This window comes from Oenanthe melanoleuca, chromosome 4 (genome assembly GCF_029582105.1).
Source record: "Oenanthe melanoleuca isolate GR-GAL-2019-014 chromosome 4, OMel1.0, whole genome shotgun sequence".
Classification (NCBI taxonomy): Eukaryota; Metazoa; Chordata; class Aves; order Passeriformes; family Muscicapidae; genus Oenanthe; species Oenanthe melanoleuca.
This window is the reverse complement of record NC_079337.1, coordinates 10,662,178-10,941,183: the sequence shown is the minus strand read 5'-3', so window position 1 is coordinate 10,941,183 and position 279,006 is coordinate 10,662,178. Positions and strand designations below refer to the sequence as shown.

At 43.4% G+C, this 279,006-nt stretch overlaps 11 protein-coding genes across 23 annotated transcripts; 4 read left to right on the top strand and 7 right to left on the bottom strand.

The window, feature by feature from the left end:
* Positions 1 to 28,988: 28,988 nt before the first annotated feature.
* MEPE (matrix extracellular phosphoglycoprotein) lies at positions 28,989 to 33,484 on the bottom strand. Its single transcript, XM_056490137.1, has 5 exons — positions 33,407 to 33,484; positions 31,799 to 31,852; positions 31,566 to 31,658; positions 30,666 to 31,469; positions 28,989 to 30,413 (listed from the first exon to the last, which is right to left on the bottom strand). The coding sequence occupies exons 1-5, from the start codon at positions 33,464 to 33,466 to the stop codon at positions 29,310 to 29,312; spliced, it is 2,115 nt and encodes a 704-aa protein (XP_056346112.1). The 5' UTR covers positions 33,467 to 33,484; the 3' UTR covers positions 28,989 to 29,309.
* A 3,033-nt stretch (positions 33,485 to 36,517) lies between these two features.
* On the bottom strand, positions 36,518 to 40,625 carry IBSP (integrin binding sialoprotein). Its single transcript, XM_056490772.1, has 6 exons — positions 40,572 to 40,625; positions 39,843 to 39,893; positions 39,653 to 39,724; positions 39,411 to 39,464; positions 37,380 to 37,481; positions 36,518 to 37,102 (listed from the first exon to the last, which is right to left on the bottom strand). The coding sequence occupies exons 1-6, from the start codon at positions 40,623 to 40,625 to the stop codon at positions 36,518 to 36,520; spliced, it is 918 nt and encodes a 305-aa protein (XP_056346747.1).
* An 8,715-nt stretch (positions 40,626 to 49,340) lies between these two features.
* Positions 49,341 to 52,226, bottom strand: LOC130252613 (dentin matrix acidic phosphoprotein 1-like). Its single transcript, XM_056490357.1, has 4 exons — positions 52,145 to 52,226; positions 52,004 to 52,045; positions 51,295 to 51,549; positions 49,341 to 51,204 (listed from the first exon to the last, which is right to left on the bottom strand). Exons 1-4 carry the CDS (start codon positions 52,196 to 52,198, stop codon positions 49,948 to 49,950), a joined length of 1,608 nt encoding a protein of 535 aa, XP_056346332.1. The 5' UTR covers positions 52,199 to 52,226; the 3' UTR covers positions 49,341 to 49,947.
* Positions 52,227 to 69,484: 17,258 nt separating this feature from the next.
* Positions 69,485 to 78,681, top strand: SPARCL1 (SPARC like 1). Its single transcript, XM_056489801.1, has 9 exons — positions 69,485 to 69,538; positions 71,980 to 73,134; positions 73,795 to 73,864; positions 74,524 to 74,651; positions 75,215 to 75,335; positions 76,086 to 76,222; positions 76,664 to 76,812; positions 77,716 to 77,864; positions 78,300 to 78,681. The coding sequence occupies exons 1-9, from the start codon at positions 69,485 to 69,487 to the stop codon at positions 78,326 to 78,328; spliced, it is 1,992 nt and encodes a 663-aa protein (XP_056345776.1). The 3' UTR covers positions 78,329 to 78,681.
* A 1,345-nt stretch (positions 78,682 to 80,026) lies between these two features.
* NUDT9 (nudix hydrolase 9) lies at positions 80,027 to 276,556 on the bottom strand. Of its 7 annotated transcripts, none has more exons than XM_056489689.1 (9): positions 276,536 to 276,556; positions 85,086 to 85,220; positions 84,470 to 84,706; positions 83,343 to 83,438; positions 82,768 to 82,854; positions 82,213 to 82,324; positions 81,897 to 82,043; positions 81,565 to 81,649; positions 80,027 to 80,630 (listed from the first exon to the last, which is right to left on the bottom strand). In XM_056489689.1, the coding sequence occupies exons 2-9, from the start codon at positions 85,184 to 85,186 to the stop codon at positions 80,461 to 80,463; spliced, it is 1,035 nt and encodes a 344-aa protein (XP_056345664.1). In that variant the 5' UTR covers positions 85,187 to 85,220; positions 276,536 to 276,556; the 3' UTR covers positions 80,027 to 80,460. The 7 variants fall into 7 exon arrangements, with proteins under 7 accessions (XP_056345664.1, XP_056345665.1, XP_056345661.1 ...); XM_056489690.1 differs by lacking the exon at positions 276,536 to 276,556 and adding an exon at positions 85,263 to 85,368 and having other exon boundaries at positions 84,470 to 84,703; XM_056489686.1 differs by lacking the exon at positions 276,536 to 276,556 and adding an exon at positions 85,263 to 85,361.
* Positions 85,848 to 92,348, top strand: LOC130252278 (17-beta-hydroxysteroid dehydrogenase 13-like). Its single transcript, XM_056489693.1, has 7 exons — positions 85,848 to 86,241; positions 87,655 to 87,762; positions 88,370 to 88,501; positions 89,128 to 89,234; positions 90,177 to 90,314; positions 90,575 to 90,691; positions 91,634 to 92,348. Exons 1-7 carry the CDS (start codon positions 86,032 to 86,034, stop codon positions 91,719 to 91,721), a joined length of 900 nt encoding a protein of 299 aa, XP_056345668.1. The 5' UTR covers positions 85,848 to 86,031; the 3' UTR covers positions 91,722 to 92,348.
* Positions 95,227 to 101,987, top strand: LOC130252279 (estradiol 17-beta-dehydrogenase 11-like). Its single transcript, XM_056489694.1, is given in 9 exon segments — positions 95,227 to 95,469; positions 95,472 to 95,642; positions 95,645 to 95,904; positions 97,952 to 98,059; positions 98,659 to 98,790; positions 99,416 to 99,522; positions 100,207 to 100,344; positions 100,603 to 100,719; positions 101,417 to 101,987. Coding segments are annotated over 9 exon segments (1,242 nt in total). The 5' UTR covers positions 95,227 to 95,348; the 3' UTR covers positions 101,505 to 101,987.
* Positions 106,926 to 126,954, top strand: KLHL8 (kelch like family member 8). Of its 2 annotated transcripts, none has more exons than XM_056489683.1 (10): positions 106,926 to 106,990; positions 113,617 to 113,866; positions 115,807 to 116,355; positions 118,316 to 118,502; positions 119,189 to 119,332; positions 120,485 to 120,596; positions 122,173 to 122,341; positions 123,636 to 123,795; positions 124,763 to 124,964; positions 125,362 to 126,954. In XM_056489683.1, exons 2-10 carry the CDS (start codon positions 113,657 to 113,659, stop codon positions 125,483 to 125,485), a joined length of 1,857 nt encoding a protein of 618 aa, XP_056345658.1. In that variant the 5' UTR covers positions 106,926 to 106,990; positions 113,617 to 113,656; the 3' UTR covers positions 125,486 to 126,954. The 2 variants fall into 2 exon arrangements, with proteins under 2 accessions (XP_056345658.1, XP_056345657.1); XM_056489682.1 differs by having other exon boundaries at positions 113,555 to 113,866.
* Positions 135,263 to 147,265, bottom strand: LOC130252276 (AF4/FMR2 family member 1-like). The gene is made up of 16 exons (XM_056489684.1): positions 146,677 to 147,265; positions 144,703 to 144,765; positions 143,036 to 143,150; positions 142,316 to 142,783; positions 141,750 to 141,794; positions 141,132 to 141,169; positions 140,272 to 140,410; positions 139,398 to 139,442; positions 139,168 to 139,254; positions 138,281 to 138,328; positions 138,059 to 138,145; positions 137,808 to 137,844; positions 137,384 to 137,435; positions 136,301 to 136,463; positions 135,554 to 135,943; positions 135,263 to 135,339 (listed from the first exon to the last, which is right to left on the bottom strand). The coding sequence occupies exons 2-16, from the start codon at positions 144,735 to 144,737 to the stop codon at positions 135,298 to 135,300; spliced, it is 1,791 nt and encodes a 596-aa protein (XP_056345659.1). The 5' UTR covers positions 144,738 to 144,765; positions 146,677 to 147,265; the 3' UTR covers positions 135,263 to 135,297.
* On the bottom strand, positions 151,393 to 173,461 carry SMARCA5 (SWI/SNF related, matrix associated, actin dependent regulator of chromatin, subfamily a, member 5). The gene is made up of 24 exons (XM_056489674.1): positions 173,111 to 173,461; positions 170,742 to 170,816; positions 168,374 to 168,540; positions 167,668 to 167,768; positions 166,917 to 167,017; positions 164,831 to 165,010; positions 164,316 to 164,471; positions 164,083 to 164,214; positions 163,741 to 163,809; positions 163,269 to 163,378; positions 162,765 to 162,991; positions 161,186 to 161,307; positions 160,946 to 161,098; positions 159,588 to 159,724; positions 159,004 to 159,148; positions 158,499 to 158,618; positions 158,150 to 158,260; positions 157,504 to 157,617; positions 156,774 to 156,896; positions 155,468 to 155,600; positions 154,430 to 154,548; positions 153,115 to 153,327; positions 152,581 to 152,691; positions 151,393 to 151,677 (listed from the first exon to the last, which is right to left on the bottom strand). The coding sequence occupies exons 1-24, from the start codon at positions 173,243 to 173,245 to the stop codon at positions 151,612 to 151,614; spliced, it is 3,120 nt and encodes a 1,039-aa protein (XP_056345649.1). The 5' UTR covers positions 173,246 to 173,461; the 3' UTR covers positions 151,393 to 151,611.
* On the bottom strand, positions 182,414 to 277,343 carry GAB1 (GRB2 associated binding protein 1). Of its 6 annotated transcripts, none has more exons than XM_056489677.1 (11): positions 276,669 to 277,343; positions 222,472 to 222,766; positions 212,066 to 212,276; positions 204,480 to 205,081; positions 202,059 to 202,144; positions 201,549 to 201,759; positions 190,625 to 190,714; positions 188,793 to 188,886; positions 188,327 to 188,450; positions 185,371 to 185,493; positions 182,414 to 184,302 (listed from the first exon to the last, which is right to left on the bottom strand). In XM_056489677.1, exons 1-11 carry the CDS (start codon positions 276,738 to 276,740, stop codon positions 184,144 to 184,146), a joined length of 2,067 nt encoding a protein of 688 aa, XP_056345652.1. In that variant the 5' UTR covers positions 276,741 to 277,343; the 3' UTR covers positions 182,414 to 184,143. The 6 variants fall into 6 exon arrangements, with proteins under 6 accessions (XP_056345652.1, XP_056345650.1, XP_056345654.1 ...); XM_056489675.1 differs by having other exon boundaries at positions 201,549 to 201,852; positions 276,669 to 277,342; XM_056489679.1 differs by lacking the exon at positions 276,669 to 277,343 and adding an exon at positions 275,830 to 276,030 and having other exon boundaries at positions 201,549 to 201,852.
* Positions 277,344 to 279,006: the final 1,663 nt, after the last annotated feature.

Here is a 279,006-nt window from a genome sequence, read left to right as displayed (position 1 = left end):
AGTGCATCAGCCCTGCTGGTGGGCAACAGCTCTGTTGTGACCTATCTTGTGTGTCCCTAGCTTTGGACTGATTCTGCATCAGCTGGGATTTGCTGGAGGGCTCTCACACACTCTTCCATGTGGTATTTCTTTAAAAGGACTATGGAGTGTCATTCAAACACAGGAAATCATTCCAAACAGCCCTCTCAGAAGGCAGAATACTTGTAGCTCTTTAAAGGTGGTTGTCTTGCTTCTCATGTGTGACACCACCTGATGTTTGCTGTGTCCTTAGTCAAGCAGACAAGAGAGATCTGTCTATACCAGCTCCAGCACAGTTATCCTGTGCTTACTGACCCTTCTGGGCCATGTTTAGAGACACCAGGAGTAACATACCCATGTTAGCTCAGCCCCTGCCCATCACACCATCACACAGACTTAGCTGATGGTATTTTTGAGCTGAGATCAGCAACAGCTGGCAGTTCCACTTAGTGTTCTCCCAGCAGGAGAAGTGGATAAAAACATAGTAGATAGTATATCATCAGTAGTTCTGACTGTAAGGATCCACCTGAGTGAGGACTAGCCTAGCTTTTATTTTTGAAGTTATGTGACCCTTGTTATATGGTAACTCAGAATAGACTTTTCAACGAAAAAAGCCGTCAACATCTAGGATTTCAGCATCAAGATCTTCTGCAGGTTTATACAGATTTATCATCTCCCATTGTATCTGCAGCTCAGTGCTGCTGGAAGCCAGTCTGCTGAAGGCCTTGAGTACAGATACAGCACTCCAGCTGGGAGTGGGTGATCTTTGGTAGTGCTGGTTTGAGATCACACAGTAGCCAATACTCAGTTACTAGGGTGGCTTCAAAAGGCCACTGCTGTTGACTCCAGGGACCCCAAGCCAGGCCCTTGGCAGCCAGGTACATTTGATCCCAAACACCAGTCCTGGCCATCAGTAAAATCTGCTTCCATCTGACAGAGCAAAAACAAGGACAGAGAGAAGCCAGTGGCTCACACCACTGGATGTGGGACTGGGTGTGCTGTGTCCTGCTCTCCTGTCCACACCCTGGATTAAATTTTAAGCCTGAAAAACCTACTTTCCCTACAAACCATTCATCAAGAGACACAAAACTGAAAAACAACATTATGCTCAAAAATCCCCTAGAGCTGCTGTCTGGCCAAAACCAACACTGGAAATCTGCATAATGGTGTATTACTGTGTATCAGACCATCAGGAAAATACGTATCATGTAAACAACCTGTTTCACCACGTTCAGCAGCAGTTATCAGCCATGCTGACGGAGCCATTAGAAACAGAGCCTTCCTGCAGTTTGTTACAGACATTCCTGTGCAGATCAATTATTACTGTGGCACCTCAAGGCAAATGTTTTGCAAGAAGTGTCTGTGTGACCCCCAGGGAGCTGTTTCTGGCAAGAAACTGATATTTCCAGTGTGCTGGGAGATGACAGGGTTTTTGAGAATGTTTCCAAAGCTATATGATGGATTTTGTAAGAACTAAGGAACATCAGGGATGTTTTGCAGTAGAGCAGAAGCAGGATGAGAAGCAACAGCTATTGCTAAATGTCTTCATTTCATGCAAGGTTAGCCTGTACAGAGCTGTAGTAAATTTAGCACTTGTCTCATGCCTATCATTATGTGGTTTTTCCTCCTGTAAATCGTTTTGTCTAGCTGAGAAAGCCTTGGTAGGATTTGTGCTTCTTGTTGTCTCAAAGATAAGGAACAAACAGGGCAGAAAGCGGGGAACTTTCACCATTTTCACTTCCCACATTAAAATCCTTAATTCTGGAGAGAACACTTGTCTGCTGGTGGCACAGCAGAAGCAGCTTGCTTGGATTTGTGCAGGTGGGAGGGTACAAGATTCTGGCTTTCAGGAGCTGTCAGGGTCTGTGCAGAGCATGACTCTGGCTGTAATTTGTTGCATGTAGGTGACATTTTCTACTTGTCTGTCCTGTCGAACAGAGCTTCTGACCACAATTCCTTCCGTCCTGGCCTGTGTTGGAAACATGTGGTTAGGCTGTCATTTTGTGTTGTCCAGAAGCTGTATCAGTGCCTCCCTGTGCAACCTCCAGCACCTGCCTAAGATCCTGAGCTAGGACATCACTGTCCAGCAATACCTCTGTCTGGCTTGGGAAATTCCAGCCTACCTGCAGTGACCTGTACTGCTCAGTCAGCTTTCAGGACAGCTGGCTTTTTTTTGAGTTTTGTTCACCAAAAAACAAGTCCGGAGGTGAACATGAGCAAAGACTAGATGGCAAAAACTAAGACTGGAAGTGAGAGGCTATTTTCTTTGGCAGCACTAAGAATGCTATCAAAAACCCTTTTGCAACTAGAATACCCCCAAGAAAAGCTGACTTAGTAAAGACATGTTTCTGGGAAGGACAGATGAAAAGCAAAACTTTATTGTATTGCTACCATAAAATGCTCTATGGAAACTCAGTGTATCAACCAATATACCTCCCAAAGCCATTACATTTCCCTAATTAAACCTTCAAAAGTGAGCAAAAGCTTATATACAGCAGTGGGTAGACCTCAAGCCTTCTGCCTCCTAAACAGACTATACAGACCATCACAGTGTTTGTGTCCAGGTCCAGGAGAATATTTGGTATGTAGAAGAGATATGGGTGTCAGATCTGTTTGATAAAGAAATTACAACAGAGATTTGCTCCTTACATGTGTGAGCAGGGCACACTGCTAACCATGCTTTGCAGCACATCTATGTACCTTTTCTTTTGTGCCACTTGGAGCAATTAAAGAGGTTACAGTCTCTCAGTTTTGCAGAGTCAGCCCTTACAGCTCCTCGAGTTGTTGCAGAACTAGGCACAACACTGACCTAGAGCTGGAGTAGGTGACAAATTGGGACAGAACAGTGACTTTCTGGGAAATAACCCCCCCATGGGCTAAGAGCATATTAGAAAGTGCCAGTGTCTGACACATTGCACAGTCTTGTGGTCTGTCCTTATCTCTCTCTACTCAAAGAGAGCCCTCTCATTTGCCTCTGGCTTCAGGGACTAGTCACTACCTGCTCCCATTTTCAAATGGCTTTTTAGGAACAGCTTTAGAAAGTGAAGAAAAATTTAATATTTGAGAAATTGCCATGCAGCTGTGTCTCACAAATCCTGGGGGCTGGACAACCTCAGTCAGATCTCAGCTTTCAGAGAGGCAAGTGGATGCTCCTGCAACAGCATAAACACAGTCCAGCTGTCTATAACTTGCTAAAATGTTATTTTTAACATTTTAGCCACTGATGTCTCCTCCCTCAACTTTTACAGCCAATTAGAAAAAGTTTCAGATCTTTTTTTTTTTTTTTCCCATTGAAATTAATGTATTTTATTACTGAAGTCCATGTAGCAGCTTGAATTAAACCAGCACAGAAACATTTGGTTATTTTCAGGTCATCAGAGTTACCAGTGTGAAGAGCAAAACACCAGCTTTTCAGTGTTGGGTTTGTGGCTGTGCTTCAGCTCTGAATTGACAGGAGAAGAATTGCATTTTTTTCAATTGGAAAATAACAAACACAATAATAGTCTGAAATATTCATAGAAATGAGAATGACCAGTGAAAGAATATATGGTGTACATTTTGTTCTCATAACTGTGCCATTTCTTGATGCATATAATCCCCAAAAACCAATTTTCTGAGAGCAGGAGGATAAGACTTTCTCATCTCAGTGGGGGCTGAGCTCAATCTGAAACTTGAACACTGCTGCAGAGATAATACTCCAGGTTGAAGGAAAGCATGCAAGGTGTGTGTGCTTAAATCCCATATATGCTCCTAAGACAGCAACCATCAGATTGCCAGCTCAGGGCTCACAGTTTGAGTGCTGAGGGGAATTTGATAGTAGCAAACAGCTTTACAGAAGGTTGCTTCTCAGACAAGCATTGCAAAAACTTTGTGACAAGTTGTTTCCCTCTCTCCCCCCTGCTCAGTTCCCTGTTTCCGATCCTACTGCAAAATCTTCTCCTCCTACTGAGAAGCAGCACTGATGGAAAAATCTGAATATGCAGAATGGGTATGGAAAGAACAGCATCCTCTGACTCTGCATTGTGAAACTTGGAAAGTCACAAGACTCCTGTTGTCCCAAGTGCAGGGAGTTTTGGCAGGGCACAGCAGGAAGATTCTGCACACTGCACCCCTCCGGCTGCATCTCCATGAGGCTGTGCTGGCAAAACACAGGGAAACACCCCTTGCTGCAAGAAACAGGACAGAGAAGAGGTAGTTAGACAGAGAGATGATGGACCAACTCCTCCATATGCTGCCTCTGTGCATAACTGAGATGAGCATGACAGTCCTAACTGCATCCTGGGAATCCTTAGCACACAGCAGCCTTGATTTCGCATTCCATCTTTACCACGTTGAGCTCATGTCATGTTTCCCCACACAGCCCCACGAGGAGCAGAGTCCAAAATGTTTTTGCTACAGATCCCAGAGGCAAACCTTTGACAAAGACACACTTTCTGAGTGCCTCCTGGAAGAGGCCAGTGCAAAACAGATAATCTGGAGAGGTGCCGGGCGTTGCGCAAGGCAGGATTCCACCCTGCATGTCTGTGGTTATCTGTGCACAAGGCATCTTTTCTGCAGAAGGGCTGGAGCAGGGGAAGCATGTGCTGTCTGCATGTTGTGACCCTGTCAGTAAACCTGACCTCAGACACAGGCTTGGCTAAGGATCAGAAACCTGTCAGATTTCACGTGGCTTCAGCTTCAGTTTTCTTAACTCTCAGCCCAGGGCTGCTGTGGTCTGAGGTGGGAAGAGCTGAGGTGGTCTGGGTGAAGAACTGAGTCAGTGTGAAAACAAACATGTCCCAGGCACTGCCCTTGGGGTGTGGGACCCTGCTGGTGGAGTGGGAGGAAAAAAGCCTGGTGAAGGGAAATTAAAGAGTTGGGGACTGGGCTTGGGGAGGAAGTTGTTTGGCCAAGAAGCTGATTTGATTTTGTGGGAGAACCAAAAATCAGCAGGTCAGGGTCAAGGCCTCTCCTGTCTCGACTAACCACAGAGAGATTCCCTGCAGCTTGCTAAACCTGGAAGTGATAAGGCTGTTTTCCCACAAAGCAAAAAAAAAAAATTGTTCTTGTACAACATCAGTAAATGTGCCAATAGAGGACATCACTCAGACCCAGCAATTTCTCCTTGTGTTCTATATACTAACATTTTTTAAACTTGAAAGGGTTTTTTTAATGAAATATGAAGTAATAGCTCATATCCAACAGGATTGCCATCAGCAAATCTAAGAGGATGTTTTCTTAAATGCATAATTTTTAAGGAAAATAGGATAAATTGATAGACTGATTAGCTCAGATACAGGTGTCTGGGAAAAAGTAAAAGGGTTTCTTTTCATTAAATACAGAAGCAGAAACACATTTGGCAAATCCCTGCTCTCCCTCCTTGCTCACTAGCTCTCTTTGGAAGGGAGCTGTTCTTTTGGAAACACACAGCTGAGAGATAATCACATCCAGATTCAGGAAATAACATTTTGCACATAATTCATACTGGCTACCTAGACAGATTATTGGTTGAGTGTGTAGCTATAAATTTGGCAGAATAAATGGCAAACTGTGGTTGGCATATGGACGCAAGGCAGGATGCAAACTGCAGCTATACATTAACTAGAGGAAAGGAAAGAAACTGAGTGAAGCAGCAGGATCTGAAGCAGACAAGAAGGAGGGGCAGCTGACAGGACAAGTAACTCTTGGGGAGCATCAGAGCTCTTTGTATTAGGAAGAATATTAGCAGGCAAAAAATAACTAGCCAGTACTGCTATTTTGCTCTCTGAGTCTTGTTTATCACAAAGAAGTCAAATGACTTCTCCTCACCCATGGAAAATGTGAACACAGAGGATGACAGGCAATTTTGGGAAGCAACATCCGTTCTGTATGGAGAAACTTGATCTGCTGTACCCAAAATAGCTGCAGTTGAAACACAGACTAGATCTCATCCCAGCAATCAATTAGCAAAAGGAGGACTGCTGGTTGGAGCTGAGCTGGTCTCACCTCGGTGACACATGGGCTGAGCCAGGCTGGAGAGCACAGATCTCAGGGGGCAGGTTGTCAGCAGGTAACTCTGTGCCCTCTGCAGGGCTGAAAACTCTTTTTATGCACCCAATCCCTGAAGGGAGCATTGTAGGAACTCTGGTACCTGTACCTTCACTGGCACTGATGCAGTCACATCCCACAGCAGCTCCCACATCCCTGACACATCCTACCTCTGCTCTGCAAGGCCATATTACACAGCTACATAATCCAGGCTCCCTAAACCCCCCTCTTAAAAAATCAACAGCAAAGGAGAGTGCTGGATCACAGCAAGTCTCAAGTGAGATTATTCCTAATCTTCTGATTCAGGTTTAAGTACAGACAGAAAGAGGAAGAACAGAAATTTGTTTAATTTCAACAAATATTCATGGTCATGGAGGTCTCTCTTCCTCTCCTCCAGGCAAAGAAGCCAGGCTGATACACTGGGAATTTGTATGTACACCTTTCAGTCTTTCAGGTCAGCAGATTCATCCATCCTACCTATTTTCTAGGCAGCTGCTCGCCTGAGAGAGCAGTGTGACGCAGCTGCAGCCCCATTGAACACAGATTTTTACAACAGGAAAGGTAGGACCAAGTCTCAGAGCAAGGATGATAGAAGATGGGCTGTCCCAGGGAATATTATCCATGAATCTCTTTTGGGCAGTGCCAGCAGTGTCATTGCTGGGGTGTACCACTGCTGCTTCACAGGCAAGGTACAAGGCACTCTCAGTGGCTTGTCTGGGGTCTAAAGATGATAGGAATAATGTAGATTTTCCAATAATAATTAAGAAACAGTAGCATCAAAATAATGAGGAATGCAAACTACCATGGCAAGATTTTTAAAAGTAGCCCTTCATTGAGCTTCATGTCTACCCTACCTGCCCACCCCACACTGATGTTATGGCATGTGATTTCAATAATTTTCAGAAAATATAACATTAATTATGGCTCTGGTCTTGCAAAGCTGCTGTATGGGCACAAGCTTTCTCTTAGAGATCAAATAGTTATCAGGTCCTGTTATTGGGTAGACTATTAAATATATTTTTTAAAAGGCAGGCCACTCTAAATCTTTTTAAAGTAAAAATAATTTGCTCATTTTGTTTATCATCTCCAGGCTTAATGCTGTTAACAAATGAGATGAGACATAGATGCCTCAGAGATACTAAAAGCTCACTCTGAACTCCATTCATACTAGCATGTCTCTTAACACCTTGATTTCCCATCTTTATTGCCATGGATATCAAGGAAAAATGCAGAGGCAAAACAGAAATCAAAACAAAAAAATAAACCCAGTCAAGTAATTGTATTATTGGCTGTAGGTTTCAAATCTCTTTTTTCATCAGAAAGTCTTCCCTACAGACTTCAGTGAGGAGCAGCTCACCACTCACACAGAGGCACCACTGCACACTGGAGGCAGGGAAAGGGAGAGGCTCTTTCAGTCACCTGGGCTGCACAGATGCTGTAGATTGAAGCTTGAGACAGCAGGGCTGCTCCCCTTTCACCATGACGAGGCCTGCTGACAAATCAGCCTGCCTGCTTCCTCCCTGCTTAGCAATTAAAGGGGGCAAAGGCAAGCCTGTCATCTCCCCTGTTCCATGTTGGAACAGCTGCAGGGGCTATCCAGGGGTCCAGGTCAGACCTTTCCTGGAAAGCTGACAACTCCCCCAGGCCTGAGCTGGAAATACAGACAGACTACAAGAGTCAATTGCCACAGTGTACAGATGATACAAGCCAGAGGATGAGCAGCTGTGGGTTTTAAAGCTTAAATAGGCAACTTTTACTCTGACCCCCCTGCACACATCAGAGGGAAGGACAAACTTTACATACTATTGAGTTTATCAGCTTGCATTTGGCCAAATGCAGTTATCCCTCCTGCACTGGGGTTGTTCTGTGTTAAAGTCACTTTCCATACAGTCACATTGAGGAGCACTACCGCTTGTAACTAAGAATTAAATCATGCACAGGCCTTTGGCTTTCCCCTTGTTTATTTGCAGCCAGAGAAGAGATTATTCTGGCCATTTACACAAGTCAGCCATGAATAAACACAGCAGCCTTGCTCACAATTATCAGTTCTATTCCGGTCCCTGGAATTGACAAATTGTATTCTGATTTTAACAGAGATAAGCCTGCAATGCTGGTGAGGTTTTGCCACACTCTTATGCTCATAGCTGGGAAAGTCTCCCAGAGCACTGGCTTCTCACCCTGCTCCAGTTTCAGATTTTGCTGCCCAAGAACTCTTCTTCACTGTATGGCAAACCCATCTGTGACTTCTAGGGAAACAGGAGCTTCCCCAGCTCCATTAGACTGCATGCACACCTCCTGGCTTCCTGGAAATAATATTTATTTTCCCAGTGATCAACTCTGAAAGACAGCAAGATGTCAAAGTAGCTGAACCACTGATGTAAAATGGATTAGAAACACATGGGTATTAAAAAATTTTTAAAAGTGACAATATTTCTCCACTCCTTTCTTATTGCAATACAATGCACTCTCGTTGCTCTTTCCTCTGCAAAAGCTTTTCCTAACTTCCTAAGAACACCTGGTTATCATGCAGGGCCTGTGCCCAGCAGGAGCAATTCTTGGGCAGGTTTTCCATCTCTCCAGAAAATCTCCTCATGGGCTCAGGCCCTACTCTAATAAGCAGCAAGGCGGAAACTGGGCTCTCCAATGAAAACAGCTATTGGTTTATTTGTTTGGGTTTGTATTTCGACATAGCAATCTCCCTACAGGCACTCTAGGAAAGCACAGGAGGAATGTTTCTTCTGTGAAATGTAATTAACATCCTTTTCTTCCTGTTGTAATTGCAAATATAAACCGACACACACGAGAATGGGGCTATTTTGGGTGATGGTTTTGTGCAGCAAAATACGGTGACGAGTTTGGTTTGTCAAACTGAAGACAGGGCAGACGTCTCTCTCCCTTCCTGTTTAAGCCAGTGGTCTGGGAAGGGCTGCCATAACCTATAATGACGGTCAGCTCACCCAAAGAAACTTGTTTCCCCCAATCTATAAATGCAGTTTTCTGAAGGCTGAACATGTGCCAGAACATGCACAAGCTTTGTGATCCTGATGGCAAACCCTGCTCTGATTTCAGACACGAGCTGTGTTAAAACTTACATAAAAATGCCTCAGTTCTGACTAACCTGCTGCATTTCTATACCTATGGGGAGCCTACAAGAAATTTGGAGACTAATTGTACAAGGGGGAATGGCTTTAAAGTGTCAGAGGGCAGATTTAAATTGGCTATTAGGAAGAAATTCTTTACAGGTTAATCAGAGAAACTGTGGAAGCCCCATTCCTGCAAGTGTTTAAGGCCAGGTTGGATGGGGCTCTCAGCAACCTGGTCTAGGGGAAGGTGTCCCTCCCATGGCAGAAGGGTTGAAATTAGATGGCCCTCAAGGTGCCTTCCAACCCAAACTACTCCATGATTCTATACACCTTCTCACACACAGCTCACACGAGGGTGTGGAATATCCTTTCAAAGTCAAAGAAACGAGCCAGACTTTCCTCTGCAAAAGCATTTCCTAAGAACCTGGCCAAACATGGGATCGTCTTCACATTTCACTGGGTGTTTGTGCTTGCTCTTCAGGTGGCCAAACACTTAAACCTGTACATGGCTGAGCCCCAGGAGCTGCTGAGAGCAGTGGAGTGTGGCACAGTGGGACTGGATGGATGGCTGCAGCCTAGGGAAGCAGGGCTGAGTCGCCTCCTGGCTGGAGGTCACTTTACCCAGATGGGCAATTCCCTGCAACGTGTCCCCACATGCAAAATAATCCAAGAGGAAACAGGGCACTGAAATAACAAATGGTTTACTCTCCCCTGCTCTCCACACCAGGTCAATCATTAAACATAAATGAAAAATTACATTCCACCAGCACAAACCCTCACTAGTGGAAGCAGGCATTTGTTTACTGAACTTGTTTGGGTCTGGGCTCTACAGTCATTACTATAAATCTTTTTGAGCCAATGTACCTTAAAAAAACATCAGCTGCTTTCTCTCTTATTTTTTCATTCACTGCAGGGATATACAAGTGAACACTCTGTCCTCCATCCATAAGACAAGATACTGCAGCACAGGTGGCCTGGCTGATGATAAATAAATCACTGGGGAAAAGCAGGCAACAACTTTGCACCCTGAGGAGCTGCAGACCAGTCAGTGCCCCCTCGGTGCCTGGAAAGATCCTGAGCACATCTTCCTGGAAACTATGTTAAAGCACATGGAAAATGAGGAAGGTGATTGGTGACAGCAAATGTGGCTTCACTAAGGGCAAATAATGCCTGGCAGACCTGGTGGCATTCCACAGCAGTATTCCAGTACTGATGGATAAAAGAAGAGTGACTTATATCATCTACCTTGTTCAAAGCATTTGACACTGTCCTGCACAACATCCTTGTTTCTAAACTCCAGAGGTTTTGATGGATAAACCACTTAGGGAATAAAGAAGTGACTAGATGGCAGCATGCAAAGTTCCAATCAGCAGCTCATTGTCCACCTGGGTACCAGTGATGAGTGGTGTCCCTCAAACAAATCACTGAAATGAGAGCAGGGTCCAGCCTGAGCAGTGCTCTACTTGTAAAAAAAAGGGAGTGAAACTCACACCAGTCACTGCAGCACATTCTCCAGTACAAGCTTTGCCTTCCTGGGGGTCTTTAGGGGCAGCTTGTCATTGCAAGACAGAACACCCCCAAATAAAATTATTTCTCAGGCACAAAAATATGGAATATCCAACAGCATAGAAGAACACAAGTAGATATCAGTAAGTGCTTTTATATGAACTGAATTGAATTGTATCAGCATTTTGCTAGAAACTGTACTGGAAACTATTCTTGTATGGTTTCTACAAAAAGGGGAGGCAAACAGAGTGAGCCATGCCACATACCTTGACAAAACCTCCTTTTGTGCCTGGCATGCTGACAGATCAGTGGCCCTTGCAGCAGGCCCTTTCAAAGTGCAGAAAGAGTGAGAAACAACATAACCATTGCCTTTCTGATACAAGTCACACCAAAGGATTGGTTAGCAGAAGGAGAGGATCAAAGAGAAAGCAAACAAGCTAAATACCTCTTTTTTTGCCAGCTGATTCTCATCTCCTGGAGGCACATCACAGCAGCTGTTCTAGACTATTCTAGACTGTCACCTATACACAGCCAGCTGTGTACAACCCACACTGAGTTGTTCACAGCCTCAGGGCTTTATCTGCCCTTGAAAATGTTAGCTTTTGACCTGTGCCTTTATATTTCTTCTATCTCTGTACCTTTAAAAACCTTTTCTGTGGTCCTCATGGCTATTGGAATTCTTCTGCACACCCAGAGAAGCAAAACATCTGTTTTGAAAACAGTCTGACACAGCAAGTGTGTGCCAGAGCCCTGCACAGCTCTGCCTCCTTAACCCAGCATCCCTAGGAAGGGCTCCCCTTCCTTTCCCCTCTACAGTGCCCTGGATAAGGCTCTGACAGGAAGTTGTGTCCCTGTGTCCCTGTGTCCGTGTCCCTGTGTCCCTGACAGCACGGTCTTCGAAACCATGGAGAGAACCAAGGCTAACACCAGCTGCTGCTGAGGCTTTTGTACCATGGGGCTGAAGTATTTTATTGCTGCCATTAAAAATCAAGTGATTTAATCTCACTGGTGTCCTAATGCATACCTTGTTAACTAAATCTCATTTTCTAGTTAGCCATGAACTATTAGACTGCATTCATGCCTTTAAACAAGCAGGACTTTCAGGGATTAACTGTGGTGCAGAGCTTGCTGTGCCAAACCCACTAGCACCTTCCCTTCCTGCCAGGTGTGCCAGAGCAGACAGGATGACCCAGGACAGTGCCTGGCCACAGACCTCAGTCCCTGGGGCATCAACCCTTTGATTTTCCCCTTCCAGAAGCGGATGCAGCAGCCAGTGCAGAGAGAATTAAATTTTGTCCCCCACCTCAAAACTCCTCCGGATGACACCGACACCCTGCATTTTCCCTCCACATCCCCATGTGGAGAAACACAAGCCCACACCCCAAAAAACACCTCCACTTCCCAACCACAGGAAGGTTTCTCTAGCTCTGGAAACCCAGATCTGGGCAGTGTTTGAGCTGCTTGGAGGAAGGACACAGATTAGTTTTTCCAGTGACCATAGCGATGCTTTGCTCTTTTTTGGGGTCTGGCTTTCTGCTTTAAGTGGCCCAGAGCCAGGCAGCACTAAGTAAGCAATAGCAAAGGTATAGCATAATTCCTGTTAAAAACCTACTCCTGGCTCTGCAAACAGGAAGGCAAAAGGTTTGCAGGGTGGATATGGGTAGTGGAGACATCCTCCTCTGCTGGGAGAGGGCAAGAACATGTTAGACCGTGTGTGTCACAGCATCTCACCTTAAACACACTCAGTACCCCAGCCAGACTAAGGCAGAGGGCACACAGGGAGGTCAGAGAAAGGCAGAGCTTCCTGACACCCATCTATTTCCAGGAGCACTTACTCATTGCTGGGAAGTGCTGAGTACAGCAACTGTTCCCCAGATCTTGCACAGAAAATCCCATCTTGCCCTCAGGCATGTGTCAGAGATTGTTTCCAGTGACCCATGAGAGATGGGAGGCCACAGCAGACACTGGGTCCAAATGAGATGACAAAATCATCATCATCTGATGGTGACTCACCTCAAGCAGCTTAGTTTCAGGCAATTAGCTTGGAGACCAACATCCCTCCCTCCTGTTAGTGATTTCCATCCAGAATACCTTAACCTTTGGGCACAGGAGCTGTCTGCAAAACCCAGGGAGTTTTTCCAGGGAAACTCATCCTGAAGGGTCCAGCATGAACCTTCCCCTGCTAAGTGGAATCAGTACCTGTATCAAGTAACCTACAAGTCATCAACATCAACTTTCTCATCACCAGTGTAGCAATTATTTACTTTGTTACAGGGGATTATTTCACTGCAAGAACCATTCCTTTGCATTAATGATCATTATTCAGATGCATTAATGATAAACAGGAGTAAAGGCAAAAATTTTCCAGGCAGCAAATGAGACTCCAAAATATGCCAGGCCACAGCAGCACTGGGTCTCCTGATGTTCCCCCACAGCCTTCCCTACGGCATCTTCCTTTCACTTCTGTTCTGGCTCATTTCAAAAAGCATAAAATGAAGCTTGGAAGCATAAAAGAACCAGATACAATGAGTAGGAGACTACTGCACAAAACTGGTATCCAAGGAATTTCATTAAGGAGTCCCTCAACCTCATTTGGCTGAGAATTTTGGACAGTCAGAGCAAGGAGGTAGCACCAGTTTACTCAGGCTGGAGCAGAGAAGGTGAGCACTGACAGGGCAGAGCAGGAAAAAATGAAAGACCAGGGTGGAAATGCATAGTGAAAAAGGCAAGGCTGGAGAAACAGCAGTGGGAAAAAAGGGTTGAGGAGGAAAATGTCAATAGGGCAGAAAAGACAGAAGGCTGGGAGGGGAGAAGGCTTGGAGCACAGGTAGCTGAGGAAACTGGGCTGGAAAAGGGAGAGAAGAAAGCAAAATAATGAAGTGGAATCGGCTCCATGAGGCTGAGCTGCTCAGGCAGAGGCAGAGCTCAAGCAGAGGAAAAGAGCATGGCCCCAAGGCCCCCTGTCCCCCCAGCACCCCACAGCCTTCTGCACAAGTCTGTGGCAGTGGTCTCTGCTGGGGCAGGTCTGGCAGTGTCTGCACACCTGCATCAACTCTGCTCTCATGAGCTTGCTTGCTTAATTAATAAATTATCCCCTAGAAATCAATTTTGTAAGCCCTGCCTTAAAGCTTGGTGTGATCTGCACAAAAAATTTAGAGTGTTAACTGCTGTTTGTGGCAGTTTTTGTGGCTGGTGCTCAAGCAGTGCTCTGAATTTCCATAGCTTCTCTAAGGGTGTCCCTGTTATTGCTGGCATATGCAGCCTACACTGCCATCAGAACTCCACTTATATACATGCCAACTGCAACTATTTTATCCAATTTCTCAATCCAAGGTGGAGAGCAGCAGTGCTGGCAAAGAGAGGCTAAGAAATGTTGAGAACCTCTGCCTTTCCAGTGTTGCTGGTGATTAACTCACCTCTCCTTTTTAACAGTGGGCCCATATTTCCCTTAGGTTTCTGCTTGCTGTTTATGTATCTAAAGAACCCTTACTGGCAGTTTTCAACACCTCTGGCCAACTTCAACCCAAGCTGAGCTTTTGCTTTTCCTACAGTATCTCTGCAGTTTTAGTAGTAGGAAGAGATGCTCCTCATCAAGGATGTGGGATTATGACCTGGCCAAGACAAAATGTGTTTAACATCTGACAGCTGATCCACATCACCACTTCTCGCAGCAGCATCGCCTGTCCCTGCCAGACAATCATTACATGCTTTTGTTAGCTTTCTATATATGCTCTCTTCTGTAAATTTAAAGAGGACCTTCCCTTCCAGTAAATTACAGCTTTCCTTTGGCTCTCAGGCCAGTCTGCTGCTGGTGTTTTCAGCAGCCCGAGCTGCTTGTGTTTGGCTTTTCCGAGACGCTGACTGCGGAGAAGGTTAAGCAGTTTAGTGGTTGAGTGGCTGCTACAAAAACAAACCTACAGATTTCTGATCCAGAACACCAAAAACAACACAGTATAGAGAAACAGCCCAGCTGGGGCCAAGTATACGTGCTATTGCATTACACACACCCCCGGTGTTTATTTACAAAGCCAGCCAAGTCGGGCTGCCATCCCTCCTCAAACGTGTACTTTTCATGCCCAGAAATTGTCCTTGGATCAAGTTTCTGGTGGGAGGAGTGGCTAAAGCAGGATCTGTGGCCAGCAGGCTTCTCCAGCACATCTTCCCAGAGGTGAAACACAGGTGTGAAGGCTTGTTCACAGCTGCTGTGGGCTCTGAGATACCTGGGCCACACCAGGGGTTTGGCACCTGTGTCACTGGCAGAGTGGGAGCTTCAGAATAAGTTTGTTAGAGAAGCACTCCCTTATGTCACAAAGTGTGGAAAGAACCCCCTTGCTCCTTGAACTCCTCAAAGAGGAGCCTAGTCCCTGTCTGGAATCCAATCTTGGCCCCAGACTTTGTCAATGGTTTGTGTCCAAGGGATTATACAGGTGTAATTAAGCCTTTATCCAACTTTGTCCAGCAGCAATAATGATGGCAAACCAGATATACTCATAAAAATAAAATGGATGATTCATTTAAATTGGTTCCAATCATGACACTGAAAAAAAGGGCTTTAGAGAATCATTTACAACACAGTAGGTAGCTATAACTAGAAGTATAGGGCACTGGTCCTGAAGCAATATTGAAGCAGTTATAATAAAGCAATTATATTGAAGCAATTATGTTAAAGTCCTTAAGCTCACAGACTTTTTAGAAGGGGAAGAGCTTGACAGAAGCTGACAGTGCTCCTGGCATCAGATGACAGTCATCAATGGAACATTGTAACCAGGGACAAAACAAGGAACAGCTTGGGCCATAAACAAGCTGTCTAGATACATATCAATTATTCTCAAAGGAAATAGTTGTCTTTGGATGTGTGCACAACTTGCTGCTCTTCCAGCCTTCAAGGCATTGAAATAATGACATTTTTAGCTGGGTCTGTCTTAAAAAGCAAAAAACCTCGCACCCAAGCAGTACCTGTTTTTTTTCCCTATAAAACACACACTATCACAAGAACTACAAAGCTTATGCCTTCAGCATTTCCCCCCAAAAATCAATGACTACAGTGTGATGAAAAGAACAAGCACTTCTGAGTGATGAAACCAAGGGTTTTATTTCCACTTGTTAAAAGAAATATCTGTCTACCTGCAGAATCCAACAGAGATGAGCAGACTTGATTGTATTTAAAACAATTAAAATTTATTTATAAAAAATTCAGAGAAAACAGAATCTTATACAACAAAAACTATATACACAAAGAAAAAAACTCTTTATACCACCTATCCCCCTGATAAGTGAATATCTGAAAATCCATTTTAGACTCTCTTGAAAAATAAAAGTACTTATATATAAATGGGATGGTATTGTCCTGGAGTGAGATCTGTCCTGCAGGTTGGGCAAAACATGGCAGTCTGAAGGGCAAAAGGGAGGCACTGACTGCAGAAGACATGGCCACACAGTGTTGACAAAATCAATCGTCCTCTTTGCACAATCTGGAGGAAAGGAAATCACAACAGGAAAGGATCTGAGTTTGCTGCTTTACAGGAAGCAGGCAAACAGGACCTGGAGTGTCTGCTGAATAATGGGGAACAGGTTGGGCTGGCAGTGCCTCCTGGGCAAGGGCTTCTCCCTCTACACCAACAAGAAGTAACTTTTAGAGCTCCAAAGCAAGGTCTGTGCTGCAAACCAGCTGCCCACAGCATCCCACATCAGCCAGCTGGGTTGTGCAGCTCCCCTTCTGCCCCATTCCCCTCCCACCAAGCTGGAAAGATGAGCACAGGTGGGTCCTTACCTGTGGGTAAAAATCCATGCAGATGGGACACCTAATAGTACCTGCTGGCCAAGCACTAGAGAGAACAGAACCAGAGAGAACATGTGGCTGTTTATATCACCACACATGGGGGGTCATGGCACCTAAAATGCCATGTAAACTCTGCCCTGAGCAGCCATGGCACATTGCCTTTGGAGAGCCCTGCATGTCCTTAACCCTCAGTTTGCTCTGTGTAATAATGGGTGTGGGTCTGCCAGCCTCACCTACACAGAGCAGGAAGGCATGCTGTAACAGAGAAGCTCGAGATTGAAGGGAAAAATTATGCCTTTTTTATATTAAGTTCTCTCCTACATTGCCTTTTAGTAATCCAAGCCTGCACAGAATTTGTCCAGCTGCTGCCAAGCCATCAATACCAATAAAAGCATTTTTTACCTACTAGAGCCTGGCATGAAAAGAAAATGGAATGCATTGTGAGCTATGGCCTGTGCCTAATCACCCCCAAACTTGTTTTTAATGTTGTGTGCAAAGCTTTCCATCTGCCTTGGGCTGCCTTCCTCTCCTGAAGTAAAAATGGTATCATTTGATCATCATGCAGCATAGGATATGGCTGACATTGAAAGAGGGAAATAAGTAGAGTAAGTGAAGGTTTCAAAGGTAAGCCAGGCCATAGCAATAAAAACTTATCCTGTCTGTATGAAAAACAAAAAACAAATTTCAGTGTCTGGTAGGTCATGAGGCATACATACTCTGAACTTTCAGTTTCATCTTCTGATGAATCCTCTTCTTCAGATGCTGAATCAGTCACATCATTATCTGTTGCTTCATCTTCATCATCATCACTCAGGACAGAGCTGTCCAACAGCAACTGGCTTCTTTGTTGTTCACACCCTGCAATTTAATTTCAAAAAGTTAGATCTATTCTTTACCCTCTCTCTTTGGAACTACCTTCAAATGAGTTATTAGAAATAGTCTGTAATGGTTCCTATTTGAAATGGACCCTATTCAGCTGAGTTAAAAGCAATCTTAAAGAAACTAGTTCCCCTAAATATTGACGTTGAACCCTTCCACACATTGTGATTATTCTGCTACAGACCAACCCAAAACATTTCCTCTATTCACCCTACAAACAGCTAAAAATATTACCTGGGAGAGTCTCAGTGTCCTACATTCCACAGAGTTGTACTACTTGTGAACAAATCTGCCTAATGCAGGGAAACTGCCTCACACAGTTCTTACTAACAGAGTCTGCTGTGGTCCTATGGTGTTGAGGTAACTTGAAAATTATAACACATATAGTTCAAAGGAGATACATTTTGAATGGCCTGGTAACACCCAAAGGATGCTTGCTTTTTAATTCTCAGAATACACATGCAACAATGATCTCTGCAATTGCCATGTCCATGTAACAATAATCAAGCACTAATCAATTAAAATTACAGAAAATGCCACCAAATTAAACTTCTTTCCTACATAAGCATTGAGCAACAACTTCTGTTGTGGGATTTTCCACTGTGTTCAATAGCAGCTACCAGACACAGATGGGCTCCATTCTTTAAACCAAAGGCTTTAGCACTATTCTTTGCCTTTTGCTAAATGCAGTTTCAATCCCTGCTGCTTGAGGTGGTTGGAAAGGAGACAGAAAAACTAATTATTATATTTATAACAATCCCATTATCAACTTTAAAATGTAAACTCACCTTCAATAAGCTTGCATCAGTGCATATGGGGAGAGAGAAAAAAGAAAATACAATTAGACTTTGGTGTGCAGCCCTGGTGTTACATGCTAACACCAGCTAAACCAAGCAATTACAACAGATGAGATGAAGCATGTTAGGCTATCACTCTCTAATTTTGGTTAAGAACATTAAAAGTAAGTAGCCAAATAGCTGCTGCCCTGTAAACAAATAAGAAGCTGCTGCTGGAACAGGATAGAAACAAAAGCAGCTTCAGAACCGCCTGAAAACCATCCTCCTCCTCCCATTTTGGTTTCCAAACTGGATTTTTACTGCAGGTGGTTTTTTTCCCCTCAATTTTTTCCCAAATAGGAAAATTCATATTAGATGAATTAAAGAAAAGAAGAAAAAAAAAAACAAACAAAACTGAACAGGGGTTGGGAGGAAAGAATTCCAGTTTGTTGCTCTGTGGGCACTAGGCAAATAGAACTCAAACATCTGCAATCTCTCAGTAGCTGCTAGAAGAATCTAGCACACATCTGCCAGTGCCACCTTGGCTGGACTTTCTCCCTCTGGCTGCACCAGCAAGAAGTAACTTGGAGGGACGAGCTTGGAGCTTCAAGGCAAGGGCTCTGCTTCAGGCCAGCTGCCCACAGCATCCCACACTGGCCAGCTGAGCTGTGCAGTTCCCTCTCTGCCCAAAATCTCCCTCCCACAAAACAGAAATGATGACAATACATGGATCCTTACCTCTGAGTACTCATCCATCCAGTTTGGAGAGCTAAGAGTATCTGATGACCATGCACTACAGAGAACATGACCAGAAAGAACATGCAGCCATGACTTTCAGCACACATAAAGGGCTACTGAGACACAGAATATCAGAAATTAAAACATCCCCTACTCTGATTTAGCAACACAATAATTCCAAAAACTCTTCTGTACTGCAAGCATTTCAGCTCATCTCAAGCAATTATGTAAGACACATTCATTAAAGGTTTCTGTCAAATTTTGCTAGGATTTCTGGTTTTTTTTAATTTTTTTTTAAGTAGTTCTCTTCCAGACAGGCTACTATATTCTAGGTCATAATATCACAAAGAACATAAACTTTGTCTAAAGACTGTTTGTACCCTATGACAGTAAACCAGACTTTAGAAATACCTACTGTCTCTCACATACCTATTGTTGTTTCTTCCTTCCTCTTCATCACTTGCCAGTAGCAGTGAAGAATCATCTGCTGCTCTGGAAGCAAGTGAGTGCTGCTGGTTTTGCTCCAGCTGCTGCAACAGGGTAGAAACAGAGGCAGTTTAGGAACCCCCCATACCCTCCACCCTGCTCCCCCAGTTCCATGATTGGATTTGGTCTATACATATTTCTTCCCCTCATTCTCCTCAAAATGGGCAAATTCAGCTGTGATAGACACAAACACTTGGTGTTAGATGAATAGCTGCTGAAGAAAGGAAAGCCCAACAGGGATTTGAGTAAAGAATTCCAGTTTGCTCCTCTATGGGCAGCAGGCAAAGAAGACTTGAAACATCCTCAATCTGCAATTGCTGCTAAATAATGAGGAATCCAAAGATCTGGTAGTGGTGTCATCTTGATAAGGATTTCTCCCTTGAAGCACACCACTAAAAAATGACTTGGAAGGATGTGCAGATTGGAGCTTCAAAGCAAGGGCTGTGCTTCAAGCCAGCTGCCCATCAGCCAGATGAGTCCCACAGCTCCCCCTCTGCCCCATTCCCCTCCCACAGAAAACGGGAAGGAGGATGACATGGGGATTCTTACCCATAAGAAGCAATCGTTGTAAAGCACACTTGTTAGGGGACCAAAGAGCCTTGTGGTAAAGAGAACAAGAAAAATATACAGTCATTATTTTCACCAAACACAAAGGTTACTGGTACATAAAATATCAGAAATGTTAAGTATCTTCTATTCTGATCTAGCAATATCCCAGTCCAGCAAACTGAGCATTACAAAGTACTTTTATGTAAACATTTCAACATATCTCAAACCATAGTGTAAGATACAACCAATAATGGCTCCATGAACAGAAAAGTTTCTGATGGATTTTATGGTTTTGTTTTGTTTTTTTACTCAGTTCTCTACCATACAGGTTACTATATTCCAGGTATGAATTTTTTGCACAGGATTAAACAGAACCTAAAATCTTGGCAAAAACCTGTTGCTACTCTGTCAGAAACCAGACTTTGGAGAGACACTTTATCTGTCACGTACCCATCACTATCTCTCAGCTTTTCATCACCATCACTGGCCAGTAGCACAACTGAATCATCCACTGGTGTGGAGAGAAGTGGGCACTCCTGGTACTGCTCCCACTGCAGGTGGGTAGAAAGGGTAGCAGCTTAAGAAACATGTTTAAACCCTTCTCCTTGCTCCCCTGTTTCTGCTCCCTATCTGGACTTAGGCTGCAGGCAAATCTTTCCCTCTTTCTCTCCCAAACAGGAAAATTGTGTTAGCCATAGAAATTTTAGATTGGGTGAAGGGCTGATGAAGAAAAAAAGCCAGAACAGGGGTTGGGAGGAAAGAATTCCAGTTTGTTGCTCTGTGGGCACTAGGCAAATAGAACTCAGTCATCTGCAATCTCTCAGTAGCTGCTAGAAGAATCTAGCACACATCTGCCAGTGCCACCTTGGCTGAACTTTCTCCCTCTGGATGCACCAGCAAGAAGTGACTTGGAGGGACGAGCTTGGAGCTTCAAAGCAAGGGCTCTGCTTCAGGCCAGCATGCCCACAGCATCCCACACTGGCCAGCTGAGCTGTGCAGTTCCCTCTCTGCCCAAAAATCTCCCTCCCACAAAACAGAAATGATGACAATACATGGATCCTTACCTCTGAGTACTCATCCATCCAGTTTGGAGAGCTAAGAGTATCTGATGACCATGCACTAGAGAGAACATGACCAGAAAGAACATGCAGCCATGACTTTCAGCACACATAAAGGGTTACTGAGACACAGAATATCAGGAATTAAAACATCCCCTACTCTGATTTAGCAATACCCCATCCCAGCAACACAATAATTCCAACAACTCTTACGTACTGCAAGCATATCAGCTCATCTCAAGCAATTATGTAAGACACATTCATTAAAGGTTTCATGAACAGAGAAGAAATGTTTCTGCTGGATTTTGCTTGGATTTTTTTCACTTAGTTCTCTTCCAGACAGGATATTATATTCTATGTCTGAAGTTTTTGCGCAGAATTTAAGCAGAACCCAGAAACTTGACAAGAACCTCTTTCTACCTTATGTCAGAAATCAGACTTTGGAGATACACTTTATCTCTCACGTATCCATCACTATCTCTTGGTTCCAGGTCATCATCACTTGCCAGTAGCAGTGAGGAATCATCTGCTGCTCTGGAAACAAGTGGGTGCTGCTGGTTCTGCTCCCACTGCTAGAATGGGTTAGAAACAGAGGTAACTTAGGATCACATGAACACCTTCCACCCTGCTCTCTGTTTCAGTTCCCTTATTTGATTTAGGCTGGAAGTGTTTCTTTCCCTCTTTTTCCACAAATTGGAAGATGGCCATAAAGTCTTTGTATGAGATGAGCAGCTGCTTAAGAAAAAGTCCAACCCCAAACCCACTCTTCTTTTTGCAGAATTGGAGCTGGGTCATGCAGATTCTTCCATAAAGTTCAAGGTCTTTCCCAGCATCACTGCTGTGTGTTTCTGCTTTGCACAGCAGCAGTGGCATCCCAAAACTCAAGGGATAAACTACCCTGTGGGCTGGATCTTCGTAAAATACATCTTGGAGTAATAAATAGAACTAAATTAATAAACTTGAAATAGTTCTTGGAGTAATAACAGTTTGTACCCCAGCCAGCTACAGTTGTGCTTGGTACCTCAGTGACAGGAATGCCTCAAACCAATGTTGCAGCTAAACACTTCATATTTGGGAAGTCAAAGGCTTATTTCCTTTTTCTTTAAAACATTGGCCTATATCTTGGGTATCTCTAGAACAGCTTCAGCTTTTAATTGGCTCCTTCTGTTCCATTACCCATGACTGCTAAACATTCTCCCCAAGTTTTGGAGCAACAAGGTCTTTTAAATTACTCTTCCAGTCTCTGCAAGAGATACTCAGAGATGCTGGTGCATTCAGAGATGCATTTGGGGTTAACTGAAGTTAACCTAAGCCTAAAGTAGGTAAGTCAGAGTTCTATTTCAGCCCTGAATGTCAGACTGAAAATTTTGATGCCAGAAGATAGGCCTGGCAGCACAAGAGAAAACTAATTTGGCTGTGAGATGGAGAGAAGTGTGTCATTCACTACTTACCACAACACTGCCAGAATCATTGCCAGTTAGATTGATGTCTTCAGAGTCAAGAGAGTCGGCTGTGACAATGAATTCCTCACCAGCTGAAAACCAGAATGTTAGAATCAATATCAGAAATTATAGAGGAATGAAATGGGCAGCCCCAGAGGAACAGGCTGAGGTAGGATTCATCTGTGCCCTGGGTCTTTTCAGGAATGTGTCCAACATTTCACTTCAGCTTTGCTCTCAGCTGTCCACAGGAGAGCTTTGCCAGCCCTGTCCTCTGCAAAAAAGAGTGGCTGAGCTCCTCACACTGTTCTGTTGGATGACAGCAGCTTGCAGAATGTATACACCATCATAAGATTAATCTAACAGGGGAATGTTTATGACAGAGGAAAAAAAGAACCCCAAACCAAAGCTGGAATCATAGCAGGTATCCTGATTTTAAAGTAGCATACTGTATATGTTCCCTTGAGGGAACACACAGCTAATGACAACTTTCCCTTATCTGCTTCCCAGCTGGGAGATCCCAAACTTAGTTTGCCACCCTGTGTACTGACAGCTGGGGCAACTGCTGGGGCAGCTGCAAGCTGCTCAGAGCAAACATTCAGGTGTTTGAGCAGCACTTGGACCTTGGCTACACAGTTCATCCCCACTAGTGCAAATGTGTTGCAAATCCCTGTGCTTGTCAGGAGTCTTGGTGTTTACAGATGTCATACTAGGCACTTCCTAAAATCCCAGATTTCCCTTCCTCCCCACTAAAGCAGTTAGAGCCTGGCAAATGCACACATCTGTCTGGATCTCAGCCCTCCAGAAGCAGTTTCTGTTCTTACCAAGTTCAAAAGAATGTGTACCACTTTCTTTGAAGTCTACTGGCTCCGGCTCTGAAGCTCCACCTGTGCTGGGAGCCAGCAGCCTGCTCCATTTCTGAGCTTGACCAGAATCAGCTGCTTCTCCACGGCGCTTTTGCTGGTTCTAAGAGGGAGCAAAGCCTTAGAATTTTCTGTGGGAGTAAGGGCAACGTGCCCCCCATTTTTGCAACATCCATGAAAGGGTAGAGAAAACACTCATGCAAAGGCTGGAATGTGCATCATATGGTGCTGTGGTGCATTCCTTCCTGAGTGCATGTATCAAGGAAAAGGAATCCCCCCAATCTCTTACCAGCTGTCTCACCAAGAAATAGCCTATCCCAAAGGCTTGCAAATGAGGAGACTACTTCACAATTCTCTCAGGTCGTTGTTCACACTGTAAGCATTTCTGAAATATTGCTAGCACCCAGAAAGATTCAAAATCTTCCATCTCCCTAAGCATGAAGTTACATGAAGGCTTAATAGGCTTAATAGGCTTCTGTTCCCATGCATTTGTTACACACTCTTTAAATCCTTTCTGGAAGTACCCCAGACAATGTGTTTTAGGAATCAGATTTGCATTGAGTAGTAAAGTACTCACTGTGCTCATGGTGTTTCCCACTGGAAGAGTAAGCAGGACAGGCACCAGAGAAGCAATGCCAGAGAAGCTGCAGCGATTGATCCCTTTGATTCCTTTAGGTAGCACACCTCTACAAAACCCTGACTTCTAAGGATCAGAGAACAATGTTCTTCCAAACCTACCAGAGGGCAAGAAAGGAGATCACCTATCTGAAATACCCATTCTCTTAAATATCATCTGTGCTCCAGGATTCCCATCCCCAAGCCATCAGCTTCTATAAAAGTTCAGTAAAGAACTGAACGCTATTGCTGTACAAGTTCAGTAGAAAACTGAACACCATTTCTGTGCAAGTTCAGTAGAGAATTGTACACCAGTTCTGTGCAAGTTCAGTAGAGAACTGAACACCATTTCTGTGCAAGTTCAATACAGAACTGAACACCAGTTCTCTACAAGTCCAGTAGAAAACTGAACACTATTTCTGTACAAGTTCATCAGAGAACTGAACACCAGTTTCTGTACAAGTTCAGGAGTGGAGCCTCAGACACCTGAAGCTGGGCCAGAAGCCCAGAGCATCCCCTTGGCATCAGAAATCTTTTCAGAAATAACCTACACTCACCTGTGTATTCAGTCAAGAGTTTTCCTCATAAATCAAATCACCTTCTGCTCCCCCCAGGGATGGAGAAGATGGACACAGAGCAGAGGAGAGGGACACTTTGTGTCTGCTTCCCAGCAGAGGATCCATCAACTGCCTCAACAGACCCCAGGTCACCTGGGATGGAATCCTTGTGGCAACGGTCTGGCTGTGGCAACATTCCATTAACGGCAGCAGGAGCCCCTGTTGTGCCCTTGCACCCTCCTGGTGCCCCAGGAGGCTTTGGTGTGGAAGGGACCTTAAACTCAGCTGGTTCCAATCTCCTGCCATGGGCAGAGGCACCATCCATCCACAGCATCAGGGTGTGCAGGACCCTGGCCAGCCTGGCCTTCCAGGGACAGGGCATCCACAGCTTCTCTTCTCCATGGTTTTTAGTCTGTGGCTGAAAACTCACATGAGTCTGTTTTAATTTTAATCCTTAGTAAACAGAAATCAAATCTAAATGAAGAGATTTCTGGTGTTGGGTTGTTTTTTTTTCTAAACTGGTGGAAGTCCAACAACTTAGGTTCTTATTTAAAGTCTCTGAAGTCTTGAATTTTTCAGGTGTTCAACTATTCCTCTACTGAGCATTTCACAAGAGGATTGGGAGATTTGTTCTGCACCTTCCTCTTGAAGCCCTGCTCTGCTATGAAAGCAGAAAAAGTGGAATTAAAATTCAGTTTTCCTTCTAACCAGTCTACCACTGGGCCTGCATTCAAAGGGTTTGGCTGCACTGCTGAGAGCAGCAGCAAATCTATCCCAGCCCTGCTGAATACAGGGATGCTCCTCAGCCCCTGGTCCATGAGTGCTGGGGAGGATGGTGGGAATTCATCCAATGCTATGGATACCATATGGATATTTTCAGCTCACACTCTACATGAGGAGAATCATTTCTTAAAATAATATCTCTGTTGATACAACTGTTGCTTTTAGGTAATTGGCAAAGTGTTGAGTGTTTAAAGATGGATGGGGATGATTTTCCCATTTTTCTCAGTCCTGGAACTTTCTCAGTCCTGGAAGTTTCAGGAACTTGAAGCAAAGGCTTGTTTTGGTCATTATACTCACATCTTTCATTTCTCATATTCAGTGCCTGGCACTTACTTATTCATATATTAAATAAATATTTGGAATTGCTCTAGCACCTTAGCATTTTTATTTCAGGCACTAAATCTCCTTTAGGATTTTTATTATCTAAAACTCTGCCCTTTGGACCCAGCACTTTTGAAAAGCAGGAGTGTTTATCTGAGATGAAGCACAAGTGGATTTACTGGCATATGAAACATCCCATGTGTTAAGCAGGGAGCCTATTCACTCACTCTGCAGGTACAGCTGAGGTTGGCTGAGTGGGCTTGTATTTTGGGGTGGAATTGGATGGCTTTTGCAGGAATGTGTCAACAGGGACAAGGGAGGAGGGAGCGCTGAGGAAAAGGGGGTGGTCAGCTTTTAGTAAGTCAAACATTTGAAGTCTGTCAGGCTTTATCTCCCTTATCACTTCTGGACTCCAGATTTATTAAGGCCCAAAACTTTTTAATTAAAGCCACTATTGAAAATATTCATCACTTGGTGGTGGGAAGGAGATACCCTACACATTGCAGGGAAGCTGAAAAGGCCACGTACCTATTTTCTCTCCTCCCATGCAGGTCAGCTTTGAAGTAAGGCGTAAGATCTCTGAAACACCCCCTGCCATTCCATTTCATGACAGAAGAAGCTTGTATCTACCAACTTCCCAAACTTAAAAGATTAATTATAGCCAACAGCCTAAGATGAACACAGACTGATTGGCTTGGTATATTAATTACCTGGAGGAACAGCACTGGATTGTCACACAATGACTACAGTTTGCCAGGACTTTTTTGACAGGAGATGTTTTTTCCAGAGAACATCAGGAAGTGAGAAACTCACAGCTCACTGGCCAGGGATTGTCAGCTCTGTACTCTCCCACATCAGGATTACCCTGATCATCAGAACAAGGCCCACAAAGTAATTTAAGAAGGATGAATGTAATGTGGAATGCTGTTTAACAAAGTATCCAGCTGCAAGGCAATTGCTTCCCAAAGAAAACTTGCAGACCAGTCCCTCTAAAGCCACAATGAGGATGCAGGGAAATGGGCAAGAATTGTCAAAAGAGGCCCCAAACAGATTATAATACTGGCTAATAATATTTTTTACTAATGTCACTGAGATTTGTATTTTACTCCATATGCCAAAATGTTCCTTTACTTGACTATAGCAATGGTTGTGACTTCAGAGTATGTTTCCCAAAATGTTTACAGGGAAGTGCTGGTGGATGCTCTATTAGTGATTGTTCAGAGTAAGTAAAAACATTTTTAACCCCCCTGATGATAGGCAGCAGCTTTGCACCCACCTCAATGGCAAAAAGTGCTTCTCTTGGCAAAGGATGGAGGCTTTGGGACATCTTCCATCCTCCAAAAACCTGGCTGTGCTCAGGCCCCCTGCAATCACCTTGGCTGGCAGCTTAGGAGCAGGAAGGCTGAGCACTGGGAGGAAGAGTTTGCTGGGGTTGTGCACAGTATTTCAGTCCCTGTCAGTCCCTGGCCTTTGGTGTGGGATTAAGAAGGGTCTCACTGAGTAACTACAGCAGGTGAGGAGGAAAGTTGTTATTGTCCTGCAGCCATGCTCCTTCTCTTTTGAGAAGTGCTGCTTTCAGCTGCTCCCTCTGGCTGTCTGCTTTTGCCCTCTTCTGTAAAACCATGGTGTTACAACGGGGAGGGCACCACTGAAGCAGCAGTGTGTGCCCATACCTGCCTTGGCCACATGATCACAATTAGCATTCAGAAGAATAGCTGGGATTTTTAGGGACAATTTATTTTTTGTTCTGTACCCTCAGATAGTACCTATCACTCTTCACCTGGGTTCACACACTTACAGGGTGGGATGAAAGACCCTAAATGATTCCAGCAACAGCCTCTGCTGTCCCAGCATGAAGAAACACCTGTAGATAAATCACTTTAAAAAATAAGCACTAAAACACAAGGAACATAGTATAAATGCATATTTATTAAAAGTCTGAAGTAAATTTTTCCTCAAAAACACGTGTTTGAGCACAAGGAGTGGTTAGTGTCACCCTGCCAATCCCCAGTCTGCCAGCCCATCTGCTTACCCTTCACTGCAAGGAAAAACCAGCTCCCTGCTTTACTCCAATACTCTGGCAAAACCCTTACCTAGGGAAACTTGCAGTTTTTATGTTCAGTGGCCACTTGTGCTATTTGGCAGGTGAGTTTTGAAAGGGCAGGGCCAGGCAACATTGTGGTGCTGAGCAGGGGGCTCAGGGTGAGCATCCCAAAATAATGTATTCTCCCAGATGTAGAGCCTGAGTCACAGCACAAAAATTCCAGGAGCTTTATCAGCGACTGTGCAAGGAGGTAATGCTGTTTTATAAATGTATGCCATTTATACTTGAACTAGCCAGTTTTAGACCTGAGCTCACCATTCAGGCAGAGCTCCCTGGCACCTCGGGGAAGCAGTGGAACAAGGCAGCAGCAGTGCCCACGCCAGCATCATTCAACAGGCACAAAGCATTCCCAGCAACAGGCTTTTTATTCCACTAGATGGTGCCCAGCCCTTGCTTAAGGATGTTGCTTAATCCTTGGGACAAGGGTGTGGTCAGGACTGAGGATGGAGGGGCCTGGGTGCTGCACAGGGGTTGCAAACTCCCTAAGTACCGAGTTGCTACAAGAAGCTATGGATGTTCCATGCCTGGAAGCATTCAGGGCCAAGTTGGATGGGGCTTTGAGCAACCTGGTGTCTAGAGGGTGGCATCCCTGCCTGTGTCAGGGGAGTTGGAACTAGATGAGCTTTAAGGTCCCTTCCAACCCAAACCATCCTGTGATTCTGTATCCCCTAACAGGATCTGCAGGTGTGTAGAGGGCAGGGAATCAGGCAGTCTGTGGGTACTTCACTGACATTGTGGCTACTCCTGGCTGCTTCTGGCTGCTCTCTGCATGGGCACAGCACTGGTGGTGAGTCCCCTCAGCATGTGCTGAAGCAATACCTCTCCCTTCGAGGCTTGACACCTCTCCCACTGTGCTGTTGGCTCTGGCACACTGCTGAACACGCCTGTTTTAGCAGCTTCCCAGCCAGAAAAAGCAACCTGCAATTGCATAAACAGTGATTACCTTTTGGCACCACTGACAGCACGGCTCCAGCCTGTCGAAGCCCAGCCTGGCCTGTGTGCAGGGGCCAGCAGCAGGAATGGCAGTGGCACAGCCAGAGTGTTATGGTGCTCCTGGAAGGACGGTGTGGCCAGGAAATGTAGCACCAGGAGGGCATGGTGGGGAATTCTTGCTGGAGGAGGTGGATGAACAGAGGGAGAGGATGCTCTGTGAGCCTCTCTAGCAAGCCCAGAGAGACTTGGCTCTGGCAGGGCTTGATAACCCAAGGGAGGGATGTGTGGGGCTTGTTGGCCACATTGCAGACCCACAGGAGATGGCAGGGCCAGGGATATGCTGTGGCCAGAAATCCCCTTATGCCCAGGGACCAGCCCACCCCCAGCATGCTGCTTGTGGCAGTGACTGCCTCAAGTCCCGTTAAAAACAGCAGAGCCAGCAGATCCTCAGGTACAGAAATGCCTTTATTTCTCCAGTAATGGAAGTGAAACCGCGAGGACAGAGGCTTTTTCTCACTGCTTCTTTAGTTGCTTGGCTTCAGTGCACGAACACCGCTACGCTATGCCGTGTAGCATGGCTGCTGTTCCTGGCTGTGTGGCACAGGCTCCCGGGCATTCCTGCTGCTGTGCCAGCTGCAGCCTCCCCCGGCTGAACAGCAGATCGCACGAACCAGTGATTCTTGCCTCCTGGGCTGTGAAGCACCGTGAAACAACCCGCCCCTCAGCGAGGCAAGAGCAGAGCCCGCAGCGGGGAAAGGCGGCGTGTGGGAGCCCCAGCTCCCCGCTGGAGCCTGCCGGGGTGGATGCCGGCCGCGCTCACATCCAGCGGCCTTGGGGGTACCCGGGGGCCCCCCACCCCGAGGGCTGCAGTCCCGTCTGCCCGCTCTCGCTGTGGCTGCCCCCGTCCCCCTCGGAGGACTGGCTGCTGTCGGCGCTGCCCAGGCCGGGGTAGGGCCCGTGGGGGCCGCCGCCCGCCCCGCCCAGGCTGTAGAAGGCCCGCTCGCGGACGTGGAGCTCGTCGGCGCGTTTCACCTGGTCCAGCTGCCGGCTGCGGCCCAGCGTGGCCATGGAGCCCTGCCTCCTGCCGTGGGGCCTGGCCCCCGGCGCTGCTGTCCCGCTGCCCCGGCCCCGCTCCCGGCCCCCTGCTGCTGCTGCCGTGCCGCCCGTGTCCTGCCCTGCCTGAGGAGCGGGGCTGGCCGCTGCTTTGGTGGCTTGCGACCTGCCCCCCGCGCCGCCATCATAGCCGCCGACACTTGTCTGGGCCCCGCTGCTGGGCTTCCCACTTGGAGACGGTGCTTTGTCCGTCCCGGGTGTCTTGTCCAGCCCTGCTCCCCCTGGACGGACCCTGATCCCTGACCCGGGCCGTGCCTCCACACGGGGGGTGGCTGTCCCCAGTTCCCCGCTCCCCGCTGTGCCCAGCACGGTGCCCGTGCCTGCCCTGTGGCTGCTGGCTGTCACCGGTGTGGTGCTGCCGTCCCCCTCGGGAGTGGCCGGGCGGATGCTGGCCCCCTGGGCTGGGACAGTGACAGTGGCCTCCATGTCACCCCACTGGCGGGGGGTCACACGGCCTGGCTTCCCCTTGGACCTCTGCCCCTCTCCTCTCACCTCATCATCATCTTTCCCAAGGATGCTGGCCACTGTGAGGCTGGTGATGCCACCACTAGTGACTCTCCAGGGGACAGGGGTTACCAGTCCTCTATCAGCACCGATGGTGGTGGCACCTTCCTCATCCTCTCCAGTGAGACGCCCGTCCCTGAGGCTGCTGGTGACGCTGTCCCCATGGGCTGGGGTGGCCGTGGTGGCCAGTCTTTCAGGCTGCCTGCGGACAGGGATGCTGTCATCTTCGCCACCACTGGGTGCTGCAGTGACATCCAGCCTGGAGAGGGGGCTGCTGGTTCCCACAGACGGGATGCCATCATCCTTACTCCCCCTGGAAAGGGGGCTGCTGGTTCCTACAGATGGGATGCCATCATCCTTGCTCCCCCTGGAGAGGGGGCTGCTGGTTCCCACAGACGGGATGCCATCATCCTTGCTCCCTCCTGAGAGGGGGCTGCTGGTTCCTACAGATGGGATGCCATCATCCTTGCTCCCCCTGGAGAGGGGGCTGCTGGTTCCCACAGACGGGATGCCATCATCCTTGCTCCCCCTGGAGAGGGGGCTGCTGGTTCCCACAGACGGGATGCCATCATCCTTGCTCCCCACTGGGGCACCAGCCTGGGTGGTTTCCTGCTCCCCCACACGGATGTTGGCCCTCCCAATGAAGATGTTGACCTCGTCATCCTTGTCTGGAGAGATCTGGGTGAAGCTGGTGTCTGTGCTGCCCAGGCTCCCACGGGTGACGGTGACACTGCCTGAATCGGGGATGTAAGCGTATTCACCCACACCTGCAGCACCCACTTGGACATCCTCCATCTTCTCGGTGACAGAGGACAAAGCGATGCCTCCTGTCCCTGTACCTTGCTTAACACCCTGCTGCCCTTGGCCAGAGACAGTGGCCTCCCCGCTGCCCTCATCCCCTGCCCCTCTGGTGGTAGGGGCCCTCCCCCTCCCAGCAGTCACTGGAACCACCCTGGGGGCACCGTCATCCTTGTCCTCACTCCTCACACTGGACCTGTTCCTGACCACAGCCTCACTGGGGCGTTCACCCTGAGGAGGAATGGGAGCACTGCCATCAAATTCCACCACCAAATCCAGATCGCCGCTGCCCTCTGAGCTGGATGGGGTGGGACCCGTGCCACCACTGCTGCCACGTGCTCTTGTGCCAGAGCCAGGGCGAGCACTGGGACCATCCCTGCTGATTCCCGTGGTGCTGTGGTTTTCAGGCTTGAGGACAATCCCATACTCGATGACTTCAGTGCTGCTGTTGTCACTGTGCTCTGGGGCTGTCCCAGCTGTCCCAGCCGGTGGCTCCCGCCTGGCATTGTCCTCATCCAGCCGGTGGCTGGGGATGATAGTCTGGTGGTCAGCCTCTTCTTTCTGTGCAGTACACACAAGGGAGAGAGAGGTCAGGGTGATGGATGGCTGCTGGGGGCACTGCAGCCAGGCCAGGGTGTCCCCTGGCCACCTCCTCACCTTTATTTGTGTCTGGTTTCTCCGTGTTGAGAATGAGTAGACATATTTGAAAATGTAGAAGCCATGCTTGGCGTTGCAGCCTTTCAGAAGTATCTGGTGGGGAAGAAAATAAGCAAAACCCATAATTTCCTTATTAATTGCGTTGGCAGAAGTTTCCCTTTCTGTGCCTGGCACTGCAGCAGGGTCCCACCAGTACTCATTGAGGCCCCAGGAGCTGGCAGAGGTATACATACCCGGTGCTGTCCCACACAGTTCCCAGCAGCTCTCCCAGGCAGCGGCGGTGGCACCTGTGGGCAGCAAAACACAGGCAAGAGCTGAGGCATCAAACTGCCCCAGCATCCAGGCAGCTGCCAGTGCCCAGTGCTGGCCCCCTGCCCTGCCCAGTGTTCAGGGAAGGTTGGTAAAGGGTGGGAAAACTGTACTGATAAGCCAATAAATTCCCAGGCACTACCTGGGGTGCTGACTTAAGGACAGCAGTAGTAGGAAAGGTCAAAACCCCATTTCCAGGGTCTGAAAAGTATTGTGAATTTTGCTACAGCATGGTGGTATTGCATGCTATCTTTCATAGGCTAGTGTTGGTCTGTAAATACCCTTTTCCTGGAGACTGCTGTAGAGGATTTTATCACAGAGCATTTTTTTATACACAGCACCATTGCTCACAAAAGCACGCTCCAGCTTACTTCTTGGATCTGTCTGTGATGGGAATCTGGAGCTGGTTAACTGCTGGAGTTTCCCAGTATTTACTGAGCTACTGAGCAGCAGCCTCTGTGTCCTCACAGCCGGGTTTCTGTACCTGCTTGGAGGCTTCCAGCTTTCCCTGATTATTCTGGCATCTTTTAGTGGGTATTGACTAGTGTATCCCTCAGGGTTGCCTACTGGTGGGAGCATCCTGTGAGCCCCACAAAGCCATTTCAAGCATTCCCTGCATGACAGAGTGAGAGAGAGCTCCATGGAGGGGAGTCCTCTTTGATTTCAGCAAAATTAGTCACTGAAACATCCCAAGCCTAACTGAAGGGGCAGAAACACACCCCAAAGTATTGAATATTCCCAGGTTGTTTCATTGTTTGTGAACAGTATCAAAGGCTGGATTACAGCTCTGGTTACACAGCATAGTGTTAACTCTCTTCTGTGCCCCTATCTGAAAAGCAAATCTATGCTGATTTATTGCCTTCCCCTGGGCTGCCCTGCTACAGACTGGGTTGTGAGAGCTTGCTCTGGGGGGGTAAAAGACACAAGGGAGGGGCCCATCCCTCATGGCCAATGGGATTTCCCTACTCCTTACCCTGACAAAAAAGCAAACCTTTTCTAGGAGCAGATTTTCACTCTAGCTGAGCAACAGTTATACAGGACAAAACCAGCTGCTATTACATTCATCCTAGTTTGCCCTGCTTTTAGTTAAATCTCTCAAAATTTCCCATTAGGAGAGCTGGAAAATAATTGCTGGCGCCCCTCTGACCGCTGTTCCTCACATGGGTAAGATGAGCATCCTTCCCACACCTCCCTTCCTGTGGCTTGGCTCAGGCTGTTCACAGGCCAAAAGCACTGGGCAGCTCCCAGATCCACAGAAATCCCGGGGAAGAGGTACAGCCACCCAGATGGACACTTGTGCAGTGCCCTGATTGCTAAACTGATGGGACACACTCAGCCACCTCAGTGCTAATATACATTTTTCCTTCTGGGCTCACCTCTGCTGCTCACCTTAATCCCCTCCCCAAGCACCAGAGGTGGTGTAAGCAGCTACAACCCCGTTTTCCCACTGCTGGAAGCATGCCAGGATGCACTGGGTAGTACATCTCACTCTTCCAGCAGTGTGCTGGGAACCCAGGAAAAGCCATACTCACAGGTGTGGCGAGGGCTGTGCTGAGCAGGCACAGGCACAGGCAGACGAGGGACGTTTGCATCTTGGGCTGCTCCTGGAGGCACAAAGTGAAGCATCACTGCAGTTTGTCTTCCTGGCACTTGTGGTCCTCAATAATTCTGCTTAGCAGCAACCTAAAAGCTCCCACTGTCCCAAAGCTCCCATGGCAACAGGGTTTTCCAGCAACCCAGCTTTCCCAGGCTTTGTGGTGGCCCTTGGCATTGTCCTGCCTCTCTGCATTCATTGCAACAAGGGCAATGCTCTCACCATGGGCTTAGGGCACAGTCAGCAGTTCCAAGTGGGCACACCGACTATTAAAACTTCCTAACTCCTTCTGTCAAAGCAGCTTGGGTGGGTATTTGCAATAAATGATCCCCCAAAATTGCTGCAAGCTAAGCTGTTCATAAATCCAAATTTAGGAAGCAGCAGGCTTTCACAGCACTGATAAATGGCAGGAGGCAATAGCTCCGTTGGCCAATAATTCTCATTTCACCCAACCACCCTTGCTTGGGCTTGCAGGTCCATCCCAGAGACTGTTTTCAGCCATACCAGCATTGCCACAGGAAACACCAGAAGGAAATTCACGCACAAGGATCAGCAGTACAAAGCAATGTAAGCTCAAGAGATGTGCACAGCCAAGGATCGGGATGTCCCCATCCCCACTGTGGATTGCCCAGAGTGGAAGCAGGAGAATCCCTGCTCAGAGACAGCAGAGCTGAAGGGCTAGAGAGAGACAGGGCAGGAAGCTAGGTAAGAAGATTACCTTTTCCCGTCAGAGGCAGGTCCCAGTGGCAGACCGTGGAGCCTGTGCCCACTTTGCTGAAATTTAAAGTTGGCCCCGGGTGCACAGAGCCAATCAGCTCCTGCCCAGGGACATTTGTCAGCTCTGGCAGCACCCGCAGATAACCAGGGGGAGTAATTTCCAGCTAAAAATGTGTTTGTGGTAAAAGACAGCTATCAAATGTTCCACCTGGCTGGATAAACAGAAAGCACAGTTTATAAATATCTGTTCTGAAGGCAAAATTGCTCGATGATTAGCGCAGATCTTAGTGTGGCACACATCCAACTTGGTTATTGATAAGAGGGTGTGCAGTGGGTCTTGGCTTGCTCGTTGTGACCAGCATGGGAAAGCTGGCAGGGCTGCAGAAATGGAAGGGCAGTATCCAGAGCCAGGCCTGGTCCTGGCCCTTTGGCACAGAAGGGCAGCATCGGCCAAGCTGAGAGCAGCCATCATAGTGTGTCTTCTGACACTCGCTTTTTGGGTTTCAGCCTCTACCCCTCCGAGCTGAGCCTGTGCAAGTGCAAAATAGAAGAGTGGCAAAAAAGAAAAAAAAAAGTATATTTTTCCATGCACTGCTTGCACAGGTCCCTTTGAGCCCAGCTTTATCGTGAAGTGCTACAAGGGTGTGCACCGTGTACAAACCCTCCTTCTCCTCACCTCTACTTTTGGTGGCATTGCTGCTTACTTACACCCTAGCCAAGAAGAGCTCCCACTGCCATGGCCAGCCTGGCTCAGGCACTCACTGTGATGGGGTGACAGCAGCTCCCATCCTACTCCCCACTCTGCCCTAACCTAAACGCTAGGAGATGGCACAACTGCCACATTATCACCAGAAATGCTTAAACCATCAGCATCCAGCCCCAAGCAGGAGCAAATCCTGGAGCTGGCAGGAAACTGACCCTTGCCCACCGGCCAGCGAGCAGCAGTCAGATGTCACCCCCCAGGGCAGCCAGCCCAGGTGCCTTGGCTCCTGGAGGAGAGCCTTTGCCAATGCCTGGGGGGCTGACGCACACGGGACTGGGCTGCGCGCCCTGCGGGAGCGGGACCCGGCCCCTGGCAGAGCCAGGCCCTTTGTCCATGCCAGCTCCCTGACGTCTCTGGGCACCCCCTGGGGATGGGGATGATGGAACTCCCGTGTCCCCACACCATCAGTGCATGCAGGGCTCCCCAGTGCTGCCGTAGGGATTGGTCCCCAGGGGTGCCCACATTGCACCTCCTGTCTCTCCAAAAGCTGCGGCCTGGATTTGGCATACGGAAGAAGTTTTGTACAATGGCCAGTGGCTTGCTGCTGCAGGAACAGACTAGTTCTGCAGTTGGACCTGCATCAGGAGCTGAACTCAGGTTTCCTTCCTAGGAGTGCAAGAGCAGCGTGGTACCTGCCATAAAGTGTGCATGAGGACCATCATTATTCCCAAATGGTGGCATCTGCATGGAACCCAGTGGGATTGTTCTACCCTTATCCATAATGCAGATCACCAGTTAGCCAGGGACACACTTCTGTTGGGAAGCAACCCAGAGCAGGGACCCTGAGGACTCCCAGCCAGGCTGATGGAGGAGGGGAGTGGATGCACTGCCACTGTGACAGCCCTACCTTGCTCTGGGAATGAGGGTGTGTGACAGGGACATTTTGGGCTGCAGTTCTGGTGTTCAAGACACACATATAAGTTGCCCAGTCTTGTACTCACATGCCTGGTGCAGGAATGAAGAACCAAAGCTCTTATTACAGGGGTGTGCATCTACAGCTAGTGATGTACAGAAAGATAAGTGAGTGTTTTTACCCTTACTAACATTGCCTGGTGTGCGGTCAGGCCATGGGAGGCACTTTACCAAGGACTGGAAGACATGGTAAAGTTATCACTGCTCATGTATTGGAAATTTACATCAACTTTACATAGAATGTGTCTGTAATCCCACAGCAGCATCCCTAAGAGAGCCCTTTCGTTCTTCAGAGGGGACTCCACAGAGGCTTTCCAAGTCAGCCTTGCTGTTCCTCCCTCCTTTCATGTGCATCTGAGCTGGAATAACAAGATTCAGCCCTAAGCTTCATGGGCAGCCTTAGCCCCTCACCAAGTGCTGTGCTGCCCCACACACCCCAGAAAATTTGGCAGCAAACCTGTCTCGACAAGCTCAGTTCAGTTGCTTTATTTCATTTGATTTCACTTTGCAAGATACAAAAAAACAAACAAAAAAAAAAGCCTGGGATGGAGCCAGCTGCCTGGCGTCCCCTCCGGCGTGCGGTGGCTCCAGGGAGCCTTTGGTGCAGCTTCCTGAGTGGCTGGGCAGGCAGGGACAGCAGCAGGGCTGTCCCCCTGCTCACTGGCTGTAGTAGTAATCCTGGCCATACACGTCGTAGCCGTGCCCTTTGTAGTAGCCGTACTCATCCTCGTAGGCGCGGTAGCTGTCCCCGCGGGCGTACTCGTCCTGCTCCTCGTACCCAGGCTCGGTGGTGCCCTCGTCGCCCCGGCTGTGCTCTCTGGCTGTCACATCGTACTCCCACAGCTCCCCAGCCGTGGTGGCATCTGGGGTGGCGTCTGTGGGTCCCCCATCATCCATAGTTGTCGCCTGGGTCAGACCCTCGTCGTTGGTGGTGCTTGGCATGGTGGTGGCTTCGGTTTCTTCCTCCTCCTCCTCCTCCTCCTCTTCCTCTTCTTCTTCCTCCTCCTCTTCCTCAGCTTCACCAGTGCCCTCCTCAGCTGCCACTGTGCTGTTGCCATTAGGTCCAACACTCTCTGTGGTATTGGTGCTTGTGCCATTGACACCATTCTCATTCTCATCTACTTCTTCCTCCTCTTCCTCCTCTTCCTCCTCATTCTCATCACTGTCTTCATTTTCAGAGTCCTCCCCCTTACTGGCAATCCTCTGCCTGATCCCTTTCAGGGTGCCTTGGCAGTCCTTGCCCTGGCAGAGGGAAGTCAGCACAGCATTACTGGGTTGTCAGGAGGCTGCAGCTCCATGTGGAAAGGGGCATGGGCTCAGCTGAGCATCCCCCTATCCCTTGCATGGCAGGTACCCTTTTTGGGGTACCCCTTCCAACCCCAGAGCTTGGTCCAGCTATGTGCATTTCCAGAGCATCACCCCAAGCAGAAACAGGGTGCAGGGCATCCCATGGGTAACAGCAAACCTGCAGTGAACAGCCCCTCCCCAGGGGTGCTCCCTCCAGCTCCCCAAACCACACCTGCTGGGGGGATGTGACATCTCCTCCCAGTGCATCCTGGCAGTCTCCAGGGGCTGCTCCAGCAGGGTGTCCAGCTGCCTTGGTGCCAGCATAAAACGGCTCCTGTAGGGACAGGGACAAGGACAGGGCAGGGCAGGGGTCAGCAGCTGGAGTGGCGTGCAATGAGAGGAGTACAGAGCCTCCACAGAGCATTTGGGCATTGCTCCAAGTTCCCTGCTTTCCCACGGGTCTGGCTCCAGGCTGAAATGGAGAAGCTGCAGCAGGGCAGCTGGAGCTGTGCAATTAAGTGGTGGTGGCTGGAGTCGGGTGTTCCCGTTCTGGCTCCACGTTTTGCTTTGCAAAGCATCTAAAGGTTTTCTTCTGAAGTTACCTCCCCCAGTTTCCAGTAAACAAAGAAAGCCACAGGCACACTGCATGTGGACACACTGCACGTCATGTGTGGATGGTCAGTGAGAGTGTGGTGGCTCAAAGCCAGGTGTGAGCCCAAACCCCACCAGCAATCAGCCATCAGCAACACTTGGCCCTGGAGATCTGCAGCACAGCAGGGCTCTCAGTGGGGTGTACAGCTAAAAAAAAGGTAAGGAATATCCCAAATGCAAATAGAGCCTGGAGCAGGAACTGGTGGGGCAGCTCATCCAGTGCCCAGCCTGGGAGGAGGAGCTTGTTGCCACCAGCAAACGAGCCGAGCCAGGACAGGGAAACCTAAGGTCAGTGTCATCACTGCTCTGGGCAATCCCTGCTGTTCCAAGGCCAAGACCAAGGACACCTACTCTGGCATTTTGGGCCATCTCAGACCTTGAAATACAGATGCACCTGATGGCAGAGAAAATCCAGGCTGCTCTCCTCTCCAACATGACAGCCATCAAATTGCACAATGCAGCCAGCTGTGCCAGCAGAAGCGATGGTCCCCATCCAGCAGCCAATATAACAAGGCTTTTTTCATACCTATAACTGACCTTGGGGCCTTTCAGCACAATTCCTCTTGCTGACCACCCTGCCAGTGAAGGCAATCCCTGCATGGGAACAGCCACTGCTCTGGTGCTCTCAAAATGAAAAGTGTAGACCTAAAAAGCAGCTAGATTCCTGCATACCACTTATTGCCTTCCTGAGAAATGAAATTCCACCTTTTGCTGCCCATCCCACTACTTGGTTTTATCCCTAGAGATTGCAGTAGTAGGGAAGAGAAACAGGTAAAATGGGGTAAATAGCAGGGAGGTGCCAGGGCTGGCACAGGAGCCACACCATGCTATATCCCAAGTCCTGACAGACCTCCAAAGTGGGGCTTAAAATCAGATTCCCTGGCTTTCATTAAATAACTTTTTAAAAAGAAAAGAATTAAATACTTGTTTAGGGCTGACACACAGGTTTCTAAGCTTGCCAGATCCTTATTTCAAAGCACCTGTGTGCCTGAGACCACTGGATTATTTTTGAGCATTTGCAGCCTGAAGAGACACAAAAGATCTTTGTAACCCCTTACATTTAATTTTGGACCTGGATGACTCTCACAGCTATCATACTGATCCAGCAGACAGGAGCAGCTTTACCATCTACATCTGGTACAAATTTGATTTTCCCAATATAGCAGCAGTTGTGTCACTCCACAGACACACATGCAGAACATAACTGGATTTTCCATAGAGATTTTCTCAGTACTATAGGGGCAACAGACCCTGAAAGAGGAAGGTAAGAGAAGCTCCTAACAGCACCTTCTTCCTTTGTTGTGTGAATCTCCCTGCTTCTGTCTTTTGGCCTGTCCTGCTCCTTTCTGAGCCACTGGAAATGGAAACCCAGAGAATTTGTCTCAGGGTTGTTTGGTGCAATCCTCACCCAGCAAGAAAAAGGAAAACAAAAGGAAAAAAATCAACAAAAAATAATAAAATAAGCCCCAGAGTAGAAAATCCAGTTGTATCCAGAGTGCAAGTCTGTGGGCGGCCAGTGACCACAAATGCTGATGAGCAGAGACTACAAACCCAAAGAAAGCTCCCAAATTCCCGTATTTGTTTTTGCAGCCTGCTGGTTTGCCATACTCACCCCCCCTTCCTCCTCCTCCGAGCCATCCCCCTCTTCCTCGGATGAGTCACTGCCCTAAGAAGAGGGAAAACCAGGTTGGAGGCAGGCAGGTGGGTGGGTTCCCAGTGGTGTCATGAGCACAGTGGTCAATGCCCAGGCCCACAGGCCATGCCAACAGGGCACAGACCCTGCCCCCATCTCATTTGGGCCAAAATCTCTGCATTTGGGGTAGCAAAGCAGCAGCAAGCACTCAGAACACCCACCTGGTACCGTCGCTGTGGGGGATACACGTAGATGTATCTGTACAGGTAATGCCGGTGCCGGCTCTTGAAAACCTACCAGGAGAGGGAGGGGGAAATCCCATCAGTGCTGGGTACAGGAGCCCTCAAAATGTGCTCTTCCTCAAGGTCAGCCCCATGTGGGACCAGGCACGTGGGGTGGGGGAGACCCTACCGCGTTCTCTTCTGAGTCGTCCCACTTGGGTCGCCGCAGCCAGCTCTTGACCTGGGGGAAAGGGGGATTGGTGTGAGCCCCACAGTGACACTGGGGAAAGGGGGATTGGTGTGAGCCCCACAGTGACACTGGGGAAAGGGGGATTGGTGTGAGCCCCACAGTGACACTGGGGAAAGGGGGATTGGTGTGAGCCCCACAGTGACACTGGGGAAAGGGGGATTGGTGTGAGCCCCACAGTGACACTGGGGAAAGGGGATTGGTGTGAGCCCCACAGTGACACTGGGGGAAAGGGGGTTGGTGTGAGCCCCACAGTGACACTGGGGAAAGGGGGATTGGTGTGAGCCCCACAGTGACACTGGGGGAAAGGGGGTTGGTGTGAGCCCCACAGTGACACTGGGGAAAGGGGGATTGGTGTGAGCCCCACAGTGACACTGGGGGAAAGGGGGTTGGTGTGAGCCCCACAGTGACACTGGGGGAAAGGGGGATTGGTGTGAGCCCCACAGTGACACTGGGGGAAAGGGGGATTGGTGTGAGCCCCACAGTATCCCTGGGGAAAGGGGGATTGGTGTGAGCCCCACAGTATCCCTGGGGAAAGGGGGATTGGTGTGAGCCCCACAGTATCCCTGGGGAAAGGGGGATTGGTGTGAGCCCCACAGCATCCCTGGGGGAAAGAGTGGGTTGGTGTGAGCCCCCAGCTGCCCTGGGTGCTCCCCCCTCGCTGGCACTCACCGAGAAGGCACATGCCATCCCCAGCAGGCAGACCAGCACCAGGACACTCCTCATGGCTGCTGTCTCGAACACCAAAACACGTCGAGGGAACGCTTTTCAGCTAGAAAGCACCAACACCACTCCAAACCATCCACATGCCTGTGTCCACGTGGGTGAGTGGGGAGAAGAAAGGCTGACCTCCAGCCATTTCTTGTTGGGGTCACCCAACCCCTCCATAGACCCAATTCTTTCTAATTCTTTCTCTCTCTCCCTTTTTTTTTTTTTTTTTTTTTTTTTGGATGTGCCTCAGCTTCTATGAATACATTTTGTTTTTTTCTAGAAGCCACAAAATACCAGAAAAGCAAGCTTCACCATGTAGTGGGCTCAAAGCTTTTCTGGAGCAGGACAACTTATTCCTGCTTCCCCATTGCCTTTGAGGGAGGGGAGAAAGCCAAGCCCCACTGGAGATGCAAGAGGAGTGACTAGGAGCACTGCCACTCTCATAGCTCCAAGACCTGCTTGGGCTCTGCCCAGGGAGCAGTGCTCCTGGGAATTACACCACCGACAGTTTAACCTCACTGAGGAAAAGCAAATAAATAATGGAAATAATTGGCTTCTACAGCCTGCCACCAGCAAAAATAACAGCACCAAGGCACCAGTGCAAAGAGCCCTCCACAGGCATAGCAGGAGGGGGCGCTGGGCAGGTCTGAGCTGTTAAGACCAAAGCACCAAAACACAGCCTGCCCTCCTCCAGCAAGGAGCAAGGAGCACATCCAATCCTTCCAGCAGCACCCCTGCCTTTCCCCAGGGAGCAATGCTCCCAGCATCCCCCTGAGCTCAGTCAGGCCCACTAACCTTCCTCTGCCCAAACCCAGTATCAGCTGTGCTTGTAGGGAATTGTGTAATTGATAAACTACATTTATCTCTTTGAGAAATTGCTCTATTATTGCTTAACTCAGGCTAGAAAACAAGTGGCCACAAGCTTCCCTGACCTCGCAGCAAGGCTCTGGATGCTCATCCCCTCCACCCAAGCGCTTCACGAAGCCACAGACCCAGGAAAGGACTAAAAGCCAGCAAGCTGAGCCCCTCCATCTCCCTGCAAAAAGCAGCCATCAATGCACAACCCAGCTGGGAAAAGCGGCAGAATCTTACCCTGCCCCAGCAGCGAGAGCTCCCCACGGAGTCAGGCAGCACAGATTTCCCTGCTGCTGCCCCGCTGGGATATAAGGTCTGGCTTTGCCCCCCCTCAAGGCAGTCACCGCCCTGCCCAGGGTGACGCCAGCCCTCCAGCATGCACCAAAACCCCTCCAGAACTTCAGGGCTGGCAGATTTGGTGCACAAACATAGCGCCCCGTGCCGCTGCCAAACCCAGCGAGGTTTGCGCCGCGCCGCTTAATTGAGGGTCTGGCCTCCCAGGGTATAATAACACTCTGGGTTTTAATTAAAATCAATATTGGGAAATCTGTTCCTGGGGGGTGTCCACCTCCCTTTTTGGGAAATTCTGTCACTGTTTTTTCGAGTAGACAAAAAGACCGACCTCAAAGCCCCGGCTCCACAGCCACTTGGGCAGAGCTGTTAAGACCAAAAAAAAAAAGGTAAATCCAAACAAATCCCTCTCCAGGATGCCTGCAGAGGCCTTGGTAAGGGCAGGGAAAGAAAAGGGGACTCAGATACAGGTGTCAGCCCCTTTGAGAGCCATTTCCACCATGGTGTTGCTGCAAAATGCATGTCTGCTTTGTTTCTAATGCCCTGCAAACTACACAGAGGCACACAGGGGCCAGCCCAGTCCCTGCTCTCAGAAATCAGGCATTGCTCAGCTGAAATCTGTGTATTCCAGCAAAGCAGAATAACTGCCTGGGGGTGGGGGGGAAATGAAAAAACCCACCCACATGTGCATTCAAATCACACTGAGGACTTTGGTGGCAGGATACAGCAAGCGGATGCTGCCCCCAGCACCCTCCTCTGCACAGACATCTTTTCTCCTTTACCTATATTTATCATTTCCTGCTTGGATGTCAGCCACCCAGCTCAGTGCACCTCTGCTCCCTCTTTCCCAGATTCTTCTTGCACTCCTCAGCAAAGCTGCAGCAGTTCAGGGAATGACTCCTCACCAAATGCAGCTTTGCTTCCCACAGCGGCAAGGAGAACTGCAAATCCCACGTGGTGCTTTCATCCCTACAACCCTAGGAGAGGGAACAGAGGTGCTGAAAAAAAAATGCTTTCAGGCAGGTCTGTGATGGTCAGCTTAGCCAGGGGTAAAAGTATAGTTATTTAGGACAGAAAAATCAACTTTGCCATGAAAGACCTGAATGTTTCTTCTCAAAACTAGGGGCACAAACAGCCTCACCGACATGCAGGTGAACTCACCATTGACAGGTTCATGATGGGCAGTTAATAATTGCTGATGGAACACTACACACATAAATTGTTTCTGAGGAGGGAGAGGTCCCCCATAGCTCCCCAAGGGTCCAGCAGCCCTGGCAGCAAGCCATGCCACGTGCCCACCATGCAACCCCTGGGGCTGCAGGGCACAGCAGCCCCATGGGCTTCAAAGCCCCTTGTGGCACTCTGAGGAGTCCTAATTATAAGGGAAGCCTGGAACTGGCTTTCAGCTGACGCCTTGTGCCAGGAAAACCCACACACAAAAAGAAAAAAAAAACAAGGAAAAAGAAAAAAAACACCCAGCCATGCAGTTTTTCAGTGCCAGCACAGCAGCCTCTGATAAAGAGATCAGCATTGTGAGGATTCCCCTGTCCCCCCATCTCCATGGGGCTGGAGCAGCTGGAGGGGCTGCCCTAATGGGGGTAATGCAGGGTGTTCAGGGCAGAGACAGCTCTGCTTCCCATTGTCCCCTGCTGTCCCAAGCTGCCTGGCCTAGGAAAGCAGTGAGCATGTGCCTGGCTTTGAACTTAGAATTTCATCAGGGCTTGGGAACAGAGAGTCCTGGTGGGAGGCGATTTTTAATGTAATTAAAGGGCTTCTGCTCTGGGCTGCTTAAAAAAATATATGGAAAAGTGACTATAAAAACACATATTTCACCCAAGATCCCTAAAAAGCACCAGGATAATTAACATGTGCCCAAGTGCCTTGTGCAGCCAGCACCTATGTTTAGCTCCTGGAGAGGGTTCTGCCTGGGCAGGCCACCAGCAGCAGCAACCTCACCGGCACCATGGCAGGACACCAGCAGGGAGCTCAGCCAGCACATCCAAAACCTTCCCATTTGAAATTTGTTCTTTATTATTGCTTTAAAAAACATCAAGGCGGGCTTGGAGCATTGGTCTTGGTCTCTTAATGCTTTTGCAAGAAATCCTTCTCTCCGAGGCAGCAGGGCTTGGAGGGATCACCCTGAAAGGAATCTGTTACTCAGAGTGGTTGCAGGTTATGAAAGCTTTATGGAAATGATCTCACCTTGCTGGTAACAAAAAATGGAACAGCTTATCTGCTTGCAGAGGATAGGGTTTAACCAATGTGGTCTGGTGGAAGGTGGGGTTTGCACCAGTCACTGGCCACAGCTTTGAGGTGCAGCTTGCACCCAGCAAGGGCACCCTGTATGGTTTGGGTGTTCTTGCCTGAGCCCCTGGGGACCTCAGGGTCAGAGTGTCCCTGTCTGGCTCAGGCTGACATGGCTCCCAAGTCCCAATTTAGTTATTATTTTTGCAGGGCGGTAAACGAGCAGAGAAGAGCGCTCCTGTCCTGCCCGGGCCACACCGTCCTATTTCCACACCCTGCAGCTATTCTGAAAGGAAACCTCAGGGCCAAAAATAAGTAAAGAAAACAAAACCAGAAGGACACTTTGAGAATGATGGGAAGAGACCAAGGTGCTGCTGCAGCCAGGGAAAGGGGCACCCCTGCCATGCAGCTCAGAGCTGGGGCACCCCCAAAATGTAGGGGGTATAATATATATAGGGGTCACCTGAGGCAGAGATGGCCCTGGCTGCCACCTCTCCCCACGTGCTGCCAGGGACAGGAGTGTGTGTGCCACGGTCACCAGCTGGGGAAAGAAGTGATGAGCAAGAAGAGGGAGCAACAGCGTAAGAATAAGGAATGCCTCTCTTTCCCCTTACCTCTCAGAGCACAAACACAAATGCAAACCAGCATCAGCTGCACACATGGCTCATTATTCTTTTGGCAGCATTCAATTTTAGAATAAAAGTGAAAGGGGAGAATATCTAAAATGCATTTTGTATCAGTCTCCATTATCCATACACAACCTTCATATATTGGCCCTCTGCAGCTGAACGTTTCGTATGGTTTTCCTTTTTCTCTGAGCAGAAACCAGAAAAAGGAAATTAATTCTATTTACATGCCTGGCAAAATGTAGGCCATTACAAAATGCTCTGCAATGTGAGCATTTTGTAGTACCCTGAACTCTGGGAACAAAACCCAGCAAATCACTGAGGTTAGGTCACAGCTTTATCACAAATCCCAGACCTGCCACCACCCAGGCTCTAACATGTTGGAGCAATGTCTATATATTGGATCTCCTCAGTTTGTTTGTTTGTTTTTCTCTTTTTCAGGAACAAGAAACACCTCATGAGCCAGAGTAAGTTACCAGGTCTGGGACCTGGTACACCTCCCAGTAGACCAGGTTGCTCAAAACCCCATCCAAATTGGCTTAAATACATATATGTATATATAGCATACAGTATATATGTATATATAGTATATGTATATATGTATACATGTCTTCTGCAAAAAGTACCTTAACACTCAGGCACTCATTTTGGTTTTTCTAAAGGTGGCTTTGGAAGTTTTCACACTGTCATGGAACTACTTTTTGCTCTGCAGGTGAAACAGCAACAGGTCTAGGACAGAAAGGGCAGGTGCTGCCTCTGCCCCCCAGGTGCAGGCTCACCCCCTGTGCTCAGTAACCTGATGCCTTCTGCTGAAATACAACAGCTCTTTGCAGCTTTGCATTTCAGGGTGTGAAAACAAGAAGAAACTGAACTGCAAACCACTTACTCACTTTTTAGCTTGAAGTTTTCCACCATGAGTTAGGGGGATGCAGTACAGGTGGATGCTATCACTTGCACTTGTACCATCCTGTGGTGCCTGGCTCCTTGGGGCCGTGCTGGGGTGACCACAAAACTCCCAGGACATGGCTGAGCCAGGGATGGAAAAGTTATTTGCCATCAAAGGGCATGGCAATAAAGGGAGCTTTGGAAGAAAAATTTCCTTCAAGCATTTGAAAGGTTTGTACCATTTTGGGGTTTCACTGAGGTCAAACACTGCTTTCTCACGTCTGGGATATTTCTTTTGTTCAGATTGATGGCCTCAGTGATTCCGTCAGAGGTTTTTCCTCCCCGCTGAAAAGGGCAGAGAAACGCAATCAAACTCCTGACCTCACTGTGTGCTTGGAGAGGAGTGGCACAGAAGAGACAATCCCATCAAACCTGAGGGGAGCCTGCAAGAAAGAGGGAGAGAAATTTCTTACAAGGGCATGTAGTGACAAGACAAGGGGGGCATGACTTCAAACTGAGAGAGAGAAGGTTTAGATTCAGTAGTAGGAGGAAATTCTCTGCTGTGAGGGTGGTGAGGCACTGGAACAGGTTACCCAAAGAAATTGTGGATGCCCCATCCCTGGAAGTGTTCCAGACCAGGTTGGATGGGGCTCTGAGCAACCTGGTCTAGTGTCCCTGCCCATGGCAGGGGGGTTGGATTGAGATGGAGTTTAAGATCTCCTCCAACCCAGACCTTTCTGTGATTCTATAATTGTTTCTTGCACAGAGGTTCCCATTTTCCTAAAGACAAACAAAGGCCAAGGAAAAGCCTTGCAGCCAGCTGTGGAACTCAGATCACCTTGGGAAACCCAGGAAATTTGTCTGCACTGTCAAAAAAGCCACTGCTGGATGGAGAGATGGTCAGCAAGTGCAGGGGTCTTTCTGTTTCTCCCACCAAATCCAGGAAAATAATGAGTTTGAATAAGTACAGCTTGTGTGCCATGGCTGCCCCAAGTTCAGCTGCCACAGCCATGCTCAGCACTGCCCACCACTTCAGCCACACCAGCTACTTATTAAAATAGAATTTTTTCTTCTTGGAAAGGACAAAAAAAAAAAAAAAAAACCAACACAAGAAACCTTTCTTTTAAGATGATGCAAACTCATGTTTTCAAAAACCCAAACGGATCCAAAAATACCTGCTTTAAACCCCAATGCTGATTTCTGGGTAAATTGCTGTATTCAGCTCTGGAGGCCACCCCCAATGCACAAAGAATGTCATGTGGGTGGATAATAAAAGCATACATTGACTAGGACATTTTTTATCCTTGCCTAACCCATGGGGAAAACTGACACTGACAACTTCATCTCATAATCATCCTGAAACTGGAGGCAGAAACATCTCCAGTGATGGCAGAGCCTGTGGCTGACCTTCCCAGCTGCTTGTCCTGCCAGCCCAACAGCAGAGAGCAGGAGTTTTCCCCTCCAATGCTCACATGGCACAAAAACCAAATACATAAACTCCTAAAAATGCCTTAAAGTCCTCCAAGAGAGCATCTTTTGGTCACACTCCCTCTGTCCATCCAAAACCTCACCCTGTGAAGCCCTGCCCATCAAGCCTTTCCAGATGTCACGCAGGGTGGTCCTGCTCATGGATGAACAGCACTTGGTAGGGATGGTGCCACCAGTGTCCCCAAAACCTTTCAGATGTCCTTGCCAGGTTCTGGGCACATGGGCCCCACAGGAGCAGCTCCCTCCCTGTGGCCAGGCAGGAGGTTTTCCCAGAGAAGGGCAATGCCCAGGAGGGATGGTGCCGTGGGAAGCTGTCCTGGCAGGACCAGCAGGCAGCAGCCAGCCCTGGCACAGGCTCATCATCATCATCAGCCCTGGCACGGGCTGGCTGGTTTTTGGGGAGCAGCCAGCCAGCAGGAGGCGAGTTTTGGGCGTTGCTGGCCAGGACACGAGTGTGGTGGCAGCAGGAAAGACACGTGAAGGGGACCCACGTGTGGGGCAGCACAGCCCAACACTCTCCATGCTTGGAGGCACTCGTGCCTCCCCTCTCACACTAAACCCAAATCAATTCTTTTTTTCTCTCCATGCAGGAAATGAGGAGGATGGGGACACACAGTCCCTTGTCCCACCCCAGCACCACTCCTGCAAGGATGAGGATGGACACAGGGTCATGCACAAATGTGCAAGCAGTGGTTTCACCCCATCCCTGAAACACCCCAACCATCCTTCTCACAGGCTGGGCTCACTGCAGAGCTGCACCCCTTTTCCTAGAGGGATCCCAAAAAAATGCTCATTCCCAGGCATACATCACCTCCAATGGCCCCAGGGATGTGACAGAGATGGCTATAGGGATGTGACAGAGGCAGCTCCAGGAATGTGACAGAGGTGACACCAGGGTTGTAACAGAGGTGACAGCAGGGATGTGACAGAGGTGACACCAGGGATGTGACAGAGGTGGCCCCAGGGATGTGACAGAGGCAGCTCCAGGAATGTGACAGAGGTGACACCAGGGTTGTAACAGAGGTGACAGCAGGGATGTGACAGAGGTGGCCCCAGGAGGAGCAGCAGCACCGCTCACTGGTCACAGAGGGCTCCCAGCCCTGCCTGCCCTGCAGCAGCAAGCTCATCATTACCACTGCTGTAAACCACAGCCACAGGGATGGACCCAGCCCACTCGGCTGCAGCCAAACCCACACTTGCTGCCTTTCACCCCAGAGGTGCGGCTGCACTCCAGGATTTTGGTGGCTGTGACCCTGACAGGCATCACTGCCGTCACAGCATCCCCAAATATTCACACAACTGATGTAAGGGGTCCAAAAATAAGGGCCAGGTCACAGCAAAGTGGGGATTAGTGGGATGGAGGCCCAGGAAAGAGGCTCACTCCCAAGGCAGCAACGTGAGGAAACCACAGGTTTCACTGTCACAGAGCTGATCTCATACAAAGGAAAGAAAAGGCTACACAGGGTGAAAATTAAAACATAATTTCCATAAAAACCAGGAGCTGTTCGGCTCCCAGCCTTCACAGTGGTGGAAACAGGCTACAAATTAAGTGTGATTCTGCTATAACAAGCAGAAAATTTTTTCATTTTTTACTGGTCCTTGAATTTGGTACCACAGTGCTCAGCAGTGACACCCCTGAATCTGGACAGCTGAAGGGAATGTACCCACTCAGCCTGTCCCCTTGGGGACTGTCCCCTGCAGAGCCACAGCTCCTTGCTGTAAAACTGCCCAGTGACACAGCAGCCCAAAGCTTCACCTGTCAGCACTGAAACCCACATTGTACTGCTTGCCCTGCACATGCAAACAAGGGAGAAGGACCTCGGGGGCATTTAAAATAATGTGATTTTAAGTAATGTGTTGTTTACTTGCTGATAGGAGAAAAAAAACCAACCAAATGAGCAAAACAGTCTTTACTCATGTTAACACCTTTTCCCTGCTCACCTGTGTCTCTGCTGTAGAGGACCTGGTACCAGGGCAGTGGCCCAGAAGTGCCCACATGCCCTGGGACATCTTTCCAGCACCTCAGAAAGAGCAGAACAGCCCTTGCTCACATTGCAGGAGGTGATGGCCCTAATGTAGCAAAGCCCCAGGCCCAGCTCTGGGGTCATAAGCCAGGTTTTCCACCCCACTGCAGGTTCACCAAGGGGCAGGGGTGGCCTTTGGGGCACCTGGAATAGAAGGAGTGGGAATACCCTCAGCTTTTGCTTTCCCCCTCTTCTCAGCATGCTGTGGCTCCCCACACAAATATCCTGCCCTTTGCTTCCACTCCTTCTGATCCAGCCCCAAACTGCAAATCCTGACACATCCAGGAGAAAAAATCAGCAACACCTCAAACAACAATACAGTGGAGTTTGGTGGTTTTAATGGTGATTAAAGAAATCAACAGGGTACATTTCAGCTTTGAAATACAAGTGCAAAAAGGGTGCAGTATAATTTTTTCTGTACATTTTCTTACAAAATAATAGAAATATTACATACATCCCATCCTGAAGTGGTACTTCCCACCCTGCTGTGCCCATGCACAAGGTGCACACCAGCTGTAGCTTTTCCTTGTTATGTGCTGGACATGGAGTCAATGGAAAGCTCCAGCTGGAGCCTGGCACACGTGTTTAGGGCAGTGGTAGGTAAACACAGGGGGTGAGCACAGGGACCTCTCTGCCCAGCATGCCCAGGAGCGCCAAGCCACCACTGTGCCCAGTGGGCAGCACCATCCTGCTGGCACCCACAGCTCCCAGCTGCCCTCAGTTTGACACAGAAAATGCCTTTTCTCGCTGCGCCTGGGCGTTCTCCCTGTGCCTGGCATCCCCTCCATGCCCTGTGCAGCGTGCCCAGGCCCGGCCCCGGCGAACCCCACTCCGTTTAACCACAGCACCTTCTCGAGAAGCAGCCAACCAGGCTATAAGGCAAATAAATTAACCCCTCCTCGCCCACCCCCAGCCCGGGCAGGCTCAGTACCCGTCCTGGCAGTCGTTGTCGTCGTGGTCGGCAGCGGGCCTGTGGCGCAGCGCGCCCGGCCGCCGCCTGCGGGCCTCGCTCTCCAGGCTCTGCAGGGAGCTGTCGTCCCCGTGGCTGCTGGACTCGGGGCTGCCATCCTCCTGGGACTGGCTCTCTGCCTCGCCATCCTCCTGGGACTCGCTGTTGTCGCTCTCTGCGGACCTGCTGTCCTCAGCCGTGTTGTCCTCTGGGCTGCTGTCACCCTCGGGGGACTCCGGGCTCTCGGCTGATGTGCTCGGCGCAGAGTCACTCTCACCCTCCTCTGACTCCTCCGCAGTGTCCTCTGTGGACTGGCTCTGGTCATCTTCATCTTCCCTGGACTTGCTCAGCTCACCCTCTTCTTCCCTGGACTCGCTGTCCGGCGTGGAGGGCACATTCCTGTCCTCAGCAGAGTCCCAGTCCTCCTGCCCTTCCCAGGTCTGGCTGTTGCTGTGCTCATTCAAGGTTCTCACCACCTCTGGAGTCTCCCGTGGCTCCTCATCTGACTGCTGCTCATCAGTGCTCTCCCTGGACTCGCTGTCCTCATCCTCCCTGGAGGGGCTGTCCTCCCCATCCCCGTCCCCATCCTCCCTGGAGTGGCTGGAGCTTTTTTCCTCTGACTGGCTGTCAACAGGCTCTTCTGACTGACTGTTGTCCTCCAGGGACGGGCTGTCCTCTCCAGAGTCACCATCCTGCACCTCGGGGGACCTGCTGTTGCCCTCCTCCCAGCGGTGGGATCCAGCCCCCAGGGCGCTCTCCCAGCTGTTCCCCAGGGCACGGGGCCCAGCGTGGCGCATCCTGTAGCTGCTGCCCGGGCCGTCAAACACAGAGGGATCGTCCCCCTGCATGCCTTCATCCTGGAAGTCGTAGCTCTCCTCCTGGCTGCTGCTGCTGGCCCCTCCGTGCCCGTGGGCGCGCCCGAAGCCGTAGCTCCTGTACCGGCGCTCTGCCCCGCCGCTCTCGCTGCTGCTGCTGCTGCTGCTGCTGTCGCCGTGCCCCCCGCCAGCCCCGCCATCCCCAGGGCCGGCATCCTGCTCCTGGGCCCCGGCCCCATCAGCGCCATACACGTAGGTGGGGCCTTCCCCCCTCTCCTCCTGCCCGTTGGCGTCGAAGGTGTCGTCCCCGCTGTCATCCTCCTCGTCCAGGAACCCGCCGCCCTGCGAGGGAAGCGCGCTGGCTCCGGCGCCGTAGTGGTCTCTGACACCGTCATCGGTGTCACGGGCATCCGCCTCCTGTGGAGGGACAAACTGATGAGTGCACAGCCTTGGCCATTGCCAGGTTTGGGGCCTGGCAGAACTAAACCATCCTCTCCACTCGCTCACCAGGAAACCGAGGTCGTTCCCATTGTGGGCGCCCGTGTCCTCCTGGTCCACCTGGTTCACGTGCTGGACCTGCCCGACTTGGCCTCCCACGTCTTGGCCTCTGAGCTCACCCAGCTCCTGATCCACGGCATTCCCCCCTCTCAGGTCCCTGGCAAGGGCATTGTCCCCTGTCTCTGGACCAGCAGGAGGATGTCTGCCATCTCCTCCATCTAGGTGGTTGCCCAGCTTGCCCATGTAATCTTCATTTGTGGCATCCTGGAGGCAAAACATGACATGGTGTTTTTGGTTTATTAAACACCAACCACAGCATGTTTACTGCTGCTGCTCACTCCCGAGCCATGCAAGATCTCAAGCCTTTTTTATTTCTTACATTGCTGCTGATACAAAATAAAATGGTAGCCACCAACAAAAGGGCAGCCCAGAAAAGCCCAAGCTGGGCTAGTTCAGAGCACAGAAACTCCTTTTTCAGGGCCAGGACAGCAAAAGCCATCAGGTGAACAGGGACCTTTCTCAGGTAGGCAAGCCAAAACAGGGTGAAACCAACCCAGCTTGAAAAGACTGAGCAGACAGACAAAGCTCAGAGACCCACAGAAGCAGCAGATCCCTCCCAGGTTCCTGGTCCAAGGATGCCTCCCCAGGGCTGGCTCCCCATCCCAGACTTGCTCCCTAAGGGGCTGCTACCTGTGGGACAGGGGCAGCTGTGGCTTACCTCCTGCAGGGTGCTGGGGTGGGTGGGTTCATGGCCAGGCACCTAAACACATCCAGGAGACATTTGATCAGTGATCAGTGTGCCTTGGCTGGGCAAAACTGAGGGGTTTGGGGTGGGAGTGTCAGTCCAGGGGGTACTTACAGGGTGAGCACAGGCCACAGCCCAGAGGAGCAGCACCAGGAACGCAGCCCTCATGTCAGTCGTGGTCCCTGCAGCTGCAACAAGGAATGAAGTATTTGCAGGCTAGAGCAAAGCCTTTGCATGTGCCTCTAGCTGGAACTTGGCCCCACAAAGCCCTCCCAAATTACAGTGCTCAGCCTGGCATGTCATCAAACAAGCCAGGGATTTGTCCTGCCACCTCCTGGCACATCCTGTGCAGAAACCTCCCATTTGTTTGGGATTTGAAATACCCAGCCATGTACTGGCAGATTTTTTTATTTTTTTTTTTTTTTTGTCTAAGTATCATTAAAGAGCAGGAAAGCTCTCCTGAATTTCCTGTTCCCATAGTAATGTCAGCACCCAGCTGAGCTCAGTGTTTGTGACAAGAGCCTGCACCTCCCACCAGGAGTGGTCCCCACAACCACAAAAAATCTCCCACCATTCCAAAGTGAAGCATCCCAACGAGATAACCCACTGAGAGCTGCATCTCCAGAGCCTCCTGGGTGGGTACCCCAGCAGCACTGCTGCCTGGCAGGCAGATAAAGCAGTGGGCGCCTTCCCCCAGCTCTGCTCTCATTTTCCAAGCATTTTCTTTAAGCAGCCCAGCACCCCATCCCTATGGGATACCCTGACCACCCAAAACATGCTGGAATGAGCACACTTCTGATTTCTTCCCTGACAAAACAACACTTCCATCTCAGCTGATGAACCTCCTGCTCTCAACAAAAACTTGTGAGGAAATCTTCAACCCCTGTTCCCAAAGTTGCCATTTTCCCTCCAGGCAGTGCCAGACCAACCCAAAGAAACCAAGACCTTTACCTCGGGGGGGTGATGCAAGCCTGCCTCTCCTATGGTGCTGGGGATGGGATGAGCTGGCTGCCTGTGCTGGAATGCTGCAGGCTGTGTGTGCCAGGGTGGCTGGGCAGGCATTTAACCCCTGGCCAGTGCCAGCCCCGGGCTGGGGCAGCCAATGGCACCGCCGGGCAGCGCTGCTGTGCCTGGAGGTGTCACCGGGAACCAGCCTCCCACGCTTCCTCTGCCCTCCGCCAGGTCACCGGCCCCAAAACAGCTCCTTGTGGTCGCAGCATGACGAGATGGGCTGGCAGTTAATGAGGGACTGTGCTGGCCCTGTGTTTTGGCTGCTATATTTAGCCCATTCACACACTTCCCGCCGTGACACACGCAAACAACCGCAGCATCACCCACGCCGGGCGCTGGACCCCATCCCAGGGATGGCATCCTCCTTAGCCCTGCACTTGGGGGCAGAGTGTGCCCTGTGCCTTGAAACCCACAGGGACCATTTCCCTGCCAGCTCTCAGCCCTGGGGCAGGAGCACAAAACCACCCTAAAAAGAGAGCACTTGTCTTATTTTCATGCCTACACAGGCACTCGTGCCAGGAAGAAGGGAAATACTAGATGGAAGTGTATAGGAAACATTTCACTCTCTGTACAAGTGTAGCATTCCAGTGCTCCTTCCAGCTGCTGGGCAGGGAGGGGATGAAACCTCTGCTCTGGACAACTCAGGCCACAATATGTGCCATGGGGACATGGACAGGGCTGCAGCTTTGCTGGCATTCACAGGAGGTGCTGGCACTGTGAAATAAATGACTGAAGGAAACTTGGGCAGGGTCAGGACTGAGCCAGGGCTCTGTGATAAACTGCAGGTTATCTGAATTTGCCCAGGCTGTAGAAAACAGCATCCAGATGGCATGCCTTGTGCTGGACAGAGCATCCTGTGAATCCAGACATGTCAGTCTGCTGCTGGGTGCATTTCATCCTCACAATCTCCTGCTGTTTCCCCCTCTCACTACCAGCCCATAGTCCATGTGTGTCTGTCCTGTCAGGACTGCAAGGTGCTGAATGTGATGAGCATCATTTTTCTCCTTCCTCCTGCCCCACATGCAGGCAGGCCCCAGTGCCACTGTGGCCCCACTGCTTTCCCCACAGCCCCTTGGCCTCAAGATGGTCACCATCAAGCCACTCACTCTGGTGCCCATACCTCCAGCAGATGTTTTCCCTCTTCTTCCCCACCTGACCCCTGCTGCAGATACCGTGGGATGTATTTTCCTTTTGACCTGTGGCAAAATTATACCCCTGTCCCCAGCCAGATATGAGTTCATGTTGCCAACCTTTTTTAGGCACCTCCAACAATTACCATGTTTTGTTGTTTTGTTTTTTTTTTTGTAATGTCAAACCTGCATTTAACTCAGCCCCCAAAGATCTGGTGCTGCCTCATGTCCAGGCGCCGTGGTGCAAGAAGGAGATAAACACCAAGCTCTGCATGCTTGGCTCTTTTATAGCACAGGTCACCCACTGCCCCACCAGCCACCAGCCCAAGGTCACTTCCCTCCTTTTCAGTGGCCCTGAAACACCCACAGCACCAGCACACCCTACAGTGCTCACTGACAGCACCCCAACCCAACCCACATCCCTGTAATCTCTGTAATCTCCAACAGCCCTGGCTCCATCAGTGAGCTCTGTCCCCCAAATCCCTTCCAGAGATCATCCTACAGCATTAGCCAGATTGCCCAAGCAAATCTGCCTGTGTTTTGCAGGGAAAGGAAACCCCAGCCCACATATATCAACCTTAAAATTAACCTTATAAAGAAAAAAAAATATATTAAGGATTATTGTTGTTACATCAGAGGAGAGAAATGAATTGAGGGTGAGAACAGCAGCTGTCTCATGGGTGTTTTAAATGCCACTGGGCATTTCCCCAAGTCCTACCCTACCAAGATGTTCAGTCCCTGGAAAGAAGATGGGGGAAACCTGGCCAGGCTAAAGCTGGTACCCTCCCTACCAGGGAGGATGTGGACAAGTCAGAAATGAGAAAAATGGGAGGGGTGGTAAGAAGATGCAGGAATATCACTTCTCTATTCGACAGTTCATGAGAACAGAGGAAAGAAATGAGTGCAGACAGCAGGAGGGATAAGACACCAAAGCCAAAAGAAAAGCTGGCACTGCAGACAGCCAGCTGGTGGAGGAGGAACATAACAGCTGCTGTCCTCCATTGAGACAGCTCAGCATCAAACACTCAAGAAATAAATATTGTTCAAAAAAACCACTGTTCTCTCTTTTTTTTTTTTTTTCTAGTCCAGGGTATTTTAATAATATTAATGTTGCTGGTGAACTTCTCTCCTGAGCAGACCTGAGGGTTTTGACAGCAGCATCAGAAGGAAAAGGATCAATGGATGAATGGGAGCAGGGGAGACTAGGGTAAGAGCAGGACCCAAAGCACAACCAAACACTCAGCACCAGCTCCTACCTTATGGTCAGATCCAAATCCAAGTCCCTTTCCCCCACTCTTTCTGGTGTTACAACACAGTTTCATTTTATTACCTGAATAAATACTGTCTGCCTTTCACAGCATTAACGTGACACACAGCCCAGTAGCTAATGATGACACTGTAGGTGTTGGAAGAGCAGCACTGATATTCCAACCCTTCTGGGAGCAAGCCTCAAAGCTACAAATGCTGTGATATGAAACTACCAGCATGTTTGAAACAGCACAGAGGAGTGCACAAGTTTGGTTTCTGCTAAGCCTCTAAGATTTGCTACTTCTTGCTGGAAAAAAACATCTCACAGGAGCCTGAGTCCAGGGGCCCTGAAACACAGACACACACAGGGCACCTGATAATACTGGACCTCTGCACAAGATGAACAGCCCTCTCCCCTGGCCTCCTGTCAGCACAGGGGTAGGATCATTAACCCATGTTCATCATGGAGTTTCCTCTACAGCCAGAGAAAACAGGCACTTTGGAGGCAACAGTCATTTGCCCTATTTCAAGCACCTATTTCAGACATCAGACTGTTTGTAGTTTCTGTGACACTCTAGAAGGGAGGTGCTGACCTTATCCTCCTCACAAGGTGCACCATGCCCTTTCCCAAAACCTGTGCAGGCAAGCTCCCAAAATCCCTCACTTCCCACCCCCTGTGCCAGCCCCACACTCTGTATATATCTATTTACAGCATTTTTCTACCATCCTGCCCTGAGCAATGACCTCCAGCAAAACCAGCTCATCACCCCTATGGTCTGCTGGGACAGGTGCTTTGGGCCATCCCTGCCATGTGTGTGTGACTGGACTGTCAGGTCCTATAAATCCATATTCATCCATCACCTTGGCTGAATTCACTAATTTGAGGCTGTGACTTCATCAGATGTGGGTAAGGATGTCTCATTTCTGCCTGGCCACTGTCAGATCCAGCACATCTTCCTGAGTACAGGCACTACTGCATTTGCTCAGTCAAAACAAGGGCAGGGACAGATGCCCAGCTCTGCCTCACAGCAGGGATTGGTTTTGGCAGTGCTGGCACAGCTACCAGGTAGCTCCAGTGCCACTGGGCTGTCAATAGCTCAGCACTGACAGCAGTAACCATAGAGACACCAGTGGGTAATTACAGCTCCTAAGGTCTCATTCAGAGCACAGTATCTTTTACAATCACTTCCTGCTCACAATTCAACCCCTTGGGAGGTGGGAGCAGAAAGCATTTGTCAGTCACAAGCTGGAAGTGGAACAATAATGAAGCCTTAATATGAAAAGGTCTCTGCAGCTTTCCCCCTGTGCTTGCTCCAACTGGAATTGCAGAGATCTGGAAAGCAGCACAGGAAGGAAAATACAGCAGTGATAGATCAGGTCAGGTGTGTGCCTGTCTCCTGAGTCACAGCACCCTGATTTCTTGTTGGAGGGGGAAAAAAACGTCAGAAGGAAATGACTGATGGAAATGATTGCATGAAACAGGCACTGCAGGAGGGCAATGGGGAGGCACAGGCTGCCCAGAGTGGGCAGAGAGGTCAGGACAGGGCTGGAAGTTCAGGGATGGAGTGCCAGACCCTCCTGGAGAGTGGTCAGCACTCCTCTGGTTCCTGTACTGTCATTATGGCTCACTCAGGCTAAATTTATTTCTGCACAGTGTAGCTGGACAGGAAGCATTACCACAGTGCCCTGGGAGCCTGGAAAAATGGGACAGACACCATCAATGCAAGAGATCATCAGCAATTTGGCTCATACCTCCAAAGGACATTTGAATCCTCAAAATCCTAATAACTTTTTTAAAAAGTACCATGAGAAAAAAAACAACAAAACAAAACAAAACAAAAAAAAAAACAAAAAAACAAAAACAAAACCTAAAACCCCTCACTACCAAAACCCAAGTAATGTCAAACAAACAACTCACAAAATCAGAGAAGTCTCAACCAATACAACCACAGAAAATAAAAGCATACCACATGCCACATCTGGTGACTTTCATGTGGTTCACAATCTAACCTTTTATTAGCTATTATTATGTGAGTGCTGTACCCACATCTTCCACAATATTCCATATTGCACAAGGGTCTGTACAACAAAAATCCCGCAGAAGCTACTCTATACAGGAATCTACATACTTATGATAAACTGTTTTTCAGCAAGAAACAAGTATTAAATCCAAGGAGATGTTTCTTGGTTTTCCATAGTTCCTTAAAGGGTGGCTAAATACTGGGGGGAGGGATAGGCCAAGCTTAAGCAGGATAAGTGTGTTCTGATCAACAAAGAAAAATCTGGATTTGCTTACTGCAAGTTGTTTTCTTGAAAATAATATGTAGGATTGTTGGTGACAAACCTGTATAATCACTCAGGCAGCAGTCAAAATGCTGGTGTGCATTTCCCAGGGAAGCTGTGCACAGCTGACTGCCAGCACCCTAAAACACAGCTCAGGAACATCACCACAGCACCTGGCAGCAGCCATCCCTGGTCCTGGGGCAGGGATCTGCATTTCTGCTCCACTTTCACAGAGACTGCAGCAGGAATTGAAGCTGATTGCTTTTAAGACCTACATTTATGAGATCTTCAGCTTACTCCTCCAGTAGTCAATTCACCCAATTCAGATACCAGCCATAAAGACTGGATCCAGCCTTCACTCTTAACACCATGATGACTTTAGCACTCTTCCTTCTTTGATCTATTGAAAAATAAAACATTCTAATCCCTCCTCCTCACCTCTCCCAGCTGTTCTTTGTCATTTCATACCAATCACCTTAAATGAGCAGCTGTAAATGAGAGATGAATTCTTACACAACAGCTTTATTCTGCTGGACAAGTGTATTCACACTCTGTTAAACTTCCAGGAGAATTCAATGGCATACCTCAAAGCAGTTGCAGATGCATGATTGCACATGCCAATCAGTACCTTTAGACTCAGCCTAGTCCCTCTTCACTATTCCTGCTCAAATACCCTCTTGTTACTCAGTGTTTTTCTTTCTGAATGCTGAATGCACAGAAGAATATTGCACAGGAGATAAGCAGGAATCTTTAAAAAAAAAAAAAGCTTATAAGAAATCATTACTGGATAAGAACTGAATACAGAATTCAATTTTGCATAACCAGTCACAAACAAAGAGATGTGAAAATATGTTGGATATGTAAACAGGGAAGACTGATGCAAACAAGCGAGGGCAAGGTGCTGTCTGGGGAAGCAGGGTTGAGAATATGTGCTGCCTGTTCCCTACCTGCATGGTCCCACAGCAGGAGCAGGAGCACAAAGCTCCCCTCCAACTTTTTTTTTAGTAACTTCAGGGTTCCAGTTACTGACAAAAGCTTTCCTGAGTGTTTCTAGTATTTGTGGCTCCTGACACATCTGCAGATTCCGGCGCTGCCTGCTGCAGTCACGTATGTAAATGTGCTGGGGGAGCAGCCCTGCTCTGCCCAGATGTAATTGCATGGTACTCTCTGTGGCTTTCCAGAGGAAGTGGCATCACCACCTCTGTCTTCCTGCAGGCTCCTCTCCAGGAGCAGCCCAAATGGGAATGCAAAGCCATGAAAGGACTTCCTTCGTCTGCCCAACCACGTGGAGCAGGAGCATCCCTGGAAGCATCACCCCAGTTTTGTGCCAGGGCATCCTTTGCCTCCAGCAGGGTCTTGGCACTCCTGACTGAAGAAATCAAATCTCAGAAGCTGATCCATCTCACCATCCACAATCCTCTCAGCACTGTGGGCTTAAGCACTTCACTACCCAGCCCACGTTCAAATCTCGCCCGTGCCCACAGCCATCATCCCCTCATATGACTAATGTGCTCCAGCAGGTAAGCTCAAATCTTTCCACTCCCTCCAACTGAAAAATAAATGGAACAAAGGGAGGCTTCAGTTTGATTCATTTCCCCTTTATTTTTTTCCTTTCAATGAAACCAAAACCCAAAATAAAGCCCGTGTGAGCTGGCTGAGCATTAAGGCAAACAGTGCACTCACAGAAGCATCATCAAACCCCACTCAGGTTGTGATCTCTTCCAGAAAAGCCATTTCCCATTAACAAGCCCAGCCTGCAGCCAGCAAGGGGCTAAAGGCCATGATTCCATGAGAGTGGAGCAGCACAGGGGGATGCTCTGTGATGGAGGTGTGGAGCAGCACGGAGGGGACAGCACGTGGGAGCAGGAGCTGGGCATGGGCTGGGCACTGCAGACCCCTGGGTGATGCACTGCTCACCAGCACTTGGGCTGAAACCTCTGCCTTTAGGGGATAACAATGAAATTGCATTATCCAGAATTTTATGTGTAGAAATAGCCCAAATTCTTATCCTTCCTTTCCTCTTCTGTAAGGATTAGATCCTGAAGTGGTGGCCATGGAGATTTTGCTCTACACAATGTGGGGTGCTGCTGACAGGCTGTCCTTTAATGGCTGTGGACCTCAGGAGATGAATTTTTGGGGAAAAGCAGGCAGCAGCAAAGGATCTCTGCAAGGTGGTCCTTCCACACAAATGCTTTGCTTGCTCCCAGTTTGGGTCCTGCTTCCTTCTGAGCACAGGAGACAGACACCCCTGCCCACACAAGGAGAAGATGCAGCATCCTTCTCCTTCCCACTACCTCACCCCATGGCAAAACTATAATTTGATTCCTCTCTTCTCAGTTATTTTTGGATTTTTCAGCACTGAAATTAGCATAACTCATACAGACAGGAAGTTGTTGCTACAGCACTAGAGAAGAGTGCTTGGAAATGAAAACTAGTCTTTGATTAAAAGGATGATGTCAAAAACACTTTAAAAGAAAAATAACCCAAAAAAGGCCTTTCAGAAGAATATTCTACTCCTTTACTATCACTTAATTTTGGCAAAAGACAATGGGAATACTTTTATAACTGCACTGTGTAATTTACCATGAGTTTCTGCAAAGGCAAAGAAAGAAACTAAGTTCTTTAAATAAAAGTAAAGAACAAGAAAATTCAATAAATAGAAATTGAAGTTTCACTACTTGAGGCACATCTTGAATACCAGAATATAACCAGACAAGACCATCTGGAATCATCCAGGAAGTCTTCACTCAAAATGTAATTTGGCACCCCTACAAAAGAGGTGAGATGGATCTCTATAAAAATCCAAGGGGTTCACTGAGGATCAGACACAAACTTTACACCAGCTCAGCTACATCGAGCCTTCTCCAAACCCAAACCTTTGCCTAAAGAGGAAATGAGCCCAACCTTCTGAGTTGCTGGTGCAAGAGATGAGGGGTATCTTATGCAAGAGTTTCTCTCTCCTCACTCCTCCCCTCCTGACAGAAGGTCCCTGCCACCCAGGAAAGCAGGAGAGCATCCTGCTTATTGCCCTCCCAGCTCCCCCATCCCATTGCCCCTTTGCTCCCCTCTCCCCAGCACAAACCCGGCACCCTGAGCGACCCCAAACAGGCATTGGGACTGCAGAGAAAGCCACCAGCCACCCCACCAAGGACATTCATCTCCCCTGAGCACCCTGCTTCTTGTTTAGCAAACTTTGTTTTGAAATAAACACCTTTCCCATCAGAAAGCAAACGTGCTGGGTGTGGATTGCCTTCTAAAACTACTCTCATCAGGTCATTCACAAGTGGTATTTTTAAACCCCTGGCTGGCTGAACAGCAGACACTACAGACTTTACAGACATCACACCCACCCACCCACAGCCCTGTCTTTGTCTTGCCGGAGGCTGCGAGGCATCACACACGCAGATGGCAGGGCTGATGGCAGCCTGACCTTCGTGCTGGCACCGACACCACACCCTCCTCACTATTTATCTCTATTTGAGGAACAGGCAGATGCAAGGGGAAAAACCTGAGAGAAGAGGGGAGCAGTCACCCAGGAGCTGGGGGACGATGCCATGGGCAGGGTACCAAAACTCTCCTGCGCCCTGAAAATCTTAAAGGGAGCTGCCTGATCCAAGGAAATGCCGTACAGAATCACACTTGGGTTTTCCTGATTCCTGAGGAAGACAGAGCCAGCGTTAGAGCTGAAACGAGTGACACACTATAAGGAATATCAGCAGAGCCAGGAGACAGGAGAGGGTGGCACTCCAAGCTAAGACCAGGGTGTTCCTGAAATAACAAGGAACAGATTAATTGCAGTGTTTCACACTCCTTATGTCTCCTTATGGACCAGGGCTTTGCTGCTCATCACAGAATCACTTAGGATCCATTCTTTCCAGAAAAAACTCCAGATGGTGACTCCACATCTCCCTGGGCAGCCCACTCCAATGTCAATCACCCTTTCTTGGGAAGAAATTCTTCCTAATGCCCAGCTTAAACCTCCCCTGGCCCAGCTGGAGGCTGGGGAGTAGAGACTGACCCTCACCTGGCTACACCCTCCTTTCAGAGAGTTGCAGAGATCGATAAGGTTCCCCTTGAGCCTCCTTTTTTTCCAGGCAACACCCCCCAGCTATTCCTCAACAGACCCTTCACCAGCTTCATTGCCCTTCTGTCATCACTCACTAAACAAACTGCCTTGACAAACTCCTTTGTGTGGCTTAACACACTTTTTACATCAGATTCCCCATCACAAGCAGACTTGGCTTTTTCCCCCACTTACATTTGCTTCATGGTGCTCCCAAACAGCTGCAGAGCTGATCACAGGGCAGCCAGGTTGGAAATCAAATGAAATGGCACCCATGTATAATACAAAACTTGTTTTCCCCTGCCCTAAGATTTAAACCCATCATAGCAGGCAGTTTTAAGGCTCAGTAGAACATCAGAAATGAGGAAGATGAGCCACAATGAGCAGTCCCTGCTGTGTTACACTTCCAGCCTTTGTGTATGAAGTGAATAAGTGAAATAACAGCCTGCTCTTGAGACACACCTGGAGATTCTCAACTTGTACAAGGTGTTTTCAGCAGAATTGATCTTAAAATCCCCCCACTCAACTTCATCTCTTTGCCTTATTATTAAAGCAGATGCACACTTCAAGAATAAAAAGAAAGCACATCTCTGCAGCCCCAAAGAACAGCAGGGCACAGATAAGATCTTTTCAGGTTTGAGCTGTGTCTACCTCTTGCTGGCTTAAGGACTCCTCCTGCTTGTTTTCGTTCCTCTTTTTAAGAATTTGGTCAAGAAAAAGGTTTGAACAATGTAGACCATTAGCTGAGTCTGTCTGGCTGAAGGGCAAAAATAGCCATCCCTCAGTCTGAGCTTTAAAATAGCTCCTCTCCAACGGGACTCAAATGTTCCCCGGCTGGGCAACATGTTTATTTCCCTCCCTCCCTCCTTTTTCAACATTTAATTCCAACCTATGCAGGCACTGTGGTCAAAGCACGACACAGCCCAGAGCAGCAGGTCTCAGGAGACAGGGTGAGAGTCTCCAACACCCTGACAGCAGCAGCACAGGAGCTGGAGCCTTGGCCCCATTCAGAGTCACTTCCCAGGGGCTCATTCCATACATCCAGGCACTAGGAGTTCTGCCTGGCACTTCTGGTCTTCCCAGGCATCAGGAAAATCACAGAATTGCATCCAGTACAGCATTTAATGCAGATAGAACAAGAAATAAAAAGCCACAGTAGGGTTTTGACTAACTGAGATTGCTGAAAGGTTGGAAAACTCTCTGTAATAAAGTAAAGGGATGGTAATGTGGAAGAAGACAGAACTACTGTATGGAATAAAACATGGTGATGGAAGACTCCTGGGTCAGAGCAAATCAAGAGAACCTGATTTTAGATGCAGAACTGAGCAGCTAACAGGCTGAAAAAAGAACAGATAGGATTTTAACTTGGTCTCTCTGTGACTTTTTAAGAAGTTTTTAATGATAAGTCACACTTTGTGAGATTTTTTCACTAAAAACTCTTGGGAGATAACTCAGTTTCAATATACCCATCAGCACTCATGTGCATTTATGATTATGCTCCAGAGATGCTTGCTGATCTCAAAAGGACTCCAGGCATTGCCTTTGGAGTCAAAAGAGACCCTAGAGAAGGGCAGCCTTTAGAGTCAAAAAAGCTGTGCCAAAAGGTCATTTTTCAGAGTATAAAATCTTCAGTCCAAATTCAGCACAAGGAGCCTCCAGAAGGACGTCAAGGTTTCTTTCTTTTGAGGAAAGAAGAAAGGAGAAATGTACTAATATTACTTACTCCAGAGGTTATAACTTATATTTGTCTATGTACACATGCATTTATAATATTTACTATAATTTTCAGTGATTTATTTATGGTTGATAAGTTAATTTAGAAAGAAATGTGTGCAAAAACACTTGGGCAAACTTCCTGATCAGAATCTCTATTATAAGATACCTGAAGAGCCACAACTGATATGCTCCTGCCTCCCCAAAAATAAGGCACAGAAGGCCCCTACCTCCAGTATTCCCTTGGTGTGGCACAGCTGAGCAGAGCTGCTCAGAGGCACCAGCTCCCTCCTATTCCCAGCACTGCCTCCAACCAGTTTTTCTGCCTTTCTCAAGAAAACTGAACTCCCCATGAAATGCCTCCATGGTCCACATGAACCCTATCACTTACTTCTAGCTGGAAAGGACAAGGAGTATTTGCCAACATTTCCAATGGGAGTTGCTACTGGCTGTGATCTTTTGAGAATCTAAATAATTTATACAGTTATCTATTTGAAGGCCATTTCACAGGCTCATGAAAGGCTTCAGATATACATTTTGTAAAGGAAGTTACACTGATACTTCCCTAAATTTCCTGATCACTTAATCAATGCACACACACATCAGCACTGACTGCAAGCAGACTCAAACTGTTCCACCTCTCTTTGTTGTTTTGTGGTTCATTTTCCTGGTTTTTTCCCTCTCTAGTAAAAAGAGAAAACACATGGACACACAGCTAGGTTTTATATTAATATATAATTGATATAATAACCAGTGTACATGCACAGTTTCTTTATCTACAGCACTTGAGTTCCAGCTTGCTTACACCTTTTCATTTTGGGGCAAAGCATATGGATGGAACAGCCAGACTTTATTTGTAAATCAGAATGAGCACTGATGCTCAAACTTATTTTACATTTCAAAAGCCTGGGAGTTGAGCCCTGGTGCATGGTCTGGAAGCTGATGGCTCAACACCACTCTCTTGTGGGCAGAGATATGAACCCTCTGCCTGGGCTGAGTGCTCAAGAAAAGCAGCTCCAATAAAAACAAATGTTTTCTGAGCCTAACTCAATCTCCCCCACAGTCAGCCAGACCCACAGATCTTTGCTGCCAGAGAACACACTGCAGGACAGGCATATTGATAAATACAACTCAAAATCCTCTGACATTTTGCTTTTCTTCCTTTGTTTAAAGTGCCTGTTTAGCAGCTGTCACAGTGAGACAGATAAATCAAATTTTTCCACTGTCCTGAAAGTCCCAAGAAAGCTGTTTAAACACAGAAACAGGCAAAGCCTACAAATCACATACACTTTTTCAATAATAACCTTCAAACTCCTCCAAATTTCCACTTCAAGTTTCTGCACAGTTCTTCACAGTCTGGCCCTTTATTTTTGTGAATTAAGAACTTCAAAGTTATGTTAATAGCCATTATCAGAAAAACTTATGACAAAAAGAGTTAATATCTAGCTGCTTGTCCTAATTTCTGGGTAGCCACCTGAACAGTTTTCTTCTATCAGCTGAGAGTCCACCCATATCTGGAACACTGAAAAATCACAGCAAAGCCACTTATCTTTGATAACCCAGTAAAGCTAATCTGATGGCACAGCACAGCACAAAACAAAGTTTTGAATAGATAAAACCAATCATCTTTTCAGCATGCACAACAAAAGAAAAAACAAACTGGAAGTTCTGAAATATGCCCAGTCCTTTCAGGCACTGACTGGCTGACAGACAAGCACAATTTCAACCCCAATAGGCATGAATTGGTTTCCAGGCAGAGAAGCAGAGATAAAAGGGAAAAGGATTTAAAGAATTTCTCATGGGCTTTTGTCAAAGGGTTTTTTTCTGCTTGGTCCACAGAGCGAGGGCTCAGCTCTGATTTCAGGCTCTTTTACTTTTTATTTTTTATTTTTTTTATTAACTATAAATTTCAGAGCTGGCCACAGAAACATGGTCGATTTTTGTACATTTCTCACTGTATCTTGTCTAATCAGCACCCAATGTCTGTTACCTATTTGGGGTGAACAGAACAGAAGCCAGCAAAACTGTAACTTTAAAAACAACCATATTAAATTATTATCTGAAGTGAATTTTCAACATTTGCATTACAGTTCTTACCATTCACACACTTCATTCTGTTTCAACCTCTTTTCTAGTCAGGTCAACACAATATGCAAAGTGTCCTCCTTAGGAAGAGAGGATTTGGGAGAATGGGGAATTTGAGGCTGGACCTGCTGCCTTTATCACTGGAAGTGCCTCTTCTCTTACACTGGTGCATCCCCTCCACTATATCTGGACAACCTCCCAGAAAGTATTCCAGGGCAGGTGGAGCATTTGAGATGAGAAAAAAACAATAAAGAATAAACTCATGAGTGCTTGCAGAACCAGGAGCCACAGAGGCTCTGCTGCAGAGGCTCCTGCAGGTTTCCACACTCCTCACCAGCCATGCAAGCGCTTCCAAACAGGAAACTCCTCAGAGTTATGCAAGAGCTCCAACCAACACCGGGTTTTACAATCTAATTTGGAGTTTCCACCTTTTTGCATGTGCAGCATGCTGAAACAACACTGGGCAGCTCAGCAGGGGCTGGCATCCCCCATGTGCCATTTTCCCCAGCTCACAGCGTGGCTGCCCCAGCAGATCCCTTAGTTCAGCTCTTCTGGGAGCAGCTGATGCAGCAGAAACTCCTGCACCAGCTCCCTTTGGCTCCCCTCCCTGCAAAACACAAAATATTCCTTCTCACAGAGCTCCTCTGGCCCGGAGCCCGTCAGCACTACATTGTCTTTCTGATTCAATTAATCCACCAGAATTCCAGCAGCCCATTGCCCCCTCCTCATCCCATGGAAGCCTAGGATTCCACCAAGACCCAAAGAGATCTTCCTTCACTGAAGCACTTGCTGAGAGGGTAAAAAACACATCTCAGGAAAAGCAGCAACATCTTGCAAGGCTCAAGGATTTCCAGCACATCAGTGGCAGGCCAAGAAGGAGCACCTCTTCTGTTGCTATGGTACAGTTTCTTCTTTATTCTTTATTAGAATGCTTTGTATCTAACCCTCTGCCATTTTTTTCCCACTTACTGCAAAATATCTGAAGCTTTTGTACAGTGTCATCTGTTTTAAGGATAACACATTTCTGATGTTTATGTCTAGAGCAGAAAGAAAAGTCCTTGTACAAAAAAACAATGTGTAGTTACTGTGTTGGGAAAGACAACCCTTATCTTACCACTGGAATAATTATTTTTCCAGTGATCCTGCAAAACAATAAAGCATTGTGGCCAACAAGAGCCAAGAAAAGTACACACCTCCTTTGGAACCATACAGTGGTCCAGCTGAAAGCCATGGGGTGACCTAATTTACCAACACTTCAACAGTCTCTTGAAATATCAGTTTAGGGACCTTAGTCCAATAAACAATGCCAAAAAAACCAGATTTACCTTCTTTATTCATACTGGAGAAGAAAGAGAGAGAAACTCTGGCTGGTCTTGGAGAAACCTTTAAAAAATGTGTTGGTAAACCTAGTGCAAGCATGTACCAAACAGGGACCCCATGAAATGTAGGATCTGGGAGAGGACAAAACCCATCAACTAATACCAAAATAATTCTGCCTAATAAGTAAGTCTCATTTTGATCCTCCTCAGCTCATTTTGACTTGATCTGGTCTTAAATTACAGAGAGCTCTGGTTAAAAAAAATAAACAAAAAACCCCTCAAAATTCTAAAAACTCAGATCTAAACAAGTAGAAAAAATTAAATGGTAGAACAGAAACACAAGAGATTAAACAATTACATTAATAAAATGTGAATGGTATGTTTAAAATTGTTTTAGCTTGTCCTGAAATACTTTTGGTTAAGTTTTGATCTTTTTGCACTCAGCCATCAAGGACTTTTGCAAGTGTAAAACTGGCAGCATCAGAGGGAATAATTCCTATTAGCAGCTATTTACTGGTAAAGAATGAGTGTAATAATTTCAATGCTTTATTTTTTTTTTCTTATTGTGATATCTTCTTTTACTCAGATCAGAAATATGCCTCAAAATCTGCCTTTTAGTGTGCACACATGAACCAGGTTCCTCATGTATAATGTACTCATGATCTCACAAGGGCTTTTGAAACAGATCTGGAAACAGGAATGGGCTATACCAGTTGTAATTTAAAAGTCTCACACTTCTGTTTTTATTAAAAATTCATGTCATTGATGAGTATTTCCACTGATTGCTGGCACTGTTAGAATGACAGCCCTGTAGCCTCCTTGCCATGCAAACCCAGCACTTATTGAGCATTGCTTGCTCAATAACCCAAGATGAAGTATTGTTAAATTTCTCATTTCTTGGTCAAAAATCCCATCAAGAAATTTTCCTATTCACCTTTTGGCTAAGTTTTCCTACAGATTCTCCTGCAGAATATAATGATTTCATTTTTCCAGGGAGATTTCTCCCTGCTCATATTTTGTAAAATATCTTCTTGTGTAATCATTCCTTTCTGACTGTTCTATTAAACTTCTGTGACAAAAAACTTGCTTCAAAAAATTCCCTTCTGTAGGACATATTTGGAAATTAAAGCAAGAATGAAGTGCCTTCCCACTTAGTGTAAAAAAAAATCTCACAATCCACCATAAGATACTCCAATCAGTGTGGTCAGGCTTCCCTAATAATTCAATACTTATTCAAGACCAAATACTTAATTCAAGAATTATGCTTCCTATGGGCTGCTGGGGGCTTGCTGTTCATAAGAGAAGAAAACACAAAAACCCTGTCCTGGCACCTTAACTCAGATTTATTCCAACTACTTTTTCATTATTTGGGCAAAGGTGGTAGAGGCAACTTTTACAGACAAACCAAATTAGAAAACTGCAAATAAATAAAATACAACATGCAGAACTTTTCATTTCTAGCTCTCAAACTAGTTTACTGAAACAGCTATGACAAATGAGAGTTTTAAAAAAGGAAACTCAGTTAAGTGACATGCCCAGATCTCTGCTGCTCCCCAGCAACAGAAAGAAACAGAACCCAAGCCTACCTGACATTCACATCCTTCTCTCCTCAGCCACTTGCCAGGCCTTCAAAAAGCACAGCATGCAGTTTTTTTAGGGCTTTACATGAAATTGGGTTATTGCCCTGCATTTCTGACAGGTTGCCTGCATAACCCTCAGCCTAACAACACTTGCCTTGATGTGAAGAGACTGCCCAAATCCAGCCCAGTGAGGCATTTTGCATATGCTCATTAATGGCTTTTGCTGTACTCTGCTTTTCCCTCTGAAAACATCTTAGACAGTAAACTACTGTAAACTAACTGTGAATGCCAAAGAGATAATAGATAATTAGTCAAGAGGTAATTTGGAGACCAACTGTGAGAAAAAATGGATTGCATACTAGATGTGCCTCACTTAATGAGCATTTTGATCTTCATTAACAGAAAGATAATGGCATTAAACAATGTTTAACAGAGGGATCTTCCAGAAGAGTACACTTGGGGTGACAGTTTCTGAGAAAACACAGAAGCAGGACTGCATCCAAAGCAGGATTGCACCTGTTCTTCAAGCAGCCTGGGCAGCACTTGTGAGCTTGAAGACCTGCTGGGCAGAATTTCAGCACTTAATTCTTCCTGCCAGACTCAGAGGGGAGCAGGCAGGAGACACCTCAGCCACAGAGGTGCCACAAGCAGGCACTGCCTCAGAGTTCAATAAAAAAGAGGCATTTTTCACAAAGTGATATCTCAGAGGGGTGGATAAATACTCACAAGTATTGAAACACTCACTGGAGTTTGTGAACAGAGCCCACAGCTTAATCACTGTCAAAGAACTGAGACTCTAGTTAAGGTGGTCTCACATCTGAGTTTAAAGGACACTGCATAGCAATTTTGGGGGTCTCCAGACTTGACAGGTCACAGCAGCCACTCCATTGCTTCCATCAGCCATTTCTAGGTCATTATACCCAAATCCTAATTTGTTTTGTTTTCATCTTTCTTGCAGAAAGGAAACCTCTAAGCCCTACCCCTGTACCATTAACTATTGTTCTCTACAAGATCTGGAAGACATGAAGGCTGTAGCTCTCTTCATTTGTCTTGTAGGACCAGTTTTTGCTATTCCAGTAAGTCCTCATCATGCTGTTATTACCAGGCACTTAATTTCCCATTCTGAGAATATTCTATGTTATTGCATTGACCTATACAATATTTTTATGGACATGCAGATATTAATGTATTTGTCTTTTTTAGACCCATCCTGTAAACCACAGGCTCAGAACTCACAGACAGAAAACTCCAGAAAAGGTAACTCTTCTTGTTCTTTAAACAGTAGGAAGTAACTTACATTATTCACCTTAAACATAAAAACACCTTAGCACATACATACTGGTTGGTAAATAGATCTGTGTTAAAAACCTTTAGGTCCTCTCACCTCCAGAATTAGTGCAAAGTACCTCATGCCTTGCATATTAAACAATTGCAAACTCTAAAGCTCAAAATGGAAGCTTCACTTATTGACAAAATTACCTTAAATGAATCCCCACATATCACCATTACCCATATTTGTACAAGCAATAAGCTGCAGTGAAGTCAAAATTGTTGTTATCACAGCTCCAGCACAGGAGGAGGATGAAATCCTCAATTTATCACACCAGGGGCTCATATACAATCTCAAACAAAAGATTTTAGCCACCATATGTTTCATTATGCACAGTGCAGAGCACTAGACACAGGGCCAGATGCCCTGATGGCAATGAGACAGAGAATTTCACCTCATATGTGTGCTCATGCCAGAACCCACAGCTTTGCATCCATGGCTGACCCAAATAAAAATCCCTTTTATTGCACTGTTCTGTGGCTCAGACACAACAGATCTTGGCTTCAAGCCACTGGGAGTTTCAGAACTACTAAACTCAGATCACACTCTGTAGTAAGAGATTCAAAATCTCAACTTTTATCCTAACCCTTTTTTTGTTTTTAATTATAAACTGTATCCCACTCTGCACAGCTTTCCAGATACATTTCATAGTGCTCTGCAGTATGAAAAACAAAAAACTAACTTTTCTTAATGAAGTATCCAGCAGAGGAAATGGTATAAAATTTAGTTTGCAGCTATAGCTGTCCACCAGAAATAACACAGAGAAGACAACAAAACAAAACCTTGCAGTAGCCAATGAATCATCAGTTCCAAGTGTGTGCATCATCTATCAAAGGCCAGTTCTCCCCCACAGTATCTAATCACAGATAGTGACTGAAATTTGCCCAAATTCCTTCATGAGCACTGCCAAGACATGAGCCAAATCTTTCTCAAACTGCTGCTTCAAACACAGGCACCCACAACAGAAAACTTTTGAAGACTGTTTGGCCTTGTGTTTTCTGAATCTGTAGAATTTTGGAAAAGCTCCACAGTGAATTTCTGTTAGTTTGGAACAAACATACAATCTTCCCCTGAAAAAATTAGAGTTGGAACTGATACAGTGAATATGTGCCCAGTACTACTCCTGCATCAGCAAGGACACCAAGCAAAAGACAAAACTGAAAAACATTAAGATACCAGTTTGACATTAGGAAATAGGATATAGCTGATCTACAAAAACCAAATTAATATTTCCAATCCTACCTTTAAAAAAAAAATATAAGCATTTGTGAGTACAGTGTTTGTTTCCAAGCAGTCATGAGACAGCCCAAACTAAAGGAAAAAGCTTTTCCAGTAACTTGGATGCTGAGAAGGGCCATTCTTCCCAAATTAAATCTCCCAAAAGCTTAAAGAAAAATCAGCATCAGGTGCTATATTGCTGTAAGCAGTAAGTAACAATGAACATCCATAGATGTTGCTCAGAAATACACACAGAAAAGAAAGCAAGACCTGACAGTCATTTTAGTACCTACTTTCCAAGCATTTGAACCAGTTCCATTGAAGGTGCTGCTTTTGCTATTGGCTTGACAGATTAAGAAAAAAAAAAAAAGGCACTCAGACATTGATCTTATAATTGTTACCACACACAATAGCTCCTGGTGACCTCAGCTAGGAAGCAACGACATATCAGACTCAAAAAGGATGAATTTATGGATCATAAAATCAATGCAGGGCACTGCTCAGGAATTACTGTCACAACACTTTGTGAGAGGTGCACTTTCCTCACCTGCTCCTGTTTTCCCAGGTCCCTTATTTTTCCCTCATCTGTGTAGGAAGTTATGTTTTGCATCCCCCTTCTCTGAGGTAAGTGATAATTACTGCAGCCTACAAGTGCCTGTAGTTATGACTAAAATACTAACTAGGCATTTTGAGATTTCACAAGACACCCATATGCATCTGTCTCTGAAACAGAGCTGCATAGACCCCTCTAGAAACTCCAGCAATAAAAAAAGGGACAGATAAACAGATTTTATGAGAAAGAGAAGGGACATCAGCTATGAATTTCATGCTCTGGGCTAGTTTAAGAGGAGCACATACAAAGAAAACAAAGCCAGTGTCATGCTTTGCAATACAAGGCAAAAATAACACTGCATCAACTTCAAATAAATCCTAAGATTTATTAATCTGTTATTTTAAATTTTTTTAAAGAGTGAATATATTCATCCTGAAGCCTCAGAGGAAGAGAACACAGGGTATGTAGACAAGGGTGATTTGCTGCCCTCTCACAGAAACTTCAAGCCAGAGGTATCAGTACCAGGCACTGAAGACAGGGATGAGCCCCAGTCCATCAGGAAACAGGGAAGAGCTGGGAGTGAGCACCAAGTGAAAACCAGCCTGAAAAGCATCGATTTCCTTGCACTGCACAACAAAGGTTTGGCTTCTGAGAACCTGGACAGTGACTCTGGGAGCAGTGGCAGGGAACAGCCCAGCTCTGAGCACGAGCAGCTCAGGAAGCACAAGAAACACGGGAACACAGCAAACCAACACCTCCCAGGCCATGCAGAGCACCCAGGGGTGGCTTTCAGCCTCCATCAGGAGCATAACATGTGGAAATATAACAAAAACGCTGTTGGCCTGGCTGACAAGAACAGTGAAAGCGAGGAAGAGGAAAGCATGGAAGAAGAGGATGAGGAATGGGGTGAAGAAAGTGATTACACAAAGCACAAAGGCCATCAGCACAAAGGTGACCGATACAAAAGACAGCAACATGAGAGCAGCATGCAGTCAGATGAACTCCTGAGAGATTCCAGCCAAACAACCTGGAAAACCAAGAGACACAGCGAGAAATCTGACCTAGAGGAAGAAGAGAAGGAGAACAGCAAGAAGTCATATAAAGAAGAAATCCCCCTCTCTCAAAAAAACCATAATGAGTATCAGGATGGCAAACAGCAAAGCCGAGAGAGAAAAGACAATATCCAAGTGAACTATCAGAGGGATCATGGCACAGTGGTGAAAATACAAGATAGGGAAGACAGTAATGATGATGATGGTCATGACAGTGGTGAGACTGATGGTGAGGAACTGCTCAGCAACACCTGGAAAGAAGCAGCCTATGAGGAAGAGGAGAGAATCCAGAGTAATGACCAGGAGAGTGACAGCACTGAGCCTGAAGGGGAAGGAGCCACTGAAGATGACACTGCAGCTCACAGAGAGACTGAGGATTACCAAATTGTCAAGATTGAAGACCTTGCTCACTCTGAACAAGATGATGATGATCATGAGCCACCTGATTCTGGCAACAAGCAACAACTGAAAATGAGTAGCTCTGTTCAGAGCATGAATTCAATGGACAGTGAAGAACAGGTAAATTATCTCTAAAATAAAACCTGACTACTACAAAATGGGGAGGGAGACCAGTTCCAAAATTAAATCTCTGATGATTGAAATGACCTGTTGGAGAAAAGCAGGTGACTTCTTAATATGCAGAAATCTCTTCCCTTCTATTCACTGTTCTCTGGTTCATGCTGTGTCACTGCACCCAGAGCATTTAGGTGAATTGGACCAGAAAGGAAATGAACACCACTCACATAAGAGCTCCAGACCCAAAGGGGTGTGTAATGAAACACACAAATAAATACAGATACAAAGTCTGAAAAGGCCAGCCTGTTCACTCCTGTCTCACAAAGATTTTAAACACTATTAGACAAAAATGAACAGCTTGGAAAGGCAGGACTAAAGAGTCCACAGAATAATTAAAAGAAACACAGGCCTTACTGAGCTCCCATTTCTCTCTCTCTTCACCTCCTACTCTACTTTTTTCCCCAAATAACAAGAGCATGGTAAGACTACCAAAAGCTTTATGCTCTTCTCACACATTTTGCATAGCAACCTCTCTCTGCTGGAAGCAGAGCAAACTGTGCCTCAGTCAGCTTTATATTTGGACCCCAAAAAAATCTCTCCAAGTATTTTTTTCCTTCCCAAGATTTACCACAACTCTCTGCTTATGCCTCTGTGACTGTGCAGGTTAAGACTACAGGCAGTTCCCATGGTGAGATGGAAAATGTCAGCAACAGGAATGAGGAGGCTCTCCTTGGTAAGCCCCAGGCAAAGCTGGCATGTAACTCCCAGCTCTCTGCAGCTGGGGAATCTGTTGGTCTGCATTTCTTTTCTGCTTTTTGCAGCACAGGATTTCATGTGACTGAACTGTACTTGTGCCTAATCCTGTGTTCCCAGAGAATCCCTTCCATACTCCCTTGGATTTAGTAATTTGTTTGTGCAAAACGTTTGTAGGCAGTGCACAAATTTGTGTGTCAGTTATACAGAAATGGGGATTACCTTGCACTGAGAGCTTTCAGTTTCAGAACAGTGGCTTGAATTCAAAGAGGAGTGGGACAAAGGCCAGTGCTTGATTCAGCAAAGACAAATGGGATATGTTACACCAAAGGAATCTGGAAGTGAATGTTAGTCCCTAAAGAACAAACAGCTTTTTCTAAAAAAAAACCAAACAAAAAAACAAACAAAAAAATATTTCCCCATCCAATGCAAACCTGGGACTGCTAGAAGTCCCACAAAAATCCTCATTAAAAGTTTGGTTTGCTTTATTCAATATAAGACCCAGCTTCATAACAAACTTAAAAATGCATTTGAACCTCTTGATGAATATTGGGCTGTATTTTGCTGTGGTTTGTCAGCAGTATCTGACAAACACTTGGCTTTACCCCATCACCTCTAACAGTCCCTGTTTCCTGCTAGGATTGCCAGACACATGTCGGAACTTCCACTGCAAAAGAGGCAAAGTGTGCCATGCAGACAAACAGGGGAAACCCCACTGCCTCTGCCAAGATCCTGCTGCTTGCCCTCCCACCAAAGACTATGAGCATGTGAGTATTTCACCCAGTGCACAGGGCTGGGAAAAGCCACCTACAGTGCTCACAAGGCAATATATTCCCCTGCTATTATTTAAAATGGTTGCACCCTAAAAAGCATGAAAGTGAGTTTGAGTGATTCCAGTAACTGCAAAACTCATATAAAGCACCCAAAGTCACTGAGTGTGGTTGAGGGCAGTAGGAACCCATGTAACCACACAGTGACTGGCTTGTTTCACTCAGTCTCCCAGGGATTGTAGCTTTTCCCTGTCACTAGAAGTGCTAAGTATCCATTTGGTGTTTTAGAGCACTTGCCCAGTACATACTGAGTGAAATAGTCCCATAGCATCTCAGAGGCTTTACTACAACCACAAAATTCAACTCAAGTGTTGCCTACAAGTACAGACAACTAGTCCTCATGCAGATCATAAAACAACTAATAATTCTAATAGTTCTGATCATGTATACTCCCTGAGGATATTCACCATATGTTAATGATGCTTTTATTGCTGTCATGCCTCTGAGTGACAAGGATTTTTCTCAAGACAGTGACGAGGTGGTGGTTTTGCTTCCTCTAGGTTTGTGGTACGGATAACAAGACTTATGATGGCACATGTCAGCTCTTTGGCACCAAATGCCAACTGGAAGGGACAAAAATGGGACGCCAGCTGCACCTAGACTATATGGGCTCCTGCAAATGTAAGCTCGTTTTTCTTTGAAGAATTCACCTAGGTATAAAAACCTTAACCCATCTGCCAGCCCTAATTTACCCTTCTTCCTGCAATCTGCCACTTGTGCATCAATTATGTGCTAATTAAGACCTTCAAAACCCTAAACATGTTTAAAAAATATCTGAAACCTAGACATCTCTTCTGTACTTACACCAATTTGTTGCTAACTTATCTTCCCCCTGCACTCTTACATGTTCCTATTGCTATAGCCTCTAAAGGTTTTTGGAAATCCTTGACCAGAAAAACAGTGCTTGCAGAGTTAATAAATGAAAAGGTCCATCTCAAACCCCCATGGAAAACAAAAACACAAAAAAATCAACCAAACTTAGATGCCAAATTCAGAAGTCAGGATCTAAAAGCCAGAACTGATTTCCAACCTCTTTGACCGCTGTATATGGTAGGAGGAAAGTGCATTCCCAGCCAGAATATTCCTTTGTTGTCAAAAACTCTGCTTTCATGCAACTGACTGATTAGAGCTTCACTGCACAGCTATGCTCAAAAGCTGCACAGATATATAAAGGTTGTAGCTTGCACAACTACTTAAGCATATGCACCAAAAAAAATCATAGATATATAATTGAACACATTAGGTGCACAATTATGCATTAACAGCTCCACCAATTTTAATTTTAACTGGAAGTAGATCTCAAATCTCAGAAGTGCTCAAATGGGGACTTAGCAGATAACTTGTTAACAAAAGCTGTTCTCTTTGGCACAGACATCCCTCCCTGTACTGATTATGAAGTGGATCAGTTTCCCCTCCGGATGCGAGACTGGCTTAAGAACATCCTTATTCAATATTATGAACGTGACCTCAACACTTCTGGGATTCTAACTGAAAAGCAAAGGAATAAGGTCAGCAATCCCTTCCAAATAAGACCATGCAGTTACATGGACCAGCCCAGAACATCTCACACTAAATGGCATGAATTAGGTGACTTCTGAGATGGCTTATTTCACACCAAAACATGAGCTGCTTGCCTCAGGACAGAAGATGTGATAAAACTGGTTTAATCTCCTAACAAGCTGAGGCTACTGCCCCCCTTAGCTGAGTCTGACAATCAAACCACAAGAATTTCACTTCCTTCCTAGTTACTGCCAAAGGTTATGTGAACAGTAGCAAAAATGTCCTGGACTACCTGAGGCAAGCTTTTTGGTCACCAACACTAGAACACATCTCCCTGGTATTTTATTATCAAGTTTCATTTCTCCAAAACACCTTCTTGCCAGGTAGTTCTTCTCAGGACAGATCTTCACTCCAAAACAAAAAAATAACAATTTCTGTGTTGAGTTCAGGTCAGAAAGATCTACCAGAACGACAAGCGCCTTGCGGCTGGTGACCACCCGGTTGAGCTGCTCCTGCACGACTTTGAGAAAAATTACCACATGTATGTGTATCCTGTGCACTGGCAGTTCCACCAGCTTGATCAGCACCCTGTTGACAGGTAAAAAAAAAAAACATCTGTGGTTCAGTTCTGATTTGCTGATTAAACTCAGGCTGTTTTACTTTTCTTGACACCTCAAGGGATTCTCTACCTAGGAACCAGCCCCTTAGCTGTTAGAAGCCAGTTTCACCCCCTCTATAACACAGAACTTTTTCCCTCAATGTTTTCCTGATCATATCCTTGGTCAGAATCTGCTATCCTCCTGCCTTGCATGATCATGTACTACACTGTAAGCTCTACAGTGTCTTAATAGCTACTAATTCTCTCAGCCAGGAAGAAATCCTGTTATTACTGAAGCTAAGAGTAACAGGCTAAGTACAAAGGACAGAGCCCTGCAGCAAAAATCCGCTAGTGAGGAATCCATAGTTTTCAACTAACACCACAGAGGTCTCTCAGTATAGGAGCACATATAATCACAGTTCAGAGGAAGCCTCCACCTTCTGAGAACATGACTCAGATTTCAAGCTTTTGGTTGTATCACCCAGTGATGGGATCCATATTTCCAAGTTCAGACCTTCAATATCTCAGGACAATCACACCTACTGTTTTAGAACACAGTTAAGCACTCTTACAAGCTTGATATCCTGAGGATTAACAGCAAAACTCCACAAGTGATGAGCTGTGAGCAAGTTGCTCCTTACAATACTTGTAATTACTACACAATACTTGTTCTAGGAAAAAAAAGATGTTAGCAAACAAACAAGCACCAAAAGCTTTTTAGTTCATCAGATATTAGACATCGTTATAATGACCTGGGACAGATTCACTACAGAAGCACCATAACAAAATCCACTGAGGCTTCTCTGATAAACCCATCGTTTTTGATTTCTAGCACTTTAAATCAGCTTTGGAAATGCTGATTTATTCAGGAATGCAGCTCTCCCTGCCTGCCCTTTCTTTCAGATTATTGACACACTCGGAGCTGGCACCCCTGAGAGCCTCCCTCGTTCCCATGGAACACTGCATAACCCGCTTCTTCCAAGAGTGCGACGCAGACCGGGACAAACTCATCGCCTTGAAGGAATGGTGCCACTGCTTTGGGATTAAGGAAGGTAAACCTAAAACAGGCAGATGGACCTGACAGAATGTTCCCACCAAGAACATTACTCAGACCTCAATGTAAGGCAAAGAAGACTGCAAAAGGTCAATCCCAGAAGAGTTATGGGACAGAAAGCATTTGGCCAAACAAGCAGACTGAAGAAATGTGTTCAAAATCCAACCAGAAAGTCCCTGATTTTAAGTGGAGGCTGGTTCTGGTCAGAGGTCAGACACACGGAGCCTTTGCTCTTCCCAGAATTTTTCCAGCTCTTCTGCTGACCATTCACCAGTCATGAAGGAAGAAAGCTGCAAGGAGTTATCTTAACACATGTACACTTCTGACAGTGATTGCTCATTCATAGCATCAGTCACTTTACTGATAGTGATACAGTATAAAAACATCTCTTTGGCATAAAAAGTTAATAATGTTTTCTTCTTCTTTGTTGCAGAGGACATAAATGAAAATCTCCTTTTCTGAGCATGGATGAACAGACTCCCAGTACTGCACTAAAATTGGTGAATCCTGCTTATTTCTGTAATTAACAGCTTAACAGCTTTCAAGAAAAAGGTGGAATAAGGTTCACTGAATTCTTATTAAACAACCCAAGTGCAGAAAATTTCTACATTAATTAGCAGCATAAAAATTTAACTACTTCAAATGGTTCATAGCTAAACAACCAGTGTTTCCCCTCACATGTACCCATGATCTTTCTGAACCAATAAATATTACTAACCCAATGACTAAGCTGTTCACAAAACTCTTCAGTAGAATTATAGAATGTAGATTTTACCACCCACTGAAATGGGATTTTTTTCCTTTATTTACTGTATTGTCAGCTTAACACTCTGCATAGAAGTCTCAAATAAAATAGAATTCTACTTGGATATATGGGTTTCATCACAACTTTGTAAAAAAAAAATTCTGTTTATTTCATCTTTGCCCATCTTTTGTTCTCCTCGAGAGAGGCACAATTTAAGCATAAAAAAACTCCAGGACAGGATGAAATTATTCCTGAATCCACATAAATCCCAGTGCTACAGTCAGAATATCTGCAGTGAAAAAATAAACAACAAATATTCCTTCCATAACACATTTCCACTGCCAAGCCTGTCAACCCTTCAAGGATTAGTAAGGGTTGCTACAAAAAAAAATAATTAAAAATCCCTGTTGTTTTAATCAGCTGAGAAGTAAACTAATAACCCAAAACATCTGAATAAGGCATGATTCATGTTTTTTGATGCAAGCCAGAGTATTAAAAACTGTATTTAGAGACTGCAGATCCACATCCCCTGACTCCATAAGAAGGGTCTGCTCTTGTGGGTCATGCTTTCAACACCCAACTACGCTGCTGGGAGTCTGCTCTGCATAAGGTATCACATCACAGAAGAAATCAGATGGGCAGGAAGAGGTGAGCAAGGATTGAAAGAAAAATTAATACTGCTTGGCATCACCTTTTCATTTGAAAGGAACATACTAACAACTCTGCAAGATTCCCAGGGTTTCCTGCATAAACAATTCAGGTTTCATTAACTAATTGGGAGGCTGGGATAGGGCTGAAAAGAAGAAAGCCCTAAACCCATTCATTAGTTAAGCAGAATGTGGATAAAGTCTCAACAGCACATGAGTGTGTCACAATAATGTTACAAAAGGTAATTCCAGACCATGATATTTATCACCACCTTACTTCAGCACATGGATCAAAATTCCTGAAGTCCTCAGTGCTCAACATCAGCTTCCAGCTGTCACTGTCACCAACTCCTGACACAATTAACAGCAATTGATTAAAAACACAGAGAGAAATGTCAGCAACTGTTGTGCAGCCCCTGTTAGCAGCATAAATGCCACAGAAGGCCCCATCAGCCTCCTGACTGCAAGTTACATCACCTGAAGGGTAAGAGACCAGCACAATTTACAAGATTATACTTCAAGGCTGCACTTTCCAGTGATTCTGTTTATGATGCAGTCTCCACAACAGCTGTACTGCCATAAGCAGTGGGAAGGAACCTCAAAATTCAGCTCCTCAAATCAGTCATCAACTTTCATCTTCCAACAGTTTTCTTTTGACACAGGGGTACAGTCATACATTCAGACGTGAATCCCAGCCAGGCTGTAAGCTAAAAATTAATTAAATGTGAAAACTAATCTCTCAAAGTAGAAAATCACTGCAAAGATATGTTAAGTGAAATGACTCAGAAATTTCACTTTATTATGCAACACTTCATTTAAGTCATTATTCAGGTTATCCTACTAGTCTCTCCTTCCTTAGGGATTCACACTCCTGAAAAGGAATCAGTGCAAAAATACAGAGCCTGTGAACTGGCATTCTGAGCACCAGCCAGAATGCCAGTGCTGCCATGCAGATCTGCAGACATTATGAAACAGATGCAAATAATGAAGCCAAGAAAGCAAAGCTCCACATTCTTCTCATTTCACACTAGCTAAGAAATCAAAAGAAGCAATCTGAAGTCTCTGAAAAAGCTGCTGTTTATCACTGTCCGGTGTTTTTCCCAGCTGGATTTCACAGAATTTTCACTGAGGATGACAAGGACATTTGTTTCAAGGCTGGAAAATGTATTCTTCTCTCAAAGTCTAACAGTTCCAGGCTTCCATCACTCGTGGCACTCAGGATGCTCACTCCAGTGGGCTCCCCGTTTCTCAGTCACCAGCTTGATGAAGTAGCTGTGACTCGCATACAGCTCGAGCTTCTCGCTGATGTCAACCCACTTCACCACTCCAGCATCATCACCTGCTTCCAGAGGCAAGTTATCCATCGTCTCACCTGGCCAAAAACAAGTTAGAACATTCTATTGCATCTTTTCTTCCTGCTTTTCCCCCCCTCACATCTTATTAGTTCTGCCCTTCCACAATGCTCCTTCACAGGCAGCAACCTTCAACTGCTTCTCCGAGAAAAAACAACTAAATCTTTCACTGATTCTGTGCCAGAAACCTTTTTCATACTTGCACTATTTTAAGGCAAATCTGAATGGCAGAACACTCTGTCACCACTCCTAGGGTATCACCAGCAGCATGAAAAGTTACAGGAAACCATCATGACAACATGTACTTACTCCAAGTTTAGCTAATACATCTGCCTGGATTTTTGTTTGATTGCTTAACATTCGACTGCTCCTTTTCTCACATACTATTCTACAGGACAAATTGAATTCTGAAACTTATATACACTTATGAAAAAATGAATAAAACTGAATTTTACTTAAGGCCCCAAAATCAAAAATACTAGTTGAAGAGGGGATGCATAAAGGTTTCTGAATTGTTTTTTTTCCCCAAGTTTTCACTCTGTTTTTAAAAAGAATCTCGGGACTTCATAGACAACAACCAAGGAAATGATTTTCTATTCTGTAGTGGAAAGAGAGGCCAAAGATACACTATCTCCACTACTTCTGGGGGCCAATAAATCTAGGACCAGTGACATGTGAAACGTCACAACTGGCACCTGCTACCCAAAATTCAGTGGAAATGTCACTGCATGAAGTCTCTGGCTTGAACACGTCAGAGGCATTTAAGTAGATTGATTTATCTTACAGGTGAATAATGGGAGTTCAAGATAACAGATCAATTTAAGAATCTATTCCCATATTTTACACCTGACTTTCATGCTCTCCTGATTTCATTGCCATTCTCAGCTCAACAGCAGTCCCAATTTCAAACATATGGAGTAAATGGAAAACAAGAGCATGCCTGGAGATATTTACCTGTTTCATCATGATAGTTCACAGCCTCTGTCTCCATCCAGGCATTATCAGTGTTACGAGGGTCATCCACATATCCTCTGTATACCTGTAAGGCCCAGAACAAACCAGAACAAGTTCAGGGTCACAACAAACAAGGTGGAATCAGTCATATTTTTTTCTTTCCCTCTGACACAATCCCCTTTACAGAGTTTTCAACAGTCCCTTCCATTTCCTACACCCAAGAACATAAGAATCACAACTTGTTTTCATTTCAGCTGCATTTCTTCAGGTTCCATGCAACTGTGAGTTACATGCACAGCTCAAGGGGCTACCAGAAGAGACACAGAGCTCACCACGAAGTGGTCCTGGCTGAACAGCTTCTGCAGCTGCTTCTCCAGTTTTGCTTTCTCCTCAGGGGATTTCTGCAGAGAGTTCAAGGCCTCCTCCTGAAATTCTCGCTTCAGGGTAGCAGTGATCTTCTCCCCTGGGTCCACCATCCCCTTAGAGGGGGGAAAACAAACAAATAAAAAAATACTATCCTTCAGATTCTACACATTTTAACTCCTGGCTCTTAGTATACTACATCCACCTGCATCACACATGTGCCATATCTGTCTCATGGCTTCACCAGTAGGGAAATGCCAGCTGCCTCTGGAGCTTTGCCCTTACCCCTGGAATGGCCCACTCCCCACAGTCTCTCCTCTTGATGGCTACGAACTGCAAGATGTTCTTGCCAGAAACTGGATGAGCAACTTTATTGCCACTTCTGTCCCTTTTCCACCTGCAGAAAATGACAAACAAGAACATGTTTCAATGTTTCTTGATAAAAGGGCCTGAGAGAAGAACAGCAAGGCACTGCCACCTGTGTGTGGACAATGGTTCTGCCTTCAGCATGGCACCTCCTAGCTCATGCTTCTGTTAACCCCACAATCTTTTCTGAATGCTTTGTGTAAAATGCTTAGCACATACACACACATCCTGCTGGGAAAATCACATCAAAACAAAGCATACAGTGACAAAAAGAGCATCCTAACCCCACCTCCTCCTAACACAAAGTCAGGTTAGTGTTTCTTACATAACAAAAGCAGAATGGGCTTACATGTAGAGAATACACAGAGAAAAGGGCCATGAAAAGTAATATCCTGTCCAGAGATGCAGAAAAGAAGCAGAATGCATTGTTTTCTTTCTCTACTGCAGGGTACCTTGCAGTCACCTGTCCCTTACCTGGTTACAACAGGATCAGCAGCATGGTTTGGTCCCCAGCGCCCCAACAATCCTCTGCCAGTGAGGCCAGTCCTTCCCACTGGATTGCTGAAATAAACACCACAGTACATGACTCACACAGTCCTGAACAGGTTCCAATTAGAAATTAAGCCCAGCCACACCCAGCTCCTCTGATCTCTCAGGACCAGCTGAAACAAAAAAGAGTTTATTTTCTGCTAAATTTCCAAACTCTTAACACAGCAGTACATTAAACATATTTATTTGCCCACATTCAAAATATTCTACAAAAAAAACCAAAACCCAACAACCAAACAAAAACCCCAAACAAAACAAGCAAAACAAAACAAACTCAAAAAACCACAAATCAAGATTAAATAATAAAAAACGGAAGGACAGCAGGACAGCAATGCAGATTTGGTGTTAAAGCACATACATGCTTTAAAGGGCAAGGGAAACAAAATTCCATTTTTTTTCTCCTGGTTTTGTCCTAGCATTTACCATAGGAACTGTCAGACCTGTAAGAGCACTGACACTACACCAGTGAAATGAATAAGCAAACAAAACCCCACACTCACCAGGGTCTCCCGTTTTCAACCACATACAAGCCATTCAGACTCTTCCTCTCCACTTCTCCATCTCTCTCATTGAATTTGGGAGAAAAACCTTCATGGCTGCGTGGCAAATAGGAATTTAATAGAGACAAGTTATAAAACATAAAAGCTTGTATGCCAGCCATCAGACCAGCAATACCCCTTGGTGTGTTGATGAGCAGTTTTTACCAGAACTGGAGATGAAGACCCTCCCTCTTCTAAAATGAAGTCCCAACCTTTCCTGATTACAGTCCCTCTGTATTTAGTTCTGCAGGCAAAAGAGCAGAACTAAAGTATTTAATATTGCATCTCTCTCAACCTTCATTTGGACAAAGTGTTTCAAAGGTATTTTTGTTAAGATTAGACTTGTAGACACACAGAATCAATTTGGTTGGAAAATACCCTTAAAATCACCAAGTCCAACACAGCACAGGCAGGCCCACCCCTAAACCATGCCCCCGTGTGCCACATCCAGATGTCTTTTAAATACCTCCAGGGACTTAAAACCAGGGATTTCCACTTCCCTAGGCAGCCTGTTCCAGTGCTTGACAAACATTTTGGTGAAGAAATTTTTCATAATATCTAATCTAAATCTCTCCTGGCACAAGGTGAGGTTATTTCCTCTTGTCCTATCCCTCGTTACTTGAGACAGAAGAACTGACACACCCATTCTTACACAATCACCACAAAATTTTGATTCAACTTTTCACATTTCCTGAGTCAGAGCACTCCCTTCAAAAACGACAATTAAACTTTCTTTTTCCACATTGCATTCCAACCATGAACAAACAAACAAGTGTATCACTAAAACGTTCTTTCAAATTCTTAAGGAGAATGAGATTTTTATTTAGCTTGCAACACAGAGAAATACTTGCACAGCATCAACAGCTGTCCCTTATTGCAACCTCAATCATCAGCTCAGTAAAATCCTGTGTCAAAGACCTTCACAACAAACTCAAACAACTCAGTTATCTAACCACCACCTTCCTTAATCTTAACTTTCACACATCACTGAAGAATTACACATCACTTAAGATGATTCTGTTAACTCAGTTCATGAGTATTTCCTGCTTTCATTTTCACAGGGGAAAAGAGCTACCATTTTCACTCACTTGATTTGGGGATCTGCCCAGCTGGGTCCGGCCAAAACAGACTTTGCAGTGTACTCCACAGGATTATAATCTTCCCACTCAGTCAGCCAGCCCACTTTATCTTCAGGAACTTGGCTCCGCTCGACGTGTGATCCTGGATACGGGGAGGTGAGAGCTTTGCTGTGCTGGAACTTCACATGGTAACTGTCCAACATGTTTACAGGGTGAGGACGGGACCAACAGCTTGCAGATAAACTGCTGAAAGAAAAAAAAAAACAAAAACCGTCTCGTTCACTAGGTTTTAACTTGCAATTTAATAACCGATCTGTAAAGTACATTATAGGAAGGGGAACAGACTCAGCTCTTTCGCAGAAACGATTAGGTTGGAAAAGACCTTTGAGAAAAACAGAGACGAGGGAAAGAGCAAAACCGCTCTTGTACTTTGCAGTAATTATATCCGTGTAAGGGACAGCCCCGCTGGCCCTTCTGGCCCAAGGGGACACCCTAGGGACACGGCCAAGCTCACGGGCAGGGGCGCACGGCATTCCCGGGATGCGGGCCGGGCCGTGAGGCGGCTGCTGCCGGCGGAACAGGCCGCCAGCGCCAGGCCCGGCCGGGCTGCCGCGGCTCGGGGTACCTGTGGGCCGGGCGGCGCTGGGCAGCGCCCCGGGCGCTCAGCAGCACGGAGAAGGAGAGCACGGCCACGGCCCGGGGCAGGGCTGCGGCGGGCAGCGGCATCGGCCCCGCCGCCACCGCGCCTCAGCCACCGCGCCTCAGCCACCGCGCCTCAGCCACCGCGCCTCAGCCACCGCGCCTCAGCGCCGCGGCCGGGCCGGGCCGAGCCGGGAGGGCGGCGCTGGGCCGGCGATGCCGCCCTTCGATCCCACTCCTTGATCCCGCTCCCGGCTGTCCCTAGATCCCGCTCCTGGCTGTCCCTCGATCCCGCTCCCTGCCGCCCCGCGCTGTACAAGCCAATGGCAGCACCCGGTGGCGGCTCCGGCTATGGGGCGGAGCTCCGTGCCCGCGGCAGCCCCGGGACAGGGGCTGGTGACACACCCGCGTCAGCGCTGTGTGCCCAGCGCTCCCAGCCGCATCGGCGGGCAAGGTCCTGGGAGGGGACACAGCCAGGCCAGCTGGCCCGAACCGGCCAAAGGGTTACTCCATGCCACGCGACGTCAGCTCGGACATACAACATAACGAAAGGAGGAGGAGGAGGAGGAGGAGGAAGGGGAGGGAGAGTATTTCTTATTCAGTGTTTGGCTTCCGGAGCGAGCGACGCGCGTGCGGAAGCCCTGCTTCCCGCGGGGAAGTAGAGAATAACCTTTTCTCTTTTATGTCCTTTATTAAAATCTGAAGTGAAACCTTATCCTAACGTAGAAGTTGCCATTTCCCAGGTTGTTTTCCCTGTGGAAGCCGGGAAATGCACCCGCAGCGCGGGCCTGCGGCCTGGCCCCGCCCACAGCCGCGCCCCCGCGCTCTGATTGGACAGCGCTCCCCGGGGGCGTGGCCTCGCAGGCTGTGGGGCGGGCGGCGGCGGCCGGGCCCCGGCGCAGTTCGGTCCTCAAAAGAGCTCCGGGGAAACAATGAACGTGTTCGTGGAGCTTCTCCTGTTCCTGGGCACGCTCCTCTACTCCTACCTGGAGGCTTTTGTGAAGCTCTTCGTGCCTGCGAGGAGAAAGTCTCTGAGCGGGGAGCTGGTGCTCATCACGGGCGCTGGCCATGGCGTCGGGAGAGCGACAGCCCTGGAGTTCGCCAAGCGCCAGAGCAGGCTGGTCCTGTGGGACATCAATAAGGTAATGGCACACTCGTGTCCTCACTTGTTCCCTCTGCAGCCCCGGGTGTTGTGTATGCGCTGCTGGGAGATGTGTTTGCTCTGCGCTCCCGTCAGCAGCAGCGCTGTGTGTGAGCCCGGCTGCTCTCCGGGCATCTCTCTAAATGTTTGCACAGCCCCAAGCTCTTTATTTCAGATGACTTGAGCGGAATGCAGAAAGGCCTTGGCAAGTGGAGGATGGGCAGATATAAACATGCAGCATGGCATTCAGAAGGGATCAAGGCAAAGTGCTGGGTGTAGGTGCAACAGGGAGGGTGAAAGGCTGAGATTCCTGTTTCTGACACTCTGGGACAGCCAAGGAGTTCATCGTGAAGCTGCAAAACAGAACACAGCCCACCACAAACAAAAATACACCAAACCAGAGACAAGCTGAGTGAGAGGATGGACAAACAGGGGAGGTAGTGTTGAACATTTTCGGTGTCTGTTCGTGGTACTCATTATGCCTAAGACCAGACGTTGGAGGGGTGGGAGGAGGCGTGGCACTGCTCTGCACGGCTGCAGTGAAGCAGAGAATTGTTCATGTTCACTGGATGGAATGGGGGGATTAAGATATAAATTTAGTAGCGAGCGACGCCTGGCTTCAGTGCTGGGAAGTGGATTGTGAGCGTGGGTGTCAGCAGGAACTGAAATAGAGTGCCAAGGGAGGTTGTGAATTCCAGAGGATTTAGGACCATGCTCCTCCAACACAACTGCCTTGACAAGGCCTCTTCCTTGGGGGGCTCCCAGCTTTAGACAGCAGCTGGTGTTGAGGACAGATGCACAGTCACCCACCACTGGGAGTGCTGAGCTGTCCCAGGCTATTTGTGACCTAGAGCTTTTCCCTGCACAGGTTCCCACTGGCATGGCCTTCTGCCACCTGGGAACAGGGATACAACAAAGTCACTTCTGCTCTGGCTCAGCGAGTTGATGTCATGGCTTTGGGGAGCTTCTGACCTGTGTGCATCAAAGGTCATCCTGAAATTAAAATCTTTCTACATTGTGCACTGTAGAGGGCACCTCTCTTCTCACACCCAGCATGTAAATACAAGAACACATAGAGCCAGTTTTCATTTGTCAGGGTGCCAGCCTTGTGTTTTATAAGCTGTATGCACTCACACTGCTGTGACAGGCACTGTGTGCTCCCTCTCTGCAGCCTTGCTCTATGTGCCTTACCAAGCCAAACTGACTTTTGTTGCCACCCTGCCTTTCTGGCAGTCACTACACACAGATCCTAAATTTAAGGCTGGAATGCCTGTCCTTTCAGCAACCCCACCTACAGCCCTTTCTCAGGTAGCCATGCACTGTTCTGGGGCTGGGCAGTGGTTGCTCAGTCCAGGGACATCTCCAGCCTCTGCTGCTCAGCTGTGCACGGTGTGTTTCTCTCTGCCTCCTCCAGCACGGCGTTGAGGAGACGGCAGCAGAATGCCAGAAGCTGGGAGCCACTGTTCAAACCTTTGTGGTGGACTGCAGCAAACGGGAGGAGATCTACAGCACTGCAGACAAGGTGGGCCAGCAGGGGCATGGCCAGAGGCTTTCCCAACATGCCTGATTTCCAGAGAAGGCAGGGACACTGGAGAAGAGTTGTGGTACACAATTCCTGCAAGCCCTTGGAAGCTCCCCACTCCTTGCTGCTCTCTGCACACAGAGTGCTGTAGCATTTCCAAGATCACAACCAGTCTCATCCTATTTGGGAGGCTCCAGCATGTCACATCCTGTTGCCAGGCTTTCTCTCTAGGGTTCCAGCCTCTGAAGGATCATAGATAGGACACATGGAACATTTTATTGTAATGGCTGTGGACCAGCTGCCTTGAAACAGTCTGTACCTCCATGGTCCCAACTGTGACTACACAGTCCAAACTGTGCACAGTTTGTGGGGCACAGTAAATACTGGCATTAACTGATGGGGAAAGAATCAGATCTAAACCAGATTTCATGGCTCTACAATTCAGTTACTGACACATCTGGAAATGTGGCATGATCTTCCCCTCCCTTAAAGATGCAGTGTTAAGAATTCAATTAGTTATGGCTCATCTTCCCCACCCTTGCATACTTACTTCTTCTCCTGACACAATGACAGACACAATTTTGGCCTTTTGTTTTCTCTCCAAAAGGTGAAGAAGGATATTGGGGATGTGACCATCCTGGTGAACAATGTTGGTATTATTACAGCTGCTGACTTTCTCTCAACCCAGGACCACCAGATTGAAAGGATGTTTGAAGTCAACATTCTGGGTCACATGTGGGTAAGGGCCACCACCATCTGTAGCTACAGTTTTTGGGAGTGTTTTTGAGGAGGCATATTTAGAGCAGCCATTGTTAGCAGTGAATTACCAAATGAGCTGTGTAGCACAGGGGCACAAAGCAGACTGTGTGCTGGGAAACTGGAATGGCCTCTTGCTGGTGTGAGCTGGCTGGTGACAGCCTCATCTGCAGCATCACTGGCCTCTGTCAGAGCTGCTGTGGGGCTGAGGGTGGGAGGCTTTCAGCAATACTTGTTGGTGGCAGAAGGAGGGGAAGCCGTGGGTTGACAAGTGGTTTATTGTACATGCTGGGGGTGAGACCCTGCCAGCATTTCTGCTGGCACCTGAATCCTTAAAAGCAGCAAAGCAAAGATGTGGAAACCAGCTCCTGTTTATGGCCAGTGCTGAAACCTTTGGAGAGCAGGTTGCCAGCTGCACCTCTGGTCAGAGAGCAGGTATCCCTGTGCCTCTGGGAATCTGAGGTGCTGTGCAGCTCACAGCTTTAGGGATAGCTTTGGCCATCTAGTGAAGACATTGAGGGTCAGTTCTGAGTATGGCTAAGAGAACAATGTTCTTTTCCTCCTTCCTGCCCCCTGCATTTTTGCCTCTTGGTTTGATTGACTTCCAAGACCACGAGAGCTTTTCTGCCAGTCATGATGAACAACAACTATGGGCACATTGTCACAGTGGCTTCAGCAGCAGGTCATTTTGTGACTCCTTACATGGTGGCCTATTGGTAAGTGGTTTTGAAATCGGCTTGCTTCATTTGTTTTTAATTTTAATTATCTTCTCCATCAGAAAGTACCAAGTTAATAGCTCTGACTGAATTGTGAGTAATGTGTGTATGAAAGAATAGCCATGTGACACATCTACTAATGAAAGATTCTCCTGTTTTCTCTGCCCACCAATGCAGACTTTTGCTTAGCAAAAAAGGTATCCTCTTCCCTTCTTCTACTTAGAACGTAGTTATTTTGTGATTTGTTGTAGTGTTGTCAAATAAGCCCTTACTGAATAGCTTTTGATCTTGTTACCATTGTGGCATTGACTGTAGAGTATAAAAATAGAATCACAGAATCATCAGGGTTGAAAGAGACCTTTAATATCATCCACTCCAACCATCCACCCAGCAGTGCCAGTGTTACCCCCAAACCACATCATCCAGTGCCAGATCCAAATGCCTCTGAAATACCTGCAGGATGGTGACTGCCCCACCTCCCTGGGGAACCTCTTCCAGTGTCTGATCACCCTTACAGTGAAAAGATGTTTTCTAATATGTCATCTGAATTTCCCCAGTCTCAGCCTGAGGCCATTTCCTCTATTCCTCTTACTGCAGGCATGGCAGAAGAGACTGACTCCACCTCCCTCCATCTTCCTTTCTAAAGGGTCGTGAGGTCCCTCCTCAGCCTGCTCTTCTCCAGACTAAACAAACCCAGCTCCCTCAGCCATTCCTCATTGGACATGTTTCCTAGACCCTTCCTGAGCCTTGTTTCCCTTCTCTGGACACCTTGCAGCTCCTCAATGTCCTTTTTAAAGTGAGGGGCCCAGAACTGGACACAGCACTTGAGGTGTGGCCTCACGAGTGCCCAGGACAGGGGAACAACCCCCTCCCTGTCCTGCTGGCTGATCCAGGTGGAAATAAGATTTCTGCCTTCTCATTTGTACTTTTTCCCTCCTGCAGCTCAAGCAAGTTTGCTGCAGTTGGATTTCATAAAGCTCTGACAGAGGAGCTGTCTGCCCTGGGAAAGGATGGAATAAAAACAACGTGCCTTTGTCCGGTTTTTATCAACACTGGATTTGTCAAAAACCCCAGTACAAGGTAACTCTCAATACTCTGCATTCCTCTGCTTCCTTCTTTGCATCAAGACACTGCCTCTTATCCCCAGCTTTAGGCCTCTATATTCCAACTGGCTGTATAACAACAGTGTGTATCCTTGGCTACAGAAAATCTGCAGTGTCCTTTAACCCCTTAATTGTTGCATTTGAGTTACCTGAGTTTTTGCATTTGTGAAGCCTCCTAGGTCAGCTGGTACCAGCCCTTTTTACCACTGCAGCTCTTATGTTTGCTTTCCTGTGTAGGCTTGGAAAGATTTTGGAGGTTGAAGAAGTTGTAGAGGCTCTGATGGAAGGAATAGTGACCAACCAGAAAATGGTTTTTGTTCCACCACAGCTGAACATTGCTTTGCTTTCTGAAATGTAAGTACAATGGAAAGTTAAGCAGTGGGTGTGGAAACAACAATACTACCTGAGTATACAGGGTTCAAACTTGTTACTTCTGAGTCAACAGAAGTTCTAGAGAGACCTGAGGACCTGCTGCTTGTTGGTGTTTGTTTCTTCATGTCAGCACTGAGGCTACACAGGCTGAGAACATTCCTTCAAAAGGGCTCTACTATTCTCTGCTATGTAAAGCAAGATTTATCCTCTCACACACTTAATTATCCAGTGCAGCTGCTCTGCTGAGGAGGTGTTTCTACCAGAGCTCCAGTTCCAAATCTGGAATTCACATCCAACAACTAAGTTAGCCCCTCAGTTAAATCCTATAGTTTCTCATTAAAGATTTGGTCGTTTCTTGTTTTCTTAACCAAACACCAGACAGTGTGAAAAAATATTTTAAATCTTTTTGCAACTCCCAGAGGTGCTTGTTGAGAATGCAAGTCTGCAGAAGCTTAGGCAAGTCAAAACAGATACTGTCAAAGCCCTTAGAATAACTTTGCTTTTAATAGGACAGGGGGGATAAAGAGACAAAGCTCTTTAAGGGAAGGAACCTTAGGAGTGGAAACTGCACCTCAGTTTTAACATCTTCTCCTTCCACTGGAAGCCTGCTGCTTTTCAGAGTATGAAATGTAGTACACAGCTACAACTGTACAATACTGAACCTTCCTGGATCCTGCAGCAATATTGCAGTTCACATACTGCCCCTAGATATCTGGCATTGGAACTGTCCTAAAAGGCCAGGACCGGACTTTAGTTAGTCAGAGATTGGTGAGAGCTATGGAAATAATGCCCAGTTTAATACTTAGTACATATGTGTGCATGCATTCTGCTCCCACACCAGCTCTTCCCTCACCTGCAGTGCCACCTTTTCTCATAATTTAAGTTTCTATCCCACTTCTAATTTCATGTTACTGTCTCTTTCAGGGTGTTCCCAGAGCGTGCCCTGAACCTTCTGAAGAAGATAACCATTCCAAAGTTTGATGCAGTCATTGGGCAGAGAAGCACCCAGTGAAAAGCAAGAACTGCTTGTCATTTCCCAGAGGCACCAGTGAAAACAGAACATGTGCTGAGCATAGTTCAGCTGGCTTGACTCAGAACAGAGCTCAGGCAGGTGCTTCCAGGCCACCATTCCCAGGCACACCTAAGGGCTTATCCCACACCTGCAGCTGGAGCACACCTGTATGACAGGGAGTGTTAGCAAAGCAGAGATGCAGCTCTGGAAGGGCTGCTTTGAATGTACATCCCATCACCTCTGTCTCGTTGTGCTGAGGCAGGCAGGATGCCCACAAAGCTTGTGTTTGGGACAGCACAGCTGCCTAGTTGAGTGCAAAGGGATTGCCTCAGAACATGTTATTCTGGACTCATCCCTGAGCAAAAGCATCTTGCAAGAAGCAATTTATAGAGGAGATGGGTGCCCTCTTTCATCTCACTTAATATTATTAAGTTTTAAAAAAATGTGCTCTAATGAAGAATTAGAGTTTCGTGTGCATTTGTAATGAGCATTATTGAATTATTTGTATTATTGAAATAATACAATTATTTGTATTATTGTTTGTAATGTAATGCCTAATTACAACATTTATCAATTATGCATTAGCACCATCAACACTCCATATTACAAATAAATACATTTTTCTAACCCAAAGGTGTCTCTCAGCAATGAAAGTGGTGAACAGGTCCAGGCAAGGACAGTGGAGCACTTGCTGCAATGCTGAAAGGATCAGCCAGAAATCTGCCAAACACCAGCTCAGGCTGCAGAGATGAGGCAGTCCCCAGGCACAGGGGGAAGACATCAGGATCAGTGAGGTACAGGGCCAGGCAGTGCAGCCCATGCATGGGCCAGGGCAGGGGGTCAGGGGAAGCTCCAGAAGAGCCTTCACACAGCTCCTCATCACAAGCCAGGGCCCTGCTCTGATGGTGAAATCCCTGCAGCTCTTTGCCTGGGCTCCAGGAGAGCAGCAGCTGCTGGCACACGGGTCACAGATCCCTGCAGAGCCCAGAGGAGCTGTGCACCCACTTGTGCAACTCCCACCCACTGCAGCACTGCTGGCCCACAGCCATCCCAGGCAGGGCTGAACCCTGCCCTGCCACCTTTGGCACAGCTGGAATCCAACCTGCTCACCTGAGCCTTCCAAGCTGCTCTGTAAACAAGTTCTTCAGCAAAAGGAGAGCCCTCACCACCCAGCCCCTCCTGCTCTTAGCTGGCAACAGGTAGAAGCACTGTTGGCAGCTTAAGTAACACACAACTCTTTTCTATTTTGCCCATGGAACATTCATGTAACATGACACTTCCCAGCTTCAGCTGTTGTGCTTCATTGTGCAAGATTCCTGCAGCTGAGACAGGAAAGAGAATAAAGGGGTTCACAAAATTCAGAACATTAAAAAGAAGGTTATAAGCCAATCAAAAAATACTTAGGCATGGTTTCCATTCAAAAACCAAGCTGAAATGTGGGGGGTTGCATCTCTGCTTCTTTTTGAGCTGTATATTGTCCTCTTGCTACTATGACAGTCTTGTCACACGTGAGACACTAGAAGCCACTATTTATTATGTTCACTTCTACTGTTCTTACCTAAAGTCTTAAAATACAGATTCTTCAAAAGTTCAAAAGACAGAGCAAGCAGCATACCAGCCAAAATGTTTGTGCTTAGCACTCACTGGAATATAAGAGCTAAATCAGTACTTTACTGATTTGTAGGTAGTTGAGGGTTGTCCTTTGTATGGCTGACAAGCAGTCTTAACTTCCCACCCAGCTTAGCCTCTCTTCATACCCACTTCCTACATTTCTTCTATTTCATGACTTGAATCCTTGCTCAAAGAAAGGACACAGTCCAGTGATAGCACAGAAAAAAAGCCTAAAAAGACCCTGGAGAAAAGTCAGCATTGGATGACTTGGCCCTTATCTTAGACTGGGGAAGGACTGGCATACATTGGACAAGATGCTTGGCTTCTCCTGGCACACCACTGTCACTAGCCCTGTCTATCATTCAGATTCTGATGGCAGCATTAAATTGGAAATCAAAAATCCATCCAGGGGATGACAGCACTCTTCTGCAGTCTGTTTCTTAGCACACTTGCTCCTGAGGAAGGGGAGACTTTATTGATTCCTGCTTTGCCAGATTGAGTTCAGGGTCTCAGAACCCAGAGGAATTACTGGGAAAGGCAACTTGTGCAGTACTCTGTGTGTGGCTGTGGTTATGTTCTGTGTCTTCTATGGCTGCAAATCTGCTTGGCATAAAGAAACATATGCAAAAGCAAGGATTTCAGCCTTCATTTCCTGAGTACCAGTGACAGAATTGAGCCACCAAGCCTCCCAGGCTCCTCATTTCTCTTTCTGGCCACAGCACCAAGCTGAAGCTTAGCCCAAACTCTGGTCACAGCAGGTTTAATGCAGCCACCTACAGGTAAATCCCAAATTTGAAGAGTGGTAACTCACACCCTGGTCTAGAACTCCTTGAGACTCTGGCCCTGTGCTCTGCCTCCTGCTGAGGTGTCTCCATGCCCTCCCTGCCTCCAGTTCCTTGGCCCCAGCACTGCCTGGAGCCCTGTGCCAGGAAAATGACAGCACTGCTGAGCCGTGCAATTGGGGTCTGGCCCAAACACTGATGTGTTAATTAGGAAGAGAACCAAGGTCCAAGAGAAAAGTGGGAAGTGCCTAGCTTGGAATCTCTGTGCTGGAACTGACCCAGTCTCTGACTGACAAGGTGAGCTGTAGCCAAACCACCAGGACAAAAATAATAAGTTTCAAAAGCTGTAATCTTAATTGGACACAATTTTGGTCAGTTGTTCACACTTTCCCAAACAACTCAAAAACATCCTTAAATAAAATGATGAATATAACTGTGATACATCAGTTTTTCTAACTGAAAAACAAAGGAGCAAGGTCAGCAATCCTTTCAGGAAAGGCCATGCAGTTTCACTGATAGAGCTGGAAGAAACACCTGAAAGTACTTTTCTCCTATTTCCTATAAGCATTCCTGTTCTGCTTAAGGTTCTGCATACTCACAAGTGAGTCCAAGTGTGAGTGGTGTGATTTAGACTTAATTAGATAAAAATGATGCAATTCATGGAATTTAATGCCATTTTTTTATAGAAACTAAGAAGCTGCAGCATGATGGAAGGTCTGAGTATGGATAACCAAATAAAAGACATAGTAAGACTAACAGCTAGGCAAGAGCTCACCTGTGGAGTTGCAGAAGTTGAAAGGACTTGTCTCATTCAGCTTCCCTTAAGGGACCTGGAAGAGGATGGTGGGGGACAAAGCCTTCTGGCAATGCACAGAGATGCAATGGAAGGAAGGACTGGGACAAAAACTGCTCTAGGACCTCATGGCACTGAGCGACTCGACAGGCACAAAGCACAAAAATTGAAAAGAATTACCATACAGAGTTGAATGGAACTTCAAGATACTCTTGTCAGTAACTGGTGAGCAATTTTATTGCCACTTCCATCCCTTTTTCATCTGCAACAAATGACAAACAAGAACATGTTTTGCTGCTTCCTTGATACACGGGCTGGAGAGAGGGACAGCAAGGCACTGCCACCTGCGTGGGGACAAACAACACAGAGAATGAAGAGTCGGTGCGACGGACAGAGCAAAACCAATGGCAGAACACAGAGGGGCTTGGCTTGCACACCTCTATGTGTGTTTTCCTCAGCCAAGAGAGCCCTAAGAGCCGCATTTCTTTATCCACGCCCGGCACGTCCTGTCAGCTGCAGGGCGAGCACGATTCTGCGAGGAGAGACTGCAGCTCCTCCGCACCCAGCGCCGGCACAGGGGCACCGGGAGCTCGGGGGGGACACCGGGAGCTCAGGACGGGACAGCTGGGCGGAGCAGCCGGCGGTGCGGGCGGTGCGGGGGTGGATCCTGCGGGAGCGGACGGGACCAGCGGCGCGCACTGGGACGGGCCGAGGGTAAATCAACAACCCGCGTCCCCCAAAAGAGATTAAAGTTCAGTTCGGTCCTCAAAAGAGCTCCGGGGAAACAATGAACGTGTTCGTGGAGCTTCTCCTGTTCCTGGGCACGCTCCTCTACTCCTACCTGGAGGCTTTTGTGAAGCTCTTCGTGCCTGCGAGGAGAAAGTCTCTGAGCGGGGAGCTGGTGCTCATCACGGGCGCTGGCCATGGCGTCGGGAGAGCGACAGCCCTGGAGTTCGCCAAGCGCCAGAGCAGGCTGGTCCTGTGGGACATCAATAAGGTAATGGCACACTCGTGTCCTCACTTTTAGGGCCGCGAGAGGGGCAGCAGCACATGGCAGCCCCATGGGCTCCTTCCAGCCGCTCCCGCTCGCTGCTCCGGCCGGGATGCTGAGCGCCAGGAGCGGCTCTGGCCCCGCTCGCAGCAGAGGATGCGGGGCTCTGGTCCCTCGGCACTCGGTGCTGCTCGGGAGGAAGCAGGCAGCACCGGCAGAGCACCTGCGGAGGGACAGAAGGGACAGGGAGCTGCTGAGAGCAGAGGGTGTTTGCAGAGAGGGGCAGCTCTGCCTGCACTTGTTCCCTCTGCAGCCCCGGGTGTTGTGTGTGCGCTGCTGGGAGATGTGTTTGCTCTGCGCTCCCGTCAGCAGCAGCGCTGTGCGTGAGCCCGGCTGCTCTCTGGGCAGCTGCACGCCTAAAGGACCTTGGCAAGTGGAGGATGGGCAGATATAAACATGCAGCATGGCATTCAGAAGGGATCAAGGCAAAGTGCTGGGTGTAAGTGCAACAGGGAGGGTGAACGGCTGAGCTTCCTATTTCTGATGCACTGGGTCAGCAAAGAGTTACTTGTGTGATCCTGAACCTGCAAGAAAGACCCCAGCACAGAGCCCAGCTGGCACCTGGGGAAAAAAACAAGAGCAAAATCACTCCTGCCCTGGCCTAGTGAGCTGATTTAGTGACAGAGGGAAGCTTCTGTTCTGTGTGTGTCAAATGCAATTTTGTAAGGAAAATCTCTGCACCTGTGGTGGGTTGACCTTGGCTGCACGCCAGGTGCCCACCAGGCTTCTCTGTCACCCCCTCTTCTCAGCTGGACTGGTAGAGGAAATAACATGGGAAATCATGCCTTGTAGGTTGAGACAAAGCAGTTTGCTAAAGCAAAGCTGAAAGGCTGTGCACATAGGTGCAAAAATAAAAAAAAAATTTTATTCCTCTACTTCCCATTAGCAAGAGATGACCACCCAAATTCTGGGAAGTGCTTGCTCCAGATGGCAAACATTGTAAATACTGGATGCTCCTCCTCTTCTTCCTCTTTTTCTTGGCTGTTATAGCTGAGCTGTGATCATATGATATGGAATATCCCTTTGGCCAGTTTTGCTCTGCTTTCCTAATCATGTCCCCTCCCAGGCTCTACTGATGGGACGGAGAATGTTGGGAACACAGCACTGATGCTGCGCCAGCACTGCTCAGCAGCAGCCAAAAAATGTGTGTGTTATCAACCCCTTCCTAGCAACCAGTGCAAAGTACAGCACTGTGGGGATGCTCTGGGGAAATTAATTCCATCTCAGCCTGTCCCAATAAAACCGTGGCTCTTCTCACACCCTGCATACAGACATGCATTGAGCCACTCTCCACACCTCAGGGTGTCAGCCAGGCCTGTGTTGCACAAGCTCTGTTTGCACTCCCAGTGCAGCCTGCTGTACTGTGATAGGCACCATGTGCCCTCTTTCTGCTGCTACGTGTGCCTTACCAAGCCAAATTCACTCTTGTTGCCACATTCTTAAGGATAAGAGAATTGGGATTGTTCAGCCTAAAAAACAGATGGCTTCAGAGTGACATAACTGCAACCTTCCAGTATGTGAAGGGGGCTTACAAAAGTATGGAGAGAGGGAAATGGCTTCAAACCAAAAGAGAGGTTTAAATTGGATATTAAGAAGAAATTCTTTACTGTGAGGAAGGTAAGGAATTGGAATATGTTGGCCAGAGAAGTTATAGATGCCTCATCCCTGGAAATATTCAAGGCCAGATGGAATGGAGCTCTGAGAATTTGGTCTAGTGTCCTGCCCATTGCAAGTGGGGGTTGGAACTATATAATCATTAATGTCCCTTCCAACCCAAACCATTCCATGATTCTGCGATTTCCTTTCTTGTAGTCATACTACACAGGTCCAAAATTTCCAGCTGGAATGCCTGTCCTTTCAGCAACCCCACCTACAGCCCTTTCTCAGGTAGCCATGCACTGTTCTGGGGCTGGGCAGTGGTTGCTCAGTCCAGGGACATCTCCAGCCTCTGCTGCTCAGCTGTGCACGGTGTGTTTCTCTCTGCCTCCTCCAGCACGGCGTTGAGGAGACGGCAGCAGAATGCCAGAAGCTGGGAGCCACTGTCCAAACCTTTGTGGTGGACTGCAGCAAACGGGAGGAGATCTACAGCACTGCAGACAAGGTGGGCCAGCAAGGGCATGGCCAGAGGCTTTCCCAACATGCCTGGTTTCCAGAGAAGGCAGGGACAGTGGAGAAGAGTTGTGGTACACAATTCCTGCAAGCCCTTGGAAGCTCCCCACTCCTTGCTGCTCTCTGCACACAGTAGCATTTCCAAGATCACAGCCAGTCTCATCCTATTTGGGAGGCTCCAGCATGTCACATCCTGTTGCCAGGCTTGCTCTCTAGGGTTCCAGCCTCTGAAGGATCATAGATAGGACACATGGAACATTTTATTGTAATGGCTGTGGACCAGCTGCCTTGAAACAGTCTGTACCTCCATGGTCCCAACTGTGACTACACAGTCCAAACTGTGCACAGTTTGTGGGGCACAGTAAATACTGGCATTAACTGATGGGAAAGAATCAGATCTAAACCAGATTTCATGGCTCTACAATTCAGTTACTGACACATCTGGAAATGTGGCATGATCTTCCCCTCCCTTATGGATTTAGTGTTAAGAATTTAATTAGTTATGGCTCATCTTCCCCACCCTTGCATACTTACTTCTTCTTCTGACACAATGACAGACACAATTTTGGGCTTTTGTTTTCTCTCCAAAAGGTGAAGAAGGATATTGGGGATGTGACCATCCTGGTGAACAATGCTGGTGTTATTACAGCTGCTGACTTTCTCTCAACCCAGGACCACCAGATAGAAAGGATGTTTGAAGTCAACATTCTGGGTCACATGTGGGTAAGGGCCACCACCATCTGTAGCTACAGTTTTTGGGAGTGTTTTTGAGGAGGCATATTTAGAGCAGCCATTGTTAGCAGTGAATTACCAAATGAGCTGTGTAGCACAGGGGCACAAAGCAGACTGTGTGCTGGGAACTGGAATGGCCTCTTGCTGGTGTGAGCTGGCTGGTGACAGCCTCATCTGCAGCATCACTGGCCTCTGTCAGAGCTGCTGTGGGGCTGAGGGTGGGAGGCTTTCAGCAATACTTGTTGGTGGCAGAAGGAGGGGAAGCCGTGGGTTGACAAGTGGTTTATTGTACATGCTGGGGGTGAGACCCTGCCAGCATTTCTGCTGGCACCTGAATCCTTAAAAGCAGCAAAGCAAAGATGTGGAAACCAGCTCCTGTTTATGGCCAGTGCTGAAACCTTTGGAGAGCAGGTTGCCAGCTGCACCTCTGGTCAGAGAGCAGGTATCCCTGTGCCTCTGGGAATCTGAGGTGCTGTGCAGCTCACAGCTTTAGGGATAGCTTTGGCCACCTAGTGAAGACACTGAGGGTTAGTTCTGAGTATGGCTAAGAGAACAATGTTTTTTTCCTCCTTCCTGCCCCCTGCATTTTTGCCTCTTGGTTTGATTGACTTCCAAGACCACGAGAGCTTTTCTGCCAGTCATGATGAACAACAACTATGGGCACATTGTCACAGTGGCTTCAGCAGCAGGTCATTTTGTGGTTCCTTACATGGTGACCTATTGGTAAGTGATTTTGAAATCAGCTTGCTTAATTTTTAAAACTTTTAACTGTGTCTTTCCCATCAGAAATTTTCAAGTTATTAGCTCTGACTGAACCGTGAGGAAAATTTATATGAAAGAATAGTCATGTGATATCTATTTTCTTTGGAATTTCTTTAAACTTAAAGCCCACATGTATTTCCCTGGCATGTTGTCCTCAGTTTTGCTTGCATAATATCCCTCTATTTCAAAGTACACACAATTGATTTTAGATGCCCCTGTGTTGTACAATAAATAGTCAAAGGTTAATCTGCGTTTCTACCCTGCCCATCCTTCTTAATTTCAGAGACTCAGTCTGCCTTCCTTCTAGGAATCTTCTCTCATGTGAAAGAACAGGATGTGCATCTATTGACACACACTAGTTGATGTTTTCTAGGATTTCCTGATGTTTTCCTGTCTTTCTGCCTGTTCACACCCTGCCTGGTTTCCAAAATTACTCCACACATTTCACTATCTTATCCGGCACTGCACTCTGGCACAGGCAAAGTTAGAATAATCCTTGCTCTGACTCTCAGATGGATTACATTATTTGGGGGTTTTTGCATCCTAGCCTGTACTGTATATATATGATGGCTTAGGCCATTTGCAGTGGTAGAAAGGTGGAAATAGGATTTCTGCCTTCTCATTTGTACTTTTTCCCTCCTGCAGCTCAAGCAAGTTTGCTGCAGTTGGATTTCATAAAGCTCTGACAGAGGAGCTGTCTGCCCTGGGAAAGGATGGAATAAAAACAACGTGCCTTTGTCCGGTTTTTATCAACACTGGATTTGTCAAAAACCCCAGTACAAGGTAACTCTCAATACTCTGCATTCCTCTGCTTCCTTCTTTGCATCAAGACACTGCCTCTTATCCCCAGCTTTAGGCCTCTGTTCCAACTGGCTGTATAACAACAGTGTGTACCCTTGGCTACAGAAAATCTGCAGTGTCCTTTAACCCCTTAATTGTTGCATTTGAATTACCTGAGTTTGTGCATTTGTGAAGCCTCCTAGATCAGCTGGTACCAGCCCTTTTTACCACTGCAGCTCTTATGCTTGCTTTCCTGTGCAGGCTTGGAAAGATTTTGGAGATTGAAGAAGTTGTAGAGACTCTCATGGAAGGAATAGTGACCAACAAGAAAATGGTTTTTGTTCCACCAAATCAGAGCGTTGCTTTACTGCTTGAAAGGTGAGTAGGGCAAAAATATGTCTCAAGTGTAACCTGTTGAGTTTACAATCTTCAGACTTATAAAATCTGATTCAAGGTTAAGTTTTATCTTAGAACATATCACAAAGTATTTAATAATGCAATGTTTCTTTCCAGTGACAACAGCAGACATCATCCAGGAATTTTTCTGAGCCTTCTCACTGGCACTTGCATAGAACCACTTGCTTCAGCTGACTGGTGTCAGTGCAGAATTCCACTGCTGTACAGGCCACCACATTCTCTGAAACAGAGCCCCAGCATAGTCCCAGAATGACATGAGGACCTGAGTGTTTGTTTCTCTATGTCAACACCACAAAGTCAGGCCATGGAGGCTGGAAAATTGCTTTAAAAGGGCTCTGTTGCCAAGAGAAAGCAATGTCTATGTTCAATATGAAAACTTTCTGGATTCTGCAGAAATACTGCAGCCTAAATCATGGTTGGTACATACTTGTCCTGAAATTGTCATAAAAAGAGATGAGTGGGATTGGAGTTAAAACTTGTCAGAGACTGATGAGGACTACATGTCCTTGGGAAATAATGCCCAGTTTAAGAGTCTGTCTCAGTCCATGTGTGTGCATGCATTCTGCTCCCAGACCAGCTCTTCCCTCACCTGCAGTGCCACCATTTCCCATAATAAGTTTCTATCCCCCTTCTAATTTCATGTTACTGTCTCTTTCAGGGTGTTCCCAGAGCGTGCCCTGAACCTTCTGAAAAAGATGTCTGAGGTCAAGTTTGATGCAGTCATTGGGCAGAGAAGCACCCAGTGAAAAGCAAGAACTGCTTGTCATTTCCCAGAGGCACCAGTGAAAACAGAACATGTGCTGAGCATAGTTCAGCTGGCTTGACTCAGAACAGAGCTCAGGCAGGTGCTTCCAGGCCACCATTCCCAGGCACACCTAAGGGCTTATCCCACCCCTGCAGCTGGAGCACACCTGCATGACAGGGAGTGTTAGCAAAGCAGAGATGCAGCTCTGGAAGGGCTGCTTTGAATGTACATCCCATCACTTCTGTCTCATTGTGCTGAGGCAGGAATTCCCACAAAGGTGGGTGGCCTGTTTTCACGCAATTTATATTTTTTTAATTATAAAATGCTCTAATAAACACTGAATTTCCCATATTTTTGAAGCAAACACCTGAAATAATACAGGTGTATATGTAATATACCTAATTACATTGATTATCAGTTATGCATTTGCGCCATCAGTATGCCTTTATATGAATAAATACAGTTCTTTAGCACAAAGAACAAAGTGTCTCTTGGCAGTATTTCTCCCAAATGACTGGGTGCCACAAGTGCAGCCCATGCATGGGCCAGGGCAGGGGGTGCAGGGGAAGCTCCAGAAGAGCCTTCACACAGCTCCTCATCACAAGCCAGGGCCCTGCTCTGATGGTGAAATCCCTGCAGCTCTTTGGCCTGGGCTCCAGGAGAGCAGCAGCTGCTGGCACACAGGTCACAGACCCCTGCAGAGCCCAGAGGAGCTGTGCACCCACTTGTGCAACTCCCACCCACTGCAGCACTGCTGGCCCACAGCCATCCCAGGCAGGGCTGAACCCTGCCCTGCCACCTTTGGCACAGCTGGAATCCAACCTGCTCACCTGAGCCTTCCAAGCTGCTCTGTAAACCAAGGTTCTTTTTTTATTTTCAGAGAAGGGAGAGCTCTCACCACCCAACTCCTGCTCTCAGCTGGCAACAGGTAAATGTTTTGCTGCCATCAGCACGAATAGTTGCTAGATGAGCTAAATGACACAAAAATAGTTTCCTTTTTGCTCATGGAACATTCATGTAACAGGACACTCAGGGTGAGTGAAGCTCAGGTTCCTAGCTTTGGATTTTTTGCTTCCAAGAGAAAGCAAAAAAGAAAAGAAAGAAAGGGTAAGCAAATTTCAGAGAAATTTGCTAGAAAAGCTAAAAGTCAATTAAGGAGTGTTAGATGTGGTTAGTATCTAAAACCAAGACCCTCCAGCCCCCAAAGCATTTGAGAGAAGCATGGTTTGAATCCTGAAAGATAAAGAAGTACAATTTACATGCATTTTCAGTAAGCTATTTTGTAAGTCTGTTTTTTCTGCCTCAGTCATATCCCCTAAATCTGAGAAGAGTGACTTAGTGACTTTTGTCTACTCTGAAAGAAGTTGTTTTGTCTTACTTCTATTTGAGCTCCATATTCAGCTCTGAGAGGACGGGCCTGTCACAACTGAGAGTTGCTTGCTCTTCTCCATGTTGCTTGAGTTTCCATGTCTTCTGCTTGGCATAAAAACCAGACAAAACCCAAGGATTTCAGCCTTCATTTCCTGAACACCAGTGACAGAATTGAGTCTCCAAGCCTCCCAGGCTCCTCAGTTCTCTTTCTGGCCACAGCATTCAGCTGAAGCTTAGCCCAAGTCTGGTCGCACATGGGTGCCCAGCAGGAGTCAAGTGAACAGGTTTCATGCAGCCACCTACAGCTAAGTCCCAAATTTGAAGAGTGGTAACTCACACCCTGGTCTGGGACTCCTTGTGAGTCAGGTTTGTGACTCTGGCCCTGTGCTCTGCCTCCTGCTGAGGTGTCTCTGGGAGTCAGTGCTTCCATGCCCTCCCTGCCTCCTGTTCCTTGGCCCCAGCACTGCCTGGAGCCCTGTGCCAGGAAAATGACAGCACTGCTGAGCCGTGCAATTGGGGTCTGATGTGTTAATTAAGGAGAGAACCAAATTCCAAGAGAAAAGCAGGAAGCTCCTAGTTCTTTATCTTTGTGCTGGAGTCATGGTGAGCAACAGCTCAGTTAAAAGCACCACGACTTTAGCAAAGTCTGAGGGTTCTTCTTTGGAGACTAGCTCTGCTGCATTTTTCCAAAGTCCTTGAATCCTACTCAGAATGTTAGGAGAATCCTCTCAACCGTGTTTCTTGGCACAAATCTAGGCCACTTAGAGAAAATCAGGCTTGTACCACTTAGTGCCACTGTCTGCTAGCAACGAGGCCCCAGCATGATGACTGGGACAACACTTTTGAATGCTTGCAGGTAGTAGCAATATGCAGTTCAGGAAAGGGGCTTCTATTGTTTAGTGGTTTTTTTTACTACTTTTTCACTGAAATTAAGCATCTGACATCACTGGTGGTTCACAGTGTCACAAAACTGTCTGAGAAAATCCTGACTCAACTTTTTGGTACTTTCAATATCTCAAATTCTTTCATTCTGCATCTGTTATCTGACCATGCATTTTTTCCTTTTCCAAGCAGGTCTCTTGCTCTGTTTGAGCTCATTACCAAGAGGATTGTAGGATTGTAGCTTTACTGCAAAACTTCTACCAGAGTATGAATAAGCTTACATTTATCCAAGAAGCCAGGTGTTTCTAGGATTAAACTTGCTCTTGTGCAAACTATTTCCTCTCTTTGTTCTCAGCCTGTTAATGCTCACAGCTGGTAACTGATCATTTTCTAAGACATCATACTCAAAATTATTTTCAAGAAACATTCTAGTCAAACCAGTGCTGCAACAGGAAGATACACTCAATGCTCAAAAATAATCTGGTGACAATAGAATGAGTATTTTTCATATAAGGTAATTCCAGACACTCATGCTCACCAGTGTCTCCCAGCTTGCTAATCATGAGGTAATCTCTAACAGGAGAAAAACCCAAACCCTGAGCAGGAGCTTGCACTAATCCTTTGATGGCTACATAGCTTTTCCATGATGAGATATTGCTGCTTCCCTCTGAAGAGCTGACCTGGAATACAGTACATAAGGACTTTTTTGAGCCTTATAGAACTGACACCTGCACTCTAAGAAAGGTGAAAAATTGAAAATTGTGTAATAGCTGGCTTTATTATGCAGATGTGGTAGTCTGCTTTTATTTTCATTGAGTGATTTCTGGGTAGTTACACTGGAATTACACTGGCAAAAGATAAGATTCAAGTTTCTCTGGTATGAAAAACGAGGAAGAGGAAAAAACAAGTATTTTTGTGTAGCTCAGTGTTCTAAGTCCTTAAAGCATGCATGTGCTGTAAACACCAGTTCTGGCTGCACTAATCACTAATGTTATTTCCCAGCTGAACATCTGCTCATGTGGCACATTTCCACTTCCATCCTCCTCTCTCTCTTAGACATTAAATTGTACCAAAATCCCTTTTAAACACAAGTACAATCTTAAGGGGATTTTAATGAACTTGTCTGGAAGGAGGTTACATCGTGATTTAAAGCAAGCAATGTAATATGGGCCAGAAAAAGCTAAAAAATTTTAGATTAATTAGTTATTTCCTTAGAAGTGCCCTTTTAGGTCACCCAGAGCTATGGTCAGTTCTTGTGCATTTAATGAATACTTTCAGCCAAAAAGTCCAAACAAACCCAAACCCAACCAACCAAAATCAATCAGGACACTAATTAACAGAGACACAGTTACAGCTAACAGCTGAGATACTGAGATTTTCTGCACAGGACTATAGGGACACTTTGGAAAAGAGACTCCTTTTATATGGGTCACTTGTAATGGACATGACACTAGGAATGAGTGACTGAGAATCATTGAAATGCAACATTTTATGAACATACTTTATATTCAGTGTTCACATATTCATTTTCTAGATAAAGAATTCCTGACTCAGAAGGATTTGTGCCTAATCCATAAATTGGTTAATCAGTAACCAATTTAGAGGCAGGAGAGGCTGTGGAGCAGGGAGCAGATAAAAGAGAAGAAACATGCCAAACAGAGGTGTACTCTCCTTCAGCAGGATGACATAAGTCCACATAAGACCTAGAGATAAGAAAGCAGCAGCACAGATTTTTCAGAGTTATTTTTCAAGACATGGATTGTTTCAGTTTTATCCTGTCACACACAACACATGTGAAGCCTTGGAAGTCATGAAACTTTGGATATTCCATACACATTTATATTAAACACAGATCTTCCCAAGTGCAAAGCTCCAGCCACTCATTCTCAGATAAACGTGGATTTATAAAACACCTTCCTGCTTTTCAGCAGAATTGTGTTGGGTTCAGGAAAAAAGGAAATCCTAGAATTATTATGCACATCTGTAGAGCTGAACTTGGCATCCAGCATGAGTCCAGCTTTCAGCTTTGCGGTACAGAACTGGGAAATCTACTGGGCTCTTAATCTGTGGGGCTGGAGGGGACGGGCATTTTCACTTGGCAAGCTGTGCTTGCTTTTGTGCAAGCAAAACTCCATACTCCCCAGGGCATTTATTCCTTTCATAAGGTCTTTCTTTGGTTCTAACAGCCTGCAAAGCTTTCCTGGCCAATTCTTTTCAAGTTCTGAAGTCAAGCTTTGACCAAATGGGACCAAGACTTACACTTATTATTCCACAGGCAGAAAAGGGTACTACTAACAAAGAGACTGAATCAAAACAGCAGGAAAGTATGTTTTTGGGAAATTTATTCCTGCACTGGAGGGGCTGTATATATCTCTCTGTATGAGATATGTACATATAAAAAATATATACTTGTAGAGCCCAGAGCTGGTGCACAGGTGGAGAGGAAGGAGCTGGTACAGCCTTTTCCTCTCTGTATTACATCCTTCTCTCTCTGGGAGCAGCTCCTCCAAAATCTGAAGCAGGATCACTGTGATCTGTAGGACAGAATCAAAGAGTCACAGAAGGTGCTGATATGGAAGGGAACCACAAGGATTATCCAGTCCAGCTCATGGCCCTGCACAGGTCATCCCAAGAGTCACACCCTGTGCCCGAGAGCATTGTCCAAATGCTTATGAGCTTTGTCTGGCTTGGTGCTGTGACACTTCCCTGGGGAGCTTTTCAGTGCCCAAACACCCTCTGGGGGTAGAACCTTTTCCTGACATCCAACCTAAACCTCCCGAGACAGCTTCGGGGCTGTTTTTGAGTCCTGTCACTGCTGAGGAGAGTGCAGAGCTCAGTGCCTGTCCCTCCGAGGAGCTGTAACTGCACTGGAGTCTCCCCTCAGTTCCCTCATTTCCAGCCTGGACACACCAAGCGAGCCGCTCCCCACACGACCGCTCCGGCGGTGACTGCACTAACGGGGGTAGAGAGTGATGATACTCCTCAGGAATTGCTCTGCCTGCTTCTGCTCCCCGCTGAAGGGCAGCCCTTTCACGTTCCAAGCACCCACAAATCATATTCCCCACACAGAAGGCACACACCGGTCCGTCTCCCCCGGGGCTCTGAGGGGCGGGAGCGCGCCAAGCGCCGCCGGGCCCCCGCCCTGCCCCCGCCCCTCGGCGCATGCGCGCAGCGCGCCCCCTGGCGGGCGGCGGGCGCTCCGCCGGACCCGCCGCGGCGGCAGCGGCAGCGCAGGTGAGCGGGGCGGGCACCGGGCGGGCACCGCGGGGCTCATCGCGGCTTTCACCTCTCGCCTCCCCTTCCCCGGCAGCCGGAAGGCTCCATCCCACCCCTCCGCCGTCCCTCGCCGTCGTCCCGCGCTCGCAGCGCCATGGCGGCTCCCCCGCCCTTATGTAACGCGCCCCCTGCCCTCAGGTTCCGCCCCGGTGTCCCGGCGGCGGGCTCGGCGTTCCCCTTCCTGCAGCTCCGCCGGGGGCTCCTGTCGCCGGGGCAGGGCCCGGAGCCGCCTCGGGAGGGCCGCGGGGCCGGGCCGGCTCCCGCTGGCCCCCGGGATCGCCGCGATGGGAGCCGGGCCGAGCGCCGGTGTGCGGGCAGTGGAGGTGGGAGCGCTGGAATGGTCACCGGCGCTGGGATGTGCGCAGGGAGAGGCGGCACCGCGCCCGGGCCCGGCATCGGGGGCACCCACGGAGAGAGCCACGCCGCCGGAGAAAGGAGACAAATGTTGATTAAAAATGAGAAGGGAGATAAATGTTGATTAAAAATGAACTGAGCCGGGATTCCGCCCTTTTCAGGGGGCTCCGTGCTGCCAAAGGTAGCGCCTTAGTCTGCTCGCTGTCGGCATCTTGTGAGGGATAACGAGTACGCACTTAGCTCACCCCAAAACAATATTTGTGTTAAAAACAAACAGCAGGAATTTGCCTGGTGCTGCTGGGGAGAGCCTCAGGAGTTCCTAGCTTCTCCTTCCTTCTCAAATAAATAAGAATTTAAGATGTCACAGCTCCCCCAGCTCTTGAAACTGCCTGCTTGGTTTTCCTTCCTCTTTTGATCGGTTCCCTCTTGCCATCTCCACTCAGCTGTTTACTGGCCGCTGTGAAGTGTATTTGTGTTTCTTCCTTTGCCTGAGTCATTCGTATGTATCCTACACTTGTAAAAGTTACAAGACTCAGAGAAACCTGGCTTCCTGTGGTTTCTGTGCTGTTGCAAAGGCTTCTGCAAGGATAATCAACAAACAAATCACCCTGTGGAGAAGTACCACAAGGAGTAAAATAGCTCATCAAGCGTTGTCAAATTAAAACCACGACAGATGTGTCTCGGATGTCTTTCCTGGAAAAGCTGCAAAAGGTTCAGCCACCTTCAAGCAATGTGGTCTGAGGTTTTTGAGTCAGTTTGGGCCGAGTCCCCTGTAATATCTGTGCAAACACTTGTGCTGTGAAGGAAGTGTGACTGCATTGTTACATGCCTGGGGTTTCTGTGCAGTGTGCTCATGACCTCATTTATTTTATTAATTGTTAGTAGGATGTCAGCAGCTTGGCATCGAGTTTTCTAGCTGGCCGTTTACTTGTAAAGGCAAATGTAATCATTGTGGTCGTACAAAGACAGGATCATTGTGTAATGACTGCCAGTAATTTGGTGCAAGGCAGCACAGTGCTACATTAGCCAGTGCTTTAGTTTCCCCGGCAGGCTTCACCAAACAGATTTTGTAATAATAATTTCCTACAATGATTGTAACATCTTGGTGTGTGAAGCCTTTTGTCTTGTATTACCTCTGCTACCTCTTGATTTCAGATTTCAAAGGAGCTTTGCAGCTCTGGGGCAGAAGGAAGGTGATGCTGCTTTATGGTTTGAGGTGTTTGTCGTGTGAATCTCAGCTCTAAATGAGAGAATGTGATGATGGTTGGCAGCCAAGGCAGAGAGCCTGGGAGGAAGGGACTGGTGTGTGCATGGGAAGCCTTGTTTGGCTGCAGTTCTGGGATGCTCTGGTGGGTACCATGCCTTGATTTGCATATTGAGAATAGAGGAACCTGCCAAATGACTTAGAAATAATTTTACTCTCTGTTAATGCTTCCCAGGAATGGCTAGACTAAATGCTGCTATGGAGGCTATTAAAATATGGTTATTTTTAATATACTCTATCAGAGAAGACAGTAGTGCCTCTCCTTGGCGAGAGACTATTCTGTTTTCTTGTGAATGTAGTAGGCTAGTTAGATTTTTCTATCTATCCATCAGCACCTCATTCCAAGGAAGAGCAGTCCTCATTCACTGCTTGTGTGTCTGGAGCACTGATGGGGATTTGATTATACAAACTGATGAGAGATGGTGCCAGCTGTGTTGCTGAGCTACCTGTGTGACAGCACAAAACCATAATGTCACTTTTTGCTGCAAAGAACCTTGGAAATGCTGAAAGGATTTAGAAACTGTAAATTAGTGTTGTCTAAGAAACTTTTCTATGTGTTTCTACAAAAGCAATCCTGGTGGTTTTAAACAAGCTAAACCAGTTAGGTGGGTGGTTTCTGACTTTTTTTTTCTTTCTATTAAATACCTTTCTGCTGAAAAGTGCAGTAGGCTTAGGATTGTAATACAGTGTGTAATTTGAATGTTCCCATGTTTTCCAGCCTTGTCTAATTTGACTTAGTTAGTGTGGGCATCTGAGCAGTTCTGCATAAAGTTTCCTCATCATCTTAAATAGCATTAAAGATGAGAAGGGAGAATGGGAGAGAACTGAGGATTTTCTACACTATTTTGTCTATCAGGTTTTCCCCCCGTGTCCCATCTCGATGGTGCAGCTGTAGCCAGACAGAGCAGTGGAACAGCTGCTGGCACAGTCCCTGCCAAAGCTGCTGCTTGTCTGCAGTTTGCACTGCAGCTGCCTCCTGCCCTTCCCATTTCTCTCCCTCTGTGTCTTCCTTAGCTCTGCCAGCTGTCCTTTCTCCAAATTTTCAAGTTTTCTTAGCACAGCACAAGACAGCAACTCGAATTGCTCTGTTAGCTGGATTAAAGTGGAGAAGATCTTGTTGCTGCCTCTGCTGTTCTGATCTTGTGGGCAGCAGTGAGAACATTTCATCACCCACTGAGGCTCACCAGGCTCTGTGTTAGACAAGTTAGTTTTTCACAGTCACACGTACAAAGGCAAATTTCTTGTCTCCTTCAATTAAAAGGCCTTTTTGTTTTCTGAGGGAGGCTGACCACCCTTCTTTGCACAAATCATGATGTGATTTTAGTTCATCTTGAGGGTAGGTAGTTAAAATTACATACAGGATACTTGAGGAAATTTCATCTGTATCTTTACTTATCCTGCACTTCTGCCACCTTTTTTCCAGCTTCAGTACCACTGATCATAAGGAGCACTGGATTTAAAGATTTAAGATTACCTCTTATCTGAAAACAGACTTATTTTTGTTATAGTGGCAATCATGGTTTTGTTTGTTTTGTATCACTGAAGTGTCTTCCTCCCATGTGTCAGAGAAAGAATAAGGATGATTCCTTCTTTCTGGGACAGGCCTCCAGAGGTGCTCCACAGGGGAAAGGAGGCCATGTCTCCAGCATCTAGATTGGCTTGTCAGCCAGGATTCCTGGGATTTAATTTCATAATGGGGGAAATCAGAGCAATGTTTTTCATGTCCTACTACTGCCTATTGTCTTCAGTTTCTTTTTGCTTCAAAATGGAGGTATTTTGTCCTTACTAAGCACAAGTACTCAATGTGACTTGAGAAATGTTATGATTTATTCCCTTTAAGATTTAGCTAGAGTGTCTGAATCAAAACAATACCATTTTCAGATGTTACTGAATTCAGATTTGCCTGAATTAGAGCAGTTGTAAGATAGCCTGTTTTTGCTCTGACCTCCCATCCTTTCTTGCTTTTGTAAGTTTGAGGAACAGCTAGGAGAGGATCCTCAGTCCCTTGCCTGAGGGCCAGCACTGATGGCCAGAGCACAGACCTCTTTAGAATAGCAGGCATCATCAGTATTTCTAAATATTTAACTTGAACAAGGAAAGTGCTGACTGGCTCTCAGCAAACATGGTGACCTGTAAACAGATGTGGGGTTTGTTGTGTGTTTTTTGTCCAGACAGCTACTTCTTCATGGAAAGTGTCAAGTAGCTGTTTTCAAGGAGTGATAGATGATGTTATGAAGGAGGCACTTCCTTTAGTTTCATTAAAGTCAGTCATTTGCTGTAATGGTCACTTACGCCCTTAATGTTGTCAAAATATTAGACTGCATGGAGCCTGGAAGGCTTAATTTCCAAGGTGAAAAAGGGAGCATGTTATTGAAGTTTTGAATGGCCATGGCAGTGTTTTGTTCTAGAGAGGAAAGGCTCTGTGTGTGTGGACTAAACTAACCTCAAGTAGTTGGATGTTATTGTTGCATTTGGGGAGTAAATCTGTAATGGCTCTTCTCTTCATTTTTTGAGTATATATTATACTGGCCTTCATGAATTTGGAGTGATACTCAGATTTTCAGAACTTAATATCTTGAGTCAAGTGCTACTAAAATTAATTTCTTTTTCATTTAAAATCTGAGATTAGAAGAGGCTTACGGCTAATGATGAGCCCAAGCCAGTATTTTCTGCAAATGAAACATGGCTACAGCTGGTACTTGTCAAAGCAGATGATGATTTGTTTGAAGACTCAAATTGTGAGATGATGTAATTAAGAGCAGTGGAGGGTTTGGGGGTAGATGTCTAAAAAGATTTGCATGACCTAGGTGTATGGCAGAAGCAAGATGCTCTTGAATTGGTGACTTGGGGAAGAATAAAAACCTACCTTGCCACCAACTCTCATCAGAAGAAAGCTAAAGTATGTCAGTCTATTGCTGTCTGAATATTTATGAAGGTTATGTTAATTTTTAACGTTGCAGAAACTTCTCTTTACCTGAGGAACAGTAATTTACTTGTTCTCATGTTCCCATACACATATTTGATATCACAATACTGGGCACTCCCTCATAGATGTGATTTTCTTATCTATGGCTGTGTGCCCAGGTAATGCCATTGGTTTCCTCTGGTGTCATTTCTGGTTTCTTCTCCTACCATATCCAGTGGGTACTTGGTATGTGTCAAATATATAAATCAAAGTATGCTCTCAACTTCTTTTCTTACAGGCATGAGCTCAGAGCTCCTCCTAGACCTTTATTTGCTATGAGCATGAGATATGGATGAGAAGTATTGCTTAAAATCAGTTATGTTTGGCTTTTGTATTACTGCTTAATTCATTTATAGCATAACAAATTCCCTCCAACAGCACTGATTTTTTCTTAAGGCTCATGGGTTTTATGTTGGTGTTTACAGTGGCATACCCAGAACAGGAAAAATGTACACATCAGTCTTTTAAGATGGGGGTGGTGAAGCAAGTGTCAGTCAAAGACCAAAATAAGCATGAGTTCCCTACAAGTGTGGGCTAGAGATGCTATATCTTACCCACATTATCATGTGAATGAATAACCCATGATGCCTTTCAGCATCCCTGCACAGCATTTCAACATCAGTCTTCTCCTCTTGTTTGTCCATGTTAATTTTTATAACCTCAGGAGATTGTGTCTGAAGCTCTGTTTCAGCTTCAAATCTCATTGCTAATAGTGACCTCTTGGAAGGGCATGTTAAACATGAGTACCAGTCACAGAGGATTCATTTGAGAACCAAAATATCATAATGAACTAGAAAAATACCGTAGTAATATGTAAACCTGGCATAATGAAGCTTAAGTTTTCAGCAGGAAAAGGTATTCATTGCTATAAACTGTATAAAGATTACATGATCCATAATATCTTTGAGCTAGTTTGTGGTTTTGGAAGAAGTAAGATCTTTCTCTTATATATCTTTTGAGGGAACAGTATTACCTTGCTTAAAGCACCAAATATCCCATGTTTGATCTCACTTTAACATGCCTGGCCCAGTGCAGCCACCAGCTCTGTCACCACAGAGGATGTGGAGCTGGCAGCAACCTTGACCTACAGCAGGAAAAAGTATGGTTGCCTCAGGTCACTTCCTGCTTTTTCTCCAGCACTGATGCATGAAGAGCTGTAAATTTAATAAAAGGCATGGACACTTTCAAAGTCTCCCAGAGGAAATAAGTTCTGCTCCCAGACATGTGACTTAAATTTTTATTGCAGAAATCCCTGATTTATAGCAGTCATCAACTCTTAGCATAGAATGAAGAATGAATGCATCATAAATTAACTAAAAAGCCATGAGACCAAAGGTAGTCAGTTCCAAAAGAGGAACATGCTTCTCAGTATACTCTGGAGTATCTTTCAGCACTTAAAGGTGGCTTATAAAAACAGGGAGAGTAAATTTTTTACACAGGCAGGTGTCACAGGACAAATGGGAACAGTTCCAATGAAAAGAGAAGAGATTTAAATTAGATGTTAGGAAGAAGTTCTTTGCTGTGATGGTGGGGAGACACTGGAAAATGTTGTCCAGAGATTCAGATGCCCCATCCCTGGAAGTGTTCAAGACCAGGCTGGGTGGGGCTCTGAGCAACCTGATCTAATGGAAGGTTGGAACTATACAATCTTTAAGGTCCTTTCCAACCCAAAGAATTCTGTGATTCTGTGATTCTGTAGTTCATATTTGCCTTTCCTTTTTCATGTCCTTATCAAGAAGTATGGACAACAAGTTCATAAATATGGCTTTTCCTAAGGGTACTTACATAGGGCTCTTAGCTGTGGGTCACTTTTTTTGTTCCTTCTCCTCTCACCTTCCCCAACTAAGATGGTAGGGAGTATTATAACATAATTTAAATGTTATATACTAGCATTACCTAATGTCTCATTTTCTTCTTTCGTGTGTGTGTTTTTAAACAGGAAGACAAACAGTACTGAATTTTAGGACCTAACTCCTGATGGGCTGGATTTTATCTCGGCAGGAGTTTTTGAAGATTGATGCAGTGAGAGAAGAAACAGCCAATGGCTTCAGAATCCATGGTCCCTGAGCAGGCAAAACAACATCTGATAAAGGGAAAAAGGCGGCAGCAGCAGCAGCAGCAAACTCGGCCTTCCAACAGCGATGGGGATGAGGATGTCTTCGTGTTTGAGGCAAATGAGGCTTGGAGGGATTTTCACAGCTCTCTTCTTCACTTCTTTGAAGCTGGAGAGCTCTGTGATGTTACACTGAAGGTGATACTTGTCACAAATCCATTGCATGTATGAAGATAAAGCTGCAGATAAGTGTGTTGGGAGGTGGATGTGAATATTGGCAGGGGTACACCTCTTGGATCTGGGGCAGCTCTGGAGATGTCTGATATTTAAACACTTAAAATATTGACAATCCAAGAGAGGAAGTACATAATTTTGACCTCATCCAAATTGCCTTCTAAGCAAGTTCCCACTGTTGGTCACGGATTACTGTGCAATTCCCTGCTCCTTGTAGCCTCTTTGTTATCAATATACTTTCATCCCCAATTTTGCCTCCATGTTTGCATTTTTTGTTGTTTTGCTAGATTATTCTCAGCAAACAGGATTTCTGGAACAAATCTAACTTCCAGCATTCTTCAAAGAAGGAAAAAAAAACAACCTAGGCAGTTGTGTTCTACAGCTGATCAAAGAGTAGAGGAAGAGAGGGAGAAAGCAAATGTTGTGATTCTTGCATAGCATTGCTTTAATGCATTATTTGTAACTCAGCTATATATTACTTACATCCTGATCACAATAAATTTGTGTTTAGCATGCATAGAAGTGGGTGCCAGCACCTTTGAGTATTAAGTATTGTTTAGCTAAACAACTTATTAGTGCAAGGTAGTTATTTAAGGAATAGTGATGAAACACAGTTCCTAAACCAAGAACAAATGACACATGCCTTTAGGGGAAGTTGTTGGTGGCGTCTTTTTGTATCAGTGCTGTAGTTAGTTGGAGTGCTGATGCTGTAACAGTGGTAAGATGTAGGAGCACACAGGGAGACTCCCTCTGCTCCAAAGAGTTAAATTCTGGAATTTCACGTACTCTCCTGCTGCTGTCATATGAACAGTCTTAGAAGGCTGTTAGAAGGCGGAGAGTGGCAGATGAATACCATCTGCTTTTCTCCTGGTGGTTTGCTTTTTGTTCATTTGGTAGGTCTGAATTGTTCCTTCTGGGCTGATCTGAAGTAATCCCACTGAACCATCCATCTTTTCCTCTTTTTTAATCTGCATGCTCTTGCTTGTGTGTTTAGTTTCTGTACTCAGCTCGCTGCTCGCTAGGTAGATTACACTTGTGTTGATCATATTCTTTAGAAGGTAGAGCAATTGTGTATTGAATTAGAGCTAGAAAAAATCCAAAATATCCTTTATAATTTAGTATCTTCATTTTTTTAAGTGCACATCAGCTCTGTAACACCTTCATCTGAAAGTAAACACGTATTTGAATCTGTCAGGGAAACTGGTTACTTATGTCAGCCATCCCCTTTACATGCAGAGTGACAAAGGCTATAAGAATAGAAATAAGCAGTGGATTGTTCATTTACTTTCAATACTTAGATTCTTTTTTAATGTAGTGGAATTGTAGAATTTTGTACATAAAAAGCTTATTTTACGTTTTCTGATCAAAATTTTGAGAAATACCTTCTCATAATGGGGAATACACTGTCTTTTGTGGCTAAACATTCTGAAAATATGGAAGTGATAGATAACTTCTAATAACCCCTGAAATTTCTTTTATTCCTATGTTTTTACATAAATTTCCATGTATAAACATCAATTCCTTGACAGCAGTAAAAGTCAAGAAGTCTAAATTAAGTAGTCTGAAAATGTAACTTCCCACTGATTTTTTCCCACTGAAAGTCTCTATAAAACGAGGGTCTAGCAGTCTCCTCCTGTCTCCAAGATGCATCTAGAATATTTCTAAAGATGCTTCATAACGCTTTTAAATAAAGGCAAGTTAAGTGCTATCAGCAATAGCACTGATGTTTTTACAGCTTTGCTTTACTCTGATGGCCAAGCTACAGCTCAGAATTCCTTTGGATACATGGATGTCAGAAGTACAGGGACAAAATACAGACGAAACACATGGAGTCCAGAATTCTTATTTCAGCTTACTGTCCCTGCTTTCACAGTAAAACATTGGGGGTTTTTTTGTTCTTTCAGGTGGGTTCAAAGCTGATCTCCTGCCACAAGCTGGTGCTGGCGTGTGTGATCCCGTACTTCAGGGCCATGTTTCTTTCGGAAATGGCAGAGGCCAAGCAGAAGCTGATCGAGATCAGGGACTTTGACGGCGACGCCATCGAGGACCTGGTGAAGTTCGCGTACTCGTCGCGCCTCACGCTGACGGTGGACAACGTGCAGCCCCTGCTGTACGCCGCCTGCATCCTGCAGGTGGAACTGGTGGCCAAGGCCTGCTGTGAGTACATGAAGCTGCACTTCCACCCCTCCAACTGCCTGGCAGTCAGGGCCTTCGCCGAGAGCCACAACCGCATCGACCTCATGGACATGGCTGACCAGTTTGCCTGCGAGCATTTCACTGAAGTGATGGAGTGCGAGGACTTTGTGAGCGTGTCACCGCAGCACCTGCATAAACTCCTGTCCTCCAGTGACCTGAATATTGAAAACGAAAAGCAAGTTTACAATGCTGCTATCAAGTGGCTGCTGGCCAATCCACAGCATCATGCTGCGTGGCTGGATGAGATCCTTGGACAGGTAGGGCACTCCGAGGCACCAAGTGTCTGTCTCATCACTGGTTTAGTTGTCTAATCTGCTGTTTGTACTTGAGTGGATCTCAAGGTGAAAAATGTTCTTAGCTTTCAGTACCTCATCTGGTATTAAGAGTTGGGAGTTGACAGTGAAAGCAAGTTAGAGTTCCTAAATATCAGGGAGAAGTGATATTCTCCTGTTTCTGTAGAGAGAAAAGTACTCACTTTATGCTCATGGCTGGGAGATGGGGAACCAAGAAAAAGCTACATCTGTGGTTGAGCAGAAATGTTTTATACTGACACAAAACAGAATATAAAGCCATCATTTTACTTGGCTTGCTACTCCTACAGCCTTATATGCCCACTGCCCTTGCTGCTACCTATTTGTACATAAGAAAGGAGGCAGAGCTGTTGAGATTTCTTACATGGCTAGGAAAGGAAACTGAGATGTGTCACATCAGGTTGTGTCACAGTATTTGAAACAGGTCTGGACAGCCTGTACTGGGAAGGATTTGCATGCTGTGTGCTACACATTCCAGATAGGATTGGCTGTGCAGTTTTAGTTGTCATAGAACTCCAATTTGATTATTGTGCATTTGGCTGAATTGATAATATTGGCATTATGTGAGTAAGGAGAGGTCCACTGAGGTGCTGCTGTCATTGACTTCATGGATCACTTTTCACATTTCCTAGGAAAAGATCATAATGGTCTATTAGCTGCCTTCCAAAAACCTTAAGTTTCACCTAGACTAGCGTGAGGTTTTTGTTACAAAATTTCCTTCTTTATTATGCTATACTTAAACTTACAGGCAATATAATTAAAGATTTTTTAAAAGAAATTTATATTTATTGCCAGCTGTGCTAGCAGATGAGATTAAGAGTTTCATTCTGTTGATGGAAACCAGAGACTAGATTCAAGCAAAGAAAAAGTCAACCCCTTCTTGTAATTATGGGTTATTTGCCAAGCAGTTGACTTGGACATTACTGCTAGCAGAAAACATGCCTGGACTTCTGGACAGTGATTACCCATGTCATATTCAGCCTTAGGGTTTCACTGTTACAGTGAGGTTCTGAATTTAACAGCCTGGAGTTACTAACCACGTCACTAGCCTTAGGAGCCTGTCAGTAGGGCTGCAGTGGTGCTTTAAAGTAGCATCAAATACTGAAAGCAAGAAGGTGAAGAATGGGTAGAGACACATGCTTGCTTCAAGACAGGGATGCTTGTCAGTGCTTTGGCAGCCCCATCCTGCTGCTGTGAGAAGCACTGGAGCTGCTGGATTTCTGTACCATTGCTGTTGAGCCAGCTGAGACCTGCTTGACAGTGTTGACTCCAAACCTTAGGAAGTCAGGTGGAGATTTGCTTTAGTTCCCCCCACTAATATCTGCCTCACCTTTGCCTCTGATTGTACCTTATCTTCTGCACTGTTTGTCTTACAAAGAAGGATGAAAGGTTTGCTGAAATAAATGGCAGAAGGGGTTAAATTTTTTTTTTTTTTTTAAACTTGAAGTCTGTCAAGTCTGCCTTAGAGGAAGGTGTTTCTGCACTAGCAATGCCTCCTTCATAGACAGTTCACAGTGACTAAGTGTTTCCTTCTTGACTTGCCACCCAAAGCAAATGAACCATTTTAGCACAAGCCCTCTTGCATAGCAGTGAGCTGAAGATTGATAGCCAAGGGCAACTAAGCTGATAAAGCCCTGGTACAGCCACAGGTGCTGCGTGCATCACGGCAGGAGGTGCAGCAGCTTGTCTCCTTCCTCAGCACAGCCTGGGCCAAGGGACACTTCTCCACTGTGGCTGAAGTGCAGATGGTTGTAGCAAACTGTCCCCAGAAAGAAGTGTTCATTTGGCTGTAGTCTGGAACAACTGGTGGAGCTGCTCTCCTTCCTGAGCCGGTGCATGTGCAGCGCTGCATGGTGACACCCAGCCCTTCAGCCACCTTCTCCAACTGTGTTCATTTCTGTGTCAGGTACGGCTGCCTCTCTTGCCCATTTGTTTCCTTATGGGTGTTGTGGCAAAGGAAGAGATTGTCAAGCAGAATCTAAAATGTAGGGATTTGCTGGATGAAGCAAGGAACTACCACCTTCACCTGAGCAGCAGGGCAGTGCCTGACTTTGAGTACTCCATTCGCACAACACCAAGGAAGCAGACTGCTGGTAATTAAATGTGTGTCTGGTTACCCACTAGGGAGTGGTGTGGAGAAAAGGCAGCACATCTGTGCAGGTGTCTTGATATCAAGCAGGTATAGCTTGATGTGGAGGGTTGTTCATGACTTGATGCAGAGTTGGGAAAGCCATTATGTACCTCTCTGGCATTTCTATAATGTTCTGCATTTTCCTAGCAGAACTTTAGCAGTCATTTTCTTTCTTTAAAGCATTAATAAATTATTCTGATTGGCTCTATCTGGATTAAAGCCAGAGCTGTTACGTGTGTAATGACCAGGCAATCTGTTCAAAGCTGTACCAAAAACAGTGGAGTTACTTTTTGGTGTTGAAGGTTGAGGTCACTTTTAAAGTCTTTGACTAACCTGCACCAAAAATGAGTGATGAATGTTGGCCACAGATTGTAATTTCTGCATAGTTATGTTTAACAAACAATGGTTTTATCTTCTTAAGCCAAATCACAAAAAGCATATTTAAAAAGATATTGTTTTTACAAGAGCACAGGTAGCTAATTGTCATATCAGCATGTCAAGCAAAGGCCAAAATCCAGTATTGAAGGGCAGTGACTGTGCTCCTTGAAGTGAAGCCATGAACTGTGTCATTCTCAGTTTGCTGTGCTGTACAGCTGTTTTTGCCTATCCTCCTGCTGGCTCTCTGGAAGGCTGTTTTGTGTCCTGCAGGTGTGCTGTTCTGTGTCGGTGGCAGAGGAGGATCAGGTGACCCCTTCCGCAGCATCGAGTGTTACTCCATCAGTAGGAACAGCTGGTTCTTCGGCCCTGAAATGAACAGCAGGAGGAGGCACGTGGGCGTGATCTCCGTGGGAGGTCAGTAACCCTATTCAGGCAACCCCAGGCAAAAGGCACTTGTTTGCTCCTTTTGCTGTGTTGGTGCTTTTACTAGCTGTGCAAGAAGTAAACTAATTGCTTAATTGTTTGATAGTCTTCAGTTTAGCAAAGTTTCTCCCCCTTGAAGAGGAGTGTTAGGTCCTGAGCCAGTCTGAAACTGTGCTTATGGAAAAGATACTACTGCAGACTGACAAAGGCTGCTCAGACTAGGGAAGGCTTCATGGAGACCTTATTGTGGCCTTTCTGTACTTTAGAGGGAGCTTACCAGAAAGAGGAAGACAGGCTCTTTAATGGGGCCTGTGGTAATAGGACAAGAGGTAATGATCTTAGAAGAGGGTAGATTTAGACTAGATATGAAGCAGAAGTTTTTTACAGTGAGGTTGCTGAAAACCTGGAACAGATTTCCCAGAGAAGTGGTAAATGTGTCATCTCTGCAAGTGGTCAAGGTCAGATGGATGGTGCCCTGAGCAACCTGAAAATATCCCTGTTCATTGCAGAGGGGCTGGACTAGATGATCCTTAGAGGTTCCTCCCAGCCCAACTGAACTGTATATAGCTTCTGGCCTTTAATAGGTGATTTACTTTCTAAAAATCCATTTATAAAAAAAAATGGCCTCACACAGCAGTCACACAGAATTTGCTAGTACTCATACTACCTCCCTCCCTACTTAAATTCATCCTGGAAAGTTACTAAGACCATAACTCTTCCAAGAGCAGACCTGGCTTTATTTTTGGGTCCCTATCTTCTGAAAACAGGTCTGTGCAGTCCAGAGCAGCTTAGCACCAATGACACAGCTTTCTTGTACGTGGCAGCCCCTCTGTTGCAGCAGAACAGAGATAATTTTTCTCCATAGAAAATCTGGAGAGACTAGTGCATGTGTTGAAACTGATTTGACTGCAATACTTAAATTATGGGAAGATTTTTTTGTCTACATAATCTCAAGCTTTATGTAAAAGTTCACATTAGAACAGATTCCTAGTTGAGTACAGCATGTAAAACTAATATCAAAAACATTTAAAAACTTTAACCTTTATTTGACCTCTTTGTTTCCACATAGGCAGGGATATTATATAAATGAAAGCTGAAATGTTGCCAAGCAATCTCTGTATCAAAAGATGTCTGTGTGTTCAGGTAAAGTCTACGCAGTAGGTGGACATGATGGAAACGAGCACTTAGGAAGCATGGAAGTATTTGATCCTCTCACAAACAAGTGGATGATGAAGGCATCAATGAACACAAAGAGGTATGTGTGTCCCACACTCCAGCTGCTAGTCTGTGATGTGCCCTTTCTTGCTGATGCTGTCCTGACCTTTTTGGGGGGTTTTCAAACTGTTCTGTTTCTAGGAAGTTCCTTCCCCTATTTTGGAGCTTTATGCTATGAATGTATTACCCTTCTGTTCATTTTTTGGAGGAGCTGGCTTCTGGACCAGGGACCTCTTCTGCCCCAGCTGTGCTTGCATTCTGGCATCCAGGGCCTTCCTGCTGTGCCCAGTAAACAACTTGGAACTGATGAACTGGCTCTGTGGGGTTTTTGCTCTTTTTAAGAATGAGCAAGATAACTGCCAGCATAACATGAGAAGTGAAATAATTCACAGTGAAAACAAAAAAAGTGAAATACTACACCAGGAAACAAATAGCTGCCTACGTTTTTCACACAAAAGGCCAGAAGGAAGCAATCTGAAAGTCAGATTGAGGGCTCTTTTTGCCTTGGCATTTAAGATTCTTTTAAGGAGTTTCTGGGCTCACAGATCTGTAATTTTTTGTTTCTGCTGTTATTTAAATCAGTGTCCCTAATTCTGCATTCCATGTTGTTGTTTGTTGTTTTTCAAAGCATCATGTACGAGTAGGAGTGAAATATTAAGTAGGGCTTAAATCCGAAAGCTATTTGTAGCTGTGACCTAATTAAAGTAGAAGACCCAGACTCCCAGAAGTGGCTTGCTCTACTTCCTCCCTCCTGCCACCACCCCAGGGCATAATCTCAACAACAATCAGCCCTAGATTTCTGTGACATTTATTACTGAGTACTTGGGTAAATGAAAAGCCTGCTGTGCCTTGGCTACCTCCTCCCAGCTCCACTCCTCCCATTCACAGAGGTCTTGGAATACTTAGTGGGGAAAAAAATCTGCCACTGTTAAGTGGTGTGTGTGCTGTCTTCTGAGGCACTTTAAGATAAGGCCAGGATATTGTCACAATGTTTGTTCTTTAGAAAGATTGTGCCTCCCTTGCTGCTGCCTCGGTGTCTCTGAACCTGCCCTCTTTAATGAGATAAGAATAGTGTCAGTAACTTGGTAAAAGCAGAAACCTAATGCTCACATTCTAGACCATACTGTAATGTTACAGTACTGATTGTACTCTCATATGGGTAGATTTAGTAGAAACAAATCTGACAACCATTTTAACACTTAATAAAAACAACACCAGAATGGAAGACACTACTAGAGTTCAGCTACTTAATATCTAGCACAGGTCTGTGTTTTAATATGTATTAATATCAACCCCAATCATTCTCCAGTGGTAGCAGCCAGCTGTACCAGTGAAGGTTTAGGTTCATTTAATAAAATAGAGGAATCCTATCTAAGACATTGTCCTGTATCCAAGTATGCGAGCAGAGGACTTGGCTTTAGAGTTGACATTCAGTCAAAAGGACCCAGGTGTGCAGAGGGCCAGCACTGTGATTTACTGTAAATATCACTTTTAAATTTTCCATCGCTCTTTTCCCCCTGGTTTGAGACAGGTGCCACTCATGTACCGTGGCACCTGCTGTGCCTTTCCCTCCGGTTAGGGCCTTGCACTGAGCTGCTGCTGCTGTGGTTCCCTAGGAGAGGCATTGCCCTGGCATCGCTGGGCGGCCCCATCTACGCCATCGGGGGCTTGGATGACAACACGTGCTTCAGCGACGTGGAGCGCTACGACATCGACTCGGACCGCTGGAGCACCGTGGCCTCCATGAACACTCCCCGCGGGGGCGTCGGCTCCGTGGCCCTGGTGGTGAGTCCCGGCCCTGGGCTGAGTCCCAGCTTCCTCCCCCTGCAGCCCTGGTGCTGAGACCCAGCCTTGGTGCTGAGTCCTGGCCCTGGGCTGAGTGAGTTGCTGCTTCCTCCCCCCAGGGACTGAGCCCAGCTGCTTTTCAAAGCTGCGTTCACAGTGTAGGGGTTCTTTCTGGCCCACACTGCTCTAAGGCACCAAACTCCAGAGCTCTATAGGCTCCTACTCTGAGCTCTTAGACTCTTAGTTTGTCAGGTAATCTTCTAAATAAGCAAAGCAGCTAATAGTTAGAAAGGTTATTTATTAAAAAGCACATCTTATTACAAAGCATATCAGTCTCAACAGTACACAGACAAGCAATAGCAAAAAGCAATGGCAAAGCAGCAGCAATAAGCAAATGGCTAGAAGCCCTGGCAAAAGCCAATAGCTAAAAGCAACAACTCTCCCAATACATAGTCTTCTATAGGATTATTCTAATAAGCTAAGATGCAAACTCGGACCATCACTCCTTAAGCTATTAGAATTCTAGTTTCTTAGCACACCAGGTTACATATAGAGCTATGCATACACCCTATCGTGTTCTATCTAAAAAATGTAAGCAATATTCTTACTATATTATGTCTAAGTCCTGTCTACAACTGTGGTCCTGGAGCCTCTTCTGAAGATATCAGTATGTTTGCAACCTTCACTAGAACACTCACTGCTACTGTGGCATTTGAGACTTTTTGCTCACTAAAAGCATTAAAACTCACTCTAAGACTTATTCAATCCCTGCACTCTGATTTCTCTCTGAAGAATTCAGAGAGACCCCTAACTCACTGACTCCAACACACAAAGCAGAAACAAGGTCTGAAACAAAATGCAGCTGGTGGGTCTGAGCATCTCTTGTCATCAAAATCTCGTGCAAAAAGTGAGGATGTTTAGGATAATACTCAGAGCAAAGTGAATTGTTTCAACAGTATTTGAGGTACTTGAAAAAGAGTACCTTTCTAATCACATGAATAGTGATTCCTGTCTCACTCAGCTGACTGGTTTGTCATGGTAACTATGTTTAAAGGTACCAAATTGCATGCTCTGCTTTAATCCCACTGTGCTCTGAAGAACAGCTGCAACACTACAAAACTGTTGTACTTTTTTCATTGGAAGAGATACCATTTATGTTAGATAGTAAAATCTGTTGTTGGAATTATTAAATGAAAAAGGATGTACCACGTTTTCCTATAATTTTAACACTTCTTATGAAAAGCTGAGTAAAGGCATCTACATCACAAACAATCTTTGTACAACTGTTTTCCAGAACCACGTTTACGCCGTGGGTGGCAATGATGGTGTAGCATCTCTTTCCAGCGTGGAGAAATACGATCCCCACTTGGACAAGTGGATAGAAGTGAAGGAGATGGGGCAGCGGAGGGCTGGGAACGGTGTCAGCGAGCTCCACGGCTGCTTGTATGTTGTGGGTGAGTAGGGATGTGGCATTTTGTAGTGCTGCTGCTGCTGCCAAGTGCTGGGCTTTGGAAGAGGCTGTTGTTGCTAGAGGAACGGGGAACAGATAGAGCTGACCTGTACTTGGTGTTCTTGGGCAGGAGAAGAATGCAAGCACAACCAGGGCATGCTTAAACGAAGGCAGGTTAGCAAGGAAATTAAAAGCAGCTCCTAACCCACATTTCAGGACAATATTGCCTGTATTGGAAAATCCTCTCAATACTCACTACTCTTGAGTTTCCTTTTAGGAAATGAGTCTTAAGTTCACATGTTTTCAAAGCACTCCAGTTGTGTTCTGAGTGTGGACAACAGTAGCTTTTTTTGCACTTATTCCACAGCTTCTTGTTTGTGTGCTTCCTTGTATTTACCTGCTTTCCTGAGAGAGGAAGATGCCAGGTAGGTGTGCCACAGTGACAGTTTAAAAAGCTCTGACTTGTGTATTGTCATAAGTGCTTAAATATGTTCTGAACAAAATGCTCCTCTGACAGCTTCCCAAGCAAGGGGAATGCATCACTGAGTGTGATATGAAAATTTTTTTTCCCTACTAAAATATTTGCCATTGCTGTAATTTGAGAACCCTGCTTCAGTGTGTTTTGCATAAAGTAAAATAAGTTTAAGATTGAGACCATCCTTTTGCTGGTGTTAGGTTTCTTTCTCTTCCAAATGGGAAGCTGTTTCATTGTAAGTATGATGAATTCAGGGAGAAAAATAATAAAACTAGAATCCTTGCAACTTGATTAGAAGAAAATTATTGCTCGAGGCGATGCTTGTGCAGTGAGAAGAGGGTGAGCTGTTAGATCAATTTTTAGGAGCTTGTAAAGTTCTGGTAAAGAGAGAGTGGGACAGGAACCCCTGAATGCTGGGAACGATCTGATAGTGCCAGTCTTGGCTGTCCCCTGCAGCAGGAGTGCCAAAAGCTGACCCTGTGCTGGTTGTTTGCAGGTGGCTTTGATGACAACTCGCCCCTGAGCTCGGTGGAGCGGTTTGACCCCCGCTGTAACAAATGGGAATATGTAGCAGAGCTCACAACTCCCAGGGGTGGTGTTGGCATAGCAACTCTGATGGGAAAAATCTTTGCAGTTGGAGGTCATAATGGCAACGTGTACCTGAATACAGTGGAAGCATTTGATCCCATAGTGAACAGGTAATTTCAAATGTTTTGTTTGTCCTAATAAGACAAGGAAATCTTCCTGTATGAAAACACAGCAGCATAGAGGCAGTGTGTAGGAGGAGCCTAGCTGTTTCCTGGTAATAATTGAGTAACATCCATGACTATCAATGCAGGACTGCTGCTTATATCAGGCAGCAGTCCTGTAAATATTTAAGTACCTCCTCCTTCTCTGGTCCTCTCTATCCCTTGTCATCACCTTTAAATTCAGTGACAATCTACATTCTTCTGTTTGTTTCAATCTGATTTTGCACTAAATGAGGTGCATTTTTGTGCAGAGTGAACAGTTGGCAGTCTAATAGAATTCCAGGCACAGAAAATACTTTGAGGTTGCTCAGAAAGGGCAGGGACTTATTTTCATTCTCTCCTGTAGGTGGGAGCTCGTGGGCTCAGTGTCACACTGCAGGGCAGGGGCGGGCGTGGCCGTGTGCTCCTGTCTCAGCAGCCAGATCCGGGATGTGGGCCAAGGATCCAGCAACGTTGTGGACTGCATGTGAGCTCCGCTGCCTCCTGGGTCACGCCTCCTCCAAATTCCAAAGGAATGCTGCAAGGGAGGCACTGCAGAGCTTCTCAACACTGTGTTTTGTATGGGAGGTTAAGGAATAAATCCAGCACATTTTCTTTGTGAAAATGGTATCTTCTGCAACTGTAAAGCTTTTGGTGGCTTTCTATCAACAGTAATGCAGAAAAGCCTGTGAAAACATGGAATGAAAGTGTGACTCACAGGAACAAACCTGCCAAGAACTGCAACCATCCCATTTTTGAGAAGCTGTAATTTCACAATCATTTGGGGCAGCTGTTGCAAGGACTCAATATTGAACTGTAAATCAGGCATGTGGTGAGGAAAGCAGCAGCAGCTACTCCTGCTGAGCTTCCCCCAGCAGCCCTGCTACATGTTCTCTGGAGGGCTTGAGTGCCATTTCATTTAACTTATTTTCTGGAATGGAGTCTTAAATGTTTCCCAGTTGTACAAGAGCTTTGTAACAGAAGGTGTCTTGAGTTTTAGAAATAAGGACATCCCTGATGCACACTGAGATAACTGAGGCAGAGAAGTTCACTGCTCACCTCCCAAGGGAATGCTGGCAACAGTGGAAATTGCAGGGAATCTGTCTGAAAACTGTCTTTCAAAGTACTTTTTTGAGCTAATAAACTTGTTAGAAAGCTGGAAAGATTCTTGACCTGAGTTCAGCCACTGGGATACTGGCATTCCATAAATTTGTAGTTACTACACCCCTCCCCAAAGGAGAGTTTCTGTTGAGAAGTCCTTCCTGAAATAACCAGTGTAATTTGTCCTGTTTTCAGATTATAGTGTGTGAAAATGTAGGCTTCAGTGGTGTTTGAATCACCATTTTTATACAAAATGGAAATGTATAATAAAATTTGTGATATTCTGTAGAACTTTTTAAGTGCAACTCTAGAAGACTTGACTGATTTCAGTATCCAGTAGCAACTCTGGTAACATTCTTGAGTTATTTGCACTTTTACGGGAGCAGATAAAAATAACCTCAAAACCCTAAATGAACCAAAGAGACTCAGCAAGAAAGATAATTGAGAATAAACCAGTGCTTCCATCAAAAACTGAGATAGCAAAGTGACAGCACTACATACAGAGATGCCTTGTTAGGCCATTACAAACCCTGAATCCCAAATAGAATCCTGGAAAGACTGCAGATTCCTATTCCTGCATCACCGTGGTCAGACCAACAACTGACAATCCTTTGTGACCAAAGTTTCACAATTCCCAGGTTGTTCCAGATGCCCAGGGAGAGCAGCAAACTTCTCTGTGTTCAGGACCAGGAAGAGAGGCAGGACAGCAGGAGTGAGGAGGCACAGTTGTGTCTTTGTGCTGAGTTCCCAACCTTTGGCTTTCCTGCCCAGGATGGCTTTGCACTTTGGTAGCACCCAGGGACAAAGTGAACGGTACTGTAAATAATGAAACGTTGCAATAAAACATTTGTACTTCAAAGCACCTGTTTGTTGTATGTCTGGAGCATACTGTGCTGGGAAACACTTCAGCCTTGAGTATTTTTTGGTGTCTGCAGTGAATATCTCTCATCACAGAGAGAATCCTGCATTACCAGCATGGGCTGCACATCCTCACAGGGATGAGGTTACCCTCGTGGCTCGTGACCTCACTCTGAGGGGTGGAAAGAGGGATAAAGGTTCCCTCTCTGGGACCAGATGGATGTCCTGGCTAACAAAAACCCCGAGTATTCTGCAAAATGGCCCTGACTGTGAAACCAGGTATCCTGGCAGTGCAGGTTGCCAGCTGATCCATTTCTCCTCTTGGTGGAAAATTGTGACACCCATGGATGCCTCATGTGCCTGGACCACATTGATCACAGCACCTGCCAGGTACCAAAGGGGGAAGTGTTCAGCAGGGAAGTCAGGTTGCAGCAAGAGCTCTGGGATTCTCTGCTGTGTAGGAAGAGCTGGAATTCACATACTAGGTCTGAGCAGGATCCTAAAACAGGCATCTCATTTGTATTTCAATGCACACCCCCACCCTAGCACTCGTGTTCAGGGCTCTGGAGGTGTATCCCTAAGGACTGGCAAGAAAACTGCAAAGCAGCCTTACAAGGAACAGCTCTGTTCCCAGAACAGTGGTGTCCCACACTGTTAATCTTGGATGGCACAACAGCTAAATATATTTTGTACAGAACTGCTTTTAGAATTGCTATTGCTAGAAATGTGCTAATGACGACAAAGTATAACAAGAAATTAAAATACAGGATTACTGTGGTGGCAAACTGCCTGCACAAAAGGCTGTTGTGATTTAACACCTGTCCTGGCAAGGGGATGTAAGGTGTTAGTTGAAAAAAATTTCAACATGGCATCAACATAACTAATAATCATGCCAGTCAATTATAAAAAAAAACCATACAAATCCCAAATGAGCACCCCTAACACAATGTAATTAAAGACCTAAGACAAACAGTAATAAAAAAAAAATTCTCCATGGTTCAAACAACTGTTAAAAAGCACCTTTGGTAATTACAATTTGGTACCTTTTAACTACAAATATATTACCATAACAATCTTAACAAATGCACAATTCATGTTATAAAAAATCAAATAAAAAAGAGCTCTCACCAAATTTTAAAAATCCTATGCCAAAAGTCCACATGCAAGCCTCACATTTAAAAAGATTAACAAAAAAAGCTCCTCATGATAAAGCACAAGATCAAGCAACGGCCCTGCCTTGACATGTACTCTCAAATATCAAAAAAACAACTCAAAAAACCATTATACAAATCCAACCTACTAAAGTTCCAAAAAGCATTTATACAAAAGTATAAATAAGAAGTATATAAGTCATTCACTTCTTTCATAAATCACCTAACTCAAGCAATAAAAAAGCAATATAATAATGAAATAGCACATCCCCACCTACTTCAAAGCTAAGCTTTTGCAAATACCAATAAAAAAATACAAACACATAATTAGTTCTTAATAATAAAATACTTACATAATTAGTAATTGCCTGATCCACAGCCAACCCTGCCTCAAATAATAAAGACATAAGCAAAATAAATACTTCCCAACATGTCACAACAATCCAGACAAACACCTTAAAAAACAATTCAAAAAACTTCCAGAATCTCCAAATCAAAAACAAAAAAAAAACCCACTTCATGTAACTCCTCACACAAAACCCCACTTGTTAGGGGTTAGTTGTACTGCTTAGTTAGTGGCTTGTGTTTTTTTGTCTTCAGTTAGAGTCAGGATGAAAACACTAAGCAGATTAATTTTTTGTTTGGACTTAGTTGTTTATTAAATCTTATCTGAAGTATAGAGAGTTCTGCAACACTTCTAGCTGCTAGTTAAAAGTAAGCAAAATGCAGATTAATCTAGTTAGTTACAAAGTATTTTAAAAGCTAACTATCCAATTAAGAACACCTATATTATTTATACTTTTGACCTAATAACCAAACACCAGTGACATGCACTGAGGGATTTTCTATCTAACTATAAACTACTATTTGAAAGCATGAAAAAGAAGAAAAAAAGGAGGAAAGAGATAACACCTAAGAACTTCCATCTTATCCCATTCCTATTGCTATATTCTAAAAACTCTAAATTCCAAACCCTTCACCATGTGTCACCACACACTTCTGTTGTAACTACACAACGTGACTTAAACTTTATTACTCAAATTTGGAAGCCTTTTCAAAAGTCAAAAGTAGTATTCCCCTAAGAGTAAGTGTCAGAAAGCACAAAAAGTTCAAAATTTCCAACAAGGGGACAGTGATGATAAAGGAATATCCCCCCACCTCCATGCTGAGGAACAGAGCAGCCACACAGTGATAGGAGGCCCTACCCCCACAACTTATTTATTTATGTTCAAAAGGGATTGTGATCCATCTGGTGATACTTTCCCAGCTTCAAATACTATTTAATACTCCTCTTTCCCAACAGAAACTCATTCCTAATAGGGCCATGCTGGCAGCAAAACTCTTTGGATTCAACATCCTGCTAAAATACTCAGCTAAGAACAGAAAATTTTGGAAGGCAAAGCATGTGATACTTGCATATTTTAAAATATAAACCAAATACATGCATGCACTCCTATCAGAAAGGCTGCAGACTTCCTTCCTGTTTGAACACTGGCTGAGAAAGTTATTTCAACTAGAAACCCCTGCCAGAGAGGGATGCAGCCCTGCAGAAAACTGAGCTTTTTGTGTGCAGTTATTAAAATCAGGGTGCCTTCCTATGTCCTGGCTGCAAGTTCTGTGTCCTTATCTCCACTTGCAGCAACAATTCCATTGTGGAAATGTTGGAGTTGTAAACAAGCTGCATGAAACACACAACAAAAAGGGAAAAAAAAAAAAAAATCTACAAACAGCAGTCACTAGGGAATGGGCTGAGGTCCCACCAACCCAGGGAAACTCCTGAGTAAATAAAGGTTTGCCAAAGATAAAATCAAGGTGCTCAGAATGCAACACTAACTACATGGTTTCCCAACCAAATTCCCTAATTTCCAGCCCCAACCTAATTCCCCAAACCGGGATGGGAACAAGAAGCAGCACTTGCTTTGCTGGGTCTGCAGCAGGATCCCTTGTGATGGGACTGTGGCTCCCACAGCAAACAACACTGAGATTTGTTTCACAAACAAGTTGTCAACAGGTGATAAAAATTATGCCAAGTAGCCCATTCAAGCTTAATTAGAACAAATTACTGGGAAATTCTTAACTAAATTGTTCTTTCTGTCCTTATTTAGACTGAAACTGTTCTTGGAACTATTTTTGGAATCACTACAGTGTGCAGAGTTTTGCAAATCCAAGTACTCTGTTCCAGATACTCCACTTAATTTTTTTTTTTTTTTGCTGGCTGCCTTTGTCACATCTGTATTTGTTTTCTAAAGCTTTGCATGTTTCCTCTACTGGAACTGGTAGCAAATAAAGCACAGCCAGCCAGGAGATGAAAACCCGTATTTGTAATTCCTCCCTGGCTCAGTCTGTGGGGCTGGTGTTGCTGCCACTTTGTGGCATTTTTATGCCACTGTGCTCTAAGCAGGCAGCTGTGCAGCTCTGGCTCTTCTGGGAGTGGCAGAAATGTCACCCCTCTGCATGTCTGTGCTGATTCACACCCACTGTCACTGGTTTTGAGCAGCAGGTCAATTACTGTCCTTCATTAAAGCTTTCCTCACTGATAGAAGGTCAAAGCTGGCAGACAAAATGAACAGGTAAAAAAGTCATCTCATGGCCCAAGGGAAAGCAATGAGCATCTTTCCCAACCCTGTGCAGGCCCCTGACCTGGATCGAGGTTGAAATCCAGTGGATTTTTTAAAATTTTCTGTTATTTCATAGAATGGCTTGGGATGAAAGAGACATTAAAGATGGTTTAGTTCCAACCCTCCTGTTATGGGCAGGGATAACTCCAGGGACAAGGAGTAAAAAAAGGTTTGATAGGTAAAATAGGGAGGGGGGACATGGACTTTCCTTCCACCCATTAGGGCAGCTTATACCTGAAATAATAAAGTGAACATAATAAAGTGAACATTAATAAAGTGAACATAAAAGGCCAGGCCCTTGAAGATGCAGGAAGACCCAGCCACGATCCCCAGTGGTCCTGCAGGGCCACAAGGCAGAATGACTCCAGGCAGGAGCCCTGTCTACAGAAACCCCTTTTGGAAATGCAGGAGATTCCAGAGTCACTCACTGATATCAAACATCCATGTTTTATTGACCATTTTATGACCATTACAAATAAACTTGCTTTCATATTGGAACACAGTTGATTGTGGGGGAATGGGGGGAATACAATTGTAGAAAGGAGGCAGCTCAGCTGTGTTTGAGGCACAAATAAACTACTTGTACAAATAAAAATTTCTGTTTAACAGTTTTTTGAACTTGACTCTAAACATCTTGTATAAATAATATTGATCCAAAGCCCTTCAAATTCAACTAAAAGGTGACAGCAGAACTTGGAGGGGATTTGTTTTTTTTTTTCCACAGAAGCGTGACTTCTCTGGAAAAAATAACCCCTTGAGCCATACTGCAAGCTTCATTTCCAGGAAATCTTGGGAAGAGAAGGGTGTCAACACACCAATGCTGTGGATGCTGCCTCCACTGTTAGTGTGGCAAGGGAGAAGTGCTTGCAAACAGCTCATTATTGCCTTTTGGGCTCCCTTGACAGGTTTCTAAGTCTCTGGGCCCATCCTAGAGTGTGGCTTCCTGTGGGAGAGGGAGCCCAAGTCCTCTGCCACTGGAAGGACACCCCACCTTGGTAGCAAGTTCTGCTCCTGGACACTCACTGAGACCACCAGTGCTTGCAGGCAAATACCCACATGCAAAATGTGCCTTATGTCCCACATTCAGCCACCTCATCCCTCCTTTACCAGAAGGGATTCCTCTCCTTGGGAACTCTCAGACTCCCAACAATGCCCAAACAACCCCAGATCCACTGCAGTTTCCCACCCTCACCAACCCAAATCCCAAAAAGCAGCCCAAGTAGGAATCCTCCCTGTGAGTGCCATCCCTCCAGCACAGGAGACAGGCAGAGCTGTTTCCAGCCACCCCTTGGGTGTCATTTTGCCACCCAAACTTAGATTTGACAAGGCTGAAACTGAGCAAGACCCTCAGTAACAATCTGAGTGCAGATTTCCTGTCAGCAATAGGTGTGAATATTGTCCTGTTATTCATAATAGTTATTGATAATATTCAACATTTATAGACCATCAGCACATTCAGAACATTCATTGCACTTGGTCATTTTAAAGGCAGGTACCACCCCCCATCTCTTCTTTTGCAAGGCAGAAAAGCATTACCCTCAAAAACCACAAAGTTTTCCCAAGGTTAACTAAAAGAACTTAAAACTGTATTTTAAACAAACAAAAAAAAAATATGCAGGTGCTTTGCATTGAACAGAAACAAAATTAACAGAGCAGAACTGTTTCTAAGGCTCCAACAGAGCACAGAACATGGAACTATTTACACCCTGGAGACCCAGTTAAGGCACTTGGGTTCCAGTCACAGTAAATTCTGTCTCGTCAGTGCATGAGGTCAGGCTGGCTCCTGGTCACATTTCCTGGTTTGTCCAGCAGAATCTCTGGAACAAAAGGAGGGATAGAGAAAACATTTGGTTGGATCCATCCTACAGGCACATCTGGCAGAAGACAGTCAGTGACTGCAGTCACTTTACTCAAAGAGGACCTGCAAAGCTTTTTGACTTCCAGCAGCTGCCTCTTCATGGAGAGGATTTTTGCAGCCTCCCAGCCCTTCTGCCAGGCCCATCCTGATTATTTTCTTTTGCAAGTTTGCCAGCACATCATGGCAATGCATCCCTTTGCCCAGAGGGGCCCACAAAACTTTATGGTTTATGGAAAATGACACTACAAAGGCCCCATGGGATGGCAGGTTACAGCTTCAGAGCATTCCCCACTGCTTGCACCACAGGACAGCACAACATTTGCAATGACTAAACTGTACAACCAAAAACATACCAGCAACTACAGGAACTGCTTTTGGCAAATACTGGCCACAAGCCCAGCAAGGAGTCAAAAATTCAAGTGCTGCCCAGCTGTAGCCAAGCTGCAGGTGCTGCCCTGATGGGGCAGCTCTCCCTCTCCCTTTGCTCCCAAAATGAGCAATGAGGAAGCACAATCTAGGGTGGCTGCAGCTCCAGCCCTGTTTGGTGTCTTCAGAAACCACAGGCAGGGCTGTGAAACAAACACTTACTGTTCAAACTTCACAGTCTCTTGTCTTGTCTTCATTTGGCAGAGAAGTTGCTGGGAAAGGATTCTTCTCATCCCCTGCAGATCCCTGAAAAAGCAGAGAGAGAAAGCTGGTCAGAGAGAGATGCCTAAAGCAACTCCAAAGCCCAGCTTTCCTAAATTTCCAGAGAAAATGTTCATTTCTCCCAGGCATAGTCTATGCTCCAGGCTCTCCCCTTCTTGCCTTCCTCCCCAGCAATCCCTCCAAGAATGGAAATGGAACCTTGGCTCCTCACTTGGCAACTCACAGTGCTTTGTAACCATTAAACTTCTCCCAAGCACAGAGAAATTCATCAACAGGTTCCTTGCTCGGTGGCTGAGAGAGCAGTGAGGGCTGGGAGGAGGAAAATGATCAGGGAAAAATGAGCTGTTAGAAGGCAGCAAAAACAGTGTGCAGAGTCTGGCTTAAGTCGCAGCCCCACCCTGCTCCAAACATCCTAAATCCCACACTCCAAGCTAACAGTAAACAGCCAAATTTTAATAAACAGCCAGTAAAACCCAATCTTATAACCCAGAAATGCAAAGCTGCAAGGGTTATCAACTATTTTGTAAGCAAGCTGTAAAACTTGAGGCCCAGGTTGCAGCCACATCCAGAGGTTTGCTGTTTCTTATTTTTAACCAAACCACCCTTTTTACACCAGTCTTGAATTTGCAAGTTGCCTACAATGAGAAATAGTTACTTATCTGAGAGGGTGTTTGTGAAGAGAATCACAGAGCAGGTGTGGGTTGCAGGAATCCTCCAGCCAGCTCTCCTGGGATCCATGCTGATGTCCTGGGATTGTTCCTTGTCATCTTCCTCCACTTTCTTGTGCTTGGGAAACAAAGGATCCTGGCTCCTGGCAGGGTTGTCCATGGCAGGCAGAGTTATCCATGGCAGGCAGGTCCTGGTTCCTGCAGGGCTATCCATGGCAGGCAGGGCTATCCATGGCAGGCAGGTCCAGGTTGTCAGTCTCAGTTCTGGGTCTCTTTTGGGTTGTCATGGTCAAGTTTGGTGCACTTTGTGCAGCAGTCATGGCCAGCAGTGGTGGCAGCACCACATTTTTCCTCTCAGTTTGGAATGAAGCTTGTGATGCTCTGGACAAGAGAAGGAAATTCATTAGTATGATGCACATATAATGTTCTTAAAAACTTGGCTACATCCTGTACCAATTCTTGCCAGTGTCTCAACTAGACAACACTTTAAAGCTGAGAGGCTTCAAGTGAGAGAGACTCTTAATTGGCAGAGACTTTAGCATTCAATAACACAGCAGCCCAGCAGATTTCTGATCATCTGAAATCAGGATGGCCAGGAAACTGTGGCAGCACCAAGGAGCCCCAAATAGCTCTCATCCTTGGTTCCCCACTGCTCATTTCCTCCAGTTTTAGTCAGCTTCTCAAAGTTTCCAAGAACACACCAGGCAGTGAATCCCAGCTCATGGACTGCAGCATCAGAAGAGGAGGAAATGAAGTTAAACACAGTGAGAAGGCTCAGATGTGGGGCTGCACCTCTTGCCTGACTCTGCTGTGCATGGGACTGTCCTCTCCTCTCTCTCAGCACCTTTGGTCCCTACTCACTGCTCACATTCTCTGCAGCTGCTCTGCCTTGGCATAGCTGATGCTGTACAGAGGATGATTTAACACAGACCACAGCACCTGATCCAGAGCCCTCTCAGCCCAAAAACACCTCCTACCCCTCCCACTCCAAAAGCCAGCACATGACTAAGGCAGCTGCTCATTTTCCCTGAGGAAAAGGGAGGAAGGAACTCCAGAATTAAAGCTTTTCCATTCCTACTGGAATTGGACCATCCCTTCCCCCAGCCAAGCACCAGCCCCATCACCTCTGAGCTTCCAGAGGATGTCAGAAGGGAAAGGCTCCCTACCCTCACCCACCTACACCTGCAGAGCTGCTTTTGCACTGTAAAGGACAATCTGCACAGTTGAAGTTGCAGAAGGCACACAAAATTAGGGACAAACAATTGCCTGAACAGAAGATACAGTTCTTTGTCTTGCCCTTCTGAATAGAGACTTAGATTTACAAATCCCACCACTGCATACTCACTTCAGCTTCCTGGAGTCTTTGTTTGCTGAAGGTGAAGCTTTTTGGGGATTTTTTTCTCACTCCTTTTTCTTCCTGGGAGTATCCCCCTTGTCTTCCCTCTAACAGGAAGAAAGAAAAAAGAGGAAAACACATCAGACCAGAAGAGCTCAGTTTGACAGATTCTGGTTGAAAACAGAAAGATAACTCACTGGAGCTACCTTCAGAGGAGGAGGATCATGGCTCTAGTGCCAAGCTGTGAAGGGAATCTCCACATGGGATTTTTCAAACACCCCTTGGCCATTGTCCAAACCCACCTCCCCCTGCCCCTCTCACCTTCTTCTTTCTAGGGGACTCCTCAGGACTCTTCATTTCTTTTCTCTTCAGTTCTGGCTTCCTTGGAGTCATGAACTTCTCCTCAGGAGGTGAGGGCACTTTCTCTTTGTGGGGCTCCAGGCAGCTCTGCTTGGTTTGAGGAGCCTGATCCACCTGGGAAGGCTTTGCCAGGGGGGCAGAGCTCTTGTGGCAGTCCTTGGCCACTGGGCCCCAGCTCTTGTTTGGAGGCTCCCTTGCCTTGGACAGCTGCTGGCAGGAGCTGCTGCTGATGCCCTGCTCACATCCATTGCCACAGGCAGCTCCCCTGGGAGCCTCTCCTGGTCCTGCTCCTTGCTTTGCCTGCCTCAGCAGGTTGCCAAGCCACCACTTGTTATAAGCTGGTGGCTCAGGCTGCCAAAAAAAAAGAGAAAAGAAGGGTTCAAGACTGATGCCTTTATGGGCTGCTTCTGTCCCAGCACAGCTCAGCAGAGCCCAGGGACTCTTGGCCAGAGGTCACAAAGTCTGGGCTTAGAGCACTGAAGAACTGACTCTGTACTAACAGGCCACTTGTACTAACTTGCTCCTTGAGCATAATGGACAGATATTTGCTGAATAAAAAGCCATAAACCAGAGCTCAGAGTGAGAGGGTCTCACAGATCAGTGCTTGCAGGACACACCAGGCAGAATCTGGTGACATCTGCTTCCCTCCAGAGGCACCACCCTGCAGGGCAGGGGCTGGGGGAGCCTCTCCATGGTCCATGTGCTCACCTTTTGTGCTGGCACGTCCAGCACCCTGGGACCTTCCTCCTCACTGTCACTGGAGCTGCTCTCTGTGTCACTGGCTGGGGAGCTGGGGCTGTCCCTGGGGCTCCCTGAGCCCCAGCTGCTGGGCTGTGCTGCTGCCATCCTCTTCTGCTGGGGCTGGACAGCTCTGCAAGCCCACAGGAGACACAGTCAGACTGCAGCAGGGGGAATCCCTCACTTATCCCGTTCACTTATCCCACTGGCGTGGCAGCATCCAAAACCAAACCCAAACCCTGTGTCTGGGCACTGAGAGCAGAGGGGAGAAGGCCAGAGGAACACATTGCCATGCTCCAAAAATAAAGCACCAGCACAAAGAACCCTCCAGAAATATTCAAACCTCCAACTCAACAGCCAGACAAACAGACACAATTCCAGCAGGCTACAGAAATTTCATCTTCACCCCACTCTGCAGAGCTAATATTAGCAGAGCTACACTATTAGCATATAAAGTGAGATTTTTAGAAAGTCCACCTGAAATACCATATTTCTTTATTCTTAAATAAAAATATAATCATTGCAAAACTTCTTAGAAATGTTTTCCTTGGGCACAGGAGATTACTTTCAAATTCCACTGCTAGATTTACACAGGTTTTGTAGCTGTAGCTTTGCTAGTCTTGCCAGGCTTGAAAACCATATCCATCCCAGCATTTATTTCAGACAAAGGCATTATTAGTAGGCTGCCAAACACAAAGTGTGGTAAGATGTTAAGCACCACAGAATAAAATAATATGAAAACTTCAGTCTGGTACATGAAGACTTGGGGGCTTTTAGTTCACTTTTCTTTTGGTTTTAAACACAGTCATTGTAATCATGACATGGTTTAGTGCACTGGTGTTGTTGGATAAACTACAGGACTTGATCTTCAAGATCTTTTCCAACCTAAACCATTTCATGAGTCCATCAAGAAATAATATTTTTTCTGTTGGTGAAAATTCCCTGCATTGAGGTTTTCTGAGAAAAATCTGACTGATAACCCAAATTTTTGTGCATTCCAGGTTCTTTTAAGTAACTGCCCAGCAGAGATGGGAGCAGAGTCTGGTTACTTACAGTGTTCTTGGCTGAGAACTCTGCAATGTTTCTGAAGCTGCACCAGCCTGCTCTGGAAATCAAAAATGAAAAGGTTGTGTTTATTTTCCTGGCCTGTAGCATATTTTACCCTGTGGTCTCTGAGCACCAGATTCCTTTCTTCCAGGAGGGGTTTGCCCCTCAAAGATCATCATTCCATTCATCACTCCAGATGGGAGTTTCCTAACAAAATACTGCCTGTCCTCTGCTGAACTGCTGTCTTGAGTTCCAAGTAATGATTGTTTACAGTTTCTTAAGCCATTCCTAAATTCACCCCTGTTCAGCAAAGCAGAGGAAATCATGCTGTTTAATCAGTGTGAACACTTGTGAACACTCTGCCACATATAACACACAAAATTATCTGTCAGCACACAAAGAACTGGGTTTTCCTTGCATTTCTCCTTACCCTGCTTCTGTGCTGCAGATCCATCAGGTTGGGATTCCTACAATTAAAGGACAAAGTAGCTCAGCATGTTGCTTAACACTACATCTACTGACCCCAAAACTGGGCTAATGGCACTTTAGGGGCATGTGGCACTTTTGAATAAATATTTTTTAAACATTCTAAGTGCTGCCAAACAGCTGAGCTGGACTTCTGCTCAGCAGAAAGATCTCCTGCAATTTATCAGAAGCCCTGGCAGAGATGGGCTGGGTTACCTTTGCTGCCAGTGGTAGTTTGGAAGTCTCTGCTCTAGCAGGTGACTGAAGAGGTGACAGGAGAGGTGGCAGAGAGCTGCTCATTTCCTGGGAAGAGAGAGAGAGAAGCAGCTCTCAAAATGTTGTATTTTGTAATTTGTATTTGTATTTTGTCCCCACCTATTTCCTCAATATATGCAAAACATGGGCAAACACAGAAATCTTCTATTGAAGAGCACTTACCCTCAAAATTTCCTCAATGGATGGCTCATCAATTTCAGTATTTATTTCCTGAAAAAGGAAGGAGGGAAACAAAAGGAGTTTGTTTGGGGTTTTTTAGGAATTGGCAGACACTCAGCAAACCTTTGCTTAACCAGCAGCTCAATAAATGTCTTGCAAGTGTATTAACAATAAAATAAGGATGCAAAGGCCTGTCTGAAGGGGAGATAATAAAGGACACCAGGCATGGAGAGAGCAGAAACCACTGTCAGCTCCTCCTCCTCTGAGATGTCTGTCCTCCCTTTGGAAACTGGCAGTCAGGGAAAACTGTTTCCATTACTAAACTACTGGTACTACTCCTCCTACTTATTATTATTACTATTATTGTTATTATTATTATCCTTATTATCATTATTTTTCAATAGGGATGTTACTGCAGCCTGCTCCCTTTATGGAACTGCACTTTCCTTAAGTTGTTTTTGAAGCAGCTGAGCCTTGCCTGCAAAGGCACAGGCTGCTGCCTCTGCATGTGAGAGTTGTGCCTAAAGCCTCATCAGTTAAAACAAAACAAAACAAAACAAAACAAAAACAAACAAACAAACAAACAAACAAACAACAAAAAAAAAAATAAACACAACAGTTTTTTGTTAGAAATAATTGTTCCAAATTCTTCTAAGCCACTTCTCAAGAGACAGGAATATCTGTCATTCACACAAATAAAATTAGACTCCTTGTATTGAAGCTAAAAATAAAAAATCAAACCACCTGGCTATAAGGAGCTCCAGGCAAGGAGCAGTTTGGAGTTTGGCACTGTTTATGGCCAGGGGGCTCAGGCTGGACTCCAGACAGGCTCCTCCTGCCAAGACTGAACTGTAATTCACCAGAAGCCCTGCACAGATGGGCTGGGTTACCTTTGCCTCCAGTGGAAGTTTGGAAGTCTCTGCCCTAGCAGGTGACTGAAGAGGTGGCAGGAGAGGTGACAGGGGGCTGCTCATTTCCTGGGAAGAGAGGGAGAGAAGCAGCTCTCAGGAGTTTTGCTGATGGACACAGGGAGTTTCAGCCTTCCAGGGCCAGAGGGATCCACCTCCCCATGGATTTGTTCAGGCTTCCCCATGGAATTCTGGTGTTGAAGAGCACCCACCTTCAATATTCCTTCAATGGACTGCACATAAACGTGCATGATGGGCTGAAACAAGAAAAGGGAGCAGTGTGAGCTTGTTTGGGTATTTTACTCACTGACAGCAAACCAGCATGCACTCAGCAAACACTTGCTGAGCAGCAGCTCTGGAAATGCCATGCAAATCCATTCATAAAGAAATGCTAATAAGGATTGACAGCTCCATCTGAAGGGAACAGAGACCAAGCAGAGCAAGAGCTGAAGCCAGCACAGTCACCTCCTGTGAGATCAATGTCTGGCTTCCCTGGCAGGAAACACTGCTTCCATTGCTGACTTTTTATTAATATTCTTAATAAAATTTGTTCTTGCAGTCTGCTCCCTTTACTGAATGTCACTTTCCTTTAGTTGCTATTGAAGCAGCTAAGCTTTGCCTGCAAAGGCAAATATGACATTGACAGGACTGAAAGAAGTAGAAAATGAAGGAAGGGATTTTTTTCATGTACAGAGCCATTGTCCAAAACAGCCATGAACAGAAATCAGTCACTCAGGGGCCACAGCCCAGAGATCCCTTCTGCTGAGGAGTATCATTGAGCATATACACTCAAAATTTCATCTCTCAGCTTCAAAATGGACTAATCCTGGAGAGAAAACTCCAGAAGGACTAGACAGTGATGCCAAAGGACAAGGGGGAGCACTGCCAGGTTAGGCTCCAGAGGTCCAAGAAGGGTTATTTACTGGGAAATTCAAAAAGGGAACAGAGGGCAAGAAATGCCTGATGCTGCTGCAGAAGTCTCAAGGGGACACCTGAGAGTGACAGGATTTGGGGTCTCCTGTCCTCAGACTCAGGAGAGTGAGGCAAGGGGCTGAGGAGCAGCCTCTACATTGGATTTACACTCACCTCTGGTGCTGGAGCTCCTGGAGGTGCTGGGGAGCTGTGATGGTCCCTGGGGCTCCCTGAGCCCCAGCTGCTGGGCTGAGCTGGTGCCATCCTCTTCTGCTGGGGCTGGACAGCTCTGCCAGCCCACCAGGAGGCCAGACTAGACAGCAACAGAGGGGAAAGTTATTCACTTATCCCACTGACATGGCAGCATTCAAAACTGTAAACCCAAACCCTGTGTCTGAGAGCAGAGGGGAGAATGCCAGAGGAACACATTGCCACGCTCCAAAAATAAAGAACCAGCATAAAAACCCCTCTGGGAGAATAATCAAACCTTCAGCTCACACCCAGGGAGAAAAAAATGTAAACAGGATTTCATTGCTATATTGTGAATGTGTATTTGGCCAACTAAGGCTAAATTAAACCCCAGACCACCAAAACTTGCCAGTGCCTTTCTGAAAGCAACAACCCTCAAAGGAAAATTTCCTATAGAGGCTGACAAATTTCAGGTTGGATTTTCGTTATTTTGGTTTTTTTTTCATTCTTCCCCTTAAGTTTTCACTTTTTCATCTGTGTTCCTTGGCTAAGACAAAAACATTGGATCTACAGACACACTGGAGGAGGGGAGGAGGGGAAAAGAAGGGAACACCTGGGGAAATACAAGTCTGGCTCATAGGCAAACTCCAGCATGCCTGGGTTATTCATTTCTGATTGGAGCTTTCCTGAAAACCCCACAAAACTGAAAACCAGTTTTCAACAGCAGCTCCAGGCAGCCACAAACCAAAGAGAAGCCAGGAGCCCTTTCCCATCTGCCCCCCATATGAAAAGCACTTTTGTTTTTCTGGTTTGGTCTACAGGGTTGTTTGGGAACACAACTGTACCTTGCAGAAGCAAGTGAAGGACGTGGCTTTTTCACAACCTGTTTTGTTCACAAAAACAAAGAGGAGAGGGGGAGGCAAGGTCAGCTCAGGGAACTCAGCAGGTGGGGATGATTCAAAGATCTGAACCTGACTTGGTGGGCAGCACCCTGCACTCCCACCTGTGTCTAACACACTCAGATAAAGCTTTTCCTGGCAATCAGGATAAAATGGGGTTTGTGCTTCCACACACAAAACTTGCTTCAAATGTTCATGGAAAGCACCACATTTGGAGATCACAGCTGGAACAAAAGTATGAGTCCCTGAAGCATTTTCCATTCATCCTCTGGCTCAGCCATGTCACAGCTCTACAAATGCAGAGCCTACTGAAAACAGTGGAGAAGAGGAAAGAGAGGTTTGCTCTAGAGGAGTTGAACTGCTCTAGAGAGTATTACACACTGGGAGGAAGGCTGATCTGACAACTCCAGCTTTTATCTCCACTTCTCCTCAGCCCATCCCAAAACACATCTCCAGGGAGGGAAACTTCTGCTGGATGAACAGGAGCTGAGCAATGTATTTTTTCCCCACCCATTTCCTTAATGTATGCAAAACAAGCAAACACAGAGATCTAAAAGCACCAACCTTCAAAGTTTTTTCAGTGGTGGGGACATCAATGGGCTTCTTTTCCTGAAACAAGAATGAGGGAGGCAGAAGGAGTTTATTTAGGTTTTTTACTAATTGATATGTATTCAGCCAGCATTTGCTTAACAACAGCTCTACAAATGTCCTGCAAGTTCATGAATAATAAAATGCCAGTAAGGATAAAAAGGCCCATCTGAAGGGGAGTTAAGAATGGAAACCAGGTGGAAAACCAGCTGAAATCCCCACAGACACCTTCTCCTCCTCTGAGAAAAATGTCTGTGTTCCCTTTGGAACATGGCAGTCAGGAAATATTGTTTCCATTCTTAAGCTACTACTACTACTACTACATTATTATTGTTGTTGTTGTTGTTATTGTTGTTATATGTTTATGCAGTCTTCTCCTTTTTTCTTTTAAGCAGCTAAGCTTTGCCTTCAAAGGCACAGGCTCCCTCTGCATTTAAAAGAGTTGAGCAGAAGGTTTCCTCTAGTTGAAAAACACCAATCAGAAATAATAGTTGCCAATTCTTCTAAGCCAGTAGCTCTCCTGGCTCAACAATTGCACTCACCTTGACAGGTTCTGGAAGGATGTTGGATTCTGGAGCTTTGGCATCTGACCTCTGTGGCAAGCTCTGACTTGAGACCTTGACAGGCTCAGGAAGGATTCTGGGTTGTGGAGCTTTGGCTTCTGACCTCTGTGGCAACCTCTGACTTGAGACCTTGACAGGCTCAGGAAGGATTCTGGGTTGTGAAGCTTTGGCTTCTGACCTCTGATTTGAGACACTTTCATTGCAGCCACCACGGTTCTGCTCAGTGTTAGGCTTGAGGTCTAGTGATACCAGTGAGGATTCCTTCTGTATGTCCTCACATGGCTTTGTATTCCTGGCCAGACCATTGCTGCAGGTCTGTGCCTCGGATTTGGGCTTTTCTGGGAGCCACAGAGGTGCTGGAGGGGACTCGTGCCTCGGGATCAGCCTGGGGTCCCACTCGCCCAGCAGGCGCTTGATGCGCCGTGCCAGCTCATCCTCTTTATGGGTCTGCAACACAGGGACACGGAGGGGAATGTCACCAACAGCCAGGCAAGAGACCCAGCTCAGCCAGACACTGCTCAGGATCTTCATGGAATCACCCACAAGGGAAGTCAGGGAAGCTCAGTGGAGCAGGTGGGAAGATTTGCTTGCAGGGATGGGGATAAAGTCTGCTACAGCCCATGCAGAAGGCACAGCTCTCCTCTCCCACCCCAAACCCCCTTCCTCCTCTCCTTGCAGCCTGCACCCCACTCCCATTACCTTGTAGGGTTTGGGAAAGACAGGAGTCTTCTCCCAGAATGTACATTTATCCTCCACCAGCCTCCTCCTCTTCTCTTGTGCCAGGCGGCGGAGCAGGTCTCTGTTGTTGTTCCAGCTTTCAGGACACAGAGAAAGGAGAGTTAACACTTGAGCCCCTGTTTTTATACTCTGTGCACAAACTGGGGCTTTCCCACAAGGCCACATGTCCAGCAAAGCAGTGTTGAAATCCACAGGATGCTGACAGTGGGCAGATCAGTTGTGTCCAGATGTGCTGTGCCCAGAGCCATGAGACACACAGGGACAGCACACATCCTCCTCAGGGGCTGCTGCTCCTCATCCCAGACATCAGGAGGGGTGAGAAGGGAAAGACTCTCCCCCCATTTCATTGGGAAACAAATGGAGAAGCAGTCACTGAGGGAGATCAGCACATAGCTGGCAAATCCACTTGCAATGGTCAATGGAGAAATTGCCATTCTTGTTCTCCTTCAGACCTCCCACCCGACTCTCCCTGAGAGTCAAAGGAAATCCTCTATACCACTTTCAAGGATTGAATTTTGTCCACTCTATAAGCAGCCTTGGAAATTCACTCTCTGCTTTAAATGGATCTTTGGAAAGCTGCTTCCACAGAAAACCATGCAGCTGTATTTAAACTAATCCCATCATTGTAATTAGAAAGGAAATCTCAGACATTCAGAAAACATCAGGTCACATCCCCCTGTTCCCCCTCAGCCCTATATGCATGTACTCAATGCCACCAGCCCCACATCAAAACACCAATAAAGCTGTGTCCCATCATGGGGAACCAGATCCTTTAAACTGTCCCTGGTCTCTGAAAGATTACTGCAAAACGAGGGAAACTCTGCCTCTGATATGTGTGGACATTGGGGAAGGAAAAGAATGCAGGCAGAGTGGATACAGGTATCTATTTCTACTCTGCTGCACAGTCTGCTTTATACATACAGTTCCTAGAATCTTTTTGGCCCATCCAACCTCCCAGGTGCCCCAGGCTGCAAGGGGAGAGCCTTGTCTGCCCCAGCAGTGCCACTTTCTCCAATACCACACCAATAATCAGCTCCTGAAAGTTTAATCATCCCTGGAGCCAAGGCACAGCTGCCTCATCTCATTCTGAGCACCATTACTTACAATAAATCAGGTTTTTGCACTAGATGGCATTCCTAATTAGAGCAAAGTGTTTGCTGTCCACTGAAGTGCCCAATATTTTAAGAGAAGCCTGTAGCTCTTCCAGTCTCCCCTGCCCTGAAACATCAGCTCAGTCCCCATCATCTCCAAACATGTTCCACAAGAAATAAGAACTTGAACCCACCCCCAAAAAACAGTTCTTGTGCTTTGCTACAGAGTGAAACAGGAGACTCGTGGGCACAAAGCATCCCCAGGTGCAGAAGGGAGTGCCCTGGCCCCAGTAATGAGAGACTGGGGTCAGAAAGTTCAGCAGAGAACCTGCCCTGACATCATCCAGGCCTGGGTTTGTAGCAGAAGTTCTGAAAATTACCCATGTGCTCTGAAACCACTCTCACTGACAGGGCATTCTTTATTTCTCCCACTCAGGGATTCTGATTCTTGCATTGGAAAGAGGATTCTTTTTCTAAACCATCCCAACATTCATCACAGCACCTGGGAAGCCAAGATGACACCAAATTAATTCCTACCTATGGATGCTGATCTGGTTGCCTCTTGCTTCCATTTTGGAGCCTCAGTTTGTGTCAGATTCTCTGGAAGAGAACAAACAGATATTCTCCATCTGCATGAGCTCCTGCCTAAAGCAGAGGTCAGGATACCCTCAGAGCCTGGAGTGCCTGACTGGCACTGCTCCTAAACAGAAATGATCCAAATGTGGGGATGAGAATGGGACAACCAAGAGATCCATTTCCCCTTCCCCCAGTGGTGAAGCTGCATTTCAGGTCAGCTCTCCAGATTTGGCCAAGGGCATGACAAACTGCTACAGGCTCCAGGGTATTTGGTTCAAATTTAAGAACAAATGTGCCCTAAGAACCCTGCCTTTAGATAACCAAATGTGACAGCTGTTATCTTTTTTCTTCTGTCTTCACTTAGAGTCAGAATTGAATGCTGAAAAGACAAATTTCTTGTTTGGACTTAGTTTTTTATTAAATCTTATCTAAAGTACAGAGAGCTCTTCAACACTTCTAGCTATTAAGCCAAAAGTAAGAAAATTGAGGTGAATTTAGCTAGTTACAAAGTCTTTTAAAAGCAAACTATGCAATTAAGAACTAACATCTATATTATTTATACTTCTGACCCAGTAACTAGACACCTGTGACCTGCACTGCAGTACTAATTATCCAACCAAAAACTACTACCTGAAATCATGAAGAAGAAGGAACAAGAAGGAAAAAAAACCCAAAAACAATGCCCAAGAACCTCCATCTTGTCCCATACCTATTACTATATTCTAAAACCTCAAATTCAAAACCCTTCACCATGTGAAATCACACACTTCTGTTCTAACTACACATCAGTGATTCTAACTTTATCACTTAAATTTGGAAGCCTCTCCAAGGCCTCAAATCAAAAGCTGTGTTCTTTTGGGGGTCAGTGTCAGAAAGCACAGAAAGTTCAAAACTCCCAGGCTTCAAAGTTCCAACACAAATGGGCTTCACATGAATGGCAGCATTTGTGGAAAGAGGAGGGAAAGGAAAGGAGGGAAATAAAGCCCTAAAGAGACAGCTCTAGATGAAAAAGTAACAAGATCCCCTCAGCAGAAGTAAAGGCCAAAATAGGACCCATCTTAAGAGTTTTCCTTCCAATGTTGCTATCACTAAAATTCCCGTGATGTTTTTATGGGCAAAGCTTGGTGTTTGACATATATTGAGATATTTGAAGGGACAATTTGACATACAGTCAGGGAACACACTGGATTCATTGAACCAGAGAACCATGAATCTATAGAACCATATAATTTTTTTAGGTTGGGTCTTAAATTTCACCAGATTCTGCCCCTCTTCCATGGGCAGGGACACTTTTCACTAGACCAGGCTTGTCAAAGGCTTGTGAGACCTGGCCTTGAACGATTCAAACACTCTGGTGGCCATTGTACTTATACAAATATAATATATGAATATATGTACAAGGCAATTGTAACTGCCATTAGCCTTGAAACTGGAAAAAATAATAGCTGGCTTCACTTTGGGCTGTGGGTGTTTGCACAAGGGCTTTGCCACCTCCCTCTGGCTGCCCCGGTTCAACTGCCAGAGCAGCCCCTGGCAGCTGCTCCCACTCCCAATGGGGCAATCCCTGCAGACACTGCCCAGGAAAAGCAAAAAAATAAAGTTCTCCCTGCCACACATCTGCTGGCTCCGCCCTCAACCTCTCCTCAGTGCTGGCACCTTTGGCAGCACATGGGGCAGAGCCATGTGCTCTCCTTGCCGCCCTCCTTTCCCGAGGATGGGCTCGGAGACACTTGGGATTAAAGCTGAACCAGCAGCAGCCTTGCCCTCTCCACTTGACAGTGATTTGTCCCGCTGCAAACTGGGGAATAACAATCCTAAATATTTGCTATATGAAGAATGCCTTGAAGGCAATTTCCCTGGTTAGTGGCCTGCTTTGAAGCTGCTCCTGTTGGTGGCCAGAAGGGACATCCTTGGCGGGCAAGTTGGCAGAATTACCTGGCGCAAGCCGGCCGTGCGGGCGAGGGATGCCTCGCTAGCGGCAGTGGATGCGCTGCGAGCAGGATTAGCGGGCGGAGCAGAGCGGAGCTGCGGGCAGAGCAGAGCCCCGGGATGCTGCGGGCAGAGCAGAGCAGAGCAGAGCAGGGCAGAGCAGAGCAGAGCAGAGCTCCGGGCAGAGCAGAGCTCCGGGATGCTGCGGGCAGAGCAGGGCAGAGCAGAGCAGAGCTCCGGGCAGAGCAGAGCTCCGGGATGCTGCGGGCAGAGCAGAGCAGAGCAGAGCTCCGGGCAGAGCAGAGCTCCGGGATGCTGCGGGCAGAGCAGAGCAGAGCAGAGCAGAGCTCCGGGCAGAGCAGAGCTCCGGGATGCCGCGGGCAGAGCAGAGCAGAGCTCCGGGATGCTGCGGGCAGAGCAGAGCAGAGCTCCGGGCAGAGCAGAGCAGAGCTCCGGGCAGAGCAGAGCTCCGGGCAGAGCAGAGCTCCGGGATGCTGCGGGCAGAGCAGAGCAGAGCTCCGGGCAGAGCAGAGCTCCGGGCAGAGCAGAGCTCCGGGATGCTGCGACCGCACTACAGCAGCCCAAGGGCGGCTCTGCCGTTGGCACCGCCCGGCTCGAACCGGAGCGTCCCAGGAGACACCGGCAGGAAACCGGCATGGAACGGGCACGGGACCGGCACAGAACGGGCACGGGACCGGCACAGAACCGGCACAGAACCGGCCGCAGCCCGCGGCAGCAGCGCGCCGGGTGCCACCGCGTCCCCGCCCGTGTGTCCCCAAGTGCCACCGCGTCCCCGCCCGGCTGTCCCCGAGTGCCACCGAGCCCCCAGGGAGCAGGGACACTCAGCTCTGTGCAAAGGGTCGGGGCCATTCCGTGAAAAAAGCGGAGAAATTCAATGATGTGACCCGCACGCCTTGAGTGCTGATGGAAACTCGGGGACTGGGGCTCTTCAGCAAGAACTGCATGTGTAAATTGTTTGTTAATGGGATTAAAAAAACCCCCACAAGCCAACTAATCTACGTCATTCACAAATTCTGTGTGTTTCTATCAAGTACAGAGAATTCTTGAAATACCTAATGTGAGAGAGGCTTTTTACACAAGAGTAACTCCTTCAGATGGGGAATGCAGTATTAAATCATCTCAGGCAAACAGAAACAATTAATCTAAAAAAGTCAAAATCAACATGTTACTGATAAGGCACAACTCACGTCAAAGAATTCCTAATTTGCTAAACAAATCAAGGAGATCTGTGCTTAAAAATAATTACCAGATGATTTTTTCATGAGATCAGATTCTGTAGCTCAGTTGCTCTTTCTACCTTCCAGCTCTACAATCCCCTTTTACTGAAATCTACAAAAGAAACTTTTCTGAGAAAAGAGGGAATCCCCTATCGAATTTCTCTTTCAGAGAGCTTCCAAGCACAGCAGTAGCAGCAGTGTTTGCTGCCTGCCCTGATCAGACTCGACACCTATTGCCTCTTTCCAGCCTATTTCCCACCTAACTTAGTTTCCTAGCCTGAACTTTGTAGCTACAGTCACTGGAAAAAAAATCAGATCTTTAACTGCACTTTGCATATTTTCCCTCCTATTCTAAAATTTTCTACTTCATCCTATTTAAATGTACAGTTTTGTTTTAAAGCACTTTTTTTTTTTTTTTTTTTTTTTTTTTTTTGTCTTTCTTAAGTTTTTTATCCCAGAGGCATTACTGCCATCATTGATGGGCTTGGTCATGGCCAGTGGTGGGTACATATAGGTCTTACTTTTAAATGAACTATTTAATTTCTTCTCAAGAAAAGGAAAGTGAAAAATGCTAAAAACCAATCACATAAAGCCAAGCATTACAATTATGGAAAGCAATATGTAACTATATTAGGTTTATACCATCCTAACCCATTTCTTCAATTAATTCAGGCTCTTTGACATCTCATATAAAAAAATATCTTTCTTTCTTCTGTTGCTGCCGAATTTGAACATCTCTGTGAGAATTTTTGGGAGTACTTTAGGATCAATCCTTGTGGATCCCTTCCAGCCCAGGATATTTTATGATTCTTTGACCTGGACCAATGTCCCTGTACTCAGCACTGCTGAGGGTGCATCTCGAATCCTGGGCTCAGGTTTGGGACCACACTATGAGGCTGGGTTTTAATAATTTTGGTTCTAACTGGCCCCTGATTTACCGCTCTAAAACTCAGCTGTCCTGTCAAGAACTTTCTTTTGACTCCTGCCATGTTACCAGGCTGGCAGCAGCCTGTGTGTGGCTGTGGGCTGCCCTCTTGTGAAGAGAAGGAAGAACGTGCTTGAAAAGAGCTGCTCTGAAAGAGCCACAATTCAGGATGAATTGTAATAGAAAATAAGACTAAAACACATGAGAATCCAGCAGTGATAGTCATGGAACACACTGTCTTCACATACAATAATAAATACACTTAAAGGTAGGTAATTCCTCTCCTCATTAGCTTGGTAACAACTCGATTTAATAATTTCAGATTGACTGGTGCAATGTGAAAGGTGTTCATCTGCTTTACCAGGATTTGAAATGTATGGGTGGATCCAGCTCAGAACCTCTGTGTCTCCTTCAGCTGCAACACTGAAATGTTCCTTTACCCTGGGCAGTGCCAAGTACAGCCAGAACACCAGGAATAGGAATGGATGCTTGGGATGGGTGCCCAGCTGGGATTCAAGATCCTGGTATGTAAACAAAGCATGCATGGGATGCATGCAGGCAGATTTTTAGATCCTGAGGGCCTTTTTGCATAGGGAAAAAACCTAAGGAATTAGACTTGATGTTCTTGCAACTTAAAAAAAATGTGATTGGTGTGTATATGGTATGGAAAAAACCGAGGGAGACATGCCTCCTGCCTTAAGTCAGATTAATTCCTCACGCCTCTTTTGGGTCTCCTGAAGTGCAGTTTTTGTCTGAATTAAACCCATGTTTCGTAAAATAAATGCAGTAGCCTCTCTGCATTCACACCAAGGAGAAATAAGCTGCCTTAGAAGATATTTTATCTGCTCTACTTTAGCAGTTTGCCTCAAGGAAAGATGAATCCTTTCTCCAAGTGCCTCTTTCTGCTGTTGACTCTATTTCACAGCAGAACTGGGACCTCTGGATGAATCTGATACTTGGTGTTTTCTAGCGTATAGTAAATGTGCATCAGGGAGGTTCTGGTTTGTTGAGGCTTTCTATGTGTTTGGGTGTATTTTTTAAGGTGGCAGGCAGTGTTTTCTCAAATTTTAATGAGAACCCCAGCCACAGGGACAGGAGGCTCTCACAGGTACATCCTTAAACAGATTCTAGCACTTCAGAACAATAATAAGCACTGCTTTCCCATATTGTACAATGATAGGCTTGACAATAACATCAAAATATGGGCAAATACTTATGAATAGACAGGAATTTTTTCCAGATGACACTGGGACAACACTTGAATCATCTACAAGCAAAATATTTTGTTTTACTTACTTACTGAAAGCAAAGGAATTTTCTCTAATTTGTAAGAATTTGGGAGAGTGAGGTTTAGTCCCTTTCACTTACTGCATGTGGACACTTTCCAGTCATTACAAATGAAGTGCTGCTTAACTACTTCAGAAATCTTTCCCCTCTTGTTGCTCTAAAAGTTTTTACTCAAACTAGTTTAAAACAAGTGCTCATGGTTTCTTTTGGTTTTTTTTTGGATGGTTTCAAAGGAAGGCTTCAGCATTTTTCTTTAGGGTATGCTAAGTTTAAGCAGTTAAACTGGTTTCTTCAAGGGCTGCCAGGACAATTCAATGTGTGACATGCTGTGCTCTGGCTGTTAACACTGCTACGCATGATCATGTTGTTGGACTTTTTGAGTCTGTTCTCAGCAGGTGTTTGCAAATCAGTCACAGACAAACAGAAACTCACGTCCTGTGCCAGTAAGAACCGTGCTGCATCTGGGAGTCCTTAGCAAAACTGACTTTTCATCATTTCTGTTTACACAAAACTGCTGCCTTTTAGATCTGTGCTCTTACCAGGCCAAAACTGAGCAGAGCTTATGAGCATTTGCTCTCTTTTGGTTTGTTTATTTTCCCAGCAAATTCCAAAATTATGCTACATTAGATGATGGCACCTCAGTCTGCAGATGCCAGATACAGCACCAGGAAGGGACAATGCAGGAATCCCTCAAGCATGGCACTGACTGGCTCAGGGCAGTCAGGGTTTTTAAGTACAGCTGTGCACTTACAGCTGGAGTCAGCACCAGCTCCTTTCACTCCAGTCACAACCACCTCTGCATTTACCACAGCTGAGTGGGTGGGAGAAGGGGCTGTTTCCCAAATTGTCACACTTCCTGCTCTGACTTCATGGTTGCTTGCCAACAGACCCAGTTCTGCCATGCTTAGGCTATTCCAGTGAAATGCAGACCCTCAGCATGACTCACCAACCTTCTTCTTTCTCTAATCTTCTTGATTTTAAGCAAGAACCGTTAACAGTTTTGTTCCAATCATTATTCTAAAAGTAAATAACCAGCCTTTCCACAAATTTCAAAGAACTGAACCTATTGGTACAGTAAGTTCAGTAAGTCAGAGCCACAAAATTTCTAGAAACAGTTTGAGCAGTGGCCTGTACCAAGAAAATACCTCTAAGTTCCATTTATCAGTGTTCACAACACCCTAAGAGGAAACAAACTGGGGGATGACTAAATAAATATGTATTGAATTGGAAACACTAATTTTAAAAAAGGTCACAAGAAGCCTTTTTTAATAAATGAAGACAATTTATTACTTCAAGTGTTAATGGTAAAAAAAATTCAGCACAGCTGTTGCATTTAAAAAAGTGAAACTACAATTAAGTACTATGTTCTAGTTCAATAAACAGATGAACCCAATGTTCTTTAAAACAGTTAAGCATTATACAGTACATCTTATGAAGACCCGTAAATTAAAGAACTACTTCTTAAATTTAGAGATTAAAAAAATCCTGCATTCACAGCTTTAGCTTCTTTTTTCTCCCACGCCCATCAGGAGTGCCGTCCATTTTGCGCTTCTGTGCCTGCAAGGTAAGATTGGGCACTCAGTTATTGTCATACAGGAAGGTTGTAAGCAACAAATGTGTTTCAAAACAAAGCAGATGGAGAAGATTGACACCCTGGCAGCTTTAAAATATGATAAAAACTGCAAATGTGGCATATGGTAAACATGCACATCTTTGCTGTTGTTTTCCATTCTCCAAATCTGGAAGAGTGTGATCTCACAGAGGTAAAATGTGTATAAAAGCAAGTAAGGATGTTATAAAGCTTCCTATTATGAAAAGCTACTTCTAAATACCCATTTAAATGTTCTGTGAATAAGTCTAAGAAACTTAATAATCCATCACTATTAACCTTACTGATTTCTGCACACCTGTCAAGTAAGTTGTGCTTCTAAGTTTTTGCTAAAACAGCTCTAGGCAACAACCTGAACAAATGGAGGTAGAAAAATGGGTAAAGGTGGTATTTCATTTACAAAACAGCCCTGCATATTAGAAATACTCTGAATTTAGTCAGCAAAGAGAACTGTTTTTTGTTTTTAGTCATGCATATGTGCTGTTTTCCCAAATCTAGCTCTAGAGGTCCATTTGTAAATAGATCCGTGGATGATTTAGCAGATTATATAAATCAAAATACATCCCTGGTGTACTTACCAGGGTAAATCCATACAGTGGTACCAACCCAGTGATCCAAAACATAACTAGTTTATCTACTCCAAAGTATGTGAGCTACACTTTAAAACCGTTTTTCCTTTATTTGATATCCTCGACTGTACTAGATGAACACTGACATGAACTCAAGGCAGCTTTTAACATTGCTCTGTAAGTTGTTGGTTTCAAATAACTTTAGATATCACTTGTCCTAGACACTTGGGACAACAATGTTTTCAAGGGAGCTTTTTCACAGAAATGCCTTTTAAATCTTACCGAAGATGGTTTTGGTCCACGTTTCTTCTTTTCTGCCTTTTCCTTTTCTTCCAGTTCCATGTTTTCTCTTTCAATGAGAGTGATTAAAGTATTACACCTCCTTTGCAGCTCCTGCATTACACAACATATTCAATCAGTACCTTAGGCAGTCACTTAATGTAAAAATCCTCTTAAAAATATTAAAAACGCTGGTGATATTTCACTGGATCTTGTCAGAGTAACAAAGAATGAAATGCTTCCTGATACTTACTTACTGGCTGGCTTCACAGGAATGGATCTGATTGCAGAGGTTTGCTTTGTAAAACACATTTGTATTTAACTCAAATTGGAAAAGGGCATCTTAGGATTTTGAACTTCTCCTCCCATTTGCAGCCATGGCTGCATTTGACACCCGTGCAGTTGTTGGAAAGTTATACAAAGGTAAAACCTTGTTCCCATGCACCTACCTCAGTATTTCAGCAGTAATGAGATTTAATTAATTTAATACTGTGACAGGCATTCATGAACAAAAAAGAGCAATATATATATATATACCATTGCAGTTCTGGACTTGAGAAACCAGTCAAATCTGAATTGCGGCGAGTTTCGGATACATTGTCTTAATTCATCATAGACATTTTCTTTATCAAATCCTAGTTTGTGAAGCATACAGATTAGGAAGCGATCCTCCTCTTCAGTGTAATTCTTCCCTTTATTAGTACCATAGGATATTCTTAGTTGGTGGAAAGGGGCTTTATATCTCCCAATCTGAACAAAACAAATAAGACCACATAAAGCTAAGAAATAGGTCAGAATTAGCATGGAAGTCTTTAGTACGAAAGCAATAAATCACAAAAAGACAGAAAACTAGATCTTTAAGGACCTCCCATGCTAAGTCATCATAAGAAAAGGACTGTAGGCTCGGGACAGTGCATTTATCAAAGCTATCGAAACTGAAAAATTCTGGTTTAGACAATAGGCAGCTTTGTAATCTTTTGACTAATGGCAGACTTTCACATTTGAAAACAGGCAAGACTGATCAGGATTCAAATGGCAACAATCCTTTTTAACACAAATCCTCAGGAAGTGGTAAAATTAGAGCAAGAGTAAAAAGGTACATGACAGTTATTAACACATGGTTCGGCTGCATTCTGGCTCAGCCTGACACTTCTTCCCTTGAACTAACTCAGCAAACCTGATGTGGGGAGAAAGTTCTGATAAAATGTCTTAATTAACTACAAATCTCTTCACTACCAAATACTGCTTGGTGAAACACAGACAAGAACAAAAGCCTCCTCTGCTGGGTCTTTCTTTTTAAGTGCTCTGAACAGGTGTCTCTCTCTCATCTCTGTTTCTAACTCCCTCTGTCTTCTACTATCTCTACCTATCTCCCAATACCTCTACCTGTTTCTACCTCTTCCCATCTCTCTCCACCTGTCTTCCTCTGTTTCTCTCTCCATCTCTCTACCTCCCTCTCTCTCATCTCTCTAACTCTCTCTCTCCCTCTATCTCTATCCCTCTCTCTCTCCATCCCTCTATCCCATTCTCCCTCCAGGTTTCAGTTACAAGTGTCCAGAAGGAACTGTGCTCCTCCCCAAAGCCTGTACTATGTGCAGTTTGTTACACAGCACTCTGAACTGTGTGCTGTAATACAGAAGGCTGTCACAAACACCAAAGGCCATAGCTAAGGCTGTCATCACAGTGCTTCCATGGGATGGAAAAGCCATAGGAAGAAATTGCTGAGTGTTATGCAAAGAGGCCAAAGCCATGCCCAAGATGCCTTCATACACCAGCAGCACTGGCCAGACAGGGGTCCTGCATCTCCCCTCACTGGCAGCAGGAAAAAAAGCAGGAAACTGAGCAAACTCACCTTTGTATCAAGAGCCTTTTTTATGCTGATTCGTCTCTGAATTCTGGCTTCTCCTCTTTCAATCTGAGCCATGATCTTCTCTATGTCTTGGAGTTCATTGCATCTTTCCCAGAACACAGCTAAAGAAAGAACAACTGGTTAGTTTCTTATAATGCATTATAAAAATCAGAGCTTTAACCTTTCAAAAAGGATGTTAGCTGCTCCTTCCTTTGACCAGAGGTAACTGCTGTCTAACAATACACATGCCTTTAGCCGGTAAGGAACCTTCCCTTCCAGCTACCATGTGCTGCAGTATTACAAATGCTATTTTGAAGAGGGCAGATATAAGAATCTTTAGATTAAATGAGGTGCAATACAGGCCAGAAAGATTTTTGTGTGTCAGACTCCTCATAGGAAAAAAAGCTTCTTCAAATGGAAACTGATGTAACAGAATATAGTTTTAACAAGAAAAGCAAGAGAGCAACTGAGTGCCCAAAGACAAGCAAGTGCCTAAAAGACAATTAGTAAATAAGTGGGTTTTTTTAAGAAGAATTTTTCATATTTTCAACCTGCTCTATACTTTTAAAAATATAGTGCCAGGACTTTGCAGCTACATTACAATGAAAAAAAGTTCTGAGACATGAGAGGTGGTCACTGTATGTTCAGTCATAATGTATTTACTGTGTGCTGCTCTTGAGGAGAAGGTAAAGGTTAACTTCTGGTTAGTGAATACAAGGAAAAGGGAAATCTCTCCAGCCAAGCAGTGTTTCTCAGCATTTCCTTCTGCAAAAATGAACAGGAACTGAAGACAGTGCTACCCAGTTTGATTCAGGATATAGTGAAGTGGCTCAGTAGGAGTTTACATGTGCATTTTAGTACAGCCTTAATTACACAGGCACTAATGATGGTAAAAGCTAGATCAGCAGATCCAAAGTCCATCAGTATAATCCTAGCCTGAAGATCTTAAATAGCAGCATAAGAAATTCTCAGCAGTAAGATGTTCCCAAACAAGGCAAACAGAGTCAGATACTCTCAGAGCTGAGAACAGAATGAATTTACCTGAATACTCAATGACTTCCTCTGGGGTTTTTCCTTCAACTTCTCGTGCTATATTTTCAATGTCATCACGGCCCCACTTCTCATTGGCTTTGATGAACTGGTTGAAATCTCTCTTATTCCAGTTAGTGAAGCCCTGTACAGCAATCAAGAGGAAACATTGCACAGAGGTTCAAGATTTGTCCATCTCCAAATCTGATTCAACAGGTTTCTTTAAATTGCCTGTAAACTTCCATCATTTCACAGTGCTAAACCTTTTCTTTCTCTGCAGTTTAATTTAGTAGAAGAAATGTTTTTATACTGGAATCACTGTAGTCTCTCCATTTAAATACTGCATAATGACTAGCACTAGCTCTTTAGTTACCTAGTAATTTCTGGTAAATTTTTAGCTGATAAATTAATCCCTTCTCCTAATAGTCTCTGCATGGGATTGCTTGAGTGAAGCAAGCAGTGTCTATAATGGCTTTTGTTTTGTCAAAAAGGCTCCCCAGGTGCCTCACAGACACCCTCAGCCATTGCACCTGGTCTCTCCCTCAGGAGGACTAAAGCTATGTTGTGATGATGATACTCAGCAGGGACACAAGTAGCACTGCTGAAGTTATGAGCCAAAGTAGGTTCATTTCGTGTTACCAGTAACTTTTACAAGTTCTGCCAGCCCTGTTGTGATTTAGCCACAGCTTACTGGACTGTACTGATTCCTGACCTCTGTGATTCTGGTGTCTCCACAGTGAGCTGTTCCAGCTCATTACTACGCAAGCAAGAAATCCTGTCCTGTAATTCCGATCCCCTGCCAAAATACAACGTGTAAATACAATATCCAAATAAGGCATATCAGGAATTCACCTGTTTAAATTATTTAAATATACAGCTTCCTAATGACATACCTATTCAGCTCACACCCTCTTTTAGAGGGGGGCACTCTCCTCTACCAGATGTACTTCAGACTTCACTTCAGACTCTGAGATTCACTTCCATATGGGTGTGAAACTGAGGCAGAAGATGTGCATTAAATACTGTGGAATGCAGCACACCCAGCTCTGCAGCCATTCTGCAAGGTCCCATGGAAAGACATCACAGTCTAGTCAATGCCAGACTAGGATTCAGGAGAATCCAAGTGCACTAACTTGGTGCACATTCCTCTAAGATATCCTATGACAAACCTAATGCTAGAAACTCTCTTCAGTCAGAACCAAAACCAGATAAGTTAACTATGGCACATGCCAACCAGTGACCAAGAAATGTTCCCCTAATGCTGTGAAAAACAAAAAAGCTTCAGCTGATTTCAGTCCCACTGAAGACCCAACAATACCTGAGTTAGAAGTTTCTCTTTTTCTTCTAGTTCTTCATCATTAAGTGGTTCAGCCTCATCAATCTTAAGCTGCTCTTCCTTTTGTGCTTGGGCTGCATTTGGGAGATCAGGATTACGAGGTACCTGAAAGGTTTTTCACTTTGTAAAACAGAACTAATTTTTCACAGGTAATTACTAATTGTCACCTTTCTGCTAATATAACTAATATTTTCTTCAGCTGAACATGATTTTATTCCATTTAAATTATTGTGAAAGGCTGGAAAAGTACATATTCTCCTACTGCTGCATAAAATTGTTCCATTTTAGAAATTTAGAGAATCACACAGAAAGGACTGGACCTTAAAGATCACCTCTTTTCCTACCCCATGCCATGGGCAGGGACACCTTCCACTTAGACAAGGCTGCTCAAAGCCTTGTCCAACCTGGCCTTGAACACTTCCAGGGATGGGACATCCACAGCTTCTACGGGCAAATGATGCCAGTCCCTCACCAAGCTCACAGTGAAGAATTCCTTCCCAATATCCAACCTAAACTGCCCTCTGTCAGTTTAAAGCCACTCCCTTGTAAAGAAGTCCCTCTCCAGCTTTCCTGTAAGCCCCCTCTAGGTAGTGAAAGGCTGCAATCAGGTCACCCCAGAGCCTTTTCTTCTCCAGACTGACCAACCCCAACTCTCAGCCTTTCCTCTTAACAGAGGTGCTCCATCCCTCTGATCAAGAAATTCTTCAGTTACCTTGTAACCAATTGTTTTCCTGTAGTAGAGAATCTCTTTTTCCAATAGTTCAAACAGACGAGGAGGAAAGAACTGGAAGTCCTGTACATTTGGCTGTTTTGGAGGCCGTGGAGCCTGAAACACAAAGTTTGCATTTGGCTCCCTTTCACATCCAGAACCTGCTTCCTTGTAAGAACTGATTTAAGTTTATAAGCAAACAAAAAGCTTTATTGTTACAAAAATGCACTGCCTTAATGTGGGAAAAAAAAACAAAAAAAAAAAACCATGCAAGACACACCAACCACCACAAAGAATTCTAAAAGCAAAAGATCAGGGAAGAAAGAGGGAAAGAGAGGTCTTTTAGGAGGAGAAGGTGCATGAGGAAAAAGTAACGTGTTTATAGCACCAATCTTCCATAGGAAAATTTACAGTTGCTTAAATAAGAACCAGAAAAAAACTTATCCTCCTAACATCTTACAAGTTTCATACTGTTCTTTTTTCTCACAGAAGTTTGTCTAAAGTCCTTTGGAATTTTTTTCTAAATTTAAATAGTCTCTCCACTTTATAAAAGTGAACAGAGCAGTTTTCATGACTAAAGACCTATTTGTTGCTTACAGCTTAAGCCATTTACCATGTATATTTAAACAATTTTAATTAGTCAACTCACCTTGGGTGCTTTTGGTTCACTGACTCGAAGAGCCTCTCTGAAGTAGGCATCCACAGCATAATTGGCTTTTCTTTCTCTTTTAGGTGGTTCAATCCACTCTGTAAATGCCAACTATAAAAAACAAAAACCCACCACCCCCAAAAACAAAAATTAAGTCTCTCAAGATCATTAGACCAGCAACAAGTTTTATATAAAATTAGATCTACATCTACTTCATTATAAGTGTTATAAGTGTTTTTATTTAAACTATTATCATAGATGACACCGTATTTTACCCACAACCTCTTATATAAGTATGATTAAAACATGCAATTTAGTGCATTCCTCCAAAAGAAACTTAAAACATTACCTTCTGTTTTTCTCTGTAGTCTTCCCCTTCAAAATTATACACGCTAGATTCAGTATCCATAGTAAAATTCCTAAGGGAGCTTTCACCCATCTTTGAAAGTTTTTCGTTCATTTCCGCAGTCTTGGACGGGGGACACAGAAAAGAACAGTAGCCATTTGGATGGTACTTCATTATTTAACATCTCATTCCCAGATAGAACGGGAGCCATTTTGGAAGGCACGTCATTATTAAACACCTCATTCCCAGAAAGGAGCCACTCTGAAAGGTACTTCATTTTAAAACATCCCATTGCCAGAAAGAAGAGGAGCCGTTCTAGAAGGTACTTGACTATAAAACATCTTATTGACAACATCAGAAAAAACAAACACAATAGAGCAACACAAAAACCCTCCACAGCAAAACCCCTTTTCTCTCCAGCTTGGAACCAAATTATCATCCACAGACTCACTATCTTGCCATCACATTTAAATCTATGCTTGGGCTTCCCCTTTTCAAACCACCTCACCTTCTTTGCCCCTCTTTCCAAAATGTGATCAATATCTTCATCTGTAATCTCACTGTCCTTTGAGGCAAACACATGCGTTGCTCCATGTCTGATCATTTGCAGCATTTCATCCTTTCCAAGTTTATTCAGGTTTTGATCCACCAGTCTTCCTAAAGATAAAAAACACTCGAGGATAGCAATTCACTGAAGAGTTTATGCTATGGAAAGAGCAATACAGGATTTTTCTCTGCCTCGTATTTCCACAAACAAGCTATATATTACTGATTCAAAGCAAGCCAGCCAAGGTTATCTAACTTTTCTCCATCTGTTAGAAAAAAGAAAAGGCATTAATTTCCCCAGCCTAAAGGAGAAGATGAGTGCTTTAAAAAACCAAATCTGGCTATATCCACTTTTATGCACGTTTCACTAGGGAGGTAAGCAAAAAGTGAGTAGGCAATGCCTACTCCTACAGTAAAATAAATTTTCTTTGCACCCTCTTTTCAGAGCTCAGCTGAGGAAAAAGCAACATTCCCACTGGTTCTCCCTGGCTGATTCCACAACAGAAGAAGGGAATTGCATCCTAGCTGTGAAGTGCCCTCAGCCACTTGCCTTGCTGGATGACAATGGAGTCCAGGCGCAGCTTCATTTCCGCGCGCTCCACTATCCTCTCCTCCACAGTGTTGTCTGTAATGAACCTGAACACCCGCACGGTCTTGGTCTGGCCGATCCTGTGCGCTCGATCCTGCCCAAAACAGCCACAAAAAAGTCAGCACTTGCCTTCCAGCATGACTACATCATCAGGCTGAAGATTTGCATTATTTCCAGCACGTGAATTTACAAAACACAACAGCACAGGTCACTTAAATGTTCATAGCTATCCATGGCTACCCAAGATATTACATTTGTTATCTACATAGCATGTTTTGGGTTTTTTTTCAATAATATCCACAATGAGTCTGTCTCGATGTGCCATAGCTAAAAAATACCGGGTTTTGAGGTCTTTTGTTAAATCACACCAGGGAGAAGACTTGGATGCTTCTCACCTTAAGCAACCTTCTGTAAAATCAAAGCATGAAATCTTCTCTGTGCTGATCAAAAGCTGCCTTTCTCAAAATCCTTCAGTAGTGCCATGAACAGTTCAAGAAAAATACAATACCCTGCCTCTCCTGACAAGCAAAATATGAACCACTGTTTATATAATCAGTATTCTCAACATACACCTGTAGTGATAGCTGGTACTGGCTCACTTGAGCTTCCAGACACCAGTTCCATCATTCTTATGAAGTAACTTTTGCTAGAGTACTTGATACACTACAGGTTAACTGAAATAATTAAAGAGATTTCCAAGACTTGTCACTGAAAGGCCTCATTTGTCAAAAAAACCCCCACTGGCAGTTTTTAAACAGCTTTGCTTTTTTAGGTGGTCACTAATGTCCTTCACATGTATCCAGGATGGAGATGCATGCAAATTTACTTTAAAAAAACCCCTAAAGATAGTTACTAAAATGAGATCCATCCATTGCCATCACCATAAAAGCATTTTTTGAAAAGTTGAATTAAACTTTTCTTAATCTCATTTTCAAGCTCTCAGGAAAAACAGTGCAAACACATTCACCTCCACTCCCAACAACAGTAAAACTTTAATGCTTTATAGCTTTGGGATTAGCAACCTAGATTTATTTCATTTTTACTTAATCAAGGGGGCTATTTTCATTAAATAATATTAAGAGGTGTAGCATACACCCAGCATTTTCCCCACTACATAAAACACTGTATAACCCAAATGTGACTAAAGACTAATGGCTCCACACAGTGGAAGTTGCACTTGAACTGAAAATTGGTCTTACAAATCCTACTCCTGTGCTAAAATGGAAAAATACCAATTTATTTTGGAAACATACATTTCTAACAAAGTTCTGTGAGAAAAAGAAAAGAAAAACAAAGTTTCCATCTGGAACCTTACCATAGCCTGAAGGTCTACTTGTGGATTCCAGTCTGAATCATAGAGAATTACAACATCAGCAGTAGCCAGATTGATTCCAAGACCTCCTGCTCGTGTGCTCAACATGAACACAAATTTTGAGCTGTCAGGGTCATTGAATGCATTAATGGAAGCCTAAATAAATGAAAAAAAGTATCAGTTAAACAAAATGTTTTACAAGTAGTATTTTTACATAAATATGATCCCTAAAATTGCAAATACCTGTCGTTCATTGTGAGGAGTTTGTCCATCCAGTCTGCAATATTCATAATTCCTCCACATACAGTAATCTTCCAAGATATCTAGGACTCTTGTCATCTGACTGAAGATTAGAACCCTTGAGCCTGTTTGGGTAAAAAGGTTTCTTATGCTTTCACCAAAACATAAGATTTAACAAACTCTACCAAGTCTGCACTACCAGAAAAGGAAGGAGGGCAATTCCATGCACTAAGAAGAAAAGCAGTTTGAATTTCAGCTCCCAAACTACAGTGCAGGGCTGCAGCTGCTGCTGTCACAGCATGTCCACGCCATGGGACATGCTTGTCTTTTTCTGATGTGTCATTGTCTAATTAATGGCTGCCTTTTCCCTTTTGTTTTGTGTTGTACTTTTTAACAAAAAGCTCCCAGACACAGCAGAGTAAGGTGGTAACACAAATATAAAAACATCATCAAGTATAAAGAATAAAATTTTGAAGTATATTTTTGTTTCAGATTTAAGATCTCTAGAAATAAAGTGAATTCTTCTTAAGGACTTACCAGTTTATTTACCTGCCAAAAACAACTTAAAAATAAAAAAATTAAATGTTCAGTACTTTATGCACACACACTCAACCATTTCCAGTCTACTGGAGAAATTTAAGTAAAATACAGGATATAACAAAGTTTCTACTTCTTTTTGTCCTTTGGACTAAAGGGTTAATACTGAACTGTTGTTTAAGATGATAATTTGATTTGAGACCAGGCCAGTATTAATTACAACATCTAATCAATAAACCTGATAACAGAAAGAAACCAAGAGCAAAAAAAGCACAATAACCACTGAATTGTTTGGTTTTTACTCTAGAGTTATATGGCCACAGCTGCTTCGATGATACCTAGATACAAAGTACAGGTTACTTTTATATTACAGAAGGCTGTGGTTTTATTTTTCTGCAAAGTGTCCCCACTCACAAATTTGCCTCCAATTCCTTTAGCAAAGTTACTACAGTAAGCATACTCAAAAAATAATGAGTTATAAATTTATTCCAGTGTCACAAATTCTGTGGCGAGTTTTGTAGTAATCCACTTCAAAGGTTTGTCCCTACTATCAATGAACTGTAAAATGACTCAAGACTTCCCCCATATCTGAGTGTTTATAGAATACACTGAAAAACCTCAGGTGCTGCTCAAAATCACATCCAGCAAAAAAGACCAACATTTCACAAAAGATTTGATTTTAACCCTGCATGAGGACTCTGAATCTGAAATGGTCCTGCATAGCAAATCAAAGGTGTGGCTAAAATACTACAAAATTATATTTCAAATAGCTAATAAGTCTAATAAAGAAAAATCAAAGCCCTGATCAAGTGATGTTTCTGTGGTCTCAGCTGGGTTGAAAAAATGAAAAAAAAAAACCAAAAAAAAAAAAACCAAAAAAAAAACCCACTTCAGCACAAAAAGCCATAATGGACTATTGATCCAAGCTACTATCATGCTAGAAACCAGTAAGAATCCTGGCTGAAGTCTGCTGGTTTTTGCTCAGAATACACAGAAACATCACTGAACCAAAAAACTCACGAAACCCCAGAAAGGAGACGCATACCTTGTTCTTTCAACTTAGGCAGCAATTTGTCCAGAACTACCATTTTGCCACTGTTGGTGACCAAATGCATGTCTGTTGTGTAAGGTGGGCCAGGCTCTGCTCCATCAAAGAGGTAAGGGTGATTGCAGCATTTCCTCAGCTGCATCAGGATGTTCAACAGTCTCATCTTGTCCAGCTTCCCAGCCGAGTTCAGGATATCTATATCCTTCATCAGAATCCGGGTATACCTACAGCAAAGAAAAGAAAAAACCTTCTGTTCACTCTAAAATGAAGTTGGTTTATCTTTAAGCAACAAATATTGTCAAAAGCTCACCCTACCCTTCATTTAATCAGGTAAATCTCCCTGACATGCATGGTTCTGTCATAGCAGTGTCACAAAGAGATAGCTATAAATTGGGAGTACACCAGAGAGAACAAACTGAATTCCACACAACCTTTAAGTCAGAGAGAGCACATTCCTTCTGAGCCTTAACCACAGCCCAGTCAAGCACATGAATTAATTACCATTCTCGCTGCATTTTGCTGAGGCCCACATAAATTTTAACTTCCTTCTTTGGAGGCAAGCTTTTCTCCACATCAGCCTTGATGCGACGGAGGAGGAACGGTCGTAGCACCTGAAAGAGGTTCAGCATTAAATGCATTTTGGAAACTGCAACACTGATAAGATCAATGGACAAAACAGAGAGCAGACATTCTCTATCAGATACCAGACTTATTATTATACAATCTGAAAAAGCAACCTATATGGAGAGATTATTTGCTACACGTGGGATATATGTGGGCTTTCTTTGAAACACTCAAAGATTAGGTCAAAATCATTTTTCATATGGTTCTGTGTCCTTTGACTTCAATTTTCTTGACTGAAAATTTGTGGAATCATCTCTCTTATCATAATAGTCTATCAAAGAAGCATTAGAAGAATTGTTTAGGATTTAACTTCAGTAAGTATAACACTTGTACAAAAATCAGGACTCACCATATGAAGGCGCTCCACCAGTTTTTGATCCCCTAGACAGTTGTTGGTATCAAACCATGAATCAAAATCCTGTATCAACAAAATCATTAGTTTATAACAGGCTTCCTTTCAAAGTGCAATGGCATCACAATGGTGAAGAAATACAACTCTTATATAGCCAGGAAGTAAAAGAACAAATTACCCTAATATTTGGCCTATTTTATGAGAAGCTCTATAATAGAAACATTTCTAACTCCATCTATCACTTATCAGTAACTGACACCCCTAATTATACATATCCAGGTCTATTTTCAAATCTGGAAAACCAGCAAAATAATTTGATTAGCAGAAATGAAGACTTACCTCAGCTGAGTTAAAGACATCTGGCAAAAGGAAGTTGAGAAGTGCCCAGAGTTCATGTAAATTGTTCTGAAGTGGAGTTCCAGTTAATAGCAGCCGGTTGGTAGTCTTGAATTCTCTCACAATTTCTGATAACTGAAGGACATTGAGACATGAGCAAATATAAAGCATTACTAGTCCCCACACCAATACCTAATAACCCACACAAATCTCTTTTTTAGTTTAAAATAAATTACCTTTGATTTTTCATTTTTAATCCTGTGGGCCTCATCTATAACAAGATATCTCCAGTTGAACTTTTTGAATACTGACTTCTCTTTGATAAGCATTTCATATGATGTTACACAGACATCCCATTCTCCAGGCAACAACACATCTCTCACAAAGGCAGCCTAAATAACAAGGTTGACAGTTAGTTACTGAGGCTTTGTCAAATTTAAAACAAAAAGAACACAGCAGCACTGTAACAATTTTCCTACTTTAAGTCTCCTGAAGGCAGTGTCCTGCCTTCATAAAAGGAGACTGCAAATCTTTGAAAAAGAAATTATTAACATAAAGTGATGAAGCAATAGCTGGGCAACACACGCACGAATTCTAAGCTGTTTATACCCCAGGCAGGCAGCACTGTAGGTCTTAACCCACTACAAATCCAAGTAACATCCTTCCCAAGGAAAGAAAGGGAAAGGACAGCAAGACCACATGCTGGATTTACACAGGAATAAACAGGAAAATCCACCATATCCAAACTTACTCGCTGGTCTTTGTCACCAATCAAACAAACTGCTCGAAGTGTTGGTACCCATCTCTTGAATTCATTCATCCAGTTCTGCAGAGTGGACTTAGGAACTAACACCATGTGAGGTCCAGGAATGTTTCTGTAGTGTTTCATATAGCCAAGAAGAGAAATTGTTTGCAGTGTCTTCCCAAGACCCTGTAAGACACATTGATGTGTTAGAAAAAAGAAAACCTCTTAGAAAACATCTTTAAGAAAACCCAAGAGTGAACTCCAAGCACAGCATGGAAAGCACAGCAGCCTGAATAAATGAGGGAGATACTAAAAGGGTATCAAAGTCCTGGTTAGGAAAAGCTTGCAGGGCTCCCCACATTTCATTAAAACAAAGTAGCAAGTATCATTTTGAAACCTTGGATTATGCAGTTAGAATTTTGCCTTTCAAGTAAGACAACTTGTTAAAAGTACAAGGAAACATTATTTCCTAAAACTTTATTTTGTAGGCTATGGTGTACTCAGGCTATGTAGAGGTCAAACTTTACAAACTAGATATAGATATTCTCTCAAGCTTGACAAAAAGTGAGTAAATTAAGAACCCTTAGGAATTTTTAATTTAATTTTCATTAATTAAGCCATTAATATTAATAACACTGTCACCATAATATTATATATTATCAGTACATTATTAATGCTTTATAATCGTAAATACATTCTTAATTAATTTTTAAAAGGAGGCTTCCACAGGCCAGAAAATTACATCAGCTCCTGTGAGAAAAGAGCCAAACAAGTGTAATAAACTGCATATGTCAAAGAAGAAAAATTCTGAGTGTCTGGTAAAACATGGTATATTCAACACAATTTTAACTAAAACAAAACCAAGGAAGAACTGAAAAACCAGATCATTCCTATACTTTGAGTAATTAAAAAATACAGTTCAAATGCATGGGAAATAAAACTCCAAGCACCATCAGCACAAGTAATTTTTTGTTCTAAAATTTGAGTCTTTGTCTTCAAAATAACCAAAATCCACCTGGTACAAGTGTGGAAAAGTGTTTAAAATATTTGTGAAATGCATTAATGACATCAAAATTATTAATACAGTAAGAATAACAAAAAATATTTAATAATAATATTTAATCTCTCTAACACAAAATGGATTTTGGAATACCACAAACCCAAGGACTCATAAAGCTTCCAAGGTGTTTTAGTTAAAACAACCTTGCTCCTCTTAGCTAAAAAAAATCCTCTATTTATAAGCATGTATGCTGAAAAAAAACCTTGATGCATTTAAAAGTGAAGCATGTTACTAAACAGTCACTTAAACTCATTTGTATGAGTTGCAGTATTATTACATAGAAATTACAAGATAAGGGAAATTAATTAGATTTTTGTTTCTTCTTTTCCACTCCTTATGAAAATGAGATACATCTAAAATTATTAATGGGGAAAAAACATCTGCCTTTGAAGCTACTACAGTTTCTCTGCATTCATCTTTTATCTTTTGGGGGAAAAGAATAAAAAACAGAAGCAAAAGCTACTATGGACAGTGCCAACTGAAATGTCCATAGTCATGGTGTATAAGAAATTTTAACACAGCTCTCCAGCTACATCTATCTTTGCACCATTTTTCCCAAAAAATTCTCACTGCTGTAGCTGTTCTGTAGTTCAGTCCATAGAGGACACTCATATCCTGGTATCTACACATGGCCCTAACAGGAAGTGTTTCCACATTGGATGCTCTTTTTATATATGACACTCTCCTCACAAGGGCACTGGAGAATACCATAACAAAACACCTGCAATTTAGAGAGAAAGAAAACAGAAGACATGTCATCACTTGGAACAACTCCCCTCCACTGACTTCATGTTTCCAAAGGTTGACAGATTCCCTTTCCATAGGTCTATTTTTGCAACCTATTGCACTATTTATTTAAATACCTTTGACACTTTTAAAATTAGTGACTTTAAACACACTAGAAAAATAAGACTGGCAAACCATATATTGCATTTTGTGTTATTAAAACTCCCATATACACGCTGCTGGACTAAAATGCATTGTACTGTACATGTGTTCTGAAGTGACCCAAAGCATGGGCTCTGTGCATACCATTTCATCTGCCAGGATGCCATTGATGCCATTTTCATACAGAGAAATGAGCCAGTTCAGACCTCGGATCTGGTAATCACGCAGCTTTCCCCATTTCACATCTAAAAGACATCAAAGAACAGGCTAAAAGATACAGAAAAACTTAGGAAAGAATTTCACCACCCCTTGGCTGGTAATTGACAGTGATTACCAAAGCTACAGAACAAAATCAAGTAATAAATTAATGTAATAAATTCAAAGATAATGCAGAGTGGAAACAGCAACATGTTAATTTTGCTTCTGCAAGCTGCTGCAACAGCTTTGTTTTCTGCAAGAAACCAAAGCAAATGGAAATTCTAAATCTATCACTACTGTCCAAATCAGAACAGTCAAACATTAAAACAACAGAACACTGAATTCCATTAAATGAACTGGAAGCTGTTAGGTGCTTCAAATGATATCAGAATACAGGTTGCATGTGTAAAAATGGTAAGATGACGGATTTAAAAACTCTTTCCTATTAACTGAAATACAGAAACTGGATTTCTAAAGGACAAGACTCACTGGACCATCTTTTTAACCTAAATGAAAATAAGCAGTTCCTCACTAATACATTTTGTACCACTAGATTGGTGCTGGATTTTTTCTTCCCTCTCCTGTCCCACCAAATTATTTCACTATCCTTAGAGAGTATGCAAACCAAGTGAATTTCAAACATTTTGAAGAAAAAGAACAGGGACAAAAAAACCCCAAAAACCCGAAGGAAACGTACACGATGGAGATTCTTCAAACCGAGTGCAGACATTTGTTGTCTTGGAGCTTTCTGTTAACAGCTCCTCGTCCTCTTCCTGCTCTGTTCTACGGTGCCGATAGCTGGAAAAGTCCAAGAAAGTTTGTGGAGAAACAGAAAAGACACCAAGTTGCTGCGAAATAAAATCTAATGTATATTAATGCATATATTGCAATACAGAATGCAAACACCCAAAAAAATTTCTAGCAAGATTCTTCACTAGAATTCATGTTCAGCAGGCTCAAATATCAGCCCAAAGTGACTGGAAAGGGATTAATGTGTGTATCAGTACTGGCTTTTAACTACAAGACAGGGAGCAACACTGCATTTAAGTTCTGCTGCACCTGCCAAACACTGCAGCCACACAAGCTGCAATGAAGGCAATCCAAATTTCTAGACTTAAAATTTTCAAGCATCCTGCAAGATGTTGCATAGTGTGTGATGTTCTCCATGAGCTCTTACTATTTAGAGCCATGACTGCCTTACTTTTCTGCCCCTGCTTTTCTTCATGCTGGAAAGCTTTAGCATCAGCACAAATGTCTTGTAACTCCTTGAATTCCCAAGCAATCCTCAACTTACAGGTGGGCAGTTGAAACACAGGACAAAATCTTAGCAAGTTCAACATCCACTTTTGAAGTATAATAAAATCTTATTTATAGTACAAGTTGGCCTATGTGTCATCACTCACTCGCCAGCTGACAGTAAATTCTGTTTCTCATCCTTCTTTATTCGTGGACGTCCAGGTTTCATTTTTAAAGGTGAAGTTGGAGTTTTCTGAGCAGCAGGCTGAATGAAATGAGCAAAGAGCTCAGTCTGCTTCAACAGATACTCAAATCTGTTTGCTCTGTCTGTTTGCTGGTGACAAGGGAAAATTAAATGGAACAAGTGTGAGACATTCCAGTATGTATTCATTCAAAAGAAAAAGCAAACAAATACTTTTTAAATATAGATTGACATTACTTTATACACATCACTACAACACCAGAGAAGACATGAGTAACATCAATATACCTGCTGCTGACAGACTCAATACTCTTTTTTAGGGCCAAGGCACATCTTTGCTATGCAACAAGATCAAAGCCGTGAGACAGAGCTGTGCCAAGACTGAAATCTAACTTTGGCACAAAGATTGCACAAGACTCACTAGACAAGGCCAGAGTCCCCTTAACAACTTTCTCCTATCAAAAGTGATAGTCCCCGTCCTAGAAATTTCCCCTCACCCATCACACAAAAGATTCTTCATTGTTCTAATTCATCTCTCACCAAATTGGCAATGACTGCTCCCTACTGCACTGCTGACATGCCTGCTCAGCGAGATACAGCACCTCCCTGGGCTGTCAGATAAGCAACAGAGCTGGCATCAAAGGGGGCAGTGAGAGTAGAGCAGCTTACAGCCACCAGCCAGAACATCTGTTTCAGTACAGACCTTAGACAAACCCAGCCTAACTCATCAGCCTGCCCCCTTTGATAGGAGTCGCTGTTTCTGCTGCAAAAGAAAGATTACAGCAGACAATATTAGTATCTGAAAGGTTCAGCTTTTTTGAGACAGGTTCCATTTGGAATCAACACACCTTGCCAAGGCCACACCAAAACTTTGAACAGACAAACAAGCCAAAAACAGCTCCAAGGCTAACAGTAACCACTCTGACATTCTGCCAGCTGCCACAGCATAACCTGGTATTTAGCAACGTGCAGCACAGCTACAGGAAGTCAGTTCTCTTAGTAAAAAGGAACATGTGTTCCAGGCTTCTGCAAGAGCAATGGCAGCTCTGTGAGTGTTTTCCTCCTTAGTGTGAGCAGATCCTGCACTATGGAAGAGACAGGAAGACAAAGTGTCAGAGAATAAAGAGACCACAAAAGAGGTCTTGATGTACCACAGAGGACTCAGACTCACTCTAAGGGTATTTTAAGCTTGAATGACACAGCCACAACCCACATCCACTAAATTTAAGTTTTCCTGCCTATTCTCCATAGGTTTTGTTTGTTTACTTAGTAAGAGTTTCTGAGGTTTAAAGTAGGCAAGATCTCACTACCATCCAAATTGCTGACCCATATTTTTAAGTTCTTTTTTTACTGGCTGGACAAAAGAGAAGTAGAAGAGATGCAGACTGCATTGCAGAAGGTTCCTCATTCTAAAATTTTAGTGAGGAATCTTCTGCAAGCTTTGGCCTTGCACACACATCCCCACACTTGCTTTCACTGCACTAGAGGATGTTCTTTTAAGGGACTAACAAACATTATCTGTGTCTTTTAGACAGGACACAGAAAAGAACAAGCTGTACTCTGCAATCCTGAGCTATCCCTATACCAACAGGGACGCTCTTCCCATTTTCTTTTTCAATGCATCTCTAAAACACAACTGCCCTTCTTATTGTGTCTGTCTAGAGACTAAAGGAGACAATTCCGAGTTCACTTCCTTCAGTGTGCCAGAAAGCAGCACAAAAGAAGATGACAGAGTTATTTTCAGTGGCAAGAAGAAATAACACAGGAAGCAGCAAATTACAAAAATCAGTTTCACTTTCCTATGAAGAAATTCCACATGGAGTCACAGACACTGGAATTACAAACAGGAAGAAAGGCAAGCGGAGCAACTGAGAAAGAAACTGCAATGAGATGGTGAGGAATGGGTGACTCCATCTCTTACACTACAAAAACTATTAAAAAAATAAGGAAATCAGCAATTTTTCTCCTTTTTAACCTGTGAAGCACAGAATCACCACCCATCTTCAGAAACCTGAGGACTCTAAAGCTTAACAAAGAGATTCCTAGACAATCTTTTTTCTAGAACTGAGATGCTGAATGCTCAACTCTTTATAATCCCCCTTGCTGACAGGATGGACTGAACTACAAGTAACTTTAAAATACTGGAAAGGAGAATGATCCAACCAGCGTTCTTCTGAATAGTTTTTGTTTTAAGTTACTTAAATATTTTTTAACACATAGACAAATCTTTATAAAACAGTTAAAGATACTTCAAACAAGGAAACATAAAACTCACATCTATGTTAAATAAGTGCATAACTACTTAATAGTACACAGCCTCAAATATTACATACCATTTTCTCTTCATATGTAGGATCTGTTTCCTGGATTTCTTTTTGTTTTGCCAGAGATGCATCATCAAAAGACTCCTGAGATGAAAAAGAATTAAAAAGAAATATTTCTGAAAAAGGAGAGGTACCCATGTAAAGGAGAACAAGCTTGTTTCACATTGTATCAAAGCAGTAAAAGCTGGCTGTGGCACCTGGTGTGGATAGATACTAGTCAGCTCTCTATTATTTCCAACACAATTACCTGGAGATGGATCAAAGATCCCTGCCACAGGGTGAGGGACAAAGCTGGGTCTCTGTAATCCGATTTAGCTCCATCATTAAAGCATCACATCAACATGAATGAGAGAGACAGCTGTGGTCCAGGAGATCAGCGTGCCACTTCTAGGGTGCTGAGCCAGCCCCTCCTGGAGCTGGCTCTGGGGCACACTGTGAAAGCACCAGCTCCAGGCCTCAAGTGAGGGCAATTTCAAGGTTTTTGCCAGATTACCCCAGCCCCTCATCACTCTGTATCAAAGGAACAAATCTAAGCAAGAACCCAGACTGCAGTTTTCTCCTGAAAGCTGAGAAGGAATTTAGGAAACTGTATTTTTCTCCTACATAGTTTACTAAATCAAATAATGTTTATCACCCATGATACTACTAACAGAAAAACCAGTTGGTTGGGAGAGGGCAGTCCTCCCTCATTCCCTTTCCTGCCAAATCCTTAACATACTGCCTTCAATTACTCTTTTGGATCAGGGCTTTTTATCCCTGTCTCTTCTGTCATTAGGTTAACTCTTTCCACATCATTTGCCACATGCATTTTCATTTTCTGTTGTTAAAACTAAAAGCAGTGAGATGATCCTTTCCTGATAAACAATGGTAAGAAAATATATGACAAATAACTCTTGAAAGGGTGAGAAAATTAAAGAAATTAGATGCTTTCAAGTGTTCATTAACCATCTGTTTAACTGAACCAAATAAGAATAAAGCTAAATTCAATCTTTACTGGCCAATACAGAACAAAGGAACAGGAAAAGTAAGAAACAAATGAAACAAAGGCTGGCAAGAAACAGGATGTTTGTTAGTGGGTATTTCCTCACTGGCAGGTAAGCCATGTGGAAACAGAAAAATCCTAACACAAATGTTTCATTCAAAACATACAGAACTGAGCACAAGAAGTTATGGCTAAAGCTCTTCTGAAGTCATAACCAGATCCTCTTACTCATCCCTCACTGGACCGAGCCAACACCCAGAGAGCACAAGCAGGGGACCGCTGGAACTTCTGCTCGCAATTCCCCTTTCTCCCGCAACGCCTAACCTGGAAAGCACGTCAGCGCAGCATCCCAGCTCATCATCTGCCGCACAGATGACAAAGCCCTGCAATTTAACCGGAGACCAGGGAAAACAGCCTTTCAGATGCTCACCACTCCAACTCAAACTTCACTGTATGCCATGAAATCCCTTCCCAAGGTAAAAAAGGAACGGGCTCGGCAGCACGGAGAGCCCTCGCACACGGGCGCCTCGAGAGCACGCGTTTCTCAGCCTCCGCACGCTAAACTCCAGCACGGAATTGCCCTATTTCTGCAGGTTCGAGCAAGATTCATTTCCCACAGTGCTTTGGCTACTCGCTCATCCGAAAAACACGGCATTTGCAAATTTATTTAGATCAAGTAGGTTGGACAGCCCAGCGTGACTCAGAGTACAAAACAGCCGGGGCTGAAAGCAGGACCGACCAGTTTCCTGCTATCATTAAAGAAACAATGCTGCGATAGAATTAGCATCTCCAGGCAATCACATCCAACCCCTTGAAATTTCTGGAATATAGGCACCTGTTGCCAAAACAACCCCTCCGACAATCCTCTCACCATCTTCCGCCCCACCCCCAAAAGAAAAAGAAAAAAAAAAAAAAAAAAAAAAAGAAAAGAAAAAAGTTTTGAAGCAGTTCAGCAGACAAACATCGCCCGTGCGTTTTAGACGCCGGGCTGGCTGGCCGCTCGAGCAGGAAGCGCAAAGCCGGGCAGGGTCTCGGGGAGGCAGGAGGGGAGGGAAAGCCCGGGGGTGCGCGGGGGGCTCGCTTTACAAAACAAACAAGCGGCGTGCCCCCGGCGCGGCGCCTCCTTCCCCGTGTCCCGGCGGCAGGCAGAGCGCGGCTCCCGGGCCCCTGCGCGGCGGGGAGGGGGCGCGGAGCGCCGGGACCCCCTCCTCAGACCCCCCCAGCCGGCGGGCCGCGCTGCCGGCGGCAGGGGGGCGGCGCGGCGGGAGCGCGGCCCGGCCGTGCCAGGTGCGGCCCCGCGGCCGCTCCTCCATTGTCTGCCGCGGCCCCACGCGGCCCGGGCTGTCCCACCTGCCGCCGGGGCAGCGCGGGGCCCCGCCGGGCCGAGCCCGCTCACCTCCATCTTGATGTCGCCCCCGGCCAGGCCGGCGGCGCAGGGCGGCCCCGTCCCCGCGGCCTCGCCGCTGTTGGCGCCCGGTGGCAGCGGCGGCGCGGGCGGCTCGTCCGGCTGCGGCGGCTGCCCGGCGGACATGATCCCCGCCGCGAGGAAACGGCGCTCCGCCGAGGCTCGGGCTGGCGTCCGGCGGGGCTGCGCGCTGCGGGCGGGGGCGGGCGGCAGCCGGGGTGCCGGCGGCGGAGGAGGAGGACGGGGAGGCGGCGGCGGCCTGCGGTTCCCGGTTCGCGGAGCGCGGCCGGCGGAGGGAGCGAGGCCCGGCCCGGCCCGTCCCGCCGGGAGCCGCCAACCAGCGCGCGAGCCGCGCCGCGAGCCCGCGCTCGCGAGACTTGGCCCGCCTCGCGCGGCGGGGACGGCGGGCAGCGGGGCGCGCGCGCCGCCGGGGGGCGCTGCGGGGCCCTCACGGGCCGCGCGCTGCCGGGAGCGCCCGGGACGGGGCGCGCTGGGATCCGCCGGGATCGGTGCGATCCTGCGGGGGCCCTGAGCCCGGGAACGGGGCGGAACCCGCCTGTGTAACTGCGGGTGATCGTGGCAAGGCTGGGCAGGCAGCAGGTTTCATAGCCTGCCTAAGATCCCAGCATGTTCCCAGCTGGGAGGGACCCACTAGGATTATCCAGTCCAGCTGCTGGCCCTGCACAGGACACCCCAAGAGTTACACCCTGTGCCTGACAGCGTTGTCCGAGCACTTCTTGAGCCCGGTGCCGTGACCGCTTCCCTGGGGAGCCTGTTCCAGTGCCCAGCCGCTCTCTGCGGGAAAGATTTTTTCCTGACATCCAATCTAAACTTCCCCAACACAATTTGGGGCCATTCCCCCGGGGTCCCGTCACTTCACCACGGAGAAGAGCTCAGCGCCTGCCTCTCCTCTTCCCCTCGAGCTGTATCCGCAATGGAGTCTCCCTTCAGTCTCCCCTCACGCGGCTTCCCCCCGAGGCCCCTCAGAATCCTCGCAGCCCTCAGGAAAGGCTCGGGAATCACCCAGGATGTGATCCGCGCTCCGGCTGGAGCCCAGCAGCCCCCTCACGGCTCCTGAGCAGGCGGGAGCGGCAGGGCTGTGGTTAAAGCGGGTGACAGCCATGTGCTGTACTGCCAGTCACTGGGAGGCAGCTTCGGGCTGCTGCGTGGGCTCCTCATCTCCGTGAGCTCTGGGCAGAGGGACTTGAACATTCGCCATTCACTGTCACCCTCTCCGGTCCCTTGCACAGATTGATGGAGCCAAGTTTGTAGGTACAAAAGCGCAGTTTTGTAACCACCTGAGTACAACACAGTGTCTGCTCCCAGCTTGGAGCATCCCCGCTCCAGGATGTGATGGAGCAGATCTACACCTGCACTGCCTTCACTCACGGGAGCAGTGTCCCTCCTCACTGACAATGTGCATCCCAGAACACACAGAATGGGATGACACTGAACAGGAAAATCTGCTTAAGAGCACTGTCCAAAGGGCCAGACCTGAGCTAGTCAGAAGCACAAGTCCCCTGACTGGTTAACAGCTTGGACAGCCACAGTCTCCACATCATCCAAATTGCTCTACAAATCTTATGCAGATTTGTCACACCTGTAGTTATTTCAGCAGTATTCACTAGTGCTGCCAGTGTAGATGCAGCTACTGAGTGCACTCCACAGGTTTGAGATGCTGCATCTTTCAGATCCTAAGAAACCCCTGTTACCTGGAATGTAGCAGCAAAACAGACCATCTTCATGATGATTATCACAACCTTCATTCCATTATCTTGTATTACAGACATCCTTTAATATTTTTTGAAGTCAAAATTATTAGCTTTGACATTTCCAAACGATTGTGTCACTTTGTTTCTGTCAGAGCTACTCAGAATAATAAATTTCCAGAAAACCTCGATTTTCCTACAATAGGATTTCTCAGCTAATCACAAATGAACTGACATATTTTTCCACTCCTCGTTGTCATCTCTTACCACAGATGAAAACTCAGTCCCTGAGCTTTGCTAAATGCTTTTCTCTCCATTCAGGGACACAGCTTGAACTTCTAAAACGCATGCAGCAGCAAGTAACATTTAACTATGTTATTTTAGCCACTCTTTCCAGCACAGTCTTGTGTCCTCCTGCTGTGCCTCAGCTCCTGCCCCCTCTCCCAGAGCTGCTTCAGATAATGCAGTGCTCTCCATCTGGTGAGGAGTGTAGGTCAGGGTGGGAAGGGAGCTACATTCCCCTTTTCCCATTTTTCACTCTTTTGCCTCCCCTGCAAAGCACACTAACAAAACCACACATGGAAAATCACTGGTGAAGGAAAATGAGGTAGAAGGCCCTTGGGAAGAAGTCAGGCATTTGGGAAAAGCGGTGAGGATATTTCAGCACCTTCAAAACCATCTCTTATAATCAGACTAAAGCTAACAGAGTCTGGTTTGATAGGGAAGGAAGGAAAGCACAACTTCCATCCAAATGTCATTGATCCTTGGCCATCCAGCAAAATAAAACAGCACCATGCCAGGAGGTAGGGATGTTGAGATATTTGTGTGCTTGGTGTCAGAAAAGGTGAACATTCACCTACTTCAACAGGCAAAATAATTGGGGGAAAAAATTTTGCCAAAAGTTAAAAGATGAAAGGCTCTAAATTTCTTTTTGAATTTTCTGAAATCCTGAAAGCAGAGCAGAAGACTATGCAAAAAACCCACAGAAAACCAAAACCAAAACCAAAACCAAACCCCATCCCCCTAAAAAACCAAACCAAAAACCCAACTAAAGCAGGAAAGAACACCTACATCATGGTCAAATACACAATAAAGCAAGAAATCCCCCTCAGCCAGTACCCAACAGTAGAGACAACTAATTATTAACATGCTTATGAAGTTAGTAAAGAACAGTTTAATTACAGATTTTTGTCAAATCTCTCGGGCAACCCGTCTTTCAATTTTGTTGCTGAGTTGTGCAATCATAACTTTAATTAATATTCTTTAGATGGCTCCTTGTTAAACAAGAAATTGAAACACCACAAGTAAGAGCAACTCTAAATGATACTATTAGCTGTGCAGCAATTATGCTAATAGGCATTGCTGCACTGTAAATCTTCCCAAAATTTGGGAAATAAAAGAAATTGTTTGTGGTTGCTCCATCAGACATATGGCAGTCATTTGGGTTCAAGAAGGTGAGAGACGGGTGAGAACTTGGTTTGTGTTCAGATCTTAGGGGGGCTTGTAACTTTTTTTTTAGTTTGCAATGCCAAACTAAGGTGGGATGAGATACTGCCAGTTTTTCCAGCTCCTCACAAGGCTGGTGTTGAGCTGGACTATCCCATCAAGAGAAAATACAATTAGACTTGAAACACATGAAAACAATACCATATATAAGGTTCAGTAGTTTCCTTAATGGAATGGAAATGTTTTAGAGTTTACTACATGTAGGTGCATAAATTTTCTCCACGTGCTCTTTAAATTTTGAGTACAGTGAAGATGACGCTGAGATTGTTCAAATTACAGTGTAGCCATCCTGGTAAAATTAACCTTTCATAGAAAATAAACAGCCCAGACTTCATCAGCTGTGCTCAAATAAATTATAATGAACATTTTTAAGCCTCCTGTGCATCTGTCTTCAAAAAATAGACTACAAAAATAGTGACATGTGAAGACCAAAAGTCTTGCAAATTGTGCCCAACCGCAACATTGCATGTAGATAGCATATCAGACTCTGCTTGTGTCCAGTTTAAAATCCTTTGATCAATAAAATTTACCCATTAAAAAAAAAAAAAATCCCATATGGAGTCAACTGCTGATACTCATGACAGAAATCCTTGAAGAAGGCAGATTCTGTAACAAGCAGCACTCACAGAAAAAAACCCAAAATGAATAAAATGCTTTTAGATTTTATTCCTTCGCTGCTATGACTGAAAACACTCAACCAAAAGGAAAAAAAAAATTTTTTTCAATATGTAAAATACATTTTTGTATAAAAAATAATGCACCAACACTTTATTACACACACAGATTCCTCCCTTTTCAAAACTCTGGGTACTCTTCCCTTTCAGAAACCAGGTTCTGCCCTGACCCTTTCATGAAGTTCACTCCTCACCTTTACAACCAGAGAGAGACAGAGCAAGGAAATACTCCTTTGGAAAACTTCCTCCACCTATTGGCACAGCAGTTAAACCACCTGACTTACAGAATCACAGAATTAACAGGTTGGAAAAGACCTTTGAGATCATCAAAACTTCCTCCTGATGCTGTTACTCTTAGAGGAAAAAGAGACTTTAAGAAGTTGGATACAGACATTCAGTGAAAGATAGGGATAAATCTGAAAAAGAGGCTGTTTAAAGCATGACATAATACTTTAATTTTTCGAATTTAACTATATGGGCAGGTTAAGTAAAAGTTCTAGTCAGATTCCACATTAACACAGGTATCTATCTCCCTCTACACCCAAATTCCACAAATTGATGTCTCTGCCACGGCATCTTGATCTGATTTTCATGGTTTTCTTGCCTTTCTTATGCTGCTGTGTTTCTCCTCAGTTGTGATCTGGGCCAATTTTCCCCATGGTGTTTAGATACTTAAATACTCATGGAAGACTTTGAAAGACACTTTGACACTTAACATTGATAAAAATCTGCTTTCCTGTAACTATACTATCAGAATAGATAGGAGCTTCCTACACAGCTTTTATTGCAAAAATGGTGGGTTCTCATGTGTGCTGTGGACTGTGGTTGTTTTGTGCCACCTGTATTTTCTGAGCCCTTGGTTTTAGACATGAATATGCCTTTTGTATTAGCCTATAGCCACTGCTTCTGGAGTTACCGCTTTGTATACATCATCTGAATTCCTTTCTGCAGTAGTGATTATTCTGAATCACAACAGAGATTTGCTACATGAAAAAAACCTCCTGCTCACTCACAGAAAACAGACCAGCTGTTAGAAAAGTAATTGGTTTTCAACCCTCTTTTAATTAAAGAGAATGGCTGGGGGGAAAATCATGTCAGAAAGACACGGGAAATCAAAATAAGACGTCACGAAAGAACTAAGTCCTGGAGAAAATGTAACAACATTTATTCAGATCATTATGATGCAGGGGAGATAACTACTGAGAGAAAAATCTGATATTGTGTGTGCATAGAATGGATAATTTAAAATAATTTATTTTTAAATAATTTTGTTTGGTTTTTTTTTTTAAAGCAGAATAACATCCCATTTACAGAAAAATAACTGCTTGCTTCAAGTTTCCATCCTTATACACCATGTACCTCCTAAAGGAAAAGCTCAAGATCTTAGAACTATCCATTGGAAATTTATTTCTAGGGAGCCAATGCTTTCTGATCCTTGACCCCAAACTTTAAAGATGGCTTCACCTGTTACACCAAATGCTCTACAAAGAATGCAGATCACAGATAGAAAAAAAATGGGGTGAACAACAGTGTTTATAGTGAGCTACAGCACAGCTCTCAAAGGGTAGTGCTGAGTATACTTGCATACAATCCTAAATATTATCCTTTTCATTTTACAAAGAGGAAACAAACCCACCAACCCTCTCCAAAACTAAATTTTTGCTTCATGTTTTTAGGCCAATCACTTTTTCAGAGCTTGTTGGTTCTTCCTGAGTACAGCCACAGGATCTGTGCCCCAACTTCTAATTGGGCACTGGAACTGGGGGCAACTGCACCCCATGGTGTGTGAGGGGATCAGAGGCTAAATCCTGGTCCTGGGTGGCTCCTTTACTTTTTTTCCTTCTTTTTAAAGTAGTTCAAGAGCCAAGTCTATTTTGTGCTTCCTCATACTGGGCTGTCAGTAAGTAGAGCTAAAGGCAAAAATGTCTTAAGAATCATCACTTCTTTCATTTATGGAAGAAAAAATATAGTTAAAACACAAGGAGTGTTTTTAGAATTTAATTGCTAAACTTACATTTACATAATTGAGTAGAAATTAGATTTTGAGAAAGTTCTTGGAACTTTCACTTACTTAAAGAGAACAGTGATGCCTTGAATATTAAATTCTGCTCCTCAAAAGATCCTAAATGGATTTGTGTGCCTGGGGAATTTGAACCCTGTTACACATAATGCCTTTTCAAATGCTGCTCTATGCCTAACTGGAGATTATGGAGCTTAACTCTAAACACCATTTGTTTCCAACATTTGGGTTTCAATTGTGATTAATTTTTTAAAAATAATTATATACGCACAGCATGATTTATAGGTATTACTGTGAAGATCACCTCAGCAGAGGGTTGAATCACAGTTTTGATGCAATTAACTCCAGACTCTGAGGCACATCAGCAGGCCAGCCTGAGGCATCTCCAGACTCCTAGGTCTGCATCCTTCACCTAACACATAATGGAAAGAAAAAAACCCTAAACATTTCAGTTAGTCTGCATAGTTTGTAATTGTGCAAAAATCAGCACAAGTGCACAGGTGCAAGTAGTGATTCCTTTCTCCAAAGTACATTCCCTGAAAAGCACATAGAAATATGAAAACTTACATATTTTAAAGTCTGGTAGGATTTTAGGGAAAATAAGGTGTATTTATATTCTCCTCCTCTTCTGGCCTTCTGATTAAAACAATCAGATGTTTTAAGCCCCACATACACTCATTAAACCAGGACCTCAAACAGCATTTATTAAAATCTTATTAGGATTGGCCTTTCTGAAATTGTGATACACATTTTCTTTTAATTTCACTGCAGATATTACTTACCAGGAAAAGGCTTGGCAATGATGAGAGATCCTGGGAGAATATTCAAGAGAGAATCATGATGATTACTACAAGTGCTGGCTTTATATTTGTAGGAAAACATGGATACTCTCCATTTTACCAACTTGGTGCTCTATGTTCTAAACTGTACAGGAGTTTTTCCTATTTCATTTTAGCATATTAAAGTTAAATATTTTACGTGTGTGCACAGCAGATTGCACAACTATACACTTCAGCTAACCTGCTTCTTATTAAAAAGCTGAAGCAAACATAGATCATCCCTTTCAAATAAAACATGGGAATTTTCTTTTCTAGACCATCTAGAAAGAAAACCACTGTCACCAGAACAGTCTAGTTCTGTTTACCTAACAACTAGATGGCAAAAACTTTTCAATGGTCATGCATTCAGTACCTGTTCTCCTCCCACTTTTGCTACTGAAAACATCAGGGCTGCAGAACCATAAACATAAACTTCAAATGTCAAAGACATTGTTCATAACCCTCTCAACACGTTTTCTTTGTATCTCACTCTGCACCTTGTCAGGCTGAATGCTGAACTCAAAATGTTTGTTCAGTTAAGGCAAAAAGCCAGAAACCTCATTGCTTGGGATTTAGTTCATTTGCACCCAATCAACACAATGTTGTTGTGGAACATTTATTACACTATTTGCTAGACAAGCACCTTTTCTTGTGGTCATGGACCATATTAGTATCCCCAAGTAATAAAATAAATGAGAAATGAACATTTAAGAAGCAGTTTGGTGCAATACACAGAGATCAAGAGCAGATGTAGGAAATATGGAGGATAATCTCCAAATTTAACTGCACCTGTGGATAGTGCTGAGCTTCTTAAGAACTACAGGTATGAAATATTTCAACAGATGAAGTGACACTATTGCTGTCCAAATTGCACACTGATATTGTATGGCAATACCTTCTCCTTGAGCAAATAAACATATACAAGCCTCTATAGCTAAGAGGGAATGGAACTTCTGCCCAGGGCTGCTAAGTTTCCAAAGTACTTTTGCCAGATATTATATATATATATATATATATATATATATATATATGTATGTACATACACATACACATATAAAAATTTACTGCTGCAGTAATAGCTAAACTTAAATTTCTGATAAAAATCTTGCTTGGCACATAGTGCACTGTGAAAGCCACAGAGGTGCCCATCACTCCCTAATTAGCTACAAGAAGTGATGAATTCTAAATTACTTAATCAACACAGCCATACTGTAATTTGTCTGTACTCCCTAAGTGTGGCACTGTGTCGCAACTGCCATACATGAATGGATTGCTATTACTTTTTTACATAAATACAAATGTTAGGAAAGAAAAAAAGGCTAATGACCACATTTTCACCTTTTTCAATGTCACATTACAAGTTTTAGTGGAACAGAGCAGCTGTGTTTGCACCTGCACTTCATGAGGTAATAGCAATTATATCATAGTGTGTAAAGGTGTGGCCATTGGTACTTACCAGATAAAGAAATGTTCAGATCACAACACGGAATGATACCAGATCACCTCTCAAGTCAATCTTAGTGCACAAAGCACCAAGTTTTCTTTTGATTTTTAAGAGCAAGACGTTGTGTATTTATAAAAGACTTACTGCAGGTATATATTTGCAATTTATAATGACACATACAGCAATGACAACTGTATCTGCAGCTGGTAACATATAGTTTCAGTGAAACAAGAAAAAACTTACCTATTTGAAAAAGGAACACTTGACAAGCAACACTGACAAGCTACTTCTGCACCAGTATCTGCTGGAGTTTGCACCAGCTTGCCTCCAACAGGAGTGTCCTCACAAAGCTAGTAACTGGAAGTGGCACAGAGCTGATATCAGTTTCACTTGCTTTCTGCCACCTACAACTTTAGGAGTCGCATTTTCAATTTTAGATTCACATCCTTGGACCATCCAAGAGCTCAGACATGTCTGCACTGTGAAGCCCCTTTAGCTTCACTGGTGAAAATGAGATGTATCATCAGAAGTTAGTATCACACCTCTGATTCTGAACATACAATGGATGACACGTAAGTATGGAAAATGTAAAACTGGAATATGGAGGGGAAAACTGCTTGGAAATCTAATTAAGGGGAAATTGTAGACTTCTACTAAGAAAATGTTGCACTGTCTGTACAGTGTGGAAGCTCCTGGTTTCCTTAACAAAAGAAAGGAGAAAAGCCTAGAAATTAAGAGTGGATTCTCAATCATAATAAAAAATTATATTGTGAATCCTGCCAAATTTTAAATTAAGAAAGAGTAACTGTAATCTGTAAATCAAGGACTGATGTCGGCAAACTTGGAGCAAACCCACCTTCTATCACTAGCTCAGCAACAGAGGCCAGCCTAGGAGACTGATTTTTTCCTGGCTCCCAGGAGAGTGGGATTCACATTATTTGGCTTCTTGGTGCAGAGTTTTAAATCAGAGATTCATGTTAAAAATTGTTCTAGCTGTACATGTGGTTTTTGAGAGGTAGTAGGAGGTAATTACAAGTCTGACAAAACGTGGTTGGCATCCAGGCACCTTCCCAGACACACTGACATCTGTTTGCTGCTTCACAGGACAGAGTTTACACATCAAAACCGAACAACTTGATTTATTTAAAATTCACCTCAAAATGCATTGTGTTTAGTTTCTTTTTTTAAAATGAACATTCAAAGCATCAAAATATTACTAATTTAAAAAGAATCTTTGTTAAGAATAAGATAATTTACATACTGTAGATTGTGGCTGTGAGGGGAGAGAAACAACCGATGGTAGATTAGGCACAGTACAAAGGCCAACATGCCAGAAAACAATGCAGCTTTATGCTCAACTTTTAAATGATCTGGACAAAATAAAACAATTGGGCAAGAAAATGAAACCAACCACTTACTTGAGGGGATTTGGATAAAACAAAAGTGTTAGTAAGTTTTCTATCTAGACCTAACTCATTTGTGTATTTAAAGAATTCTATCTTCTTCCAAATAACAAAAAATGTTTCTAAACCAAGGCAGATTATTATTTGGAACTGGCATAGTAAAATAAAGGATCACAGTATACAGAGCTTAAAATCCTGTACCAGGAAAGAGCAACAAGTGGTTTACAAGGGGATCATTTAGGAAAATTATCTAATTTTTAAAAACAGAGATATAAAATATCAGTTGCATAGGGATTTAAATATAAGGCCAAGCAGGAGATTAAAGTAAAATAGAGCTCATAAGAAGGGCACTATGGTGTTAAAACATAGTATTTCCATTTGAATTAATGTCTAATTCAAAATCACAGTATTTTGCTAGTACTACAAAAAGTGAATGTCAAACTGTCCCATTAATCTTGAACTGAAAACTGACATTAGAACTTCTAAACAGTACAAAACTAAAGCTCATTGTCTAAACCTGATCAGTGTATTAGCACAACAGTGCTTGGTACGTACCTGATTTATATACTCTACCTTCTGTAAATAATATAAAGGTTATTTCTTGTTAATAAGTGTGAGATCACAATATTACTGCATGCCATCAGTGGTTTGCAGGCTTATTCGGCATTTAATTATTCAGTCTTTGAATGTGTAAGATCCCACCCTGCAGAATCTTCACCCATTGAACACAGAACACTGTCATTAATAAAATACAATAGAAGTTCCACCACTAACAACTAACATATAAGCCAGGATTTTAGGGCTAAACCCAGTACAGTTCATTATTATTAACTCACAGCAATTTTTTGTTAGGAAGGTAACCTGTAGACTTCCAAATAATCTTGTGTGTATTAAATATAAACAAGTATGTAACTAACGGTTGTCTCTTGGCATTTCAAGTAGATTATTCAATTGTGAAAGTATTTCTTCAAAATCAATTTTGAGTTGTTAAAATGAAGTTCAAATATTAATTTCTGTATCTACATGTAGCTTAATTAACCTAAAATTGTAAGGAATAGTAGTGTAAGGAAAAAAGAACTCTCCAGATGAATTAGGCATTAAGGTACACTAACTGTGAATACCTGAACCAACATGGTAACTGAAAAAGTGCATAAACACAGTAATACTACAAATGTGTTAACTACAGACCAAAAGGTTTTCTGAAAGCTAAGTGATATTTTTGTACATATTATTTACAGGCTGTGATTTTTCCAGACACCACAGAGCCAATTCGTGATCTTAAAGTTCCTTTGATATATTCAAAGTGTCCTTTGGCTTCCATCCTATTCGGTGAGGAAGCGATTCCCACCCCGGGCAATCAGGTACTGTAGAGCCGAACAACAGTGCTGTGGTGGTTCTGTGATTCTCCAAAATTCACTTCTTCCTGCTCTCCAAAGGCAAGGCAGTGTTTTCACTTCACGCTCTTGGTGGGCGTCTCGGACTCCGTAGACTGTCTGCCGTCAGTCCACGCCTCCCGCGTGCTCTTCAGGGCCAGCGTTTTCTGCTGGTCCACCACAACGTAATCCACCCTCTCGTCCGCCACGCTGCTGCCCGAGCCACTGCTCTTCTTCTGGGGACAGCCAGAAACAAGCTCATGTGAGTCAACAACAAAACAGCAACCAGGTGCTGTGGGGTTCTTTGCCCTCCCAGTGCTCTTAGGCACTTACTCTGGAGCTCTTAGGCTTCTACTCTGGAGCTTTTAGGCTCTTACTTTGTTGGGTTATCTTAAATAAGCAAAGCAGCTAATAGTTAGATTATTTATTACAAAGCACATCTGTCTCAACAGTACACAGACAAGCAATAGCAAAGCAGCTAGCAAAAGCAGTAGCAATAAGCGAATGGCTAGAAGCCAGAATGGCTAAAAGCAAGTGACTAAAAGCTACAATGGCTAAAAGCAACAATTCTTTTCAATGCATATTCTTATATGGGACTTTTTTAACAAGCTAAGACACAAACTCGGACTACTACTCTTTAACTTATTAGAATTCTAGTTTCTTAGCACACCAGGTTAGGTATAAGACTACACATACAATCTGTCTTGTTCTATTTAAGAAATGTAAGCAATATTCTTACTATAGCTTTATTATGTCTAAGTCCTGTCTACAACTGTGGGCCTGGATCTTCTACTGAAGATATCAGTATGTTTTAACTTTTACTAGAACACTCACTGCTACTGTGGCATTTGAAACTTTTCACTCACTAAAAGCATTAGAACCTACCTTAAAACTTACTTAATCCCTGCACTCTGATTTCTCTCTGAAGAATTCAGAGAGACTCTTGACTCACTGACTAATAAGGTGGCCCAGACCGATACAGAACAAGCACTGGTATCTCTGAAATGTCCAACACTGTCCCTCAACTGACCATTTGAGAAATGACCATTAAGAGGATCTTGCTGAAGGCAATTTTGACCTCCTGATGGCAGAACTGTTCTGGGGACAGTGAGAAACAAGCTCATGTAAGTTAACATGAAAACAGCAACTGGGTGTCCCAAACAGATCCAGAACAAGCACTGGTATCTCTGAAAGATCCAACACTGTCCCTCAACTGACCATTTGAGAAATGATCATTGAGAGGATTTGCTGAAGGCAATTTGAACTCCTAATGGCAGAACTGCAAGAGCTGAATATCTGCTTACCTTACGAGGTGGGGTAGACTTTCCCGAATCTAGGTCCAGATCTAAATATTCCACTTGTTTATCTCCTTTAGGTTTTACCATAGGGCTGCTTCCTCCATCAAGGCTGTTGCTTCCAAACAAATTCTGAAATCATAATACAAAAAAACTCAGCTACAAATGTACAAACTAGTGGTCCACATTATCAAATATGCTTACTATAAACTGCCAAAATGTTAAAGGTTCAGACTGAGACTCTTGCAATCACTTAAATCATGCAAATTTCATTGACCCTGTATGGCAAGGGGATACATTCTATGTAAAAACTGGGACAGAGTCAGAAGCCAATGGGAGGAAAAAACCTGAAAACCACCCCCCAAATTTAAGGTTGCCACCAAACCCATCTGTGCCTTCCACTCAATGTCCCCTTCATAACATGAAATATGAACAGAGCGTGTTTTGCTCTTTTTAAATGTAGTCATTATATCTCAAATTTAGCATTAGTTAAGCACAAACTTTTTTATTTCCTTAAGCTGTTGTTAAATACCTACAATAATTTCTGCTTTACAGTAGTGACAAAGCTAAAAATGAAACTTTTACATTTCATTCAAAAGTCATTATGATTAAGCTGAAAATCAGAGTATTGTTCAACTGACAAGATCAAAATATTAAAACTTTGGAAAATATGTGTAGGGCTGCCTGAAGTTGCATTGTATATACCTAAAATTCAATTAGCCCAGACTTTTACAGCCTCACCTCCTCTGTCCTCTCCCAGCCTGATCCCTCCCTCTTAACAGGTGTTATAGGAACAGTACAATAGAAGGACTCTTCTCTAAAAGATAAAGAAAAAAACAGGAAGACAGAGGGCAGCAGTCAGCAAAAAATGAAGAGGAAGGCAGAAGGAAAGACAGAAGGGTAAGGCTGAGAGCAACTTGAAAGAAAAAGCAGAATATTGCTGATTTTATTAAATAAAACGTAAGTATGACACGTCCAAACAAGATGCTTCAAAGCTGATGACAGAAGAAGATGAAGAAATACAGACTCCTTGCTAAGAGAGAGTTGGAACAAGTAAAAATTCTCAAAAAGTCAGATTTTAAAACAAAGGCCATGAGATATCTGGAAATGTTCTGGTTCTTTAGGAAATAAAACATTTTAAGGGCAAAAGCCAAATGGGCTGGGATTTTAAAATTGTATTTATATCTCTATTGTCCAACTCATTTAATATTAAGTGGTAACAAGGACAAACACAGACAACTGATACAAGTTCATTTTTGTTGCTCAAATACTCTGAACAAATTTCTGCGTATTAAACATACAAAAATCAGATTCTGTATCAATGTTTCCAGCACAAATTTAAAAAGCTGTTACTCTTGGAACAAAACATAATCTGTTATTTCAAACAAACTAGGCAGGCAGAACATATGCATTAGGAAACAGAAACTTTAAATGCACGCAGAAGAAACAGAAAGGAAATCTGTAGAATAACCTGAAAATAGGACCAGTGCAAGCAAACAGAAGATATTAATGAGCTGGGGCATTAATTGTACCATCTTGGTATGGAAGTGAAGCCCCTGGAACAGCCTTAAGAATCAACAGAAATGGGTTGAACTCTGATTTTGTGCAGGGAGAACTGTGGGCACAGTGGAGCTATTTCCTGGTGTAAAATGGGATGTTTCTCACACCTGTGGAATGGGACATCACCCATTACTTACCCTTGCAAGAGAGGGGCTAAGATTTAACATCAGCAGCTTCCCCGTGCTGGGGGAAGCACAACAGGCACGGCACAAAGCTCTGGAGCTGCACCCCACCAGCTCCCCCAGGCACCAAGGGGACCTGCAGTGGTGAGCTGGGGACAGGGACACTGGAGGAGGCTGGCAGGGGATCCAGAGCAGCAGGGGACAGGGAAGCCAACAGCCTTGCAAGAGGAGAGTCCAGGGGCAGGGAGATGGGCCAGCACATGCCGTATAAGAAGGCAGACACACAAGCAGAACAAAAAAGGTGCTAGACAGGCCCTCCCCAAAGAAGGTCTCACATAAATGATTTAAAGATGAAAAATGCTGCTGTATTCTCTGCTAAGAACCCAAACATGTGAGTGCACTGAACTGACTAGATGGGGCTTTGAACAATCTGGTCTAATGGAGTGTCCCTGCCCATGGCATGGATGATCTTTAAGGTCCCTTCCAATCCAAACCATTCCATGATTCTATACTGGACAAAAAGCTGAGCTCAAGATACAGGATTCCTCCACTGTTTTATAATTATTCTAAACCACATTTTAGTTTCAGCCTAGGTCTATTGTTATTGTCTTCCTTAAAACTACTGCTCTTGGTTCTTCTTTTTCTCTCTCCTTCCCCTCACCAAAGAAAAACCACAGTGTGCATCATTAACTTTTCCTAACTAGCTGCACTCCATGCTGAGTATCTGAAGCTTCATTATCTGAGAAAATCCTCCCCCAAAGGGGAAAAAATACAGACACTCAATACACAAAGGTTCCTTCTATCCTCTCCTTTGAAAGAAGCCTAATAAAATACAAGTGGTTCAGTTTCCATAGGATGAATACAAGAAGTATCAATCTTTTTTCTCCCCAGTTCCTTCTACATTTCCTTTTAATACAATTTTTTAAGCATGTCTCAGAGGTCCTAGGACAGTTCCTTTCCCTTGATGTCATAATACTGAACTGGTGCATAGCCCAAGGACAAGCAATTGCAAAGAGGGGACAGATTCTAGGAAAGAGGTAGGAAAAAAAGCCATGTCTTGAAATGTTTTATATAATAGATATGTATGTCAACCATTCTCTTTATGCTCTTAACTTCTTCAGTGAAATCCTACCTAAATTACAGCTTTGCTATGGAGAAGTTTTTATTATTCTGTTGATCTAGAAGTATAAAGGGAATGATGTCGAGCGAAGGATCTGTGTTTGCATGATTTAAAAGTAAAGACTGCGCAGGAAGAGAGTAGTTAAGATGTAGATTTTACATACTGGGTCTTCAGTGGACTGATTTGGGTTCATGGATACATAATTCTCTTCACTGTCGTGCGAGTCACTGCTGGAAGTTGTGCTATGAACTGAATCCGGTCTGGGAGACACGGGAAACCTGGAGGAGCTAATTACCAGGAATTATTTTACAAACAATACATCTCAAATATCTTAAACCTCCTGGTAAACAACAACAATAAGCGTATTAGAGCTGAAATTTTCATTCAAGTTTACTAGAGTGTCACATTATTTTGGTTATACTCAGTCCCTTATATTTAATATCACAAAACACAATTTCACACGGACACATTTTATTTCAGTGCACAGATACACACACAGACTCACACTCTTCCAAAGGAAACTTCAAGCTACAAACAAGCTAAAAATATGATACAGATGTACACACATTTATTAACACTCTAGTCAGCAAAAATGAATAACCTGAATGAGGAAAAGCCAAGAAACTTACTCTCGTGCAAAGCTTCTGGTGATAGGAGATCTAACTGGAGCTTGTAGTTCTTCCCATTCAGGCAGAGGTTTTATTTCTAGTGGAGCTGGTTTTGCTATGTGAGAAACAGACAATTGTAAAGCACAGAACATTCCTAAAAAAACTTCAATTTAATAGATTTTCACAGCCTAAATATACAAAAACCCTCTGTCTTTCAAATAGTAAATAGTAGTAAGGAAAGGGAGACACTTCCATTTTCAGAAAGACTTGATATATTAACTTATATTTTTAAGATTTTCAGGTGATGAAAAGAAACATCCCTTAAAAAAATTAAAATATAATATTTTTTAAAAACCCTGCAATTTCAGAATTTTGCAGCACATACTTTTAGGTGGTAATTCTGTTTTGAAAAGAGATTCTGCAAGTGGCAGCATCGTGTTCTGTCCTCATTCTGCTGGGGTGACTTGTTGAGCTGGCAAGCCCAGGGCAGGGCCGATGAGCTGAGCCAACTCTGGGGACTTTTCTTGGCTCAGGGCCACTTGTTAATATGCAAACTCTGCCCTGGCTGTGTACATGTGCTCTTATTGGTGAGGTTTCACAGCTCCACGAGTGGGCAGAACCTGCAGCTAAGCCTAAGCCTGCAAAAGTGAGAAATGAGCCAGCAGCAGGAAGAGCCTGGCTCGCTTCAGTGCTCATCCACAGGAGAGCAGAGCAACGCGCCACCCATGACAGCTTGTGCCACTCATGTCAGCTAACACTGGGCTCAAAAAAAGTGCCATTTAAAAATTCCATTTTCAGAACAGAGCCACGAGTTGGCTATCAGCAAGAAACACTTATCCCTCCCTCCAGCTTATATGTCTCACCCCTCCTAAACATTAAAAACAAAAGTATAAAAAGGCTTGTGGAAAAAAAAAATCACAAACTGCTGTCAACTTTATCCTCCCTTTTGTTTTTAGAAAACAAAATGCAATGTCATCATAAAAACAGCTCTTTCTCTCCCTGTGCTCCCTCCCACCATGAGTTTTCTGCCTCTTGGCAGGTTCACTAAGATCGAGTGTCAGGCGTGCAGTGATAGAACTGAATGGCAAAATGATACTAAAGCATGGCTGACACAAAAATTGATCAGTTTGGCTCAAGTCCTCTGTAAGGGTCTGAGACTACCTGGCAGGAATAAACAGTGGGCAAGATACTGCTGCAGCAGAGACAGAGCCAGGACTTTGTCCAAAGCCCACCAAGAACAGCAGAAGTATTTCATCCAGCTGCAATGGACTTTAAAATCCACAGGTAATCAGTGATATTTCTGTGAGATTTTTAATGTTTTTCATTATTTTCTCTGCTTCTTGTAACTATATAAGGCACCAACTCAGCATCTTCAATAAAGCCCATCAAATTAATTGTAATTCTCTTTAAGGTGCAGAAATAGGTGTTTGTACTAGTGTATGATCAGAGGATCAATATTTTTCTTCATTTCAGGAGACTTAAGTGAACTGTGATTTCAGGTTATTGCCTAACAGAAGTTTCAAGTTACTATGTACAATTTACAAGTTGCTATATACTTGCTTCTAAATCAACAGACAAAAGTCAATCCAAAATATGAACAGCTACAACTTAAGATATCAGAACATTAATGCTAATATCAGAGAATAGTTTCCATGCACTGATCAAGCCAGAAAGTTTTTAATTCCTTACACAGGAAGCTTGTTGCTTGACATGGAAAATGCATCCATGACCTTAGACTATAGCAGAAGAGAATATGCCAGAGTGAAAGTTATTCTAAGATAATAACATTTTCTTAATTTTTGCTTCACTTATTTTTATAAAGCTCCATATACATACAGTGCTAAAGTACATACCCTTTCTTCTTGTAGTAAAGTCACCTATGGTTTGTGAATCTGTTCGCTCTAAACCATGTGGTTTAGGTCTTAAAATTTTAGGACTTTGACCTAATTGGCAAAAAGAAGACTCTCTTAATAATATTCTATTTGTAAGTGGAAAACTGGAATTTTGTAAATAAACATCACAACCCCCTGCAGAAAGGTTAATGCCACAAGCATAAGCAAGCTGCTGAAGGAGATTTTACAGTCTAGCTGGGGCTCACACTAAGGGCTTAAGCACCAAACCAGAAACAAAGAAAACAGTGCATGCAAGTAATAAATATATTGGAGGCAAGCGTAAAAGGTGTAGAAAAAGGCTAAAAAGTGCATCAACAAATATTGTAACTGATTATTACTACTAACTGGTTTCATTAAAAAAATTAAAAATACATCTTTGAGGCATATTTAGCATGAAAGGAGAACAGCCATGTTTCAGATCCAAGTTGAAGTACCCTCAGAGAAATTAAATCCTCCTTAGTCACAAACTGACTTTGGAAATAATGACTCTTGGGAGTCTCCACTCCTGTGGTGCTCTTGGCAGGTCTTCTGCCCACTGTGTATGTCCTACTTGAGATGTCCCAAGAATATTTTTTACCAGTGTATTTGTTTAACTTGTTCCCCAGAGGTCTCCATCTGTCTGCACCAAACCCCACCACTCTGACCCTGCAGACACAGTGGGATTTTCCTCCCAAGTTTCCAGCATGCATACTGCCCCTATACCAAGCCACAACCCAACCTCTACCAGAAATGACCCTGGCATGAAAACACCAATCATCTCCCTCCATCCCCTCCCAACAAGGATCTTCTTTGGCCAAACTCTGCAAGTGTTCCAGGTCATGCCATCTATTTTAAATAAACATGATCAATAATGTGCAATATCCCTAAGCTGTCATTAAAATCTATCTGACAAAGTGTTGATATTAAAAAAGGCAAGTGCCTTCAAGTGGTGCACCAAGAAGCCATATGAATAAACTAAATGAAAAGTTGAAGTCTGATTATGTTAGAAAGCTGCCCTACAGCACAACATGGAAAAGGACTGGTACAGACTCAGGTGTGGGCTGATACTCCCAGCAATGGGTGAGAATGCTTTGTAAAAAATAAACTTGGCAACAAACACCAGAAGCTTGCAAATCTCTACCCCAAGGGTTTTGCATATGAAGTGCTCTATTACTGTTATCACTGAAGTATTGGGAATAATCAAGTAACAACAAGAAAGGTAAACACAGAGGTTTTGTACTGTATCTTAACTTCTATACAGTGCTTCTGAGAGACCATGCAAGTAAGATAAATTTATTTATTCATTAGTAGTGCTGCATAGCAACTTCCTTAAACAGAAAAGGACATGAAATTATTTTTATACAGACAGTTTTTTTCCAATTTCAAAATCAGATGCTCCCTTAAATGGCTCAATGTGCTGATGAAATGGGTGAACAGTTGGGCAATGCTGACCAAAGACACAGACTGTGAAGTGGAAAATAAAGTATTTCTGATTACAGCCAAGTCAAAAGCATGAGCCAACATGTTGGTGTACTCAATTCTGAGCTGATCCAATATTAAGTCCTGGCCTATAACTCTCTTATAAGAGCCTGCTGATTTAAAACGACCAGGATCTTAAAATCAATTGAACAAATGTAGAAGGTCAAATCCAAACACTTTTTATTAAGGACAATTCGATGCTGAATATCATTACCTGATCATAATAATTTTGTATTTCCCAGTTTTATAACTTGATTTGAAAGAAACCTGGCCCAATACAACTCAAGTTAATATGCACTAACATAGAAGCATGGATCATAAGCACAGTGAGAAAACTAGCAGAGGTAACAGAGTTAATGAAATTATTTAAGCAGTGTGCACTTAATAACCTCTGCTCTTATAACCAAACAGAATAAAGTGCCTGAAACCCATAATACAGATAAGCTCAAGGAACTCAGGGCTGTGACTCATTATTTCTCCTTCTGTTAATGATGCTACGTGGTCTAGTGCAGCCAACCTCCCTGAACTGGGATTAGCCCCATTTGTAAAACATGGATATTATGTAACTGCCTGCTTCACACTTAATTTAGCACTTACCAACCACTCTGAGATTTTCAGAAGAGCTATATAAATAAGTACAGGTCCCTTTAATACTTCTACATCGGACAAGAACATACAAAACTCACTGAGCTTTCATCTCTTGCTGCTGGAAGACTGTTCAACCTCAATAAATTTGGTGGCAAAACAGCCTGCTACCAACCAGCCAGGATAATGCAATTCCTTGAGCTTAATGTGTCACAGAGAATTAAAATATTTGTGCAGAGTGTTTACTTTTTCCTCCCTGCAAAACAAAAACCCCAAAGGCCTAATCTCTGTTGAGGAGCTTATACTGTGCAATAGGAAAGACCTGACACCAAGCAAAGGAAAAGAGGAGTGGGGGATCAAAATCACAAATCTGAGGTTATGTATTTGTGTAACTGCAGAATTCTTTCATCCTGTTTTTGCCCATTTAATAGGATAAAGTGACATGAGCCAGGGCACTGAAAGCCCTTATTAATATCCCTTACTGCCTCCAAAAGACAATTTTCCACAGGAGCACATCTCTGTATCTCTGAAAAGCAACAAACTATTCAAATATGGAGGGGAAAGTGCTTCCCACCTGTACAGCAGGCTGGTCTCCCACATCTGCTCTATGCACAAATACTAAAGTGTCACAGGGCTGTTCTTCAAATCAGTGCAGGGACAGGAGGGCTCTATGGAGAGCCTGGCTCCATACAGCATTCCAACACCAGCAAGACTGAGGAACACATTTCCTGTGGTTCCCACAGGCCCAGATTTACCTCATCTCAGGAAGGATAATACTTATAACTTACACACCTATTCTGGGAAAGATAAATCTGAGTAAAGGAAAAAAAATAGTTTCATTTATGCAATTTAATTTTTTTTCTAACTGAAAAAGAAATAAATGTTGCAACACCACTGGATGCAAACCTACACAGGAAGAAAAAAACCAACTAAATAAATTATGTCAAGTGAAACCAACCAAACAAGAAGTGAAAATTAGATGTTTTCACTGTTCAGTCAAGTCACCACCTGTGAAATGCAAAATGCTACAACCAGGAGACAGAAGCTCAGCTTCTGCACGTTCTATCAGACTGTACAAGGGCACTCTGAGCAGAAAAATCACTAATGAAGTCTATTTTTCTAACAAATGGCTGCTTGTACAAACTGCCAGGCAGAGCAGGCGATTATGGCTGTGGCACTGGAGCACACTCAGACAGGAATTCTGCTCCTGGCACTTGGGGCACATCAATGCTGCCTTTGTCTGCAAAGTCACCAGGAGGAGAGTCCATTTCACATGTCTGACTTTGTTTCAAACTCAACTGAAAAACCTTTTTGGTTTCAGCACCAGCTCTTGTTGTTTTCCATAGAAACTGGAATATAGTACTGGGGGGGGAAGTTGTCCCACTGCAGTAAATTCCTCCATCAGTGTATGTGGGTGCTAATATTTTTGGTTTTGAGGACATTATGCTGAAGAGATTCATTTATCCTCAGACAATTGCCTTGAACAGAATTAAACTTGATTCCTGCTAAGGACCCTTCTTTCCTGACTGATGCTTGCTCCATGGTTTGCTGGCAAAGGATTTCACATCAGGAAATTGCAAACATCCTCACTGAAGAGGCCAACTCTTCTATTTAAATACCAGCTATTTAGGGCTGAAGATTTTAAGGTAAATGTACTAATGTGACATAAAATTTGAGAAATGCATGATCTGATAATGCTGTTTCCTGATCAACAGGACTAATCCTCATGAGACAGGGAGATCAGAAGTAGGAATGCTAGAGCTTGGGATAGGAGGGGATAGGAGCCACAGAAGTGCTCTGCATCCACACAGAAGTATTTTCAGAGAGAAATAACTAACCACAGTTTCTTGTTTCCATCAACAAAATACACATCTTGCCCTCTTTTCTTTGCAATTAGACAAAACTGAAATTTTGCACTGAGGTCCAGGAATTCCTGTACTCAGAATCAGTGTAGATTTTTCCTTGAAAAACAAGGCTGAAACCCAATGTCTTGCTCCCACAGGGTTTATTATTTGCTGGATGCTGATAACTATGGTCTCTTTGGGACAAGAAAAATAAATTGAAATCAACTTATTCTTCAGTGCTATGAAATATAAAAAGCAATCACACAAAGAGTTGCTCTCCAGTCTTTTCAGACATCTTTATCCCCTCAAAATAACTTTTTACAGCAAACTGGTACTTTGAATGCTACAGAAATTAAGAATGAATTGGAAAAAATATCTGAAGTAGTCCAACTAGATCTGACAGCTAAGGTTCACTGGTATTTCTAAAATATTTGGCAAATGCAAAAAACTACTCAGAGAATACCAAAGCTATTAATCATCAAAATACTCTTTGACTGCTCTAATTTGTGGGTAACTCTACATGTCTGTATTGTAAAAGTTCCCAAAACATGATGAATTAAAAGTATTCAATAACAAAGACTGTTTTAAAACCAAAGTACAGTGTTCTGGAGTGTTTATTGATTAGCACTTCAATGCTGCACTAAGATTTGTGAAGTCCAACAGACTTCAAAAACAAAACAAAACAAAGGAAAAAAACCCCAAAATTTAAATTATTCACCAGCAAACTAAAGCTTAACATTAAACCTATTAAAAACTAATGGATCAGCATGACAATATGTGCAGCAAAAACTATGTTTTCTTAAAAAAAGTGATAAGGACACTGCAAAGAAGAGAAAAATTTTATGGAAATAAAAATAGGGCATTATTACCCATGTTCTCTTGTTCTTGCTCTACCTCTTATCTTTGGAGTTTAAAATTACCTAAAAAAAAATCTCTAGCCCTAATCCCTAAGTTTAATCATCCCTAGCACTAGTATCAGAGCAAGTATTGCAGTTTGTCTTTAGGAAACTGGAATGTTTAGTTTTGTTACAACCATTGTGTCCAGCAAAGAGCAGCTTCCTCTGCAGCTGTGATGCAGCCATCCAAATTTCTTTATTGAAATTATTTGTTGTTTCAGAGGTTTAGAAGACAAATCACAGCTGCAAGTTGAGGACTGGTACATCACAGCAAGGAGTTATGTAAACTTCATTTAAAGCTGTTAAGTGAAAACTAGACTTGTACAAGTAATTTAGTACAGGCATGGAGGAAATCTAATTTTCAGCTAAATGGGAGCTTATGGAAGATCAAAGAAAAAAAAATCAATAAATTTGTACTCAACTTTAAGAACTCTGAGGAAGCATCAAAACATCCTCTAAAAACTGAATTTTTTAAAATTCTTAAATGGAAAGGACAAGGGGTGTAGCTTCCAAGAGAGAATAGAAGATAAAATGCATGGATTTCTCAAAAGCAAAATGAACAATACTTCTGGTCAGAAAAGACATCACAAAAATTACAGTTTCTTTTCCAACAGATCTTCAGTTCAGTTCTTGCTGCAAATTGAAACCACCATTCTCAAATTTTCATTTCCTTGCCCTAAAGCCTCAGAACTTAACTGAACCTTTATTAAAGAATATGCAAGACAATGATGATAGTGAGGAACAGTGAAGTGTTGCCAGCTCATTACTATTATTAATATATAATAATAATAATAATAATAATAATAATAATAATAATAATAATAATAATAATAATAGAATGGTGAGTTCCTGTGTTACAAACACTGCCAGTGTTTCTCTGCAGTTTTATTTAAGGATGGTGCTCCTGCTTTATCAGCACATGCAATATGTTCCCAGTGTCCAACTCAAATATTTACATGTTTGAGTGTCTAACAAGGAAACTGTTCATCAGGCTATTTATAGCTGCCTTCATGATTAATGAGGCTGCTTAATTTCCTTAACAACTACCTGCTTTGCCTGGGATTTGCAGAGCACCAAGCTACACTGCAACAATGGGAGATTATTCCAGTCATCCAGGAGCATCACAGCAGCTCCTGTGGGGACCAGAATGTGGCAGGTGCTTCCTGCCAATTGTGTGCCAAAGCTCTGCACACAATTGCCTTTCCAAAGTGGGCTCTTTATAAAGAAAACTGGAATTCTCTGGGAAGTTAATCCATTTGGGAGATGCTCATGAGGAGTGGTGGCAAAAATACAGCCACGTTTTTAGAAGCAATTCACATATTTGTGGATTAACCACGCAGATTATGTCTTTTAACATCTTAAATGAGAAAAAAACTATGAGAAAAGCAACCAGATAAAATTTTGAGCATTTTAAAAAACAGTCACAATTCCCAACTCCATGAGAATTTTCTTCCTCTCCCTTGGTTTCTTTTGTTTGTTTGTTTTCTTGTTTTCAAGCTGCAGCTGGGTATTTTCTTGGCATGAAAAGAAATGTGTGCATCACTCACTGTCTCTAAATCCAAGTTTACCACATGCTGGGCTGAAAATTACCAGGGCCAAGCAGCAGTCTCTTTTAAAGGCAATCATGTGGACTTAAGTTGTAGAAAGCCTCTCAGTTTAAATGCTGATATTTGTTGAAATACAAGCCATTAAAAAAACAAACAACAACAAAAGAAACACAAACAAAAAAAGTTAAAATGCACCATACTAACTGTTGCCTATTTTTGCTCTCAGCAAAATAATCTGTGCCATCCAATCCAAAACTAGGAGTGAAAATATTGTTCTAAATAATCTTGAATGCAATGAAGCACTAACAATATTTGGACAAATAGAGTTGCTATTCAAGACAAATGAGGCAAAGTCCAGTACCATGTTGTATGCTGGGAATCCTAAATTCTGTATTGCCTCTGCCATCAATCTGCTGAGTGATCCTGAGGGCATTCTTCTATCTCAGTTCCCCAGGACCCTGAACTAAGATCTGTGCTAAATGGAATTCACTCAGAAAGTGCTTTTAAGTATTATTGATCAAAAACTTTACAAAAATTACACTTATATGCATTCATTCATACATTACTTTCATATACTATATTCAAATGAATGAAATTTAACTTTTGATTTTCATTTTATCATGGCCATGATTTGTTAGTTCAGCTATATGCTCACTGCTCATATATTTCTTTTCAGAACCTTAAAAAAGCCCACTTTGGTAGAGATGTGCTATAACACAGAAAGAATAAGTTACCAATTAAATGTAAGTTGGGCATCAAGCTAAGATTTTGAGGAAGTAAACTCCACCATCACCAATCCCATTGGTGACTTTACACTTTGATTCAGATATTGCAAAACTGTATTTTATCAGTGAAGATGGCAAGCACATATTTCTTAAGATTTCAGCCTTCAGATGGGATGATATTACATCAGCTCTGGACAGATATTACATAGCTCTGGACAGCTCCTAAACAGTTATTAAAAAAAAAAAAAAATCTAAATCTGTTTTTGTAGTTGTTTGGTCTTAAAGTCTTCTTTTAAGTTGAGATACCTCCCTGCCTTAGCCCTGGAAACAAATCCTGGGGCAGGAGGGGGTCACTGTCATGGCCAAGGATTCACAGAGACAAATGCTGCACCCAAATGCTTCCTCCTGAGCCATAAAAAACAATTCACACATTTTAAATTGAATTTTTGACCAAGAACTTTTCCCTTGTAAAGAGAACCTGGTTGTTCTTTGCTGCCTAGTCTGTCTAGGGGGTCTTCCTTCACCTCACAGCATTTGGGCACCTTTAATTCTACTGCTCCTTCTTGGACAAAGAGTATTTTAATTAAGGCATGTCACCATCACAGCAAATGTCACTTTTTCTCTGTGGCAACACCAGTCACTGTCTTTGAACAATTCAGAGAGTAAGACCCATCTGCATGGATGGGTGCAATATTTTTTCTGCTTGAAGCCTTTTACCAGCAAACACAATTCCAATTTAGCATCAGGACTACATGCAATTGTGGCAAGCTAAAGCAGCCAAAAAGCAGAAATACAAAAATCAATATAGCCAATGGTCCTATGTAACTAAAAAAACAGTACCCTGAAAAAAAAAAAACAAATTAAAAAAGAGATTATTTTTGTCATTGAATTACAAGTGAATGCAGAAAAGCACCTGCCAAACACTCTCAATTTTGTCCCAAGCAATACATCACTTACCTTTTGGTATGCTTCTCTAAAGAAAAAGTAAAGTGTTTTGATTCAATTTATTGGGGCAGAGAGCCAACACCATGTTTTAAAATTACTTTCAAGACTTCCAGAAAGTCCTGGAAGTTCCCCTTATTTACAGAAGCATCTGTGAGCAAGAGAAATGAAACTACACAAATCTGTAGTGTAATCTCAAGGCTGTAGATACTTTTATTCATTATTATTTTTAACCCACTTTCTGAAACAAAGCTCTCCTAGACACCAGTGGAAAAAGAAACAGGCTGGGGAGATCAAAGAGCCTAGGGCTGTAAGCAGCAAGCCCTTAAACCAAAGGAAAAGAAAAGAGGTGCTAAACACATACATGTGACAACAAAAAGCAGTGTATCCTTCTTTTATGTGCTGACTTCACTGCATTATCTCTTTCTTAAATGCATTTTTAGCACTGGATGTAACAAACCTCCCTGGCCCACAGAAACATGACTGAGCTAAAGCTAATGCTCATGTGAAAGGTGTTGGTGGCATTTCTAATAGCTTCCAAAAAGCTTGGAGGCAGGGAAAACACTGTTTTTGCTGCAACCTGTAACCAATTAAAAAAAATATATATACCCCAAACACCTGATCTCTGCAGTGTTTTAGAGACCATCTTTTGGACAAACACCAGTGGTCTTCAACAGAAGTTCTGGAACCAATGGCATATGAAATCCCCTCAACATTTAAAGGAGCAATAGCCTGAAGGTAAATATTTTATGTTCCATGTCCTCCCCTTCTGTGCCTGCCAAAGATTTATTGAACACACAGACCTGCTTGATACTTCCAATGCACTAATTTGTAGCAGGAGAACGTTGCAGGACATTTACATAAACAGAAACAACCTGACAATAGAAGCTGCTACAAGAACTTGGAAGCTCAAAAAGCAACACAGAAGAATATAAAGCACACCATTGTTTTAGTTAGGTAAAGGTTCACTCAAACAAGGTCTTTACCTAATTTAATTCAAAGGAACCTGTAGCTTTATTTTCCCAAAGGTATATCTGGAAGGAGTTATTTGTGTAGAGATCTCAACTACTGAAATGGGAATGTATCACCATTCTGATGTGTCATCAGATCTGTTCTCCACAACAATGGAAAACTCACAGTGGTGCATTTGATAAAATTAGAGTGAGGCAGTCTGTGTGTGTGTGCTACTAAGATAAAACCCTCAGTGGTAAATCAGAATCATTACCATGCTTGGCAGCTCAAGACATTCATAAATTTTTTTTTTCAGCCCCTAGGCACTATACCACATTTACTTTTAGGGACACTTTTACTTTAAAATCACTTTAGTTTGTAAATTATATTAAACAATCCTATTATTTTACAGTGATAACATCTTCCAAAAATCTACAGGCAAAAATTTCACCCAGTAACTCAATATTCATTAAGAGGTATGATAACACATCTTCAAGTCCTTTCCCTGGTGTTAGCTACATCTTTCTAGCTGTAAAGCATTTGAGGATGGGAGCAAAGCAGGAACCTTACATGCCACTTTCTGAATGTGAAACACTGAATTAATTTCCAAAAAGAGAGATGCAAGAGCAACAATGCTACCCCAGCAAACATCTGTGTGGCAGCTTTGCACTGCCAACAGCAAAAGTGAGATGCTTTTCAACACATACACTTATTACTTCTGAAAGTCAAACATTTTATCAGTAAAATACACAAAGTGGCCAGTCTGGGAGAATGTCTTAAATCAGCTCAGTTCAGTTTATTTTGAGAATGTTTTCCAGTACCAGCTTTCATCAATCTCCTCCTGTCCAGTATTTCTAAAGAACTGATCAAAACTGATGTCTGGTAGCACAGAAACAAATAGACACAAGCAGAGGGCCAAAAGTCTTTAAAAAGGCCATGCCTCAATTTCTGAAGATGGACAGGCAGAATGAGAATGGTACTTTCCATTTCACACAGCTTATCTATCATAGTGATAATCTCTGCTTCCCTTAATTACAGGCTGTTTTCACTTAGTGATAAAAACACTAATTTAAAGGTTTAGTTAGTGAATATTTTGGATCATCTGAATATTTGCCATCACACTTTCCCACAATGAAGTCAGCCATTCTCAATGTAAATATTAATTTTTTCAAGTACATAAGATTAAAAATAGGACTTACTCAAATGCAAAATAGGGCAGACATTTGACCTAATGTTCTTTAGCTCCCTCTTCTACTAGAAAATTAATTATCTTGTCTTAAAAACTTAGTAGGGAAACAAGTTCTTCAAGCATTTGCCTATGTTTCTACTAAGATGGCTGATAAAATATTTTAAATAAACTGGAAAATCCAAGCTATTTATTTGGGACTCTCTATATAAGTATGTCTTATAGACACATTGCAACCCAATCATCTTGGTTCCTTAAGAACTCTGGTCACCCAAATAATCCTCATTTTAAGGAAAAATAAACACATTATGTGCCAGATTTAAGAGATTAATTTTTTAGGATAGATTCAAAGGGCCCCTCTAAAATGTATGTGTGCTGATCCTGTACCAAGCACTGTTATGGCTATAAATTTGTGTTCTACCCAATGCCTTGTGTTCTCTCTCTGCACCACAAGTGTCTTCCATAAACAAGGACACACTTCTGAATCTTAGGAACTCAGTGACATTTTTTCATTAGTAACTACAGCAATGAAATCTAAACCTATGCTTTTATTTGGCATTGTTATTGTGACGTTTCAATAATGTTAAAAACAATCCTGGGGCTCCTCTGTGATTTGGTTATCTCATAGGACAAAAATTGTTCCTAAAATAATTTCTAGAAGCATGGTAATTTTCCACTGAGCAGCAGTTGAGAGAGCTATGTTATTTTCTTAGATGATTAAACACTGTGTTTCCTTGGAGGTTTTGCTCACCTTTTCTGTCTGGTTTGAGGTTCCGATCCACGGGCGGAGGCTCACACTCTGCAGCAGGTACCGACCGTCTGGGAGGGGTCTTTGGGCTGGACCTGAAACCCATGTGAGCAGGAGGAGGGACTTGCTTTCCAAATAATGGAAAATCAAACGTGCCTGGTATCATTGGTACATAGTTTGTTTCCTGGATGGGTTCAGTGAAGCTGCTGGAATGCTGTCGTGGAGGAGAGTTGGGATTCATTGGGACATAATTTTCATCTAGTTCTTCACTTGAAACACTTCCCACTGTCAACATGCTTCTGTTTTTCTAGAATTAACATATATTTCCTTTAACAAAATAAGTTATGCAATCAGCTGTGAATCATATGAGTCTTTTAACCTAATCTACTCAGATTAATGTATTCTATTGAAAGTGAAAAATCACAAACACTGCACAGCTTGCTTTCTTACACAGGAACAAAGAGCATTCAAGCACTGTCACTGTTGCCTCTGATCAGATCAAGTCATACTTACAAAGTGGTTATGGAAGCCCTCCAGTGAATTAGATCTGTCATTCGGAAACGTTCGTGGAATATCATAACAGTCTTGAGAACTAATTTCTAAAGAGACAAGAAGAGAAAGTGGCTGTTTATCACTCCTGTTCCTGTCACCTGGCACAGGCATCCAGAGCCTGTTGTTATTTACTGTGGCCCCCAGATTTATCTATATTTGAGAGGACTGTGCTCACAAACAACCTTAGCACTCATCAGTCACAACTTGAAACTCTCACAGTGGCATTTTTCCATGGCAAGAAAAGAGAAATGAATTTTTGCTTTTAAGGAAGTATCAGAGTCTATCTTTCAATTGAGCAGTTGTAAGAACTCAGTGTAAGAGTGAGAATCTGGGCACTCATGAAAAGCCTATTCTAAAACAAACAAACAGCAGATGTAGTTTAATGTCTGGAGAAAGGTTTTCTGACTGATGCTCTTTGCTTGGAAAGTGCTGATTCAACAGCATCCCATCTGTTGCAGGAGCAGGTGAATCTCTTCTCTCAGCTCCCCAGTGTGGTCTCCAGGGGCTTTCATTGGAGTGGACTGCTGCAGAACCAAAGATCTCTCCCTTTCTGGAGTCCTGGCAGTCCCCATTGAGCAGGTCCTCAGCTCTGTGGCTGGTTCTTTGCTGGACAGGGGTTTTTGTGAGACTCCTGGCTCCCAGTGCTGCTCATCCATGCAGGCAGCAGGATGCCCTTACCCTGTGGCAGGGATGCCCCTCCTCATGATGCCAGCACAGAAACTGGGCAAACTCTGGGGTTTATGCCCACCTTGCCCTGAAAAAAAACCAAACCTCTGAAGCTTTTTTTAAAGATTTTCACCACAGAGGAAAGATAAATGACTCTGCCCTTAAGTACCAAATTTAAACAGTGTTTTCAGAAAGATTGCTTTTCCTGAGGCAACCTCACATTCAGTGTAGGAATACTCACCTATAAACTTAGCAAAATGAGACAAAATAAGCAAAGCAAACAAGGGTCTTTCATGGTGTTATTTTGTAATTTTAAAACACCAGTATTTTATGCTCAGTCTACAAAATTAATGACAAATAGGACAATAGTATCTGAGCATCTCTATTATCCCATCCACTCTATATACTGCCTCCTCTACAAGCCTTGCCTCATTCATTCCTCATTTCAAACAATTCTCCTTTAAAATCACCTCTAACATTAGTATTGACTTAAACCAATATAAAATTTCACTTTAAAAACAACACTGTAATACCCACCTGCTTCAGAAATCTGAAAAAAAAATGAAACCCTTAGCTCAAGAGTGGTTAACAAAACAAAACATATGACAGCACATCTGGAGTACCAACATTTAGGTGGCCACAAGGAACAACTTTAATTTTACTAAAAGACTGCAGTAAGCATATCTATCACTTGGACAGAAAGAAAGTGTCCAATGATGGTGGCAATGATCACCAGATCAGGGTTGATCTCAAAGCTCTGGGTATACACCAGATCCCACTGATCTTCATGAAACAATTTCAGCTTCTGCAGATTGGATCACACTTCATTAAGATCACTTTGGTCATTCTGAAAGACTGATAATGGTAGTATTGAATTCAGTTATATAAGCTTATTACAAAATAAATAGTCTAAATCTTCAAATATTTTTAGCCAAGGCTAAAAGATACATCCCTTACAGATGTTCTGTGCTTTTCTGTTTAGATGGCTTCCTTTAAAAATCTCCTGTTGGAGCACTGGAAACTGAGAATTTTGGGCTTTCTGTGCTGTCAGGCACTGACCTCCAAGAGAACACTGCATTTGACCTGAGGCCGTGGACAAGGCTTCCAAAATCAAGTGATAGGACTAGAATTATGGATGTGTAGTTTGAATGGAGGTGTGTAATATCACATGGTGGAAAATTTAGAATTTAAGATCTTAGAATACAGTAATGCATAGAAAGCAAGATGGAGGTTTTAGGGAAGAGGTTTTGTCCTTTTCCTTCATGGGTTTGGGTGATGTTTTGATTGGATGGAAAGGTCCACATTGTGGGCCATGGATGGTTGGTTGTTGGGTTAAGAGTAAGGATAGTTTGGGTAGCTTTTCTTAATTGCCCAATTTGCCCTTGGAAGTCCTTGCAGACAGAGAGAGACACACCTCCATTCTTAGCTTGTTAGTAGAAGTGCCGTAGAACTCACTGTAGCATAGACAAGAATTAGTAAACACCTGAGTCCGAGCAAGAAACACCGTCCCTGGCAAGAAGAAGATAAAACACGATAATCTATCGCGATAATCTAACGCGATAATCTAACGCGATAATCTATCGCGATAATTTATCCTTTCCTCTTTCTTATATATTTTAAACAGCGGGAACACTTAGTGAGGGGTTACTTGAACGGCCCTCATCATCCAGACCACAGGTGAAGGCAGAACTGGCGGGGCCAGCCCGGCACACCGACCTTTGCGGAAGAGGCTGAGGTCTCCGGTGGAGATGGTGTTGCTGCGCGAGGGCGGCGCGCCCGCGGCCGGGATGCAGTAGCTGCTGTCCGTGTCGGAAGCGGTGCGGCCGACGCCGCAGCTCTCCACGGGGGACCGGTCGGCAGCCTGGTGAGGTTTGGGTGGCCGAGGCGGAGGGATGTCTGGAATAGTCTCCAGTTTGGAAGTCTGAGGCAAGGTTCCCTCCGGGAAAGTCCGCGGGATCTGGTAAGTACCTCCGGGCGTGGGGGGAATGTCGTAGCTGATGGAGATGTGCCGCATCTGCGCGTCCAGCGACGTCGCCGACGGGGCGCTGAAGACGTGCTGCTCTCCTTCGGCGTCGGTCCCGGCTGGAGACGCCGCCTTGGGCAGAACATCCTGGGAGTAGCTCCTGGGCAGGTTGTAGAGGCTGGAGTCGGCCAGCGGCAGCGCGGAGCGGGAGGGCGGGGAGTCGTAGGCGCCCTGCTGCGGGAAGAAGCCGTTGACAGCGTGCTTGCTCCCTGACGGAGCGGGGTTCTTGTGGCAGGGCAGGTTGTCGTTGCAGTCTGTTTCCGAAGAGCTGGATTTGGCAGAGTCGGCGTGAGACCTGCGTGTGACACGGCGAGATCAGAGCGCACAGGAAAACGAACACGCGGCGTTTGGTGTAACCAACCCAAAGGTCTGCCAGTGCCTTCCAATTTTTTATTAATTTTTTTATTAAAAACCTCAATTATTAAACAAACAGAAGTAGCTAGGGATCCTAAGTGACTACATTCATGCAAAGCCATGCATGTGAAATACACAGCACAACTGTGTATTTGTGCACAACTGCTCTTTCAACAGCTCCATAACAGCTTGATGTTTCATAAGGCAAGTCATTTTCAGGATACCAGTTTAAAGCCAAATTTGTCTGGGGGCTGGAGGGCTTAACTAAATTAAATATTAAATAATATTTAACTTAAAATAATTAAATAATTACTTTTAATTATTATTTTTTTAACCCATGCTGCAAACTAGCAGCACCTTATTGGCACTGTTAAAGGTAAAAATAAAATGCTCGGTTCTTGGATTTACAGTATTTGCTAATTCTAATCAAAACAAAAAAAATAGAAAAAAATATTAAGAGAAAAAATATGACCCCCCCTAAATGCATACCTAAAGTTATAGTGACCATATAAAATTCATTTTAAGTATGTAAGGAAAAGATAAATAAGAGATAAGATCATAAATAGGAGGAAAATAGTATGTTCTTTGAGGGAAAGGAATCCATAGGTTGCATGTGCAACAGAGAGCTTTTGTCTTGAATGCAAATGAAGGAGGTGTTAGATAAAGCTGCAGAGCAGTTTACTTTTGATTTCTTAGGAAATTCTTTTATGAGAACAGCACTCATTAGTACTGGTACTAACCACTACCAGTAAACTTACGTGGAAAGTAACCACATTACAATCATTTGATTTCCTTTCTAAACCTACCCATTTACTGTGCTCCAGGCAGAGAAATTCTGTTATCAGTCTGGCTCCTTGCTTAAATGAAAGTCAAAACAGTGGCAAAATACTAACATTGGAGGTGTTAGTGGTGTAGTTAAGGAAGTCCATACACTTTTTGATCAAACATACCATGATATTTCCTATTTTCATTACCTCAGCACCATACCATTGTGTTAATTTATACATGCATGTGTAAATATTTCAGCATGCATGTGTACCAATGAATACCTGCAATACAACTCTTGTTAGTAAGCTCTATTAAGGAACTGGACCACACATTTCCAAAACTTTTGAGGAATAAAATACATAAATAAAGTACACCCACTACCACAAGAAGCATTTTCCCCCCCTTATTTAACAGGTTCTGCACCTCAAAGTTATCATAACCAGTATTTATTATTCACATTTCATTTGTCAATGAGTTTGTACAAAACTTTCTTAAGGGACAGCTGGATTTATCTCCCAGGATTCTGGCAACCTGAAGAAAAAGGAATCCAGTTAACCTATTTATTTAGGTTCCCTCTCCAGTCATCAGAGGAGTGGAGACTGTGTGAAACACAATCTGTTCTTCTTAGATATCCATCTAAACCAAATTAATCACCCCAAAAGTGTCTCTGCCAGCTATCAGGGAAACCAACATGATCAGCTGGGAATGGACATCTGCACTCAAGAGAAATGTTATTCACCTCACCAACTGGTTTTTGTTCTGTTTAACAGACAAAGATGCAATCTTCCATCAGGACAAGAGGATTATGATAGTTCTCACTTCAATTTTATCACCTTTTCCTGTCAGCTTATTCTTATTGTTTTAGCATTTTTTCCATTAGAAGAAGTATAGTAATTTTGCTCTGGCTACAATCTTAAACATAGATTTCAGTCCTGTCACTGGTCAGAACTGGTTTCTAGATAACTCTGAACTTTAATCTGCATTTAGATTAATCAACCTCTCCATAAAGAAGAGAATTTTCTCATTATTTGTTCTTAGCACAACCAAGAAAGTAAAACTTCCTACATTCCTCATGATGCTGACCATTTATATATCAATTTCTCTTGTATGTTAACAGTTGTCTCAAAGCTCTTTGCCTCAGAGCTTCAAAAATGCATGCATGGAAGTTTAAACCACTTGCAAAAAATAGAGCACATGGGACTGAAGGAAGCACATGAGGTTACAGAGTACATAATAAATTGTGAACACTCTGAGCTCAGTCCCTGCTGCAGCCCTTCCTCTTTATTCAAAGGATTGACTCAGGAGTGTCTCACTTTCTAGATATACTCTCCTAGCTCTATGATACCCATTTAGTCCAAAATCCCAGAAAAAGACAAGTGTTTTTCACATGAGCAAATATGGCAAAGATTGGGGTTTCCAATTTTCATATAAAAATAAAGTGGGCAGTCTAGAGAAGCTGGACACTGGCAATCAATTGCAGAACCAAAATTATTAGTTCCAGTTCACTAGGATACACTTTAAAGGAAGAAAATAAAATTTAAAACTACAGGAATTAAACAAACACTACATTTATCTTACAAAAACATTCAGGAATATATAACTGAAGTTTAAAATGGAACAACAGCATATTGACAATGCCAGAGCCTAAGGATTACCCATGAAATGCAAGCAACTAACACTATCCTTTTTAAATTTAGGAGTTTTTCTGGATCTAAGTGAATGCTGCTGCTTCTTTCTTGACCACAAGCACTTGTGCAAACAGAAGGTTTTCAAAAACCATAACATGAGGCAGCCAGGTCTGTCATTTGCTTAGCTGATGGCAGCAGCTTACATTTCTTATTACAAGAGGGCATTTCTGATTTGATTCACAATTTTGAAAGTAATCTTCTGGAATCAATATCTTAGACTACTGAAACAGTTTTCAAAATATGAATGGGTTGTAAGCTATCTGATTTTACACAACTGAAATTTTGAAAACACTGAAACAAAGAAAGCAGTTTATGCCAAAATGAAGGCAGGGAATTCAGCCTCAGAATTTTAACTATTTTTAAAAGTCAGCAATAATCATTGATCATGGTAAGAACACCATATACAATTCTGGAAATGTACAGTGCATAGTTGATAAGAACAGACTGTACTCCTGGTTTGGTGGGTTTTTTTAAATGACATCTGTACTTCAGGAATTTTAATTTTTCCCTTTAGTACAGCTCAATAAAAAAAAAAATCAATTGCCTTAAATATTCCATTAACAATTGGCTATTACAATAATAAGCATTAAAAGGGTTTTTACACCTCAGTTTAAAATAATGGCAAAGCTGGATGCAACACAATGACAACTCCTCCCTTTATAAGCAGAGGATGACTATGACATGAATTCAGTGTTATCACATGTGTGCATCACATATGTGCAAATTATGGTAAGTGGCCAAAATCCCTTATTCAGGGCTAGGACTGGCCCTCTCTTTCCCCAAACCAAGGAAAGAAAACTGTCCAGCCTGTTGACCTACAAGGACTGGGTATTAAGATTAAGTGAGGAGGTGGGACAAGGGGAGACCAGTAAAAAACCAGCCTCCACATACTAAAAACCACTTGTTGAGAAAGCCAGGAAAAAGGTTTATCAAGTGTTTTAGTCTGAGGGGCAATCATCTCATTTGTGCAAATAAAGTGTCCAGGCTGGCTTGACCACTCATCCTTCTCAGCTGATTCTTTTCTCACCCACAGGAATCAATATGACTGATTAAACAGAATATTATGGACAAAATGGCAGCCAAATTGCTCTTGTGTGCCAGCAATCTGGGACAGCAACAGCAAGCATAGAAAAAAAACAGGATAGACATAAAAATAAATAACAACCAGACCTCTTTTCATAAAATGGAAGCCAAAGTTACATAGTTTTTCTGTTAAAACTCACAGAACACCATGCAAGATGAGTCTCAAACAAACAATATTTTCAGGCAAGTTAATGGCTCTGTGATTAATTTCTCACACGTGTTCCAAGAATGGCTACTGTTCACTCACTGCAGTGGAATCTTTTTACTTTCAAAGTCTTCTAATAGCAGGTATTCCTGCCCTTCTTCTGAGAGAAAAGGTGGCCCTTGGCTGGTTCATACACATAGGAAAGATGAGGAAGACAGCATTTAGTATTTCAATACACCTCTGGAAAGAGCCAGAACAATAAGGGATTTGCAAGCAATGTTTGGCTGCATTTTCTCATCTAGGATCCAAACTCAAACCTTAAAATCTCCCTAAATGCTACAGTGAAACAATGCTGTTTCTTAAGTCAGCAGTGATCAGAGCATGAAACTATTTTAGACAAAATACTGAATGATAGCTACAGCTGCAGCTGCTGCATGCAAGACATTCTCACCACAGTATGTGGTGCACTCTGTGACACTGTAATGGAGCATTTAATAATTATTTTCTAGGTCTGGAACACTAAAATTCTCAAAAAATCCTAAAGGGGTAACTCAGATACATCTATGTTTCACTGTTACCCATCTCACCCAGAAAAGAACCTCAAAGCCTGGAAATAAAATTCAGTGATTCCCAGATTACCTGTAAAGTAACATGCAGAATCAGAATAGAAAATGTTCCCTTTGCATATTGGTAATTTTTAAGTCTAGAAGGAAAACATTTAAGTAACAGTACCTGCCTGTTTAATTACAGCTCTTAAGCCTTGCACTTTACACTAAGCCTGTATGAAATACACACATAAATTGGTCCAAGCCTGGAAAATAGCAAAATGAGGCAGCCATTTAATTTTTTTCTTTGCCTGTAAGGATGTGGATTGGGGTAGAGTGCACTCTTACTAATCATCTTAGTAATGTGCTACACAGATACACAAAGCTCTCATTCCATAGGAAAATGTCTGTATGCTCTATACTCTGTCCCAAATCCAGCAGCTTACCTACTTTATCAGACATAAAGCATTGGCAGTCATTTTAGGTGGAATTGAAAGTCCAGCACAACTGTTATTCTGAATTTTCACTATCTTTTTTTCTTTTTTTTTTATTTTTTTAATGAAAGGACACAGCTATTCAGTTACAGAAAATAAACTAAGCTCATATAATACCCAAGAGACTATATTGTCAATGTCTTCAAATATTCCTGCAAAGGCATCATTTATTTAAATAATTTCTATACTCCCAAATATGTTCTTTCAGTCCACCAGGCATTTTATCTCCAATGGACCAATATCTTTTCCCCTTTGTCACCAGTGACTTCCTTGAGAAATTCTGCAGGCTAATCATGGACTCCACAGTTTGCCACATTTGTGGCCCCTTCTATTCTCTCCTCAGCCTCTACTTATGCCACATATCACAAAACTGTGGAAGTCAGGTCAGAAAGTCAATTACACATCCCAATCTTCATAATTCCTAAAAACAACTTCACATTGCGATGGTAAAACTCTGCTCTGAGCCTGTTCCTTGCAGAAGCAAATGGGCACTCAGGCACATTTCTGGTGGGCCAGGGCACTGAAATCCAAGTTAATTCCTCTGCCAAGCTGTTCTGGAAGTGATACCAAAGTTAAAAGCTTTTGGCAGGAGCAGTGACATTCCTCTGCAGCACTATCAGCTTCTAAACATCACTAAACACTGAAACCTTCAACACTGGGTTTCCCCTTCTCCTGCAGGAGGTTCTGGGGCATTCCATGGTGCCTGTAACCTGCACATTCCATACTCTGGGGGAACTGCAGGCTCATTCCCTTGTTTATAAGGAAGGCTGTGAAGGGTGGATGCTTTTCTACCACATAATCATCAGTAAATGGAGCAGGAAACTCCTCAGGCACAACAGAGCAAGATAAAAATGCCAAGGGAGAGCAGAGCACATGGCACAGGCAGAACTGGCAGAGCATCAAGGTGCTGATGCAGAAGGCACTGCCACTGAAAGGTATGGCCCTAAGGAAGCTTGTGGGATAGTCATGAAAACACTCAAAGGGAGCCTTCCTCAGCCTTCCACACACTTGTCTGTAATCACAAAAGGAATGTGATGTTTTGTTAATTTTTCTGGAAATACCCCAGCAGATTTTATTTGAAATTACTGCAGAAAAGAAGCTTGCCAGAGGGATTTATAAGGTTCTCCTACAGAATGCTCAAGGTCAGAGGGACCTCTGGACATTATCTGCTCAGCTTTTCCAATACCTCTAAGCAAATAATCCAAAATCAGGTGAGGCTCCTCAGGAGCTTGTCCAGTCAAGTTAATTTGTGGTTCTTTTAAATATTTTTTTTAAAGAGGACAGAGACTCCAGTATGTCCCTGGGCAGCCTGCTCTGGGAATTGCCACCATGATCCATTCTGGCAAACCACAGTGACATTTCCCAGGGAGCTACTATGAATATCATATCCTCCTAGCCAGGAGGTGCTGTGCATTTATGTAAGTTAGAAGTAGCAGATGGAGAAATAAATAGAGATTTAATTCTGTAGAAGTTCTAAATTTTTCCTTCAAATTTCCTATTGCACATTTCTCTAGAGTACTGACTGTGTAGGTACTCTTTATTTAGTAAAAAAAAAAACAAAAAACTTATTTGAGTTTGCTTTTAAATATCTGTTATTTGGAAAAAGCTGAAATTCAGGATATGGAGACTGAGTGGTTTCACCCTCTGCATTCTTAGTTATCATAAATAATTGGGTTTTTTCCTTGTTTGAGAGTCTGAACCATGCTAGTAATAGTAAACAAATGCCACCTGAAGATCACTGTAGTCAGTGATGTGGTAACCTGGCAGGTGATAATAATATCAGCATGGTTTCTAAACCCCTCCCATGAAAGCTTTAACTGGGGCACCAAATGCCAGGAGGGAAAAGGCTAAATTCCTCCAGCTTTTTCTGGTATTAAACTGGACTAAGCAGACCAGACTGTGGCTAAAGAAAGAGTGCTTTGTGCCATGCCCCACTCCAAGCTCCAGTGAAATGCTTGGACTGCTGCATTACTGTGATACTTCATGGAGAATGCAATATGGGTCTAGCACTGATACAACAACTTACTCTTGCAGCAAAAGGTTTAATGCATGGAAAGAAAAGTAGGAAAAGTTACAGGCAGCTTCCCTGTGTAGAGCTGTGCATCCAAATGCTCAATGTCTCAGCAATAAAAAATGAGTTCAGCACAAACATTCTTGGCCTGTAATATAAATAAGTGTCACTAAGAAACAGAAGTCACTTACCTCATAGGTTCAGGTTTTTTACTTTGACAGTTTATTAGCAGTAAGTAGTCCTGGGGATCTTCTTGACCAGAGGAAGGCTCCAGAGGGGGGACGTTGATAAGCCGGTACGGAGAAGGGAGGGAAGATTCTGCTTGCACAGGAGGTGAAGTGCTGATGGGCAAGGGCAGCTCAGCAGATGGCTGCAAAGAGCTAACTGGTGGCTTCACAGCATCTGCAAACACAGGAGCAAAGAGCTCTTTATGCAGCGAAGAAACAACTATAAGAAAAGAAAATCATTAACAGAGGATGCAAAAAAAATTCTCTGGTTTAATTCGAATTTGTGAAATTGGACGTTAATGTTTGTTTCAGGGTATTTACATTTATGGATCAATCTTTATATTTTCAATCTGCAATCAATTTCTTAAGTAAGCCTTGGAAACAGAAGTTCTGCCTTATTTAGTGACTTACTTAACCTGGCCACAGAAAGAACCGAGATGCTGACAGCTGCTGTAACACAGCTAAAAACACAAATCTGCTATTTTAATCAAGAGCAGACCAAGGCCCAGAAGTTATTACTTGAATGTGGCAACCTGAGTCAGCACTAGCAAGTATTCACTCATTTTTGACCAAGGTCACTTCATCTTTTGAGATTAGTCACCAGGCAGGACCTGGCCACTCTCAATATCTGAAAATCAAGAGGAAAATTGCTGCTTTTGCAATGGAAAACTTACAACTACAAAAATAATGGAAAAGTGCAACAGGTAACATGTTCCACAAAGCCCCCTTATTATATATAAGTTTTTGTTGTTGTGCAATAAATGAAGCACTTGTGGTTGGGTTTGGGTTTGGTTTCTTTTAGTTGTTTTTTTTTGGCCTAGTTTGGATTTCTTTTGGGGTAGGGGGAGTGTTATTTTTTAAAAAATAACCTTATCTTTATAATTTTTATCCACTTCCTATCCATGTATATTCTAAAGTAACTTTTTTTTCCCCTTCCAAATACATGTATCCAGACTATTAAATTATCTGTGAGACTATAAAATACCAACACCATCAAACATTAATTTGGCTTTTTCATTGTTTTAATGACACATTGACTAAGAACAACATAATTAAGCAAACTGTTTCCCAATTATCAAGGCTCCCTTGCAACTCATTGCACATTCTAATTTGCACATCCCAAGAATGGACACTGACTATTAGCATTGTTTAAATGAACATATTATTATCCAATGCTCCTGCTCCTGTCAGGCTTAGAGCTATGCACTACAAAGCAGCTTCATCCAGCTTCTGCTTCCCAGCATTACCCTGGGAAAAACCAGATGAGCAGCCCAGAACACAGCCCTCCTGCTTCCAGTTCTGTGTACACCAGGCACAAGTGATTTAGACATGGAAATAGAAATAGCAGCACTTGCTTTGAACTCCCATGGCACCTAAACAGGCTCAGAAATTAAATCCCACCACACCCATGTGGGTGGAAGAAGTCTAGGTGTATGAAAATTCCTCAACTCAACCTACCTGAAAAGGTAGGATAGCCTAAAAAAAGTTATTATGACGGGTTGTGGCTGACCTATTCATCAAACTAGTTAGCAAAAGAAAGGAAAAACCAGACTGCATCGAGGGATCACACACATAAAAATAAATTGATGCACCCAGGTCAGATAAATAATAGTATAGAGATGTTTATAATTGATAAAATCTTTATACATTACATTTCTTGAAACACATATTCCTGAAAATTCCTGACCACGTCCTATAGTTTAGAAAAATGGGGAAAAAAGGATAAAATTCATTACATTGTTTCCTGAAAGCTGTTACTTAAAATAGCCAATGTTTACTTAAATACCCTTGTCTTCATTATTCCTATGAACTTCCTATTTATTTGTGTTCTAGAGTCACTTATTTTTTCCTTTCAAATACAACAGTACTTGGAAGCAAAAGCTACTAAAAAAGTAGCCTATTTTCTACATGCTGAAATATAAAACATGAACAATTTTCTATCATTTAGGAAATCTGAGAGCTTGAAGGAACCTCCTGGAGGCACCTACTAATGTTCCTTGATTTCCCCTAATGCAGGGGCTCAAAGCAGGAACAGAGAAGTGCCTGAATGGACCTACCAGGAATGTTCTTCTTGTTCCTGGAAAAGTGGTGGTGGGAGAAAGGACAAGCAGCTCCCTGCCTTGTCCCCTGCAGAACTGAGGATCACAAGTAAATTTATGCACCAGCAAGAGTGGGGAAGAAAAGTTTTTCTTCCAAATACATAATTCTTTGAGCTCACTTAGAGATGAGATCCTGTGCCACAATCCCCACCCCATTCCTGGGCCCTGGCTGTGCACAGCCTTCATGTCATTGGAGCTGCTCAGTGCCAAGTTCACACGAGGGAAGAAAAGAAATCAAACAGGATATCCTTGGGGCTTCCAGGGCAGATGGGTGTGGCAGCCAGGAGAGCCCAACAGGTACAAGGTGAGGTGCCTACGTGACCTGATGCAATTAAACAGACCAGCTACTAGCATTCCCAGGCACTAGCATTCCCAGGAAGAGTGGCAAGAAACAAGGGTAACTTTCCAGGGAAAAATAAAATAAAATGGAGAATTTTGAAAGAGGACCAATGTATCCACAAAGTCTGATGTACTGCTGAAGTTTTTAGGGCATCCCAAGACAGAGTTTCCACAGCCTCTGCTGCCCAGCCTCTGACACACTGTTCTCTGAATTTCTCCTATTTCTGTGAGTGCCTTTATATTTGTGACCTTTGCTACATCCTGTGGCAGGGAGGTCCACACCTTATTACACATGACATGAAAACCTGTATCCTTTTAAACCTGCTGCCTGATAGCTTCACTTGATATATTTCAGCTCCCATCTTCAAAGAAACTGTGAACAATTGCCTCCTACTCATAATTCCCATTCCCAACTTTACACAACTTTGTCATAGTTTTTACTGAGTTGGTGCTGCTTAATTTTTCCTCGTGCAGAAGCCATTTCATTGCACATCTGGTTATCCTTTATCCTCACCTTTCCTGGCTCTGCTACTTTTTCTTTCCTGAGAAGGGAAATTAACTATTGCACACAAAGCACAAAAAAAAAAAAAAAAAGTCTGGGACACACTTACTGATTTCCAAAGACATAACAATGATTCATTCTGTTCCTTTCCTAACCTTTCCCTTTCAATTGTTACTGAATATTCAAGGTGATGCTGTCCAGCTGTCTGGAAGCTTTATGATCTGTTCCCTGAGCAAGGATTTGGAGCCCATTAATGTTAATGGATCGTTAGGGACACTTTCCTTCTGAAGAGTTGCCTCATTTATTTTGACACACATAATACTTGATAAAGCCCCTGATCCTCCTACAGATTTGTGTGAGGTTTGTTTGAGATTGGTGTTTGTGTGGTTTGGTTGATGGTTTGTTTTTGTTGGGTTTTTTTACCCAGCATGTAGAGCATTAACTATTGAAATACCAAATTTCTGATCTGTAATCCATCCTCATACAGGCATTCTGTATGTGTTAAATAGTATGGGCTAATGCCAGATTTAAAGATCCACTGAACCTGGTCTAAGGCACTTCAGATTTGCTTTATGCATTGATGCCATTTCAAATTTGGCTAGGAGAGAAGCAGTAATGTTAAAACTTCCATCACTGAGCAAATGAAGGCTGTTTGCCTATCTGCACCCTCTCAAATATTCTCTTCAGCCACGTACTCCTGAAGCTGATATGAAGGAAAGTTTCTCTCCCAGCAGCCCATTACGATTTCAAAGAGCACAATCATCAGCTTGCCCCACTTTGGACTAGCAGATTTTTAGGGAAGGGGTCATCTGCACACCAAAGAGTGCTGTAAGTCATTTGGTTTGTTCCCAGAGCTCAGACACTCGGACTGCTTTGAAATAACTGGGAGCTGGAAAAACAGCCAGATATTTAGCATGCAAATGAGTCTAACAAGAATCCTATTTTGTTTTTATAATTCCTGCATTCAATACAGCTAGAACAAGCAGCTTTCTCAAAACAGGGCAAGAGTTTTACCTTTTCTCAGTTGGCTTGTTATGAGCAGTTATAGCTTCATTTTCACTAGAATTTATACTTTGTTCCTCATGACCATTTTTGTATCTTATAAAAATAATGAGGCAAAAAGAGCATTTTCTGAACAAGAATAACAAAAGGTTCCACTTTCTTCCTTCTTAACTACATCAAGCTTCTTTATTCCACAAGTTCCTTGGTGTACAACCTAGAAAATCTGAGTGTGAAAGTTTGCATTTAGGATAGGGTTTATATTTTGGTTTTTCTATTTTTTTTTAATGAAAGCAGAAATTAAATTGTTTTCTTCACTATGATGTACAGTCTCTTAATATTCTAATTATGCAAAAACTTGAAATGTTCTCATAGTGAACAAACCAGAGCCTCATTACAGCATGCATTACTTTAAATGTCAAAATTGCAATCAAAGTAAGAAAATGCATTCTTTGCACATTGTAGGTAGAAAAATGAAAATAAAAATGGGATTTTTCCATTGCAACAGTGAATCAGCAACAGATGTGCAATGGTGTGATTCTTGTGTTCTTCTGAGAAGTTTTATTCCATCCACTTACTGTAATGCAGGTGTAATTGAAGTAACCAACAGAATATCAGAGCAATAACTTTGTGCAAAAATTCACAGATACAAGTAAGAGCCATAATTAAAAACAAGCAAACAAACAAACAAAATCTTCATAACTTCAGCTGAACTGTGTTTTGAGACATCCTGGAATCAAAGGGCCACATGTGCACAGAGCACAGGGATGTGTATGCTGGTGGGCACTTGCTCTGTTCACACATTAACTCAATAATTAGAGCCAGAGCCAGATCCAGCCCAGAAGGGACACAGACACATGAGCAGGGATTTGGGTTTTGGCATTAAGTGATCAGCTTGGCATCAATATGAAATCTATGCAGGAAAGCTCCATACTGCACCTACATCCAGATAAAGTCCTTTAAAATGCTCAAATTAAAACTTTATATGCATTTCATAGCTTTATTTTCTTAGTTTAATACAATCTCAAAGTATCTCTCTCTCTTTCTGAAGATAAACATGATACCTTATTTAAGGAATGAAGAATTCAGCTTTGCACATTATGTCCAGGACAACCCTGCCTGCTGCATCCCAACCAGAAACATGACTGACTGTTCCAGATTCCATCATATTCTGAAGTTTCCAGCTTTCAGAGCTAACATGAAATATATAGTCCTTACTATCTGCAGTTCATGTGTAATTTTAAGCTGCACTTTTGGTCACTCATTTAAAATTTGAAAATACCAAAAGCATTTTCACTCGGAATTGACTCCCTCCCTCCACCTGTAATTTTATTTTGAAAACTATTCATTTAAAAGGAGAAATAAAAGAAACATCTGTAGCCTGTTTTCCCCATTTTCAGTTGACACACAGGCTGGGTGATGCAGGAAAAAATAGTCAAGGAGTCTGACTAACCTCTGTAGGTGCTGCTGAAGAGAAAGAGTGCAGCTCACCACACTAAAAAACTTGGGAATTCTTTTCCTTCACTCAAAAGGCCCAGAGCTCTCCTTGGCAGGGTGTGCTGCTCTGACCACATGGTGACTTTTCCCAGCTGGGTTTCCAGCTCAGTCCTGGACCAGTGTCCAGCTGGTATCTCTGTGTTCCAGAGAGGTTTCCATCATTCCATGTGCTGCTCTCAGCACCTCAAGGCTCACAGGACAGCAACCTGCAAAGCACTTTTCCAACCCTTCTCCCAGCAACTCAGCAGTAATGTTAATAGCATAAGAGGTGTCCAGCAGGAACAAGAGAAAATTAAATTAATTACTAGGCATAATAGATTCAGTTTATTTTTCATCAAGGAAGAACAGAATCATCTCCCATGTGAACTTCTGTAACATGCAGCTGTCAGCTTAAGATAATTACTCAAACACTCAAGGTTAAGATTCTGATCTTAAATCAGATAGTAAACCCTGATAGTAAATTATTTTTTAAATATATGTGTTTTTGCTTCAAATCTTGTAAGGGAAGACCTACTGCTGCAGATTTTGTGCTCTATTCATCACCATCATCATCATCATCTTACTTAACCACCTGTTCTTTTACTACATCATCTGAAGCAGAACACATCTCAGTCCTGTTTGCTGTTCTCTCCTTCTCCTTTGGATAACAGGCAATGATCACCTCTGCTTGAGCTACCAGCTACCAGCTCTGATTACTCCTATGCAATTTTGCTAGAAAGCTCTAACATCATTCTTCACAGTTTACCATAACCTTCCTCTCAGTAATTCCACCCTTAAAAAAATCATATTTGCATGTCTCACTGGCCATTATCCCCCAAACTTTATTTACTCAAAGTAAATAACCAAAAAAGCCTTCACAAAACAGATGCCTTTGTCCCACTATTCCTTTTAAACCTACTGCCTCACTTCTGTGACAGCAGACCCACAACTCTTCTCTGGAGGGTTTCTCTCCTAATGCTTAACTCATTTTTAACTTTTTTTTTACTGCACCCCATGTCATCAGTCACCCATCCTTCCAGCATGTCACCTTTGAGCCAAAAATTCTTTCTAGCTAATCTTATCTGAGAGATACAAAATCACCTCAACTCTTCATTAAGTACATCCTCTCCATAGTGAAAACTTGCTGCAAAATTTTTTAGGCTTATTACTCTGTCCTTGCACTTCTCTTCATGCTCTCCCAGAGCCTCCATTCCTTCATCTAGAAGCTCAGCTGTTTCTGCTCCCTTTTGAGCCCTTTAATGACCAAGGTCTCAAATATTCTACATATGCTATTGGGATGGTGATTTTGCTTTGCCAAGTGTGCCAGACCCTGTCATCAACTTGTAAGAGGTGTCAAAGAAGAACATTTTTTATTTCTTACATGTAGGAAGGGCACTCTAAACACCTCTAATACTCACTATTTATTTATCAAAGACAATGTGAAGTTATGTTCATCCTGTCAGTCTCTGATATTGCACCCAAGCTGTGATCAACCTGCAGTGCAAGGATTATCAGAACATCATTCAAAAAAAGCATGGTTACCCCAAAATAATTATATTGTTCCAAAGGAAAAAAGGTATGAGGGCATACACCAGATAGCAGCAGCCTGAACAGAAACTCTGAAAGCATCATGCATGTGTGAAGTAAACTGCAGCTCCTTCAATGTATGGTCCTTAAGATGACAGAAACTTTTTCCACATTTTATTATTTGTGTAAATGTAATTATAGATTTCAATGCCTTGTTCTTAATTTTTCTCCTCTTCTTCTCCATCTTGCTATTTCTTCTGGTTTATTTTGCTACTGCTATCTTTATTCAAATGGATACATGCAAGTAACATGTTTGCATATAGAAAGATCATTTCCTCCTTTCCCTGCTCTGCCAAGCATGCAATTCAGTAAATTACAGAAACATGGAGCTGGATCACATATGAAATATTCATCACAGATGTCTACTAAATTCTATGGAAGGACTTTCACAGTCTGTGCTTAGATATCCTTTGAGAGGTTTTCTTTATCATTGCATCCCTCACTGAGAAAAAAGCAAGTTCTCTCTCCAGATAACAACAAATCCATGTCCTGCTTATCACAGCTTTTTTTTGAAAGTCAGTTATTCCCTCCATATTTTTTTCTCTGGGAAAAAAAAATCCTTCAACCTTTCTTCTCATCAATCACTTTTAAAAACACATTTCCTCTATTTCTATCTTTCTTTAAACATTTATCCTCATCCTTCTGAAAATTCAGGCCATAGTATTTCAGAGGATATCTCCACAGCATCAGGCACAAAATAGCCATTACCCATCAGGTCCTTTCAGACTGCCTCTCACTAGAGTTCAAAGTGAAACACTGGTCACACATTTTTGCCTCATAATTCTATTTTAACCTCTAGATGATCTATTATATCATGATCTTATAGAGAAAATATGAATGCTGAAAGCGCAGTATAAAACTCCATGGCTAACCCAAACCCAATGATCATGTGTAGCATCCCCCAAATTTACACATGTGTTTTAAACACAAAGATGCTACAGAATGAAATTCTTTACAGCATCCATTTGAAAACAAGAAGCATTAGGCACAAAAAGTACCCAGGAATTTATTTTTAAAAGTAAAAGAATTATTTACCTTATTTAAAATAAAAATTCCTTCCTGTTTCTGTCTTGTTTAAGTTTAAAATATCTAAATCACTGTGAAACCTTTCTTGAAAGAAAGTCCTTATAAAAAGCCAAATATTGCAGGTATTGTAATTGTAATGCACTCATTAGAGATTAGACTACACTATGATGCAACCAGAAATGTGAACAGTCAGTGCTGGTAAATATGATTGAAGAACACAAACTTATCTACTCTGTTCAAATACAAATGTAACATTGCAGATCTCCACAATGAAGAGATTTCATATGCATGGATCAATTTCTACTTGGGAGATCAAAACAAAGCATTAGGTGAAAATGAGTACTCAAAATAATTTCTAATGAAATAAAGCAAAACTTTACATCACAGAAATTGCTGAGTCGTTGCTATGTATTAAAGGAGCAGCTCAGTGCTACTTTGAGCTTTATTTTTCAGGTCCCTTTATTGTTGCAGCACTCTTTCTCTGTTTGGTCCCAACACCAAAACTCCACATTTGTTTTCTAGTAGCACTGGCCACTGCTATCTTGCAATTTTTTTCTTTATAAATCCAAGGAGGCAATGTTTCTGAATTTCTAAATGAAACCCACCAGAGGCAATAGGGCAGCAGTGTCCCTAGTTCTTGATTGAGCAAAGGATGCCAATGACAGGACACCCACAACACAACCCTTAATCAGTCTGGCAAAAGACATTTTGTCCAGCTTCAAAGAAATCTTCTGCTTCCACAGGCTAATGAAAGATTGGTTATGCCCCATACTCCTTTTGTTTAGCTCTAGACTAACATAATAATGTTTTTACTATCTGAACTTCACCTGTTCTTTAACTTCCCCAAACAAACTGCAGGTGAACATGGATTTTATAAAGTACATTTATGACCTGCTCTTCTATTGGCAGCAAGATTTATCTTGAAAAAATAAGAACTTGGCAATAAACACTCAGCAACTGATTTTCCCATTTTCCTTGTTTTAAATTCTTCCTCAATGCACTGCAAGGCACCACTAAACCCATAGAACAGACAGTACTGTCAACTCTCAGTTGTGTGAAGTAAAGGTGTTGGGATAATTCAGCCAAAACTAAAATGCCAAAGATGAAACTTGCAATGAGAACACAATGGGGAGAAAATTATGGATACAACTGACTGAAGCAAAAACTCAGTTTGTGAGGGCACAGTTACATCTCTCCACATCCACAGCAGGTTTCATCTTCAGTTCAAGGACAGAAAACACAGGGCTAACAACACACCAGCTCTCAGAAGAAATGGCTGATGGTTTTGAGGGGACCCCATTTCTCTGTTCTGTGTAATGGACACATGCTCTGCCAAAGTGCTGCCAGCTCCTGGGTGTGCTCAGGATGCCCCAAAAAAATGCTGGGACTGTCAAAAGAAGCAAATTTCCTGAATTTGCTATTAGAGTGGTAATTTATAGATGAGGTTTTCATGACAGTTGTAGTTCAAAACTGCAATAAGGAGAAAGAAAAGGGCCCCTTCTTCAGCACACAACAGTATTTTCCAGGCACTTTTGAAGATTTGACTGGAGCAAAGTGATGCAAGCCCCTTTTTCTCCCTCACCTCCCTCAATCCACAAACCTACAGAAAGCAGGGATTTAATTCTAGCCCCTTCAGTCAGGCATGCCTTATGTATAACCCTCTTATTCAATCTTTTCTTGGAACTGTGCACTGAGCTACAGCAAGTCATGTAACCCACTAATCTCCAAAAGGAATGCAGGAATAATAAGTAAATAAATAAGAATGGATTCAGGACAAGCAATGGCCATAAGGTATTTGCAAGGAATTAAACACACCATCATGTTTCCTACAAGCTGCCTTCATACAAGTTCTATTTTGGTAGGATTTGAGTTGGATAATGCAGAACTACAGGTTATTTTTTGTTTGCTTCAGCTGATGGGGGGTGGATTTCTTTTCCCCCAAGTTTCAAAGCAGACGGAGAAATGGTAATATTAGAAACCTGACATTTTGCACTCATTCCTGCTTGCATAACCATTTGTTTTTATACCAAATGGGACTCCTTTGATGATTATGAAGATCTACTGCTGTGCATGATTTAACTCAGAGATTTTTCCTGCACTCCCAAAACCTAACATCACGCAGAACAGAAGAGCGTCATCCAAGTTCTACACACACTTAATTTGTAACAAATTCTGAATATCTCCCTCTGTTCTGCTTGCTTTTTTTTCAGGGTAACAAGGAAGTTTCAGTGCCAATACACACAAGTTTTAAAGCATATGCCAGCTAAAGATAGCCATCTGATCTTTGAAACATTCTTCACAGGCAGGAACCACACTTTCTCAGAAAAAGCAGCAGAACTTACCCTCATCTGTAGGGTTGAACCCACAGATATCACAGATACATCGAACCCACTTATTCATCTCCTCCTCGCTGTCTGCTACCAAATAGAAAACTCGATCTATAGTGTTGATATCAAAAATATAGCTGTTTTCAAACTCCTTCTTGTTGAATGTTAACCCAGCATCCACTTGCTGGCACAAATTTAAGTCAATAATACGGATAGGCTTCTTGGCATGGTCATTTTTGTAGTATTCCAACACGTCCGGGTCCCCCGTTAAGCGGCCGCTCCGGAGCACAAACCATCTTCTCTTCCATGCCTGGAAATTGGGGAGAGAGAGGGAGGAAAATCAGAAGGAGGAAATAACACTTGAAGACCTTTTATGTGTGGTTTCAGCCTGGGTTGGATGAAATACTTCAATTATTATACTAAGAGATTACACACCAAATAGCCACATTTAACACTGTTTAGGTTACAGCAGTGGACTTGAGGATTAGTGAATTTGTATTTTAAATTTTATATCTTGGCTTTGTAACAAGTTTATATTATATATATAATATATAAATTTTATACATATATATATGTATAATATATATAAATGAAATCACTGTTTACAAAATGAGAAAGCATGAATACAGTAAAGAAAAAAAGTGGGGTGGGGAGCAGGAGAGGGGGAAACAAAGCATACAAAAAGGGCTGCTGAAGGAAGCTCTCATAGGCATATGAAAGACAAAAAAATGACAAAATAAAATACATCTTTAAGTGCTCCATGGTGTTTTGTTTCCAATATCTGTTGTTACAGGCTGATGCATTTTAACTGAATTTTTCACTGATACTCAACAGTAGTGTCCTGCCTCTAAAGAACAGACAATGCTCACATTGTACACACACCTCAATGCCAGGGGAACTCTGCACTCAACCTCATCATATTTCTACAGTAGTACCTCTTGTAGAAAAAGAGCAACATTATTATTTTTTGAAACTGTTAGGGAGACGGGGATGGAGAGAATCACCAGATGTTATAGTTTTACCACATAAACCCAGTCTTTGGGGAAGACACAGAAGAAATGAATTTGATAGCCTAACACTGTGCCTATTATATCAGCCCTCCTGATGCTGCAGAAAGAAGCTGGTCTAAGAGAAAAGCAAAAGCAAAATGCCTCATTCTCTAACTAATCCTCAGCTGCCTTTTATCCTGTGGGTCTCCATCACCTGCCATAATTCCCATTGAAGACCTTAACTCAAACCACACACCCCAGCTCAGCATACAGCTGTCCTGCTGCTTCCAACAGCATCTTTATTGCTTTTGCTCCTCTACCAGCAGTACTGTGCTAGAAGCTTCTTTCTATACCCCAGTGCCAGGATAATGGGCACAAAAGGAAAAACCAGATATATTGCCATTGCTCACTAGGAGAGCTGCACTGCTTCCACACTGAGAAATCTGCAAGCAGAGCCCAGACACAGAGGGGAGTCAGGCATTTGTTCTCATATTTTTCAGCAAGGTTGGAGACCAAGGTAAATCAGTGCAGTAGCCAAGCCACTGTGCATTACACCACAGACCCACACCATGCCCCACTTTAAACTTCTCCAGGATGTTCAAACAAAGCAGCCAGCAAGTCCTTTGGAAGATAAATAAAACCAGCAGAAGAAATGCATAAATAAGGCAGGTGAGTGCATTTTCCTTTTGGCCAGCCCTGGCTGTGTGCTAACCAAGGAAAGGAACAGAATCAGCAAGGATGGTCCCAGAAGGGGTCAAGATGTATGACATCCTTTAAACACTGGGACTGCAGCTTTGAAAACAGGAACTTCTTACTGTGGATTAGGGAAAGATTCAGAGTCATTTCTGTGAGACACAAGAGTGCATTCATTTCATTTTTTTGTAAGTGCTACCTTCAAACAAACTCTTAGAAAGAGGGTATAAGGGACAAGGACAAGAGCTGCACTGCCATCTCCCCACTCTGAGTGAGTGCCATCAGCTCTGCCCCAGAGACCCACAAAACCCTCCCTGTGAAGTGGGCATGACATTTTGGGGTATCAAGTTTAGAAAACTATTATGAAAAGATAACACAGAAAACAGGAGAAAGGGAAAAACGACAGACAGCTTAATTAAGACTTGTGATCCATTCTCCAACTACCAAAGCCCTAAAAGTATTTTTTATTTTATTTTAAGGTGATGTCTATACTTTACAAAACATTTGTATTTATTGTAGTTCTGAATAACAGTATCTGCTTTTAAATACTGAACTGTGTGAATCAAGTCAAAGTCTCAAGCAACTAGCACTAAGTATAACTGTGTGAACAGCTAAATTGTAGAGGATGTAATAGATTAAACCCCTTCAATTTAGATTTCAAATGTGAGCATATCCCAGCAGCACAGCTGGATAAGCACCATTTAACAGTGACCCAAAAACATCAGCAGAGTTTTGTTTTGTTTCCTGCTTCCAAATCAAGTGACAACTTAGATGCTGGGATAACAGGAAACTTCAGTAGGGGAGCCTCTCTCCAGGCAAGGCTGATCACAGATAACTGCTACAAGCTGCTTCAGAAACAAGCTTTATCTTTAACCTCAGCCTTCAGTCACTCAGATGAAATTTTCAAAGCAGAAATCAGGAGGAAAGAGATTAGAGATAGGAGAGGAACAAGAGCAATGGAGAAGCATGATGAGCTTTGTCTCACGGTCTGTGCCACAACAAAACCCCATGCAAAAAAAAAAAAAAAAATCCATCAACTGTATCAATCAGGAGTGCCTCCTTTAAAAGTTTATTTCTAGTACTGTGCTGATAGGTTTTTAGAAATCCCAAAAATTTCTGTTCAGTATTAATGAGTAAATAGGACTCTAAAACTGAGAAAAAAACCACTGAGCTAAAAAGAATTTCCTTTCAGCCCTTCAGGCTACAAAACAGCAACTCTTAAGTATTTAAAACATTGAATTTAGCCTGCTAGCACCTGCTACTATTTTTGAAGGTTTTTCACATAGTGCATATGCGAACATTTATTTCAGTCCTATCGTGAGTCACACTCTGAAACTGGCACAGATTACATTCAAAAACAAAAGCAATTCCATAAACTACACACTAATAAGGCAGATACAAAGGTTCTCTGGACTCCAGTACAAAGCACAATTTAGCAGCAGAATAAAGCTTAAAGCTAGACAAGTGAACTGACATCAGCACCCTTGCTAATCACGGCACAAAAGCGCCTCTATACTTTGTCAAAGTGCAAAATGAGCTCACATAAATCACCCTTTGTTATTTGAAAATATCTGGGATTCTTAAAGCTTGATCTATTTTTAACATTTCAGTATTTGTCTGCAAGGAAAGCTGTGCACTGCCCCACTGAAGTGCAGAGTATTGAGCTGTTTGTGCTGTGTGTGCAAGGAAGAGCTTCTTCAGCAACAGCTTGCCAAAGAGCAACCTCTAAAATAGAGAGTGCACATGTGCAAATACATACTTATGCAAGTTTTATCTTTTCCTCTTTACTTTAGCCCATTTCTGTTTGAAAACATGTATTTTCTTACAGAAGAGCATGCTACAAACTATTTCTCATAATCACCCAAAAAGATGCAAGCAATTTACATCACATTATTTATCTGTCACATAACTGATGTCATTATCAGCCATACATTACCAAACATTGGTTTGCTGTGCTAGAAGTCAACTGCTTTAAGTTTGAGAAATTGAAAAAATAGCCAGAATATGATTTACACATTTTGTAGTTATTTAATTCTGGGAAGAAGTCTAAGCAAATATTTTTTTTAAATGAAAGATTTGCTCAAATATATAAAACATGTTATTAACACAAATAGGGTTTAAAAATATACTTTATAACTATACTAGCACTTAGTCACTAAGCACTGCTTGCAGAGCAAATGCCTAATTCAGAAGAAAAATGGCTCGTTTATAAGTGTTATAAGGCAAACATCATGGCAATCAAGCTCACCAAAAGCCTGTGCAGTCTTTGTAAATTAACACAAAACCCAGTTTAACAAGGTTTGCTGCTTTTCCCCCAGTCTGAGAAAGGCCTTGTGTGCCTCTGGGCTTGTTTTCAGCACATCAGCTGGGCTAACACAGGACACCAGCACGGCTGCCAAACATTGTCCTGCCTCTGTCATGAGACCATGGCATCATGAGACCATCATAACTATAGAAACCAGCTTGTTTGCCTGCTCTGGGGGGAGGCTGAAATGTGACAAGCTGCTCACCCACAGAGCATCAAGTGATCAGAGGAACAGTGGAATTCTGTATTTTTCACTCAGCATTTTGAGTAAGGTTAAGGTAAAACCAAGACATTCTACAATTAGGGTTTTTTACACTAAGGTCTATGCAAACTGCTGATTTCAGTGTGAATGAATGAGCTAAGAAATTGACAGAAAGCATCATGCAGTGTTAGGGTATAGTTGGTTTTTGGCTTTTTTTTAACTACTTCATACTACTCTATGCAGTACACAGAATTTACAAGATACTCTTTATTTATTCTTTCAATATATTCTTTATTTAAAATTTATTCTACTCACAAGAGGTATACCTGATGAAGAAGTTGTAGCTATACTTCCCTTAATCTTTACATTTATGGACTATTTTCCCCTCCCCTCTCCTCATACACACTCTAGACATACCTCATTCAGCTGCTGCCTGTAGTTCAAAGATGTAGGAAATAGGGGATGCATATGTTAATGGAAAGGGAAAGGAAGGAGGAAGGGGCAGGAAAGAGCAGACAACTTATATTTTTAAAAGGATTTAACCTTCCTTTTAAATCCCCTTAAGCTGTTGCTCAAGAGGCCAAAATGATTATATGACATGTTTAAATAAAAGCTTAGAGATTTTAAATCAAAGACAGCTTTTTCTGGTCAATTTTCTACAGATTTAGCTCTCACATGGCCAAGTGACTGCTTACTGATAAATTGATCAATTACCCTTCTGTAGTTTCCTACTGTTATTATCCACCATTCTAAGGTTGCTTAAAGTTGATTTTCCTCTTCTAGCACATTTGCCACCATTTTTCTTCTGGGTAGCATCCAGTCAAAAAAACCTTTTAAAACTCCTGAGCACTGGCTAAGACAAAGAGGGTATCCCTCACACCCCACCCCAGTAAGACAGCTAATAAATCTTTCCCCATGGATCAGCAGTAAACCCAAGAATAAAATCACAAATCTAAGGTCTTCCTTCTGATCTCTCAAATGTACAGATGTTTGTGCTTAGGTTTTCATCTCTGTACTCACAGAGAGCTTTAAAAGGGCACTATTTGGCATCCTTGGCATCCTCCTTTCTCAGACATCAACTATGACCTGGCAGAAAGAAATTACTTACCCAGGGGCACAAGGATGCTCAAAAAAAGTACCTGGTGTTTCATAAATGCACAAGAAATTTCCTTACTCCAGAAGAACTTATGAAGTAAGCAGAAGACAGAAAGCATGAACCAGAGTGAAGCAGGAACAGCAAAAGACACAGCCTGAGGTGACTTGATAATGTTTTTGTGGACATTTAAGTCCTGAAGCTACTATTGAGCATTTTTCAGTTGTCTGCTGGGATCAAGATCTAATTTTCTTTATGCTTTTTGCTCCCATCTATTTAATCTATTCCCCTCTCTACTATTTTTCAGTGCAAAGGTTAAACAACAGTGAAATTGGTACATGTCTTTGACAAACACCCAGAAAAAGGATCCCCAAACAGCAGCTGAGTATTTTTGCCCCTTTTTGCCTCCACATTTTCCAGTGTCCAGGTATTCCAGCCATGACAGAAGACAAACACACCTCTGGCAGAGCTCCACTGACTTGTGTGCTAGGCACGTGCTCTGCACCCCAGTAAAGCTCAAATGAAACAAAAATAAAAGTGTTCCTTCACACTGTGCTTCTTTTTAAGTCCTGTTTGTGGTCAGCATCCCCAGGGAGCTGCATCCCACAAGGCACGTACCAGGGAGCACTGCTGGGAAGGAGCACAAAGAGGTCACACCAGGTAATGACACTGCAAGTACAGGACTTTACTTTTTCCACTTGCTGCTCTTCCAACTTGCAGGACTGACTAACTCCAATATGGTGAAATTGCAAAATTTCAAATGTTTTCCCTAAGAAATTAGCACTTGCAGATTTCCATATGGATTTCTATATAGATTTCTTACTTTGGGGTGTTTTAAGGAAAGTGTTTTCTGTAAATCTTTTAAAACCTTTTTGATTGGTTGTTTTTTTTTTGTTTTGTTTTGTTTTTTTTAATCTGGTTTCTTTTTTAAAGGCCATACCATGAGCACCAGGAACTTAAGAATATGTAATTACTAGTTATTTCTGAAACCCTTGTCATAACACCAACTGGCAATAGACATCCTCTTATCCTCTTCCCTAAAAATTATGCCCTTTATTTTTTGAAACCTAAGACAGAACAACTAAACCAAGAACAAAAAATAAAAACCCCAAAGCATATTTAGTGTCTTAATTCTATACAGCAGAATCAGCAATTCCATGATTTGACAATAGTCCAAACATTCTACTCTTAGTAGTGCTAGATACTAAGAAGTGTAAACAGATTTCTGGAAAACAAACAAAAGTAATATGAGGAAAATAGTGAATATGTTATGACTTTCTTTAAATACTTAAGACTTGTTTTCCAGGAAGCACCATCTTTTCTCACTGAGCAAAATAAGGAAAAAACAGTCTCAGTGGAAGTTTCCACTCTCCTGGCCATCATCCTGATCATCTGTTCCGAATACACACAAGGCCAAAATTTCCTGTTTTCAAACTATTGTCACCATTTTCTAGTCTTGTGCTGTCGATTCTAACTTTAGCTTGTTAAATAAACAAAACACTGAAAATACAGCAGAACAATGCTTCCACACACTTTTACTGTGAGCTCTGCTCCATAACTGATGCTTCAGCACGTGAGTTAGTCTGGCAGCCTGAATCAAAGAGCCAAAAAAGATATGAAATAAAATGCAGACAATGTAGCACAAACTGCTGCTTTATTTTGTGAGTCTGAAACTAAGTGAATATCTTTTGTTCTCTCCATTTTGCAAGAGAATTCCTAACTTTTTCTTGCCTTTTGCATCTTTTTTTCTCTACATCCTTATCCTATTTCAATGCACAATTGTTCAGCCAGGTCTGTACCATCTAACTCACATGAAACTGATCCTTATTACAACTGGTTTCAGTAAATACCTTTCTGCAACAGGTCAGAAATTTTCTAATGGCAGGTACAAACTTACTCCTGCACACCAGGAAATTATCAGCATCTCTTCACCAAAGGAGAGCCTGTTCAGAGCTATTCAGAGCAATAAAGCAGGAGCCCTGCAGCAGCAGCAGGACCTGAGCCCCCATCACTGTCACCAAGGCAGGACCAGTGACCAGATCATCTCTCTCTATTCCTACATCCCCTAATCCAGTTGAAATGCTTATAGAAGGTCCATTGGTTCTGATCCCTTGCAAACCCACCTTTCACTCCTGGCTGCTCTTCTCCACCACCCATCCTGTGTGGCCAAGACATAATTCCAAGGAGCTTGCTGGGAGCACGTTCCCCATCACTGATCTGAGCTTTGCCATCTCCTCTCAGTGCTCCATCTCACTCCTTGGGCAGCAATGAAGACACAACACTCACTGCATGAGGTCTGCTTTGGCACAAGGAGAACACAGCTATTGCAGGTCCCTCACTCACACATCTATATGGCCTTTGGTTTGTTGTTTCCCAGAATATTTCTAAAATTTGGTCATTTCCTCTCTGATCATGAGCATGCTCTGATCATCCCCCTCTCTAGTCTTTCCCTTATCTATCTGATTTGAAATAATGCTGCCAGGAGAATCTCCCTTCTCTCATTCTGATTACATCATCTTCTATTTTAAAGTTCTCCATTTATTGACTTGCTTTATTGTATTTTGGGGCCTCTTTTCCTATTTTGAGGCTTTTTCTACTGAGAAAGATCTGTGTTCTTACTTGACTCTCTCCCTCTTGCAAGTCTCCCCCTGTTGCTTTTTGCTCTACCACTGATACCAGATTTAGATAATTTTTCCTTCTCTCCTGCATTTCTCATCTTTCTTTTGAAGGCTTCCTGAACAAATAAGCAAGGGCAAGACATCTCCTTCCTTCAGATTCCTCCTAAAGTTCAGCCTCTCTGACAGTGCTTGTGATCACCCAACCGAATCACAATATGGCTTTGCATCACATGGATTTATTTTGAAAATAATGTTTTTGTGTGTTCACCAGACAAAGGTTTGTTTGTTGAAGTTTTTTTTAAAAGTTGCTTCAGTCTTTTCATCAGCTTTTAATTAGAAGTCACTTCTCCCCACAACTCTTAATCTAAGCAAGCAAATTATCTGGGGTAGGCTCTGCCCTGTTCTCAGAAGTCTCTGTACATTGATTATCACAAGGATTACCACCATGACAGGACCCCCTTAATAGACAAGGCAAAGAAGACACCAGCCATGCTGTTTGACTTGAATTCCACTGAGCTCATGGCTGTGGGCTGCATGAAGCAACACCCAGAAAAATAAAAAACTTAGTATTTATAAAGATGTGAAAAGTTCAAAGCTGAGAAGTCAAGTCTACACTCCACTGATACCAACAGCTGCTTGCTCTCCAACAGGCAAACTGGGGACTACTATTTCACCATACATTTTTGTCCTTTCACTCCTCATTTCCTAGGAGAACAGTCATTTTGAAGCAGTGTTTGTAACAAGATGGGGGAAAATTCCCATTTCTCCAGATCACAAGCCCAGTGCTTCCCGTAATATTTTGTACAAACTGAGGTTTATTTTTTTTCCTTCTTACTCTCCCGTGTAGATACCTATCTTCATCATCTGTGAAAGACTTACACACAATGAAAAGCAAGAGGAGACACTAGAATTTTGTAGCCTAACAGGGGTTTGGATCCTCTAAAGGACCCTGCAGTGACCACACAACACAGGCTTGAGTCACTGCTTCATGTTTGGATCACCCAAGCATGCTCATTTTGCAAACAATACAAGAGCTTTTTACAGATGACAGGAGGCCAAGCATTCTGTACATCATCTCCTCAACAAAATATTCATAGCTTAAACCCTGTACTTTGTACACCCTGCAAAAGAAAGGGGATTTAAGCTACAGAAGCATCAGTTTCTCAGCTTCAATAGGGAATGATGAATTAAGAGGGATTTAGCAGTGAATTAAGGATGATGGTACAAAGATACCCCATAATTTCTACCATTTGCCTCCCGAGTAACTAACCTGGTTTAACCTACCAGTTGCATTAAAGAAGCTCCTAGCCATCCATTAACACACAGTCTCCAATGAAATTCAGTCTCCAATGGAAATTCAGACTATGTTTTAAATAATCCCTACAAATTAAGCTTAGGACACGTTGGCACTCCATCCTTATCCACTCCTAGTGGGAGCAAGGATGCACAGTCACTGACATCTTTGCAGATCAAGTATGTGCAGACCAAGGCAGAGCCTCTCTTGCAAATACTCAGCCACTGCTCCAGCAGTGAAAGGACTGACATTCACTCAAGCCCTTTTCCTCAGGCACAGTGAAGGGAAAGCCAAAGCAAACCTATTGTTCTGCCCAAGCTTCACATGGGGAATCAGCACAGTAGTTTTTATAAACTGTGAGGCATTGCAAGGAATTCCTTATTGGTATATAAGGAACATGTAATTCTTCCCCTGTGTATAAGAAAGGGGAAGAATTAGGAATGGCAATCCACATTTTAACATTAAAACTATAAACTTTCCCATTACAAATCACCAGATCTGAAATGTGCATGTGCAGAGATGGCAGGGAGAGTTGCTAAGAAAAGTAAAAGCTAAGATAAAACAAAAATCAGCATTCTGTCTGATAAATATATTCTTACTTTACATGGCTGAAAATATTTACCAATTGGGCTCCAGCAGCTTTTTCTGAGCAGAAATGACCTGAAGAACTCCAGAGAAAATTTTATTTCAAAACAAACAAGCACAAAGTCCAAATTCTATTCAAGAGATTATGATATATAAATTCCTTTCACTATGCTCCTTAACCCTGAGTTTCTATTGTAGCAAAAATATTGTTTTCCCAACCATGCAAACAGTACTTTTAGATTCAAATAACTCACTGGCAGTAACAAAATGGTTAGGAAATTCAGAAAGCAGCAACATCACACACCAACAGCAAATTCAACTACATACCAGGATCCTTGAAAATTAAGATGCTTCAATATAATTACTTGGATTAGCTTACAAAATATTCCTCTAGCTCTCATCAGCTCACATGAAAAAGTTTTCTGCTCCTTCCCAGACTGTAACAGTGCATTATTAGGATGAACACTTTGTAGAACCACAAGCAATTCCCAGCTGTGTGAACAGACAAGGAATCACAGACTGCTATTCAGCAATATCACAAATACTCCAGTAAAATGTATTTTTAGAGAGCTGTATTAACACACCTAACATAGCCACAATGTGCTAGAGCAATACATCAGAGCTTCTGTTTGCACTTTGTGGCACAAAACCTCTTGTTTTTCTTTTTTAGAGCTAGTGATATGAGTGAGAGAGGTTTAGGCTCTTGCTTCAGAAACAGAATTCACCGAGTTAAGTTGTAAATCAAAACGAAAGTTCTTTCTGAACAAAAAAAAAATAAATTCAAGCACAAAGATAACATTCCTTAAGGAAGTCCCTATTTACTCTCTCCAATTCATTTTCCCCATACCTAAGTTACAAAGCAGAAAAACAAACAACATCAAGAGCACAGTTTTTGCCTAGTTTACCTCTTCAAGTCTTCAGAAAATGTAAGCGATGTCGTGGCCATTTCTGTAGTTTTGTCTACCCCAAAATAAGCAAAGCTTTCTTTTTCCTGCCGGCCTCCCACCTCACTCTACACCACCCTATCCTCATAACCTTTGACCAACAGGAAGCAGACACAATGGACTGAAAATAACAGCAATTGTAAGATTTCAAATGATTTAATACATGAGGGGTGGGCTTAAGATTTGAAAAACTTCCCCTGCTTTGGTTTTTTCAACAGCTGCTTAAAACGTGTTATCTGCATAGATTTAAAAAGTTAGCTCAAAATCCTAGGTTAAATGGGGCTAAAAACTGTGAAACTTTTACTGGGCACTATTAAGAGCACAGAGGTACAAATGCTTGCATATGTTGAGATTTCGTGTTTAAGTCATAGTCTTTAGGCTGTTATATGCAACAAAATTAGTTTTCCACCAGTGTAAGAAAGAAGAGTAGAAGTTTCTTAGAGCATTTTGTCTTCCTTTAAAAAAACCTTTAAAACTTCCTTTTACAAACTTTTCTTTATCTGAGCTTTTAGATCAGAAATAGGTATATGTCCCATAAAATCAGAAGACATTGCTTGTAATAAATGCAAGCCTCCATTTAAACACTGCAGTTATTCTATGGTGATGGAAAGTCACAGTCAGTTCTCTAAGACAGAAAGGACTTTTGCTAACTCTAAGCAGCCAAGATGCACTTTGTGGTGTAGAAGGATCTTTACTCCTCACATAAAAGCCCAAGCAATGATCCCATACATATCTCCATTAACAGTAAAAAATTCATGTGCTTTATATTGTACCAACAGCTTGGCACAAACACTGGAGGGTTACAGATTCCAAAGTCCAAATAGGCAGTTACAGCATTTCTTTTTATTAGTTACAATGTTTTTTGCCTTGCACCCCAAGAACCTGCTGATTATTATTTTGCAAAGCCACAGTCACGTCCCAGGTTCCTCCTCTGAGGTTACACCACAACACACAGAGGTCACAGAAGAACAGAACACCAGCTCAGAGAGGGACTCACCTCTTGTGCCACAGCTGCATTGTGCTTGCTGCACAAAGGAAGGGGCAGGGGTGGGAGGAAGGGTCAGTGCCATTCTTACACAGACCACCAAACCCAAGGTTCTCCCACTATCAGAGGGGTTGGTGACATCCTCTGCCTTGCAAACACCAAAAATTTCAAGCTATGAGTATGACATGGAATGGTTACAAGCATGCTGAAGTGCAAGGTCACAATAATTTTCCAACATTATTTATGTCCCAACATAATTCTGAGTATGTTTGCCACCCCATGCACACACTTTATCAAGCATTCACTGCACCTCTGCTGCACATTAGCACTGCTCCTTTTCAGAGGCATTTTAATAATGGAATTACAACAGGAACACTCTTTTTTCTGGCAGGGGAAGCTCAGGCACTGCATTTCTGCAGGGTAACACTGGATCTACCTCGCCAATGCAGTATTTCATTAAGGTCTGCTAGAGCTCAAAATAGCTACAGAGAAGCCCCTCACAGCCCTTGGTATCCAACAACAACTTCCAAACACAAAATATTCAATCAGCACAAGAGCAAGCTTGGGGCCAGCAGCACCAGCCACCACTGACATGTTAGAGGAGCAGCTTGAAACACAAAGGGTTCAGCAAGGAAAGTAAACACGAGGTCCTCAGCCAGCCTGCAGTTTAGGAGTCCCTTGATACCACTCTGTCTGCTAATAGGATCCTCCTCTTCCCTTCCCCCATTTCAAGACACAACCTGATGCCATCACACCAAGGAATAACAGAGAAAGGATATCCTGCCTAGATTTTCCATTATACAGATCAAATCATCAATCCAGAGAGGTCTTTGCTTACACATAGGATAAAAAGAAGATGCTTCCAACTGATAAACCCTGAGAGGAAGCAAGGTTGGCTCCATGACTATTTTTAAGTAGTTAGCATTCACACAATGGCCTAAAATTAATGGCAAACCCCCAGAGTCCATGAAACCTTCATTCAAAATAAAATGAAAAAATTAAAAAATAGGGAGTTAGCATGTTTGAGAGGGGAAAAGCAAAAAGAAAAGAAATAGAAGGTGGCAGGTATAATTATGCTTCTTCCCAGACTCACCTTGAATTCTGTTTGGATGCTAAGTTTAAGTAAGTGAAAAGATAGGAAGCTTTATGTCATTGTCTCTAAAAATGAAGCATTTCCATCAACAATTGCTGGGTGAAATCTTTCTTCAACAGTTCTTGTCATTTTGACTAATACTCTTTTGCTGTAAATATCATATGACAAAAAGTAAGCAGAGAAAAATAAAAATATCTGTCTGTAGCTGTTTTATGAAAGGAGGAACTTGTTTCTTAGCCCTCATTTCCAAGGGCAGATGCCACAGCTGTGCTGCAGCTCCAGCTGAACAGCTCCCTGCATCTCACCACCTACCAGACAAAGGGCATTTAGTTTACCAAATGGCCAGTGTTTCACATTTAGCTCAGTTAAAAGCATCCCACATCTAAGGCTTCATCTAAGCATAAGAAAAGTCATGCTTTGTGCATCTGGACAGATGATGAACACAAACACATTCAGTACAATCTAAGGATAAATAATTTAAGTGGCATCGTTTCAACGTTAAATTCACTAAAAATGCATTCCCCTGCCAGGCATTTCTCTGGATAAAGAGCAAGATGAGGCAAAAGGCCCTGTAAGATCATCCTTGTAATCTAGGAAATGCCCACAAACTCAAGGCATTTTAAATATCACCATTCATCTCCACCTTCTACTGCTAAGAAGGATTTCTTCTTTTAAGCATTTATCCGTGTGGAGGTTGTTGTTCTTGTTCTTTTTAATAACAGCATCCTTCTGATGAGTAACTAAGAGATTCATGGAAAACAAAAATTTCTGATCTCACCACAAACTATTCCCCTCCTCCTCTGTGCACTCAATAAAAAGTGAACAATTAGCCTGCTGTTTGCTCAGTACAGTGAGATTGTTCATTCCTTCGTTTGTATCAGATCCCATCACGGAATAGAGAAAAACATTAAAAATACTTGAAAGAAAAAAATCTACCATTAAACTACCAATACTGCTCTGAGAATTTAAACCCCATCAGATTTCTATTATTTATTTTGGTAGTTTTGAGCAGATTCAAGTGTTACCCTTTACTTTATCTGGTCTGCAAAGTACTTCACATTTTTACGTTTTGCTCTTTTTCTTTTTGAAAAGCAAGCACTGCATTATCCAACTGGTTTTTTCCACCTCTTTTTTTTTGGTGAGAGTTTCATAACTGGTTTCATTTGCTATAAAAGTGTTTAATTTTTAACTAACAGGCAGGAAAGAAACACTAAAACTGGACTCCTTGTTACTTTATTTGTTGTCTTTCTTACACACCTAAACGGCATCTGCTTTGTTTACTGACTGGAAGCTCTTTCCACTGCCAGCACTTCAGGAACAATGTGACTGTGGAAAGGGAAAAACATGTTTTTCTCTACATTTTGTTTGTCATCTAACAGAATTATAAGGTACACATGCAGAAGTTTCAAAATATTTTTAATAGCGGATAACCTCAAATGGACAAAACAATTCAGCAGGTACTTTATCTCAGCTCCTAACTTAACCCTTTTCATTCTGGAGCCACTTATGGGTAATAATAACTCAAAATAATGTAATAAGTAATAATGATTTGTATAGCACTGGTTGTTTTTCAGTCTCTGTATCATGACATTGAAAAAGTGCATTCTGTTTCTAACAATGACCACTTTTCAGTCCTTGAAATGGAAAGAGCCATGAGACAAGAGCAAGAGGCGTGAAATCAGAAACAAGATTTCATTTTGTACAGCATCTTGCACAAGATTCCCACCATTGCATTTTCCACCTCCTAAACCTATATATAACATTATTATTATGAATCTAGTTAGAGACACAGCTGACTTGATGATTTAAATTTGAACAGAAAGCTGCAGAGGTGAAGCTGCTTATTCACAACTTGAATCATGAGAGACAAACTAAGACCAGAAATAACAATGTCAAACCAGAATTTTGGAAATGAGTGATGCAGAGTGACTGTATCTTCACTGTCACTGAGTGCACAGGCAAGACACTACTAATGTCACTTTATTTGTGCTGCTGCTGTCAGCTCCAGCCAGGCAGCTGCCACTTCACTGCAGCCACTACATGATTTGAGAACACTTAGTTATGCTCAGCAGGCAGAGGGGCCAAAGGCTGAGTGACATGGAAATAAAAGCATTTTCACTTTTGGTAGCTGATGTGCCAGAGTGGCCAGAACGTCCATTCTTACACTCCCATTTAAAAATTTTGCATGAAAATAACATACATTCCAGCAGATTGGGCAAGTCAACTCAGATTTTACTAAAGCAGAATTACACCACCACCCAGTGAAGATCAGCAAATTTTGAGGATTGGATGATATAGCCAGAGTGTTTAGGTTCAAAAACATAAACTTTAAAACATGAGGCCCCATGGCATGTGAGTAGCAGAAATACTGCTAGAGCTGCTCACATCAGCTACTGATGGACACAATCCAAATTGTTTCAATCCAGAGGAAAATTATTTTGGTGATGAAAGTCGCTGAATCAAAGCAACAATAAAAAACACTTATTTTAATGGCTTGGCACCTTAACCAAAACATGCTGATCAATCAATTTGTTAGTCACTTTATGACTAATAAATAAGCATAACCAGTATTTATTGCATGCTTTTTACCTCTTACAGCTCTGCCCAAACACAACAATAAAAGCATAGTTTAATGGTTTGCTATACTATGAATTCCTCCCCATGGTTGCAGGGATAGATGATTTTCTGCAATACCTTGTGCCTGAATCAGGCATATAAATTAATCACCTTCTGCCTGGCAGCATCTTATGCAGCTTGGGGGAGATGCTACAGCTGAACTTCTCTCAGCATTTAAAAGAGGTATCACATCATCCTGACAGAACTGACAAAATTCCCACAGAATGTTAGAAAAGTTTCAGTGGCTTTATCACACTCAACAGAAATGAGCTGGCAGGGTAGAGAGGCATATACAAATGACTGCTTTCTCCTTGATTCACAATATTTAGATTGTTATTTCCAGCCCAGGTAAAACAAATTGGTGTTATGATACTATTGTTAGGCTGCATGTATAAACACACTTCTGCACTTTTGGAGGCAGGCCAGCCAGCTCAGCAAACACATTACAAAAGAAACAGCAAAGAGGTAGATCATGAGCTGCTGCTTGGGTTCACCCACCAGGCTGTTATGGGAGGTGGGAAGGAAGAAAACAGCACGAAACAGTGGAGCAAAATATGTTGTGAACACACTATTTTAAGAAATGTGGAAAGTTTCTTGGAAAAAAAAAAAAAAGAAGGTTCAGGAGTTGGTTCATGCCTAGCAAAATAACTCTTGAACATTTCATAGAGACAATCACCTGGCTTAACCCAAGGCAAAAGAAACTGTGGATACAGATTTCTTAAAGTAAAAGGAAATTGGTGGGCAAAGTACAAATTACCATCATCAAAATTTTAGCCAGTGGGAAAAAAACTATTTGTTTTCTTTAAGAACAAAGAATAAGGACCAAAAAAACATTCTGGGTAACCTAGATCTTCCACTGCACTTTTCAGTCTTACCCCCTTTTCTTCTGCAACAGCTCAGGCACTGGACTCCAGTTCTCCACTCTATCCAACATTTATCTAAAAGATGACATTAAAAATATTTTTGTCCCTCACTTCAGTCAGGAGAGGTGTTTGGAGACAGGTCATTTACAGTTGTTTTCCAGGAGACTCAGCTTACAGATACAGAATTGAAACGAGTATATCTGAACCAAGAGAGATTATGGATTTTTTCAGCCATTTTACAACCAGCAGAAAAAGAGATATAAGTTTTAAATAAGAAAGGCAGACTAACAAATACAATCAGGGATTAATCTCCCTAGTTTACACTCTGTCTTGGTGATCCTGAAGTCACTTATGTGTTCCAACAGCCAACAGGGCTGAGGTATCACCCCCAGAGCTCATTTTCTAAGCACATCCAACATGCAGAAAAAAGAAAGCTGCATGGAGAAGTAAAGCCAGTAGCTCATTCCCTTTGGAAAGGGTCTTGTGAGGTCTCTCACTTGTGATTTTCTCTCCTTCATTCACAGGAGATGCTCTGGAAAGAGTAAGCTGGGCTGCACTCATATCAACAAATGAGGTGTTCTATTCTCATAAGGAAAACACTTGCCTTGTTTCATGGAAACACTCCATAATTTTATATTCTGTGCAAAGGAACAGGTGCTTCACTGGCAAAATACAGCTGCATAACTAGGTCTGGCTTTGCCCTTAAGGTAAAAAGTAACTGCAAAGTATTGCCACTAATAGAGTAGCCCCAAACATTTCAGGAAGCATCAGGACTTCACCCAGGTCTCAGAAAAGGAGATCATGAGATAATTCATACTTGAGAGAAAGCTGAAGTTGAAATGGAAAATATTTTCGTAAGTATACATTAATAAGATATTGTAAAAGTCATTTCACTTCAGTCAACACAGAAAAATAACTACAGTAAAGTAACACTTTGTTAAGAGTTCAAAAGTTTTTTTCAAAATGAAAAAAATTAGAACACTTTTCAATTCATTTATTTTCCAAAGTATTTGGTATTTGAGGAAACTTTACTTGATTTTGCATGTAAACTATTGGCCTACCTCTAATTTGCCTATCACTATAACCCTGGATTTGAAAATCAGTCACAAGATGATTGATGACTCCTATCATCAAACTATGCCATTTTTAGCAAGCTGGTAAAATTAAACCTGAAAACTTTATGTGCTTTTGCTCTGCAGACCACAATCCACACAATACTGGTGTCTGTAACCTGTTGTACAAGTTTGTGACTTTATTTTTTGTCAAATACACGTGAAAGAACATTCTCTTCATAGGGTGTATATTGCCCCATTTCTTCACATACATGGGATAGTCTGTTGGATTATCTGGTGGATTTTTGGTCTTTGGTGATTTTTGGGGGGGGAGGGGTTGTTTTTGTTTTTGTTTTGTTTGGTTTTTTTTAAATTTTTTTTCTGACACCAGATCCAAAATAGCTCCTAGACAAAGGTCACTTCCTTGCAGAACTGCTAAATAAATAAACCATATCTGACAACAGAATTCAGAAGATAATGCATTGCTGGGGTTCCCTTGCCAAAAAATAGAATATGTGAGCTTTTGTCTCATTAGATGTACTTATTAGTGTCATACAGTATTTTCTGTAAGCAAAACAAATGGACAAACTGCAGGACACCCAATGGAAGTTACAAACCTTTCTTCTGTTTGTATCCAAGCTCCCAATAGATTAACTGGACTATTTTTTTAATACAGAATGATCTGATTATACACAAGAGTGGTCACTACCAGTATCACAATAGCAGTCCTGACTTTCCAAAATTCTGGTCTAGTAACCCTTTCATTACAAATATTGTAACACTGGAGATCCAGAATAAGAAATTGTGTAGCTTGCTAGCAAGAGCAAAGTTCAAGTATAGGACTTATCAGGCACAATATAGGACTATAGTATAAGACTATTATCAGGTATAATAATTTTAATTTGAAATTCAGTGTTTTCCATGGGCTCCTTAGAGCCAGCAGCATCGAAGAAGCCAGGTGGGGTTTGTGTGCACCACCAGCTCTGGTGTGAGCACGTGCTGCCTGCCACCTGCTTGTAGACAGCACAGGCAAGAGGACAAGGAGTGACACTTCCACTACACCTCATCACACAGGCAAAGCCAGCCTGCAGGAAAAACACAGGCACTACAAAGACACCACTGGTACAGTGAGACACCCCATAGGCACACAAAGCACATCCTCCCAACATCAACAGTACAGAACCTCACAGAGAACAGCAAAGCATGATAAAACCAGCACAAGGCTGACAATGATTTTAAGAGAAAACAACATCATCACACAGAACCTTACTTTTAAGCACGGAAAGATGGAGCATTCTTCATCAGCCTCCAGCTGCTGCAACTATTATCCAGGAGAAAAACCCAGCAAGATCTCCATTTCAGCATCACTCCAAGGAGAGCACTACACTTATTTAGCATCAGTTCCCAACAGCAATACAACTGAAAGCTCTGCAATCTGGTAGCCTCAATGAAGGTTTTAATCATCTAATGAGATTACCTCATCCGTGTGTGGTTTCACAATGCAGTCTCAATGGCAGCCCATTATGGCAGTCCCCTGACACTCAGTATCAATCATGCTAATCGGCTTACTCTGCTATCACTCCTGCAGAGACTCACTGCCAGGCACAGCAACCAAAACTGGGCACAGCTCCCACCCCACAGGTTAAAAGGAACTGTGCAGAGAAGACACTGCTAGCTCCAAATGTCCAAAAATTCATGTCACTTCTATCCAGCAGCTTATGAGACACATTCCATTGTTAAATTTACATACATATGCCATACATCCCATAGCTCTCATGGAGAGCATGAAGTTTACATACAACAATTTACATACTTACAGTTGATAAATACCACAGTGGAAAAATCTTAAAGCTTCACAGAGCATCAGTAGCTGCCTTTTCTGAAGCACAACTTCTTCCCCAGGTACCACCAAGTGGAGCTCACAAAGCACAGCCCCCTGCCTGTTTTACTGTTACCAGTATAAAAATCCTACAGTAATGAATGCCCCTCATTCACCAAAGCTGGGCATCCAACTTCAAAGTGACATAAGGCACATACAGACAAAACTTGTTCTATTTGAGAGATGAGGGTAATGAGAAAAACTAAATATTAAACACACAAACAATTAACACAACTAATATGAAGCAGCTCTACACATTTGCAACCCTGATTGTCAGCCCATTTTGCTGGGCCAAGCATCCAAAACCCTTCTGAATGCATCTCACTCCACTGCCAGAATACTCAGTTAAAACAGAAATGCAGAATGGGAAAACCAGCATGGCAATGTCAGGGCTTTGGAGCTTGTTATCCCAAATTACCTGCCTAGTGAGACACTGACTCAGCTGGCCCAACAGAAGCCAGGATCTGACTTGTGACTCTTGCTTTGCTGAGCAACCATTTTTTTAAGACATTAAGATACCAAAAAATAACTTTGTGGAATTTGACATTGGAGACAAGACACATATCTTTGAAAATATATACATTTTCTGCCCTACTTTTCCACAAGCACACTCAATTCAAGCAGTTCTTTTTTTAGCATATCATCTTTGCACATCCCAAAGTGAAGGCAGACAGCTCTAGTTCAAATAATTAAGTAAAGACTTATAAATAATTTACTCTTGCTACCCAAATACATATTAGTCCTTCAGAAGAGAATATACAATTGTCATACAGTTTTTAAAATGCACAAAATCAAAGCTCTATATACAAATCAACAATGTTTCTTTCACTATTTCAACAAAATAACTGAGCTGATAAAAAGGAGACAAGACAGAGGAGGGAAAATGCTTATGACTTGGCAGCAAAGAGAAGGGGAAAGATAACTCTCTAATAATGTTTTAATTCATCTAAAGTATCAAATATTGGTATTAAAAGTGGCATTATTATTCTGCCACTAGCATAACACTGAAATCCACCTAGAATGGGCAGCTGTTAGCTGGGCTCTGCAAGCATGGAACACTCACAGGGCAGAAGTGTCTCTTTACACTGCTGAGCTGTTAATAGACTTAAATACTTAATTCTGTCCCATCCAGGAACTTTCTATTGTTTTCAAATTTGAACCATATTCCAAAAGTCTCTTCCTTCTGAGACCAAGATTTTCCTTCCCATCCACCCCACCCCCCACCCAAAAAAAAAAAAACCTCTTGCTGAAAATCACTAAATGCCTTCCAGAGTCTCTCAGCCTTGCTACTGAAACAATTTAACAGGGGTAGAGGACAAAGAAGGACATCTTGCTCAAACAAACCATTAATTATCTCATTTTTACTCCTTTTCTCACACACAGCTTACAACAGATATCCAGGACCAAAAGTCATTAGCACAACCAGTTAAAACATGATTTAGCTAAGACAATACTATAATGGAAGATGTTAGGCAACCTAAAGCTTTGAATTTCATTGGATGGTCTATCTGTAATAAGATTCCTGATGTTATTATGTTAGTTTTCATAGGGATCCAAAACATGAATGAAAAGTCAAAAAACATCTGAGTTGCACTTTCAAAAAAATAAAAAAAACCAAGAGATCAACTTTATATGAAGTTTGTTTTACCAAGCAGCCCAAGTTTGTTTAATGCCTCTGTGTGATGCTCTATAAAGTTGTCATTTAGATTAAAGTAACTCTAAGCTCAGGTAGAAGAGCCACATAAAGCCCAGGGGAGCTGCATTAGGATGAGAAAATTCATTTCTAATAGCAGAGCACAGAATTTATTGGCTTTCTGTCACTCATTTATCAGTGGGGCCATTTTTGTCCCACAGTAATTTTTGTTATTCTCAACAGAAAGGCACAACATGGCCAGAAATAAACACACTGTGCTGCTGACCAGACCCAGTCTGAGCATCAGAGATACCCAGGTACTTGCTCATTATGGTGAAAGACCAGGGAATCACCAAGAGTGCTCAGAGGATAAAAAAGGGGGGAAAGAAATTGCCCTGAAAAAAAATAAATTAAATAATCAAACATATCAAGTCACTGTTCACCTTTCTGCTCATTTTTTCTGGAGGATCTGGAATAGAGAGGAGGGATAGGAGAGAGCAGGAGGTAAGAATTAATGCATGCAGGTCATCATTCAGAATAGACTAAGATTAAATTAAGAAATTGCCTTCCTTTTGATAGAAATCAAGTGATAGAATCATGCAATTCTTGGATTTTCTTACTCTTGTGGATCTCCAGGGTCCTAAAACCTTCTCCTAGTGCAAGATAGGCATCTTAAAATTGCATGAACATGCAAGCAGACAGTGAATGGAGAAGAGTGAAAGACAGGAAGAAACTGATTTTCAGTGCAGGACAAGTAGGAAACAGTGATTTGTTGTGGAATAGGAACCACAATTATAAAAATAATTTTAAAAATATTTCCAATTACTGCCACATATCAGGAAGTTATTATCTCAAGCTTGGTATGCAAGACCATAATAATGCTTGATGCCTGACAAGTCACTTTGGGTGATAAAAACATGCTATTTCTGGCACATTTCTCGTTGGTCAGAACCTACAGATTGCTCCACACTTCCAACCAGGGCATTGCAATAGGTGCAAATGTTGAAAGAAGGCTTTAAGAAATATCTTCCCACCTGACAGTAATTTCTTTCTGACTTCATTATGATGAAGCAGAGTGTGAAGCTGCACTGGAACTTACACCCACAGCAAACTTTAAAGATGAGAAAATGCTTCTGGAGGTGGACATCTGACCACATTACGTACAGCACTGGGGTTGTTTGGGTGTTTTTGTAATTTTGCATATTTAAAAGAGCCCGTCCTGGGAAAGTGCAGGTGCTCCTCAGGCCAGCATGCTTCCAAACCTCCCCTACAGGATCTGCAGTGGCTGCAGCTCAGAACCACAAAGCTCAAGGCAGGGAGGCGAATCTCAGCCTGCCCAGCACACCACACACCCTCCCTGGGCAGCACACACCAGGGGCACACACAGCCTGGCAAAGTGCATCAGAGCAAGCAGCCCTGGCCACTTGTGCTGCTCTCACCCCCCTGGCAGCCCTCTCAGAGAGGCAGCAGGGAGCCCCCATCACCAGGGGACAGACCAGCTGAAGAGCAAGGAGCTCCAGGGCGTTGTCTTACTAAGAGTCAAAATAAAAAGCTGGCCTGGACAAGTCTTCAGAGGCAGCAGAGCTCTAGCAGAGTGAGCTCCAGACCCAAGATGTTGCTAATAACCAACCTGTGATATCTTCTAATCTCTGTAGTGCACATTCAGGGCTGAAATGAAAGGATAACATCTTTTTTTGGAATCTGCCTCCTGCCCCTAATTTCTATTGTACATTATTACATACAGAGATATGGTATGCATACACCAGAAACAACATGATTTTACAATTATAAATTACCAACATTTGGTAAGACAGTGATTTCAACCATTGTTCCAAGAGGACCGAGTAGTCATTCGTTAGCATGTGAATTGAAACTACATGAGATTTTATGGCATAAATTTATAGTCAAAAAGAAAAACAGAACAGTCTCATTAATTTTACTTATTAAAAGCACACTTGAAATGTTTCACAAAGCACAGTGAGAAGAGGGGGAAAGCACTGGAGACAAGACATATGTACAGGGTAAACTGTTCCAGGTACAAAACACCATGGAAGAAACAGAGCTGCAAGAAGAGGGAAAACTGATTAATCACCCCCAAGACCTGAGCAGTTATGGGGTGGCACACACCTCACCACCCACTGAACTCCTCCCAGCACCACAGTTTCCCCAGGCCATCTGCAGGAAGGATGTCTGCACAGACTGCATGTGGCTGCATCTTGGATGCTCTGGCTTCAAGATTCCAACTTAAAAGGGAAAGCTGGCTGTATTTATTTATACTTGATCAGAGGTGCCTCTTAAGATCATAGGGAAAACAACTCTTGCTCATCCTCCAGGAATCTCCCTGCAGCTGTGCATGGGTGCACACACACTTGCAGACATGTATCTTGGGAGGACAGGGAGAACAACAATTGATTTCCTGCAAGTGTAACGTCCTGTTGTTTTTCCAAGGTAATCCAGAGCACTATCACAATCCCAGATGTTTACAGGGGAAAAGAGAAACTGCAAAGTAACTCTGCACAGGATGAGACAGTTGATGTTGCCTAAGCACATTATTCTAAATGCAAATTCAAAGTGTCACTGCTTTTTCTATAGAGGCTCTCTGTTCCAAACCCTGGAACTGCAAGCTGTGGGATATTAACAAGCATACATTTGAGTTTCCAGTCACTTCAAGTGTGTCTGAGGCAATGAACTTATACAAAGTATTTTTAGACTTCCTGCAATCAACTGTCCTCCCAGCATTGCTCAATATGACACACAGTTGTCTGAGGGATGCAGTTGTGCTAACATACAGCTTAATTTTAAAGTTTCATTTCTGTGTTTTCCATAAAATAAGTACTGGCAAATTTGCTCATCCAACAAGTTGAATCACAAGTGATTAAGGGTCATCTAAGCCATGCCATATTGTGTAAATGCTTATTAAATTACATTTATAAAAAGTAACTCGTTTTATCTACATAAGATAATTGTGTAAACTAAACAAAACACTAGTAATGACTGGGTGTGTGCAGCAAGAAGGGATGGCTAAATTCTGCACAGTGAAGTTTTGCCATTACAGCATCTCACAAGGTTAGTCTTGCCTGGAGGTAACCTACATCATCTGTGAAGGAAAACAAAGAAGAAAATGCTACCTCCACTTTACACATTCTGCAAGAGAGAACAACTGATCTCTAAGAACTGTCCTATTTCCTGGTGTGGGGCAGAAAATAATAAACATTTGAATCATTTTGGGGAGGAGTTAGGAAAGAGGGTGACAGCTTGTATCATCTGGGAATCTTACATGTCCAAGAAAGGATCAAGATTTATCAGTGCAACCATGGCAAGCCAGTCAGAATACCCCCAAAATACAAGATGTTCTTGCAAGAAAATAACCATGGACAGGGTGATTACTGGAACAACCTCATTATTCAGCAGCATTGAGTAACAAATCACTATTTGATGCAGCTCCAGACTATCCACTATTATAATAAATACTGTCATTAACCATGATTAAGCATTATCTCTAATGAAGACGCTTCAAATGAAGGAGCTTGCTAATTAGCTGTGTCCTACATCTCAGAGCCAACAAAGGAATCTTAGAAGTCTTCTGCTACCAATTTGTAAAAATGGGTGACTAGGACTGGCATAATGACACGTTGACGACACTTCTTCCATTAGGAGAACAAAAGATGCCATCAGGATGTGGCACTGTGATTTTAAACTGTTACTGATGTGTTTCTTTTGGACTGCGACTGCTCTTTAGCTCTGTGACTGCCATTTAGAGAAGAAGCTGACTGCTACTTTTGGCAACTGCCTCCATTCATCATCTCCTCACTGCTGCCATTACTATTAGAATGTTAAGCCACAGAAATATTGATCACACTGCCAACTATTCAGAAAAAAAATGATAATCAGTTTCACAGACTGAAGCTGATGTAGAGACTTAACTGAATTGCCTTCGATTAAAGGCCCAGCTGAAATTACAATGCAAATAAAGTAGTTCATTTTAAAGAGTCAGTTTTCACAGTAGTGTCCTGTTGCAAAGAAATTTAAATTCTTTCTGAAGAATGACATCAAAATGATCTCAGTTTCATGTTAATAAGGATGACTGTCTTCCTCAGACTAAATGATAACAGACAAAGAATTTAAATGACAGAAATAGTCTTGGGGTGGAGGGAATCCTCTAAAAATGGTGAAGAACTGAGTGAAACATCAGAATTACACTGGATGATTCCATGCTGCTGAGGCTCACTGCAGTATGTACAAGTGACAGTAGAGCATTGTATTCCTTTTTTCCAGTTATAATCTTGGTCTTGATAAAACCAAGAATAGTTCAAGGAGTTAAAAATTAAGCCACATACAAAGCTGAAGATCCTTTTTAGTAAGCACAGAAAATATTTCTTATCATGATAAAAATGAGTTGAACTAACTGTGTTAGAAAAAAGAGAAAAAAAGGCTCTTTAGCCGTTTGGGTTTTTAGAACTCCTCTCCCATTCTGTGCAGAACAACCAGCAGCTCCACAAAAGCATTATCCAAAAAGAAGCTTTATTAATTTGAGCAAATTTCATACATTTGGTAAACTGTAGAGGGTCCTTCAGTGGCCAACACACATGCAAAAGCACTCAAGCATCTGTTTTACACAACTGTTCCTTCTCTTTCACGTCACATGCAAGGAATTTTTCTGAAATACCATCTGAATGCAAGACTATTCTTGCTATCACCTCCAGGTCCAAAAGTAGCACAGCAGTCTCAAAGAGACCCTGCCCACACCTGCAAATTCCAAAATGTTGGTTACAGGCTGCTGTTTCACCACAGCTTCTGCCCATGTTTAGACATTTAGCAGCCCAGCACAAACAGCAGTAGCTCCAAGAGCAAACCAAGTCTCAGCTTTTCAGAAGCCAAAAAGAAAAAAAAAAGTCAATCAGTAGGAAATACACATCTATCTTATTTACTAGGGATGTGCTAGGAAAGACATAACCCATGCTGTCACTGTCATCCTGCTGATGTGGAATAAAACCAAGTTTGTAAATAGCCAAAAGGAAAGAGAAAGCACCAACTCCTGCCAGGCAAAGTATTTCCTTTGTCTTAGATTATGAAAGGCTAAGAAATACTTCAACAGGAATTATGTCAATGTTTTAACAGGAAATTTTAATCTGAGAACTACAAATAATTACTTCAATAACTATGGACTAGAGCAGAGCATAAACAAAAAGTTTTTGTTCATATTGAGGTGAAGCAAAGAGGTTGGTACTTGTGCCACGAGTACACAAACTATTTGTAATAAAGCACAAGTGATACTCTTGATACTCCTAAAAAGTATTGAAAAAATACATACAGAAGGAGAAGTATGCACACAGAAAAACAACTAAAACCACAAGAGAGCTCAGACTCAGTTTTATGCCATCTAGTTTGACAGACTGAAAAGGTGGAAAACCTTACCATTTCCCCAGTCCTCTCTGGGACGTTTAATATTCTGCATTTTTCTTTATTAAGCACACAGAAAGTATTGAAATAAGTGACTGGAAACTATTTCACTTCTCTCTACAGAAATTCTCATTTTGTATTACCATCAGATCCTGACACTTAAATAAGAAATTCTGGTTGTATTTCATATGGGCTGTTATAGAGATTTGCCATTCAGAACATACTTTGCAAATTATTCTCCAATGCTTTTAACTGGATAGTTAAATGCAGCCAGAGGAAAGTGCTTGAGCAAGCCCTATAAAACAAAAGGCAGTTCCAGATAAAACTGCATGTATGGAACACTAGAATTTACACAAATCAAGAAATATCTCAGACCCTAGTCTTATAAGCACCTATCCCAAAGTCTACAATTAAAAACCAAAACAAACAGAAAACCAAAACAAAAACACAGAACAAAGACCTTCACGTGAGTGTTTACTACTGTTGAGTGAACTTGAAAACATAGTCAGAATTAAGTTCCTTCTTTAAAGCCAAGTCAGTACAACAACTCCTGAAAGCAGAAATAGTGCAAAAGTTCATTTTCAGTATGAGAACATCAGTACCCAGAACATGATAGCAGCCAAGGTTAGTTTCACATTTTCTCACTTGAGGAGTGAACACCAATTATCTCTGGACAACACATTATCTGACAGAAATTTCTTCAACACAGGTGATGCAAGAGGGAGGAAAAGTCTGTTCTTCACAGGGAGAGAGGCAAAGTGTGCAGGGCATCTCCAAAACACAGTTTTTCTTTTCTCTTTACCTTTCACACTTTTTCTTAGAAGTGTGGACTGAGGCACTTTCCAGATCTACTGCACTAAGATGTAACAAAATGTTTTGCAACAGCCTTGATAAACTAGAAGTCACAGTTCTAAACATAAACACCAATCATTTCAGTAGCACAGAACTTTGAAAAATCTACTGCATTAGCAAACACTGAATTCCAATTGTTTATTAGGCTTTTTTCAGGCAGTTATGAGAATCTAGATAGTTAGCAAATCCCCACAAGGATTTTTTTTCCTCCTTCAAGCTATATGTTCTAAGGAAGCAAAACCCATTGGAGCTTTTTTGCTAGCTTTCTGTGGTATGTTTTCAAACATCCACCCTTCTGTTTACACTTGCAGTTCTGGAGGAGAACTCATAAAAAGATTATGAGGAACTGCTTTCTCTGAAGCTGACAAATATTGTTTCAAGAAAAAGCATATTACCTACTGTAGTAAATCCAGTTATTTTTTCACCACACACTCTCTTTACATCCAAGTAAAAAGGCACTGAGATTACAAACAAAGAGAAATATCAGTCCTTTGCCTGTGAAACTGGTTTATCAATTTAAGACATGAAATCTCTGTCAAGATGACTTCAGATTGCATGTATTTTTTTTCACCCAAATTTAGTAACCTCTACATCATTTTAGGCAAAATGCTTGACTTTTTCCAAAAAAGAAACAGCTAATACAGAAACTTTCAAGATAATAATGATGACGATAATCTGAGCTGCTACTTCTATTTATTGTACCAGCAGTTATCATGTGCAAAGAATGATTTTTAAAAGTTTGGCTTGCATGATGTGCTTATAGGTGCACACCTGCCTTTTTGTTGCACAGAGATCTACTGACCTTAAAAGCCAAGCCTGTTGAACACGACTTTCACCAATGAAGCTTAATGACTTAATGGAGGCAGACCATTAGCTTACAAATCAGAAAGGAGAATTATCCCAGTGGGACAGAGAGAGAGAGTCTAGTAAGGAGAATGCAGGAGATGTCAAGAGCAGGGTTTGGATATGCTGAAGATGGCAGGGCAGAGAGACCAGACGTACCTGTGCCCTCGGTGCTGCCCCTCTCCATGGCTCACATCCCCGCCTGTGTGCTGGAGTGGTCCTCACATCCAGCTGCACATCCAGCACAGGCTGGCCCACAGCCAGCTGAGTGACTTCAGCTGCTCCATATTAATATGGCCACAGCAGCAGCAGCAGGCAGGGGGGACAGCCAGAGGAAAGGGAGGGGGCTGCACCCTGTGCTCAGCAGGGCACAGAGATGGGCAAGGGAGCTGCTGGTTCCTGCCAGACCATGCTGGAACCTGCTAACACAGCACACAGTTTGGTGCAAGACAAAAAAAGGCAGGTAGTCAGGCAGGCAGACAGACAGACAGACAGATATCCCCCTCCCTGCTGGGTAGCTGTTCACCCACCAAGGCACTCACAAGGCAACCACCTCATCAGCCTTGCCACCGACACTGGACAAAGCAGAACCTCCCCATGGTAAAGGGGAAGATTAGAGAGATGGAATTTTAAAGGGCCTTGGAAGTTTCTAAGAGTGATAAAATGCACCAAATTCCTGCAATAAATTATCTTGCACATTCTAAGCTATTTCCTGATACTCGAGCTGTTCAGTCAAAAACTTAAAGGTCAAATTTGCATCAATAGCCTCGCCAAAAAGTTTTCTATGGAGAAAGGAAAGGAGGAGGGAAGGCTAAAGAAGCAGACATGAAAATATGAAACCAGTATCTGTATTTTATGCAAGATCAAGTCACTTGCAGTGCAGAATCAGCCTGAAGGGGTGAGTTATTAGCCTTGTTTTAACCAATATGTTCTTATCTCTAAGTTTTTCTAATTAGCAATATTCTTTTCTCCAGTGTTACTTAGAAATCCTTCTTTCTTTAAAAAGAGGGGAAGGGGATTAACGACTGTCTCAGTTTTAATCCTTCCTCACACTCCCACACAGAGACCTTTTTCTTCCTTAAGGACACTTCACAAGTACTTCATTATGTTCTTTTTTTTTGTGCCCAGTATATATAAAACAGCTACTTGCCATTTTTAACTCATTCAAGCTGCAGCCAAGCATCTTGCCACAGAAAATTAGGCACACTGCTGTTAAAAGCAGTGACTACTGAACACTTAGAGCTATAATGGTATGCTTAAGCAAGCAAACACATGAAAATGCCAAATGTAATTTCTTACCTATGTCACTTGCAGATTTCCTATGAGTCCATATGGCTTTGATTTGTTTGGGTTTTTTTATACCTCCTTTAAATGAAGGAGAAATTGAAGCACCTGTATTTTCTACGACCAGCACACCCCAATAAGAAAACTGAAAGTCTTAATTACTCAAACCTGTCTAGTTCACAATTAATCAAGAATGCACAACATGAAAAAGTTCTACATTCAACCATCTGGTATTTTAGTGAGATCACATTCATATTAGAGATTATATGCTACAACACTCAGATGGGGAAATAAAAAAAAAGCACAGCCACATGTATTTCTTATTTTCACACCTCATACTGTCAATAAAGCCTCTCAAAAGCAAAACACTCAAAAAGAAAAACCCTGTCAACTAATGGAAGCTGGCACTGAGATTTGCAAAGTAAACAGAACACATTTAAAGCTGTTACAACTTAGTAATAGTTTCACAGTGCTCAAACCATCATAAGCATAAGCCATGCACAACTAATATCCAAGAAGGAAGAGTTCTCAGTAGCACAGTTTCCAGGCTGCCCCTTCATCCTCCTCAGCTTCTTCTCCAGAGAAAACCTGCAAGTTATGTACCCAGCATCACTTATTCCTGTCATACACCAGTGCAGCTGTGCCACCTGGTACTTGTGCAGAAAGGCTGAACTCTGCTCAGCCCTTCCCTTCCCACTGCACAAGCAGAGGAATACCAAGAGCCCAGAGCATTTTTCACACCTTCCTTCAGCTCTCCCCTGTAAGGTCACTGTTTTTCCTAGGGACACAGGTTTGCACCTAAGTAAAAAACCCCTGTTACCAGCAGGTGCTGTGATCCACAGAAAGTAATACTGAAATTCCCCAAGAGAACAGATCCAGCCCAGCTGACAGCAACTGTAGGTCTGAATGACATATTAAAAAGCAATCAAGCTGATTACATTATGCATCAAAACATGGTTAAGTGGTACAGTTTTGCTGCAATGTTAAAAGAACATCTGATCTTCCTCTGAAGAAATACAGCTTCACTGTCAAGATACTGGCAGGGAAAAAGAGATGAAAAAACTGCAGTGGAAGAAACAGGGTTTTGTCAACAGTTTCTGGATTATAAGTCTAAGGCTTCCCACACCCAGTGAAAGCTTTATGGAAGCAAAGGGTGAATTTAATGACCTTGCTTTGAGCAGATGGAAGAGACTGCAACATTACAAAGTTCTCCCATTCCTTTTGGCTTTTCTTGTTTGTATTCTTAGGTGCAAGTTATTCCCACCACTCCCTTCTCAGCAGGTGTAGGCTCACTTCTAAAGCTCCCAGGGAACCACCTCCCCTTGGAAGCACAGCCTGGCTGCTGCAGCTACTCTCCAGGCTTCTATAATCAGAGCCCAAGATAAGAACAAAAGTTTTCTGTAGGAAGCAGGAGCATTCAACATTCAAGAGAGGAAGAATTCAGCAGAGATAAGCAACAGCAGAGAGAGAATTCCACCTGCATATCTTCTTCTGCACCATTTTTCCTGAAAGTGTCAATGTGGTTTTGGCTGGGCTAGAGTTCATTTTTTTCATAGTAGCTGGTATGGGGTTATAACTTGGATTTGTGCTGGAGGCAGTGTTGATAATGGAGATTCTTTTTTTGTTACTGCTGACAGGGCTGACACAGAACCAAGGCCTTTTCTGCCTCTCACCCCAGCCCAGCAGAGAGTGGGATGAGGATGCACAGGGAGCTGGGAGGGGACACAGCCAGCACAGGTGACCCTGGCTGACCAAAGGGATGGATGTTCCAGGCCATAGAACACCATGCTCAGCATATAAAGGGGTGGGAACACAAAGGAAAGAAGGATGTTGGGTCTTCCCAAGCAGCTGTTCCAGGGTTGCCAGCTGGGGTTAAACCAGGACAGTCACTCCAGGAGACTGCAGAGCTCCACTGTGACAGAAACAACACACACTCCCACCAGCAGCTGCAAACTCTGGGTGCTGCCCCACCTGCAGAAGGAAACTTTGACCCAGAAAAGAGGGGAGTAGCTTAGGAGGAAAGGACACTGTCAGAACTTCACCTGCCTTTCCAAATGCAAAGGCTGCCTGTCACCCAAACAACAAATTTTTGATCCCTGGTAAGTTCACCCTAATAGGGAAGCATCTGCTGGACACATAAGCCAGAGACCAACAAGATACCCCAAGTTCCTCAGCCAACAGCATCACAACATGCTGTGGATGATCCCAGATAGCTCTTGGTTATCCAAATTGTCAATATAGTGTCATGGTTTTAAATGGGAGCTCTCCTTCTATTTTTAATTGAAAAGTTTCCACTTCAAGTTTCCTCGAATTTTGGAAACTCGGCTAAGAGAGACTGTGTAAGTCAAAACAGCTGCAGAGAGAGATACATTACAAGTTTGTACACACTTCTGCATACCTTTGCATTAGTGCCTTTAACGTGGTATGGCTTTTTCTTTGAAGGCCTAGAGAAACTTAAAAAGTAATATTCTGAATATTACACTTATGTTTGGATTCAATGCAGGGTAAAGATTAATTAGCAGTGTAAAAGTATGCTTTGTTGGACCATCACCAAGTCTACCTGTGAACCTCACAAAGCTCCAGAACTGTACTTCTGAGGCTCTGCTGTTGTAGCCCAGGGGGCACAAGCATTTATTTGCCCTCAGGTGGTTTGCAGCCACAGGTTAAAAAATACATCTGTCACTCACACAGCCTTTGGACCAGCGAGAACTCACAGTCTGCTTTTAGAGCTGCCTTTTCCCCTTTTTTCTTTCCTGTTTTTAATCCAAAAGGGTTTTGCTGATTCCTCTTATGAAGAGCAGTGCCACAAAACAGCTCCCAAGTCTTAAGGCACTCCCTCATTGCAATTCCAAAATGCAGACTTTTGTGGGCAGCTGAGAAGATACAAGAATGTAACTATTAAGGGGAGACTTTTCTCCAGCACAGTGCTATCACCCTGTGAGTCCTCTACACAGTCTTGCATCACATCTGCGGAATAAAATGCAAAAAAAAAAGTAATTTTCCATGGAAAAAAAAAGAAAGATTATGTCCCACAAAGCTCTCTGCAGGCAGCAGAGGAGTGGATGTCTTCTTTTCCTACATAGCAAGAGCATTTAAGTCAGCCAGCACACCAACACAAAGTTTCACTTTTCAGCACTGAAAAAAAAAGCCCCAAGAAAAATCCCAGCAAAAACAAACACACACAACAAAAAAAAGGAATTTCTGCTTCCATGCATTAAGCCTGAGCAGAAATATTCACTAATGATGGCTTCTTACACTAGTAAAAGTTGTTCCAAGTTATTTTTTGAGCTAAGCAGTCAAAAGTCTTTGCATTTTATATCACTATCCAACAAATGAATTTCCTTCCAAAACCCCACCCTTCTCTCCATGCCAAAAGCTCACAAATCTGAAATTCTAGCCCCATCCTGGATTAACAATTCATTGCTCTGTCACCAAGTCATATTTCGCAACCTGCCTTCAGTGTATTTGTGGCAAGAACTATAAAATCCTGAACTGCCAAAACCTGCTCTGATATTCCCACTCCATTTGCTCCCAGTCTCATTCAAGATTCCAGTGCAGCCTGAAAGCAGAGGCAAGGAAAGGGCATCTCTGCCAGGAGTCCAGGTATTTTTCTGCTATGGCTACTGAGTTCTCTATCAATTCAAATTGAAAGATTCCCAACATGTCAGTAAGTTTGAAATGGAATGAGTAAAGCTATTTGTCTCATTTCATTCTTGCCTCAAGAATGAAGGAAAAAGAACAACTACTAATAATAGATTAGTCCACCAGGTGCTGCAGATCATGAAACTTTTGGTGTATATACTGATAAGAATAAATGAGGAAATCCTCTAGAGCATGGCAGTCATTGTTATAAAAAATACGCAGTTTCTCTACTCTACCAATGTGCTATTAAGTTCTTAAATACTTTAATTTTTTTTCCTGTAGATGGTTCTTTTTGAGAAGGCTTGTCAATAGAAACACTGATTTCTGAACATACAGAGTGAAAGCTGTAGACAATCTGAAATTTAAAGGCTGAAAAAGAGCATTTGATTTCAGGCTCCCTAATTATTTTTTACACGAAAGCATGAAATTGAAAGATGGAAGATTTTAAATAGCAAAGCTAACTGGAAGTGAAGCTTTTAAGGAACAGCATGACAAAGGAAGTGTATTTATAGGTTTGAAAATGGCAGGGGGGGGAACACTGAAGCAGCTGCACGGTTTGTGCACAGTGGACAAGAAAAAACAATTACAAAGGAGGAAAAGGCAGACAGAGAAGAAAGTAAAGTAGTTAAAACTAAGGCTGCAGTACTTAACTTATTCTTGTCTCAAGTATCATGGAAGTGTTGCTCCTTTTTGTTTCTACTTTAAAACCAGTGCTTTTTTTCCCTCTACCTGATCCAGTTTTCGTAAGCGCCTTTCCCAGTTTTCATAATTAAAGCCATTAAATAAATAATTATTCGGCTATGACGCATGTTGCTATGGCAAGGACTGCGATAGCAAAGATTCAGGTTTATGACTTCACTGCAAGGTCATGGGGAAGCCTGTGAGCAAGAAAAATGCCTGGTGAGAAAGGCCACGTCCATTACCATCAACTGTGAGGAAAAGCAAAGATGAAGGAGGTGGCTGCAGCCTGAAGAGTGGGCTAAGGGCAAGTGCTCCATCTCTCACTGCTCTGCAGCAGGTCACAGGAGGAGGGGAAATGTGACCACTGACAGCCTCCTGGTTCTGTCTGAGGGCTGAGCTCCAGCAGGGCCACATCCATCCATCTGCCTGCTCACCCAGCCCAGAGCTCTTTGCCTTTCAAAGCATCCACAAAAATACTGCCAGGCTGTGATCTTTAAAGAGCGTGCACTCCTTGTACTTTACTCTAAAGTGAGGAAGATAAACACAACAGCCTGGTCCCCATAGGAACATGGGCATCCCTGCTCCCACCAGCATCCAGCCCAGTGGGAGAAACCCTGCAAGGTGCACAAGCACAGCAGCACTGCCAGCCCAAGGCAGAGGGGCAGGAACTTCTGGGGCTTCCAGACACACTTGGTGGTCTCCTTGGAAAGCTGTGCATGGAGTAAGACAGAGCCCAGCAGCAGGGGAGGGAATTGCAGGGAGCAGCTTTGAGCCCTATGCCCAGCAGGGTTGGGGGGAGAAGAAAAGCTGCTCTCGCATTTCTGAGCAAAATTCCTCCCCAGCCAGTTAGAAACCACTGCTGCTGAAGGCTGGGACTTAGGAGACAGAGGTGGCCACTCACAGCATGACAAAGGCACAGACAGGCACAAACACTGGTCTCTAACAAGAAGCACAACCAAGCTAAAGCAAGGTGCCTCTGACTTGTTGCTATTTTTACCAGTAAATCTTGTCCTAAAAATATTTGCGTGGGGGAGGAAGAAGAAAAAAAAAGAAAAAAAAAACAAAAGAAAAGAGGATTCAGTGGGGTGTCAACTAAAAACTTCTCATCAAATACATGCACGTATTTGAAAGCAAATAAATGGCTTTGATGCTGCTCCACAGTGATGTCTACAACTCAGCAGAGAGGACAGGCAGGCAGGCTCTCACATTAACAAAGAGGTGGGAGATTCAAAACCAGAGATGAAGAAAGCACACACTTGTACTGAACTCTCAAAACAAGTTATTCCAGTTTAACATTTTTCTTCCTGAACTGACATAGCATAAATAAGAACCAATGAACTAATGAAATGCAAAGCTTATCCTGAAGCATGAAAGTATTATAATTGTGCTGTGCTTTGCTAATTTTAGAAGACGAAGAAGAATGACTATACTATAATAAGTCAAATGTAAATATATAAGGCCATCCAATCACCCACAGTGCATGCAGCCCACATTACTCAATTCTTCTCTGCCTCTTCTCAGTTTAAGGCAATAACAGCAGCAAGGAATTCCTCTACTATCTCCAGTTTGCTAGATAAATCTATTCTATCCAGAGTAAGTTTAAAATTTACCAGCCACAATTTCCTTTACTTCAAGGCTGAGCTTCTGCCTGTAGATTTCTGAACACACAGGAATGTCAGACAGTGAGATACAGAGCTGTAAACTCTAATGCCTTCACAGTGCTCCATGCCCCTCACTGGCTCCACCACCACCTCTGAACCCCAGGAAAAGCCAGATTTTCATCCCTGTGGTACCCACACATTGGGCTAACATCACTGTAGTCTGAAGGTGGCAGTTTCTTACATGGCACACAAAATAATTGAACAGAAAATTCAAATAATGGGGAAAAAAAAACCCACCAAAAAACCAAACTACTGCAAAGTTTCAAATGAGGGAACATCTTCCCTTCTAGTTACTATTTCCAGATAAAAATCACTATGGGTCATGGCCTCTCCTGTTACAAAACCAGCATTTTGCACAAACCTTCCTCCTCTAACACAGATTATGGAGGTCAGATAACTGCTCAGAAATACTGAAATGGTAAACTATACATAAATACAATAAATACATCACTATCTCCACTTAAAGTTACCCTATGAAACTCTGAACAATCCATCCCAAGCGAAAAATAAGCACATTAGGAAAGCTATCAAAATAGGAAAAGTCAGGAAAATCAAAGGTTATGAAATTACATTTACTTCCAGCCTTTTAGGAGATGGGGGAGAGTAAAAGAAAAAAAAATCTGGAAATGTATTGCTTCAGTGGAGCAGTTTTCAGATTAAATTTTATTATTGCTCTCATGTTAAAATATACAATTTTTTTACTGCGACAGAAATAATGATTAAATATTTCAATTTTATCAAAACATTTTCCTACAAAGGTTCATTAAATCACTGGTTTATAATTAAATACTTCACTTCATCTAGATAACAATTCTGAATAACTCTCTCGAGGGAAACTTCAGATTCTTAGAGACAAACAAATATTACATACTAATGTTCGGAAGGGACAACAAAAAGCAATTCTAGGCATCAAAGCCCCAGATTTTTATGAGAGAACCTGATTCTATAGCTGAAGCAGTTCTCATGAACAAAACTGGCAAAAAATATATTAACTGCAGAGCTTGGCTCACAAGCAGACTAATTTCATGTTTTTCTGTTCAGCACAATAGTGATCAACTTACAGTAGCTCTGATTAACTGGCTCACTTGAAAAATTCTTTCCTAGATTTTGCTTTGCATTAACTCATGAAGCTTAGTTCAAGAGAAAAATAAATTTTTCCTTAGCATTTGAAGTGTTATGAACAATGACTACTACATTCTTATTACACTAGATCTTCTCAGAGAAAGCAGCTGTTGATAGTAGCTATATTGTATGAAATACCAAAATATTCTTGTGATGAACTCCAAAAGGTCACCAGAAGACCAATAAGGCAGTGAGCCTGGGAAAGGGGCTTAAGAAAAATAAATCACCTCACTTGATACAAACTGTCCATCAACACATTTTCACTACACTTCAGAACAATCCAGAACACCATCAATAAGAAAATCTGCACCTCCCATTTGCCTCTGTCAGGAACTCAGGCCCCTTGATTTATTTTATAATACAAAAGGCTGCTATAAAATACGGTATTTTTTGATTGTGCTTGATTTCCCACTATCTGCAAAAAATGGATTCCATCCTTCTGAGGTGTGTCTGAAAAGCACAGAGATTTCAAGTGCCATGAGTGTGTCATAGCACAGGGGCATTTTTTGTGCATGCTATGTAAGATATTACAGTGCATTCACGTAGCTCTGCAGACTTTGCCACACTCACCCAACAAGACAGGCGAGTTTGGCTCATTCAATACGTAAACAAGCCTCAGAGCAAACATGCAGTAGAACAAGTTGAAACATTGGTTACATTAGTTAAACCTCATTACACCTGAGTAGCCTCTTCATTTCCAGTTATTCCCATTAAGAACACTGCAGGTTTGTAAGATCAGAAAATAACAAGTCATCACCTTCTCCACCCCCCTCCTGGACTCCCCTTCCAGGAATACTTGGCACAGATTGATGCAGCAGAACAATTGGAGAGTGCACAAACAGGTCTGGACCACTTCCAATTTGCTTTCCCATCGATATGCAGACAGCTCTATCTTTTTGCCCCAATCAGGGTCATTGCAAAACTGAAAACATGCAGCCTGGTCAGTTTTAGCTCTCACACAACTATTTGGACAGCAATAGACTTGGATTCCATCACCAAATCACAGAATATTCCGAGCTGGAAGGGGTGGGACAAGGCTTATCTCCTGTGCACAATAATTAGTTCTGCTTTGTCACACATCATTCTCAGAGAATTTCTCCAAGTCTTGTGAAAACAGAAAGCAGTAGTCCCAATGGCCATGTCACCACTGTAAATGTATCTTCCAGCTCCAAATCTCTTCAGACTTGCCTGGCACAGTTTGGGAGAAAAGTACCTGACAGAGGCACAGTCCAGGGAAGCCACAACTGATGCTGTCAAAGCACCTGAAGACTCCAAAGCTTTCTACCCCACTCAGATGAGGGAATGCATGCTGCGAATTCCATTGCCTTCAGGTTTTGTTATATTAAAAATAAAATTTAGAAAAACCTAATTATTTTATTATTAGAGTAGTGAGATCATCATATGAAAGAAAATTTGGCTTTATAGTTAAAATTGCATTCCTTCAGGGGTCAGTTTCATATTTGTGTTTGCTTTTATATCTCAGTGGAATTTGAACCATGCACTCTATTTGGGGCTTTACTGAAGGATGACCACAAAGAAACTTTACAGCTGATACAGAGGAGAGCAGCTTATCTTGGCAGTGCTCCCAAAAGAGCAGAGATAATTTCTGTGCTCACCAGTCTCTATTCTGTCAATTGTTCCTAGGCACAAATTCAAGCCATTTTGGCCCTCATGGATCTCCATATGGGCAAAGTCCAAACTACAAAGGAATCTCTTAATCTGCCCAGATTAGACTAAAAAAAGAGCAATTACATGTAAAATCTGCTGCATGCTTTCTAAGCAGAGAAAGAGATGTTTTCCTCCATGAAAGCTTCTGAAAAATTTGTATGTAGTTCCTTCCCTTGGTATAGACATAAGAGCATTTAGTGAATAGAATAACCACACAAACCCTTTGTACACATAATAGAAGAAATCAATCTTGATTTAGAATAGAATGAAAAAAACCACCCTCTAGTTCTAATAGTTTGGAAAACAGTCTTATCACTTAATCCTAAACTCAGTGCAGAGTTTATAACCAGAGATAAATCTGCTAGAGCAGGCAGGAAAAATAATAATATATAAGTCTTTATAGAGATACAGTGTAGTTATGAATGGCTTTAAATACAACCTTAAAGCAACTGCATTTTATGAATTTATGAAGAAAAAAATAGTTGTGGCATTTAGAGATATACAGGCCAGTCCTGATTAATATCTTTATCAATTACTTAGATGAAACTCGTGGATTACACCAAGTTGGGTGGGAATATTGATCTGCAGGAGGGCAGGAAGGCTCTGCAGAGGGATCTGCACAGGCTGGATCCATGGGACAAGGTCAGGTGGCCAAGAAGGCCAGTGGCATCCTGGCCTGGATCAGCAATAGTGTGGCCAGCAGGACCAGGACAGGGATTGTCCCCCTGTGCTCAGCACTAGTGAAGCTGCACCTCAAATCCTGTGGTTTGGGCCCCTCAGTAAAAGAAACATTGAGATTCTTGAGTGTGTCCAGAGAAGGGGAATGAAGCTGGGGAAGGGTTTGGAGCACAAATCCTGTGAGGAGCAGCTGAGAGAGCTGGAGCTCTGCAGCCTGGAGAAAAGAAGGCTCAGGGCTGACTTTATTGCTCTCCACAATCCCCTGAACTGAGGCTGCAGTGAGGTGAGGCTGGCCTCTTGCACAAATTAACAAAAAATAGAAGAGGAAATGGTCTCAAGTAGTGCCAAGAGAGGTTTGGATTGGATATTAGAAAAAAATTCTTTATGGAAAAGGTGGTCAAGCACTGGAAAACTCTGCCCAGGGAAGCGACAGGATTGCCATTCCTAGAATAGCTCAAAACCCAAACAGATGTGATCCTTAGGGACATGGTTTAGTGGTGGAAGTGGCAGTACTGGATTAATAGTTGAACTCAATGATCTCAAAGGTCTTTTTCAACCTTAATGATTCCAAGAATATGATTAGCAAATCTGAGACCAAAAAAAAAAAAAAAAAAAAACAAACCCAAAAAAAAAAAAAAACCAAACAAAAAACAAACCAACAAAAACAACCCCAAAACCAAAACCAATAGCTACAGCTGGCTCTGTCTGGAAAATGCCTGAAAGACTGAACCAGGTTAAAGCCAAAGCTTCACCTTCTGGGAAGGCTCTTGGCTCCAAATTTTGCTCCAGCCAACCCCTCATAGATAATCTCCTGCAAGACTTATTTATTTACCCACCTTTTTACCTGAAGGACACAAGAATGGAGATTTTGTGAAGATTTTCCTATTTCTTACTAGGAAGGCACAGGGATACATTTCGTAGGCACATCACTAATTTCTAAGCTGTTTAAACTGCTTTAATTACTATACATATATATATATATATATATATAAACATCAAGAAGTTCTGGTAATCACTGGAAAACAAACTGTGTTTTATTACATTTAGAATATATGCTTATTTGGACATTGAGGTAAGTTTTACCACACTCAATTGAATTTTGACTTGGTCTTTCAAATAATTCCCTTAACAATTTTTAACCAAGACACATAACAAACTTGGAGAACTCTCCCATTTTTTATTAAAGTTACAATAACTCATGACTAACAGAGCTACAGTTCAAGCAGTATGTCCTTGTTATCACGTACAATAATTACCCCAAACAAACTTTCTGGATTACACCATTGAAATCTTAAAGATTTGCTGGGTTCTGTCTGATCTTCATGATGCACCTTTGGGTAATTTCACCCTTGTGAAATTGTCCTCATAAATCAAAAGCTGTCCTGCAATCCCATCTGCATATGGGGACCTTTATAGGTGAATAAGAATGAAGGTTACCAGAGGAAAACTGGAGTTCAGAGGAGTTACATTTAATAGCCTCAATGAACTCTCTTCCAATCAAGTCTTTTTTTAACAGTGTAGCCTGCAGTTTAGGGATCTGTTATTAAAAAAAATAATTAATCAGTGTTGGATGCTGCACTTCTTCATGAAAATCCAAGATTAACACTTTGAGTCAACAAGTTCTATTTTGAAATAGTTTAATTCACTAAGGAGATGACTTCTTTCCCCAAATGATGCAGACTTGTCTGCTGCTGTCTTGGCCAATTCAGAGGCTTGTTATTCACTACTTGGCTGATTTCAAAATCACACTACCCCTTCAGAAAGTTGCAGAGACTATGACATCACATTTATGATAATTTATTGCACAATTACAGTGGCTACATCCCTGGATTTTATTTCATGGGAAAGCATGTTTCTACTACAGTCTCAACCATTTTCTTGGCTTACATCTGCCAAACTCACAAGTTTTAGTATAAAGCTTAGCATGATTTTTTTTCATAATACTATAGAGGTGTTTAAAAGCAATTTAAGGCTGCATAGCTCGATTGCCTAGAGAAATATTTGCACTTTACAATGAGACTTACTGAAATTTCACAAGCAACTCAGAAGTGCAGCTTAATAAGTTGGTAAAAATCATACAACACTCCATCAGATTTCACTTTAATGCTGCTTATGTCTTCTTAAAGAAATAAAAAGCCCAACATCCTTTGAGCAGGCAAGATTGTCATCGCCTCAGAAGAATGACAATAATGCAATCACTGAAATTCAGTGCAAAAGTATAATTTAACAACCTCAAATTCCAATGGAAAGATTTGCATACCACTGTGATGTTTATTGACTAGAACTGATAAAATAGTACTGTGGAACATTACAAGACAAAGTAATGCAAATGACTGCAAAACTGGGTTTCATTGGACTTTGGTCAGTGTTATCTTCACTCTAACCAAAACACTTTATATTACAAGCTTTAAAGACAATAATAGACAGGCACTATAATACTATAATTACAGGACCCAGCCCTTACATTTTTGCTACTGATTCAGCAAAACTTTCACCACACAGCACAGAAAGGACACATAAGTATTTTCTACATTATTTAACATGGCATTTATTTTAGTATGTACTATTAAGTTTCAAGAATTCCAAAATGCATGTAGCAAACAGACAAAAATATTTTCATGTAATTGTTTCCACATGGTACAGGATTATTATGAAAGAGGTTGCCATGATTTTAGATTGGAATATATTATTAAGAGGATGTTGTCTTCTATCACAATACTTTCTTTCCAATTCCCAAGTATGTACAATGGTACATTACCCGAATTACACTCCCCAAAAAATTACTTTTATACTCCACATATAGAAGACTCATTTCAACTCCAACCATAGGAAAAAGTAACTCCTCCCACTACTGTGAAATGAAATGTAAATTCTTTCATTGCACATAGGCAAACAGTGCAAGTAGACAATGATGGCAAAAAGGGTATCCAATCCAACCACAACTAAAACAAGCTCTCAGGTCCAAAGTCTCCCAGACTTATCTTTCTGAGGAACTTCATCCATTTATTTACTGACAGGATGAGAAAAAATGGGGAAAGGGAAAGCCCCATGTCCCTGTGCATAAGCAGGCTCAGCCAGAACAAACTGGAACAAGAGGCATTCCTATGGCACGTAATAGCAGGGCTCCTTTGCTTCAATTCTTTTCTGAAACTGGTATTAAACTAGGCTAGAGTAAAATTCTGTTGCTTTTTTTTTATTGGCACAACCTGCAAAATGGTTTTGGTAGGTTTTTTTTATTATCTGCATAGAGAATATGCTCTTCCCATGCTATACACAACACTGAAAAGTCAGGATAAGTCGTAACCTAAGGAAAAGGTGATCTCTTTATCTCTTACAAGAAAGCATAATTAAGTCACCAAAATATTCAGGGTGTTCTTACCTCACCTAATCTACCCTAAACATCTTTAACTTAATCTCACCTTCTTGCACCTTAGCAGTAAGGTCCAGAGAGGGAAGTGAGGAGGCACAGGTAGGTAGGACAAGTGCAAAGCTGCCAAAACAAAGACTGGATCTTTCCTCTGCTGTCTCCATTCACCAAGTGAAGTCCATTTAACAATTCCACATGCAGTGCAGGAACTTCTGTGTTCAACACAGTGTGAGGCTGATCTATGATGATTCAAGATGAATTTTCTTCATAAAGGACACTAAAGAGAGTGCAAATGCAATGGGAGAGGTGGGGAGCCTCCATGGGTGTTAGCTGTGTCTTCTCTGCATCATTCAGGAGTCACAGCAACTCAAAAATAAAATAAAGGATTCTCAAAGCTAAGAAAGAGGAGTAATAACATGAAAAGTAAGAATGACACACTCCTATTTTGCAGCTTTTACAAATGTGGTTGAAGATACACAGCAGGCTGATGGAGGCTGTCACATGCTCCAAAGTATCCTGTGTTATTTTCTGGCACTGCAGTGAAAGAATCCAAAAAATGAGCAAAGCCTGGATGTTTGAGAGAGCAGGCAGTGTTTCTCCCAAGTGATGGTTAGATGACCCACAGCATGTAGCTCAGCACTGTACCTACATGCAAGGTGTGAGAGAGCCAAGGGGCACCACCAGCAGCAGCAAGACTCCAGGCAATCCACTTGCTCCTGTTATTACCTGCAGATGCTCATAGCCTGCTGTTTATGCTCTGCTTTTATCAGCCACTAGCATTCACCTGCTTGGCCTGATCAGTTTGGAAGATGGGAAAGACAAGGGAATCACTGGCCACAGAAGGATGCAGTAAGCAGCTTACCCAACCTGTACACGAGTGGATCAGCTTCCCAAGCACGCTGCCAGAGGGACCCCCTCCACCTTCACAAACACAATCTCAATGTTTGGAAAGGTGCCAGGAGTAAAATGTTTGTTTACTGCAGGCAGGAAGAGCTACCTATGATTCAGACATTAGGAAGTGACATGAAGGACTAAATTATGCAATTTAAAAGTAGGAAAATAAACACAAAATAGTTGCAATGAGAGGAAGAAGAAGGAGGAGGAGGAGGAAAGGATGAAGAGACACAAGTTTTGTATCTTGGCTCCCACTTGTGCATGGCTGAAGCCATTACTGCAGCAGGAGGCCCCCATAGGATTCCTTCACCTTTTAACCCTCATTCTAGAGCCTCCAGCCAGGGACTTTCCTCCTCAGCACTGAGTAAGAAACATCTGTCCAGCTCAGTCTCCCAGTTGGAAAGGACAGATCACAGTCTTCCTTATTCCTCATTTTAAGCCAATTGAGATTTCAGATCATTCCATTTGCAACAGCAACTACCTGAAGCAAAGGGTCCAAGAGCTCATTCTGCAGCCAGCTAAGGGAGGTGGGAACACTCTCCAGCTCTGTCCAATGCTGGCTGCAGAGGCTGATAGGAAAACCTCTTCCCGTAAGCAGGAGGCAGGAGAAGCACCCAGTGGGAATAGCACTGCCTTCCCAGCAGTTGTTGGAAGCAATCTCAGCAGAGCTGCTTATGACTTTGCACCTCCCATCCACTGTTTGTTAGATCCCAGCAGAAGTTTAAAGTTTCTTAAGCTGCAATAATAATCTGCATTATTAACGTGCCCATTCCAAGGCTAAAACAGCAAACAAGCAGATTTGTATCACGGTGAGTTATGGCTGTACTGGAAGAAAACCCCACCAAAGAATACTCTCAAAATTATGTAATGATAGTTGTGCCTCCATTCTATTATCAGTAAAGATTTTCCTGTCATTCTCTTTATAAATCAGACAATAAATTCCTGCTCTTTTTTTTTTTTTTTTTTTTTTTTTTCTCCCTGGAGCTGCAGAGATTCACAGAACCACAGAGCCATCAGAACAAGGAAAAACTCAGAGGGCTGTGAATTAACTCAGCACTGAAGTACACACCATAGCAGAAAACTCTGTAGTTACTTGTCCTGGGACAAAATTACCCTGGGATGAAACCAGGGTTAAGTTTCCCAATTTACACTAGTGAGTCACTTGTATGCTACTCTTCAGTTTAGATCTTCCCCCTGCCCCATTTCTCCCTTCCCCACTCCAAAACTCCAGAAAAGAAAAAACAGGTTTTATTTTAGTAATGACTGACTCCTGAGTGAATACAAGTGCATCCTCTCTGCTGACAGACATTTGGTAGTGAAGAGTCATTTTAGTTATTTCTCATAGTGCTGAGAAGCTTATGCAATTTAACTCCATTTGTGCACACAGACAACTGCATTGCACAGGTCATAACTAAGAGCGTGACATGACCTCAGCTTTGAGCTTTGAGGGCATTATTTCACTGAGTGACAAGCCATTAGACTGAAAAACTTACTCACACAGCATAATGCAAATAATTTCAGCAATAATTGCATACAAACAGTGAATGGAAATGCACCAGGACATGCAAGATTCAGGAAGATGGACATATTGACAACCCTACTCTTGCATTTATTGAAGTTATCTCCCTTAGCAACAGGAAAGGATTTTGTAAACAACAAGTTTATCTAATGCCACCATGAGAACATTACCCAGTGTAACATGTAATTGAAAGAAAAAAACCATTTCTTTAATGAAGAGCACCAAAAGAAATCACAGAATTCTGTAACAAGGAATAGATTTAAAAGGGATAAGCTTTTGTCAGTTTGTGGCTTAAACCTCAAATTAAGTTCATATAGATCACTACTTTCTAGGAAAACAGAACTGCCAGATGCCATCTCACCCACAGCCTACCTCTGACTCTTGCTGCTCATCAGCAGAACTAGGAAAAGCCTGGTTCTCACAAGTCAACCAAAGGAACCAGTTACAACATGACATTTTACAAGTTTCCTCTTATCACAGCCCAGACCTCCAAGTGTTCATGTTTACAGAAGGGGGATTCTCTCCAAGCCTCCCTGGAATCTCCTGCATTCCCAGTGTGGATACCACATGGCAGAGCATTCCACTGCCTCATTTGTCCTGGAAAACACCAGCCTCTTCTGTTTCAAACTTCACTCCAAACACTTCCCCCTTTCTCCCTGCCCCCTCTTTTTTTTTTTTTTTTAATTAAACAATGCAAGGACAAATTGTCAATTCACATCAAGTTCATACATTATTCTGGCATTCTCTTGCTTGGTTGTTTAATGATGAAACAAACACATACCAATCCTTATAATAACCATTAGAGGCATCAAATAAATTATCCTCACCATCTCTTTCCTAACAAGTTCCTTACTTTTCAGTTTTTGTTGCAAAGAGACATGCTTGCTGTAAGTATTATACCCTATTTTTAAGGATCACAGATATGTATACACATTTTTTAAATGTTTGTTAAATTCTGTATATGGACTTACAACTGGTTTCAAAAAGCATTCCTTATATAGCAGCAATTCTCCCTGCACTATCCCAAAACCAGGTGCAGCTTCTCCACTACATCCCATGCTGTTTAAGAATCTACATGGCAACACAAACGTCAGAAAACTGTAACAGAAACAGGCATTAGGTGTGAATGGGAACATTTGTCTAACACATTATGTGACTCAGTGCAGTTATTCCTCATACAAAGGGAAAACAACAAACTGACACACAATTTTCAGAGCTGCTTTTTTTTTTTTTAAGAAATGGGTATCATTCAGTTTGGAAACTCAAAATCTATTTTTCACCTGATATCATTTGTGTGTTTACCCTTTTAATAAGCCTCCCAAAAGCACTGTAATTCTTATGTGTTGATTGCATCAAAGGTCTATTTGAAGGCAGGGCTACTAACTGTGTTTGAACAGCTTCCTGTATTCTTATTCCATCCACCAAAACTAATCCAGTGAACTCCTTCTGTCAGAAATAAACACCTAGAGAGGGTTTATTTTGCTTTTAAATCCCAAACCCCAGACAACATAGAAAAATAAACCAGAGTCTAATTGGGTGTTGTTTTTCTTTTCCCCCCTTTTCCTTTGAGGCAGAAACACTGCAGAGCCAGAGAGAGGAGAGGAGCCTGCTGGCCTGCTCCACTGAAACCCATGGCATTCCTCCTCCCAGGGTGGAGACAGGCTTACCCAGGAGGAAGGAGGGAGCACATCTGCCATCACCCTGCCCCAAGGCTGGCTGTGCTGGGAAGTGGGTGGGGAAGCAGATTTTCTTTGTGACAGCCACTATCTCCACTGCCATGGAGGGTTTATCTGGCGTTGTTTTCACTTATAAAGCAGCAGAGCAGCCCACATGTCACCAGGCAAAGGGATGAGGTTGCTTTTCTCCTGCTAGGCAAGGTTATCCCAATGCCTGGCCACCATCCCCAGCCACTGGCCTGCACAGCAATCCCAATCAAGGTTTGTCATCCAAGCTAGCCAGCCTGTGGCATAAAGCAAAAATGACCTCCTTTTAAAAAATACAGAAAGGGAAAAAGCTTTCTTCTGGCTTCCTAGAAATTCTCAGACAAAAGAACAAGCACAGCTCCTGAAAAAGTGTGGTCCTTAAATCAGTCTGCCAAGAAATCACCATACAAAATAAAAAGGAGCAAAAGTTTTTCATTTAATTCACTTCTTGATGTGGAGCCTAAACTCGGCTGTCTGAAGAGACAGGCTGGATCTTGGCACAGCTTCCTAGCTGAAGTATCACCTTTGCCCAGGTATGTTTTTAAACAGAATTGTTTGTATTATGCACAGATATTATATATAATAATACAGAAGCCATATGGAAACAGCTGCCTGACCTTTTTAATTACATGTTGCTGTGCCACCAGTTCCAAATACCCCATTTGCCATTTACCCCAAATAACTGCCATTTACCAAGAAAAAAAAATAAAATAAGGAAGAAAAATGTGTCACTATAACCTCAGGGAGTTTAATCATAATGTTGTAATTTTGGGGCATAAAAAGCAATTAGATGTATACCTTCTCCTCAGTTAAGAAACAAAAACACACCGAGAAAAAGATGGTTAGTGAGCTCAACAGAGAACTCTGTCTCTTTCATCTCACAGAAAGTCACCTTGTAAACATTTCCCTGCTGGATACTGCTAAGGAGACAGTCAGATACTAAGTAAGACGAGTACTTTTTACAACTAAAAGCACTGTGGCATGTTTCAAAGAGCTTCAAAAGTTCACCGTGAGAAACAAAACCTTTGTCAACAGCTGGAAGCAAACCCAAGTACAAAAAACATACTACGTAACCTTTTATTGGAAGCCAGGGGTGCTTTTCTTTCAAAAACCCCAAAAGGTTCACAAATACAACTAGCATATTGCACTGAACAATGCTTACAAAGCTAATGTTATTTGTGCAACTATGAATGCTTTTCCTAAAGCAAACAAGCCAGAGAATTCATAAAAGAACCAATGTAAAAGCCTAATCAGGAATTGATAAAGGGGGAATTGAAAATAAACAGTATTTTATTGCAGTTGGGATATGGCAGAATCCTCCCTCCATCCTTCCAAAAAAAAACAAAACAAAACAAAACAAAACAAAAAAACTTCAAAAAAGAATGGAAATAAAGAAAAATATAGTACTCTTTTAGAGCTAATTGCTTGTACATATAAGGAGCTGAATTCACATTAAAGTCCCTAGAACAGCAGCAAATTACACTATACTACAATATTCACCTGTACACAACACTTACCTGCCTTGACAAGATTATCCCTCTCTGTGTGATCTTTCTCCCTGCCTTGCTCAAGCAATTTGCAAGACATAAGGTTTGTCCTCCTAATGAAATACTTCAATGAAATTGCAACAGTTGAACTTGCTTCTATTGGCAACAAAATGATTACTCACAGGAGCACAGAAAACATTAAGGTGATTTTGAAAAGGTCTCAAGAAGTCTGTCACTGCAACACTCTAAAAGTGGGAATGAAAAAATAAGGAGGTGAATCTTAGCTCTATGTCAAAACAATACTTGCACCTCACCATTTGTATTCCCCTCTGAGATTTAGGAAAATATTCCACCCAATATAGTATCTTTTCCTTAGACTAGGAAAAGGTGAGAGAAGGACTAAAGAAGTATTAGATATCCAACCAAGAGTCATCTCCAATCCACAAGTATATCCTCTTCTTTAAATGTACTACATTTTAGATCACTGATGTTTCCTTCCCTTTTTTGCCAACATTTCTATCAAAGCCATCAGTAAAATTTAATGGGGAGTGAATGTTTTCTAAATGTCTGTAGAAGAGTGCATTTGATTCTAATAATGTGATCCAAAAGCTATGTCAAAAAAGACAAAAATAAAACATGCCTCAGAAGTGACCAAACCATCATTTCAAGATCTTTAAAACTTAAAGAGGGGAAGAAAAGGACACTAGAAACAGTTCTGTTAGTCACTTTCTTCTCTCTCTGAATAAGGAAGTGTTGAATACCAAGAATTACCTTTCAGCTGAAAGAGTTATCTGCTCTACCAAAGGTTTCCAGAATTGATACTCATTTTGACAGTCAAGGTCTATACTTTTTAAGCTAAACTATCCAATAAAACATTTTCTCAGTTTATCCTATTGACATTTCACACAGCTGCCTTGAGCTGATGATTGACTGAAAGGCATAAAAAACAAGCTCCTCTGTGTATAAGTGGAAATTAAAATAATGGTATTTCATTATTTCCTCTGCTTAGTACATATGTTATTTATACTCAATTTCAATGCTGCAAGACTCTGTGCATACAAGGAGGAGTGGCCACTATGCAGCATCAAGAAAGTGCCAGACACTGGTTTGTTTTCTCACGTCTTCTCCCTGCTCCCTGTTAGTTTCTCATTGAACTGTAATCCCCTGTGATTAGCTGCACCAAATCTCATCAACAGACTTATCAAAACACAGAAGCCATTGTTAAAAAATATCCATAAGTTGCTATACATCCAATTGAGAACCATCTTCAATATAATGAAAAGTCAGAATTTGGCTGTTCCTTCATTTCTCAGCTACTGTGTTCTCAAATTAAGAGTTACTGTTTCACAATTGTTACGAAAAATTTTTCACACCATTTAACATACTTAGAATATCTGGCTTATTTAATATGTCCAGTAGTTCACCTGCACTTCAAGAGGAACAGGACAACTTCTGTTAATTAAGTCTCCAATTTTCCTATCTACACCAAGGAAAAAAAAAACATTCAAGTGTTTCAGGTACCATCTGATCCCCCAAGCTTAGAAATTATTAAATTAATAGCCTGGTAAATTACACGAAAATTAAAATAACTAGTGAAAGATAATCTTATTATGCACATGTTAGACTTTCAATCTGTTTTATATGCTGGTGCAACCAATCTCTGGGAGTTAATTCAGAGTGTGCACTACAGGTCAGGCACTAAGAGTGCTGCAGCTTTGGCAGCAAAGTCAACACAGCTGCTGATGTCCTGTCAAGGATGACAAATGCTTGTATGATGAGTTGCAGGCTCCTCAAGTGAGGCTTGCACCCCAGCAGCAAGCTCAGGGCACAGCTACAGCCCTAGAGCCATACCCAAGATTGTATCAGCATCTTCAGTTGGCACACAAAACAACGCAACTTCCTCCTATAATCAACAAAAACTCTGTTTAGTCATGCTTTCAGCTTCATGGTTTAGGGTTTACTAACCCATCTTTGGAAGGATCAAAAGTCAGGCTGCTGTTTTCTGGCCAGGGCACAGCAGAAGGGGAGGGTCAGACTCCCTTCCAGAAGGAAGGTTTCCTGCCTGAACACCAATCCCTGCGAGGTCTTCAGAAACTTCTTGAGTAGCGCAGGAACAATCAAGTTTGGATACAAAAGATGTCACATAATGTTACTTGCTTACAGTCATCTGTCTTGAGTTAACTTAACTTGACCCAGTTCCACGGGGACAGCACTGAATGATGTCAGACAAGCTCGTCTTGGTTTGGCTTTTTTCTTTTTTCCTGTAAACCAACCAGATCCTTAAATTTGCTCACTATGCTGATGAAAGATCACAAATAAAAAAGCTTAACACAAACAGGTGCCTTCCAGAAAAAGGGCCTTGGTCAGGCAGTGCAGCTTTTACAAAATTACAACTATTATGCTGAATGTAACATTTCTTAGCATATTTAAGTATTACTCAAGACAGAAGACGCACCTATGTGATTAGTGCCAAAAAGCAATCTCCAAACAAAACCACAGCAAAATATTCCACTTCTGTACCTATGCTGTCTGAGCCTCTACTTTAAACATCAACAAATAGCTTAACAGTCTGGCACTTTTTTAGTCACTGCCTACAATCGAAAAGATTGGAAAACAAGAGGATGCTCTCTGTAGCCTTGTCTGAATCACATCAGTGCCCTTTACATCCTAGGGAGATCAAGTCCATTTCTCATTTTTAAACTCCTTACTTTTAAGTAACTAAATGATCAGTAGGAATAGTCAAATAACCACAGGATTTTTAGACATATACACCAAAATTAATTCTTAATTTACTTTCAAAAATCATCTTATGAAGTGTAAGAAGAATGGAGAAGTCTATTAGACACAGAAAAACCTGAACCAATTTATCCCAAAAAGCGTTTAGTCTACAAAGAATATTTTTGATGGAGTTTTACCTTCTATCCAATAAAATTTATCTCTAAGTAGGACATATTAGAATTACAGAACAGTAAGGGTTGGAAGACACCTTTGGAGATCATCCAGTCCAACTGTCCTGGCAAGGCAGGGTCACCTGGAGCAGGTGACACAGGAACATGTCCAGGTGGGGTTGGAATGTCTGCAGAGAGGGAGAGTCCACAACATCCTTGGGCAGCCTGTTCCAGTGCTCTGCCACCCTCAGAGTAAAGAAGTTCTTCCTCATGTTAAGGTGAAGCTTATTTTTTTAGTTTATGGCCATTGTTCCTCATCCTGTCACTGAGCACCACAGAAGAGTCACCTCTTGGCACCAGTTTGAGATACTCATATGCACTGATGAGATTCCCTCAAAATACTGGGAATTATTATACTACATCAGTAGACTTTCTAAAACTGGTTCCATAAAGCAACCATCAATGCTAAGATTCTGATTTAAAGCACATCCAGGTGTCCTACTCAGCCCTAGCCTACCCCAGACAAAAGCATAGTCATTCTATGAGAGTATTTAAGATTTATCCCTATTCCCTCAAGCTTTCCTTCCTTGCTTTACCAAGGACAGCTGTGTTTAACTATCTGGTGGTTTCCTAGCATAATGGCAGTAAAAAACCTCTGTGCTGCCACCACAAAGCACCAGCTATTTTAACTGGCACGTGCACAGCAGAGCTGCAACACAGCAGAAAACCACGAAGCCAAGGTTTGCTATCACATTTTAAAGGACAGATGGGGAGAAAGGAGCTTTCCAATTACTTTTCTTAAAAATTAGGGGACATCACAGCAAGTTAAAGTGAGCACATAAATATCTCCAAATTTGAAGGCAACAGAACAAGGGAAGAAAGAAAAACATACAAGATAGCAGAAGCTGTGAAATTTAGCAGTCTCTCCATCTCTCTGCACAAACAAGTTCTTTCATGTACTTGTGAAACCACAGCAGAGGCTGTGGAGAGCTGTGCAGGATTCAGCCACAGCTCCCTTTTCCTTCTCCTCAGCTAAATCCACATCTTGGACCCTCAACCAGCACCAAAAGTTACCTGTGCTTTCCTCAGAGATCTGCTGCTGGAAATGAGTCTATTCCCTCAAACAAAGTGCTCTGAACACCAGCTCCAGGGAACTGACAGCAGGTGCCAATGGCTGTCAGAACATTAATCCCACACCAAAAACACATGAACAAGGCATGAGAACAGAACTCCTAAGAGATGAAACAGACATTCATGGCATTAAGGCATACACAAGGAAATCTGATTATTCCACCTGCAGGATAGGGTTGGTTGGAGGGTTTTTACTTTTTTTAGCCTCAAAATGAGTATAAGCTAGCTTTAATACCATGTCCAACTGTTTCAAACTAAAAATTGAAGTCCCTGTGAAACATATGTCCGTGTACTAGCTTCAAAGAGCTCCTTCTCACCCCTCCTGAGAACTAAACCATATTTGACTGCAACTTCAGACTTTTTATCTCCATTCCCAGATGGTAACCTGGGTTTGCCCCAACACTTGCATGCAAAACCTAACAGAGCGCGAAGTTACAATTTTCCATGTACGCCTGTGAAAAGCATGCGCTGCAGAAAAGCCGTTTCCCCTTGAAATCACTTTCCCATCTTTTCATCTGGTGCAGCCCCTTGAAATACCACCACTGTAAAACAGGGCTTTGGAAAAGGCTCTGCTGTGCCTTTCCTTAAGCATAGAATTACAGGGAGCACAAGCCAACTCTCCAGCCAGTGCACTCAGCTAAAGTTCATCGTCTTAAGTACGTCAACTTTTTGTTTGCTCGAAGACGGCGACCGTAATGTCAAGGTCACTTTTAGGTCTTTGAAGGGAGCGTCAGCCTTCAGCCTGCAACAGATCAGGCACTACAGACAAACAGGAGGAGTTTTACTCCAAGTCCTCTTTTACACAAGAAGGCTGAGAAAACAGTCAAAAATAAAATGTGAGATTTCAACTCACGACCTTATGGCCTACAATGCGTGGCGATGTTAAACCAAATCACACCAACATAAGCTTGCCACGTTATCACCCTGATACTCTGCCTACTCAAAAAAAGCAGATCTCCCTTTCAAGTGAAAATTAAGGAATTACCTCTTTAAGACAGGGAACTACTTAATCAGTGCTGTAGTCAGGGTTTTCCCCTCAAAGGTTCTGGTGTAATTGCAGTGTGGAGCTATAAATACACTGAAGGGAAAACTACATGGAAAAAAGTTGGCATATTTAGAGACTGATTTATGAGATCAATTTCAGAGGGCAAACCCTGTCCATTTACAGACAGCAACCTTCGTAGGATTTAGAGCTTAAGCGGAATATTTATTGAAAGTTTTTCAAAACATGAATACTGCTCTTAATTCCCACACATTGGTAAAGAGGCATTCTGTGAATACACATGCAGACATGGAGAACTGTATTTTTTACAGTCCATGTCCAATTCAGCAGGGAAGCAGAACCCTGCTATGACCCATCAGGATGTTCTCTTTCTTTTGCACAAACAGGATTTTTGACACTGGGAAACAGAATGGGCTACCCCAAATATTGTTTTATTTTTTATTGAAATAGAGTCTCATTTCATAAATTTCCTGGCATTTAAAAAAAGCCGCCCAGAACAGTTCTTTGAGAAGAGGCTGCTAATCGCTAGCAGGCGAAAATAACACGGTCACGTTAAGATCTGTGTTCACAGATTCTCGAATAAATCTGAAGCTTAGCTGCTTAAAAAAAAGAAAAAAAACCACAAAACACTGGGGGAAAAAAATAAGAAGAAAGAAAGGAGAGGGAAAAAAAAAAAAAAAAAAGCCCAACATTTTGTCCCGATTACACAGATGCCGCGAAAGAAGCCAGGTGCCAATGGGAAAGGGCTCAGGCAGCAGCGATGACTCCTGGCATCACCCATCCCTCCTACGTGACCCGACAGCCTCCCCGGCGGCCCGCAGCTCCTGTGCCCTGTCACGGAATCTGCCCGCTCAGCAAACGCGCTCCATTTTCTCGCCAGCAGCGCGGTGTCCGCTCCTGCGAGAGCGGCCGCAACTTCGGCAAAGGCACGGCCGCTTCTCTCGCAACTCTCCGCTCTTTCTTCCCGGGGCGGAGAGCAAGGGCAGAGCGCTGCCGGGGCATCCCCGGCTCCCGCCGGCTCCGGGCCACCAGCCCCGGGCGCGATCCCGCCGGGAGCGCCGCGGAACCGGGGCACCCCCGCCCTCCCCGGGATCGGGAACCAGCCCCGGGACGCCAAGTGTTTACGTTTAAAAATCCAGATATACCGAGCCCGGACCCAGAGGGAAGAGGGGAAAACTCCGCCCCCTCCCTCTCCCGACTCCCTCGGAAAGGCGATAAAAGCTGGGCTGAAACATCTGACCGCTCAGCGCCCCTTTTTTAAGGAGAAAAAAAACCTATATATATATATAAAACTAAAAAGAATAGAAAGAAAGGAAGTATGAATAAAAGAAAAGGGAAAGCCAAGGCTGGGGAAGCGGCACGGGACGTGCCGTGCAGAAGTCCCGGCTGGAACGGGCCCGGCCGGGAGGGACCGCGCGGGGAGGCCGGGCCGGGCCGGGCCGGGAGCGGGAGGGAAGCGCGGAGCCCCGGCGGGGGAGAAGCGGGGCAGGGAGGAAGGCAGGGAGCGAGGAGGAGCGCGGCCCGCGGCTGGGAGAGGGCACTCACGTAGCGTTTCAACTTCTTCTCCGGCGGGGACTTGCGGAGCCAGCCCGAGCAGACCACCTCGCCGCCGCTCATGGCTGCGCCGCCGCCGCCGGGCGCTCCCTCCGCCGGCGGCTCCTTCTCCTTCTCCTCCTCGGGCAGCGGACACGGCAGCGGCGCCCGGGCCGGCCCGGCCGAGCGAGCCGCGATCGGCGGCAGCACCGCGCCCGGCCCGGCCTCCCGGGGCTGCGGGCGAGGGGCGGGACGGGGTGTGTGTGTCTGTCTGTCTGTCTGTTTCTCTCGCACAGCAGCCCGCCGGAGCGGAGCGGGGCTGAGGCGGGAGGGTTCCCCCTGCCTCCTCCTCCTCCTCCTCCTCCTCGCCGAGTCACACGGACATCGGGAGAGCCGACAGCGCGGCCGCCGCCCCGCCGCGGCTCGGGCGTCCCGGGGCAGGATCCGGGCTGCGGCCGCCGCCCCGGGACCGGGACCGGGACCGGGACCTCCCGCGGGCAGGGCCGGGGGGCTGCGCTGCCCGCCGAGCCCAGCGGCTCCCGGCTCGCTGCTTCCCCTCCTTCCTCCTCCCCCCGCGCCGGGAGGAGCGGATCGGAGCGCTCCTGCTTTCCCTCGCTCGCTTCCCCTCCGCGGGGCTGGGGCCGCTCCCCGCCGGCCAGCGAGGGAGGGCTTTTCCCTGGAATTCGCGGCGCCGTGTCCCCCCCGAGCCCCCTTTCTTTCCCTGCCCCCGGCCGGCCCCGCCCCGAGCGCGGCCGCTCCCCCCGAAACTCCGCGGAGCCTTTTCAAACAACAAGGGCTGGCGGCAGGGAGGGCCGGGGAGCTGCCGCAGGGATCCTGGGAGCTGTAGTCGGCAGCCGCAGGGACTGCGGCGGCGCGGGGGGAGCCCCGGGCTCGGTCACCGCGGGGAAAACAAACAAAACCCCCAGCAAGCTGACAAACAAATCAAACGCAGCCTAACGATCCCTGTTAAAACTGCGTTAAAAACAGCGGGGACAAAGTAAACGCCTCTTAGCGAAACTGAAACCGCCTTAGCAAAAAAAAGGGGGAAAAAAAGTTAAAACAACTTTAAAGTTATCCAAGTCATTCACCATCTCTGCTGTGGGCGCACACTGTCTCTTCCACTCCGTCAGCAAAGGGTTAAATAAGTAATAATAACAAATAAATAAATATTACCATTAAATGATACACTATTAAATAAAAAATAATACTACGCTTTTAACAATAATAATGATAATAAGAATTTTTTTTAAAACAATTTTTTCCAGATTACTAAACTGCAGGTTCTGAAACGGGATCGCCGCTGTGTTGTTTAGCCCCAGTGCTCTTCCACCGCAGAGAAATAGTCCCCCTAGTGTGCCTTGGCTGAAGGCAGCCCGATGATGCTGCCATTCCTCTAGGTGTAAGTGTATTAAAAAGTTACAAAGCAGTGGTTGTAGCGTATAAAGGCATTCAAAGAAATAACAAGGAAAAAATAAAGGAGAAAGCACAGTGGTGTTAAAATCTGTGCATCAATTTCAACATAAATCTTTCCACGATAATTACGACATTATGAAGAATTATTAAGCACTATAAGAAAAATCATCAAAGATATTTTGCCAAAAGAAACAAGAAAATATTTTTGAAATAAGAAAAGAGGTGAATGTTGGCCTTTTGCAATATTCAAAGCACAAAAATCCGAGCATCCAAATCATCCTTGTGTGAATTTCCGCACACCTCAGCAGGGCCGGTGGGAAAGAGTAAAAAAGTGATTTGGTTGGTAAACATGAACTTAAATTGTGCTATTAGGTTTAGATTTCAAGCTGGGTTTCAGCGCAACACTTTTGTTTAAACCACTAATTTAATTGTTTAAGAATCTCAACATTTGAGATTATCCAAGGGCCAGAAAAGACCACAAAATTTTCCAGTTTCCTTTAGGACCCTGAAGGCCATTTAGTACTTGGAACATGTAGAGTCAGTGTGAACCAGCTAGAAATGCCATTGGCACTAGGGCATTGTGACCTGAGCCAATGGCTCATTTGAGTGCCATTAATTAACCCGTGCCTTGAGGGCCAATCAAAGAAAGCCTGTTTTGGCTTAAGCAGTCTCCATGGAGGCACCAACCAAACAAGTTATCTGGTCCAGAGACACAAGATTGTCCCTGAGGTCAGATTTCAAAACATTACATTTGTGTTCTAAAACACGCTGAAACCACTGTCAGCCTGGACTCCAGAATAAGTTTTCATGTATTTGTTTGTCAGTTTTGTAGGGGGAATTTCATCCCTGTCATGTAATGATAAAACATTCTCTAAGGAAAAAGAGTTATAAAGAGTTATTATTCATGGTGATGAATAATAAACAATAAAGCTTGCCT

What these genes read in the sequence shown, in the direction of transcription:
- MEPE (XM_056490137.1), bottom strand. Translation starts at nt 33,466, where the DNA reads ATGCAAACGTCCCTCGTCTGCCTGTGCCTGTGCCTGCTCAGCACAGCC. An exon ending in GCACAGCCCTCGCCACACCT is followed by an intron (nt 31,853 to 33,406) that starts GTGAGTATGGCT and finishes TGCTGCCCACAG; the next exon opens with GTGCCACCGCCGCTGCCTGG. An exon ending in AGGATGATGGCATCCCGTCT is followed by an intron (nt 30,414 to 30,665) that starts GTGGGAACCAGC and finishes AGGGGGAGTAAG; the next exon opens with GATGATGGCATCCCGTCTGT.
- IBSP (XM_056490772.1), bottom strand. Translation starts at nt 40,625, where the DNA reads ATGAGGAGTGTCCTGGTGCTGGTCTGCCTGCTGGGGATGGCATGTGCC. An exon ending in GGATGGCATGTGCCTTCTCG is followed by an intron (nt 39,894 to 40,571) that starts GTGAGTGCCAGC and finishes CCTTTCCCCCAG; the next exon opens with GTCAAGAGCTGGCTGCGGCG. An exon ending in ACGACTCAGAAGAGAACGCG is followed by an intron (nt 39,725 to 39,842) that starts GTAGGGTCTCCC and finishes CTCTCCTGGTAG; the next exon opens with GTTTTCAAGAGCCGGCACCG.
- LOC130252613 (XM_056490357.1), bottom strand. Translation starts at nt 52,198, where the DNA reads ATGAGGGCTGCGTTCCTGGTGCTGCTCCTCTGGGCTGTGGCCTGTGCT. An exon ending in CTGTGGCCTGTGCTCACCCT is followed by an intron (nt 52,046 to 52,144) that starts GTAAGTACCCCC and finishes GGATGTGTTTAG; the next exon opens with GTGCCTGGCCATGAACCCAC. An exon ending in ACCCCAGCACCCTGCAGGAG is followed by an intron (nt 51,550 to 52,003) that starts GTAAGCCACAGC and finishes TTTTGCCTCCAG; the next exon opens with GATGCCACAAATGAAGATTA.
- SPARCL1 (XM_056489801.1), top strand. Translation starts at nt 69,485, where the DNA reads ATGAAGGCTGTAGCTCTCTTCATTTGTCTTGTAGGACCAGTTTTTGCT. An exon ending in CCACCAAAGACTATGAGCAT is followed by an intron (nt 74,652 to 75,214) that starts GTGAGTATTTCA and finishes TGCTTCCTCTAG; the next exon opens with GTTTGTGGTACGGATAACAA. An exon ending in CTGCTTTGGGATTAAGGAAG is followed by an intron (nt 77,865 to 78,299) that starts GTAAACCTAAAA and finishes TCTTTGTTGCAG; the next exon opens with AGGACATAAATGAAAATCTC.
- NUDT9 (XM_056489685.1), bottom strand. Translation starts at nt 84,993, where the DNA reads ATGCCGTGCGCCCCTGCCCGTGAGCTTGGCCGTGTCCCTAGGGTGTCC. An exon ending in TCTGTTCCCCTTCCTATAAT is followed by an intron (nt 84,704 to 84,784) that starts GTACTTTACAGA and finishes TTCTTTCAGCAG; the next exon opens with TTTATCTGCAAGCTGTTGGT. An exon ending in GTTGAAAACGGGAGACCCTG is followed by an intron (nt 82,855 to 83,342) that starts GTGAGTGTGGGG and finishes TGTTTATTTCAG; the next exon opens with CAATCCAGTGGGAAGGACTG.
- LOC130252278 (XM_056489693.1), top strand. Translation starts at nt 86,032, where the DNA reads ATGAACGTGTTCGTGGAGCTTCTCCTGTTCCTGGGCACGCTCCTCTAC. An exon ending in ACATTCTGGGTCACATGTGG is followed by an intron (nt 88,502 to 89,127) that starts GTAAGGGCCACC and finishes TTGACTTCCAAG; the next exon opens with ACCACGAGAGCTTTTCTGCC. An exon ending in ATTGCTTTGCTTTCTGAAAT is followed by an intron (nt 90,692 to 91,633) that starts GTAAGTACAATG and finishes TGTCTCTTTCAG; the next exon opens with GGTGTTCCCAGAGCGTGCCC.
- KLHL8 (XM_056489683.1), top strand. Translation starts at nt 113,657, where the DNA reads ATGGCTTCAGAATCCATGGTCCCTGAGCAGGCAAAACAACATCTGATA. An exon ending in TCTGTGATGTTACACTGAAG is followed by an intron (nt 113,867 to 115,806) that starts GTGATACTTGTC and finishes TTGTTCTTTCAG; the next exon opens with GTGGGTTCAAAGCTGATCTC. An exon ending in GGGCGTGATCTCCGTGGGAG is followed by an intron (nt 119,333 to 120,484) that starts GTCAGTAACCCT and finishes CTGTGTGTTCAG; the next exon opens with GTAAAGTCTACGCAGTAGGT.
- LOC130252276 (XM_056489684.1), bottom strand. Translation starts at nt 144,737, where the DNA reads ATGGAAGCAAGAGGCAACCAGATCAGCATCCATAG. An exon ending in CCACTGAAAAAACTTTGAAG is followed by an intron (nt 141,170 to 141,749) that starts GTTGGTGCTTTT and finishes TGAACAAAACAG; the next exon opens with GTTGTGAAAAAGCCACGTCC. An exon ending in CAGGAGCTCCAGCACCAGAG is followed by an intron (nt 139,443 to 140,271) that starts GTGAGTGTAAAT and finishes TTCTTGTTTCAG; the next exon opens with CCCATCATGCACGTTTATGT.
- SMARCA5 (XM_056489674.1), bottom strand. Translation starts at nt 173,245, where the DNA reads ATGTCCGCCGGGCAGCCGCCGCAGCCGGACGAGCCGCCCGCGCCGCCG. An exon ending in TGGTGGAGCGCCTTCATATG is followed by an intron (nt 163,379 to 163,740) that starts GTGAGTCCTGAT and finishes AACCTCTTTCAG; the next exon opens with GTGCTACGACCGTTCCTCCT. An exon ending in TGGAAAGAGGGGCAAAGAAG is followed by an intron (nt 158,619 to 159,003) that starts GTGAGGTGGTTT and finishes CCCCCGTCCAAG; the next exon opens with ACTGCGGAAATGAACGAAAA.
- GAB1 (XM_056489679.1), bottom strand. Translation starts at nt 275,904, where the DNA reads ATGGGTGATGCCAGGAGTCATCGCTGCTGCCTGAGCCCTTTCCCATTG. An exon ending in AAAAAACCTGAACCTATGAG is followed by an intron (nt 205,082 to 212,065) that starts GTAAGTGACTTC and finishes TGTCACACGCAG; the next exon opens with GTCTCACGCCGACTCTGCCA. An exon ending in CCTCAGCCTCTTCCGCAAAG is followed by an intron (nt 202,145 to 204,479) that starts GTCGGTGTGCCG and finishes TTGTCTCTTTAG; the next exon opens with AAATTAGTTCTCAAGACTGT.